Below are 271650 nucleotides of genomic sequence, written 5' to 3'. Positions count from 1 at the left end.
GTTTATTGATTAACTTTAATTCCTAGAAGTTGTTTGGACAACAAAATGCTAGTTGACTGCATCCTTTGGCACAGGATGCTAAATAGATAAGAGTGACAAAAGATCAAACACAGATGAGATGGGTGGAGAAATTAACCAACAAAGACCAAAGACAGAATAAGGTCATTTGATTGGTTATAGGAATTACGCAGTCTTTGTTAGTGAGGGAAGTGTATTTTTACATAAAGGGATCCTAAGTAACTTTGGGTTACAAGTAAGTTTGCTGACATTAGCTTATTGTGTCCACCTGTAGCAATTGGTCATACCAGACATAAAAAGGCTATAAATTACAAAATCTTTGAGAATCAATGTGCAACAGTTTCACCCTTTGATTTGCAAAAGAAGGATTGTCTGCATTTCTGTGTTAGTCAAATAATCTCTATTGTAAATATGATTGATCTACTGCCTTGATTGGCTGTTGTCATTTACTTAGCAAACTTATCTTACCAAGTTGTTGTTTTTTTTACTTTAAATAAGCAAATATATTTCTGGGTACAAAGAAATTAATTTTGAAAATACAGTATATATGCATGGAGCATAAATTGAAACTTGTCGCTGGGCAATTGTATAACAACACATGGATACCAAAATGGGAATGCCTTTTTGAGAAATAACCTTGAGCGAGATGTTTTGAGGAAATATTGATTGCAAACATTAGTGCTGTCTGTAAGAAAATACCTAGTTGTTCCGATGTTGTGTTTAGATTTTGGGTGGTTGGTCAATCAATGAATTTGAAAGGCATCATCATTAGAGCATTTCTGTTGCAAAAATGCAGCCCTGCAAGCAAAGTGCTGCATGCAAGACCGATTGCAGTAAAATGATAAAAGAAGTGTCAAAATGTACCAGCAGTACAAAAAGTAAAGGTACATTTTTCATTATAAATATCAATTCATTGATGTGTTGTGTATTGTATTGTTGTGCAGTAAAATATAGCAATAATAACAATATTTGTGCCAGGATTGTAATGGATTAGAAGTATAAATTAGCAGAAAATGGAAATACTAAAGTAAAGTAAGTGACTGTAACTGTACAGAAAGCTACTTGAGTGAATATATTTAGCTACTGTCCACCACGGATACTATCCATGACCATCCATAACCATCATTCTTAGATCCCATTTTATTGCTGTATTACACTATTGATATTCCTTTACGGCTAGGCTGTGGATTATGTAGGGCTGTGTATATCCACCGCACTAGGGTTGAGCAGTTGTCACAATCCCGGGCTAGCAGGGTTAGGGTTAGGGTTAGTTGTGCATGCGGAACAGAAATGCTGCTTTGCGAAGGTTATCTTTGAGTTTGTATAAAGTGCTCTTGCCTTTTATTTTGTGAGCTAGTTTTCACATTAAATAAATCCCATATCTACCATTGTGTATCCCTAATATATAACCATGTTTTTTTTTGTTGAAGCCATCTCTTCTAACTTCTTTGAGCTGAATGTAAATGTGAACAACTAGCAGAACCTGTGTAACTGGTTGAAACATAAGATAAGGACCATGCTGGGTTTATGAGCATATTTTCTATATCTACTTGTGGGAGTAAGTGTGTGAAAGGTTATTGGTGATTTTATCTACTCTTAATTACATTATTCAAAAAAGAAATATTCACTGTATTTTAAAATTTTTTTTACACAATTTGGAATTGCTGGATACTTTCATCATTGCCTTTAAGGTAGTCAGTTCCAAATAACCATACGGTGTAATATATACAGTAAAATATTGTTGAAATGTGGCTTTACTATACATTGATTTGTGTATTAAAACAAAGACTAAACTCATGTTGTCAGTTATTAATGATGTCACTGCTTTCTGTCATGCATTAACAGAAATATAGCCCCTAAGGTTATGTGAAGGTTCTGCAAAGGCACTGCTCAGTGGCCAACAGGTTACACTGGCTACAGGTGTAAAAGTGCACCAGTGTGAGGGCAAACCCTGGTTCTGAAAAAATTAAGCCAGTGTACTGTAAGTGTATTAAATTGACTTTCTCTCTAAGATCCAACAGGAGGCGAGTTTACTGGTTGCTGAAAGTAGTCAAAATATATAGAAGTCTATATGAAAATGAGCCTGCTCCTCAATTCATTCATGACCACACTGCTTAGGACATTTTTTTTTTGCTGCAGAATCATTTTAGCTGCTAGCCCTGCGAGCAGAATGTTGCAACATTCAATGCTGACGAAGGCTTTAACTGTCAATAAGACTTGGGGACTTCCGGTATGAGGTGTGTTGAGTAGACGCATAGGCAGCTGGCTCCCACAACTTTTAGTTTAGTTTTCCTTTTAAGCCTCTCCTTTTAAGGATTTTTACTTCGCAAAAGACTAGTGTAACTGTACTGACTATTTCTGACGTCTCGACTATGTCTAAAATAAAGGGCAAGCAAGATAAAGATGCATCCTCTTTGCCTGCTAGCGGAACTTAGCTCTCTGTTAGAAGAGCATAGGAAAACTTTATCTGCAGATTTTAGGTCATCTTTCGAGGTATTTAAGACCACACTGGACGGCTTGCACTCGACTGTTACAGATCATGGGCAGCGAATCAGTTCTTTGGAAGACAACTCTAATGAGGTGGACAGTCGTCTCCAAAAACTAGAGGACGCATGTGCTACCCTCCAACAAGACAACGTGTCGCTCAGAACGAAGCTAGCCGACCTGGAGGGACGCAGTAGGCGCCAAAACATCAGGATTATTGGCCTACCTGAGTCGCTTGAGGGGTCACAACCAACCGCGTTCTTTTCCCAACTACTTGTGGATGTCTTTGGCACGTAGGTCCTCTCTTCACCCCCTGAGCTCGATCGTGCCCACCGGAGCCTCGCACCCAAACCTGCTGCAGGAGATAAGCCGCGGCCTGTCATCATACGCCTTCATCTCTTCCAAGTTAAGGACCTGCTCGTCCGTGAGGCTCGCAGAAGGGCTGACCTGTTCTACAAGGAGCACAAGATCCGATTCTACGAAGACTACAGCCCGGACGTTCTGAAGCAACGAGCAGAATACAAAAAATGGATCCAGTCTGTTTCGGAGGCTGGCAAGTTTGTCCAGAATTCGAACCAAAATGTGCAAGCCAGTGAACCCATATACAAACCTATGCAAAATAAACGGTATCGTTAATGCCTTAAATATGTGTGAAGGCAAGGTGTGCTCTTTCCAGTTGAATCCTGTTTCTGACATCAATGTTAGCTATGCGCTTGCCCTTGGTGCAGCTAAACGTGACGCTATATAGCCATTTGAAGTTGTTTGCAGGGTAGACGTTATCGTTACAGAAACGTTATCTGTAGCCTATCGTAAGACATTCATGTTCCACTGTTTAGTCGTATTTTCAATAGGTTTTCAATAGCAGACATGTGTTCAAATGATATCTAATGCATAATGCACTAGTTGATGTTTTTCTTGAGGTTTTGAAGATTTAATGTTTTCCTTGAAGTTAACTAAGTCGTGGTATCAGCGCGATAGATTTGAGGAAGTATCAATAGATGCTGATCAGTGAATCAGTGACTTTCATGTTGCTGCTGGTTGTTGCAGCAGCAACGGGGTTCGGGATGGGGGGTTGTTGCGTGGGGGGGAGAGTGGTGTGTTTTTGTCACTGTTTTGTAAGCTTTCTTTTATTGTACGTTTATTTGTATTTTTCTATTGTATCTGTGCTACTGCTACTGTAATCCGCAATGTTAGACCCAGACACGTGCTTTATTCTCCCTCTTTGGCGTTGAGCTGTGAGCGGCGATGGGCGGGGACACTCAGGCAACATTTCCACTCACACAGTCAATCCCATCATATGATGACTAGTGCAGTCTCGTTCTCTGCACCAAGTGGTGCTGTTCGATTTACTAGTTGGAATGTTAGAGGCCTGAACTCTCCTGCTAAGCGCAACAGAGTGATTAACCATCTTAAAACCCTTAACACTAAAATAGCCTTTTTACAAGAGACTCACCTTAAGCCATTAGATCACGTTAAACTTCATAGAGGTTGGGTGGGGCAACTTTATCACTCCTCATTTTCAAGCAAGGCACGTGGGGCGGCAATTCTGATTCATAAATCAATCCCCTTCTCAATGTCCACTGTCATTTCAGACCCTAATGGACGTTTTGTAATTGTTACAGGCAAAATTGGAGCCAATAACCTGGTTTTGGCAAATGTGTATGGCCCAAATTGGGATAACAAGAACTTTTTTAAGAACTTTTTTTTCTCTCTCCCTGACCTAAACTCTCACCGGCTTATCCTTGGTGGTGACTTCAACTGCTGTCTCGACCCCTCGCTTGATCGTTCATCTAGCAGGCCTTGTGTTCCATCTAAATCATCTCAAGTTATCCAGCTATTCATGGAACAGTATGCCGTCTCAGACGCTTGGTTAACCCTAGCACCAAACAGTTCTCATTTTTCTCACCTGTCCATGGCACGTTCTCATGAATAGTTTTTTTTCTCATTGATAATAAGCTCCTCTCTGTCACGTCGTATTCCTACAATCCCATAGTAATTTCAGATCATGCAACCGTGGTCAAGGATGTCTCCTTCCCAGGCAGATCTCTTTCCCGCTCTCCCTGGCGCTTTAATTCGCTGTTACGTTCTGACACCAACTTTATTAGCACAATTAACAGTCGTATTGATCTTTTCATATCTACTAATTCCAATCCAGATGTATCTGCAGCAGCTATATGGGAGTCATGTAAAGCTTACTTAAGAGGTGAAATAATATCTTACTCCGCCTATAAAACAAAGATTGCTAGGGAAAAGAAAGTCTCTCTCTCCAAGGACATAGCAGAGCTGCAGTCAAAGTGTATAGACACACCTGGTGCTGATGTTTTCAAAGAACTACTCACAAAGAAAGCAGAATATGACATTCTGGCCTCCAATGAAACGTCAGAGTCCCTTTTAAAAACACGTCGTACTTACTATGAGTTTGGAGATAGACCAAGTAAATTGCTCGCTCACTAAATTTCTGCAGTCCTCCTCATCTATGCACATCAACCAGATTGACACAGATATTGGAATAACTATTAACCCTCAATCCATTAATAACCAGTTCAGATATTTTTATGCTTCACTATACTCCTCTGAGTGCCTAAATAACGAAACGCAATACGAACACTTTTAGTTCCTTAGATATCCCTTCCATCAACTCTGAAGTGGCATCTAGTCTGAACACACCATTCACCATAACCGAACTTAGGAGTGCTTTAATGCTTATGCAGAATGGGAAATGCCCTGGCTCTGATGGATTCCCTACCAAATGTTTTAAAACATTTGCAGATACACTGTCCCCACTGCTACTCAACATGTTTAATGAATCGCTGCAAAGAGGCACACTCCCTCTCATGCTATGTCAGGCTACTATCTGTCTTACCTTGAAAAAGGATAAAGACCCTCTGTCCTGTAGTAATTATCATCCTATCTCTGTTCTTTGTACAGATGTCAAAATACTGGCTAAAATGCTGGCTAGACATCTAGAGTGTGTCCTTCCAAATATCATCACCGCAGACCAAACAGGGTTTGTAAAGAACAGACATTCCTTTCACAATATCAGGCGACTGTTTGATATTCTGTATTCACCCACAACCTCTGACAACCCTGAGCTGGTCATTTCAATGGATGCTGAAAAGCAGTGGTGGGCCGTCAGGGCCAGCAAGGCCTTCTCTGCTGGCCTAAACATCATCAGAATGTAAATTAAATTTTGATATATTTTTTCCACAAATACGTATTGAATTATTCCCCATAGTCTATTCTCTTCATTTTATAGCGTTCGTCTTGGCTGCGCTGCTTCCAGCCTCAGAACGAGATTTGGAGGGCTGGCCTTTATGTTAGAGCTTTTATCCAATCATATTTCAGCCATAATGTGTTGCTAGGGTCAAAGAAATCTGCCCTTAGGCCTTCAGAATCAACAGTGCGGGCGCCTGTAGCTTAAAGTGAACGCAAACAAAACTGTGGCGTTAACCAATCAGATTTCTAGGTGGCGACAACGGGCCAGCTAGCAGGCGTACGCTAACGTTAGCACGTGCACATCTTCTGATTGGATACGCACTATTGAGAGGCAGAGCTAGGCAGTAGGCAGAGCCATACAGTCTATGGGCAAAGCTAGCAAACAGAATTAGAACTTGAGCGAGCTAATTTGTGTAGATTTCTACAAGCTATTTTTTTCAACCCACAATGGCTGAAGGAGGAGAAGAGATCAATTTGGTCGAAGATATAATTACAACGCCATTTTCAAAACGAACTTTTCTAGTAAAGCTACACATCTTGAGAAGGGAACGACCAACTCCAACGCTAGCGAGCCTAGCACAGCAGGGAAACTACGAGCGGTACCCCTGGCTCACAGCCTCCGAGAGGCACTGCAAATTGTACTGCCGGGAATGCCTGGTATTTGCAACTGATCGGTAAACAGGAACTTTCATTTATGGGACACGATGAAAGCGCCGAGTCCAGAAACAGAGGAAACTACGTGGAGCTTCTTTCTTTTCTTGCTGAGAACAACACAGATTTGCATTACCACCTGTACACAAACAACATGTTTACTGGGACGTCAGGCAAAATACAAAACGACCTGATTAATGCTATTGCTGAAGTGATGGGAGAAGAGATCAAAATGAAGATTAAAAAAGCACCCTTTGTCGCTGTTATGGTGGACGAGACGTCAGATGTGGGTAATGTAGCACAGCTGGCACTTGTCCTGCGTTATGTGACAGACACAGGTGTCAAGGAGCGGTTTGTCAGATAATCTGATTAATTAAGTTAACTGTAAATGCTGATGTATTGATTATAAATGCTTCAGAAATATTAATATAACTCTGTTGTACTTGACTATGTTAATGTGATGCAACGCCCGGTTATACTGCGTTTCTGTCTAAATGTATAGTTTCTAGAGCCATGGCGTCATAATGATGGCATTAAGAGGTGGAATAATTCAGGTAGGACTGTGTAGGATATCACTGAAGGCCTAGGTGTGAAATGCACGGCCCGCCACTGCTGAAAAGGCATTTGACCGTGTGGAGTGGCCCTACCTGTTTTGCACCTTGAAACGTTTTGGCTTTGGCAATACATTTATATCATGGATTAAGCTTTTGTATACATCCCCTATTGCTTGTGTCCGCACAAATAATGACTATCCTGATTATTTCTCCCTCAAACATGGTACCGGACAGGGCTGCCCACTCTCTCCATTACTGTTTGCCATTGCCATTGAACCTCTAGCAGTGGCCCTCAGGTCCAGTCAGATGCAGGGCATCTCAAGAGGCGGCATAGAACATAAGGTATCCCTGTACGCCGAAAACCTCTTGGTCTTTCTTTCTTGTCCAGACAAATCTATCCCCCTCGTACTTAATGTGTTGAAAGACTTTGGGCATATCTCAGGTTATAAATTAAATCTGCTTAAAAGCGAATTTATGCCAGTTAATGCGGCTGCCACAGCCTATCCCCTCTCAAAGTTACCATTCAGAATGCCTCTGGAGCACTTTAAATATTTGGGCGTCTGTGTAACAAAAAACTATCCAGAACTATTTAACTGTAACTTCTCCCCTCTCTTAGCTAGGCTATCCCAAGATGTCCACCGGTGGTCACTCTTGCCTCTGTCTCTCGTTGGTCGGATAAATTGTATTAAAATTAATGTACTGCCCAAGTTCTTGTATCTTTTCCAGTGCATACCTATTTTCCTCCCTAAACCCTTTTTCCACTCTTTTGATAGCTTAATCTCACAGTTTATTTGGAACAAAGGCACCCCTAGAATCAAAATATTAATTCTACAAAAACCTAAACAGTTCAGCGGCCTAGCTCTACCCAACTTCCTGCTTTATTATGGGCTGCAAACATTAGAAATATATTGCACTGGCGCCAAACCAACAACCAATCTTCATCATGGCTGCAGGTTGAGGAAGCCTCATGTAGTACCTCCTCTCTGATGTCCCTGTTGTGCCTCGCCCTGACTTTGTCACCATCTGCACACTCCAGTAGTGTTGTAGTGAAAAACTGCCTTAGAATCTGGAATCAGTTCAGGCGGCACTTTAGGCTACAGGTAATACCTGTCTTGGCCCCAGTACATTCTAACCCTCTGTTCACTCCGTCAGTTATTGACAAGGCTTTTTTGATCTGGAAAGACCAAGGGATTGTGTCAATAAAACAGCTTTACATTAGTGGCATATTTGCTTCCTTCGACCAACTCACTCAGGTTTTCAATTTGCAGCCCACTAATTTCTTTAGATACTTGCAAGTCAGGGATTTTGTTCGCAAACATTTTCCTGGCTTCCCTGCCCTCCCTTCCCCTACTCTCACTGATGCCATACTTGATGTTAACCCGAGTCTCAAAGGTTCGATTTCAATACTGTACAATACACTTCTCAAAAGTCAGACAACAACCTCTTATGCTTTGCGCATTGCTTGGTCTGCAGAGCTTGGTGAGGATATAGGTCCTGCTGCCTGGAAGCATGCCCTGAGTTGGGTCCACTCATCGTCCGTCTGTGCTCACCATGGATATAAACTGTGTCTTTGATTGTACCTTGTTTTACAGAATGAATCTTTGTATTAATGCCGCTTCATGCATGAGGTGTAATGCATGAAGCGGAAATACCTTGCATGCAAAATCCCACAAATAAATCATAATTTTAAAAAAAAACTGTGATTAAGACTTTTCAGACATATTGGAGTATGTACCGTGTAGTTACAGCAACTTTCTGTTTTACGATGGTAGCGTTTTTTTGCCTCTACCCCACGGTGAGGGGATTGAATGCAGACAAGATAGGAAGATGGTACTGACACGATTTGAAGTCGATCAAATGAAATCTGTTTGAAGGAGTTTGTTCAACTGTGGCATGTGAAAAGTGCAAAAAAATGTTCACCATCTTACATATGCCCACTAAATTACAGGCTTAAAGATGAAACAACCAAGAGGAGCTTAATTGTAGCAATTTAGTTTGAGTCGCTTTGCCTGCACCGATAAACTAGATAAAAAAAGTAAATTGTTCACCAGTCCTGACACATGTGCCAAAAACTATAAAGTCAAAAAAGTGATTCATTCTGCCAATAACAATAACTTTCAACAGGTCCTTCAGACTCTGTCGGTGCACGGGCCTGCAATAATATTATTATTAATAATAATTAATTAAAGAAGAAGAAGTAGAACATTTTAAAAAGTGTCCACCTACACACTCCATTGTTGTAAGTCATCAAATACATCCAATTTATTGGTAAGTGAGATGTGTCTCTGTCTTTGCACAGATGCATTAAAGCACACTGGCGTGAAATCATAAGAACAACGTGTTCCCATCTGTATTCAGCTTCTGTGTTCACATCATGGACGACTGACTTTCAATTGATGTACAAATTGCTGCAAGGTGAGGGATACACCTTCGCCAAACCTGTCCTACAGCTCATCATGAATTATTGCAGTCATCCATACGAAAACAATTACATAAATTGGCTCCTCTTTCATCTACAGCCAGCAGAGGGCAGCCAGCAGCCCTGTCAGTGTAGCCTAAAATGTCAGAGGGTTTGGGATGTACAGTGGGGCAAAAAAGTATTTAGTCAGCCACCAATTGTGCAAGTTCTCCCATTTAAAAAGATGAGAGAGGCCTGTAATTTGTATCATAGGTATACCTCAACTATGAGAGACAAAATGAGAAAAGAAAATCCAGAAAATCACATTGTAGGATTTTTAATGAATTTATTTTCAAATTATTGTGGAAAATAAGTATTTGGTCAATAACAAAAGTTCATCTCAATACTTTGTTATATACCCTTTGTTGGCAATGACAGAGGTCAAACGTTTTCTGTAAGTCTTCACAAGGTTTTCACACACTGTTGCTTGTATTTTGGCCCATTCCACCATGCAGATCTCCTCTAAAGCAGTGATGTTTTGGGGCTGTCGCTGGGCAACACGGACTTTCAACTCCCTTCAAAGATTTTCTATGGGGTTGAGACCTGGAGACTGGCTAGGCCACTCCAGGACCTTGAAATGCTTCTTACGAAGCCACTCCTTCATTGCCCTGGCGGTGTGTTTGGGATCATTGTCATGCTGAAAGACCCAGCCACGCTTCATCTTCAGTGCCCTTGCTGATGGAAGGAGGTTTTCACTCAAAATCTCATGATACATGGCCCCATTCATTCTTTCCTTTACACTGATCAGTCGTCCTGGTCCCTTTGCAGAAGAACAGCCCCAAAGCATGATGTTTCCACCCCCATGCTTCACAGTAGGTATGGTGTTGTTTGGATGCAACTCTGCATTCTTTCTCCTCCAAACACGACGAGTTGAGTTTTTACCAAAAAGTTCTATTTTGGTTTCATCTGACCATATGACATTCTCCCAATCCTCTTCTGGATCATCCAAATGCCCTCTAGCAAACTTCAGACGGGCCTGGACATGTACTGGCTTAAGCAGGGGGACACGGCTGGAACTGCAGGATTTAAGTCCCTGGCGGCGTAGTGTGTTACTGATGGTAGCCTCTGTTACTTTGGTCCCAGCTCTCTGCAGGTCATTCACTAGGTCCCCCCGTGTGGTTCTGGGATTTTTGCTCACCGTTCTTGTGATCATTTTGACCCCACGGGGTGAGATCTTGCGTGGAGCCCCAGATCGAGGGAGATTAGCAGTGGTCTTGTATGTCTTCCATTTTCTAATAATTGCTCCCACAGTTGATTTCTTCACACCAAGCTGCTTACCTATTGCAGATTCAGTTTTCCCAGCCTGGTGCAGGTCTACAATTGTGTCTCTGGTCTCCTTTGACAGCTCTTTGGTCTTGGCCATAGTGGAGTTTGGAGTATGACTGTTTGAGGTTGTGGACAGGTGTCTTTTATACTGATAACGAGTTCAAAAAGGTGCCATTAATACAGGTAACGAGTGGAGGACAGAGGAGCCTCTTAAAGAAGAAGTTACAGGTCTGTGAGAGCCAGAAATCTTGCTTGTTTGTAGGTGACCAAATACTTATTTTACCGAGGAATTTACCAATTAATTCATTAAAAATCCTACAACGTGATTTCCTGGATTTTTTTTCTCATTCTGTCTCTCATAGTTGAAGTATACCTATGATAAAAATGACAGGCCTCTCTCATCTTTTTAAATGGGAGAACTTGCACAATTGGTGGCTGACTAAATACTTTTTTGCCCCACTGTATATACCTTGGCAAGAAGAGAAGTTATACAACTCAAGGTCAATTAAGTGTGTTTCTTTTTGTCACTTATTGAACAAAAAATATCCCCTGTTTACCCTGAACATTAAAAGAATAAAAAGTGTAATGTAAGCCATTTAATGGAAAATAAATTGGATTCTCAGATATTTTTAAGACTCAAGAACTAATCCAATGAATGTAAATGCGTGTTCTTTGTGTTCATACTGTGTTATGATCAAATGTAATGTGCATGTTTTTCATGTGTTAGCTGTAGCACTGTCGCTAGAGTGTGCTGTTTAAATGGGAACTTGCTGACTGCTTTCATTGACCAAAATGAGAAGGTCTGCACTTTGTCAGTTGTAATGTGCAGTCTGCTGTGTAGTTTTGATGAGTTCCATATAAAAGAAAATCTTGGGTTGAGTGAAAAGAAAAATGAAATCATGATTAGGCCAAATGGCAGTTAAAAATTGCATTTGTGCGTGATGCTCTGTGACTTTTGCCTGTGGGGCACTTGTCTCAACTCTCTCTGACCAACCAACCCATTCTCAAACATAAACGTGTAATAGCTACGTTGGTCCACAGGGCAAGATTTACTCCTTTAACGAATAATCCTCTCAAGACGTGACATGGATACGTATTTTTTTCTTATAGCTTTCTAATGGCCAGTTCCCATGTCAGGTGATCGTCAACTTTCCCGGTGTGAAAAGAAACAACATGGCAGATACTCGACTCATTTTAAGTGCAAAATCCTAAATTGTAGGATATTTTGGCCATTATAATGCTTTTTCATTACATTTCCATCGAGACGTGTATATTGTACTTTCAGAATCTAAGTCCAGTGGATGTGTAGGATCTATAGTTTGATATATATTACGGAGATTACTTCAGGTCTCGCCAGGCAAACGTATGCTATGCGCGCACCTCCTTTAAACGTTAGATTGAAACGTTTTTGCCTCCATTCATTTCTATTGACCAGCGTCCATGTCAAGTTATCGTCAATTCTCACGGTATTTCCGGTCTTCGAGTTGTCAGTTAGGTGTCAGCTGACAAGGGCGCAGCTCTCGTTGCATATACCCGGAATTAACATAACCTCACTCCCAATTCGTCATATATTCGTTTGGTAAGGATCCCATCTTTTCATTTCAAAGTAAAGTTTATATTGTGTTCGTTATTATTTTTGTTTATCAACTAGACAACCTGGTCATGTTATAATAAAATATATCAGTCATAAACTAAACCGGAAACAGCAGTGTATTTTGAGGATACAAATAACGTCAAGTTATCATCATCATCATCATCATCATCATCATCATCATCATCATCATCATCATCATCATCATCATCATATGTGCAAAATTAACTGTGAATTCACATCAAAGACAATAATCATGAATTACACATCCAAAAAGCTCCAGGGGGATTTTTTTTTAAAAAGGTTACAATCTTTAAATAGGCATTAAGGAGCGTACTTAAAATAATTCAACTTTAGAAATATATTTTTTTGCTGTTTTCCAGGACTGTATTTTTTCAACAGACAGACATTTATTTATTTTTTATTCATTAATAAAACAAGGATAGGATGGCTTGCTACATCTCCATTACCAGCAGTGTATATGGCATTTCCCCAAAAATATTATTAAATTAACCAAATCAGATATTTGAAGATTCAAAGTGGGCCATTTAATAGTGGTTAAAACATGTTAGCTATTATTTTAGTCATTGCAATGCAAGTAGGTTGTGTTGCTAATGTCTGCTGCATGTTTTGCTGAATACGTTATATTTGATGAAAATAAATTAACATATTAGGAGGAGATACACACTAGGGGGCAAGTAGAAGGCCAATGTTATAATTATAGAATAGCAAATATCAAGAAGATACTGTTAGTGATATCTAGAATATAACAGTTTAGAGCTGGACGTCCAAAGATATTGATAGGAGGATGAGCGAAACAGACAAAATAATTAGGGTTTATTGAAACATTAAACAATATTTTAGTTTAAAACCTTGTTTTCAATAGGCAAAACGCTTTGTGGGTATGTGGAAGCACTTATTTCAACTGACATATATACATTTGTCTTACGCGTATAATACATATGTTGATAGTATAAGAAATTTGCAGAATATGACAGTTTGATGGAGGAAGTACACACATTTGATAGAGAGATGTGCAAAATAGCCGACAGTCTTTATTGAACCATTGGAGAATAACAGATAATGAATATGTTTTATCTGCAGATATTCTCAAGCATCCACTATCCAATATACTGTTAAATTGTTTGAGGGACCGTCCCTGAATTTTACTCAGCTGTAACTCAAATGTTACTTAAGAGTTGTTTATATTTCATATCAATCATCCAAATCTGCAAAGTAACTAAGATAAATATAGTGGAGTAAAAACACGATTAACCTCTGAATTGTAGTGGAGTAGAAGTACAAAGTAGCATCAAATTGAAATAAGGAAAGCACTTAAGTACAGTGTTTGATTAAATGTACTTAGTTACTTTACATCACTGCTGCCTATCAGCTTTTCTCCAATGTCAAGTGAGTTTATCACAAGAGGCTTATCTTTTAAATAAACGTATGTATTTAAGGTTGTGGTCTACCGTTATGGTCTTGCTTAAATAGTTATCAAAATCAATAATATCTTAACATCATGTTGATCTGAAGATGATAGATGGCTACTGCCATATTTGCAAAATGTCTCTCTGAACCTTGACATGTGCATGTTTCAAAGCGTATCAATTGACAACAGGAGGGGTCAGAGAAATAGGACCAGCTGTTAAGCAAAGCTCTATTGACCTTAGCTGGAATACCGTCCAATATTGACACAAGCAATTTTCATCCATTTGTCAGTATCTTATAACTATGAGAAATATACCAATGTACTTTAGAACTACAATTCCCAGTAATTATTGTTGTGGAAAATAAAACTAAATCATTTTTTTGTATTATTTAGTCTCATTTAACCACTTATTATACACACTGTAGTTATCAGAGCAGTGTGTAGGACATGCCAAAATCAGGTACATCCAATAAAATGGTATAAAATGAAGGAAACACATTTCAAGAGACTTATCATTGTACTGATATGTGTGTAAATGTTTGGCCATTTATAATAAAACCTCAGAGTTTCATTATTCTGCTACATTTTCATGATGACTGAGTGATTCTGATGAGGACACCAAAGGCACCTCATAGTGATATTGACTCATCTACACGTTTTGCTTAAAGAAAACCAAACGACTGGAGTTGAGTAGTGCTGTAACATGGAGTTGTAACACAGCACATTATCTTTTGGTATTCTCATTCGGCTCACCTTTAGTCATTCTGCAACAAAGATCAAGTCATTTATTTTAAAGTTCAAGACTTTTATCTGAAAATGAAATGCACACAGTACACTTAATTAAGGAGCATGCACAATCACTTGTAGTTTCTGATTAAATGGGTTTTTTGTTTTACCTTTGTCAGCAACTCTAATTGAGTGAGATGGGGCAGAAAAAGGGCTCAGATCACACTATCACTATCGGTTGTTTTTCCTATCACTAGATGGTAGCACAGAGCAAATTTTGCACATCATGAATCTGGTAGGGAATGTGTGCGTCACAGTAAATATTTTAAACACTACAAGACAGCAGAATTAAACGTTTCATCTTGTTTGCTCCTTTCCGAGAACCAGCACCTTATCGTGGTGGAGAGGTTTGTGTGCCCCGATGAACCTGGGGGCTGTGTTGTCTGGAACCTTGTGTTCCTGGTAGGGTCTCCCATGGCAAATTGGTCTCAGGTAAGGGGCCAGACTAAGATTGGTTCAAAAAGACTTCATGAATGAACATCATTGGAAGCGAGGATACCCGGCCCGGAGGAAGCCCGGGGTCCCCTTCTGGAGCCAGGCCCAGAAGGAGGACTCGTCAGCGAGCGTCTGGTGGCCGGGCTTGCCACGGAGCCCGGCCGGGCACAGCCCGAAAAAGCAACGTGGGCAACACCTCCGCTTCTCCGTCCCGCGGGCCCACCACCTACGGGAAACAACGATGGGGTCGGGTGCGCTGCCAGAAGGGTGGCAGTGAAAGCAGAGGGTCTCGACGGACCAGACTCAGGCGACAGAAGTTGGCTTTGGGGACGTGGAATGTCACCTCTCTGGGGGGGAAGGAGCCGGAGCTTGTGCGGGAGGTGGAGCGTTACCAGCTGGATCTGGTGGGGCTCACTTCTACGCACAGCGTCGGCTCTGGAACCTTACTTCTGGATAAGGGTTGGACTCTATTCTTCTCCGGAGTTGCCCAAGGTGTGAGGCGCCGAGCGGGTGTGGGGATACTCACAAGCCCCCGGTTGAGTGCCGCTTTGTTGGAGTTTACCCCAGTGGACGAGAGGGTCGCCTCCCTACGCCTGCGGGTCATGGGGGGGAAAACTCTGACTGTTGTGTGTGCTTATGCACCAAACAGCAGTTCAGAGTATTCGGCCTTCTTGGAGACCCTGAAAGAAGTCCTGTATGGGGCTCCTGAAGGGGACTCCTTAGTCTTGCTGGGAGACTTCAACGCACACGTGGGCAATGATGGAGACACTTGGAGGGGCGTGATTGGGAGGAACGGCCCCCCTGATCTGAACCGGAGTGGTGGTTTGTTACTGGACTTCTGTGCTAGTCATGGATTGGCCATAACAAACACCATGTTTGAACATAAGGATGCTCATAAGTGTACGTGGTACCAGAGCACCCTAGGCAGAAGGTCCATGATCGATTTTGTAATCGTATCATCGGATCTGAGGCCGCATGTTTTGGACACTCGGGTGAAGAGAGGGGCGGAGTTGTCAACTGATCACCATCTGGTGGTGAGTTGGGTCGAGTGGCGGGGGAAGCCTCTGGACAGACCTGGTAAGCCCAAACGTGTAGTGCGGGTGAACTGGGAACGTCTGGAAGAGTCCCATGTCCAGGAAGCCTTCAACTCACACCTCCGGCGGAGCTTTTCAGGCATCCCTGTGGAGGCTGGGGACATTGAACCAGAGTGGGCGGTGTTCAAAGCCTCTATTGCCGAAGCTGCGGCGGGGAGCTGTGGTCTCAAGGTCTTAGGTGCCTCAAGGGGCGGTAACCCTCGAACCTCGTGGTGGACACCGGTGGTTAGGGAAGCCGTCCGACTGAAGAAGGAGGCCTTCCGGGATATGTTATCCCTGGGTACTCCTGACGCAGTTGCAAGGTATCGACAGGCCCGAAGGGCAGCAGCCTCAGCCGTGGCCGACGCAAAGCAGCGGGTGTGGGAGAAGTTCGGAGAAGCCATGGAGAAGGACTTTCGGTCGGCACCAAAGTTGTTCTGGAAAACCGTCCGACACCTCAGGAGGGGGAAGCAAGGTACCATCCAAGCTGTGTACAGTAAGGATGGGGCGTTGTTGACCTCAACTGATAGTGTGTTAGGGCGGTGGAAGGAACACTTTGAGGAACTCCTGAATCCGACAACTCCGCACTCTATGTTAGAGGCAGAGCTGGAGTATGAAGGGGGATCAATGCCAATCTCACGGGGGGAAGTCACTGAGGTAGTTAAACAGCTCCACAGTGGCAAAGCCCCGGGGGTGGATGAGATCCGCCCAGAAATGCTGAAGGCTCTGGGTGTTGAGGGACTGTCATGGTTGACACGTCTCGTCAACATTGCGTGGAAGTCGGAAACAGTACCGAAGGAGTGGCAGACCGGGGTGGTGGTTCCTCTCTTTAAAAAGGGGGATCAGAGGGTGTGTGCCAATTACAGAGGCATCACATTACTCAGCCTCCCCGGGAAAGTTTACTCTAAGGTGCTGGAAAGGAGGGTCCGGCCGATTGTCGAACCTCAGATTGAAGAGGAACAATGCGGTTTTCGTCCTGGTCGTGGAACGACGGACCAGCTTTTCACTCTCGCAAGGATCCTGGAGGGGGCCTGGGAGTACGCTCATCCGGTCTACATGTGCTTTGTGGATTTGGAGAAGGCGTATGACCGGGTTCCCAGGGAGATACTGTGGGAGGTGCTGCGGGAGTATGGGGTGAGGGGGTCTTTGCTCAGGGCCATCCAATCTCTGTACTCCCAAAGCGAGAGCTGTGTCCGGGTCCTCGGCAGCACGTCGGACCGTTTTCCGGTGAGGGTTGGCCTACGCCAGGGCTGCGCTTTGTCACCAATCCTGTTTGTGATATTCATGGACAGGATTTCGAGGCGTAGTCGTGGGGGAGGGGGTTTGCAGTTCGGTGGGCTAAGGATTGCACCACTGCTTTTTGCAGATGATGTGGTCCTAATGGCTTCATCGGTCTGTGACCTTCAGCACTCACTGGATCGGTTCGCGGCCGAGTGTGAAGCGGCTGGGATGAGGATCAGCACCTCCAAATCTGAGGCCATGGTTCTCAGCAGGAAACCGATGGATTGTCCACTCCAGGTAGGGAATGAAGCCTTACCCCAAGTGAAGGAGTTCAAGTATCTCGGGGTCTTGTTCTCGAGTGAGGGAACAATGGAGCGTGAGATGGGCCGGAGAATCGGAGCAGCGGGAACGGTACTGCAGTCGCTTTGCCGCACCGTTGTGACGAAAAGAGAGCTGAGCCAGAAGGCAAAGCTCTCTGTCTACCGGGCCATCTTCGTTCCTACCCTCACCTATGGTCATGAAGGATGGGTCATGACCGAAAGAACGAGATCGCGGATACAAGCGGCCGAAATGGGATTTCTCCGCAGGGTGGCTGGCATCTCCCTTAGGGATAAGGTGAGAAGTTCAGTCATCCGGGAGGGACTCGGAGTAGAACCGCTGCTCCTTCGCGTTGAAAGGAGCCAGTTGAGGTGGTTCGGGCACCTAGTGAGGATGCCACCTGGGCGCCTCCCTAGGGAGGTGTTCCAGGCACGTCCAGCTGGGAAGAGACCGAGGGGTAGACCTAGGACCAGGTGGAGGGATTATATCTCTTCACTGGCCTGGGAGCGCCTTGGAATCCCCCAGTCAGAGCTGGTTGATGTGGCCAGGGAAAGGAAAGTTTGGGGCTCTCTGCTGGAGCTGTTACCTCCGCGACCCTGACGGAAAAGCGGGAGAAGATGGATGGATGGATGGATCTTGTTTGCTCAGTCAAGTAATCTGAAAAAATAACGTTGTTCATTAAAGCTTTGCTCTTATGCGTCTTAAGTATTTGTTTTTATTTCCTTGAGCTCATTCTGTAGCTTTTTGTTTAATTGTGTGCCATTTTGGCAATGTTATGCTTCAGTCAGTGTTGAAGACGGATAATTGTTCCTAGGAGTGCTGAGAACTTGTATTTTTGCCACCTAACGTAACGTTTCTCACAGCGGTTCTGGCTTTTGACCTCTACTCTCTGTCATGGTTTTATCACTAAAATACATTGTGGTGCAAACGCTATTGTGTCAGAGTTATTACTAAACTAAACGACCATCTAACCTACAATTCATAATAATATTCATACAAAAAAGAAAGAACTTAGTGGGCCCCCCTGGGAACGACCCCACCAGGCAGTTCATCGTGGTTTTGGATGCATCAGTTTGATCACAATGTACCTCGGAGAATGGTAAGTTTTACCCATGTGATTTTCTACTATTATTGTTTGTCTCCTGCAGAACGAAATTATGATGTGGGTAATCTGGAGCTGTTGTCAGTGAGGATTGCTTTGAAAGTGGAGACACTGGCTGGAGCGTTCAAAGGTGCCATTTTTTGTTTGGACGGACCACCGTAACCTACTAAATATATACAGTTCCTGAAAAAATTAAGAGACCACTCTATCCCTACATGTATGGCAACCATTCCATTGTTTGTTGAATTACAACATGGAGAAAACATTTCAGTAGGCTAGTTTATAGAATACAATAAAAAAATAATAATAATAATAATTTAACTCAAAGACATGCCTATAAATAATAAAACAAGACAAACTGATAATACTGAAGTGGTCTCTTAATTTTTTCCGGGGCTGTATTTCGCTATTCGCTACTTCATAGCCGTTATGTAAAGTAAGTGATCTGTGTTATAAATATACATTTAATGTAATTTCTGTGTAATTCCAATCACTTTTATAGTCTAAGGTCAAATTGCGGAGCTTCGCGTCAAACACAGAAAGAGAGGAGAGGTAAGGCAGCCACAAACTCAGACTCCCTCCAGCAGTACCTTAAAAACTGAATGCAATGCAGGCAAAAAGCGTTTGCCTTTTACCATCATTGATATGCAATTAGAGGTGAGGCAGTGAGCGGTTCAGCCTGACCTGGTCTGATTGTGCAAGCCCTATGTCTGTGTATTTTATCTGATGTAATACTTGTAGTCAGTGTTCGAACTATGCCGAGATTTTCAGGGGGTCCCATTTTTCTCTCGGGGGGGGTGGGCGCTTGCTCTTGCGCTTGACTCAGAGCGCGGATCTCGAAAACACAAGCCTACATACAGAATCATACGCGGACAGCACAGCTTTACGGCAATTACGCACACAGGCTCCACACCTGCACACACGCATCGCGTCTGCAATCATAAGGGGAAATCATGTCCGTTGGCATGCTCAAAAACAACATTGCGTCAACAATAATACCACACGCAAGAAAAACACAGGCAACATAGGCCTAGGCCTACTCAACACATCCACCAAAGATCACTGGAAATCATGTTCACATCGGCATACACAATAAAGCAACCAATCTTGCACGGCAACAAGCGTCAACAAACAAATAGGCACCACAAACATGAACGAATCCATCAGGCGTTTCCAAACCCAGCATATAGGAATAATTAAATGCATCATGTCTTACTTTAAAGCAGAATAGACCACAAAGGCCTTGGCTCGTCTTCCTTGGCTGTTGGTCCAGAAACCCATGACGTGGACATGCGATGACCTGATTTGATCCATGATGTGATGAAGGGTGCTGGGTCAAAACGCTCCAGTGGGGGTCCATTTAAATCCACAAAAAGTAGCGATGACAGGCTTTTCTAGCACAGGTTGGGAGATATGTCCTGCTTGCTGTTCACAACTTTTACAGTGTTTTGCCCGGAGTGCCACCTTGCAACTTCCAGTCACGAAACTCATCCGCTGCCTCTTTAGCCGACTCGCCTAGTGTTTTCGCTAGTTTCCGTACTTCATGTTCTCCATACATGATTAACGAGTTGCGGTCTTTTGGCCAGAAGTGCTTTTCCAGGGGTTTCAACATCTGGACAAGGTCCGACTCTGGCATGCGCATTTTAAGTCCGTCAATCACCGACTGATAGAACTGGCGCCGGTTCATTTTCTCCCTGCTCTCGGACAGTTCCACATCTTTAAACAGGCCCACGGACGCGCGTTGTTCGGCCTTCAGTGTGGATTTCCCTCCACTCTCTTTCATGGCTGTCAGGACATCCACTGTCTGCTGAATGTGGCGAGTGGCATCCACTAGGGCAGTGTTTCCCAACCACTGTGCCACGGCACACTAGTGTGCCGTGACAAATCATCAGGTGTGCCGTGGAAAATTATCCAATTTCACCTGATTGGTACTAAGTGAGCGGCATGTAGTGACAGCAAAACAATTCGATGCTCTTCCAATAGAGGGCAGTGTATCAGAGCGATATGTCGTTACGGTAATGCTAGTTGTTGCTGGTTTGGTTGCCAACAGTCTTAAAAAATACAAAGAAGAAGAGTGATATGTCCCACAGCAGCCGGAAGTTCATAGCCACGCTTCGAGTGAGACAGTGCAGGTGATAACTATGGATAAATATTTGAAAAGAAAAAGTACTCAATCTGACCTGGGTCCTGAAGCAAATTCCGACCCAGATGAAAGCCCTAGCACGAGTACTGGTCAGAAGAAAACAAAAAAGGTGAGCCCAAGACAGTACAGTGAAAGTTATCTTGCCTTTGGATTTACCTTTACCGGGGAACCAAGTGCTCCAACTCCGCTATGCCTGGTGTGCGGGGAAAAGTTGTCCAACAGTGCCATGGTTCCAAGTAGCTAACTCAAACGCCATTTAGAGACAAAACACCCATCACTTCAAACCAAGAATACAGACTATTTTGTTAAACTGCGTGAACAGACTGGGAAACAGGCAGCGTTATTGAGGAAAACCACCAAGACGGGTGAAAAAGCTCTTAAAGCTAGCTACCAAGTTGCTGAACTCATCGCCAAATCAAAACAACCACACACCGTGGCAGAGACATTAATAATGCCTGCATGCAAAATTATCTTGCAAGAGATGCTCGGCCCTGGCGCCGTTAAAGAATTAGCCCAAGTCCCTCTTTCAAATAATACAATTTCCAGACGTATTCAAGACATGTCTGCAGACATTGAAAAGATAGTTTTGGAAAAGTTGCGCATCAGTGCTAAATTTGCATTACAACTTGATGAATCTACGGATATCAGTGGACATGCGCAACTTATGGCAAAAGTGCGCTTTGTAGACGGAGACACCATCAGAGAAGACTGCGTAAGTGTGTGCACCGATGGAGCAGCTGCCATGGTCGGGCGCACCAAAGGATTTGTTAACAGGGTGAAAGAACAACATCCAGATGTCATCGCGACGCATTGTTTTCTGCACCGGGAAGCACTCGTTGCCAAAACATTGCCAGAAGACCTAGTTCCTGTACTGGGAGATGTTGTGCGCATGATAAATTTTGTGAAAACGAGACCTGTGAAAAGCCGCATGTTCGCATCATTGTGTGAGGAAATGGGAGCGGAGCATAAAGTGTTATTGCTGCACACGGAGGTCCGGTGGCTGTCCCGTGGCAAAATTTTAGCTCGTGTGTATGAGCTGCGGGAGGAACTTAAAGTGTTTTTGACAAATGAGAAGTATGATGACGCTAAGTTGCTCTCAAGTGATGAGTGGTGTGCAAGACTAGCATATCTGGCAGATATATTTCAACATCTGAATGACCTGAACACACGAATGCAAGGCCGAAATGAAAACCTGCTCACAAGTACAGATAAAATACAGGGATTTCGTTCAAAGGTGCTGCTCTGGAAACAACATGTGGAAAGTGCCAATCTTGAAATGTTCCAAAACACACAGAAATGGCAAGAGAAATGGCCGAGTGTCAACAGTGCTGCACTGTGTGAGACAATAGGTAAACATCTGCAAAGTCTTGAGCAGAGGTTGTCATTTTATTTCCCTTCACTTTCCACTGATTGCCTTGACTGGGTGAGGAACCCATATAGCTCAACTGCAGTTGGAAGGGACATGACATTGCAGGAGCAGGAAGAAATAACTGAACTGAGACAGAATCGTGGTCTAAAGCTGAGCTTTGCTGATCTACCTTTGGACAGTTTTTGGCTGACTGCTGCCAAGGAGTTTCCTATTCTGGGAAACAAAGCAATTTCAGCTCTTCTCCCTTTCTCCACCACCTATCTGTGTGAGCTGGGCTTTTCAAGCATGACTACTTTAAAGACTAAGAAAAGAGAGAGACTCAGAGCTGTTGAGGAAGATCTTCGTGTTTGCCTTTCTTCAATTCCTGCAAGAATATCAGATTTGTGTTCAACTAAACAAGCCCAGGTTTCACATTGAGTAAGTAAAATGAGACTACATTTTCATTATATTTCATTATATAAACTTTTTGAGACATTTTTATTTGGTGGTGTGCCGTGGGATTTTTCTAACGTGAAATATGTGCCATGGCTCAAAAAAGGTTGGGAAACACTGCACTAGGGATAAGTCTCTCCGCTGGAGTTTTAATGATAGGCCCTGCAGCTCACGTAGCATATCTTTCATGCACGCCAGATCCATTAAAAACCCTTTGTGTGTGAGATGTTTGTATAGCCCCAGGAATTTTTTTCTCTCTGTGTCATTTCGACCTGGATCTTCACTTGCTGTTTTGAAGTGGCGCGCTAATGCGGGGAAGTTGTTCCACACTGCTCTCACGGTGTTAAAGCTACTAGCCACCCATCGTATAGTGAATATTTGTCCGATTCTCAAAACCTGCATATTGAGGTCAGCAGCCGCCTCCTCAAGCAAGCGTGCATTCTTTGCGGACTGGTGGTACAGAGCATAGAGCTTGGAGATGAAAATCTCAAAGTGGTTACATCCAGCAACCTCCTTGAGTGAGTCATGGACAGCCAATTCAAGGTGGTGGGCGAGACAGTGGATTGACTGTATGTTGGGGAAATCGCGTTTCAGCCTCGCAATCAGCCCAGTGGTTTTACCGGTGAGGACTGCAGCACCATCTGTGGCGATGCTAATGAGGTTCCGGCCCAAAAACTCGTCTTCTAACCCAGCTTGGCGCAAACTCTGTCTCAAACTATTGAAAATGGATTCTGCATTTGTGCCCTGTGTCAGCTCTGCAATGTCCAAAAATACATTGTCCACGTCTCCTTTCCCACTCACGTCACATTTTACATAAATAATGAGATAGGCACGTCCGTGCACTGTGCTCAATGCCGGGGTGGCAATGGTATCAGGCCCGTTTCTAGGATTTTGGGGGCCCTAGGCAAAGAAGTTGTTGGGGGCCTTTAAAAAAAAAATTTCCGCAATTCTGTGCGTTTTAATCACAAAAGAGGTCAAACATACACTGAAAAGTAGCCTTTATTTTTTTTTTTATTTCCTACTGAAACTGCTGCTTGCGGCCCTTGGCCTCAGCAAATGCAGACACAATCCCCTCCAAGTCCAAAGACCTGCGGACGTCACTCTCAATTGACATGAGTGCCAGTCCAGAGAGCCTCTCTTGGCTCATAGTTGACCTCATGTAATTCTTTATGCGCTTCAGAGATGAAAAGCTCCTCTCTCCGGAGGCAACCGAGACAGGAAGGGTCAGAAGTAGGCGCAGTGCAATGCTTAAATTGCTGTACAGGTCCAACAGCTTCTCACTGTATATGTAGTCCAGCATTTTAAATGGGCACCTGGATACTTCATCTGGAAAGGTGTGGACAGCAGAGTTGATCTCCAATGCCAAGTCGTCTGCATCAATATCATGGAGGGTTTGTTCCACTTTCCTGCATCTCTCATGCAATTTCCCAGTCTTGATTGTGGCCCTCATGATATCAATGCTGAACAGGAAGTCGTACAGGGCATACACCCCCTCCAGTCTGGAAAATCTGTCTTTTAGGCTGGTGATGGCAGTGTCAACCAAAGGCAGGAAGAAGTCCCTTCTGAAGGCCTCTTCTGGGGTCGATTGGGTTTCATCTGTACTCTCGTAAAGGAACTGCCTTTTCTTTTTACGTTGCCTTTTCTCAGGCAATTTCCTCTCAATTTCCAGATCTTCTGCAATCTCCATTGCATCCGTTTGGCTTGATGCGAGTCCATTTTCCCTGAAATCTTCTAGGTACTCTGTCACTCCCTCGGTTTCTTTTTTCAGTGTTTGCATTGAAACATCCGGGCTCTGGAGGAGCTTGCTCATATGGTTAACCTGATACAAAACGTTGTACCAGGTTATTGTGCACAGAAGAAAGGACCATGTTTTAAGCTCACCATGTAAGCTTTTTGCTGAGGACATGGTCTCTGAGTCCCCCTTCTCTGTAGCATATGTCTCCAGTGCTGACAGTCCGTCTAGTATTTCAGGTAGATGGTACCGCACTACCTTCACACTGTCAATTCGGGCCTCCCATCTCGTCCCTGAAAGTGGCTTAAGGGTGAGCTGCTTCACATGCTGCTTCAAAATTGCCCAGTGGTGCACAGAGGAACTGAAAAGGTTGTACAGTCGTTGCAGCATACCAAAAAAAGACATGGACAACACTGAAGACTTGGCAGCATCTGACACAACCAGATTTAGTGTGTGACTGCTGCATGGGATGCATAGCGCCTTGTTGTTCAGCTCTAAAATTCTTGCCTGCACACCCTGTTTGTGGCCCATCATATTGCTGCCATTGTCGTATGACTGCCCACGGCAATCTGAAATGCTGAGGTTGTGCTTCTCCAACTGGTCAAGCAGGATTTCACTGAGCCCTTTACCAGTTGTGTCTTCAACATGTACAAATCCCAAAAAATGCTCAGCAATAGAAACAGGTGTTTCACAGTTGACAATCCTGAGAACAACAGAAAGTTGTTCCTTGTGGCTGATGTCAGGAGTGCAATCCATGATCACGGAGAAGTATTTTGCTTTGTGCACTCTTCTTGCAATCTCCTGTAGGATTTTGTCTCCGACCAGCTGAATGATTTCGTTCTGAATGACTCCACTCAGGTAATGCACCTTTGTCTCTTTGCATTGTATTCGTCTGATGTGTTCATTCATTACCGGATCAAACTGTGCTAGGAGTTCCACTTGAGCCAGAAAATTCCCATTGTGGCGATCATACACGGTACTGGTAGTTCCTCTCAAAGCCTGGTTGCGTTCTGCCAGATGGGAAACTATGGCAATCACTCTCCGAATCACGCCTTTCCAGTGTTCAACTTCAAGTTGCATCAACTCCATCTGTCTTTGATCAATCAGTGTACTGGTTTGCAGTCTCCTCTGAAGGTCGTGCCACTTTTTCACATTGTCACAGTGCACCTTTGTGCACTCGTGTTTTTTTAGGCGATAGGAAAGGTTCTTCCATCCACCGTAGCCACAGGTCGTTAAGGCATTGTCACGCTCACGCTTCCCGAAAACAGTACAAGGGAAACAGAACACTCCATCTGTGTGGATGGAATACACCAGCCACGATCGATGTATATTCTCACCATTTTTCATGGTTCTTTTGTAACTGTCCTTGGTGAATCTTCGAGGAGGATTGTCTAAGTTTTGCGGGAATTCAATGTCCATGATTTGCACAGGTCCTTTTTTGACTATTTCACAGCGCATACTGCTTGTTAGGACACTGGGCCAACATCCTGGGTCATCACTTAATGTGGTGCTTGCAATACCTACAGGTACCCCAGTTCTGGATGGTGGGGTGGTCTCTGCCATGTCAATGTCATCTTCCTCTTTGTCCTCCTCATGAAGTGGAGATGGAGTTGATGGCACTGTTGAAAACATATAGTTGCAAATTAATTTATAGCACAATTGCCATGTGGTAAGTACAGCAACTAGGGAATGGTGATCTACTTGTATAATGCTTTAAAAAGAAAGGGTCATTTTAATACACTTTCATAGCACATGGGTGTTAGGTGATAAGTTGAAATTGTGCGGCTTAATGCACCTTCTGTTGAACCACTGCTGGGAAGTGGTGTGGATGCTTCCACTTGCTCCTCCTCAAGTCGTGATGGAGTTGATGGCACTGCTGAAAAATATGTAATTACAAATTAATTCATGGCACAGTTTCATGTGTGAAGTACGACAACTAAATGCTTAAGGTATGGTGATCTACTTGTGTAACGCTTTATAGCAAATGGTCATTTTAATACACTTTCACAGCACATGCTGCTATAACTTTGGGTCACTATGATAGGTGATAAGTTGAAATTGTGCGGCTTAATGCACCTTCTGTTGAACCACTGCTGGGAAGTGGTGTGGACGCCGCAATGTTGTCTTCCACTTGCTCCTCCTCATAAACATGTGACGAAGACGATGTTGATGGCCCTGGTGCAAAAATAAATAAATACATAAATAATATTCTTTTTATTTATATTGCACATTTTGCATGCATTGATCTCAACAACTCAGTTATTCATTAACATTAGTGAATGTCCCACATATTTGAAATGTCCAGAAGACTCTGTGGGCAAGTGGAATGAATACACACAACTATGACTTGAATTAGAAAAATGTAAAGTCATTTTGATAACATCAAGTGTGTTGATAGAAGGCACTAATAATAGGTAGAAAAGAACGTTACCTTCAGTAGCACCAGAGACAACACTTGGTAGAGCGGGATGAAGAAATTTCAGCAATGCCCCTTGGAGAAAGAATAAGTACTGTATGATTAGCTTGGTTATTTTTCAAATGCTTTTGAAATCCTATCATTTTACAGTCTGATAATTGTGGTGAAATAGATATTAAAAGCATTACACACAGTTCCTACTAGGCGGTTTAGTGGCGGTTTCTATACGACTACAGGTGAAGCACTGCTTCACCAAAAAAAAGTAAAAAAAATAATAATAATAAAATCTTACAATAATCCCGTTTTCACTGGTTTGAAAACAGAAATACAGTCACTAAGACGAGCTGTTTTCCTGAAATCAATTCTGTGAGTGGCAACAGCGCCATCCCCGCACCCGTGGTGTGTCTGTGTGTGTCTGTGTACTGTCTGTGTCCCATAGAAAAAGCTCAAAGCTATCGGTACAGTTTTTAACGGTGGTCCAGTGGTATTTACAGCTATCATGGAGACCAACAACAACAAACAGCAGAATAGGTTTAGAAAAGGATTAATTGACACTAAAGTGGCTGTTTTCTTCATGTGGCTGATCTGCGCCGGGATGTTAACCGTTAAAATGTAAATAAAGTAAGTAAATCAACCCAATGGTATTCTAGCAAAATTATTGTAAACTCCCATGTTAATCTCCTATTAAATAGCTAGCTACTACAGGAATAACTATTTCACTGGTTGTCTCAAGGCTCTAACGACTGAAAACATATGTGAAGTTTATTTAGGATATTAAGAGGAATTAATCGTTGATCAATTTGGCCAGCTGATAACGTTATGAACTTATAGTGAAGTCAAAGGTAGCAGTTTAAGTTTGGTTAGCATGCTAGCATGCCAAACCACTGGTTCCTAGCTAGTCGTCGTTACAACCTCGCTACTCTAGCAAAATATGGTATACCCTGCCTGGCACAATTTTCATGTTGATTGTGTATATTCTACTTACCGGTGTCTTGTTTTCTTTTCTGCTCCTCTTCCCTTTTCTTCTTCTTTTTTTGATTGCCGGAGAGATAATTTCGCTTCATTTTAATTTTTCACTTTTCACTTGCACTTGACGCTGTCGCGCTAATGCATGGGAAAGGGGGGCCCCCTCGAGCTGGGGTATTTCGACTACAATGTGTCGTTGCGCTTTTCGGACATCGCATGCTCTAGGGAGGCGCTGTTGCTGCCCTCGCAGTCGCAGCAGAGCCCTTCATATACAGATGACTGCTTATTATTATGAAGCTATTTAAAATCGTCATTGCTGTTGAATACATGACCTGTCTTATTGGTATGCATGTTGTTTGATTCATGTTCCATTTGTATCAGACTTTTCTTTGAATTTTGAAAAAAAAAAAAAAAAAAAATCTTAACCTGTCGTCTTTGGGGGGCCTCCTCCTACTCGGGGGCCCTAGGCAATTGCCTACCATGCCTACCTGAACGCGACGGGCCTGAATGGTATTATCCGGGACCTTTCCCGGATAATACCATCGACCTGGCCTGATTGGCCACTAACTAATTTTTGTCACTTATCTTATTCTTGCATTAATATCAATTCAACTGTAGTCTGCATAAATTCACCATTGCAGCGCAGCCGCCTGCTGCATCACAGCAGATTAAATAGGTTCTACCATGTAAGGGAATTCTCTCCTCCCAAATGTTTCAGATGGTTTGGCCCACGGCTCGTCTTTTAAATAACAACGGCGCGAAACAGAGCGCGTCAGCGATGGAGGGTAGAAAGAGGCCAGGTGGAACGGAGAGGGCTAAGCTTAAAAAAAGACAGGAGGTGGCAGCTAAATGTGCCAAATTGACAGATATGTTCTCAAGACAAGCTGGTAGGTTACTGAGAGATATGGATAATAGGCCTGGTTGTGAATTTGATCAAATAGGCTATAACGTGGCGAACGTTTGCAATGTCAACTCAACTGTCACCTGACTGCTTTTGTTGTTAAATATGTAAAATCTCACAATTTATATGATTTAGAAGTGTATTCCTATATTCAAAGAAGAACCGAACACTTTCTTTACATTCCAGTTCTGATGAACAATTGCTTAACGCTTTATCACACTGTATCTCCTCATCAACTGTAGCCTGCATTCCCACAGGCGCGCACATGTGGTTACTAACGCAATATTAAATAGGGACGATCACATTTGTTGTTTGATATTTGTTATTAAATGCATCTCAAACATGCAATTAAAATAAATATAATTATTTAGAAGTGCTGTATGCAAATATTGTACATGGTTCGCGTGTGCAGGAACAGGGGCAGCGCGAGCACGTTGGGGTGTTTAGTTGCCTTTTTTAATTACTGGAGAGTCTGCACGCGCGTTCTATCCGCGGGAATCAGCATCATGTTTCATGTTCAAGCCTTCCCCTCCCATTTATTATAATGTGAGCTGAGCCCGCTCAGACCCGTGCAGGGAATAGACTGTTCTATTTTCAAGTTGCAATGAGCACTTATCCGGACACCGCGCGGGCACGACGCTTTGATGTGAAAGGAAGAATCTGTTTTCTTGTCGATTTCTATCCATTTCGGACTGAGCACGAATGCAGATGCAGAGATGTTCACGTCCCGTGCTTGCTGTGTGTAAACGAACCGAACACTTGCTTTACATTCCATTTTTCCATTTTTTGACAAACAGTTTCAAATGTGCTGTCACGCTTATCTCCTCTGCAACTGTAACCTATTTCGTCTCGCCGTCATATCGTGCATTTCCACAGAGGCGCACACACTGTGGTTATCAACTCACTATTAAATATATTTTTTTATTGTTATCGATTGTTTTCTAGCAACAGCTCAGCAGACCACTTCCAGTGCTACTGATGATCCCAAGGAGGGCACGACTACTGAAGGGCCAGGTAGAGGAAGATACTGTAGTTAGTCAAGATAGACATTTGTGATGTAAAATATTGGCATAGAGAAGAAAACCATGGTAGGGTGGTAGACTAAATCATGCAAATCATTTAACACAACCACAATTACAGTAAATAAATAAATGAATTAATCAGTGAATAAAAGGATAAATAAAGTGTGTCATGTTTTCTAGCAACATAGACAACTCTTAATGAACATTTTCTGTAGCCTCAGAGGATCAGGTGCAGTCTGAAGGAGAATGCAGTAGGCATGGAGAGGCCAGGACCACAGAGGAAACAGGTAGCAGGATTTAAAACGAACTAATTACTTGAAATGCATGAAAATAAGCCCAAATGAAATAAGTAATCACTTCAATCAATAATTAATCAATAATTGTCAATGTGACTAATTGCTATAATATAGGAGAGTCAGATGCTGAGAGGGAGGCTCGAGGAACCTTAGAAACAGCAGGAGTGCAGCAGGAGATCTCACAGGCAGCCAATAGCATAGATGAGGAGGCATTTGATTATTTTTCTCGTCCTCAGAGACAAGACCTACAAATGTTTTTTAGTTTCCATCCTCAGCAGCCCACAACACCCCCTGTAGCCAAAGTGTTCTACAACAAACAAGGCACCAACCGCAAATGGTTGACTTTCAGTGACAAAACAGAATCACTGTACTGTTCTGTTTGTTTGGCATTTGCGCCACCTGCTAAAGCAAACAATCCCTTCATTAAGGGTGGTATGAAGGCATGGAAACATATCCATCAGCGCATTGAAGAGCATGAACAAAGTAAGATACATAGGAATTGTGCAGATGCTTACTTTCTGATGGCTAAAGATGCAAATGTAAACAGCCTTTTGGCAGGCAAACAGATGTCTTTACATCATGAGAAAGTTAAACAGAAGCGCCAGGTAATGGAACGCATTGTTGATGTGGTTAAAGTCATTGGAAAATGTGGTCTTAGTTATCGAGGGGATAAGGCAGAGGCTGCTTACACCCTAGAAAACACTGCAGTCAATCATGGCAACTTTTTAGAGTTGCTACTGCTTTTGGGCCGATATGATCCCTGTCTTCAGCAACACATTAGCAGTTGCATTGAGCAAAGCAAAATTCACCATGACAGTGGGGGGAAAGGAAGAGGGTCTCTTGTGACACTTTTTTCCAAGGACATAGTCAACAAAGTGGTGGATGTACTCATCCACCACTTTGATAAAACGCAGAATCGCTGATGAGGTCAGAGAGGCAGGCATGTTTTCGGTACAGATAGACACTACTCAGGATGTGTCATCCACAGACCAATGTTCTGTCATACTAAGGTATGTGACAGATGTGATTCATGAGCGACTGGTTGCTGTGGTGGATTGTGAGAAGTCCACAGGTCAGCATTTCACTGACCTGTTGAAACAGACTTTGGATGATCTCAGCATTGATATTGGCACATGTGTGGGCAACTCCACTGATGGTGCTGCCAATATGCAGGGCCAATATCAGGGGTTCTCAGCATTGCTCTCTGAACTGGCTCCTACACAGATTCACATGTGGTGTTATGCCCATGTGTTAAATCTTGTTCTGACAGACACAACAGGCAGTGTGGTTGAAAGCACATCACTTTTTTCCATTCTGAATGATGTGGCAGTGTTTCTGAAGGAGTCGTGGAAACGCATGCAAAAGTGGGAGGAGATGAGTGAGGACAGACGTCACCAGAAATTGGCTCCAATAGGAGCTACAAGGTGGTGGGCTAAGGATCAGGCCCTTACAAAGGTGTTTGGGAGCTTTGGCGATCCAAGGGATGCTCTCTATGTTGACCTCTTGTTGACCCTGGTGGCAATTGAAGCAGATGACACTATGAAGTCAGTGGTCAGGGCCAAAGCAAAGGGGCATGTGGAAACCCTTTTGAGATATGAGGTTATACTCACAGCCCAGATTTTCCTCCGCATCTTCAGGCACACCTCCCCTCTATCCAAGTATTTACAGACACATGGGATGAATATTTTGTCAGCTCAGCGTTTGGTTGAGGGGACAGAGGAAAGCCTCAAAACATTTGCCAGGGACTTTGAGGGAGTTAAAGGAGCAGCTGATGTGTTTGTGAGTTGGGCCAACAAGAAACTGGAAGAGGCAGACAGTGAACTTGTTGTGGAGAGTTCTCTCCCAGAAAAACGACTCAGAAAAAAGAAAAGAATGCCAGGAGAGCTCCAGGAAGATGACCCACCAGTCTCACCTTATACTGCATTTGAGGTCAAGGGCCATAATGTTATTCTGGACACAGTTGCTGGCAGTATCAACAGGAGGTTTGCAGCCAATGCAACACTTGCCTCAGATTTTGCTTGCCTTGACCCAAACAACTTTGCTGAGTTGAGGGAAAACGGAATCCCCAGTACAGCACTGCAAGAGTTAAGCAAGTGTGTATTGAGGTTTGATGACAGAGCGACTGTCAGCAGGTTGCATGACGAGCTGTATAGCCTGGCATCCCAGTGGGAGAGACTGAAAAAGTCTACTCTGGAGGATTATGTGGTCAGGACAGGAAGAGAGGTCACACAGACTGATGAGGAGGGTAGTGGAATTTCATACATGGAGCCAGAATTTGAGCTGGAGAGCAGGACATGCTCTTCTTGCAAAAACTGTGCTATCTGCGTTTACTTGATCCTCACACAATATAACCTCCTCACAGATGCTTACCATGTAATCGGGTTGGCTTATAAGTTTCTCTTGACTCTTTCAACCACCCAGGTTGCATGCGAGCGGAGCTTCTCTGCCTTAAAATGTGTGAAAACCAGGCTACGAAGCTCAATGTCGCAGGAACTCCTTGATGCATTTATGCTCATGTGTGTTGAAAAGGACATTTTGATGTCCATTGACAATGACACTGTCATTAACGAATTCGCAAAGACAAGCACTTTGCTGAGGAAACTGTTGCTGTTTTAATCTTAAATACAGTATGTGCAGTTTGATTTGTGAAATAACTTTTCTTCTTTATCATTATCTTTATTTTATTTGAATTTGAATTATATATTGTTAAAGTGACGCAAAGTATTATATACCTTTGTTTAAAACAAATAAAAAGCATTGAGAGAGAATTGTTTTTTGTTTGTTTTATCTTTTCATGGACTCAAATTCCTCCTCCATATCAGAGTGGCCTGAATTTGAATTAAATTCCCGGACTGAGAAAATGGCCCACCCCGGCCCTGACTGTGCTCTCATCAATGGTTAGGCTGATTCTTGAATTCATTTCTTTTATGTTTGAAACTAACTTTCTTCTCATTTCCTGCGCAATATGACCAATCATTTCAGCACATGATTTGTCTGATTTGTGCACAGGACCCACTTTTGCCCCATTCAGCTCTTGCAATTTCATTATAGCAGGTAGCTTCTGATAGGCTAGCCTTTCCTTGGCCACCATACAGGCCGATCTAAAGGACAGTGCCGTTTCTTCTGTCGCTTTGGCATTAATCGCAGTAACTCTGTTGGGTAGAATGTCCTTTTGCTTGGTTTCTGTTATCTCGACTGCCCTTCTGTGCGCGTTGCTATCCCTATGTTTGTATATTTTTTTACGTAACCGAATTGTGTCTGGCTACTTACATCCCCGTGTATCCATTCCTCAGACAGGTGTGTGCCACTTCCCATTTCCGATAAAAGGGTTTTTGTGTCCCGGCAGACAGAGCATCCCAACTTGCCATCCTTTGTATACAGCCAGGGGTTTCGAGACTTCCACTCTGTCCACTGCTGGCTCGTCCAGATGCTCGGGTGAGAGAGGGCCACGGACGTGGACTCACCGGCAGATAGCTCCACGCTGCCTGCTCGATCCTGCTGCATGCTGCATGCTGACCGTTGGTCCTGCTGCACGCTGACCGTGGGTCCAGCGTTTCCAGTAATGCACGTGGTTGCGGACGCTTGTCCACTGTCATCTGCTGACTGAACAACATCTTGTTCCTCAGAACTTTTGCTTTTTAAAAAAAATCCAAAATGGGAAAGAGTGCCTTGCTGTCGTTTAGCCATTGCTAACGCTGACCACTTGCACTTACACGATCTGACTGAAGACGGAATTATTAAAAAAACACTTTCTCAAACTTCGGCCACACCCACAACATACATTGTATCAAAATGCGCATGGGAAAGAGGCACAACCACACACAAACAGGCCTAGAATTCGTGAGAAATTATGGGGATAGACTGCAGTCGTTGTCATATCTGTTTATTTTATCTTTGATGTAAACACAACACTTCTGATATGCAAATAGTTCCCGTTACACACGATTTCAATATCAATAAAACACATTTTGCCAATATTTTAGAGACCCCCCAACATTTCCCAAATCATGTTTTCGGGGGATCTCGTGTCAGTTTCAGGGGGTCTCGGATCCCCCGAGTCCCCCCGTAGTTCGGACACTGCTTGTAGTAGGCTAATGCTTCATTACATAACCTCGCCTTCTGTTCTCAAGAAAACTTATTGACAGATGTGTACTGCTGCTGTTGCGTCTCATGGTTAAGAGTAGGACTACAGCACCTAACATAAGAAGATTAACAGGAGGCACTGCTTAAATAATTAGTTCTTGAGAAGCAATAACCTACCTGCCTTGGCGCTTGAGTCCCAGGCAGTTATTAATAATGCTGTCAGTTTAATTAGGATGTGTGACTCATGAAATGCCTCGGTACCAAATCAAAGAGTTACTCGAGCACATTGTGGTTAAGATGGTATTTAATCTGTTATTCTGTGATGTAACAAAACACCAAACATAATCTTTGTGTTCTTGCCTTGAACATATTGCTGAGTATTTATTGATATTTGACAATGAAAAAGGTTTAAAACCTAAATTCTGTATGTGCATCCATCAAAGTATCTAAAGAGCAGTGATGTGCGGTTACATCACTGAAGATGAAAAAGCAACATTTAAATATGACAGAAGCGGTCAGTGGTGGCAGAGCTCTGATGCGCAATCCCATCGAAACTATGGAGCACAGGCAATAAGCGCTATCTCTGTATTTTAACCAATGTAATGTTTGTAGACACTTTCGTTATATGTCCTCGCCTTCCATAGTCAACATAACTTATTTCACAAATGTTTAGAACTGTATATACGATCCCTCCAGCAATCACAACTGCTTTACTGACGGGGTCCTGAGGCCACATACCTGATGCTAGACCCCCATCCAAGTTAGCTAGCTCCAGAAGATAAAAACGAGACGAAATAAAGAGGACTTCTACAACAAGTCCAGAATGATAAAAAAAGGGAATAGTTTAGTTTGATTTGTGTTTGACAATAGTGGAAGGAAATGTGCCTATAAACGTGATTAAATACTTACCTGATGTGAATTATGGAAAATATGGATGCCCTTACCCAGTCCCTGGACCTTTTCAACAATTTGGGCCCACAGCCCGTACGCGATTTTGTGTTTAAATACCACTTGCCAGTGTTTCAAGATATTATACCAAAAGCCTCATAGACTGAAGATATTCACAGATAATAACATTACACAATCAATGATCATTTCTGAGGTGTTTATTTATAACAAAACATCAATAAAACCACAATAAAACAAAAGTATTTCAGAACACTCACAAAGGTAGCCCTAACCTATGTTAACTTGAACTTGGAGGATAGAAGCGTTATTTATAGGTTGCTAATGAAAATGTACTCAATACTGTGGAAGTAAAAGCTTACTCAACAGGGCACTGGTCTCTGCAACTCAAGCTCACTACCCAAGGACATTACAATGTCCTTCTCTATGGCCATAAGCATAAATGCTTCGAGATGTTCCTGGGAATTAGTGCTCCTCAATCTATTCTTTATATATTTGAGGACAGAGAAACTTCTCTCACAGGCTACTTGGGTCACAGGAAGAGTGGGGAGAAATTTGTAGCCTAGGCCAAGGATGTGAGAGGCATCTGTTAACAGGTCAGAATCTGGTAACAACATGCTGGGCAGTTTTTACAAGCTTTGCAGGTGCTCAGTTTAAGTTCCTCCTCTTCCTCTTCTGTGTCACTTTGCAAATTAGCAGCAGTTGCATTGCTGTCAAACTTGAGTAAGCATTTGCTCATCCCTTGAAAAGCAGTATCAGGCAGACCTGATAGGCAAACTTGGGTAAAGTTTCTTGGGTCAAGGGGAGCCATGTCTGCATAGAGGGAACCATGGGATAGAAAACGCCTTTGGAGGCTCCCTGTAACTCTGTCCATCCCCTGGTTATGGACCTCTGCTTCATAGGCACTGTTTGCATTTCCAAAGCTCTCATCCCTTACCATCTCACCATCCATCATCTTTGTTCTCCTCATCCTTTTCTCTGGAAAAGCATCTTCCACTTCCCTATCACATTCCTCCTCAGACAATTTTGTATTTGCCCACTGAACAAAAACATCAGCAGCTTTCTTCACTGACTCAAAATCTCGTGACATGTTCTTGAGGGCATTTTCAGTGGTCAGAACCATTCGATGAGCAGTCAAGATGTCTAAACCATGCGTCTGCAAGTATTTAGAGAGTGGTGTTGTGACTTCCAAGATCGTGAGGAAAAGCTGAGCAGTCAGAACTGTCTCAAACCTCATTAAACCCTCCAAACACCCTTTTGCTTTGACACGTGCTGATGTCTTCAGGTTAAACTGGCCTTCAATATTTTTCAGTGCCCTGATGACATCAGTGTAGACACACTGGCCTGGCTTCCCAAAGGACCCAAAAATCTTCCTCAAGACAACATCCTTGGCCCCCCACCTTGTTTCTCCAATCATGGAAAGACGCTTATGTCAACTGTCTTGACTTTCCTGCTCCCACACATTCATCCTCTGGTATGACTCACGAAAAAAGACAGCAATATCGTTCATTAGTGAGAACAAGGATCCACTGGCAATAGCCACTTCAGCTGTGTCAGCCAGAACCAGGTTTAACACATGAGCATAACACCACACATGCACTTGGTTTGCCGCTTTCGAGGACAACAGAGCGGAAAAACCTTTGTATTGGCCTTGCATATTGGATGCACCATCAGTGGCATTACTGATGCAGTTGCTGATCTCCAATTCACATTTCTCAAGGACATCTGCAAGGACCGTGACAAAATATTGGCCAGTTGATGCTTCACACTTCACCACTGCAAGAAGCCTTTCCTGAACTGTGTCTTTGAAATACCTTAAGACTACAGAGCACTGGTCTTGGGATGTTATGTCTTGGGTTGTGTCGATCTGCACTGAAAACATCTCAGCCTCTCTAACCTCTTTTGCAATGGTCTCCTGTATAAGTTGCTGCACTGTAGAGATGACTTTTTTATTTTCACAGTGGTTTTGGACAAAAATGTCACAAGAGAGCCTCGACCCTGATCTCCTGTTTGATGCACCTTCTTATTCTTCTCAATGCCTCTCTTGATGCCTTTGTTGGGTTTGGTTGGTTATCCATCCATCCATATTCTCACGCTTATCCGTGGTCGGGTCGTGGGGTAGCAGTTCCAGCAAACTTCTCTTTCCCTGGCCACATCAACCAGCTCTGACTGGGGGATTCCAATGCGCTCCCAGGCCAGCAAAGAGATATAATCCCTCCACCTGGTCCTAGGTCTGCCCCTCGGCCTCCTCCCAGCTGGATGTGCCTGGAACACCTACCCAGGTGGCCTCCTCACTAGGTGCCCGAACCACCTGACCTGGCTCCTTTCAACGCGAAGGAGCAGCGGTTCTACTCCGAGTCCCTCCCGGATGACTGAACTTCTCACCTTATCCCTAAGGGAGATGCCAGCCACCCTGCGGAGAAATCCCATTTCGGCCGCTTGTATCCGCGATCTCGTACTTTCGGTCATGACCTATCCTTTATGACCATAGGTGAGGGTAGGAACGAAAATGGCCCGGTAGACAGAGAGCTTTGCCTTCTGGCTCAGCTCTCTTTTTGTCACAACGGTGCGGTAAAGCGACTGCAGTACCGCTCCCGCTGCTCCGATTCTCCGGCCCATCTCACGCTCCATTGTTCTCTCACGCGAGAACAAGACTGGTAGGTTATAAAAAATGTAATTAAGCTGCCAGTCTTATGGTACTAGTCATGAAAATGTCCCAGAGCAAATAAATACCAGAGCAAATAAATACCAAACAAGTAGCTACAGGCACATGTGTGATAAACATGGTATTTCAGAAATGGAAATGTGATGGACCGAAACCAGCAAGACAACAGTTAAACATAATGTTTGTATTCTCGCCTTAGAAATGTTTAAATGTAAAAGTATTTATTGATATTTTATTTTTTATGATGGAAAAAAAGTTTGTTATTGAAACAGAACGCTGAATGTTCATCAGTTTTAGTGTCTGATCAGTAAAGACAGGGAGCAGGTTAAACTTGAACAAATACGAATGGAAATCTGCAGAATCAAAAACCTGATTTGAATGTTGCAGCTACAAGAATATAAATAGGTATTTTACACAGGAAAAAAACATAAAGACTTAAATTACCTATTTGAATGGGTAGCTGCAATCAAGATTTCATGCATCTCAGTTCAAATTGATACATCATTCCAGAATAGTTTGTCTTCTTTTGATTACAGAAATGTCAGTAATTCATTCTACACTTGGATCAGCAGCCCTCGCGTTGAGTTCACAGAGAGCGACAGGACTGAATCCATCAGACTAGAGACACAAGCAGAGTTAACAAGGGCTTCCTTGAGCAATGGGGGGCATGACAGAGTGATTTGGGGTGGTCAGGAGGTGTAGTGCCAGGAAGGAGGAATTAGGTCAGCCACCTAGCCCCAGAAGGACAGACACATACAGAGAACACTGACAGGAAACAAACACAGAGAAATACCAGAAGGAATTACTGTAGATCCTAACACCTAGGTTACATGTAGGCTGAATATGTATTTGAATACCATAGAATGAAAACAGAAAACAAAACAGCAGTCGTTCAAAAACCATTAACAAAAGAGGAAAAATAATCGTTAGTTGAGTCAATACTCAAAATAACATAAGGAAAATAACATGAGGAGAAACACTTCCCTTGTGTTCAAACTTCTGGTTGAATTGGTTGTGTAAATTAGGAAATAACTTTAGAATATTTTTAGATTGGCTGTCTGTCCCCGTCAGCTTGATCATCATGTTCAACCCTGAGGCTAAACTGGATGCTGCTGAATTATCCATCAGTAAGCAGACACACCTTAAAGACACGTACAGTGGAGGAAATAAGTATTTGATCCCCTGCCAATTTAGTTACTTTAATCACTTACAATGAAATGAACGGTCTGTAATTTTTATGGTAGGTTAAACCAACAAAAATTCTGGCTCCCAAGGAGTGGTTAAATAAGTCCCTTTAAGAACTCTTTACCTGGATAAAAGACACCTGTCCACAGTCAATAAATCAGATTACAACCTGTCCACAATGGGAAGACCAAAGACATCTTGTGATCATTGTGGAACTAATGTCTAAGGACATCAGGGACAAGACTGTAGACCAGTACAAGGCTGGAATAGGCTACACACCATCAGCAAGCAGCTTGGTGAGAAAGAGACAACTGGTTTGATTATTAGAAAATGGAAGAAGCACAAAATGCCCATCAATCGCCCTCAATCTGGGGCTCCACCATCTAAGACCTCGCCTCTTGGGGCATCAATGATCATGAGAAAGGTGAGGGGTCAGCCAATAACTACACAGGAGGGACTTGTTAATGACCTCAAAGGCAGCTGGGACCACAGTCACCAAGAAAACTGTTGGTAACACACTGCGCCTTGATGGTTAAAAATCCCCGCAAGGGTCCCCTGCCCAAGAAGGCACATGTACAGGCAGTGTTGGGTGTAACGCATTACAAAAGTAACAGAGTTACAGTAATGTTTACTTTTTGCTGTAACGCAGTAATATAATGCATTACTTATGAAATTTTGGTAATATATTATATAAATATAAATACCCCGGTATAAATATTTCTCTTGCTCTGCTATGCCTCTTGAACCCTGAGAAGTTCAGAGACTCGAGGCAGAGTGTTGAAGATATGCAGCCTCTGTCCTCTGTGGAATCACCAGCTTTTAGAAAGCTTGTCAGCTAAATCGCCGTTAACACACCAATGACAAGGTGAGCTAACGTTGAATAGAGGCTCGTTCATATACAGCAGGTTACAGGGCGCTGCAGAGGCTCCTCTAACATGTTATTAATAACACACAGAGACGTGATGTTACCGGTATCACATATTATTCAGCCCACTGAAACGGAGCATGAGTTTAATTTCTAGCTTCTCTAGTTTTTGTTTTAGACTAGCCAGATAGATAGATAGCTTTAATTAATGAGCTGCAATAAACTACATTTTAGCATTTAAAGCCATACTTTTGCGATTATTTTGGTGAAAGTAACTCAAAGTAATGCAAAAGTAGTGTGACGCATTACAGTTCAGAGACAGTAATAATGTAATGTCACTATTTAATTGAAAAAGACAGTAATAAGTAATATGTACTGTATTACATTTTGGAAGTAATTTGCGCATCACTGTCTACAGGCCGTCTGAAATCTGCCAATGAACCTCTGAATGATTCAGAGAAGGCTTAAGAGAAGGTAATGTGGTCAGATGAGACCAAAATCAAGATCTTAGGCATCAACTCCACATGTTGTGTTTGGAGGAAGGGAAATTCTGCCTATGACCCCAGGAACACCATCCCCAGCATCAGGCATAGAGGTGGAAAAATTATGCTTTGGGGGGGTTTCTCTGCTAAGGGGACAGGGCGGTTCACTGCAACGAGGGGGTCATGGAGGGGGTCAAGTATTGTAGAATATTGGCTGATAACCTCCTTCCCCTAAGGTTAGTTTTGCAAGGGGATCAAATACTTATTTCCCCCTATTAAACGCATGTTAATTTCTTAAATTTTTTAATCTACATTTCTGGATTTTTAAAAAATATTCTGTCTCTTACTGCGAAAATGAACCTGCCATAAAAATGACTGACTGACTCATTTCTTTGTAAGTGGTTAAACTAACTAAATTGGCAGGGGATCAGATACTTATTTCCTCCACCAATATAAAATGCCTGTTGAGGGAAGGCCGTGGGTGTGTTTTGATAGAAGACATATAAGGTTGTGAGTTCATCCTCAGTGGGATTTCAGCACACAACACGGACAGCTGGCATCGGCTCAACTTCGGTGCTCTCATGGCTCGCCTGTCTTTCTCAGCAGTGGGCCTGCTGTTCCTGTCAGTGCTGGCTTTGGTGAGTTTCCCACATCTCTCACCTTGACACAGCACACTGGTTTATTGTTGAAGTGGATCAATTCTTACCTTGTTAAATGCAATTGCTGGTTATTCTTAAGCACACTTAAGTGGTTATGATCTGGCTACATTATAATTATAATAAAATTAAGCAGCATGCTCGTGTACAGTGAGCCAGGTATTGACAGACAAACAGGGATCATGATTTGACCGCTGATTTGGGTCTGTGGGAATGCATGAATGTTGGAAACTGGCAGTTACATTTACATCCAATCGAACAGTGTTAAATAAAGCCGCTGATGGAACATTTACTGCCTGGAAGAACACATTTGGCTATTATCTACTGATTCATCTGCAGTAAAATTACAGTCGCAGGAGGAATGTTTTACATGGCAGTTCTGAATTGCTGATTTACAGGGTTTTTTTTTATGAGAGCCAAAGGTATGATCATTGCAGTTTTAAGCATGCTGGGAATAAAGGCAGGCATTCTCTGTAAATGTCTGGAAGAGAAACCTTGGCACTCAAGCAAAAAACATTTTAAGGTGGTATTAGTGTGACATTCGTGTGGCGAGATTCAAAATTCACATACAAGTCTAGCAGACTAAGAGTTTTTGCTAGGGCTTGTCTTTGTTTCTTTGACCTTTTTCTCTGATAGTTATCCCCCGGTGTAGTCTTGTAAGGCTTTCAGCTAAAATTACAAGACACTTTGGCCAAATTCCAAACCGAACCCAAAGCTCTGTCTGTAGTTAAATGAGGGTCCCTTCTTTCAGGTGGAGGGTGTAAATACAGCAGCAGGCTTTGGGACAAACTCCTCTCTCTTCGGCAAAAACAGGAAATGTCGTACATTTCTGTAACAACGCTTTCAAATCAGCATCTATCGGACAAAAAATTCCAAATAATTATTAGGAACTTCACACTCCTGAAAAAAACAAGTTGTGTATCTTTCTTTGTAAACATCTTTTCATTTTAGATCTGATGTTTATGGATTGCTCGCTTTTTTTCCACAGTCCTTCTAAATTCACAAAACCTTACAATTCAAGAAACAACTCTACTGTGGTCTAGACTTGTCCAAACATCTTCTCCTATCGTCTTTTCCTATCCGCTTTCCTTGACCTCTGTGTGAAACGTCACAGGGTTAAGGAATAGTGGTTAGGAGAATTCAAAAAGACTTAGGAGAAGGCGACCGGACTTTCAAGAGAATCCGACTGCACTTACACTCTCCGACGTATTCCTGACGAGCCAGCGGACCGTATTAATGTGCTTCTGCTGTGGGGGGGGCAGTTTCTGTACAGAGGACCACTGACCAGCACACCTGGATACTTTGCACCCTGCGCTCTTATGGTGTTGCTTTACTTGGCTTTCTGAACTCGGACAACAGTGCAAAATATATTCTTCATTAAGTTGGAATTGCAATAAAAATGTAAAGTGAGACTTATTGATTGAAATCCACATGAATCCCAATACGTATGATTGTATGAAAATAATTTAAAAATAAATACAATTGTATTTATTATAGACTTGTTAGGTCTATTTTTGGCGTGGCCATAGAAATAATCTAGCAGCACATAGAGACTGAACACAGGTGCCATAATGGAGCACTGAGAAACCTCAAGGTATATTCTAATGTGAGCAGAGGAGTGTCCACCGATAGCTCAACTGGAAGAGATGGTGGCCCGTACTAGGGCTTGGTCCCTGAGTGGAGCACCAGGGTTCAAATCCTGCATGGAACCACTCGCCACATGTGATCTCCTCTGTCTTACCGATACAATAAAGGCACTGGTTGTGCAAAAAAATCTTAAGAAATTGATGGTAAATGTTTGAATTAAAGCTTCTTAAAAGTAGCTATATAGTGTTAATAGCATTTTTTTTGTTGTTGTTGCTGCTTTATATTGAAGGGTGCATTTCACAATCAAAATGTGTTTCGTCAAAGAGTTACAATGACACCTTTTTAGTATTTTGACTATACTTACATATATGGAAGCAGTTTGCTTCAATGGTCTTTTTTTCTTTAGTTGAATAGTAATTTACTAGTGAAAAGTATTTCCAGAAAATTCCAGGACTGCGAAACGATAATAATTACAAAAAACATCGACAACCTGTATTGTATAATGACTCATGTCTACAGCACAGCGGGGGATGGAGTGCACCCTCTATCCTTGACCACACCTGCAAAAACTTTCAACAGAATTTATAATCAGCTGTGTCTGGAATGACTTCAATTTGATCATACACATCCTGTGAAGGTCTTATAAACATATCAGTACAGTAAGTACGGAAATCCACATACTGTTTTGAATATGTTTTCACACTTTTGAAAGAAATTGAAATTGCATAATGTGTTTGGCAGGTGGCGAAATGTGTATAAGAAAAGAGATTGTGGGCATTACAATAATTTTGTTCTTGTTCAGACCTCGTTTTTACTGACTGTCCGAAGAAATTGACAGTGTGAAAAAAACTGTAAAGCATACTCAATTTACGTATGTCTGCTTTCAGGTGCTCAGTGCTGAGGCAAGAGAGACAAGGCCAAAAACCCTGAGGAGGAAAAAGAGGGACTGGATTCCTCCTGCTGTTAAGCTCATGGAAAACATTGACCACAGTCATAAGGAGTTTATTGCCAAGGTTATTTTGCTTTCTATCGATTAAAGTAAAGGATGCTGGCAGAGTGCCCAGATGGATGAGCTTCAAAATTCTATAAAAGAAAAACAAAGAACTCTTATGTCACGCCATCAGTGATGTGCCAATACGCCTGCAGCAAATCAACCTGTTTCAACTGGTTTGAGTCTTCAGCTGTGCTGCTATAGAATAATTTTGGCTTTGTTCTGTTATACAGGCATACATTTACCACAAAAGAAGTGTTGTTTCAACGGTGTGAATGTAGCAAAAAACTCTGCAGAGATAAGACACTGTGAAGGGCTAAATAAAGTGTACCATCAGAGTGTGGCTTGTGTAGGAGAAATCAGAAACATATTGGGAAGCCACGCCTGCAGTAGTAATTCAAGACTCTTACAAAATTGCAAATATGACTGTACCCATACTAACATTTCTAATTGTCATATACATTTTATGAGAATAGATTTTCTCTGGTTTCTCTAGAACCCTGGTTTTACAGCTGGGTTCGCGTCTCCTTTATTGCATTGGCTGAAGAACTTATTTGGTTTGACATTAGCCAAAACAAGCACTTTAATTGAACACTAAATCGGCAATTATCATGACGTTGTAAAAAATTCCTTGAATCCTCTGTCTGTGTTTTTTTTTGTGTCAGATTCGCACTGATGCAGATGTAGTTGATAAAGTGCACTATTCTCTCACTGGAGAAGGAGCTGACAAGGATCCTTTCAATCTCTTTGTGGTGGACCGAGACACGGGGTTCGTACGTGTCACTCGTACTCTAGACCGGGAGGAAAGACCAACCTACAACGTAAGTCTTTCTTCAAATGGATTTCATTGAAGTTATACTGCACTTAAACCTGTTGAAGACTGGTGAGGAAAGAAAGCTCAAGTTCCTTCAGTCCCAAAGCTTTACTAAATTTCACAAAGCTTCCCCTCATGCATATTTGTGGAACCTTTGGTAAATATATGGTTTGAGTTTTGCGATAGTAATTTGAAAATGATATACTGTAGATCAAACATAATGTTAACAAGGTTAAATACAGTTAGGCAGTTGTCAGTGTTGAGTCAGTTAGACTGTAGATCAAATTTAAAAAAGGGCGAGTACCTAGCAAGTAAGGTTTGGATATAGAATTTTTTTGAATGCTGCAACAAAGGAAGGATATCCCCATGCAGAGTAGTATCTGCCTGATATTTGGGAATGGCAGTAAAAAAGATCGAACTGTGAAAAAAACAAAAAGTACATTGTTTTTTTGTTTTTGTATAAGTCTTTTCCGTACAAAATAAATGTTTTATTTCAGACAAAGTTGAAGTCACACTTGCGTTTAGCCTTTACAGACCATTTACATGCAAAAAAAACTAGAACACACCCTACAGGAAAGGGAAAACCCCAAAAGTGCATTTGTTTGTCAAATGGGTGTCTATTCTATCTTCAAAGATCAATAGTGAAATGTTTATTCATGTACTCATGCAGCTAAATGGCACAGCGAGATACAGTAACGGATCGCTTGCAGACGCCATTGTCTTACTGAGAGTTAAAGTCATGGACCAGAATGACAACGCTCCTTATTTTGAACCGCAACATGTCCACATCCCAGAGTTCTGCAAAAAAGGTATTGTCACATCAGCCTGCTGCTGTGAGAGAATGATGGAAACAGTCAGAGCCAGAGAACACCTCACCGTTTAAATTGTCAGTGTTAACCTCTTTTTATTAAAATGTAACTACTGTATAGTATTTATTTAAATTAATTTATTAATAATTCAACAACCTAACAATAAGGCATGCAAAGGCAAACACTGTATGTGAATACAAGCTGTGAAAAGGTTTTCTGAAATGTGATGTTTGTGCTCTGATCTGCTGCAGGAACCTTTGTTATGCAGGTTAAAGGGATGGATAAGGACGAACCTGGAAATTTGAACAGTGAGATCGCCTACAGGATCGTGAGTCAGGAGCCCCCAGGTCAAACATTTTTTATAGACAAAAAGACAGGCAAACTGTACGTCAAAGAGGAAACCCTGGACAGAGAGGTGAGGCTACTGCTCATTGTATATCAAATGTGTCGCACATATGTTGCAGACTTTAATGCAAACTAATTTTATTTGCGATGGGGGTGATTAGGGCCATCTGGGCGGGTGGAGGGTGTCTGGAGAAGGGATTCAGGGGGGAAGTGGCAAGGACACCTTGAAGGGTAGCTGGACATTGGCGGACACCATGGGATATGGCTAACCGGGGGATCTTAGGCTGGAATCCTGGGAAAAGGGTAGCAGAGCTGGGGACTACAGGAGAACCACCTGGGGCAGGGAAGTGTGTAATAAAGCTGTAACTAGTGGCAAAGTCCCATTACAGTCCCTGAAGCTACTGGGGAAAAAAATGATGGGGGCAATATAAACCTTCACAGCCACCTAGAGTTGGAATTGGCCCAGATAGTACACTGTTTACCCAATTTTTCCACTGAGCCGGCAAGCAATTAAATATCTTGTTTGAGTTTTTTTAAATGGTGTTTGAGCAGCTCACCAAACTCTTAAATATTGGAATTATGTTGCAAAATGAAATTCAATAAAAAACAATTTGACAGCAGAAATGTTTTGCCCTGAGGGACTTTCTCGCCCTGCACAGTATGATCACATGTCATCAGATAACAGAAGAATGTGCCTGTTTTTCAGACTAATGACCTTTACAAACTGGTCATAGAGGGGACTGATATGGCAGGGGGACCCGGGGGGAAAACAGCAAGAGGAACTGTGGAGATCAAACTCCTGGACATCAATGACAATATCCCCACCCTGGAAAAATCTGAGGTACACCCAACCACACAAACACTCACAGGGTGAAAGACGCAGTTTTAAACAAATTGTTAATAGTGTAAATGAAAACAAACAAACACGTGTTTATTTTGGGATGTTTAGAATGGGTAAGCTTAAAATAATTACTTTACCAGTATAGTTACTTTATTCCAGTTTTGTTTGAAAGTTAAATGCAAACTTGAGCTGACTTTGATGCTTTGTTCATATTTCACATACAGTGGTATGCAAAAGTTTGGGCACCCCTCTGAGATTTCATGACAATTTGCTTTTCCTTTATAATAGAAGATCACAGCAACAACATTTGTTTTCCTACAAAGATGTAGACGTTTTAGTGTTTTCCAGACCAAAATTCTTAGGGTAGCATTACATAGTTTTATTATAATAAAATAAAATGCAAAAAATGGGATGTGCAAAAGTTTGGGCACCCTTATAAATAGCATTCATTTCAACACCTGTACGGATTTATAGCTGACAGGTTGCTGCACAAAATTGCTTTGATTAGCTCATTAGACCTTCAATTACAAAGACAGGTGGAACCAATCATGAAAAAGGCTATTTAACATAGGTAATAGCTGGCTGTGCCTGGCCTAGGTTCTTTCTTAGGGAGTGGCAAGATGGGGACCTCAAAACAACTCTCCACTGACCTGAAAGCTAAGATAATCCAACATTATAAATTAGGAGAAGGGTACAAAAAATTATCTGACAGGTTTAAACTGTCTGTCTCCACAGTCAGAAACGTAGTTGTGAAATGGAAGGCCACAGGAACAGTCCGTGTGAAGGAAAGATGTGGTAGGCCGACAAAAATAGGGGAAAGGCACAGGCGAAGGATGGTGAAAATGGTCACAGAGAAGCCACAGACCACCTCCAGAGAACTACAACAACATCTGGCTGCTGATGGTGTAGTTGTTCACCGTTCCACAATCCAGCGTACTTTGCACCAGGAAGAGCTCATTGGAAGGGTGATGTGCAAAAAGCCTTTCCTGAGTGTTAATCACAAGAAGAGTCGCATGAGGTATGCAAAAGCACATCTGGACAAGCCAGAAGCATTTTGGAACAAAATACTGTGGTCAGATGAGACCAAGATTGAGTTATTTGGTCATAACATGAACAGGTATGCATGGCGAAAAAAACACACTGCATTCAATGAAAAGAACTTGTTGCCCACTGTAAAATTTGGTGGAGGATCTATCATGTTATGGGGCAGTGTGGCTAGCACAGGTACTGGAAAACTTGTTAAAGTTGAGGGCCACATGAATTCCTTACAGTACCAGGAGATTCTTGACAAGAATGTTCTAGAGTCAGTCACAAAGTTGAAGCTACGCCGGGGTTGGATTTTTCAGCAGGACAATGATCCTAAGCACCGATCAAAATCCACCAAGGAATTCATGCAGAAGCACAGGTACAATGTTCTGGAATGGCCATCCCAGTCCCCAGACCTTAACATCATTGAAAATGTATGGATTTATTTGAAGAAGGCTGTCCATGCACGGAGGCCAAGAAACCTGACTGAACTGGAGACGTTTTGTGTGGAAGAATGGGCCAAAATACCACCTGCCAGGCTTAAGGGACTTGTCTGTGGCTACAGGAGGCGTCTACAGGCCGTTATTGCAGCAAAAGGAGGCAATACTAAATATTAATGGAATTATTTCTTAGGGGTGCCCAAATTTATGCACATGCCTATTTTTGTTTGAATGCACATAAACATGTTTCTGTTTGACCAATAAAAGTTATTTCACTACTGAGATGTTTCTGTTACCATAAGGTATAACATATGTTAAAATGAAGTTGCTGCTTCAAAAGCTCAGCAAGTGACAAACTGATGCAGTGGTTTTCCTAAGGGGTGCCCAAACTTTTGCATACCACTGTAAGTAATCAATTTATTCGTACCTTTAGAAGCATGGACATTTCGCTAATCCTAGCGCTTGAATGCTGTGCACGGCGGATCTTACCAAGACAAGCAGTTGGAAAATAACTCATTGGCTACTAAATACTCAGTTGTTTGACATATCATTTTATCCGTCTGTCATAATTTGACTGTATCTTACATTATCATAAAATTTGACAATGTAATGTTTGCTTCAAGTTAGAAAAAATGTTGAAGCACAGAATCAATCCGGCACAATAATTGTTCTTCTTCCTCGAAATAAGTCAAAATACGAGTTACCCCAAAGCAGTCTGATGTGTGTGTACGTGTTTATTGTGTTAACATAGTGCAAAGCAATGGAAAGCCTGATAAATGAGATACTATGCTATTTTATTTACAAAAGATTTTATTTGCTATCTTCATTTTATTGGGAAACATGCCTGTTAAGGTTGAAATGTTATAGATAAGAACAGTGATTCATGGCTGGGACTTTCTGGCAGAGTGGTGATATGATTTGAATCCTACTTACAGGAACAGGACTGTTTTTTCTAGGTACTGATGACTCATCTAAGAGGACAAATCTGCAAAGTTCCTCAAGGCTCTATACCTGGGCCTCTTCACTTAACATTCTCAAGCTTGCACTGGCTCAGGTTATGGAAAACAACACAATAAGTTACCATAACTATGTAAATGATATGCAATTAAAAAAGAACAATTTCACAATTTTACAAGCTCTGAGTAAGTGTGTAAAGCAAATCAATAGTTTGATGTGCCAGAACTTTCTTTCAAATAATCAAAAATACAATTGGAATTGTTTTGGAAATCAAAGCTCTCTGATTCAATCAGCTGTTAAAAAAATAAAATTAAGGCCAGAAATCCAGATCGTAGTCACATTAAGTCATTACAATTTGTCAGACTAGTATCTTATACACGTTATACATCAAGTGTTGAAGGACTTTTGTCTAACAAGTGGATCATAATGAGAAGCAGCGTTCACTTTTCATGCAACATACATGTATATCTGGTACAAACTCAGAAAAAACTGTAGTTTGCAGCAACTTACTCTTCATCACTTCACATGCTTTTCATGGTTTTTTTTGCACTTTGATTGTCTTGTTGTTGAATTGGCTAAGCTCCCATTTCTTATGTTTTGAATCATGTTTTGCTTGCAGTATGCTGGGGAAGTGGAGGAAAATGTTGCTGATGTAGTTGTGATGAGAATCAAAGCTCTGGATAAAGACCTTCCAAACTCAGACAACTGGTTGACTGTCTTTGAAATTGCCCAAGGAAATGAGGATAATCTGTTCTCAATTGAGACAGACCCGGTAACCAATGAGGGCATCCTGAAGCTGATCAAGGTATTTATGTGACTTTAAAACCCACTGTACTTTATTTATCACACTAACTGTAAACAGTGTTTGGTGATATCTCTTCTTGTCTTTTCTCGTTATTCATCCTGTAATCCTGACCAAACAGCCTGTAGATTTTGAGGAACTCCAGAATCTTGAGCTAGGCCTGCTCATTAAGAATGTAGCTCCTTTTGTGGAGGGTGGTCCTATATTAGTGGATGTGGGTGTCCAAGTTGGAGAGGGTAATCCTATGGCTGCTGGAGCTGGAGGCGGAGGCGGAGGCGGAGGCGGAGGCGGAGGCGGAGGCGGAGGCGGAGCTGGAGCTGGAGTTGGAGGAGGAGGTGGAGGTGGAGGAGGTGGATCTGGAGGAGGTGGAGGTGGAGGAGGTGGATCTGGAGGAGGTGGAGGTGGAGGAGGTGGATCTGGAGCTGGATCTGGGGTGGGAACTGGACCTGGGGTTAAGCCGGGTCATGGGCCTGGAGAGGTTTATGTCTTCAAGCCAGGTTACAAACCAGCAACAAAGCCTAAGCCAAGTGCGCCGGCAAAGAGCTATCCAATTAAGATAGCAGTGAAAAATGTTCCAGAGGGTCCAGCATTCATTCCCAACACCAAGATTGTTCCTGTATCAGAAGATCCAAAGGAAGCACCTGAAGATGGAGTGATTACAGTGTTTGCTGCTGTCGATCCAGACACAGGGCTACCAGCTGAAGACGTCAGGTAAGTCATGCAGTAGGTAAAAGCTCTTTCTTAAGAGGTTGTAACCAAGCACTGATTGTGAAGTCATACTTAGGCCCTGATTCTGGCACCTCTCAGAACAGTAAAAAGCTAATGTTTGCATATGTATGTTTATATTCTAATGTACTGTATATGTAGGTCCTGTCCTGTCCTGTGTGTGTGTGTGTGTGTGTGTGTGTGTGTGTGTGTGTGTGTGTGTGTGTGTGTGTGTGTGTGTGTGTGTGTGTGTGTGTGTGTGTGTGTGTGTGTGTGTGTGTGTGTGTGTGTGTGTGTGTGTATCGTACTATGTAAAGTTACAGTCCAGATAAGAGGCCAGTTCAAAGTACTCCATCTTTTACATGAAATGTTTAATAGCTGTTTTGTCTCTTACTATTACTTTAATCAAATAACTTTGTTAACTGTTATAATACTTTTCTTAATTTTTCTGTATTTTTTCCCACCACATTTAATGTGATTCAGTTATGTCAAAGGCTTAGATCCAGAGAACTGGTTTATCATCGATAAACAGACAGCTGAGGTTAAACTCCGCAAAGCACCAGACAGAGAGTCACCTTTTGTGGTGAATGGTACCTACATTGCCACAGTTCTGGCCATCACCAATGGTAATCATAATCCTGTTTTTTGCTTCTTGATTCATTTCTGTTTGAACACACTCTGACTTCCCTGCTGAATGGCTCTGAATAATACTATACTTTTCTTTGGATGATACGTTCATTCACACTAGAACCGCCAAAGGGATTTATTACCCCACAGCATTTTTGTAATATGGGTAACTGTTGAAATAAAACCCATACATATGTCTGACATAATTTATCGGCTAGTGAACTAGAATGAGCTGTATAACGCTGTACTAAACTGTAATAGCATGAGCTCAAGCCAGCGAGATTTGAAAGATATGGACATAAACACGAGTGAGGGAGACTCAGATGGGACAGAGATCAACGGTCATGGTTCAGGTTCTGCTGACAGATAACACCTTTTTCTTCCATATTGGTTACACTTAATCAAAATGGTTAGTTTCTCGCCTGAATAAAAGACTGAATTATCACTTAATAACACTTAATTAAAGAGCTTAAAACAGTTTTCTGGCAAGTAAATGTTGAGAAAGCTAGCAATGCTATGCAAATTAATAGCATTTACACTCGTAATTGCTCCCAAACAACAATAGGCAGATTTTATAAATTGGTTTATTATTGTTTGTTTGGCGTAACCCCCAGTTTATTGATTATGTATAAAATGTCATAAAAGATTTTGATAGGTTATGAAATAAACTGATGCCATTTTAAAATAAATAAACTATAAATAGTTATTTTGTTAAGTGTTACTTTTTATCTAGAGAAGTAAAGGGAAAATTAACAACTTAACCTTATCGAGAATGAATGTTTAAAAAATGTAAAAATGACTCCTTCCCAACGTTTTAAAGAGTAATGAAATACAGTGTTGGCAGTTCCAGTATTAACGTAGTTGCCAGAGGTAATTAAATGAACAACACTGATGCCAAAACTATTTTGTCAGCCAAGATGTGTCAGTAATAGAATGAGAAGAAGCCCAGGAGCGAAAAACAAACCTAAAAGAAAATCATTTTTTAAATTGGGGATTATATGGTGAAGTTGGGGTAATATTGGTTTGTGCCCTTAGGTGCTCCAGTCTGTGTGCTGTTGCATTTACTAAACTGTTGTCATCCTCAGACATGCCATCAAAGACAGCCACAGGAACAATAGCCATTCAAGTCGCTGATTCCAACGACCACTGTCCTACTCTGACCACCACCCACAGCTCCCTGTGCTCTGATGTCAAAACGGTCTATGTTACTGCATTTGATGAAGATGCTCATCCCAATGGAGGTCCATTCACATTCAGAAACATACCTGATGGGACACGAGGCAGCTGGGACGTAGAAGTTATCAATGGTAAGAAAATGTGGAAACTGGTTTGTGTCGGAAAACAAAAAAGATTCAAACATATTTTTTGTGCATAATTTTATTTTCAGCAAGCGTTTGACACTGTGTAGTTGTTGGAGATGTTGTATAAGATTTTGAAAAACTCAGTAAGAAGTAACTATGCTGGGACAGATTAATTGTCTCCTAAGAACAAGGATGTTCATCCCTTATCTCTAAATGAAAAATGTGTCAATTATGGGAAATTTGACAAAAATAAGAATAAAAATAATTATCTTTTATTGATTACACTGAATTCCTTTAGAAATTGGACATACCTAAACACCAAAAAAAAGTCAGACTCTATATATGATGTGTCTGTAATGGTAGCATAGCTATATTAGTCGAAAATATTGGTATCACAGTACTTTTATGGTTATTACTCAAGTGAAAAGCAAAAGTAATAATGATAAGGCTGTGTGACTTGACAGTGCCTTGTCCTGTGTTGTCAACAGAGACGAGTGCCGCGCTTCACTCTCGTGAGGAGCTCTGGCCTGGCTTATATAAGGTTCAGGTGGAGTTGGTGGATGCTCAGGGTCTGTCGTGCCCGACCCATGACATTTTTACTGTGGTTGTTTGTACCTGTGTGGAGACAAATGACTGCAGGATAAACAAATCTTTGGAAGAAGCAGGAACTAGTTCAACTGCGCTCTCCGCACCAGCCATCGCCCCCCTGCTAACGGCAATGTGTTTATTGCTATGTAAGTTGATCTATAACAAACGCCTACAGTACACTTTATTTGGGATTATTCAGGCTGGCTCGATAACACTTTTTCATGTCTGATACCTGCAAATCTAATCCAGTCTTTTTTCTTCTGAAAAAAAGCTGGTATGAATAACACATTTGTATTAAAACTATTTGCTTAATCTGCCATCTAACATACATTCAGACTCAGATTTTGGGATTGGTCAACACTATTCACATATTCAAAAGGAAATGTAATTTTGTGCAAAAGTTTTAACCTGAGTATTGAACAAAAGTATTGTAAAATAATTGATATACAGACTGATACCGATACAGAGTTTCAGATAAGCTAATGTCTACACACTATTACGACATCAATACGAATCCCCAGTTTGCAACAAAAGGATTATTTTCTAATAAGTGTAGCTACTGAACACATAACATCTAAATGTTCTAAAGGTAATTACTGAAAGTCCAGCTATACTGTGAATGACATTTGCATATGGCAAGTAAACACAGATGTTGAGCAGATGAGCGAGCTTGTGAGTGTTTTTTTTTTTTACAAAAAGTAAACCATTTTATATTGCATTACTAGAAAAGTAAGTGAAATTGTAATTTATACAAAGGAAGGACACATAATCATTAGTGGTTGTGTGATGTATTGGACTTAATGATGTCACCTCTCTGACTCAACTTAAATGTGACATTCAATTTATTTTCAACAACCCTTTATAAATTACATTACTAATATCAAATCCTCTGCGCCTCTTAAAATATTAAAGTCTTGGCACAAGTGTAAAAAAAAAACATTTGAGCTCAATGTAACTTGGCTTGACATTGAAATGAATGTTGTGCTTCCCTCTGCAGTTATTCCTCTTCTCATGCTGATCTGTCAATGTCGAAAACATTTTGTTGACTTGCCAATGGAGACCAAAGTACAACTCATATCTTATCACACTGAGGGCAGAGGCGAGGATAAGGTTGGTTTGCATGTTGTTTTTGTTTTTATGAAAAGACAAGGATACATTGTGAGTAATTCTTTATTAAGACAACAATTATTTTGTAATAAGATAGCTACCATATTTGGGCATGTTAACATGTGATTAAGCCACTTTCAGAGAGTAATAAAACATTTTATATTAAATTATGGAAATCCCTTTTTTAAATGAAAAGATGCAAATCAAAAATGTAATGGTTTGGACTCTCATTATGTTAAACCTATTTGCTTTTTTGATACCACACTAAGATGGAGACTCAATTTAAACCAAACATCTTATGTATTGTATTGATAGGTAACTTTGTCTTTCCTCTGTTCTTTTTTTAGAAAGTGCCACTTCATAGTATACCTGCCATGTTGGACGCACAAAGAAAAAACATCAATGGCACTACAACAAAATTCACAGGGACTAACCAAAGACCTACAATATATGATGAATATGGGCTGAATCAAGACATCATGCAATGTCGGATGGAGTTTGACAACACCAGCAGGTTTTCAAGGGAATGGTTCGACCATATTAATGGCAATGGTACAATCAGAAGAAAGACACTGTATGGGGACCTAGCCTTACCTGACGCTTTCCTCAATGAGTACTACTCACAGGTATTTTTGTCAGACTTGCTTACAGCTGTTTTTTCTTCAACCAAATCTTTCACATTTAATCACCTCAAAGATTATTTACACCAGTGTCTGTGCTATTCCTTCACCTTAAACAGAAAGCGATATGTGCTTTGCCTGCGAAGGACTGTTCTTTGGAGTATCATTTTGAGGGACAGGGCTCCTCTGCTGGATCTGTGGGCTGCTGCAGCCTCCTGGAGACTGACAACGACCTGCAATTCCTCGATGACCTTGGGCCAAAGTTCAAGACTCTGTCTGATATCTGTTCCCCTCCTAAACCAACACCCAAACCTTCCCTGACACACAAGATAGTAGGTGCAGTCCAAACCACAGTAAATAAGGATGAAGCTGTTGTTAAGCCCAAAGTGGAGCGCACTGTTGAAACAGAGCATACTGATGTCAAGACAGTCATGTCACCTACTAACATCTCCAAATCATCTGTCAGTACTGTAAACACTGCCCATCAATCCATGACATTCTCTAACTCTAAGGTTACTAACATCAGTCATTCTGCCACTCTGGCCCCTCAAGCTTATCATTCTGCCACTCTGCCCCCTCAGGCTCATAGGGTTTTCATACAACCTCAGCCAGTTTATTACACCACCAGCCCTGTACCACAGCCCATGAACTATGTAGTCCAACCACAGCTACAGAACATGGTAATGATGGCGGAGGGGGCCCATGGAGCCAATTTTCCAGGCATTTATGTAGTGAGTGGGAACCAGAGTTCTTCTTCAGGACTCGTAGTCAGTGGACTCCAAGGCTCCCCTCCTGGGCTAGTGATTCAGGGCATTGAGAGCCCCAAAAGCCTTTCCAGTCCAATTAGCCCCACCTTGATTCTACCCGGTAGTCCAGGTGTGTCTATGGGCTCAGGTCCTGCAAAGGGTTGGAAAATGATAGGGCCAAATCCTGATGGTAAATATATGATAGTTAAAGATACGACTACACCAGGTGAGGCAGTTAAGAAAGACCCAGGCTCATCTCAGGACACTTTGCCCAAAGGTGCAATCCTGGTAAAAGAGGCTGCTCCCCCTCAGGGGGTGTTAAACCCAGCAGCTCAGGGGAGTGTGTATGGCATTCTGCCACGACACACTGTTTCTAAAACTGAGGGTGCTGTTGCAGTAAATAGCAATTTGGGGCAAATATGGGTTGGGGCATGTGTGGGCAGAAGGGAAGGCGCATCTTTGAAAGAAGAAGAATTTGAGGAAGGAAAAGCTGTTGGTCTCACCGTAGTTGAAGGGTTAGAGGACAAATGTCAGGTAGTTGGATCAGAACTTCAATTAGATGATGTGACAAAGGAACAAATTCCCAGGGATCTGGAGGAAGATGTCTGTCCAGTATGGGAAGTTGTTTCAGACAAATCAGGCCATTGCCACCCCTGATAGTATCCAGGAAAACGTGAATATGGAGGAAATGACTGCGGATAGTGTAATCACAGTCAGTGATTCACATGAAGACGTTAAGGCTCAGGAAGAGCAACTGCTAGATTCTGATGTGGGAGTCTGTAGTATGGATGACACATTTTCAAAAGTGACTTTGAAAGTGTGTGAAGAAAAGTTTAACCGCGATCAAGAATCAATGCCAGAACCACAGTTTGGTCATATTGAAGGGATTATACACAGAGGTAAAGGTGATGAAAAGACAGATAGTGCTGATGAAGCAATCACATCATCGCAACCTGTCAGCAGTGTTTTTACTAGCCAAGAAGGAGATCTTGGGGATTGAAATCTGACGTCGGCAATGAAACAAGTTACCATTCATTTGCAAGAAGAGGTGTCTAATGTGTCAAACAGGTCACCATTAGAGCAGCATCTGTTTACAGCGAAAGACAGTATATGTGGCCACAAAGAACAAGAAAGTGGTAATGAACAAACTTTAACATCAGATTTCAGGGCGGATACAGATAAAGTTAGTGCAAATGGAGAAAGTATGGAGAGAAGCGATGGAGAGAAAGAGTACTATGGAGGAAGATGTGTCACAGCAGAGTTTTAGCACTTCTGATGAGCAAGACAAAGACCTAGAAAGACAATATGCTTTGAGTTTTAAAATGGAGGATAAAATGGAGACAGTGATGTTGATGAAGAGAAAGGGGAGGTTTCTGTGGAGGCATTGGTGTCAGCAGTAGGGAAAAATGCATGTGCAGAAAAAGAATGGGATACAGAAGAAAACGCATAATGCAGGATTTCTCTAGATGATCATACCTTAACCTCAGATGATAACATGAATGCTTCAGTGGAAGAGGAGGATAGTTTTGAGGAAGGGACATTATCCATTCAGCAAAATGTTAGCAGCACAGACAAGATGAATTAATTGAAGGAGAAGCTGTATCAGGAAGAAGTCCTTCTTTGGAGGATCAATTAATCTCAGACGACAACAATGTTGCGGAGGAAGAGGTATCACCTGTACACCAAATCTCAGATGAAGACAGTGAAAAACAAGACGCATCGAACACCGTTTATTAATTGGAGGATAAGCTCATCTCAGGTGACAGTGTGATCGATGGCAAGAAAGAGGCACCATTCTTACAACAAAACAAATGTTTTACTGATTCCCAAGATGAAGAGAGTGAAAGAAAGGCACAAAGCATAAGTTCTCACATAGAGGAGGAAAGCGGAAGTCAAAATGCAGAGATGAAGCATGTGACAGCATTGTCAAAAGTGATTGAAACTCTAGAAGTATCTTCTGATGGACACTACACATCAAGTAAGGCAAAGGATTGACTCTTCTCAAATAGGAGACATACCTTGAATCTAAGTAAGTATCTAACAGTGGAAACAGCCAAGTCTGATTATGCTAACACATTACTTTTAGAATTGAAAAGGGGGAGGCTCAATGGCTGCATCAATGATGGGATACAAAACACAAAGTTAAACACAACAAAAAGCATTTTTATTTACAATTAAACAACACTTAACCAGCTTAAAAGAACAACACAACACAAACAGAGATCCAGCTAGCACAGAGCATAGACAGACACCCCTAATGGAACTGTAATAACTGCGCATTAAATATCTGGCTGCTATACTTTTATTTTTGTGTATTTTGTAAATTGTGTGATTCTTGTATATATATTGTTTTAGTATCTTGGGTGTAATATTAAGCTGTCTTTGGCTCTTTCTGCTGTAATAATGAAACGTTCCCCTCTGTGAGACGATCAAAGGTATTCTTATTCTTCTTGATGGAGGGGGTTGTCATAAGCTAGAGATTAGAAAGGGCTTTGATAACAGTGCAACTGGTGCATTTGGTGAGGTAGCATCAACATTTTATTCAGAAATTAATGTGGTAGAGAAGACCATAACTTCAAATCAGACCCAGACTCAGGAGACACAGAAACTGTCAGTTCTATTGCAAAGAGTATGGTAGCTGAGGAGTCTGCTAACCTCGTTCAAAATGAAAGCGTGCATTTGACTGGAGAAGCAACATAATGCTATGAGAGAAAAGTTAACATTTTTGCTCATGACTTTCTACATCACCAATTGTTGTGGTCTGGGCTTGGTCAGAGTCCAAGGCTGTTTTTTGGCCCCAGTCCTGTGGGCTACATGTTTTACAGGGAAACTCAGAGTTAGGACCTGAGGCTTACATTTAAGCTTTACACACTTTTGCTATCAAGAATAAAACACATTGTAACAATTATTTCATGAGGAGAGGTACAAAATATTTGATTCCAACTTTATTGGCAACAGTGTATATTGTTACTGCTTAACTGATGACAGGGAATATTCAAGGCCTTCACATCAGATGTTTGCTTTCTGTTGCAGTGGCATTGGCATTGGCAAGTCATGTGTAAAGGCCAACACCCAATAAAACAATCTCACCTATGCAAGCTATGTGAGCCCAGACAACAGCAGATTCTTGATAACCTGACCTAGATAGCTTGAACTAGCAATGATTTAAGTTATTTGATGTAATTCCCATTGTTGATGTGCGTCAAAACTGCAGAAAAGCACCAGTTTTTCAAATATTGTCCTTCGTACGTTCCAGCTACCATATTTCAATATGCTGCCAGTGGATTGAAATTGGTAGTTTTGTAATGTTGGGGGGTTTACCAACTATCACTTGCAGTTTTCCGGGAATAGCCTTCCTTAACTGAGTTAATATTTATACACAATTTGATCCCATGTAACCCAACGCCACCGGGAAGTAATTGGTCATAGCAAACCAAGACAGCCTAGAGGGGTCAATTGAGTAACTGTTTATTTCACCTCAATTATCAACGTTTGTTTTTCTTACTTTATCATTCAAACCCAATCAACTATCTTTTCCTAAACCCTACCATATTGAATAACAGCTGTTATTATTTTGCTAGGGATTATGTAAGGCAGTGTTTGTCCACGATTTTGCTCTTATTCACACACCTGCATTCATATGAGACTGCTGGTGTGTTTATGTAATTTGTATGAGAAGCTTTGTGTGAGAATTAGAACCATAAACTGTAAATATAATCACGCCAAAGACGGTTGTTGAAAGTAACCTGTCTTTTGAAGTCCCGCCTACAAGTCACATTTGTGCATGCAGAGCAGAAACGCTACTTTGCAACTGTTCTGTGAGCTGTTATCAAGTGCACACGTGTGGTTTTCATGTGCGTTTTCTTATAAAACAAATACCTTATCTACCCTTTACTTTACAATTACTTGCATAATGTATATTTCTTTATCTTTAATCTTCACTATATTACCATGTTTTTTGTTAAAGCCATCTATTCTAACATTCTTTGAGCCACTTAATATTAACAGGGGTGTTCAACTGGTTGAAAAATATGAAACCATGCTGGGTTGATAAGAATATTTATCTGCTAATGTATTAAAAGCATTTTGGTGATTTTAATGTTCTCACAACTGTATTAATCATAAAAAATATATTCAATGTGTTTTTAAGAAATATGCTGTACTGTATTCATTAAAGACATAATGAATTGTTGTGTTTTCAACATTTTTTATTGGTATTTTTAATTAAAGCCTAAAAGACCTAAAAAAAATGATCTGCTTCTTTCATTCTTTAATAGAAATATAGGCCTAAGTGTAATTACAAGGTCATATCTACAAAAGCATTGCTAAGTGGCCAACAGGTCAGACTGTGTTTGGTGTAAAAGTGCGTCAAACATGTTGTCCTAGCGTAAATCTAAGGTTCTGAAAAGTAAAGCCAATGTGTAAGTAGTAAGGGGCCCTATTATGCAAATGTTCAGGTGTATATTGGATTTTTGTGCTTCTATTGTTACATTTCACATGCTTTATTGTTCAAAAAGGGTTTTATTTTTCTCATTCTGCCTGTGTCTGAAACCAGAGGCCAGTCTGCTCTGATTGGTTTGCTGGCCATCTTTGTTTTGATTGGTGAACTGCTTAGAGATGTCCCGTCCCTTAGCATATCACATTCGATGTGCTCGATCGCTAGTCAATAGGAAACAGCTATTAGCTGTAAGTGTTACATAGTGATGTCATTATGATACGGCAGTAAAAAATCTATGTAACACTAAACAAAAGGGAAACCCCAAAAAGCATAAAAGGCCCCTTTAGTTAATAATAGAGGGGGCCCTTGCAGCTCAGGCTAAGGTTGTTGAACTGTTATCGCAGAAAAATGCAGCAAAACAGGGAGGGGAAGGAAATTTGATCCTACAACATTCCCAGTGGGCATGGGCAAGGGCACACAAGATTTTTGGGCATCTCACAATACAAATCCATATAGGGAAAAAGGCTTTTTTTATGGAATACATGGTTGGCAAAAGGGATACATGTTGTCAATGATCTTTACAGAAACAGCTTGTTTATATGTCGTTTGATGACCTTAAGAACCGGTTTAACTTGACTGATAAAGGGGATTTCTGGAAATATTAACAGCTGAGGAGCAGCGTTGGCTCGGTATTTGACCAGTGTGGCGGAAACTTCTGAAACAATGGAGACGAAACAGAGAGACGCTAGAGAGCAGGAACTTGATGGCAAAATACTCCTGAGCATAAGATCTACCCACTTTCACCGCCGCCCAAGATCCCCACCACAAATCCCATAGGGGAATCTGCTGCCAAGCCTAACAGCCCCCCCCCCAAACAAAAAAGATTGTGACGGACTATATGCCAAACTCTAAGATTTCAAACAGTCAACAAGCAATTTGGAGAGGTTAAGCAGTTTGAGTCACCATTTTACCAAGTCATTTGTTGTGAGTACGACAAATGAAACGACTGTATGAGTCACTGTCAGTTGTGTGTCTTTGTGTCTTTTGAGAACAAAGACTTCAGACGTGTTATCAGAAAATCTTTTTCCACAATGGATGACTAACTGTTGAATCATTAGTTATTGAGGGAAGACACAAGGGGAGGAAGTCACTGTTGTCAAACCTGTCTTACAATTCATCAGGTGCCACAACAGAAATTCTCAGGTATTAAAATTACATAACGAGGCTTTGCTTGCACCTGCAGCAAGCAGAAAATAGCCGGCACCATTAATGGGCGAGGTTGGCGGAGTTCAGAAGTTTGTTTTGAAATGTCAAAGCAGAACACCTGTACTGCAAAGACAAAAGCTAAACCACTCAATGAGCGCAGACAAGAGTGTCAGGGTTTGTCAGGTTGCTAATTAAGGAAATAACCCCCCCTTTTTAATTAGTACTGCTGTCACGTTAAATAAAACCTTTAGACCCCAAAAACAATGAAATAGAGATAAACTTTTATTCTTTCTGATTTTATTAAAAAAAGTCATAAAGAATATATATATCAAAGAAGTGCAGGATGATCCGAAGATGAAGGATGATGAGATTCCAACACGTTTTGTTTAGCAGTATTCTTTGAAAATAAAAAACACTTGTATGATCTTTTTAAAGAAAAAACATTAGTCCATAAAGGAACTAATGTTGAACTTAAGGCGGCTAATATTCCGGGTGACTATAGTCTTATCAGTTGTGAACAACCGCCTTTTTTAAGACAAATTGTGTGGGGTAATTTCAGTGGGGTATATTTTGTTTATTTATTTTAGGAAGAGATTGTTAAAAACTACTTTTAAGCTTATCCACAGACCTTAGTTCTGATATCTCACCAAAAACCCATTCGAAAAAATCTGCTTGACTTCCAGACATTGGAACTAGCAGTTTAAAATGCTGAATCATTTCTGGATTTTAAGACTCATTCCTGCAGCAAAAATGTACATTTTAAAAAGACAACCAGTACTCAAATAATAACATGCAGCAGCAATAAGAACAACACTTTAAGATTGTTCCTTGCCATCTAAACAATTTAACTTTAACAACTAACTGGGCTTACACACCAATAATAACGTTAGCTGGGTGATACATGCTAAACTAACACACAGCAGTTTACACTCCTCTGAAGCCAAATTATTGTGTATGTAAAGAGAACTACAGCACAGCACACACATTTTACATTGGAGTGCTGCAAGTTAGCACAGAGCTACAGAGTACACATGGCAGGGTTTTCTGCCTGCTGTGCACTCTTGTAATGTTTGAGTATAATGTCAAAGTACTTTAAAAGAACATTCTTACATACTTCATGTACTCTTCCTATTTTATACAAATGCTCCCCATGTCCACGTGTGTGATGTAGGTTAAATAGGAGTAAGGGCATCCAGTTGCTGGCTTTTTACACCACCTACTGGTGAATTATTTAAAGTACAAAGCCAAGGAAGTTTATTTTGAACTAAATGTTCCATGAAAGGTTACTCCAATAAATAATGCCAATTAATCTCAATGTGATTTGAGCAGTTGATTCATGTGTTTTGTGCACTGCAGTGTCATTGGCTTACATTAGTTTCCATCAAAAATACAAACAAATCTGATCTGTCATGGCTGATTAATCTGACATTTCAAATAATGTCTCCCTGGACAGAGGAAGCGGTAAACAAATACATTTACTGCTGTTACTGGGTGAACTAGGTATAAACTTTTTCGAATATTTTCTAAGTTGTCGCAGTATTTCTCCATTTTAAGTCACATCTGTTACCAAGGAGCCTTAAAGGAGTATTAGCACTTCTACACTGTCCAGAAGGAAATATTGTACTTTTTTAAAACTTTAGTTTTTGGCTGCTGAATCATCTACAAAAGCTACCTTTGGTCCAAAGCTTATTGAATCTGAGTTATTCATTGTCCAGGTATTGACGCGGCCAGCAGGGATGGTAAGGGAGTGAGTAATGGAGGGGGGAAGGGGGCTGCAGCTGTTATAAGGGGTTTCAGACAGCGAAAGGTCAGGTGATTTCTGTCCATCCGTCCGTCTATCAGTGACCATGTTTCATCCGCTTCACTTTCTGCTGCTAGCTTCGGCTGTGCTGCTCTGCAACACCAACCCTACCCCCACGGTCAGTTGTGTCTGTCTATAAAAATGTGCTAATAGTAAGGTAGTGTTAGGAAATAAAGAAACATGTTAATGTCTATTTCTTTAAGATCTATCTCATAAGAAAATAATGTTCTTCAGACACCTTGCTCGCATATTCAGTCTGCAACAAGTTATGACGAGTATTTGTATAATTCATAAGCGAATGTGCTAAGAAAAGCTGATGACATACATCAGTGGGTTAAGGCTGAAGTGTGTGAAGTTCAAGACAAACCATATGATTATCCCGCAGTAATATGTTGTATTTGACTGTAGTGACTGTAAAATTACATGTCGATGCTGATTCACCTGGTCCTCTTTGACGACGACGCTCAACGTGAAATCTGTCTAGGATGATCAGACAACATATCTGTTATCCTTAGATTAGATAACTGAGGGGGAAAGGGCTCAATTCAAAGTGAACTGGTATTGAATTTCCAACGAGCAAATCCGTTTTTTTTCTCAAAGTAGAAACTGAAAGCAGAGTTTGTAAATAACATGAATACTAATACTCTATTAGCGCCTTTTTATAAACACACAGTTCGGGTCCCCAGAAAAAAAATCAATGTGTTCAGCAGAAATGGTGACAGAAGATAACGGCTCTGCACTAAACAAGGCCCTATAAAGAAAACAGAATCATTTAAAGGAACATCTGAAGCTGAATTGTTTGGCTTAAAATTTTGTATTTCTTGAGTATTCATGAATCAAGGAAGCTGCAAGTCATATTTACTGTCATTCATCGTTGTCACTTCCAACCTGTCCAGTTTAAATGAGCTTCAATCAGAACCATATTCATCATCAATCAGTGGATTGCTCCTCATTATTCTAATCATGAGATTAACTGTAACATGTAATGTTTCTAGAAACCATTCATACCCAATAAAGGAATACTTAACCTTATAAAATGTGTATTTGCAATTAATTCGACCTGAGTTATCTTGAATTCTTGAAGAAATGGCAGACATTTTGGCATAATGACGTTTAGTCGTTTCATTTAGTCCCTTTATGACACATAAAAGGTTTGGACATTCACAAGTGGGGTATTTACTGAGCTAATTAATGTCAGAGAACAAAAAGTGAAATTATTTGAAGCTCGTTAGGATCACAGACTATTTTAGACATTTGACCATCCCACGTTCACTTCCATTCAAGGGAACCAGTACTATCATACTAACTCCAGGTTTTAGGACTCATTCTGGCACCAGTCTTTCAGTTGATGAAAATAGTTTAAAGTCAGTATACTACCTACAGTACGAGCTACTTCTCTGAATTTATTTAGGGGTCATTCGACAGAACAATATTCATCATTGACCAGTGGATTACTACAATGGCCCAAAACACTAACAACGTTCTAGAAATGCGCTGCACTTCAAAAAACAATGTAAATCTAAAAACAACATATAATACAGCTGACAAATTGTCACAGTCACTGGAATATTACCTAGTTTCCAGTGACTGTGACGAGTGTATCTTTTTTTGGCTTATTTTAGCAATGTGATCACATGATTCTTTCTGTTATTATCTAATGTAGCTAACCTATTAGCTAACATGGCTTACTTAGTCTTTTCAAATATGCTGACAAACACCAAAATGATGAGACAGACTGGCTCTGCCAACCCTGATTTTTGTGAAAGTTCTCACTTACTGTTAGGGAAATCCAGAAGAAAACACCAATTTCTTCAACATTTGAAGGTAACAGCGGTCATTGATATACTATAAAAACGTATTGATACTGATTATTTTGTGGGTGAAGTATTCCTATAAGCATTAGATTTCTCAGGTCTTTTAATTATCTTGATCTTATTACCTTTCAGTAGTAGTATTGTCTTATTGTAATTATATGTTGTGCCTTTGATTGACTTTCCTATAAAATGTTGACAGTTTGCTTGTAGCGCACTGAAATGTCAAATAGCCTGGAACTTCTGTTTAGTAAATAGTACTGAAAGTCCTGTTTTCCTTCAACTTAACAAATGAGTCAGCAGAGAACAATATATTCAGTTTTATCTGTCACTGCACTTTGATCTGTTGATTCTCAGAAAAAAACTGCTCATATTTCGTTTATGCTGACTGTAGTTTACAATAAATACATTTAGTGTAAAACAATTACAGTCAATGATTAAATCCAGTCATTAATTATTGATTTGAGTTTAGATGCCTGATGTTTTTTCAGTTGCCAACCATTTTGGGCCAAGGACGTCATAGATCTGCTTTCTTTAGTGAAATACCTTATCCTTCCATGTTGTGAGATTCCCAAAAACATCACAGATATCAGCAGTATTATTACATTCAGTGACAAAAATAATAACGAGCATTGTGAGGGCGCTTCTACAATAAAATGGCAATGCTTGGTTGATTATTTTCAAAGTGATTAGTAGATTTATACATTATTTTTATGTTATTCATATAGTATTTGTGTTCACCATGCACTGTTTCTTACTATAATTTATTTTCAATACATTATGGTCATTTAATTCCTTTATTCATTGATTTTACTCTTAATTTTTCCTATATGGATTCAGTGTCATTTGGGTTAGACTTGAACCTAAAGGTAATCAAGATAGGGATGGGATGGGTGGGATTACAACGTATGATTGTTTCTGACATTTATAGAAATACATATTGTAAAAAAGAGCATCGTGTAGGACAACATGTATTCCTTTTAATGTTGATTAAAGAACAATGTCTGAGTGGGACTACTACATGACTTATAAACGTCAGTGCTGGTGTGTGACACTGAGGTGTGTGTGCTGCAGGAGAAACATGGTGGCACAGACACCAGGTGTCCTCTGATGGTGAAGATCCTGGATGCTGTGAAAGGGACTCCGGCCGGCTCGGTGACACTCAGGCTGTCTCAGAAGACTGCTGATGGGGGATGGACAGACATCGCTAATGGGTATGAAACAAAAGGTCAAGTGTGTTATCTGTTGAATGTGAAAACAGCATACAGACAGATTTCCCTGCTCCTCCCTGCAGAATAACAGATGCCACTGGAGAGGTCCATAACCTTATCACAGAGCAGCAGTTCCCAGCAGGAGTGTATCGGGTCGAGTTTGATACCAAAACTTACTGGAAGAATGAGGGCAGCACGCCATTCCATGAAGTAGCTGAGGTAAGTATGATACAGTCATTACAATTCCTAGCTACCATGTGAAGAATTCATGTTAATATTATATTAGACGATTATAAAAGAGAGCTGAGAGAGAAGTTTCTGTGCACACAGCGGACAGCAGCAACACATATAACCTATGTAGAGGCTTATCTTTTCTTATCAGATCCATCTCAAAGACTGACAGCAGTGCTGCAGCAGAGAGATCGAGCAGCTGTTTGCTATCCTGCTGTTTGTCTGCAGTGTGAGCTAACACGTCCTAGAAAAGCACGGCCAAAAGTCATCTGCTATCATTATCTCTCTCCATCCTGGCCTTAACAATAACTATTTTCCAATATAGGTCCCTCTGTTTAACCGTGCCTGTCATTGATTCTGTGTGGGTTTATGTTTGTGCACGCAGGTGGTGTTTGAGGCCCATGCCGGAGGTCATCATCACTACACCTTGGCTTTGCTGCTCAGTCCGTACTCATACACCACTACAGCCGTGGTCACTGATGCACACAAGTGAAAAACATAATATAGTGAAGGCTGGAGATCAGATCTTAGTGCTGATCCAAATCAACAATGAATGTATCCCACTATCAATGACTGTTTGTATCACACCCTGATGTTTCCTCTTCCTCTGTGTCACAGAGCTCCACTAAAACTCATTATCGAGCTACTTTTTTCTCTCCATTTTTTCTCTCACTTCAGCACTAAATGTGGATTAATTAGCTTAGGAAAATAGTTTATAGTCAGTGTACTACCTACAGTATGAGGTTGTATGAGATACTTCTTAATAGTCTGTGCATTACCTACAGTAGCTTATACTTTGTCTTAACAGACGGGAGTAAAGACAACGCATTCTTTACAGAGAACTAAAACTGTTATGGGAACTGTTGAAATAATCAGAGCCACCAGACTTTATTGGCGAAATAGTAATTTTACGACAGGACTTTGGTTAGCCTATATTTAACAATGTCACTTACACAAAGTAACTGTTTAAGGAAGCGGTGGACCAGCAATTATTCTGTGTTCTTTGAGTATGTAGTCTGGTGCCTTTTGTGAGGCTGAAGACAGCAGATCCAGTTAAATTAGTGAAATAAGCTTTGATCAGAAGGCAGGAGTCATGATCTTGGTTTAAGAGTTTTTGGTCGCTGCTCTTTCATTTATCAACAGAAATTGTGCGCTTTACATTTTTGGAGACCACAGAGGACTAAAGTCACAAGCTTATCAGGAGTCTCCTGTCTTACCTGCCAAACAACAAGGAACTGTCCCTTTTCTTCATGTTGCACCTTTCAGCCATTTAATAAACACAGCACTCAAATAATCTCCATATCCCCACCTTGTAGAAGACCATCTGATCCGCTGGTGTGCAGGGATATTTGTATTAAGTTTTAGCAAACATGCATGTGCTAAGTTAATTGTGTGCATACAACTGGATGAGTAGGAAATGGAATATACTGCAAGAATTGTGTAAGCTAAATAATAATGTTATATTAAAGGGTTATTGTCTTTTTTTATCGTAATGTAATTTAATGATCTAATTCAGCATGAATTCTCCAGTTTTCAGTTAATCATACAATTACAAACTTCGTTGTTTTTGTATGAAATATTTGTACGTATGTTATATATGGCCGCAAACAAAGTGAAGGAAACGCTGCGTTACAGGGAAGACACTGCCGCACCGCACACACGTTTCCATGGCGACGCGGAGGAGGGGAACGGGTTGTTACACCCACCGGAAACGGTCTCTGCAGTGCCAGCAGAAAATGAAAAGAAGCCCGACTTTATATCTGTTTTACTGCCTTTTTAAAAAAATACAATATACAGCATTTACGGGTTTTGAATGAATGCCACGGTCGTGCGGTAACAGCGTGGAGGCACCCGGTGGCATGACAGGACTCCCGTGCGCGCAGTTTGATGAAGTAGTGCGCCGACTGTGTTGGACACACAGCGCCGGCCGAGAGTAGACTGTGTGGGTGAAGGCACAGCGGTCCTGCCCCCTTCAATGACCAACCTGCAGCGCTAGCGATAAAAGCTTCGCTGCCGACAATGCAACAATGGGAGGCTTCCACAATTACCCTTAAGTAGATTCACTGTCTCAGCCCGTAGTTAACGGTTTCAACATGCCCGACCGGCGGTGCTCCATGCGGCTCTCAGTGGCCTGATATTAACGACACAGGCCTGCTTTTTCCATCTGGAAATTTCTTGGCAGGGGAAAGCAGGCCGGCTAGCATTGCTAGCGTTTGCCTTCTCCGCGCTGCACCTCTGGGCTTCGACGGTGCATCTTTTTCCATGAACACACCATTGACATTGTTGTTTATCAATTCGAGGACTTTTTAACTCCAAACATTTTTTATGGGATTCATATCGGCGAACTGGAAGCAGGCCTAAGCCAAAATGGTGAACTGGAGGCGGCTGCTGCGAATGTCCAACCGATCGTTTCTGGCCTTCATATTCTTCTTCTCCATGTCCACCACTTGTCTCTACTTTATTTATGTGGCTCCGGGAATAGGTTAGTAAGCAGAGGTTTTCACTAATCGCATTACAGGGCATCAATTAATCTGATTATCTCTGGATTATCATTATCCTCCGCAGCCTAACAAACTCCAGCTGCTGTTTCTCAGTCCATGCTAACGCCGCTGGATGCTAGCTAGCTGGCTAACTATCCAGCTGCTAAAACATCCACCCCAGGCCATGATGCTCAGTTGGCCCTCGCTATTTTGCGATGTCAAAGAGCTAAATGCCTCTTTCAACGGCAGGCAGTAGAAATATTCCCTATATAGTGTCCCGTTGTGTTTGATATATGGGGTATATGAGCTTTAGCTAGTGTTGCAGTGTTGCCTTTTGAATGAATGAACTTTTGGCATCAATACCAACGTTGGTGTTACACTCAGGTTGTGAACCCAGCATCCACACGTACTGTCCGTCGGATTAAAAGTGTGTCAGTATTCATCGCCATGTCCACATGTCTGCAGTTGTGTTGACTATCCCGGTCAAATACCGGTGTTTACCACACATCATTGTATTATTGGTTAATTAAGCAAACATATTGGAAACTATATTATGACACTTATTTGACACTCTGCTCAATCTCTGCTCAACCTGCCATTCGCAATGTATCGACAATATAGTAATACAATGCAGCCTTGATGTTTCTCTAATCAGGTGTCCCCTGGCCTAGCCACACTGCATTATTTTAAAGAAGTAAGGATAACTTTCTGATTTTGTGGATCTGTACATGGATGCAGATGCTAGTAATACTTTGTGGGCTTGGCAGGTTTCAGTTTTAACATTGGTGTCGATAACGATTTGTTGTTTTTGGCTTTATACTGGTTACTTTCTGTGGTGATCACATGCGCTAGGGAAGTGTTTTGTGTTGACAGTATTCATATAAATATACTGCAGACTTTTACTGGCAGTAAGCTTTAGTCATGCTTGGAAAGAGAGGCAGTTTTGGGAAATTGAACTGAAGACATATGTCATGATTCCTGATGTGGGGAGAGACAACAAGCCAAGACAGGGTGGTTTTGTGTTCTGTTGCAATGCAACAACAAAAATCACAATACTGCATTTAGACTGTGGGTATTGGCTTCTGTGGGAATTGTGTTTATTCCATGAATCATGCAAAGTAAAGATCATGTGAGAGGGATTTCCCCAGTATGATATTGACGCAACGCATGTTCTCTTGGCTATAATAAAGTATTGTACACTGCAAATGACACTTATTTGGAAATTCAACATGCTACTGAAGTACAGTTCTTACAGACACAATTACTACTGATGTGTGATAAGTATGACACATCTACGATCATAGAAGGGTCCATTGGGTTTTAAGATTTGGCACTTTAGCATAAGAGGCCAAAGTCTGCATCTTGTTCCAAATAAGAAAAGCACAATGTTTACAGGTGTTTTAAACAGAATGTGTTTCTATCACTATATATTTAGCTATAGATGTATTACTGTACAACAGGAAACTTGACTGACGTAACTGTGAAACAAACGCATCTCTTCACACATATAAATGATTTACTGCTCCTCTGTGTAATGTTGAGACATGCAGACTGAGCGTAATGCATGTTGTAAATCAATGTCGAAGAGAACTGGAGCTGCAGGCTAGGGCTAGCCCTGGCACAGTACTTGTTGTTTTCTCAAACGTCTGCAGTTCCTTGCCGTAGCTAGTTATGGTGTAAGTAATTCATTAAGTTAACAGGAGAATGTGTTCCTGTAGGCCTGAGCTATGTGTAGCAGCAGCGGGGTGAATGTTGGCTTTTTACAGAATGTGATGTCGCCTACTGTATGTTTCTGATAAACTCTACTTTATATGCTTGGGCTCTTCCTTGATTTACAAGTAATGCTGTTTGAATTCCATCCTCTACTCAACATACAGCGGAGATTACGTTAGAGAACTCAGGGCTACTGCTGCACAATTTACCGACATGTTATCTAAATTGCAAAAAAGTACTAGTGCAACATCCAAAATTGCAAATACAGCCGCAGAAAAAATTAACAGACCACTTCAGCATTATCATTTTCTCTTGTTTTATTATTTAAAGGTTTGTCTTCGAGTTAAAGGATTTTTTTTATTGTATTCTATAAACTACTGACAACATTTCTCTGTGTTGGAATTCAACAAACACTGGACTGGCTGCCATACATGTAGAGATAAAGATTTAAGAACAATTTGGATTGGTCTCTTAATATTAAAAAATACCTGAAGTATTGTGGTGCTGCAGAGCAGTCCTAGCCTACAAATGGTATTGTACAGATTTAATAAAAAATAATAGTTTAAATATCTATGAAAAATTACACAATTATCATGCGTGTTTGATTTCACCAATCATATTGCAATGAGAATATCAGTCAATGTAATGCAAGGACTTTTTTTCGAAATTGCGCAGACCAGTCATGCAGGACAGTCATTTCATGCTTTGCTTGTTCTGCCTTCTCTGTGACCAATACTCAAGCATGAGAGGCGGTGAACCTATTGATTTGAGTTAGCCTGGCACCAGATAAAGAGGGAGTGTTACGCTTTAAAAGCATTTTTAAGTCCTAAACCGAGGATGATTATTTTTTGGGATTGTAGCAAACAAATTGTTTGTGTATCCAGCCGCTAACTGTCCGTCTTTGTAAGGCTGACTTGCTTGTTTGTTTTTTTAACCCAATCACCTGCTCTCAACCAATGGTGCCTGGATGCTGTGATAAGACTCTTATCATCCCCAAACACTGCTGTTTACCGCTCACACACAAACTGAACTTTTTGTTCTGGCCAATAGTAAGACTGACACTAGGGTGGTGGAATATGACGATGTATCACAGAATGATGTAAATGTGTTAACCTTAAGAGAAAAACATTTTACCATGGTAGCTGTTCTTTTAATTGCTGTGCCTCTATTAGAACATTGTAGTTTAATATTATAAATCAACCAGGAGGGCAAATTTATGCTAATCTTAAAATGTTATGACAGCTAGACCTGCACAATTGATATTTTATAGAAATTACAATCTGGACTAGTGTAATATCCAAATTGCAGTATATTTAGTTCAGGCAAAGATATCTGAATTAACTACTTGAGTGCTGCAGAGAAATCCCAGCCTATAAAAAGATCCTCTTAAAAAAATACAATATGATCATTTTAATATATATATTGAATAAAGTTTCAAAAATGATAATTCCCTCTGAATAATCGCAATAGCGGTTAAAATAATTGCAATTGGTTATTTTTTACCAAATAGTGCCGCCCTAATGAGAACACTGAAGTGACTAGTTATTTTCTTAATCGAATTTGGGGACTACTATCATTATCATACTGTACCACGCTTCAAATTAATATCATTTAAATAAAGTCTCCCTTCTTCCCATCTTTTCAGTGCAAACCTTTTGACCAAATTGTCTGTAAAAAAATCGTAAGGAAAATACTAATTTAGATGATTGCTGTTGTTACATTGATGTAAACCAGACACATTCCAGAACCTTTAGAAGTGAAAGTGTATATACTGCTTTGACTCAGTGTAGGTATTCATTCTAGTAAATAAGTAGGCAAAACACACAAAAATATAAAGTGGATTCTATAACTTGTGTGTTGCTGATGTGTTTGTGATAAATGCCGTTGATTGTTACCAGTGCACATGGTTCACAAGTGGTGTCATATAAAAGTTGTTGCAATATTGCTGCACCATCAAACGTACCAGAATATAAAAAAACTATTAAACCAAACTAATTCCCACTTGTTTTGAATTTTTTGTCTCTCCTTCAGCCAACACATACTTCTTCATGGTGCAGGCCCAGGGCATCATGTTGAGGGACAATGTGAGGACCATTGGCCAGATGATTCGATTGTACACAAATAAGAACAGTACACTCAACGGGACAGGTTAGTGAAGTATTCATTTTCGCCATACGGCTGACTGTCTAGCAGTGTTTCATCGCTAGATTCAAGGACTCATTATGCAGTATAGGAATAGAATTAACATTTAAAGTAGGTGGATGTCCAGATGGGGGCGTCTGTATCCATATATGCATTGTACATGAGATTCACGGCCATCACTCTTTAAGGGAAAGCTGCTGTTAATACTTTAAATACATTTAAAAAACAACCATCGTCTAATGGTATGAATTATAAGTTGGCACATTTCCAGTGCCCATGGTAATGCATTATATTTTTAGAGCACACTTCCTACATACTCAAGTTAGTTCAACCTTGTGCCTCACTAGGGACATTTTTGGCTTAAATCTTTTGATCATTATGGCTTTGGTAATGTATACAAGTTCAGCGCCTGCTCGAAAGATCCTTGTAGGCAACCAAACAACACAAATGTAACAGAAACTCATCGGCATGGGTCATATTATTATTCTGAACATCAGTATTGGCTGATGAATTTGCAACCAGTGCATCCCTACTATTCTCTTTGTTAACAATTTCAGCATTATGTGTTCCAAAGCTCCCATAAAATGGCATGACCTCAGTAAAGAAAAGTCCCATTGAATATCAGGGTTTTGTCTAAACAGGGTAACAAGGGCGCTGTGACCTCTTAGTTTTGGCGTGTGCCCTCATACCAAAATGCAGATTTTCAGCATAACATTTTAAAGTGATGCCACAAAACAATATTACTGTTCAAAACCGGTATAATAACTTCCAAAATATTCAAATTGTGTCAAATAGAGTGTCAGACAGCTTTGTTTGCTCTGTGGAGGAAGTAAAGAAACCGTATCCAGGGATTTACGTGCTGTTTGAGGTGCAATTTATGACTCAGCAGCTTTAAGACATGAAGAAACTATTATTTTGTGTTTCGCTCTAATGCATTATTTTCCCTGGACAGTGTGCGTGGCCGTAATTTTGGCCGGCAGTGACGTTAGCGCCCTCATACTATATTTTTCTAGAAAAAAACCCTGAATATGTATGTCTGAGGCTTCACATACATGAGTTAAGCAACTTTAGGCAGTGTTGTTCTTTCGAGGACTGGCTGTCATGGAGTTCTTATCCTGCAAAATAACTAGATCTCTCAGATTAATGTAAAAGGTATACACTTCCCTCAGTAAGTGTATCGGTGTAAAACTATTTAAGCACAGGTTTGGGTAAATTTACTTTTGCACCACCCCATTAGGTAATTACATGCCAATACTCCACAACAATATGTATTTAACCTCCACATACTGTACAGAAATGTACTTTAAATTAAGTATTAATGCTTCACTGCCAGTTGCCAACCACGTAAAGAGTTTTTTCAAACGCGGGCCCTATTTAACGGTTGTGAAGGTCTTGTATACAAGTAATGAATATATTAATACATTTGTACAAAGAAATCTAAGGTGCAGAGCTCTAAAAATAAACACCAAGGTGAGAGTGCAGTTGGGATGCAGCTGTGTGTTGTAATTATGGAAAGGAGCCTACAAAGAATTAAAAGGTTTTTATTGATTTACTTATTTTATTATTGTGTCTAACCACGTCTTGCTCAAAGAAAAGTCACCTCCGGAAATCTCATGTCATATTCACAATGTGAAAATCAACTTAATATTCGGCCATGGCATGTAATCATTTTTGAGACAACACTACTCAACGCTGTCTTCATTCCAACAAAAAACAGCTTCTCCTCTCTATAAGTGTCACTCATATTTTTACCTCCTGTCTTGATAACAAGGCACATGCAAACAGGCTGGCGATTAAATTAAGGATCAAGAAAACAATTCTTGAATCACCGTAGGTTCCTTTTAGCAATCTGAGAATGTCAATGGAAAGAATTGGCACTTTTAGTGGACAGTCATTGACAGTGCACAGCTTTTAGGACTACATTCCAGCCTGTTAAGAGCTCTTGATCGATGGTTGACCAATTTCAAAAACTCCATTAGTCATTTGACACAAAATCATAAGAAATGGGACCCATGTTGAAGCTGTATCATCCATCATTTGATGTCTACAATGTGCTTTGGAGTATTCTGCTGTTATACCAGGTATTGGTTGTTGTTGCTGCAGACTATCCTGAGGGCAGCAACTCCAGTGAATATCTGGTGCAACCGACCACGTACCTCCCTGAGAACTTCACCTACGCCCAGAACCTGCCGTGCCCAGAGCGATTACCTTCTATGAGTGAGTACAGACGTTTTGCCTGACAACAGGAAAGTGTTGTGTCGCAGCTTCCTTCTTTTGTTTCCATCAAGGGACTACACGCCTTAAACAGACAGTTCTAAGTCTGCTCCAGACTTTGAGGAAAATATTCGTAGTGGCCAAACAGCGGTACTACATATTCCGTATCAGTCCGTGACGTCAGCCGCCCCAGAAATACTTTTTCCCATTGACTTACATTGGGAAAGAGACGTCTGTAAATCAGTGGATCATTTTTTTAAACCAATAAACTACCCAGTATGAACCCTTTTATAGCCCTTATTAAACACATTATGTCCTTAAAGTTGTAAAATGCGCTAAAAGCTGAATCCAGATTTAGTTTCTCTCTCCATTCATTCTACTGAGCCCAGAGCGGGATATCGGGGGCGGGGCTTGAGGGGAAACTCAACTGCACATGCACTATCTATGTTCTTGACAGCCAGGCATGATGGGTAATTTTTGACGTTTTGCTCTAGAGAATCTCAGACCATTTTGCGTGCCAATGAGCAGCTCTTATAGGAAAGAACGCTGTCCCGCCTCAGACGTTGTATCCAGTTCTTATTATACATCCATGGTTCGAACACTTTCCTTTATTTGTTTGTACTTACAGTTATGATGACTTATTTGACTCCCAATGATGTGTTAATATTTTGCGACTCGCGTTAAGTCAAAAAGTAAAAAGAAAATGATACACTTTTATTATTTTCGGACACAAAACAAGAGGCGAAACTCCCATAAAATAATACACAACTCTCGTCTTACTTTCTTTACTTTGTGTAGAACAATATTACTTAACGGTATAAAACTGTTTCTCACGTTGTCTTTCGCACAGGTTGCCTATCTCTGTCTCCTAAGAGGCTGGCACCATTCTTTTATGCTTCCTTGACTACAGAGGTCATGTTTACGTGACAATATTTGGCCTTTTTTACGAAACAAAAAACTGGCTCTAACTCGTCGTTTCAGGAAAGCTTATCATTTAAAATCCACTGCACTTCAAGCTTTGCTGTTTGATTGTCTTGCTTTAAAAAAACAATGAAAATAAATAAGAAGAAGAAGAAGAAGCTAATTAGTGTTCAGACCAATGAGATCATTAGCACAGGAACGAGAGAAAAACAGCATGGTGTTTTACTCTGTAGGTATTTGTTTTTACTGTGATGTATCAGTGCAATGACCCCCCCCCCCCCCCCCCCACACACACAAAACTCTCTCCGCAGAGGGCCTTATTGAAGTTAACATGACAGAGATCCCCATGGAGGAGATAGAACTGAGGTCCTCCAAGTATTTTGACATTGAGTTTGGAGGCCACTGGAAACCAAAAGATTGCAGACCTCGTTGGAAGGTAGGCCTTTTAGAAGTCTTTAAATAATACATATCCTTCAAACTTTTTTTTAAACCAGTGATGCAAATGGGTTCCTCTAGGGGGAAAACTACGAGAAAGCAGAAGGTTGGCTCTTATTTTTTACTCTAACATTTGTCCTTTTAGGTGGCCATCCTGATTCCATTTAGAAACCGCCATGAGCATCTCCCCATCCTCTTCCAACATCTCATCCCCATGCTGCAGAGACAGCGGCTGCAGTTTGCCTTCTACGTCATCGAACAGGTGTGTGAGCTGCCCTGCTTCTGCTGTGTGAACATTAGGGATGCACCGATGCTACATTTCTTGGCCGATGCAGATGTTTTAATGTAATTTTTTCTTCTACTGTTGTTATTCCACTTTCTGCCAGGAAAAAAAAAAATTTGCGCAAAAATGTTTTCAGTTTCAAAGGCTGAGCAAGTTATTATAACATCACAGTACGCTGTTAAAAAGTAAGCATCTTCCTCGGATCACCTGCAGCTCTGCCCGCTGTGAGGGGACCGGTGAGCGGAGCAAAACACACGTTTAGAGTTAGACTTATCACACTTATCTATTTTATCTACCTAATATAGTTATAAATATATTTAATCTTTACTGTCGGATCATTCATTACTGGATCAGCGAGCTGCATGAGAAGGATACGGACCAGCTGTCTGGAGACGGAGACAGGGAGAGAGGAAAAAAGAGCGCTCCGTTTATTATTCCCGTGTTATTATCCAAAGTTACTGTAAACTTTGGAATAATGTAGTTAATCTACATAAGTAAATGGCGGATCTCTGGGTGAAACATTGAAATACTTCCACACTGCCGACATGTTTTTTTTTGTTTTCTTTAGTTGATGTTTTTTTTTTTTTATGTGAACGAACTACGGGTGCCACAGATGTTATGACGGAACGCGGGAAAAAATAACAAAAGCCTCGGCAACTGCCATCAGTGAATGTCACTTCATTTGCCGATGGCAATAAATAGGGCGAACATCGGCTGATGCCAATCTTTGGCTGATGTATCGGTGCATCCCTAATGAACATTATGTGTATGAGAAGTCAGCGTTATTAACGTGTACTCTACTCATGCCGTGTAGAGTGGCAGCCAGCCCTTCAACAGAGCCATGCTGTTCAACGTGGGATTCATGGAAGCCATGAAGGACTTGGACTGGGACTGCTTGGTGTTCCATGACGTCGACCACATCCCCGAGAACGACCGAAACTACTACGGCTGCGGTCAGATGCCGCGCCACTTTGCTGCCAAGCTGGACAAATACATGTACATGTGAGTGTGTCATCAGTTGTTAAGAACATAAACAGCTTGTCCTGCTTTAGTCAAGATTTCCTTCAGTGACCAACAGATTTAATGAACCATCTCATGGTGATTTTAACTCTTGTTTGTTTTCAGTCTTCCATACAGCGAGTTCTTTGGTGGTGTCAGTGGACTCACTGTAGAGCAGTTTCGCAAGATTAATGGCTTTCCCAATGCATTCTGGGGCTGGGGAGGAGAGGATGACGACTTGTGGAACAGGTAAGTCTACAAACAAGGTATTCACAAAGTAGTCAGATCCCTTTCTTTAGTAACTCAGCGGTTCTCGTTTTGCCCTCGGACTGCTTTTGTCTCCTGAGCTTTTCACATTGAAGAGAAACACAACGGTGATATGTGAAAAGAGGTGTATTGAGATGGAACTCTTACAGCATGCAGAGACGTACCTTGTGCCTGTTAGTGAATATTTCCAGGCTGTTGTGTGGATCCTGATGCACTAACAAAAGTCTGGCTGTGCGTAACTGAATTTCGCAGTTTTCTATAGAACCATAATCTATTACGACTTATTACGTGGTTTAGTTGAATAATCAATTCTGATTGGTCAATTCAGAACATGTGACACGTTGTTAATCCAGTAGTACAGATCGCTGTAATAAAAGGATTTATTGACCGTTGTTAAGGAGGATCAGGAAAGATAGATCCCCAGAAGAAGACACACAGGAAGTGAACACTAACAGGAACATGGTCTGGGCTCTGTGGTGTTTAAGGACTTGTTAGTGGATCCGAAACTGTGAACAGACTTGAACAGTCACAGAAAACATCGATCAGAAAGGTTAAGTTGTTGTTGTCGTAGTTCCAGCCGTTGGTGCACCGGGGAACAGAGGGTTTTTTTCTTAGCGAGAGAAATATGATCATTTTTGAGTCAATCAAATAATTTCAATTAATATTGGGAGTCGAGTCGTTAGATGGTTTAGTTTCTGGTTGTGTAATAAGCGGGATAAAGTGCAGCGAAGAGGTCATTATTATCCCTTACATGGCGCATGGCACTCAAATGCTCCCTTTGGCCCTCAGGGAAGCACACAGAAAATGTGAAGTCTATCAGTCCAAAGGTTTGATAGTTAATCGAAACTCAGTATCACTCACATTACACACACACTCGGAGGCAACCGTCGTCACTGGATGATAAATACTTTTCGGACTAAGAGGCCAATTGTTTGAGCATCTTCCATCCACTTACATGAAACGGTCAGCAATAGCTACACTATGTTACACTTTTGCACTTCTTATCCACTCGGGTAGATAAGAGGCCTTGTGATGCTTTTTGCCTCCGGTAGTTTGATGTATAGGTTTTTACATGAAAGTTCTAGCGTGTTATCTTTCGTTTGTTTGTTTTTATTTACAGCTGTGATGATTTGTTTGACTTCAAATGATGTGTAGATATTTTGCGTTTCATCAAAAGAAAATAATAAACTTTTATTTTCACACGCAAAACAAAAGAGGCAAAACTCCCATAAAATAATAAACAACTCTAGCATTTCTTTCTTTACTTTGTGTAGGAGAATATTACTTTACGGTATAAAACTGTTACTCACGGTGTCTTTCGCACAGGTTGCCTATCTCTGTGTCTCTTAAGAGGCTGGGAAATGTAGTCTTTTATACTTCCTTGTCTACAGAGGTCACGATTAGGCGACAATATTTGAAAACATGTCACATTAGAGGCACAGAATACAAATACATATCACCTTTTTTAGATACCAGTTGTAATTTATTTACCCGTATAGGCATGAATGTCTTTGTGGTGAAAGACCTGGACCTGTGTTCATCAAGCGCCTCTCTTCCCAGTAATTCCCTGACTGCTGAAAGGGGTTGGAGCTGCTGTTATGATATGCACACAGAGGTTTTTATGTTTGGATCATTGATCAAATGCTTTTCTAGTCTGAAGAGTCACTCCACAATTCTGTCCCAGTTTTTTTTATGGTTCATCTGCTCCCCAGAACATAGAGTTTGAATTTGATGTGTTTACCACTTCAGTAACGTGTGAAACTGAGTAGTTTTATGTCCTGGTCTGATGGCGGATGTGCTCTATGGTTATAGTCATTACCACTGTTCTCACATCAGAATCAGAATCCCTTTACTCGTCCCACAGAGGGGACATTTTTATTTGTTGCAGCAAAAAGAGCCAAAGATAGCTTAATATTACACCAAAGATACGAAAGTACAGCCCCGGAAAAAATTGAGAGACCACTTCAACATTATCATTTACTCTTGTTTTATTAGACATGTCTTTGATTTAAATGGCTTTTCTTTTCTTTATTCTATAAACTACTGACAATTGTTCTCTGTGTTGGAATTGAACAGACACTAAAATGTCTGTCATACATGTAGAGATAAAGATATAGGAAAAATGTGAGTGGTCTCTTAATTTTTTCCGGTGCTGTATATACAAATATTACACAATTTTACAGAATGCCCAAAAATAGACCTCAGAAACAGTTCTGAGACAACAAGGGCTGTTATAGTCTGTGTTGTTATGTGTGGGGTTCTACCAGGGGGCCATGATGGTTATACAACCACCCCATACAGTGGTGCAGTAATGACAGGTTTCTTTAGGCTGACCCAGAAGTAAGCATCGCATAGGCTCCCTCTACAAAAAGCAATTTGGTCAAGGGGAAAAAAGGGGATTTTCCCATTGGATTTGGGAAAATTGCAGAAAAAAGCGGGTTTAGCGGGATAACCTCTACATATTAAACACTACTTTTATGATTTTTTTTAGGCATAATGCAATCGGCAGAGGTGAAAAGAAAACGTAAGGATATCGATGCACTACATTCTGCTTAAACAATTTCACCTCACCAGCGCTAGGCTAAAGGCAGCTAATCTTCTTCATCGTGGCGTTTAGTACTCTCAAATAGTCATTTGTTAGCAACCGCTGGTTTCATGCCCAGAGAAACTTCCACCAGTAGGGTATTACTGACGTATTTTATATCGGAGAACAAAAGTTGAAAATCTCTTGAACTTGTGTTAACCACAGATCTTATTTCAGGCCACTAACCCAACACTTCTTCAAAGAACATATCGACGTCTAGACAGCAGACAGAAGTGTTAAAGTGCTGACTCTATAGAATCGTACCACTGTCATTTTCTTTGTGCGTCAGAAAAGAAAGAACAAGAGCTTCATGGTCGGTTTCAACAGACAGAAAAATACATTGGTTTCTCATTTGGTCTGTCAGTATATTGGACTATAGTACGTAACTAAATGTTGGTTTGTTGTTGTACAGTAATTCAGCCATGTTTCTCCTCAGGGTTCACTATGCTGGACTGAATGTGACACGACCAGAGGGAGAGATCGGCAAGTACAAGTCCATTCCTCACCACCACAGAGGAGAGGTGCAGTTCCTCGGGAGGTAAGATTTATGTCACAGATCTGCAGTGAAGTCTAAAGCAACCATGAAAATCACAGTCTTAACTCTTAGTCAAATACCGCACAAATGTTTTTCAAACATCCACTAAACGCTAGCTCTAGTGTCTGTTAGGTTAAATTAAATTAAATGACTTTAAATGAATGAATGGAAACTCAATTTATATTCACATGACTGTAAAGTAAGTGAGATGTGTATAGTTCAGCTAAAATCAGGCTGGTGATATTCCTTTTTTTCCTTTTCCTTTTGGCAAAATCCTTTAAAAGCCTGATATATTTCAGGGGTTTTTCTACAAAAATATAGTATGAGGGCGCTAACGTCACTTCCGGCAAAAATACTGCATCAGAGCAAAGCTGAAAATAATAGTTTCTTCTTCATGTCTTAAAGCCGCGGAGTCATATATTGCACCTCAAACAACGAATAAATGGAGTTACAGTTTCTTTACTTCCTCTACAGAAAAAAGGACAGTAAAAGAAACTAATTCAGAAATCTCAGTTTCAGTGTCAGCCTGCTGCCTGCCACTCGTCCACCGGCAGACCGACCGGACATCCATTCCCTATTTATTCTCTGTAAAAACAAAGCTGTCTTTGCCGTCTGACGTTCTATATGACACGATTTTCAGAATTCTGGAGTAATTATACAGTTTTGACGAACAGAAATATTGTTTTCTGGCATCACTTTAATATTTTACAGCGAAAATCTGCATTTTGGTTAGAGGGCGATGATAATAATCATTATCAGCCTGATATATTTTCTTACTCATCAGCGTTGCTCGGCTGACATGTTCCTTAAACAAAGTGAACACACACTACTTAGTTTTGGGGGATTGAAGGTCAGTCCAGATGTGTATTCATCCCCAGAATAAACTTCTTCCCAACCAATGCACTGTCCTGTCTATTTTGAGTTGAGACGAAAGTGTCTTTAAAAGACAGCTTTTTAAGATAATCACTTTTTTTTAATGGAACTATATATTTTTGAGCTCTATGCCCCTTGGTTCCCCCTGGAGACATACATCTTTAAAGGAAAAAACTTGGAATTTGATTTATTAATTTCCTGAAAAACAGAGAACAGAAAAAGGTTCTTATGTCCGAATATTTTCCCGTTCTGTTTGATAAAATATACAATCGAGATCTTCCAAATGTTTAACTCTGTATGAAAGCTGTGGAAGCAATGTACACATGTCTGCAGATGAAAGCAGAGGCATGATGGGATGCATATTGAGATGTGTGTGTGTGTGTGTGTGTGTGTGTGTGTGTGTGTGTGTGTGTGTGTGTGTGCGTGTGTGTGCAGGTATAAACTGCTGAGGTATTCCAAAGAGCGGCAACACCTGGACGGCCTCAACAACCTCCACTACAGCCCCCACTTCTCCCTTAGTAGCCTCTACAAGAACATCACAGTGGACCTGGACCCCGAGCTCGCCCCCATCTCAGACTACTGATCCGCCCAAACCAACCCCCCAGCTCCCCACCACCACCACCAATACCACCACCACACCCCCAGCTCCCATCCGGCCTGGCGTCCTGCTCAGCAGCGGAGGAGAGGACGGGGCTCGGGCCCGGGATGGGGGGTGGGGAGAGGCGCACCATGTAATGCTGCCAAGAAAACTTAGTGAGAAAAAAAAAAAAGAAAATCCAAAAGAGGAAAAAAGGAAGAGGCAGTGGCAAGCCTCTCCGAGTGAACTGTTGATTGTTTGTGCCAGTGTGTAAGTGTGTGTGCCTGTGTCCGTGTGTGTGTGTGATGGGTGAGTCGCTGCATGTCTTCTGTGTGTCCGTGCCGGCTTCTCTCCTGGAGTGGACATGAGTTGGTTGGTTGGAGGGAGCAGCAGCATCTCAGCTCGGTGTTGAGTGCATAGCCTTACTGTGGCAGACCCACAGCTCCCTCTGCTCCGCACTGCTTCACTTCCCATGATCACCGTCACCTTACAAGCCAACAGACCAGTAACGTCTCACTTTCTACTCTCTTTTGTTTTTCTACATATCGTTTTGTTTCGGCCGCAGTATCCTTTTTCTAAAGGAGGGATCTGATCCAGGTCGGCGTTAATGTTTGTGATGTACATTTTTTTTTATTTTGATACGTGGTATTTATTTTCTGATTCGGGGTGCTGGAAGAAGCACTCCTGTCTGTGTCACTCTAGTGTTCGCTGTTTGTTTTGCTGCACTGCTGCTGAATCCGCATGAACATGTATGTAAATATCGGCCTCTTAAAGCTCAAACACAGAACACAAATATGTAAATATGGGCTTTAAATGCTCGGGCATATAACAGTGATATTCCAGTGGGTTTGAATTTTATTTTGGCAGCTACCTTTGTTCTAAGGGTTTAATAGGAGTGAGTGGTTTCTTCCCAACAGGAAGATCTTCTAACAATATAGGATGTTTGGCTTAAAAAAAAAAAAGTATCCAAATGTTAAGATTTGACCTTATACCTTTTGCATGCCTTAATTTATTTTGTTTACCAGATTTTGTTCTTTTCGAACATAAATTATTTCTTCAGTTAGAGATGTGTATATTCTTAATTTTGCCTTTTGTTGAGCTTTTTTTCCTTTGAGGTGCACTGTGTGAAAGAGACTGGGGGCCGGGTCCATCAAACAGCGCGAGTGTGTCCCCACACTCAACGTGCTTTACGGTACCTCCTGGTTTCATGTGAGAGTGTATATTTTTTGTCGGAGATGTGTTCTTATTTTTTTGACTTTTGTTTATGATTTCTACTCCAATGATTTAGTGCTGGACCATGTGATAACGCGTGTCATTGTACTGTACCATGCTGAAGCATGGGTGGGCGGGATGCTGTGGTCAGGCAGAGGGGCCAGAATGAGAGAACCTTGGAGTCAGCGGTGCCGCTAAACCTCCTGCTGTTCTTGAATGGCACACGCTGTGAAAAGTTTAACTTCTTAAAGCTTTGAGCACTATGGAGACGCAGAGAAAAAGGAGTCGCAGATTATTTTGACCAGATGTTAACTGTTAGAATCTCCTCCACATCTCGAGGTTTTGACTTTGACTATGAGTAGTTGTGTTTTGGATTTTGTCCTGAGGTGTAAAAACACAACTCTGGCCATTTCCTGTCCCATGGGACTGTTTGATGTTCTTCATGATGCCTCGCTTACTGTGCCATCAGGTGTTTGTGCCACCTTCAGTCCTGCATTTAACTGAGAGACTCCTTTAGCGCTTTAGTGACCAAAGACAGGTGCAGAGACCCCGCCACATCTACAAAGCAAACATCAGTGTTAAACACACACACATATGAGCGTTAGCTGTGTGTGTCTGGGGACCATATGGCTGCTGATGAAGATCATGGGAATTGATCGAAAGATCCAGAAGCAACTTAATTGCTTTTATCCCGAGATGGATTTGGTAAAGTCAAGATCAATTGTTGATTGGCAGAAAGTTAATCGCAACTTCTTTCAATTTATGCCACTTTCTCGACTCAATAGTTGTTTATGATACTAAATGAAACATCTTTTGGGTCTGGAGTGTGGACGAGCACATTTTAGATGTGACATAAATTAAAGTAAATTGTTGTAAACCAAATTTAAAATAACTGAATGGAGCAATGATCAGCAGACTGGTGAAGGATGAAAATGGTGTGTACTGTAGTGCCAGGTATGAAATGGCCAGAGTAATGTTTCTTCCATTTTTATAGTTTCAAGCATGACATGTCCACTTCCACACAAACACCACAAGGAATTGTGGGTAAGGCATTATTTATGCCACGGTGACTCCACACAGATCTTACCCATCTCCCAGAAGCCCTTGCAGCAGTGCTGGTCACAGCACATGTTACCAGACGCAGTTGAACCTCAGTAAAGAAGTTGTTGCCATACTATTGGCTGCATACCGACGGGACTACAGAAGAGCGCTTAGTCAGCGTCTGTCTAATGTGGTGCTAAAGTAGTGCTTTGCCTTTTGTAGCTTAGTACCACACTCTTGCATTAAAGAGGAAATAGTCCCTCTTAACGCTCACCAGCCAGTCTAAATGTGGCAGGAAGATAATCGAGAACACATTTTATTAATGGTTCTTGGTTTCTTTAACACCGGAAGTGATAGCAGATAAGGACACAGGCTTCCTTTGTTTAACATCACCAAGAGTAAATGTGAGCATGTATCTTTACATCACGCTGCATTCCATTCTCCTCATGGATCTGCAAGCCAGAACTGGTCCAGAGGACAATATCTGACATGGAAATCCTTTGTGGGACATCACTGTCTTGAAAAGTTTGTTTATCCAGGGCTCTGAGAAGCGTCCGCAGTCCTTTTTATCACATGCCTGTTGAAATTCTAACAGTATGATTACCATGAGACAGCCGTATTCCATTTTGCAGTATTTATTTGTGCCTTTTTTTTCTTTCTTTTTCACTTTACATTCTGAGATGACACGTTCTGTCCCTTTTTTTTTTTATTTGAATCATATCAGACAGAGTGTAAAATCTGTTGAGTCATAGGATGGGATGGTATTTAATAATCCACTGTGACTGCCAGTGGGACGTGTTCAACTAAAGCTTTGGCCCACATGCACCGAGCTGCAGCTGCAGGGTTCATCTCACTTCATAGGAAAATTCATACAAAGCTGGCTTCCTGTTCTCCAGCAGAGTGAACATGAGCGTGTCCTTTATCATCAATGCTGAGGCCAATCTACCCACCGCATCTGAAACCTTTTCTAGCCTTCAATCTGCATGGCCTTGCCTACAAATACGTATGTGGACAAAAATGATGTAATTCCCATCTATAGTTTCCATGCGCATGCTGACAGCAGGTACACAGCGGCTTCGCTTTAGTGAACAGCAGATACTGAACAGCATGATGTTGTCACATGTCCATGGTGCTGACTCCTCTGCTCAATAATCTGGGTTAAACCAATGTTTGCCATTACTTTCAGCAGTATGACGTTGTATCAAAATGTGTTTTCCTTTGACTCACTCATTAGTATTGGCAGGTAGATGGAGAACAATGTGCATCCAGAAATACGTCATCTCAGTCATTAGGACACAGTGCTGCTGTTGCACTCCTTGTCCACCAGATAGTGCTGCAAAATATCCTTCTTGCACATATCCAGGTCACAATTATTCAAGGAATCTCTATAAAATATTTATCAAAGTGTCCACATTTCAAATTTTGTTTGTTTCCTCCATCTGCAAATGGAGACTGCTCATATCATATATCTATCATAGATCTGGTGTTCTGTTTGAGGCGGCCAACAAGGAACAAGCAAATGTGTTATTGAAGTATTGTCATATGTTTTAAGGAAGTGGCCAAACATTGAATCTTTGGAATTTATCTAATATCCTTCAGCAGTATTTTTTTTCCTCAACTTTATTTCACTAAATGTTCAGAATAAATATGTATTTCGAACATTTGAAATTGTTGATAACCATGTGATACACTTCAGATCCAGAACAGATTTTTTTGGTTGGATACACAAATTTGGTTTGCCCCCAAGAAATGGAATTTCTTAGTCATATTTAGAGATTGCTGACAGGTGTTTAACTTCAACATGTAAAACTCTTTACATATTTGGTCAACTAAATGTAAGGGATCCAACGTTGGTGTAAAATGAATATTGGTTGATACGTTGTTTGTATAGTTATCAGTATTTCCTTCAAATTCCAGTATTAGCCTGGCTCTGAGTAACTAAGAAAGACCATGAGTTGAGTCTGAAAGCCCTGGGACATTTTCATAAGTTGGCCTTGTGCTCAGACTCTGTTTGTCAAACTGCTGCTTTGTCTATATTGAACCCTCAAGCTTGATTATATGGGTTGAAAAACAGCTGACATTGTTATCAGATTTTTGTTTGGCTACATATTCCTGTCCTCCTGAGGGCTTTACAAAAAAAACTAAAATAAGGACTGAAACTGTACAAATTGCCCCATCCCACCACCACCCTTTCCCGAATTATTTGTTTCCACACAGCCTGTTAACATGGTATTGTAGCCCCCCCCCCCCCTGCTGAACTTCTTTACGGTGAAGTTTGCCCCAATGTCAGATTTCTGCAGTCTTTGGTAACAGACAGTATACAAATAGTTTGAGTCTAGTGTTGAATTGTTACTTTGTAAAGTTTCTTTCTTTGTCAACAACAGACATATTAAACACTTCATTGCCATATTCTGGAAAACAGACCTGATGCTTGTCTCATTTCTCTCCACGTGATTATCACAAGCTTCCATGATGTTACATGGGTTAAAAGCAGGGTTGTGATGGACAAAGTACATTTACTTGCAGGGGTGGGAAGTAACTAAGTACATTTACTCAGTACACTTTTTAGATACTTGTGCTTTACTTGAGTTTTTCCAATTTATGCTACTTTGTACTTCTACTCCACAACAATTCAGAGGTAAATGGTGTACTTTTATTCCACTACATTTATTTAATACCTTTAGTTACTTTACAGACTTGGATTAATGATGTGAAATATAATCAGCCCTTAAATCAGACTATAATAAATTGCCAAAAGTCGGATGATTCTTCCAAAGCATTCCTCAAGAGAGGGAGATCGAATAAATAGTGGTGTATAATGGTGTATCCTTTGAACAGAAAATCCTAATATCAGTGAAGATTATGGTGAAATATAAACCTACATTTTAAAGTATCATCTACTCTTTTGCTTCTGACAGTGGTTTTTATCACGCTTTGGAGAAGCAGGGCTTGGAGGTCCAGGTGAAGAAAGGGTGCTGCTGCCCTCAGCAGCCTCACCTACTTCCTGTGGAAGAGATTCATCAACACTGCCACCTAGTGACCTTTAACACTAACTGCAGGAGAGTGAGCTGCCTGCCATATGAAAGTTACCTCATTCATCTTTTTAAATTGTGTAGAGACGTATCAGTATAATTCACATGACTACTCCAGGAGAAAGAATTACAATCTTATGTTGCGCGGTTATGTAAAGATCATCCGAGCCGTTGGAATAGTCATAAGCAAACTCACAAACTATTGTTTATGTCGCAGCATGTGAACTGTCTTTTTGTCCAGAGGAAACTGTCATGTTCCTGATTTATTTCCTTTATAAAAAAAAGTATGCATTTGTGAAACACTTGTTCATTCAGTCCATTCGAAACTACTACTAGATTATGTTTTTAAGGGATACTGTACGAGCTCATTTACGGTATAGTCATATATATTTGTGGCAACACTTGAGTGCAGTTAATATCTGGGGCGGTTAGGCAGCTACACTTGCAGATTCATTTATTAACAGGAAAAGCAGCCAGAACAATGAAAGATTTTGGAACATTACATTTTATTCCAACATTAACGGCAGACAAAACAATGAAAGAACATTACATTTTAAGCCAACATTAACAGCAGACAGACCATTGAATGCTGTACGAACTTGGAACTTTACGTTTTACTTCAACAACCTTGTGATATCTAGGCCAGATCTTCCTCCCCCTCCTCCTCAAACTCTCCCTCCTCCTCTGCAGTGGCATCCTGGTACTGCTGGTACTCTGACACCAAGTCATTCATGTTGCTCTCTGCCTCAGTGAACTCCATCTCATCCATACCCTCACCGGTGTACCAGTGGAGGAAGGCCTTTCGCCTGAACATAGCTGTGAACTGCTCAGAGATGCGCTTGAACAGCTCCTGGATGGCAGTGCTGTTGCCGATGAAGGTGGCAGCCATCTTGAGGCCACGGGGAGGAATGTCACAGACAGCGGTCTTCACGTTGTTGGGGATCCATTCAACGAAGTAGCTGCTGTTCTTGTTCTGCACGTTGAGCATCTGTTCGTCCACCTCCTTCATTGACATGCGGCCACGGAAGATGGCAGCGACTGTCAGGTAGCGGCCGTGACGTGGATCGCAGGCAGCCATCATGTTCTTGGAGTCAAACATTTGCTGGGTGAGCTCGGGCACAGTGAGGGATCTGTACTGCTGGCTGCCTCTGCTTGTGAGTGGGGCGAAGCCTGGCATGAAGAAGTGCAAACGGGGGAATGGCACCATGTTTACAGCAAGCTTACGCAGGTCAGCGTTGAGCTGTCCGGGGAACCTGAGGCAGGTGGTCACGCCGCTCATGGTGGCAGAGACCAGGTGGTTCAGGTCACCGTAAGAGGGGGTTGTGAGCTTGAGTGTGCGGAAACATATGTCATATAGGGCCTCATTGTCGATGCAGTAGGTCTCGTCTGTGTTTTCTACAAGCTGGTGGACTGATAGAGTGGCATTGTAGGGCTCAACAACTGTGTCTGATACTTTGGGGGAAGGCACCACGCTGAAGGTGTTCATGATACGGTCAGGATACTCTTCACGGATCTTGCTGATGAGCAGGGTTCCCATACCAGAGCCCGTACCACCACCCAGAGAGTGTGTAAGTTGGAAGCCCTGAAGGCAGTCACAGCTCTCTGCCTCTTTCCTCACAACATCCAGAACAGAGTCCACCAGCTCTGCACCCTCTGTGTAGTGACCCTTGGCCCAGTTGTTGCCAGCACCACTCTGGCCTGTAACACAAGAATCATAAATTGAGATACTGCATTCCGTTTGAACAATCAGTTGCCATGCGCTGAACAATTCTGATAAATATCACTTACCAAACACAAAGTTGTCTGGTCGGAAGATCTGGCCAAAAGGTCCAGACCTTACAGAGTCCATGGTGCCTGGCTCAAGATCCACCAGCACAGCACGGGGCACATATTTACCACCTAGAAACCACAGGTTAAAAGTAAGGGAACATGGGCAAAATAAAGATTATTTTACAGGAAAAAAAATCCTGGCTGCTTAGAATTTACCTGAGGCCTCGTTGTAGTAGACATTGATCCTGTCCAACTGCAGGTCACTGTCACCGTGGTACGTTCCAGTTGGGTCAATACCGTGTTCGTCACTGATCACCTCCCAAAACTATAGAACAGAAACAAATATTGTGAGATATGGATATTTTTCAGCCTGATGGTGGGGGATACACCTCTTTTTCTCGCCTGTGCTGACTTCGAAGCGCCCTGGTCCGCTATTGGCTGCAACTCATGGGTATGAATTTGAAAAATTCCACTAGTCACTTACCGCCAAGCCTGCCCGCCTACTTCAGGCAAAAGCCCGGCGCAGCTCAGTGTGGCATAACCCCGTAGGCCTGAGACGGGCCCGTTATACATTTAAGCAATATCAATAAAATACGAAACATTTAGTTTTAAGTATAAACATCATTGTAGTTTTAATACAACGTTAGATGTTTGTGGTGTTTTCCCTCTTTTTCACCCACAGCACTCACTTCCGTTTTACGCATTGCAGTAAGGACTGCAGAACAAACAATGGTGATATCACTTTATGATTGACATATCACCGCCTTTGATGCGTTCTATAAAACATTTTAATGCAATGTACACAATTAGTCCCCATTTGATGTTCAGTAACTACTGCCGAACAAACAATTGAGATATAACGGAACCGTTGACAGTTACGTGTTTGCTCGCAACAGACGAGAGACAGATCTCAATCAAAACATTTTACAGAATGTCAAAAATCATTATTAGTTGTTTTTATTCGTCAATACGTTGACACATTACTGTCCTTGATGCGTTAAATTGAAAATGTAATTGCAATTTTCACCAGTAGTAGGCCGCATTTGGTGTTCCAAGGGTGTGGTTACTGGGACGCGAAAGAGCACAAAGCACCGGCTCCCAGCTCAGAGAACACGATATTTCTGAATGAAAATGACTCAATTTAGGAACAAAAAGACAAATGCAAGTGTACTAACCTTAGCACCGATCTGGTTGCCGCACTGGCCGGCTTGAAGATGCACAATTTCCCTCATTTTTCTTTCTTGGTGTGGGTAGAGCTCTCAGTGTAAAACTGCGCCTTTCTCTATGGGCATCTCTTGACGCCAACGTCGGTTTTATACAAAAACTAGATCCGCCCCTTTGGTCCTCAGCTCGAATATCTATTGGCTGATTGTATTAACAGACACACATTTAAACCAATCAAAGCTTCGCATGTGTCTCCTTCATTTGTCGAATCCGCCTGTCAATCACCTTCGCCTCAAACATGTGAATAACGTTTAATCCATGGATCTCTAATAAAACGTCTAATCTGCAGACGTTGGTTTTGTCAGCACCGGTTCTGTACCGGAATCCTGATCGGTTATGCGCATGTGCGCAAATAACGATTTACGGCGTTGATGAAAAAGTGTTGAATTTTTTGTAAAACTTTCAACATCCCAAAAATATCATAATATCGAACTGAGGGCATTAAAGACCAAGTTTCGCTAGTGGAAACTGAGCTCAATGTTCTGGTGTGGCTACAGTCATGATTTTCAGTCATGTGCCTCTTAAACCAAGTGGTCTTATGCTAATTATAACAGTTTAGCACAACAGCAGCTTCATTTACACATTATTCCGCTGTTCTGTGGTTCAGTTCATGTTAATGAAATGATGAAAGGTTTTATCAGAATAAAAGACGCTTCTTGGACTTGATAATGTTGCATAAATAAAACCACTGGGCAATAGACTGAATTCATAAATAGCCCATGTATTTATGTCAAGGTAAAGTCACCAATGGATGCTGAAGAACAGTTGCATTTGGGTGTGAACAGTTAATGCAGGCTGTCAACAAGAGCTGTGCAGCGACCAGATGGTTTTTAGTATAGAAAATGGTGATAGTGTTGGCCAGGGCGTTGGTCAGTTTCAATGTAGCCTTATATTAAACATAATGTACAGAAGCTGGCCTTCGCACAGGATTCCCGGAGACAATGTTTTTAAGTGTTTATACAGTATTGTCTGGTGTAAGGCAGAGTTGTAGAATGAGGACTAATGGGTTTGTTAATAGTTGATCTTAATGTTAGGCAAGGAAGGGGTTTATTTGCCTGGGCTCCTATGGCCCATGTCTCTAACAAGTGGGGGAGTATCAATACAAGGTTGTGTTGCCAGGAGGATAAGCTTTCCTGCTTTGTTTTGCAGACTTCTGGGCCTTAGTTCAGGGCTGCATATAAGCTGACCTACCCAGCCTACAGCACATTATCCATGCATGCCATACATTTTTATGTAGATTAGTTCTTGCACAGAGTGGTAACGGCTTTCAATAGTGTATGAATAGTTATCCATGTTGTAAGTCTAATTTTATTCTTATAGTGTACAATGTGTATTCAAACAGCCTGGGCCTAGATATTCTTTACAGAAACACCCCTGCTATGCTTACCATTCAGTATGTAGGTCATGCTCATAGTCTCTCTTGTGTGTGCATCGTAATCTGACACACAAAGGCCTCCTCTGTTTGCAACATGACAGTGCTATGTCACAGACAGCATGAGTCAGGATACAACTATATAAAAGCAGCTGGTTCTGTAAGCACTTTCTGCAATGGGCCTTTTAATTTTCAGTTGACACACAGACACCGACCAACAAGGTTTAGCTGCTGAAGCCTTTAATTTTGGACCCTTTTTGGTTATCTGAGCACTGCATAGGATTGCATACTAAAAAGCTAAAGTATGAACATGGTAAACCTACATGCTAATCGTTAGTTTTGTCACTTACTATACAATCGTCTGCTGCGTCATACAGCCTAACAGAGCAGTTTATTCTCTGGATCCAATGGAAATCTCACATTGCTTTGTGTCGAAGTTGCCCTTGCCATGCTTACTTTCGGGTTGGCCTACAAAATGCACAAGCACTGCACCTCTTTATGTGGATGCATTAACTTACTAACTTGACTTGACTAACATGTCAGCATATTTTGGTGATGACAGTGACTGAGCCAAACAGGATGTAAGGACAGCCCCAAGACTTTGTGCATATCTCTTGGATCTCAGTCAGTTTTGTTCCTCTTCAGTCTGTTGTCTTGTGCTATTATATATTAATAATTAATAGATCTCTTTCTTTGGGGGGATCAAACGGATTGAATGCTTTGTGGTGACAGCTGTAGCTTGAAAAACATATCAGTGCACTGAGAGGAGATGTTGCCGTTTGATTCTTTGTATGAGTACAGTTCTTCATGATAAAGCACCTCCTACAGTGTGCTTACAGTCCAAAACCACACTGTGTTTCTTTGAAGCTCTTTTGAAGCAGTGATGTCTCCCATGAGTCAGCATCTCTCAAAACACTGCAGCATTCAGCACCCAGCCTTAATCAATATAAACAGGGAGGATCAGATGCTGCTCGGACAGACGCAACAGTAAGAGGTTACATGCTTTATTTCGAATCACTGGGAAGTCACTGATGTCATTTGGACAGAAAAACCACAACAGAACTGTCACTGTCAATAAATTGTTAGTAGGACATGTTTCTGGAAATAATTGTTGCTCTTGATTTAACATATGCTTCATAAACTGTTTGCTGATTCTCAGTGGTGCATTGTCCTGAATGTTCAAAAGCAAAACATAACAAAACATGAAACAAATGGACCACAAAATGGCTATTTTGGCAAGGGGACAGCTCTAGATCATTATTAGATTTAATCTAAATGGGATTATGCACATGTAGACCGGTGGGTACCAAATGTTTCTGTCACCCTCCATCCCCCCTATCAGCTTGGAGAAGAGTTGACTGTTCCTATGTAGATATTGTGGGGATGGGTAAAGGGGCTGGGTCAGTGAAAGAATGGAGCAGCTGGGCTCATGTAGAAACACTGATTCACTCTCAGATCAGGTTACTGACCCACTGCCGCAGCATTCAGCCACATTCATAGATACGATACACACCATGAAAGTGTGTCAGGACGAACTGCGTTTGTTTGACTGCAGGACACGCCCTGGTGTTGTAAAAGATGCTGGAAATGGTTCAGCTGAGAAAGAAGCAGAATACTTTTATCAGAGATGAAGCCATTTTTTTTAGAAATTAGAAATACTCCACCTCCATTCTAACCAATAGCATACAAAGCAAAAAATATGCTCAAAATGAATGTTATTTTACCTTTGAAGTTTGTTCCCCTACACAAAATGATTGTCTGCAATGTGATCCATTTCCTTTGTTGAATTTACATAGCTCTTTTTCAAGGTATTCGACCTCTTAAAGTGCTTTGACAGGTCAACATTCACACACTCTTAAAGTACAGTCTCTCTAACAAACGAAATGGGCAAAAAATCTAAGAGGACAATTGATATTAAATGTCCTCATCACCCAAATATAATCCAAAGGAAGAGTGGAGGATCTGCATTAATATTACGTGGACTTTTTGGGTGAAATGATCATCGTAAAACAGTAAGATTCAGGCATCTATCAGTTTCCCTCTTACCTCACTGTGGCTGTACTGTAGGTCTATGCCTTTGGGCGGAATATATGAATAAGAAATGAGAGCCTCCCATTGAGAACCGTACATTTATATTAACATAACAAATATGTACTGAATTGACTGCATTACATGGTAGGAGCCGGCATATGCTTTAGTTTACATGACACATATATGGGGAGTGTTAGAAAAACACTGTAAATTTGCTTTCTTTATCACACACAGAAAGCAGCCCTACATTGATTTTCCCCCATCCTCCTCCCTGCGTTATGTGCCTTTGAGAGGGCTGTGTGTTCGGTCGCTCCCCAGAGAGTTGAGCAGGAAGTCCTTTTGATGCTGATGCGGCCAGACAGTCACAGCAGGCTGTGCGCAGCCACCGCCCCACCGTGCACCGAGTATGTAAGAATGGTTGTAGGAGGAAAAATGCTTGTTTGCCATAGTTCATTATTTATATTATTCTCCTCATTTCAGTTTACACCACGTTTAATTCCTATTGGTTATCACCTCCGGTAACTGTCATATGGGTGTGGTTTATATTTAGGTCACCTGTTTGATGCCGGTTTGATGGATGACAGAGATGGATACTTTCTGTTGACCGTGTGGTCCGGAGATAAATATTTTTAGTTTTGTTTCTTTATTAAATACCGTGAACTCTAAATGACTGGAACGCGTCACAGAGAAGGCATTATAGGGAGTTGTTGCCGCTATAATGGTAGAGGGGGAGTCCACGATGAATCTACCCACCTTGCTTACATTCAATATCATGTTACAAAAATACAACAATAGTTTATTATCAGGGCACTACTGAAAGCATTACCGGGGGGAGCGCCACATTCTGTTCCAACAACTGTATCTACGGGACTTGATTGTGTATGTGTTGAAGGCATTACCATCCTCTGTTGTGATGAGCTCACAGGTGCTGCATGTTGCACAGCAGAATTACCATAGAATAGTTATAAGCTAAATGTTATCAGCAAAAACTGGCCTCCTCTAATGGTCTTTGGACCACACTGCAGAGATCCCAGGGGCGGTGGCCAACACACAAATCACTTACATGATCCGATAAGATTCCAGCAGAAGGGGAGGGATCCGGAATTCAGAGGGCAGAGGGGCTTGTGGGAAATGCAGTTTTTATTTTAGATTTCAGAGAAATCCTTGAGCCTGGGTGTGTCGTAGTTTTCTTTGTCTGACACTTCAGTTGGTGGACACCTGATTTGTTAAGAATAACGAGGATGCTATACTCTATTACTTAATAAACGACTTTAAACAACAACAAAAAAAGGTAAAAGGATCAGATTGTATTCCTGCTTTTTAAACTGTAATGTTCTGTAGGCTAATTTAAGGGAGAATCTATCCGCCTACTTCCTGAATTTGTTTATGGTTGTCACTTTCTTTCACGGTTCATTTGTTATTTTTTTCTTTCTGTAGATGAACCTATGTGTTTTTTAAACAGTGTTTTTGAGCTTAAATTTATGTATTAAACTAAAACATTTTCTGTTATCCGATTTTATTTCTGATTTGATGTGTGCTCATGTGTTTCATTGTTGGTATATAGGCTACTGCCTGAATATTCTTAATGAAAGGCAGCTTTTTACTTTAAATACGATCTCTAGGCAAAGGGCACGTTTTGTATCTTGAATATTTAGTTTTCTTCTTTTCTACTCTCAAAAAAAGCAGAGCCACCCCAATAACAGAATTCTATCTTCACTCATCAAACTAGGCTACAGGCTGTTTTGCCATTTTCTAAACTAATGCGTGATTAAGCAAACATTGTCAGACCATTGTCGGTTCCGTGTTTTTGTCAGGTTTTTAGAAATTGTAGATTATTTTACATTTAAACATAAGGCTCGAGGGTGATGGAAACTGCACAGCACATCACAAGGACACTAGCTGCCATCCATGGAGCACATCTACACCCAGCGGCACAGGAAGAAAGCCCCCCAATCCCCCCATCAACAAATTGTTCTGTCTGCTGCCGTCTGGCAGGATTTACCGCAGCATCAGGACAAAGACCACCAGACTCAGACAATATGACTATTTAACACCTGAGCTCTGTAAAGTGCCTCCATAAGCACTCTTCTGGTTGCATCGCACAATTTATTTATCTAAATAGTTGTCAGTAATAAAACATATTTTATTCATCTTACTGTACAATATGCAATTTTACATTCTGTTCCTGTATGTATCATATTTATATTTACATGTAAATAAACTTCTTCTTGCACTATTTGTATTTATTTGCACATTTTTGCAACATTCTCTTGCACTATTTTATTTATATTGTTATTTCTCTCACTGCTTTTATTTGTTATATATAGTAATGTCGCATTGTTGGAGGAGCCTGGGACTTCAGTAATTCATTATCGTATCTACACTGTCAATAAAATCTTTGTATCTTAAATCTTTCAAATGTTGAGTTTGAATTTAAAATTCGGATTATAACAATATGACCAGCATTGAGAGACTGCTCATTGTTCTCTTTGTTTATTCTTGAGGAATACCAGTTTGCAGAGGGCTGAGGGCATTGCAGATACCACCATCCCCGTCATTCGGTCAGGGGGTGCCATTGCTGAAGTTTTGCATAACCTACCAAGTATCTCACTTGGATGTGTGATGCTCCTTGCACTGATCTATTCACACACCTTAAGCTATCCTTAGGACCTAAACTGTCATGATCCATGAAACTGGAGATACTGCTGAAAATAAAGGCGCTCAAGTCATTAAGTAAGTGATGAATGCATATTTCCCTCTGGAGAACTCTTTGTTTGGTTAATTTGCCTCAAAAGTTAGTTCAAAGGGCATTTTCTTACTGAGGATTAGTTTTGCAAACGTGTATTTACAGTGGTTCTGTGTACACACATCTCTAGCTAGCTAAATTTTGTGTGTGCTGTCAAACTCCATAGCCATCCATGTTAAAATGCACATTTTTACAGCATGAATAATCGCTTAACAGCCGGCTACAGAAGACAGGACCAGGGCACTCTATACCCCACACACTATGTGAAATTCTACATGTACCTCTGTTTTAATCTAGGTGTAATGTAGAATAAGACTCACATCAATAACCGGTATACTCATAAGTACTTTATTACATAAACTCTTTTTACAACATGGTTAAAGGTAGCATCTTCCTCTCATCGTACGGAGTTCCTGCCAGCTTCCATCCCTCCATCTTGCCCACTTTTGTGAAGTAGGCTAACGCACCAAGACCCAGACACGCTGACGTCCCGGTAGTAGCACTGTGGGCTAAACACACAGAGGGGGAGTTAAGTTACACATACAGAAGAAGAGCACAGAAGATTGGGTTATTAAAAGGAATAATTGACAAGCCATAAACTCAAACGTGCTGGATGGGGGGCAATAAACACATTCATAAAAAAATAAATAGAGTGCAGCCAAACCCAACATATAAAGTCCAATAACTAGGTTCCAGTCGAATTGTCTTTTTAGCTATGCAAGGTTTCTAAAAGAGTGAAATTAGCTAAAGTGGCTGCCATGATGACAGCTGACAGACGTGGGTCATGTAAGTTACGGTGCTTATTAAACATTTTACATCTTATGCCATAACCTGCCCAAGAGTTTATATGGTATGACCTTCTTAAACCCAAGGCGAAATATGAACGTAATGCCAAATACTGTAGAAGGATCAAATAAGGTCAACCCACAAAGTGTTCCCTGAGTTGGTGTTTCTTAAGCTTTTTTCTTTAATCCAACATGTTAAATGCTTATATGTTTTACACAAAAATCCTAATTGGGAATCATTTCACTCACATTTTAATTTGAACCTTAGGAAAGAAGTTATATATTTTCAGATATCCACCTTCAATAAGCCTGCATGAAAAAACATCATAACATTGCACGGGGCGAGGTATATAGATGTGGGTTTTTTTGTAGTCCATCAACGGGAAATCGTAGTTCTCCCAAAGCAGACGCACTTTAGTAACATCCTTCGACACATCATTATTACGTCGCCCAATCTTCTTATCATATTCCCTTAAACCCATGATGTTTTCCAATGAGGTTATTGAAAAAATATAGAACATGTTTTTTAGACAATTGGACCGCAGCCTCCGCCTTGTTGAGAGTGAGACAATCTCCTGTGCACCGCCCAATAAACAGCACAATCCATCTGAGGACAACCAATAATTATGAAATACTGTTGATGCACAATAAATTATGTTGGACAACTATTCATAAATGTATTGGCTATTCTAGATTTGTTGAGGTAATGCATATCTTTTAAGACAGAAAATAAACCCTGCATTAAAATACTGATTTGGACGTTGATCAGCATGGAAACGATATTTTTGGAAATTATTCGGGTCAGTGATGCTAATGCTAGGTGAGCTGCTGGAGTGGAAGAACTTTTTAAATGAGCGCCGGAACTCTACTTACTTCTGGCTCCAATGAAGATCCCAGAGGCGCACCCCCCGATGAAGTAGTTCAGAGGGTCTTCTGGGGCCTCACGAGCCTGAGCACTGAGACAAGTCGCCATGCCGAAGACGGCTCCCATGGTGGCTGGTTTAAACACCACACACACACACACACACACACACACACACACACACACACACACACACAACACACACACACACACACACACACACACACACACACACACAACACACACACACACACACACAAAAGTGTTTGTATTTAACCTTAGTCATGGCTTCATTAATAGTTTTATTTGCTGGACTCTGAGGTAACCATTTACAAAATAATAAAGGATATTGAACAGTTCAAGGTGGTTTTCCTCCCTCAGTTTAGAACGTTTTACAAATCTCTTACCGGTTATGATGTTATTCTAACAGCATCACTAGAGCACACGCCATGAGGGCTGATGTGACATGACTGGCAGCACCACTTGTTAAATTCTAGATTATTGCATGGTTCCTGCTGATATTAATAGCACCAAGTATTAAAAAAACAGCCACAGCTTGGCTCTTAGTAACAGAAGTGATAGTGAAATTCAATCCTGCGTGGGGCTGATTGCCACGCTTCAATTTGATATGCTTTTTCCAAATACTTTTACTTCAAAAGAATATTTTTGTAACCAATAACAATGTGGATTATCTTCTACAGCACACATTGTCTGCCTTTTAATTAAAAACAAAACATCTTGGTGCCCACCAGCTTGAGGACATTGTTATTAACCAAACCTCTGGGGGAAAGAAAAACATATTTAACGAGCGAACTTTCGGTACCTGGTCAAGAACTGACCTGTAGACATCTCGAGCATCTCTCTGAGAGGTTTGCCAAAGATGTAGCAGGAAAACTACTGTTTGAACAGCTATGGGTTCATCATTGATAATGGGTGATCTTTTTCTTAGGTTACAAAGAACTTGTATCCTTTTGTTTTAAAACAGTGGGATTCTTGAATATTAAAGAATGAAAATATGGATTTTTACCCATGGTTACAGTTGCGTTGGTGGCCCTCTGTAGCCCCGCCATTGCAGTTTCAGGCTGGAATGCCACAAGGTGGTAGGCTGAACCAACCAGGCCTGAAAACACACACAAAGTAACACACACTTTAACAGCTTTCAGGACTTCAGTCAGTATGACATCATGTAAACAACTGGACATTGGTTCAGAATGTGTACTCCAACTCACATTAACCAAAACGCCTGCATATGAAATAATAACAATCCAGCATCAGTCATTAATGCATCAAAATGAATGAATATTAGTTCTCAATAGACGCTGTGTATTGTGAGAAGAGGCTGCTAAAACAAAGCTAAGAATATATACAAAGCTCATTTATTTACTCATTTGTTATTTGTTTTTGTTTTGTTTCTACATATGTGCAAAACAATGTTTATGGGCTTTCGCTGTAATATAGTGTTGGTTCCAAGGTATTGAATAGTATTACAAAGTGACTTTGGACGCAGCATGATGCTGGATTTCCACGCAAAACTATTTCAGACACCTAGGCATACTGTAGAGACATAGCCTATGCATATAGTAGAGTAAGTCCAGGTGACGGAAAGGTGAGATTTATATGTGATAAGAAGCATTTATAAACACAGCGTTATTTGTTCGTCTTTACAAAGGAAACGTTGGATATTTGGCAAAAGTATGACATAGTTTTCCCTTGAAATCTTTTACCAACGAACATATACAAGAGACTCTACATAACTCCAGTGTAAATGTGTGTTGTTGGCTCACAGTCTCTACTATACATTAACTTCTTCGCTCTGAACTCCATTGGAAAGTAAAGTGGTTTATCATAGCGTTTTGTTGGAAGTTGACCTGAAAACATCTTGTTTAGCAGCTACCAGACATAGGCTAACCTGCTGATGTTAGCGTTAGCATTAGCTCAAACATGAACGCTTTTGTTCGTTATCTTTCAGGTCCCGGCGTTTATAGCCACATTTACTCGCAGTTTATTTATCAATGCTGATATTTACCCAAAGCTGTGCCTAGCTTTGTGCTGATCCATGTTTTCTGGATGCAGTCAGTGCCCTCTGGTATGTCCCAGTACCCCATTTCGGCGTTAGCAAGGACGCGATCTGGAGTCCTCGCGAGAAGCTTCCTCTTCTTCTTTGGTTTTAATGGCGGACTTCAAACTAACGTTAGATGTGTATGCTGCCACCTTCTGTACCGGAGTGTGTAACATCACTAAAACCACTTTTTTATATAAATAATAATGGAATAAATAAACAAATAACCTTTATTTTGTATATCCTTTCCGTTTTATGATTTAAACATTCAAACAAAGTCATTTGAACCAGAAATTGATTCTTCCCAGTCACCAACAGCCATTTTGGGCTCCATTCTCTTCCCATTTCTACAACCCTCTCCTTCAGTTTTTCTCCATCTACACTGAACCTTCTTCATCCTAGTAACACTGTGTTAACTCACAGGCTCACATTTATCAAATGCAAGAAACTTAATTTTGATGGTAAGTTGTTCTTGTATTAACGCCACCTGCTGGTCTGTGAAGCACTGAAATGACCTGTGCTAAACCTTTGTGCTAAAACAGTTTCTTCTATAATACCTGTGAAGGTCTTAAAATGAGCAGACTAAAAATCACATTAACTGATTCTTGTGACACAGACAAAGAAAAGGCATGAGTAGAAGGCTATTTATATATCACCTCAAAGACAGATCACCCAATCTTCTGTGTTCTCATCCCCATCAATCAGGGCACGTGCAGAACAACAAACCCAACAACCTTTTCTAACAATTCAGTAAGCTGTAATCAAATTCAACACACCGAGACACACAGTTCAAACCAATTTATTGACTCAACGTTGTTATGGATTCCAGCTTCAGCAGGTTGTTGACAATGTAAGGAAAGCAGAGCTCCTGCTACATGTCTCTCTGCCATACGAAGCTTTTCACTGTCCCACCACCAAGTCTTTTTTTGTCAATAATACAATCATACAACATAATATATGGACAAATGGAAGCTTCTATTCTGATCTTTAATGTCATGTTTCATTGTTTCTCCTCATTACTTCTTCTTCCAGAATTTGCTGTATTTGTCCGCCGTGAAGTCGTCCTCATAGTCCACTGCTGTTTGTTCTTTCGTCTTCTTCACTGCTCTCTTTTTCTGTCGAGCACGACGCTCCTCTTCAGTCAGAGTGGACAGGTTGACTGGCATCTATCAAAACACAGAGAGAAACTGCAATGAACTTACAAAATCATGAAATTCTGAGTCAACATACTCATGGACACGCATGCCATAGAAACCATGCACCTTACTAACTTGAGCAATGAGGTGATTTTGGAGCTGTTGTCAGTAATCAGGGTTGGGAAGGGTTGATAAGGCAGGATGTGTTTTATTCATATTGGCAAGCACTACTAGTAGTTGGTGTTCCTAGTGTTTGGTCAAACATCTTTCACCTCTCATCTCTTATTTATTTTCTCTTAATCTGTATGCTGTCATGTCCTACAAATGCATGTTACTAGCTTAGCATCTGGGTTATCGTCCCGGTATTTTTTTGTCTCTCACTGCCTGATACATCTGTCTATAATAAAACTGTGTGGTCAGTCGGATTAACATGAGCAGAAATATTTAAAGTGTATAGCGCCAGAGCAGAGATTACTCACCATCAGGATGCGTCTGGGTTCTTTGTATCTGATGTTGACTGTTGCTCCATCAGGCCGCACCAGTATCACAGGGAACGCCCTCTCATACTTCTGCCGGCTGCAGCGCACCACCGACGTCCTGTTGGAATTCAGCTGAGGAGGCTGGGTGTGGAGCAGAGAGGCCTGGCCGTGGTGCAGGAACACAGGGCACACACTCCTGCACACAAACACAAAATAAGACGTTAGTGTCATGATGAAAAATGTACTTTTCTGCATTCTGGTCAAATGGTTAGTAAATGTTAAAATATGACCAGTACTTTGATAGATTTCCATTGTGTTTTTTTACTAGTCACTTGCATATTTAGCCATCATTTAACAGCAGGTAACATTAAATGGTGGCAATGTGTTTCTAATTCCATTCATTTCATTTTTTTCTCAAACAGTTAAAAAATATAGTACCAGCATAAGACATATTGAAGATATGTGACATGGGACACCTTGAGTACTTATCCGAAACTCCAGAAAAGGGGTTCAGACTCTAACCAGAAAGTATTCACAATATAAATAAGACATCTACAATACGGAGAGAGCATATGTTTTATACAAAGACAAACTAACTATAAAACCAATAACCTAAAAAATCTATTCGAACCCTCTAATCTTAATACTTTAACGGTCCCAGAAAAATAATGGATTCAGTTCTCTAAAACAGGCAAGTTCCAATAAATACCAACACATGACAAGGGAAGACAATGGTACAAATTAGGGGCATTTCAGAGTAAAGAGGATTTAGTTAGGAGTCCCAGGCCATTCACTGCGTTCAAGATTTGACATATTTGGTCAACAACTGCTGCTTTAAGAAATTTTAAACGACAGACACAGGTAAAGGCATTCCAATAGTAACTGTGTTACAAGTCTGCTGTACCTAACACAAGCTAAAGGGAGACGTCTGTTAGCTTCAATATTAGCAACGTTAGCGGCAGAGCATCTATACCTCCATATAGTACAAAGGTAGTTTATGATCTCCATGTTCAAAATATATTCTTACCGTGCTAGCAGCCTGTGCAGTGTACACATCTTCAATAAAAACATGTTCCCGACCATGGAACTCAAACAGGAAGCACATCCGGTAGAAGGTCAAACACTGGAGTTACCGGAGAAATGTCCGACTTACTCTTAAAGCGCATGTTGGTTCCGACACATTTCAAACGGCTCTGTGGGTTGAAGCTTAGTATACATCCATGGTTGAAGCCGGGTTGAAGAATGACTTAAAAATATTTTTTGTTATGATTTTTCACAATTTGTAGTGTAGTGAGGCACCATTTAATAATTCAACATGCTGCTGCACAGATCATCGGTATTGCTGTTGTATGGATATATTTAATGTTTATCCATTCATTCAACTTGAATTCAAACTTAAAATATATTGAGGTAGAGACCTCCTTTACAAATAATCCCAGGCACTAACACTCTTAAAGGAGCCCTATTATGAACATTTACAGGTTCATCTTTGTATTTTGTCCCTTTACTGTGACATGTTTACATATTTTAATGTGCAAAAAGCTTCATTTTTCTCATACTGCCTGTGCTGCTGGTGTGGGAAATAAACTCCCTCTTGAGGAAACAAGGATTTTCACCTTTGTTGACCATTTACATGCTCAAAAAATATATATAACACACAAGAAAACAGAAATCCCAAATAGCATAACAGGTCTTTAAGAAATGTTAAGAACTAAAGCAGTTAAAGTTGAAAGACACAACTAAAACATGAAAACTGGAAGTGAATTATTACGTTTTGTTTCATATCACAGGTTCAAAATGAGAATAACTGGATTTTCCAAGCTCAGTGTTTGTATGGACTGAAGACGTTTGTGGTCGATGTGGTGATACCCTGACTACCTCTGGATCACAATCCTTCCTCAATGCCCATACGATGCTCCTAACACTAGGATGGGTCAAATGCAGAATGTAAATTTCCCCTCTGTGGGACAATTAAGTGTTCCTTCTTCTTCTTTCTGTACTTTAATGTGGTCAAGCACTTTCTAATAGCAATGCGATTACCTAAAGCACATTAGAATGCCAGGTGTAATAATGGCATCTCTAACCTCAAACATACCTTTAACATTTTTTGTTTCTGATCTGTGATGAGCAGACATTGTCTGAAAATACTGGAAAGGCAAGTCATAAAGAAAAAAAAGAATATGATTTTAGTGGTAATATTGCATTTAATAAAAAAAAGGTGCATATATTGTCAACATTACATATTTTTTTCTCATACATTCTATCAATAATTTTCATATGGAGTGAAGAAAAAAAAAAGAGCAGTGCTAACCCTGAAATATACATTTTAAAAAGGCATCATGTGAACAAACAGCTGAAGAGAACATGTGATGGAAGTCAAATATGACAGCCTCTCTGCAGCAGTTTGAATCAGTATTGTGCTCCTTTGTAAGTTTGCCACTGTCTACAGGCAGCGTCAGGCAGAATCAGTCATCTGGTTGCCCGGTAACAGCTTCATACTGTGGTCGCTGTCTGTAGAGACAGTAATGCTGAGTCATGAAGAGGATGTCGAACACCACGGAGAAAACACCCAGACCAAACTTGGTGGGGTCGCCAAATATGAGCTTCCATTCGTCTGAGGAGAGAAACACAGCAGTGAGTCACATGATCACCCGCAGACCACTTCCATTTTTCACATTATTCTCAAATTGTATAAAATGATGTTTAAGGGAGTTTCTATCTCCAAAAAAGTATTTGTTTTGGGTTGGTTTAGAGTTGCATCCACAGAAACCTAAATGAACATTGTGTGAAATAAGAAATGTAACATTTACTCCATTTACTTTAGTCACGGCATTAATAATGGCGAACAAATATTAGCTTCATGAAGATAAAGTGGAGTCACCTGTCCCTGAGCTCAGACCTAAGTCTTGTGTGTGTTGTAATGCTAACATCTCTGTGCTTCGTGTGATGTAGCCCTGCAGGTCGGAAGTGCATGTTGTTCCTGTGTTAGGCTAGCTAATGGCTGCTGCTTTACAATGCATTCAAACATCATGGAAGTATTGCCCGTAGATGTTGTTGTAATGTAGTTACCATTGTTGTAAGACTGAAGGATCATTTGCAGAATACTGAAGACTCCACCTGTGAAGTCCAGCAGCACATTGCCAATGCTCCACCCGTCAGTGCTCTGGTTTTTGTAGTTCATGTACGCCTGGAGGAACAACAGCAACACTGTAAGCATTGATCGAACAAGACCTTACCAAAATAAAGCACTATTACTTACTGTGTTTTGTGAAATAGCATTGTAATCAATACCAACATAAAGTAGTACATGTTGCTACTTGTCATTTTGTCATTTAAATCAGTCCATTGCATCCTTTTTTTTTTAATCAGCAGATTCCTCAGAGTAGAGAAATGAAACTGACAGTGTTTAAGTTTACATTGTGCTCTGTCTCAGCAATGTTTTTTGTGCTGTATTGGATTCTTTTAACTTGGTAAAAATAGCACCCTATGCACTGAGGTTCAGTCCCTGCTGCGGCGGATGCAGGTTTGAAACCGGCCTGTGTTCTCTTTACGCATCCCCCTCTATATCCCCAGTATGAAGACAGAGCTACTGGACTCCATTTCCCATGATCCATTACTCCTGGAAACCTAACACCGGAGTTTGGAACATGCCCCTGAACCACATCGTTTTGAAATCCTTTAAACAACAGCATATATTGTAATGGTAGTTTATTTTATTTATTATTTCCTATGTATTTTATGAGACTACATTACTTGTCCCAGGATGTGACTTGTTGCAAATTAAACGATCCTTGTTAATACAACTATTTGGATCCAAGTGGCTAGCAGTAACTAATAATAATAATAATCATTTTTTGATATAAATAATAATGGATACTCTATTGATATATCTTTTCTAGTGTTGATGTAACTGATTATGTTAATATTTTTATTTTATTTTATTTAAACTTATGTGTAATGCCTGTTAACATGCTGCTGTGACTATTTTTTGCCATTTTTGGATAAATAAAGTGTATCTAATCTAATGTCATCTGATTAATTATCTTTCATATTTCTTAATAACCAGACTTTGCGTATGTGCGTATCTCACCTGTGGCACATATTTGATCAGAGTGACTGCCAGTTTGATGTAGGAGAAATAGTAGAGGTAATTCAGCCAGGTGATCTGTTTGGCTACGGCCACAAACAGGCTGACCAAGGCAAACGTCCAGCCAACCACCAGCAGGAAGCAGGCTGTGAGCGAGACCTTCTGACCCCCCCTCTGTGAGGAAACACACAGAGAGTTACACACTGAGAGCAGCTCGGTGATCCACACATCTGACTATTGACTTGTTTCTTCTCTACAACGTAAACACACCTCGTACACAGCGGCCTGGCTGATGTAGACCAAGCAGAGCACGACAGCATGCAGACTGAAGAAGACGTCGTTGGCGCTCACAGGGTTAATTCCGTTGGGGTTGCTCTTCAGAAACTCCTCCTGCAAAGGGAACACAGCAGACACCGCCAGTCACACACTTGAAGTCAGAATAAATACATAAAAAGGACGCCCAGAGATAAAGCTCAGGCCTAAACAGTGACGGAGTTACCTTTATATAAGGCACCCAGAACAGTCCTATGTTGAAGACACTGTAGGCGATGAAGCCAGTCAGGTTGAGAGCCAGGAAGTCAAAGTTGAGACCTACAACACTGATGACACATGTGTGGATCAGATAAACATGGTTGTCTAAACATAAACATGGATAATAACTTGTGTTTTCAGTAAACAACCATTTCATGTCTGTTCTCTGCACATTTAACTGTGTTACATGGAAACCTTGTGTTCTACTTTCTTTGTTTACCTGCTGTTTTTGGCATTTGAAGGGAAATCATTTAATTTAAGGTTATGAATTGACTCCTGTGTCTGGTTTTCTTTAATAAGTGTCAAGTTGGGAACTGACAGTCAACTAATTCAGTTTTTAAATCACACAGGGCTCAAAATTATATCTTTTTTGCCCGTGTAGGAGGGTCAGAAATCTACTCTTCCAAAGTCCAATGACCTATCCTTACCCCACCTGATCCAAGCCTAGCTTTACTCATCTGCTGAGAATTTATTAATCTAACCTTTATCTTAACCTAATGCCATTTTCTTGGCAGTGCTCCAACTCTCCAACAAGATGAAGCAAGATAGCGATAGATGGATAGAGAGAGGCCAGACAGAACTCTACCTTTTCCTCCGGAAGTTTTCCCAGGCTTGTGGATAGAAGGACACGGACCAGGCCACAAAGTAAATCCAGCCGATCACCTGACTGATTATTGACAGAATGTTGCTATGGACAACCAGGAAGTGGATCCTGACAGAACTAGAGGAGAGAGAATGAGGCTTACAGTCAGTGATGGTGCAGCATGTTTCTCTGTGTGTGAGGGTCAGATTGTGAAGTCACAAAACCACATTTCACCAGGAATAATGAAGTATTCTGATAGTGATTGTACGCAGACAGTCACCTCTTGAGCTCCGTGTTGTTGGTTTGCAGGTATGTGGTTACCTGACCAACATCATGGGCCGTCACATTGAAGATAACTGAGGTTTCATTTTCTGGCAGCAACACCTAAACACAGACAACAGCACGTCTTCTCTGTAAGTCAAGTCTAGCTAAATTAGAAATCATCCCTTTCTCTGCTCAGTTTCTTTTATTATCTTTGGGTCAAAGTTCACAGTTTGTAGGATGTGGACTGTGTTTTCCCCTAGAGGCTAGGATTGACCTGTCCCTGCTGGCAGACTCAGGGATTCAGCTACTCCTGCTTTAGTTGGTGTCATGTGTTACCTGCTCGGGCAGTGTGATCACAGAGGTGTAGTCAGGCTTGGAGCTGAAGGTGATGTTGAAGTGAATCACAGCTGACTGGTTCACAGGGGAACTAGAGAAGGACACAACAATGCAGTGATGCAAAAAGCTGCTTTAAAAGTGAAAGAAGATATGACCTATAGTTCCATGTTCTGGATTTACTATATAAATAGCTGAGCACATTTTCTTTTCAACCGTTTCAAGCCCAGGGAGGCAAAAGCTGAACATGAGCAGCTGTGGTCTAAGGAAGTAAAAATAAAAGCTGACTGTGTCTCAGTCAGAGAGAAAGGTCAGAGGTGTGCTTACTCGTTCACCAACACAGCACACACCACCTCCACAGTCTAAAGCAGAGCAGTGAAGAGCCACATTAAAAACATTCTTACTACCGCAGAAAACAGTTTTGGACTGCATTTCAGAATGGAACCCGCTATGGCTGTAGCCTGCTATAAATGTAGCTAATTCTGCATGTAGCGCGCTACGGTTGAAGCCCGCTATGATTTTAGCCCGCTATGGGTTTAGACCACTATAAGTGTAAACCACTATGAGTTTAGATAGCTATGGAAGAAACTCCCTATGAATGTAGCTAGCTATGGGAGAAGCCCAATATGTGTGTAGCCCGCTATGAGTGTAGCTAGTTATGCGTGAAGTCTGCTATGAATGTCTCTAGCTGTGGTTGTAGCCCAACAAGTACATCACACGCTATGGGTGTAGCCCCCTATGGGTTTAGCTCACTATATGGGTGTAGCACACAAAGGATGTAGCCTGCTATTTATGTAGCCAGTCATGATTGTAGCCCAATTTGAATGTAGTTAACTATGGGTGTTGCCCAATATGTGTGTAGACACCTATTAATGTAGCCACTCATGGGTGAAGTCCACAATGGATTGTTTGGTCAATGGTTGTTTGTAGCTGAAACTCAGGCAGCCGGTGCCAGTGAACATACTCAGGCATTTAAAGTTCATGCTCTTAGCAGACTGTTAAGCATAACAACGACACGGAGCCATGCAAAGAGGAGTCCAGTGCCTCTGTCCATCACTACAGCGGAGTGACATTAGAGGAGCCGACTCTGCAGAGGGCAGCAAGCTGATTGTCCTCACCTGGAAGTAAGGCTGATGTTGGCTCCAGAGTTCTTCTGAAGCGTGACGACATCTGGACCTAACAGATACACGCTGGACTCTGGAGAACACACAGAATGTTTTTTAGAAAAAATCTTGGAAAACCAATCAGAAACAAACACATTATTATGATTCATTGTAAAGCATAATGTGTGAAGTAAGAAGGAAAGGTAAATGTGTAATATACTGAATGGATTTAAAAAAGAGATGATTAACAAATATAAAGTCAGGTATGAACATAAATGGCAAATAACCTTTGAACAGATTTGATATACATACACTTTACTGCTTTATTTTACATTTTCACTGTATGGATTTTTGTGACAAAATGTATAATACATAAAAACGTTAATCAACTAAAAGTTTTCGCTATGATACTTTCAGTTTGGTTTGTCAATAAAGTAATGGCTTATTGTTTCTTTATTATCTTTGTGTGTATTTGAGTTGAAAATGACGACAACGAAAAGAACTAACTATAATATTTTTTTAAATGTTACCATCACCATAATCATCACTAGTTTACTACATGCTTCAAGGATGATGGAACAGGTTTTCACCTAACCACTGAGAGTAAAAACATTGAGTGTGTTTGAGCGCAGTGAACAGAAACAGCTGTTAGTCACCAGAGAAGTGTGTGAGCGTCCACAGCAGCAGCAGCAGCTGTGCAGGGAGCCATCTCTGTGCTGAGCTCACAGAGGCCATCCTGCTGCCAGCCTACACACACACACACACACACACACACACACACACACACACACACACACACACACACACACACACACACACACACACACACACACACACACACACACACACACACACACACACACAATATATAACAGAAAACAGTCGATTCAGACACTTTATGATGGTCACAAGTGCGCCGACTAGGCTCTTTTTGATTCATTTGGGTTCAATGTACAGCAGGTGTCTTCCACTGAGGAGCTTCTGCTGCAGTCAGCCCTTTCAAATCACAGCCATATTTACTGGGGCTGCATGATTTGTAATTTTTTGTGAAAATTACACGTTGTGATTATTTTGCAATTGCGATATGATTCGCAATGAAACAGGGAATGTTCTTTTTTTTTTTTAAATATTACCCACATTACAAATGAAAATGTAGTAAAATAATTAGGGTGGGATTTTTAAGAGGATCTTTGCCAGACAAGGAAGTTATTATTGAAGTCTGTAGAATACCATTTGTAGAGACTTCTCCGTGGCACCTAAACACTTGATTCAGATATTTTTACATATTTTGCCTTTACTAAATATTGAGATTACTGCAATTTCGATAAGAGTATATAAAATATCATGATATTTTAGAAGTAAAATCTCAATACCAATAATGCAACAGAATTGTTTGTATTGGTATTGGTGCATCCAGCCCCAGGAGAACTTAATGTTACCTAACTGTTTGCAGCAGCTTTTTTGTAGTGCAACTACATTCATACTTGCAGTGTGTTTCAAGCAAGGATTAGTGTTTTCTGTGCTATGGTTTTAGAACCAAATACTAAAACTGCAAACATTTCCTACCATTGCTTCTCTAATTTAATTGAGCATCTTTGATTCTATTCTTTTGGCTATTAGACTGTGCAGACTGTAAAAGGTGTGAGCAGAAGTGACATGTGGCACTTTGGAATAAACTCAATCAAGTGCCTTTTAACTGGCATGTGACTTATTTTGTATTAGAAGTTGTCAACATTTCGTATCACTTGTTCATAGACAATTTGAGATTTTTTTTTTTACTTCTATTAGTTCCGAGGTCACTTTAGTTAACTGGTTAAAGTTGTTCCAGTGCTAATTCACTATTAGCTTGTAAAGCTTTCAGAGTAACGTTAGCTTCCTAAACACTGAATATTTACCTAAAAATATTCCTGTCTTAGTCAAAATAGTTAAAAGCCTTAAATATGTACACCATGTCGACTAAAGGCTAGAATGTATTTATTTTATATGTTCACAAGAAGCTTCCTGTAGAAGAAGGAAGTTTTAGCATCGCTCAAGGAAGACTCCAGTGGCAGAGCATCTCCATTGTACAGCCTGAAACACTTGCACTGAAACTAACGTCACGCTAAGGTGTCGAGCGGAAACTTCACAACACACATCGCAAGAAAAGGAGCATACTTTTCTCTTTATCTGACATAAGTTAAAGTGATAAAAGAAACTTACCCCAGCTGAGATGAATGCTTCCTCAAAAGCTGGTCACAAGACACATCTGTTTATTTTCTTATGCCGCTTCTTCTTTGGTTTAATGGCCGACTACAAACCAACGTTGGAGGTGCCTGCCGCCACCTATAGTACAGGAGTGTAACTGCAGCACAGCCTTTATTACGGTTGTCAAAATATAAAGAGGCTCTCCTCTCCTCCCTAACCCCTCCCTCCTACAGTTGTCCCTCTTTACAAGTGGTGGAATGTAACTCAGTAGTAGGCCTACCATTACTCACTGACATTATTGTACCTTACTTGACTATTATAGAGCTATCATTATATAGATTATGACAGAGCTGCGTTACGAGTACTTTTGATGCTTTAAGTACATTAAGTGGCTGTCATTTATATTATCTTTTAAATGAACCATTGTGCAGAATGATTACTTTTACTTCTGGTACTCAAAGTATATTTTGATGGTAGTCCTTTCATGCTTTTACATTTTGAATTAAGGACCTTTACATATAATGGGAGTACTTTAAGACCATATAGTGTATCTACTTCCAACTCTGCTCTTTACTATCATCAGTGTCCTTTATTTTACATGCCTCACATTGACCTGACAACAACTTGTTTTCGATATTGACCTTTGTCATTTCTCACTGTTATAATACCTTCTCATAGTGTTATTATTTACTACAAATCCATCTGTAAAAATACTAAAACAGTATAGTATCTCTTCTTCAAATTCTTATTTCAGAATCTACCTTCTGTTGTGGAATTATCTATGAAGCTATTACTGACTTCAAGACTGTTATGCATATTATACTAATTATCACATATTTAACCTTTACCAGATAATGCAGATGGTTTAAATCTTAAATGCCTCTTCTAAAATCGATTGATTTTATTTGCCTCCTTCAGATTGACACAGAAAACTTTGTATTTAAATATTATTATTACTTACCTTAATGATAAGGCAAATCAATTTGGATTCTTCAACATGAAGTCTAAATATCTGGCACAAATTCTGCAGGAGAAGTACTGAAGTTCTCATTTATTTATTTTGTTGGCCTAAAAGTATTAACAGTACATTTAAATATGCCAAATCTAAAAATATTCCCATGAGCTTGGTGTGTGTGAGTGTTTCATTGTAGATTTATTCTCACAGCACACGATCATGGTGGAGCTGAGGCCCTGTTTGTGACTGAGCACAATAATTATATTTGTCCATAATATCACCGCACTGTACCCTGAATCTATACAGTCTGTCACGGATCATACAGTCTCATTAGTTACATTTTTATTTTCTATTTACAACCAATTTGTTATATAAATATAATACATCATTTTCAAAAAAAGCTGTCAAGTCAATGCATATAAGAGCTCGATCACAATATGGAGGCAGAACACACTGTAGAAAATCCACTGCGTGCTCGTGGTAGTACAGAATGGGTGGGGGGGGGGGGGGGGGGTCAATAGACAGGATGTCCCACTCCTGTCACAATGTCACACTATGTGACTTTAATCTACTGCTCAGTTTATCCTGCACACTTACACATGGCTTCTCCAGAGTGCAGTAGGTCTGTTGCATTAGTCCACACAGTGTGGAGCCAGTAGAGCACAGAGGATGGAGCTGTGTGTGAATGAGACCCGCACACACACAGTAACATGCAAGTGAAAGAGTTCAGAGAGCTCTAGAACCTGTTTGGTATGAATACACATTTTCCAGTTTTAGTAATTGGTATAAACATTAATGCTTCCTGCAGCCCAAAATCAAAGAAGAAGAGTGGTTGGTGTGTTAGAGGAGTCCCGGGTGGTGTTGCTGCTCTCAGGCGCTGTTGATGATGATGAGGGCAGGACTGGCTGTCTGCTGACTCGTCTCACACATGGCGCCCTGATCCGTCAGTTTGGCGAAGACTCGCGGCGTGTTGAGGTTGTAGACCCCGGGCTGCAGGAAGCACGCTTGCAGGGTGAGGCACAGAACCTCCTGAGGCTGCAGCTGCAGGTGGTGCTGGGTCTGACCCACCCAGGTGAACGAGCTGTGGATCTCCACTGACTCAGGGCTGGAAAATAATGGAGATATGGACAGCAGTTTAACATGTTCAATTGGAACTAGACTGTGTGAGGGATAATGACACAGTGAGGCGCCATTATTAAATAAATGTACACCCGGCGCAAATTGGCTCTGCTGTACATTATTCCAGCTTCTTACTAAAGAAAGCAATAGTTTCACAACACAAATATTCGATTCATCTCAAAATTATTATTATTATTGTTCTGTTTTATAGGATTTTCTTTATTTCAAAATTATTTGATGGGTCTAAAAAAATAATTGTATTAATTTCAAAATGTGAACTTTATTATATAAAATGATTTAATTGATTTACAAATGAATTGAGGCACCTAAAAATACATGTATTTATTGTAAAATGATCTTATTGATATATAGATAATAAATGTATTACAATAAAGAGTTTTATTTGCATCTGCTAAAATAAATGTTCAGCTAGCTGTGATTTGAAAACTCAACAATGGCAACGGTCTGTTATTAAAAAACAGCAGACAGTCATAATTGACCAATCAGAATCAAGTATTTCACAACGCCATATAATAGGGTAATTAAAGTGATATTTCGTGTCAGATTCAAGTCCTGATAACACAGATTAACTTGGCTATAAAGCAAACCCAGCAAAAACACACTGAGTGATGAGACTATTCGTTTGACGCTAGTAGTTGTTTTAAAAATAGGGGGGATATACCGAGTCCTCCATCACTTCCACGATAACATCAGTGTACAACCACCACGGGCCCTGTTAGACCCCCACACACTAGAAACTCTTGAAATCCTGTGCAATAAACATGCAATGTGCAATACAAACACTATCTGCAATCTGCACGGCTCTATAATCCCTATTTTTTATAAATGTCCAAACTTATATTCTTTTAAGGTCACAATACTTCAATGCCATCTTTGTCCCTTAGTTTACTGAAATTACTGCTACTTATCTTTAGCCATGGTTGTCGACTCATTTGTCTGTGTGTTGTATTTTATTACTAATCTGTAAATTTCTCCGCTGTGGGACAAATAAAGGACTTCTGATGCTGATAAACACACCCCACCCACTTACCTGGAGCTTTTGTGCCGTAGGTCAATGATGACCTGCACCCGGGCCAGGGAGCAGTTGGACAGGGTGAGAGTGACGGGCACCACACAGAGGCTGCAGACAGAGAGGAGCAGATTCACTCACAGCATTCTAACACACCTTTGAGACAGCTAAGGCTTTATTCCAAGCAAGTGTAGATGTACCGCTCTAAAACTATTTCACACTTTAAAGTGGGGTTAAGAAAGCAGCTGAGATTGGGTAGGAGTTGTGACACTTAGATGGCTGATTGAACACCTCTGGGATGTGAAAACTACAAAGATGGATGGTCTTGAGACAAACCAAAACAGATTCTGCTCCAGGAGTGTCATAAAGTGAAAAACAGAACCTTTTCCTCCAGGTTTAAGACTGGAGGAGAGGATGCCAAACACATGGTGGAAATGTGAACGCTTCTTAAGTAAAAATATTAGTATAATGTTGTTGAAAAATGAACATATTTTCTTTGCATTATTGTGACAGTTTCTTTATTTATAATTTTGGATAATTGTTGGTAGTAGCTTACAGAAAATAAATAAATATATAATTTTACTCAGAATCAAAACTAAACCAGATAAATCTCATTTTTTCCAGAGTCGTATATGAATAAATCTGTAATCTGACTCAGCTTCCAGGCATGCGTGTGTGCGTGTGTGTTTGCATGTGTGTCTCACCTGTCCTGGACAAAGGGGTGTGTGTATGTCTCGGGGTAGTGCAGGTTGGTTTTGATGAGTTGGGACAGCTCTGCAGCGGGAAGGATGACTGGAGGAGGAGCTTCTGGTTTAAACTTGAGCAGCACCATCTCCTGAGTTTCCTGCATAAGGAACACAACATTTTTAGTTTAATGGCCGCAGCCAATCAGCTTTCAAAGAACCTAAGCAAGTGTCATCGGTTTGAATTCTGCATCTTTTCCCTGAGAGAAAAGTGTTACACACTAATAACTGTACCTCTTTGGGGGTGAGAGAAGTGGCCTCTTTGCCGATGGTCTGCAGCGCCACGTGGAGCTGTCCCTCTAGGATCAGCTGTTTGTTGTCCTCGACCACATAGGCCTGTACACACCAAAATACATTTTACGTACATTTGAATACAATTTTTAAAAGATACAGTGGTGTGTTAAACCGTTCTGTTTAAACAGTGTCTTTTCTGTATTGGATCTGTATCCAGATCTGACATCCTGGATAATTCTTCACAGATCATAAGCATTAGCTATATCTGCTTGGTAAATAAAATATGGCAAATGTTAAGTAAATAATTCCATTTTTCCAAAGTTAGTGTAAATATAAAGTGTTAACAACAACAACCCTCTGAACATGTGTTCCTTATGATGTTAGCACACGCTTTACTAACTAATAAAATTAGCATTGGGGACAATCAGAGGAGCAAACATTTTCACTGTAACTTGTTGAATAATCTGCTTGGTTGTTTTGCAAATCATGGCTTCTGCATTAATCCCATAGTAGAATGGAAGATTGCCGTACGGATTGCCTGAATCATATTCTGTTTGAAAGGTTTTTCTGGTAGCTCTATGTCAGGAAGGCTCTCTGTAGTTTCACTCAGCCAGAATGTGTTACACTGCATGTACCTTCCAGATGACGATGATGTTGAGATCCAGCTCATTGCACTTCTTGACGATGTTGCCGATGTCCTCAGTGGGGACGCAGACCTGACTCCTGCTGCTGGCCGTTGTCCTGGATGTTGGGGCCTCCACTGGCTGAACCTCGGCGCTCCGACAGCCGCGGAAGAAGAAGTCTCCGCAGGGTGTGGAGGAGCTGATGATCTGCAGGAGAGGACAGAGGCGAGGGGAAGGCACATAGCATGATGCGATTAGTCTTTAGTTTAAATTACTTCTAATATTATAGATTTGATTCAGCTGTATAATTGTTAGTGACATTTGTTTTAAGTGTGTGTTGATCATTATGGGTTCCTGCTCTGGGTTTGCATATAGAAATGAGCTTATAGCTAAATTTGGAACATAATCTTTTCTCTTTTTGAGAATAATGTAATTTTACGCATTGTCATTATTTAAATACGACAGAATAGCGACTTCTATAGCAGCTATGCTAAGATATCATCATAATTCCCAAGTGTTTTCCCTGCAGACGGCCTTTTGTGTTGCACTGACACACAACCACTACTGGTTATGACATTAAGTTGCACAATGCTTCCCATAAATTGCTCACACATCACCAAAGCAACCTTTACCATGTAGTTTGGATGTGTGGTACATTATCCCATTTGTACCCCACAACTATATTTAGTTTAACAAGATCCATTTACTTTTGAAATCCAAAACATTGTAAATGTTTAAACTGCATATGTGTCTTTGATATTTATATTTATATAAGTGCGCAACTTGTAGTTTAAAAAAAAGAGTGCACAAAGACTAAATATAGTTTGAATAGAAAAACTAATTTGTGCAAAATGGGTTGTTATATTTTAAAACAAATTAGACACCTTACTTCTTAGACGGGCGCGGTTAACACTTAAAATCAATATTTGGACTTTAATGGATCACATGATGACTGGTGCGTGAAAGGAGTGTCTCGTACTGTTGAAAATCTCATCAGCATTTTCTTTTATTTTTACAAAGTAAGCCCTGATAAAGTCCCTACACTCTACCTGTGAGGGACTAGCTGTTTGAGCATTGAGCAGAAGTTAATATTGGGAATTAATGAGGTAGACTGAGAGCAAAATATTGTCAGTCTGCATTTGTCCGTTTGTGGTGTACTGTGAAAAGCATATCATCCCACAATAGTCAGGTTTATATTCACCCGTTCATTTCCCAGATTCAGGTCTGCAAACGTGTATTTCTGTACAGTGCCCGAGGTAGCTAGAAAACAGACAAAACAGAGAAATCAGAGCCTGTTCAACAACTGAACTCCATCAGACACGAGCATATTGATGGTGTTAGCTTCTCCTGGCTGCGGTACCTTGAGGCTTGCATGGCGTGGCTCTGAAACACAGCTTGGCTCTTTCTCTGCTGGTGAGTTTACAGTCTGGGGGGACAGAGGGAAGACTGACATCAGACAGGGGTTCACATTATTTCATTCAAACACACTTTCCCTTTACAACTGTTACTCACACAGTATTCACAGGGGGTTGTTTCCCTGTCACCTGTACCGTGAAAAGCTCTGTAAATTAGGTTCTCTGAGCTAGATGGAGTATGGATTCATATTGGGCATGTGTAGTTGCATTCCAGATCAAATCTTTAGTTCATGACTGTATTTTATGTCATATTGAAAAAATCCCTGACTATAAGTTGATGGTGGTGAATATTGTGTAACTATCATGGTGTGTATCATGGTAGAGAAAAGTAAGAAACAAAGATGAGTTAAAAATGCAAACAGGACGCTCATTAAATGTTGCTATTCCATTTATCCTTTATTTATGTGAGGCAGAACTATAATTAATGATGACCTTTTTTATACTCGTGCAAGAACATAATCGTTTTTTTAATAGTCATCTTGATGAATATCAGGATCATTTTTGTGCATCCCAATTATCTTTGATATGGTCCCATGCTGTGCTCTTGGGAGGGAAAGACTTAACACTCACAGACAAAGAGCAGAGTGACTGGGTTGGTCCTGTTATACTAAAACCAAAGGCATTAAGAATGTGGGTGTGTTTACCATCTATTCACAACAAAATAAAGAGAGAAGCCCAGAGCGCTCCCTCACCTTTATCCTTGGCTGGGTTGATGCACTTGTGGAGGCGCCAGTGTTGACTGCTGCTGGAAACCTGAATGATGTGGAACTCACGAACCCCCGCTTCACTCTGCAAGCCCACAGGCAGTGTATTTAAATGATGAGCAACCAGGGACATGTGGTTCATACTGGCAGTGTGCGGCATGCTGGGTAACTCACCGTATTGATGTTCTCCACATCTATGAAGACCAGCGTCCCCCCGCTGCCCCGGTCCTCCACGCTGTGGTGAGGAGGGCCGCTGCTGCGGCAGGCCGATGCCTGCACACTCAGAGAGCGGCTGGCACAGATGAAGACTGTGTGACGCAGCACCCGGTGACTGCAGGTGGACAGAGAGGAACAAGTATCAGCTTATTGCTATCAGTAACTGTTTCTCTGGGCAAAATGTAATATACGTATGTCCAGCTGTAGGTCATACATGATTGGCTTTGCTGTTTGCTTGTAAAGTCAGATGCAAACAACATTTTATTCTTTACATGTTGTTGCTATGGTCATGGACTTCTCTGTCTTCAAGAGAGAAGTGAATTCCTTGTAATGCACAATTAATGATTGCCCCCTCAACCTGGAACATGCTACAGCAGCATCTGAAGCTGTCCAGTAAGACTCCAATAAGTGTCTGAGGATGAATGTTTTTGTTCTTAGATATATCAACTCCATAACTTATCGACTTGTCTTTGTTTGTCTGTATAATTGTGTTGTATTGTTTTTGTGTCTTGAAAATGTTTCTGAGAACGGAATGAGAACCTGTGTCTCAATGAGATAACTTGAACAAAGGAAGTTTAAATAAAAAAACTATAATGAGGCAGGACCATAATGCAACACAGTGTTATGATGTGCTGAGAGAGGGGAAGCAGACTACAGAAGTTTGATTTGAATGTGACTAAAAATGTCTGAGTCTAGACCCTCATAAAATACTTTTAATACGTCAGAGTTCCCAGGGAAACTTCCTGCAATGTGAAGGGCTGAATGATTGGCTGAAAGGTGGGCAGTGACACAATTTAGATATTCCTGTTACTTAAAATAAGTTCAATATTGATACTTAATGAGCTTTTCCTTTGTGGTTTAGAATGTTTATGTTTATACAAATCTTAATGATGCCAGTTCCCCTCCCTACCTGATTTTGTTTCCCTTCTCCGTGCTCTCGTAGTAGAAGAGGAAGTTGATTTCATGCACCCCCTCCTGGTCCGGTCCTCGGAGCCACAGGGGCAGCTGGGTGGACTCCCCTGGCTGCAGCGTGCTGCCCTCTATCGGGATGTCCATCACCCCGGACGGCTGGCTGAAATCCCCTGCTGAGACCAGCACCTCAGTCGCCACGGAGCCGGGCTGCCGGGGCGTGGCAAGCGTTTTATAGGCAGAGCAGTTTTCAGCTGAAGTGGGGCTGACGGGCGTGAGGGGCGTCGTGGTCTGGCTGCCAAAGGTGAAGAAATCCGGGTGTGTGGAGGCCACTCGCAGGCCGGTTAGAGCAACCCCGCTGACGTTACAGAACTCTACGTAGGCCTTCCTGATCTCACCGGACAGCAGAGCAGTGGGGAACTGCAGGAAGAACACCTGAGACACACAGAAACATACATTGGTAAACAGGCAACTTTGATTTGTTTGTTTTTTGGTAATTGGAATAACTAAATCTTTCTTTTTAGGTTCAGCTCTCATTGGAATGAACGAGGTCCCGCCTCCGACGCTGTATCCAGTTCTTATTATACATCCATGTGCGGAACTCATCAACAGGAAGACATATTTGGGAGTTTCTATGACAATATCAGTAGTAAATAGATTTTTAAGTAACACAGTAAAACAGAGGTTAGTGTGTCTTCAGTTTCTACACTGTAAAATATTTCAGTGAAACTTGAAAATTCAAAAGTGACCAATTACAAAAGTGGATTTAGATCCAAACATTTGCATCTGACTGGGCAGCTTAAGTGTATAAACGACTAAGAATGTAGCAATGTGGCTCTCCACACACCTGCTGTCTCGCTTAGGGTTGCAGCTTGATTGGTGTGTATAATTAGATGGTCCTAGCTTACATAAGCACACTTTTTAGTTCTTATAGAAAAGAAAGATGATTGGATTGGCTATATATTTCTCAAATAGGTGCACAAAAATAACCTCCATTTAAGTAATTTAACTTGATTTTAATGAGCAAATACAAAAACAAAAAGTCTGTCTTCACAGAAGTTCAGATTGGATTCAAACTGGGCAAGACTGTAGCGGACTGGGTTTTAGAATGGGCTCATGAGTCTGTAGATTTGCAAGACTTTGCTGCAGGTGTTAGTCAGTGGTACCTCCATTAGCGGCATGGGTGGTGTTATGATGGGATCCAGACGCCGATCCAGACCGTGTCGAATCAACATCTTGTCCTCTTTGGTCTGATTCAATCGTGGGCCCTGGATCTTCAGGTCCTGTCTGCCACGGACCACCATCAAGTCCAGAGTCTGCTGGCCTGTGGACAGGAAGACAGGGTACTTATATTAAGAAATGTTGACCCAAAACAAAAGAAAGCTTGTGGAAAATGAAACTGTTAAAAAATGTGGAGAAGTCTGATCTAATAAGAATGCAAACACACACCCAAACATACCTAGTACTAGAGCAGCCAACAATGTGTGTGTGTGTGTGTGTGTGTGTGTGTGTGTGTGTGTGTGTGTGTGTGTGTGTGTGTGTGTGTGTGTGTGTGTGTGTGTGTGTGTGTGTGTGTGTGTGTGTGTGTGTGTGTGTGTCACCTTCAGTGCTGGGAGCCGTCTCTCCAGAAGAGGCTGCAGCCAGGTTATATACCAGACCCACAATGTTCAGCTGCCCAGTTCTGTGTGGCAGCAGCCGGAGTCGAGCCTGAGGTCAAAGGTCACAGAGACTGTTAGCATAGCAACACAACTACATGTCTGTTAAGCCCAAAGTATAACAACTAGCGGGAAAAAAAATGTTTTTTTTAATTTCAATGATCTTTAGGTTCAAGGGTTTTTATTATCATGTGCACAGTAGCTACAGTCTTAGGTCCCGAGCTCCTCCCACAATGCAGCATATTATAAAAAGGACATAAGACAATAACAAAATAAAGATAATAAAATAAAACTAAAATATAGTGCAAACTGAAATAGAGTAGCTGAAATTTGAGTAAAATAGTGCAGGTATGTTGTCAGACCAGTCTAGAAGTAGTGCAGATGAAGTATATACATGTCAGAATAATAAATAAACACAATAAGCTAAAATATGCATGGAATGTTGAAAGTGATCAAGTATATGCAGGATTCTACGTACATGTAAATATTATTAATTATACAATAACTGAAGATTAAATACTGTACAGTGAAGTACAATTAAATACTGTTTGTTCTGCTCATATCAATCAAGATAACAAATAAATAGTGAGATGCAAGCAGATAAATGTTTTGGGTTATGGAGGCACTTTACAGAGCTCAGGTGTTTAAGCTAGTTCATGGCTATTGTGACACACACAGGCAGGTATTTGAGCCATAAAGGGTATTTGTATTAAATGTGATAAACTGTAATTAAATCCTTCTAAAAGGAAACACAGAATATTCCTTTACTGTCTCTGCAGGGCGCCTGTACTTCTCTACATACTTACCACTTTGGTCTCCTCCGGACCCATATGAAACTCCAGGATGATCTCAGTGGTGGCGATGTCATCTTTCTGCTTCATCTGCAGGTGGAAACATATTGAAATGTTAGTATTGTACATTAAAGCATTCATCTAACAAAGAGAGGCCAGGTTGCCCACCCCTTGAGTGAAGGTCTCCTCATTTGTGATGGCCTCTTCTGTCTTCTCCTCGGATGGAGATGTACCATCAGCCGTGAAACTCCAGAGAAGGGAGAGGTTGGACAGAGCCAGAGGAACCTTCAGAGGGTTCCTGAATGTCACCTCCACTACGATTGGCTCTGCACAGACACAAAGAGAGCAATATGAGCAGGAAGCGTATAGTGCCGGCAGGGCTACATGCTTGTGCAGAATTAAATATATAGGTCAATTTATTGAACATGTTAACAAAGATTTTATATAAAATATAAATAATAAAATTCATATTCGGCAAGAAGCAGCAGAAAAGCTTATGTAGTCCTACTCCCTCTAGCAAACAATGCTAATGGAAAGTCATATAGAGTTCAGTTCATGGTCGTCAGCGGTTGTGATATTTGCATCGTTTTAAAAAATAAATAAGATTCATCTCTTGGTACAAATAAAAATAAATAACAATAATAGTTTTCTGATGGGTATGCAAACGCCTGTCGGTGAGGACACTTCATACTTCAGTGGAGATAAATCTAGATACAATTTTATATGGAGTAGAGCAGTGATGATGTGTTTCTGTAGGCCATCCCAGAAATAGGCTGCGCAAACGGTCCCTTGACGAAAAGCAATGGGAATTTGGAATATATACGAAAAATGATCTGTGGCAAACACATCGATATGACACTCACACATCGTGTTCAGCAGGATAATCTCCACATATTTAAACAACTTTTGGAATTGTTAAAGCATAAAGTAAACCGGCAGAAGTACAAAGGTAATGTTATGCTATAAAGGAACTACATCATGGTCGCATGGCACAGCAACACCAATGCTAAGCTAAAGGGCGCTAATGATGACGTTTAGAAGTCTCATTTAGCCAGTCGTTAGCAACCGCTATGTATTTATGAATCATAGAAACTTGGGTGATTCACCAGCGGGGTTTTTACCGACATACTTTATGTTGTTAGATAAAATGTGCAAATCTCTTCAGCTACGGAACTTATTTCGGGCAGCTAACCACAATCAAGTTGAAAAACAGTTCACTTAAAGAAGAGGGACCTGGAAGTGGTAAAATGCTGACTCATTTTCGTGTTTTAGGACTCCACACTATACAGTTCTATCATCTTACCCTCGGCCACTGCCAGAGGGCAGCGCAGGTTGTCCGTCTGGCTGTTCAGGCAGCACTGGCTGGGCTGGAAACTTCCGGGGACGACCCCCCTGTTGGCCGAAGCCACAAGCTGCTCCTCCAGGTGGCCCCACATGGATGCTTGATCCTGGTCATACTCCTGATCCAGGGACACATCAGTGGCTGCCTGCTTTTCCCCTGCACACAACAGGTTACAACAAATACAAATGTGATATATTGAAGCCTGGGTTTACCTACATCTAAGACCGAGGAGCTTTTATATACTGCATAGAGGGAAACCAAACATCAGTTTAAAACCTGTTATTTCTAACAGTGGCGACACTATGGCCTAGAATAGATTAATATCTCACATTTTCTGATATAAATATATAAAGAAATATGTTTTAATGGAATCCTTTATCAAATAACACAACCTTGACCACACAAGACAAGCTGACTGACTTTAAGTTACCTTGGCAAGTAAGACATTAGTAAAGCTACAAACAATGTTTACCCTCAATAGAGGGGGCTTCTTCCCTTGTCAAAACAAAAAAAAGATCTTCAATAGGATATGAAAACTAATTATTCAAACAAGTTCTAATGACCTAGCCAACAATGAACTCATAATAATGATGAGGTTCTTACTACGCAGAAACAACAGGGACATGGACGATGATTAAAACTAACATCCACTATTTTATTTAGATTTGACAAATGAGTGTGTTACCTTCGGCGAGGCGGCGTTCATGTCCGAAGTAGACTCTCGTGGCTGAGCTGTGGATGCACGGCAGAGGCAGCTGTGGGAGGCTGTCCTCTTTTCCTACTATCACACTCTGAGAACACACAAGTAAGTCAAATGAGATTGTTACCCTCACCTTTTATCTACATTTAAAAGGCAATTTAACAATTATAACAAAGATCGCATGGATAATTATGTGGATGTATTATTCTACTCGTTACTACACATGGGACAGTACATCTGATTAAAACAAACTCAAAAACAACATCTGTCATGTTGTATATAAAGATATACTCAGATGGTCTCCATGTTTTGGCCGTGTTTACTGTTAAAACAAAGTGAATATTGACCAATATGTATTCATAACTTAAGAACTTTACTTATAATAATAATAAGCCATAACTTGGACAACATACAGTTGGTTTACAGATTCTTAAAGCTCGTGTTTTTAAACAGGATAACATGCTATCTTCTATAAAGAGAGTGTCTTTAATCACAATGAGCTGTTGGCTTAAGAGATTTAAGGGTTCCCGTGAGAAGCAGTACCTTATAAACGTAGAGATATTCCCGGAGGAAGGCGCCCTGCTGTGTGGCCGTCTGCCTGCTGTCATTGGTCAGGATCTGTCTGAAGGCCGTCACAGCGTTCTCTGGTTGGCTGAGTGTGAAGGACTGACGGCCGATAGTGAAGTTGATGTGGTCCTCCGCCAGAGACCAGCCCCTCTCCTTGTAGACCTGCATGGCTTGGCAGTAACAGCGCAGTGCGTGCCTCCTCTGTGTGCAGTGACAGGAGAGTGTTGTATCAAGTGTGTGAGGTTTATCATAATTCATTTTTATAATGGATCCCTAATATCGTCTTTATTACCTTTGAGTTTAAAAATGATTGACCGAGTGTAGATTTTGTTCTACTTTGAAACCAAAGTATTCTCCTCACATGGTTCATGTTCTCTAACACCAACACTAAGTAAATCAAGTGTGTATAACAAGTGTATATTACAAGTGAACCATGAAAGTCCTTTTTTATTATCCCAACCTCATCCATAATGTCAAAACAGCATAAAAGCAGGATGTTTTTGAGTATTTCCCATGGATGTATAAAGAGAACCGGACACGGCATTGAGCTGGGGCTTTGTTAATTCCTATTAAAGTTGTGCGGTTGCTCATGAAGCCAAAAAGGCCTGACTTTCAAGAGCAAAAACACCCAGAAAAACATGCAGACTTAAATGTTCCTTTAAGCCCGCCTCCCAACCACTAGCTCACGTCCAGTCTGGGCTCAGTCAAATAAATGGAGGAGGGAAAACAACTGAATACATCTTCTAGAACTTATTGGACTGAATAATTTAACCAAGGGCTATCTAATTTCACTTCATACTGTGTGAAGTTACTTTACCTAAAAAGAAAAAAAAGAAAAACACCGATTTACAGATGTCTTATTCTCAATGCAAGTCAATGGGACTAAGTTTGTTTGTTTTTTCGCACAATGGCCTCTTGTTTCAGACCACAGCTTGGCCACTACGAAAATGTGCTACGACGCCCATCGCCTTTCCTGAGGGCTTGATAAGTATGATTGACTAAAGCAAACTTGCATGTTGAAAGAAAACTGTTGTAATAAAACAGAAAACACAAACAACCTGAGATTGTACGTGTTTGCAATAGAACACAAAGAAAGATAAAACATTGGAACATCTTCAGAAGAGTGATGGCTGAAAAGGCTCACCTGTCCTGCTTTGCTGAATCGATGACCGGCCAGGATCATATGGAAGGCGAACTTGCGGACCATAGGGTTACGCATGTTGATGAAGCAGTGAGCAGCCTGTTCCAACAGCAGAGCGCTGCGCAGGTCAGAGTCCTGCACAAACAAAGGAAAAAAATCCTCTTCAATTCATAGGACAATTTTCATTTGGATAACACAAAATGCTACATCGTGACTTATTGAGTAGTGAATTAGTTGTAAAACATTGCATTTAAACAGTCCATTTATCAGTTTCCAGCCTGTGATTATGAGAACACTATACAATGGATTTTTCATTAGAGTGGAGTCAAGTGTGCAGTGCACCCAAGACGTACAACAGGACTGATAATGAAGCGGCTTTCTCACCTCGCTGGTCATCTTAATGAGGAGAGTCGCAGCCTCAGAGTATTTGACCTGGCTCTTGAGTATCTCTGCGCTGAGTAACGCACAGCGCTCAGCCAGCACCATGTTCCTATAGAGAGAACATGTTACAGTGCTTGATTACGGCAAGACACGAGGATAGGAGATAAAAAGGATAAGGTACAAGGAAACACTCTCATGTATGCATTACAGTCAAACAGTGAGAGAGCAGACATTGTGTAACAGGTCATACTTGCAGACATCTCTGTACGTCTGTATGGCCGTGTCCATGTAGTGTGCTGGATATGGTCTTGGAGCACCCGCCTGCAGGAAGGCTGACACTGCAGCCATTTCCTACACAAGAGGTACGGAAGAATGGACAGAACATAAGGAATGAGGTTATAGTTTGTAATTTATTTATTAATTAGGTTGTGAACACTATAAATCATTAATAAGACAAGAGATAACAAGACATCAAGATGGATGGAGGGAGAATCAACTCAGTGAACAACAGATACCAAGGAAGTTGGCTGATGAAGAAGACGAAGAAAGCTAGGTATCCAATATATCAATCAATCAACTTTATTTATAAAGCCCTTTAAAAACAGCCACAGCTGAAACAAAGTGCTGCACATGGATAAAAACACGTAGCACAAAACACAAAAACAACAATAAAAAATCAATAACAATATCAAAACAACAAGACCAATGAAACAAATACAGAAACATAGATTCATGCTGGGTTAAAAGCCAAGGAATAGAAATTATGAAAATAAATATAAGGCTGAGTCATCTTACCAAACAGTGAGCCTTGGTTGATTTATGAAAACTATGTTAGAACTGGTTTATAAATGGTTCTTAATGATTGATAAAGTGTTTACAACCTAATTAATAACCTAATTATAAACCCTTTATGAGTCCTTTATAAGGGTAGTCTTATTGTAAAGTGGTACCATTTTTTTAATCAATACTGTAAACTCATGTTCATTGTCCAGACGGGTGTGTGTGTCCTCACCAGAGCCCCAGCAGCATACAGCATGGCCTGATCCGACAGGAAGTCTTTCTTGGCAGTGTGGTAACAGCTGTAGGCCAGCTCATAGTGCTGGACCAGGAAGCACAGGTCGGCCATCTTCCTGATCTGCAGCTCCGGGGCTTCTGGGGGATATCTGAAAGGTCGAAGCAGCGATGAATACAATGTGACAGTGTGCGTGGGAACCTGAAGAGTCAGATGGAGATGGAGTGTGATGCTTACAGAAGGCCGCATGTGCTCTTTGGTTCACTGATGCTCTTCTCTGGAGCTTTCCCTCCACCAAACCACTTCTTCGTGGCAGTGAACAGAGAGCGGCTCAGACCTTTCCTGGAGACCAGCTGTGGACAAACACAGAGGCACATGTGAGTGAGTGTGGCTAGAAGAATGTTGACTTGGCTTATATACGGGATAACATTGTAGCAATGACATTTGTGAGACTGGATCTAAATACTAGAAGAATCTGTACATCAGAAATGGATCTGTTCGGCCCTGCCATCTTTTTCTTGGTCTCTTTCCTGTGAAATGCTGAACAAGCTCTTAAGTGACATTGGGGAGCCTGGCAGCGAGAGCCTGTGAGTCTTGGCTCAAGGCAGAACAATCCTCAAGTTACAAACCTGTGGATTTACACATTTCAAATTGGATTGGCTCTACAGCTAGGTGTTAAAATAAACGTAAGGTCGAAATAAAATAACTGTGGGGTCTTTCAGATCTAAAAGTGGAATAGTTCTTACTCATTATAGGATTATTTCATCCTCCAATGATAACCTGTATATCAGTTACTCTACTTTCTTACATGCCTAAATGAAAAATAGAGAAAAAGTCTTGAATAATTGGATCATTTGCATGAAGTCATTATTTATCAAAGTATATGCATGCTCACTATTTCACAAATACTGTAAGTGCATGTTTCCTAACTTCTCCATTTGCAATACTTTCAAATAAACTCTAAACTGGCACGGGTGCACTCGTTCGGACTCAGTCAAAACTTTCTGGAAGAATTCAAGGTAAGACAGGGCGAGTAACTGAATCAAAAATTATTATCTATGCCTTTAAAAATAAAAGGCCCTTTAAATTCAGCAGTACGAACCTCAATTTGTAAATTAAAATAGTAAAGTAATAGCACCAACGATGTGAAGTGCTATATATATATATATATACAGTATATGGCGACATGCTGCGACAATACTCCGAAACCACGACAAAAACGTATCAACAAAAGAAACTGAAAGATATTAAAAGGCAAAACCAGTTTAAAATGCAATGTGTTTGAATATCTACTTAAACTATTCACACAAATATGAACATGTAGCTTAAAATGCAGCACATTCTCCTTTGGTATAGTCATCTCGGAGGCTTCAGTCTCTCTATTTTTTACTGAAACTTTGATAATTTTGCTTGGCACATTTATGAGGGAAGGCGAAAGAACAGAAAAACTCTTTTGTGATGCAACACAGTTTAACAGCTTCATGTAACTCATTCTCAAAAGTGATAGCCATCTTGTCTCTTTCACTTATAGCTTCCGTTTATGTCATTGTAACTTTATATGTTCTCTATCTGCGTGTCAGAGCAGTGTGTGATCAGTGTGTTTTAACATGTGGACCCTCGGAGTTGTACCTGGTCGTTGAGCTGTCTGATGTTTTTCTCGATGTGAGGCAGCAGGCCCCTGAAGGTGAACTCTTGGATGAACTGTCTGATGTGGCCGTGGTCATTGAGGGTCAGACACGTCCCGTGGCTCCCTGCAGCCCCCGCCTCAGGAGCGGCTTTCTTCAGCTCAGTGTTAGCAGCGGTGAGGGGAGGCAGGCTCCCCGGGCTGCTCGCTGTATCCAGCTGCAGAGGGTGGCTCTCCAGGCTGCTGGGTGCTCCGTCTGTAGAAGAACACATAGTTATTTAATACAGCTTTGCCTCCTTTGTTTTGAATACAGTTACAGTTGAAATACACACATTCACAAACCCATGCATTAATAAAAAGGTATCGGAGCCAAGAACTGGCACCTCCATAGCCCTATAGCTACCATTCCACTTTACGTACAGTATATTTATTAATCCTTTGGTCAATTTTGCAAATTGTCTAGTGTTTGCCCCAGTGTGGCAAACAGTGTGAAAACTAACCTAATTCATCAAACCCCAAAATGATCAGATCATTCTGAAAAGTCAGCTTTTTGAAAAGCAACATAGCTCAGTTCAACATTTTGTTTCAAAACTAAACTCCTCATCTCTTCCCCGACATGATTTGACATAAAGATGATTTGCTACCACTATTTGTTCACTGTTGTATTTGTTCGAACAGAGACTGAATCTGTCTCTGGATTTAAATAAATGCCACTGATGGTGGTATATATACGCAGAAATGTCCAGGTCCTTAACATCTGTCATTAAAGGAAGGTATAAAAGTAAGACATGTCTTCTGATTAATCAGAATTTAACAGATCATTTTGTATCATCTACACCTCATCATTTTGAGGGTCGATCCCGCTTTATGCCTAATTAACATGCTCTAATCTTCAATTAACCTCCCCTAAAAAGATAAAACAGTGCAGCTTTATACTTAAAAAAATACTACGATACATTTTACAATATAAAAATGTTTTATTTCACAATAAAACATAGCTGTTACTCAACATTGCAAAGGTTTTCCTTCTTTCTATTGTCTAACCTCAACCCTAACCCTAGGCATTACATCAATTCTGAATATAGCATACAAGCCTAGTTAAATCACCACTTCCACTAAAGCTTCAGTTAGCTAAGAAGATATCTATTGGTTACCTAAAGAAGAGGAAGCCAAAGTGAGTATATGCTGTGCAACTGACTGACCTTTCTCTGGTGAGTCCACTTCAGCTGCATTCATGTTGTTCTCCACAGCAGCACTGTTCACAGCTGATGCTCCATCCTCCAGCACATCCTGCAATTAATGTCAATGTTACACAAGGCACACAACAGAGCCTCTTCCGGCTCATTCATGACTAACACTGGACTATGCTCGGAGAATGCAGACGAAGCTGAAGGGTTTACCTGGTTCTGCAGATTGTTCCTATGCAGGTATTGAGTCCAGGGGTCTGGAATCTGATCATCCTCTTCGGCTGAGATGGTACGAGAGTTCATTTTCAACAGATAGCAGCCCTGATGACCATACCTCTGTTTCATATCTTCGTAAACTGAATCCGCTCTGGAGAGGAAGCAGGAACCACGATTAAACACGGTAGCTTAGTCTTAATGAAAGCCATTCAACAACATTGAGTAGTTTCACGTTTGGCTCTGTAGTGTTTATAGTTGTTGAACTTTAACACCGCTTGCTTGGCATTAATGTTGTTTTAATTCAAGAATTTAAAAGGAATTAAGTAGTTCAAAGTTCTCCATCGAAGAAATAACACACTATGGGATATTTAACAGTAATGCCAAAAGTGATGCTTTGCTACGACAACAAATGTATCAACATCTACATAGTGAAGCTCTTTCAGTACCTCTGTTCGTCCCCCTCGCTCATATCATGCAGTAGGACGTAGTACTTGAGCGTGTTTGGGATGAACCACTTGGGGTTGGTGTAGTCTCCACTGTGCTGAACCCTGTGCTGCTCCTGGGACAGCTTGAGGAACTGCTCCACAGGGACGGCCTCAGTAGAGGACACCACCAGCAGGCCTGTAAGGACCCCCCCGTCAAGGACATACAACCATGTGGAGCAAACATAGAAGAACAGGAGAGACTATGGGAGCCAGGGATTTCAGCTGAACTAATTGAAATTAATACCTAATCCAAGACTTTTGAAAAAGAATTCAATTTAAACCCAACTGACAAGATGTACCATGTAGCTGTGGCCAATGTGTACTTGAAAAGGACATAATTACTTTAGAAAAAGACACAGAATCAACCCACATGTGCTCAATATGTTTAAAAGGCTCTGAAAATAGGCAGTTTGTTTGTTGGTCGATAAATGAGGAGACTAATAAAGAATCCAAAGTTTTAACATTTTGGTTATTTGTCTGGATTTTTGGTTTTGTCTAAGCTTTTCCAGTGTTTTAAAGTGAACTGGAACAGGTGAAGTCATGTATATCTGTGCGGCAATCTGGATTACGCAACAGTTTAATCAAATCTGATAACATTCAGGTTTGTTAGGGTTCACTAGTTTAACCACACACAAGCAGTAACACTTCTAATCTTCATTTTCCCTCTACAGGAGGTTTTTCACACAGAGGAGAGAAAAGTAAATGTACTAAATAGCAGACACTGATATTGCATTAGTTTTGAGTGCTTGCAGGATACAGGCGAGGTAGTGATTGAGAAACTCATGTTCAGAGGCAGGCATCGACTGCAGGAAGTTCTCCCTGTAGGCTTCAAACCATGGCGTGGTCGCTAGAAACACAAAGAAAATATAAGATAGAGGATTTCATCTAGCAAAAAAGTATCAGACATTGTCTTCTTCTGTAGGTTCTCCTTGTTATCCAGATCATTGTCATACTTCGATTACTCATAACAACATGTGCATCTTGTTCATGTCATCACTGACATATATACTGTACCATTTATTTTTAAACTGACGTTAACTATTACACAATCATTGTAGGGTTACTTTCTGTTGAACAATGAAACCTCCATTGTTGATGATCTTGTTTGTCTTGTTTGACCATGAGCTGTTAAAACACTTGTTTGAGTGTGAAGAAGCTGGAGCTTGCAGTTTTGATTTAGAATGCGCATATGACCGTGTTATCTGCATATATTTGTATTTGGACATCAGAACAGATTGCAAATTAATGATTTTAAACTAAAACTAAAAACTTTTTGACTAAAACCCCCTATGGTTAACAAACAAAATAACTATTCACAGTATGTTTGTGTTTTCAATTCTGCTTTATTTATTCAAAAAAATGTAAAACAGTCTGGAGAAATTGGTCTGTTTGAGCCAACCATATTCCATTCAGTCCTGTGAATAATATTCACCTGCTAGATAACCAAGTTCTCTGTGGAGTTAGTGTAGGATGGCATATAAATGGTACCTCCAGTTCTTTAGTTGTCACAAGCTGGGGCCAGGAAATTAGCTTTTTAAGATTCTGGTAATCAGCAGCCGCACAGGATAAAATATACGGATGGGAGGACAGCTGGCCAGGATTGACCGAATGCTTAAGATTATGTCGGATACCTCAGCGTCAGGAAAGTTGTGCGTCTCCACTAGAGGAAAAGGAGCTGAAAGCATCTCCAGTAAAGCAGGCTCTAAGAACTTTATGATGTTGAAGCTAGAGTTGTGCAAATATTTCATATAAACATATATAAAAATATTTATATTGTTACTGGTATGATGTCAATATACTGTCAAAATGTCTACTTTATTAGAATTGCGTGTGACAAGCAGAAAAAACAACAGTACCTTGAGTCTCTAGGAGAAACAAAGCTGGCACGCCATGTGAGCCATGCCTGAGCTGCATTTCTCACATGGGCTACGTGACTAACCCTTAAACGTATGCTTAAAAGAAACTAGCAGCAAGATAAAAACACACTTTTAAGTCACATATAAACAAGTAAACGCCCAAAAGGTGACTAGAGAGTTCCCACTGACAATAGTGAATGCACACACCTTATCACTTCACCTGTAGCTAGCTTTAGAGAAGTGTGCACGCTGGTCTGAAGTCTGTGTGAGGTGACACATTTCTACTTTATATAAAAACATGTGAGGGAAAAGGTGTGTGCATGCTTTTTGTGCGTACATATTAATTATTTATCTGACACTAAGTCATAAATTAAAAGTTATGATATAATACTAGCAACCACAATACCAAAGGAAAAAACCCACCACAAGGTAAAAAGCAGACAGCGAACTGGAAACTAGAGGCAGTGAAAACTCAGAGGACTATCTCTACACACACACCAGCCAGGAAACAGTGATACCTGAGAGGACTATAGCTACACACACATCAGCTAGGAGATAGTGATACCTGTGTAGTGCTGGGAGGTGCTGACTTCCGACAGTGTTTCTCTCCAGGCACTGTACCAGGGGAGGCTAGCTTTAAGAGAGTGATCTGATAGGTGGAAGCAGACAGCCAGCGCTAATGTTAGCAACATCCCATTTCATTTATGGTCTCTTCAATCAAAATGAGAATTTACAGATAATCACGGGAAAAACAGGGAGGAGCTTCATTTAATGTCATTATAGTATTGTAATAGGATTGCATACATTTTTAAATTTTTGTACTCCAGTTTATTGATCAATTCAGGAACATGCCAGTTTGTCTGAACAGAGTAAGGTCCAGCGGGTCTTTATTTGAGTCTAAACTGTAAGTGTATGCTCTTACAAATAAGCTCAAACTGAAAAATAACTTGGCGAAATAATATGGACACTATCAATCCCTGTGGCAACACACTGCAGACCACCTGGGCTCTTACTCTTCACAAATCTTTTTTATTTTATACTTCAAACTTTAGAAATACAATATTTGACTTTTATATATTAATGTTATAAATCTTACTGGCAAAACCAAAGCATTTAGCTTAACTTGAGTGCTTTAGTCAAATTTTGATGGCATGAAATGGATGTGCTGTTGCTTTCTTGTATACAGGGTAGTGAGAAGTTAGAGACATGCCCGGGGGAGGGAGGGTTGGTTAGTGTCTGCTCTCATGGAGGCGAGTGCTGTATTACCTGTAGACAAACTTGTTTAAAGTTAATTCATATGTGAAACAATCAGTTGAATGGTATGTTTCTTGACCTGTTCCATGATGTGTTCAATAACATGTACCATGGCAAGTACCATGACATGTTCCATGGCGTGTTGAATGGCATGCACCACTGTGTGTACCATGGCCTCTTCCATGAGGTTATCCATCGCGTGTTAAAGGGACGTTGAAAGACGGTATGCAATGATTGATCAGGGAGCTTTGAGTGCCAAAAAAAATCACAAGCTGCAACGATGCCAAACAGGTTGAATCCATCAATTATCTCCAGCTGCAGCAGGTTTTCAAACTTTTTCTGTAAAGGTTGCTTTATCTAAGGGGGGGAAAGTCTGCAGAGGCAAGGATGATATTGCTTTTTTACCAGAGGAGCTGAAAAACCTTTTAACTTACATTTAGTTTGGTTAAAAAAAAGCTACTTCATTGAATGACTTGGTATGTCGAAAATTGTAAATTAAGTTGGTACATAAATGATCTCAGAGAAAAGGGATTGGCTGGGACTTTATTGACGCAAAGTCTCGCTCTAGATGTATCATAATGAGGCTGCGGGGCAAGGGGCAACAACTGTCACCAAGCTTAAAAAATATGTTGATATTTCAAAATAAATCGATTTAGATTTTTATTATGTGTTGGATCTGTAAAATCCAGCCCAAGAGGTGTTTAGGATCAAAGTTATTAAGCACCACCATCTTTAGGTTTTTGCAATATGACCATTGCAGTCTCCCACTATAATACAGGAATATTCAATTAACACAGCAGAGGGAAGATCAGAAAAGTCAACAAAAGAGTGTGCACTTGATTCCAATATTGATTAAAAAAAAGATCTCAAATAAAGCGCAAAATATTCAAAGTGTCTACTATAGTACCAGCTTTGTCTTACCGCTGAAGTTGAGGTCGTAGTCTCCCGCTGTGATCACGTTGGTGGCAGCGCCCTCTTGTGGCTGGCAGGATAACACCACTTCATTGAGCACGCGGCGCTGGGCGGGGCTGAAGGTAGATGGTGAGTTGAGGTTCGTCACCACGTTGTTCACACAGATGCGCAGATTTTTCACAACCTGCACCTGGTTATTGGGGTCCCGGATATGGCCTGGTGAAGAAGAAGAGAAGACATGAATCTGTTGTTGATGTGTGTATTTCTGCTAGAACCACAAATATTTCACATCCAAAATGTTTGTATTCATTTTAGTATGTTAGAGCATTGACTCCCAAACTGTGGTACAAAAGAGCCTTGATGAAATACCTTATATGCTGGCCCAAACCCTAACAAATCTTTGTTTTAAAATGCAGTAGGAAGTGGTAAAAATTGGTGTATATTTTTACATGGTCTCAGAAGTTGTGGGAGTATGTATTAGAGAGATGAGGGGACGCCCTGTAGTTCAGTATCTAAGTAATATCATTAATATATAGCAATTGGTTTAGTTAACCAAGTTCTTATTACTGCATACCGTATATGTATTTGACATAGACCTCCCACCAGCGATGAATTAACACTGAATTATAACTTTAAAACAAATCATTCACCAGGTCGTTTTTATTGCAGGTTTGTATTAGTTACGTTTTTTGCTTCTGCCATGCAAGCGCTAGGTTCTTTAGGATGCAAGAATTGTTGTAGTGCAGTACTTCATTGTAATCTCTAAGTGAACATCCTTGCTATAAGAATTATGTGTTTGGATCATGGACTCTTTTTCTCTGCAGAAATCCGACTTCAGATTCATCAAAAGACATGTTTGGTATGTATTTTAGGACGGACATACAAAGAATGGTTTTCCCTTTCCTGTAGTGTGTTATATAAGTTTTTTGTGCATGTAAAGGGTTTGCAAGGCTAAAATACCTGTGTTCCCTCCAGAGGGTGTTTCTCTCTGCCTGAAACGCCTCGATTGGACTCCTTTGTTTACTTCCATAATATAGTGACACCACTATGTAACACTCGCGCTACCATTGAAAAACATTCAAACACCTTGTACTTGATAAGCTAAGGAGCGGGACCTCGCTTAGCAGTTGACCAATCACAACAATAGCGATCCGAATAACCAATCAGAGCAGACTGGGCTCTGGTTTCAGACAGAGGGTGAAAAGAGGTGCTGCAGCACAGGCAGTATGAGAAAAATAAAGAGCTTTTTGAACATTAAAGCATGGAGAGATGTCCCAGTACAGGCACAAAAGACAAATATGAACCTGAACATTAACATTAAAGGGCCTCTTTAACTCTTGTTATGCAGGCTAGGTGTTGTATCCTATTATCTTAATTATACTAAAAGTCAGTATAATTAAATATTCAATACTGCATTATAAACTGTATAATCCATGTTTTACTGTGTAGTGGTGAAAAGTCTGTCTTTTACTTTGAGATGACAACACATTTACATGAGCAGTAAAACCAGTTCTCACATTGTTTTTCTATCAAAGTGATTCTTAATTGCAATTCTACTTTAGATATCCTGAGTAATACCACAAAGAAAAGTCAGGGGCACATATCCATGACTCACAGTGGTTTGCTACTCTGTTATTATGTTCATTAAACCTGCACTCAATCCATCAGCAAATTTAGTTTCTTTTTATCTTGACCCTGACTTGGCTTCTAGCTTGGCTCAGAAGTCATTCAAAAGAAAAGCTCCAGGATAAGTCAGAGAGGGTGAATATGTATAAAGATGTCATTAATATATATAACCAGTTGAAATTACAAACTGTGCAAATAGACAGCATACAAACAATGTATGTATGTATTTATGTATGTATTATAAAGCAACAGAAGTATTTCAAAATTATAGGCTACCTGATGTAAAGCCCAGACAGATTCATGATTTCCATTATCTTCTTTCTACATTTTAATTATTGATTCATGTTTTAGAGTGTCTTTAATGTGCAGGCCCAGCTGATTTATATACAGCAGCAGACTGAAATGAATGCAACCTTGCTTGACAACTGTAGCCCCTCTAATTGTTAAAGTAAGATAATGAAGGTTAAAGGTTGCATAGCATTGTAATAACATGTAGTAGGCACATGTGCTGATAACATGTGAATAATGTGAGTTTATGGGAGTGTAGGTTCCTGTGTCCTGCTCTGTCCTCCTGTTGACACTGGTTTGTGTCACCACGGTTCTCTTGGCTCTGTGGAAGTAGCCTGCAACTCAATCCTATACGCCAATCATGTGCTTAAATAGTACAGTTATTGCTTGATAATAGAATAAAAAGAACAACAGAAATGTTAGCTGTGTGTCTTCCAGAAGCTCAGAGCTCAAGTGTCCGTCAGTCGGCCCTCTCAGGTGTCAGTCTGGACTTCATCCCCTCCGCTCGGGCAACACCGCAGCTAGCCGCCTGCTAGCACTGAGCTAATGTCAACAGGCTAAAGACGCTAGCTCCCTCACTAAAGCTCTGTGTGAGACGGACACTCAGGGTAAACATTCAGCCTTACCTTCGGACGTTAGTCTGCAGAAAGGCCGCAGCAGCTCAGCGAAACTCAGGTTGTTCTTGCGAGTCACTCTCTCCGCTTCTTCACTACACAAGACGGCCACCATAGGGACAAACGAGTCCTGGACGAACTCCTGCACAGACTGAACACACTGGGCCATGTCGGAGCAGCGTTGACAGCAGCTAACACAGGGAACCGAGTCAGAAACCGGACTGTTTCATAGCCTGGACTACTCCTCCTCTATCCTCAGACAGCAGCCATGTTGAATCAGCCAACCGACTTCCTGTAGGGCTGAGGCGGTCAGCTGATGCCTGACACCGGGCTGCTTCCTCTTCCTCTGGCACACCACACCATCTGTGCTATGTTTTATTTATCAGTGTGCAATTCTTTATTATGGGGGCATGCTCTGGATGTCTTGATACTGGCTAAACCTGAAAGTCTTCTTGGTTCCCCCCCCCCCTTTTTTTAATGTATACTTGTATTATCATATACATAAAAAATTTGCACTTATTACTATGATCACTTAGATTATCCATAGAACTTCAACAAATCATTTGTAGAATTAAAATATTGTTTTTATACTTTATTTTATAATTATTGAATAGTTAATAGTATTATATTGGCTTTGAGCAGGACACACCATGTGCCATCTAGTTCCATCATATTTGACAAAAGGCAGACCATCATTAATATTTCCAACATCAGGCAACTCACAAAAACAAAATAGAGATTAATCAAAGCACTACAGGTCTAAGCAAAAACTTATTCACACTAATACTCAACGAGATAAGAAATAGTAATTGACACCAGCGATTTCTAATTGGACTTTTTTTTTGTCCAGATGTTATTCAACAAACATGTAATAAATGGTTCATAGGCATTTTTATTGAGAATACAAACATTTATTGAATACACATGTTAATAATCATAATAATAATAAACGGCTATGCTGTGATGAAACATACAGTAATTGTGCTTGATTCGTGTTTAAACAGATGGCAGCTGCCCTTCTGCCTTTTCACTGTTGGCTTTGAAAAACCACAAGACTGGCTTTTGATGTCGTCTCACACTTCAGCACATCAGAAGCACTGTAGAATCCTTGTATTATATACAGTCTATAAGATCAGGCACATGTGACCCCAGGGTAGTAAAGCCAGTAGTCTGATGGAAGACGGCCTCTTTTTACCATCCAGGAGCTGCATGGCAAGACACTCAGCTGGAGAGGCAGTAATGTGATTTGACATATTACGCACAAACAAACCAGGGGGGTTATTTAATGTTGCGAAATATGCGCCGAGCGTGGCTGGTTTTCATGGCAGCCAGAGCGGCCTCCAGTGTGGAGATGATGTGCAGGAGGGTGCTGGGGTCCGTCTGGAGAACCTTCCCTCTGCGCGCACAGACTCCATCACCAACCCCACTCAGGAGCAGACGCAGCATCAGCATGGGAACCACCTGCTGACGGACTGCACGACTAGCCAACTGCCGGAAGATGTGAGGGAAACCATTGAAATATATGGAAGAAGAAGAGGAAGAATGAGAAGACGAAGAAGTTCAAACAAAACCAGGGCCCAAAATACCAATTGATATAGACATTAGCTGCTAGCTGTCTTTCAGCGCTGAGCTAATTTCAACAAGCTAAAGACGCTTGCTCCTTATCTAAAGCTTGGACATTCATATATATTTAAAACCGACCAGGATTTATTTAAATCTGTTGTTTTATTAAGGCTGTAATCTTTCTGACCCCCTCCTTTCACTATGTCATAGCCGCAGGCACACAAGTTGTAATGGTGCTTAGGTCTCTGTAAATTATTGAAGCTGTGATGAACTTTGTAGAAGCCACCAAGAGTAAGTACGTTTTTGAAAGTATGTCACCAAAGAAATCCACCAAGCATGTGTCATTCACACATAACATTATCACATTGAACATGAAACAGGCATGTGTTTTATGAGCCTTCACAGTTGGAAAGCTAATGTGTCATGTCATGTATTGAGATATTTTGAGGGAGAGGAACACATGTAATAAATGGTTGGATGGGATTATTTGAGGCCTGTCATGGCCACAGATACAGTTTTTTACCTTTTTGGCAGAGCCTTCAAACTATTGATTGCTATTAGGACGTAGGGCTTGCCTACTACCCTTAACTAAACAACCAATTCATTATCAAACTCAGTTATGCTTTCAAAGATTGCCCAAATACAAATGAATAAAACTAACATATTCACATTTACTACATTCTCAATATAAATGCCAAGCAGCTGAATAATAAATGATGGGGCAAATGCACAGAAACAAACACACCTGTACATCCAGTCTCCACTCCAGGTTGTGGTAAGCTGGCACATTGGAGGGTAGCTGACTCAGGATGCTGCGGATGTGAACGTGGTGCTGAAGGTAGAGCTGCAACACAAAGCTCTCATGGTCATTCAAAGTTTACAACTATGCAGCTCATTACACACCTATCACACACAGCGAAGTCACCTGTAAGAGGATCTGGTTTAGCTCCTCACTGAAACCTAAGACCAGCACAGAGTCCAGGAAATCCACTTCAGAGATCTAAATACAAGCACACAGCGCAAAGTTACCATAATGAACCTTCAGTAACGTTTTGGGGGATTTAGTGTTGCATGATGACCGAGAATAAATAGCACACATTGCTTAATGTAACAGACAAAAGCTGACATGTTGCAGGTTAAAAAAGTCCTGGCCGACATAAAGTAAGTGTGAGTGTGTGAGTCACCATGTGTTTGGAGCTCTCTGTCATCAGGAACATCAGGCCTTCCACTCCATGCTGCACCATTTCCACAGGAACACCCAGCTTCCCTGCAAGCAGTGGGTCATTATGCGTTTGACTAATTAGCATGTGTGTAAAGCTGCTCCTTATGGAAACCACAAAACATTATTAATAAATCCTGTTTATACAGTTTGTGTAAATGACAATGTACACTACTGCCTACAGTGTACACATGTTTCTCTGTGAACCAATGAGCCGCTTGCTAAGGAAGATGTGACGAAAGCCTTGTTCTTACTTGCTGCCCCCTCATATATCTTGGGACTGGTTCCTCTCCTCAAGAACTCCAGCGCTATGCGACCAAATTCCCCAACCACTGAGGAAAAAACGCAAGGAAGTATTTTGTCACTTCACTAAACCATCTGCCAAATTCAGAATCACAAATCACAGATACTATTCGTCCCACAGCGAGGAAATGTACATTATAACAGCAAAGGGGACAGTTCGGATTAAGACGAAATAAAATGGTAGATAAACATAATAAATAGATATATATCATAAATGAAATTCAAACGAGTGCCCATTCAAGGTAGATATGTAGCAGCATTAGAAAAAAAATCTAAGTAATGGAGAAGCAGCCAGTATCAAAATAACACTTTCATGGATCCCACATTAAAAGGTAATCATGGAGTAAATTGACTATGTCATAGTATTGGCACAGAGTGGGCCAGTTAATCACAGAAAAGTGCTAATTATTTATATCTAACAAATATATACAGTATAGAGCTAGAAATATGTGTGGGGGTTTTATTTTGAGTATTAGACTTCTTTACAAATCTAGCTTTCTCTCCTACTTTTTCAAAGCGAAATGTGTACCTTTCAAAGACTACTAACTGGACTACAGATTCAGTTTTTCAGGAATATGTGGCAGATTTATACATTTAATGAGCTCACACACATCTCCGTATAGTATGTAGGCTACATTTAGTCACAAGGTAGGATATTTATCACTGAAAAGATGAGTGGGGAAATATGAGTTCTCATTTCCCTTTTAAATATATTTAAACTGGTCAAAAGCACTGGGTTGATAATCTAGGTCAAATAATCAAGTGCAAGTGTTTTTGCAAATCAGATAATATCTAAGCTTTATATATATTCTATAAACCATGTTAATTATCTTTTTAGATTCACTCAAGACCTTTAAGCACTGGAAACAATAATAACGTCAACGACTTTTTAAACTGCGTAAACTTCTTTGTGATCCAAGGAAATAGAAAGGTTATAGTAAATTTAGTAGTGTGTATTTCTTAATGACAGCTGGAGGCAGCGGATGAAAGGTTGCAGTCAGCTGACAGTCATCTCCCAGGGCTGAACGAGGACCAGGTACTGACCCAGGACCAGGTACCAGGACCAGGTACTGACCTGCGGCGTCGACCTGCGGCAGGAAGGAGAGGTGTTCCTTGTGTTCCTCAGACAGAACCAGCAGCATCCTGGAGCAGCAAAAGGTTTAACTGTCAGCAACAAACAGGAAACCTAAAAGCAGTCCGATTTAGCTTAACCATGTAGCTCTCCTTCTTCTTCTGTGGTGTCTGACTGCAGCTGCATTACTGCCGCCTCCTGGATGTAATCCTCCTTCCTGTCTACAAAATGAAAAATCGTTTAAAAACATACTTACTTGAAATAAACACATTACTGAAATGTTATCATATTTGTGTATTTCATTTACATTCCAGAATTTTCTCTCAGCATGTCCTTTTTCATTGCATATTGGTTGACTTTAACAACATTGCTTTGGTGTTCCTTTTCCTGCACTTTTGCAAACACCTATACATTTTCAACCTAGCAAATAACTTAAGGGCCCTAATATGCTAATTTATCTGGTTTTCCTGACTTATATTTTGTGCCTCTACTGTGGCATGTTTCCATGCTTTAACTTAATCCACCCTCTGTCTGAAACCAGAGCCAAGTCTGCTCTGATTGGTTAGCTGGCAGGCTCTGTTGTGATCAACCGCTTAGAGATGTCTCATTGCTTAGCCAATCACTACAATGTGTTGGGGGGGGTCATGTCATTATGTTAAAGAAGTAAACAAAGGATTCCAATGGAGGCGTTTCAGGGAAACTCCTTTTGGACGGAACACAGAGATTTTAAACGTTGCAGACCATTTACATGCACAACAACCTATATAACACTACAGGAAAGGGAAACACCAAAAAGTATAAGTGTGACAGTATTAGCGCTGTCATTTTCTCATCTTCAAATCATTCTGCTTTCCTTATAGATATATATCCTTATAGTCTATGCCAGAAGTTCTGGCTGTTAGCATATTATAACTCAGATGAGGATAGCAACATTTGGCAGTTCTCTCATGTGTGTATTAATAACCACTCATAATATCAAGTTTGTTTATGTAAAACATTTATTGTGTACAAAAAGTAGTTCAACAAGTTAATCTTTAATCAAAACTCACATTTGGCATGCCGCCCCCGCCCCAACCCTCCCCACATTAACAATACAAGGTCAAATTATGTCCTCATTAGAAATATCACATCTGTCACATATATCATGTGACAGTCCCTCCAGGAACAGGTTTTCTATAAAAAGCTCCTGAAGGCATCACGTTGTGCCTATTTTTAAATAATGTTATTTACCTGAATTCAGATTTCACTTAAGTTCTAACTACTAACTGTGATCATTCATATTAACATTGACCAATAACTTTGTCAAAGGCAGCTAATCTTGCCAGTGACTGGTAAAAACAGCAGTTTCTTAGGAAAAGCTTGGTAATTAAATGAAGTTATGGTTTGAATAAGCTTAAATTAAAGTTTTCCTGGAGGGACTGAAAAAGCGTCATATCTCAGAGAACAATCAATTCGGTCAGTTAGTCCGACACTGCCCAGCACAACACTGCAGAGTAGTGTTCATGATAGTTTCAGCACAATCCTGAAATACATTTAAAGATAATAAACCCAACCCTAACCTTAATCATCCCTAAAAAGTACATGAAATATCTTGGGTAAACAAATTGGTTACATAGACAAGCCCTCTATAGAAAAATAATAACTAGCAATGTAAAGCACACACAGTTTCCCCAAGATGGCACAGGAGGCGTGAGAGCAACTCTGAGGCTAAACGGCCTGCAGTTGCTGTCACCCTTGCCCCTGTGTACAATGATTTCTTTAAGCACATTAATTCAGTAAGACCTGCAGTCACGGTGCTGTCTGAGCCATCATAATTGCAGCAGTGTGTTACTAAATATGAACACATGACCAGGAGTTAAACTGGGATGTCTTCTTAGCTGATAACACATGACACCATTACCAGAGCTGCTTCCGCCTGTTCAACTCGAAGGCTAAAGAAGCAGATCCTAGTGGGCACTAAAGGTTTCCATACAATACATTTTTTGTAATGATCATGATACTAACTGGCAGGACACATTTATATTGGGCTGCCATCGAGCCAACACGACACAGCGCATTTAACTGAGGACAGGTGGAAGCTGCTGTGTCAAGAGTTACCTCTAACAGACAGACAGCAGCTCATGTCAACACTTGGCACACATTCTGGTTTAGGGATTTCAATTCAATTCATCCCTAATTTCAACTGTCATTCCATGTGGACAATGTGTTGCCCATTAAAGGGAAGTTTTTCAGTATCCGAGTCGGGTTTTATATGCTATTCAAATAGGTCATTTTTTGATATTAACCTAATATGGAACACATAAATTGAAAATGTCAGAATTCCATCATTAACAGTACAAACAACACTCAAAACACCATAATCCAATTAAGAGCTGCTCATCATCTATTCTGTGTTGTAAATGCATTGAACTGTAGGGCATTACAGCCCAGGTCCTTTCTGGGTTGATTTCACTAACATATTTTGAATGAAGGACATGTAGAGACACGTAGAGAATTATGGGATTAATCAGTCGGACTCAACAATGGGGATCGTCAGAAGTTGGCATTGATAGTAATATTTTAGAAACGGTCTCATTAAAAACAGGTCCAGAGAAACACAGGGCAGTAAAAAAGTCCATTAGTCCAAAAAATTCTTATATTTTCTTGAAGAATAAAAAAACAAACACATAATGACGAGGCGTAATTGACAGGATGGTTTTGGAGTGGCTCTAGGGAATAAGGGAAGGGAAGGCAAGGCCGACAGAGGGGAAGGAAGGCCTCACATTATGGCACACTCTCTGGATGACGCCTTGCCCTGCAGGGAGAGAAAAAAAGGTTCAGATCGTATTCCAAATTTGACGAGTTGAAAAAAACTTTAAAAACAAACAGGGTTCATAAACAGTGTGGAGTTGCCTCACCGCCAGTTCCTCTTCCTCCTCCTCTTCTTCTCCGTTCTCCACCTCCACCTCAGCCTTGGTAACAGTGCGTGTGGCCACCTCCTGCGGGACAGACAGTCAACCAACCCACATGAGTCTCCGCAAGGGATAACATGGATAACGCATGCAGACATAAAGGTAGGTATATGTTTACCTCGCCATCGCCGTTGACCAGAGTGGTGATGATGTCATTTCCTGTGCCCCAGGAAGTCTGACTCTTCCACAGCAGGTCAGTTGGTGGACTGTGGGCCACGCCGGCATCAGCAGACCACACCTGTTAACACAATACAGAAGAATAAATGATCCCCACACTTTCAGGCATCCATACAGCATCTTATACCAGGGACATAAACCCAGACAGGTGTTCCATGTCTCTGGTCTAACTTTATTAATCTACAGCTTGATTGATCAGAAATATTTTTTTCTGAATATTTAAATTCTGTTATGCTTATTTTATAGAAATCACATCACAAGCTTACACGTAAACATTTTAACAGCAGACTGTGAGTATGTGGCATCTTGGTACCGCCTCACTACTCAACATGTGTGTTTTGTATGAATCAAAGAAAGCTTGGATACAAATGATCTGAATAGAACACTCCACAAGTTAAACAAAAAATGACCTCATTTTCTCATCTTCCACTCACCGTGACGGACTGCCCAGCCTTGAGGACAAACTTTGGGGAGAACTTGTAGATGACTTCCTCTCCTTCATCCACCTGTCTCTTCAACCTCCAGTTGCCCAGTGGCTGGTCCTGAAAAACAAAACACAGCACCAAGCTTGAACTAGAACCTTTTCATCCTAACCTTTACATTCATTTACTGCGTCCTTTTATTGTTGGTCTGGATGCCCACCTGCTCGGAGTCATTGGTGAGAGTGACTGCGTTCCCGTCCATGTCAGTGGGGGATATGGTGACGGCGCCACTGGCTGTGGCTTCTTCTGACACCAGCAGCTGGCCCGCCTCAGACACATCCACAGCCTCAACCTCCACTCTCTTCCTCTTGGTGCGGGACGAGGAAGATCCTGAGACCCTGGAAACGGTGACTCGGGACGATGGGCTGGGGGACAGCTTCAGTCTGGAAGCAGAAGAGCAGTCGGTCAGCAGTGCTAAAGCCTGTGTTATGTCTTAATAAGGACGATGCTACCTGAAGGAAACTGGTGCTCACTTTTTGACATCAGTTAGCTTTTCCCCTTATAGTAGTGTGTGTGTGTGTGTGTGTGTGTGTGTGTGTGTGTGTGTGTGTGTGTGTGTGTGTGTGTGTGTGTGTGTGTGTGTGTGTGTGTGTGTGTGTGTGTGTGTGTGTGTGCGTGTACCTGTGCTCCTCTCCCTCCAGCAGCTTCCTGTATGCGTTGATCTCCATATCCAGGGCGAGCTTGACGTCGAGGAGCTCCTGGTAGTCGCTGAGCTGAGCGTTCATCCTCTCCCTCAGCTCGCTCATCTCCTGCTCCTTCCCTTCGATGATGCGCCGGTGCTTGTCGCGCTCTGCGGACAGAATCTCTTCCAGCTCTCTGATGCGATCCTCTGAGGCGGCCGCCTATGATTACAAACAGCACAACCATCGATTTGCGTAGTCACCTCGCAATAAAACGTATGAAGCTTATCGGCACATGCATCTGATGTGAGTGATCATAAAGCAGTACCTGTTTCTGCAGGGCACTCAGCTGATATCCGAGACTCTCTATTCTCATCCGGGACTCCTGCACCTCCTCTCTGGCTGTTCCCATCGCCTTGTCATTGATCTCAGAGGACATCTTGGCATTATCCAGCTAACAAGACAACAAGACAGGCAGTGTGAGGCGACAGTCAAAACTCAGAAAAATATCAAAAGGGGGAAATGATTTGTCCTCCCACCTTGGCCTGGAAGGTGTGCTCCAGTTCCTCTTTATAGAGAGAGACCTGCTCGTCGTGCTGCCTCCTCAGGTCCTGATGGATCACACACACACATCATTACAGTCAATTCACACTTCATTAGAGACAGGGTTCATATTACAAAGCAGTTATTGCATAGATACAACAGCAGGAGCATGTAGCTGTCTGTTTCTCAGACTTACTGAGCTTTAATTTAAGACAATGTAATTGAGGCTCAGACTGAGGGGTAGCACGCAAGAGCAAAAAGAGAATCCTAGTTGCAGTGCAGTTCCTTCAGCACACTGAATGTACTGTAACACAGGAAAGCATTCCCCATGACGGATTTAACATTGCACAAATGTTTTGCATTTCAGGAAATTCAAGGCCTTCACTGCTTTGCATCTGCGCTGCGAGTGGCTCTTGCTGTTGTTTGCTGATAAATTGTATGTTAGGTTTTTATTTATTCAAGTCAACCCCATATTTGATTTCTGTTTTACTGACGTCTCTATCGATGTTTCCTAGACATGACAGTGGTGACTCTGACTTACCTGCAGAGCTTGTGCCAGTTTGAACTCATAGTCCTGTTTGACTCCGGCGTCCACCTCCACGGTCCTCTGCTCATGCCGACGCCGGGACCCACGCACCTCCTGAACACAGGCAGCGACATTTCATCATTAACTATCTGCACATGTGACTCTATCAGTAATTGCATTCTCTTCTAAACACAATGACCAGCCTTTACAGTGTAGATATAAACACAATGGTTGGTTTCCAATAGACATAGTTAGGTAAAAAACAAAAAATGTTATTTTCTTTTGCAATTCGACCAGTGTTTCCTTATTTTGCATTGATCCTTACTGAAGTGAGATTAACTTAAAAGAGGATTTATCTTTCATTTCCATCAGAATAATGAGTCAAACGCGTTATTTAGGTTGATAATGGACATGATTTGTGGATTTCTCCCCAAACGGCCCTTACCTCTTCAAACATGCTCTTCCTGAACTCCAGCTCTTCACTCAGCGACTGACAGCGGTTCTCCAAGTCCACACGCATCAGAGTCTCGGCCTCCAGCTGGCGCTTAGCAACAGCATGGCTGTCCTCTGCCTATAAGACATGATAGCACATAGAAGCTCAACATAGGGTTTAACAAAGTGAGTCATCCTGATCAAGCTGTGGGAGGAAACCTGGAAACATCGGAAGATGTCTGCTCCTCTCAGTAGGTGAGACGTGGAGCTGATCCGGAATCTGCTTTGTTATTGTGCACTTATAAAAAAAAATTCTGGAGGTTTTTACTTTATTTCAGTTGGAGCAATTGATGTCATCATGAGGTGACGCTCTCTGCTCTCAGTCTTCATAAACAGTTTACATTAAGATGTTTAGCTTCCTATCCTATTTACACAATTTCCGTTTATTGGAGAATCCTTTAACACCGTCTGATTCCATTTATTGCCAGCTGGGTTGGTTTGAAAGTTTAACATTTCAGGAGGGGACTGAAGCACTATCTTTCATGCAAAACACACAGCTTATCTTCACACTGTTTCACCCTTTCTTGTTTGCCCTTAGATGTACACACCTTAGCGAGCAGGCTCTTAACATCAGCTAGCTCAGAGGTCAGAGCATTGTTCTGGCTCAGAGCAGGTAGCGAGAGCTGCTTCACTCTTGTTCAGCTGGCCTTCCAGACCATTGGCTCTGGACACGGCTGCAGCAAGATCACCTTCCTTCTTCTTGTTACTTTAACACGTGGACAGAGAAAACAAGTTTAGTTATGTCTTCAAGCAACCCACTGACCCCGATTAAAATGCATCAACTCACCTGCGTGTTGCTTCTTCCAGGTCAGCCTGAGCCTTGCCCAGGTCTATCTGCAGCCTGGCTCTCTCTCTAGCAGTTTCATCCAGAACCCGCCGAGCATCAGCTAACTCTGCCTCATACAGACCCTTCAGGCCAGTCACCTAAACAGAGGAACACAAACTTGTTAAAAATGGCATAGCTGGGTATAAAGGGATAATCTAATCTGTAGCATTAGTGCTTTACAGTGAGTCCTGAGTGCAGACATCACATCAAGATAGCATAGAAAACATTTAGCACATTCTGATCTGAAACAGATCTTTTGATGTCTGGTTTTAGTTTACATTTCAATGCCTAGAATTGCCCTGTCCAGCTCATTTTAAAAAGTGGCTTGATAACACTGCAGGCTTCTTTTGAACGCAGCCTTTGCAGCTGCAGGGTGTTCCAAAAAGTGCGGGTTCCCCCTCTCCAGACGATTTCCACCTGACCTTATGAGGCCTTAAATGTTTTATGGGAAGTCAACTTTAAGTAATTTACAGAGCAGTGGGTGGGGCAATGTGACAGACACATTAAAAAGAACTCATTCCATCCAATAGTCTGTCAGTCTGGTGTTTCCCACACTTACACTTTACTTCTGCAGGCTGTGTAACTGCCTAAGAACATTTATTTATATATATCTGTTCTAGGGAGCATTTTGATAATGAATTAACTATGGGACAAACTCCCATTGCTGTACTCCTCAGGGTCACACACACTCTTCAGGGAAACAGAGAGAGAGGCGCTCTGCTGTTGCGTTAAAACGACATGGAGCATCGTTTTTTGAGGCAACCCTAAAATGATGAACATTGCTTGCAAACTGTTTTTAAAAAATACTATTTAAATGTATTTAACACTGGCAAAAAGGTATAAATGTGTCCAGAGGCAGAAATGATGTAATTTAGTTGCCACTTTGGTAGCTGTTCTTGCAAATCCAGCTCGCCCCTGATGTTAATTGATTGATTGAAGAGGAGAGAGAAGTTGGAACTGCAGAATGTGCTCACATGATCACCAGACATGTGCTAAAGGTAGTTCATTCATTTTGAAAATGGTTAGTCTGCTTCAAATAGACAGGCAAGTTAGGTCTTTTGGTAAACTGTAAAATAAAAATATGAGTTTACCGAAAGCCAAACACAAAAGGCTCCATTACAAAAAAGACGATTGAAAGAGGTTAGAAATCTGTACTTTTGAATGTAAGTAATAAAATGTCTTTGATGCAAGACTACTTCAGACTTCACTGTGAGTTTTTTGAACAAGTGGAGATTGTGATGACAATAAAAAATAAATGTGCACAGCCCCCAAGTACGTTTTATGAAATGTACACACGCAACCAACCACTAAAATTAAAAGAACCCTGCGCAATTTCCTTTTAAGTTAAATGGAGTTGGAACATCAGTTCTGAAATTCTTTATGCAATTTGAAGTAATTTAGGATTTGTACAACCGTTGACAAATATAAAAGGTTTCCATTCCATAACATTTCCACCCTACACTGCACAAGATTCTTTAAAGGCTGTCCAAACTATGCTTTTCTTTTATTTCAGATTAATCAACAGAACAATAGAAAAAAGAGACACATTTTTGGCAAATGATCAAAATGTTACAATAGAAAACCTACCAGAAATACACACTTGATTGAAAATGTATAACTAAACCGAATAACTCAAGATCCTCTTTTCAACTTTGGACAGTTGGATAAACCCTGTTTTTATGCAATCTAGCATTATGTGTTACTACTCCCCTCAGATGAATGCCATTGTCAGACTATGAAGCTTAATGCCATGGAACTTCTGTTATGCGAGTAAACTGCCCTGGTTGATGCTGAGACAAAAGGTAAAGTTATATCCCAAATAAGTCAACTCCATTCCCACATGCACTTTTCTAACAGTTTTGTTAAAGATTGAATACATTTTTCTTAATTTTTGTATCTACTACTTTACGGACTGTCATTGTGAAACTCCTTCAGCAGAGAAACCATTCAGATGCCTGACTTCTTAATAACTACCTAACAGTGTATTTCAGCAACATTTCATGGAAGCTTGTTTTAATTTAGGTTTAGGGTTTGATGAGCTACAACAGTATTTATGAATCATAACACTGAAACAGCAAGGTTGTTAAGGAAATCCATTCTGATGTTTCAGGAACTAAAACTAAACATTACAATTTTCCAACCGCATTTAAGTAAAAATGATATGATAATGAAAACACGATGTGCAAATATGCCTGTAGAATTTGCAGCCATATGCAGGTAGCCTGTACAAGCTGCAGCTGTTTGCTGGTAAACATTCTTGTGATGTTGTTGGGGCAGAATAACCATGAAAGTGGACAGACTGGATTCCTCAGCTGACATTTTCTGACCTATAATAGCAATGGTACTGCAACTTCTATCCAACTTTATTTCTTTTTCATTAACACAAACAACAATCAGCAAAAGCGAGCAGCACTATCAACAGGAAGAATAAATAACCATCAAAACAAGTATCTATTTACCTTAGAAACACAAAGTAATTAGGGGGGCTAAAGTTAGACTTTACTGCACATACTTTTCTGACCCTCTTTAGAAAGGGGATAGAGGTCGTTGTTCTTTACTGCAGTGTAAACAACCCTTTAAGAAGTAAATATTACATCTGTTGACTGAGGAAAGCTAAGCCCCCTCAGGGGTGGATCCCCACCCTCTTTACACACCCATGATCAACTACATCTCTGAAAAATACTAGTACTGTTGATATTACAGAGGAAACTAGGGACAAGTTGCATTCAGGGACTCGAGTGCCTCAGAGTAACTTTCATTCATTTATGGTCTGCCTGAAGCGTTGTTGAAACATTTGAATGCTTCATAATAATGTAAATTAAGTATGTTTGCCACCAAGTGACGGTAATGTCAAGAACAAGTTATGGATGAGGTCATTTTTTAAGAATGGCGCGAAGAACCACCCACCCGCTCAATCTTTCCCGGTCCCGTTACGTTTCATGCCCATTAGGAATACGGCAACACGTGTATTATTAACACTAACAAAGTTACTGTGACGGCCTAATGTGGGGGTTAACCATAAGAAACTAGTGCATTTTCCTGGGAATGGGATATAACAGTCACTTGACATGTTTTTGTTACGGACAGTTTGCAGCTATAACTATAAATAACGTACTTTCTATCAATTCTCGTGAGCGTGTTAGACTCACTGGGGTTAAGCGGTCTGCTGCTGAGAGGCTGCCTACGGGGGGGACGGAGTGAAGAGTAGCCTGGTGTTAGTGAATGGATGAACAGTTGAGTTGTACTCACCTCTCGAGTAGTCACCTCCTCTTTCTCAGACACTTTGAACATCAGCCGGTCGTTCTCCAGCTCCAAAGAGCGCACCCGGTCGATATATACGGCCAGCCGGTCGTTCAGATGCTGCAGGTCTTGTTTTTCCTGTAAGCGGGAGATCCTTGTCGGGGAGAGAGGAGTGGAGGCCGCCGGGCGGCCGGCTTCACGGCTCGGGGTAGCGGTCGCCATGACGGTTCTTTCAAAAAGCCTGAGTTTTCTTTTCCACTCCGGGAACGATTAAAAACAAAAAGTCTCTGCTCACGTCGTTTAACAGGGACGCAAAAGTAGTTTGTCTTCTTATTCAAAGACAGGAGGTCAATCAATGAGTGGTGCGCTCATGCACTTCTCAGTGTAACCTAACCTGCTGAAACACTGGTATGAGTCCAAGATGGCCGACACCGCTCAACACCGCGCCAAAAGCAGGGGACGCTTCCTGCCTCGCAATGGCTGATGGGAGAATGAATGCGCGCTCACACGCACACATTCTCGCTTCAGTCTATGGTTTCCCCGAGGGGAAAAGCTGGTATTTTATCAAATGTATCAAACATGTTGCATACTGCACTATACTGACATATGGAGATCTACAGTTCTGTGTGGACATAATAATCTCAAAACCTAAAAGTTACAGAGAGAAGGTTTATATCAGGAGAAGAACAACATTTTACCTTAATCTTTTTGAATGAAGAAGAGCCATTTCTAATGCTATTCTCTACATACATTTTTATACACTTTATTGGCCAAACCAGTGGTGTAAAGTAACTAAGTAGATTTACTTTATTACTGTACTCACGCACAACACAATACTTGTACTTTATTTGAGCATTTCAATAGTTTGCTACTTTCTCTTCTACTCCACAACAATTTAGAGTCAAATAGTGTAATTTTAATCAACCACATGTATTTAATACCTTCAGCTACTTTGCAGATTTTGATCATTGATGTGAAATAAAATCAACACTTTAATCAGAATTGAGTTACATCTTGAGTCTATTCGTAAGCTACGCTGCAGTATACAAAGTCATTAAAACTAGCTGCACCTTTACCGACTTTGATAACATTTTAATGCATCAATAATTATAAAACATATCATATAAATGATTCTGAAATGGACCAATCTGCATGATAAGTACTTTTACTTTTGGTACTCTAAGTATATTTTGATGCCAATACTTTTCTACCTATACTTGAGTAGCATTTTGATTTCAGGACTTTTACTTGTAACAGAGTATTGAGTATTCCTTCTCTCTGGTAAACTGATTTTACACAAGTGCAATATCTCAATAAAAGATAATATCTTTTATCATAGAAAAGACAGCACATTTCAAGTAGTATTGAGATTGTTTAACTTCATATGTGATACAGGCATAATACCATCAGTATGTAGTCAGTTACAGTACTTAAACCAGTTAAAGAATATACATATATTTCATTACCAATGAAAGTAGAAAAGGGACAACGTACTCTATTTTATGTCTTCTTCTTATTTTTTTAAATATTTCTGAGGGTGAGAAAAACATGGTACAAGAAGGTTTTAAGGATGAGGATCTCTCTGGGTCAAAGGTTGAAATCGAGGCCGTCATATAGCTCAGTGGGTAGAGAGCTGGCGGCAATATGCTGGGGTTTGATCCCTATGCGGTTGATCCCCATGCTGTCTCCCCATTTCTCATCTGTCTCTATAATAAAGGCACTGGTTGCCCACTGTCTCCCCATTTCTCATCTGTCTCTGTAATAAAGACACTGGTTGCCCAAAAAATTCCTTAAAAAAAAGAAAAAAAAAGGTTGACATCGAGAGTAAGCAAAATGCACCCTGCAATAAAGAGAATCGGAAAAATGGGCAAACAAATGAGGATTAAAAATAAAAATTGAAAATGGCCAAGTATTAGGCTTTGCTAAATGCCATAAAATACTACCCCTGATATTATACAGACCAGTAATCAATCAGGTTGAGGTGGTTTGAGTTTTTGGAGTTCTATTTGATGATAAGCTTACATGGGATCGTATTGTCAAAGTTAGAAACAAGTGTAAAAACAATAACAATTTACTTTGATGTCTGTCAAGGGGAGAAAAAGGGGAGCAAGCAGGACATCTTGGTTAAATACACTTATGACAACAGGGCATTGCTTATATTTGAAAGAGAAACCCACTTTTTTAAATGTAAAGGTAATCAGGCTCAGGCCATCAACATTTGTACCGGAGCATTTAAAACATCAGTATCTCCACTGCCAGTTTAATTGGGGGACATGGTCCTCCTACCATCTGGTTTGTTTGGAAGTCACTGCACAGGTATGTGAAGTATTTCTCCATGTTGACCCTAGGAGCCTCGCCCTGTCTCGCCCCATGTTGACTTGGACTGTTGGAAGGGAAAGAAATTACATGTAAAACAACTATGTTAAGCAGAGATTCAGGATAGGTTGTACGTGCAGTGAGGCAACACATTGGTGAACCATTAGCACCATGTGCATCAAGTATGTTTTTGATGTGAGTTTGCAGAACATGCAAAATGTTGGTCAGAATGTAAGATGGTGACTATTCCATGGTCATGCTGCATATAACTGCTCATCCTTGTTGTTTCAAAACTGCCACTTTATTATATAGGTGTCGTTATATTGAACCTGAACTGTGGCAGGTCCTACAGCTCGGTTGGTGCCCAGAGCAGAAGGCAAAGAAGGAGGAGAAGGGGAGACAAACAAGCCAAGATCTAAATGTAAATTATACTTTAACCTGATTCAGCTGTCCTGCTCCTGTGCCGTCCGCCCCAGCACCACTGAGGGTTTCATCCTAATCTGTACTTGGCTTGTGTTCTTTGTCTTATTTCCCTCTTGCATGGACAATGTACGAATATGGCTCTCTTACTATTTTTTTTCTAATAGTGCTCAGGGGTCATGCTACAATACTGGAGCTGATTCCAGATTTTGCGTGTGTGAATGAGTTAGCGTAAGTGAGTTTGACCTGCATCTGGAAGACTGGACTATGTGGTCTCCCAACATATCTCTGGTCCTAAATATCCCAATCTTTAAGAACACATCGGGTATTGGAAGAGGTCTCAAAATGTCCCATTGGGCCTATGTTTCATATTCTATTTTATTTTCTGCAAACTCAAATCAACAGTGTTAACGTTTGGATGACATTAATTATGCTCTTATAATCTTTTACAAGGCTTTGATAACTTACAGACATCTCACTTTAAAAAACACAAACTTACTTGCAGTTTGTAAAAGTCTAAAACTAAATGGAAATCAATGTAGTGAATGAAAACGTTTAACCCAGTAAGGTGTAACTATTTCTTTCCCCGAAAAAAATGTAATTACTGTTAAGTGAAACAAAGTCAACACCAGAGTACCAAAGACATTACTTGCTTGGTTGAAAAGGACATCAGTGATCAAATGCATGCATGGCCTAGAAATAGTGATTTTTTAAAGACTTTAATTAACCTATATGTACAGATATATTTCAGTAGTATTTCCCCCAAAATGTAATTATGTCTTATACAACTATGTTACATTGTTGGAGGAGCCTTGCCATTTCTACACTGTAGCTTAAGTGCATCTCACATTAAAACCTTTGAATCTTGAATTTTGTTGCATCGTGACGAGCTCTGTAATCATAGCATTAAAATAATGAGCACCTACCAGTCCTTATTTTCTTATACAGATATTAAATAAAATATAAAATATTGGAGTAACTGTTATTCTTTTCTACAAAACAAGAATGGACCTTGTAGTGTTGCACTGGACCACAACCTGCAATATGATAAATTAGAAACTAAGGCTCATCTATGCATACATGTGGTATGTTCTATTTTCAGATACATGCATCTTAATTGATGATAATATAATAACACAGCCTTAATACCATGTATTTCACTTAAATGCTACTCTAAATAGTTAAAGCACTCGACTAATTAAACAGCAGTAACTCTTCCAGGCCGACAGGGGCACTGCTCTGCCGTCGCAGACGTCTCTTCCGGGTCAAACCTCTCATTACCTCGCCTCTCTCCCTCCACAGTCCTTCCGGTCTGACCGCCATCATAGAAAGCAGGTAAGATTTAAATGTTGAGAACTATCTGCCAAAATCCACATATAATCTTCACCATCCGTCCTTTTCAACCGGACAAAGTGAAACTGCAGACACAAATAGACCTCATCTAACAGCTGTAGGCATTATTTGGTCACAAGAACAAGTGAAAGATACGAAAAATGTAATCCCTGTCACTGACTCGCAAGCCCTGTTATCTTTGTTCGTTATGTGCATAAAGTGATCTTTATACCTAACTGCATAACACGTATAGGCACTACACGATACATTGTGAACTGAGATGCGTTTAAGAAAGCTCTTATCTCAGGTAAAGTGTAATGTAACTTCGCCTACAGGTCCACCCGGCACTGAACAGTAATGTTAGCACTTCATGCTAACTCTGAAAACATAAAGCGTTATATCTCTGCAACAGCGGAAGTGCTGCTGTTGACTGTTGAACATGTGCGCTGTTTCAATGGGACTGGGAGAAGTTGTGCATCACTGATTTTACATTTTCTGATCTCTTGCAGAAATGGCTATCCGCTACCCTATGGCTGTTGGCCTTAACAAGGGCCATCCAGTCACCAAAAATGTGACTGCTCCCAAACACAGCCGCCGGCGTGGGGTGAGTAATCTGCGGCCGACTGCCTGCATGTACATTTAATACATTAGTACTACACTCCAGTCAATACCGCTCTTAAAGAGGTTGATGCTCAATGAGCAGGTCTGAGATCAGTTTGTGACAAGACAACATGTTCCACAAGAGGCTGAATGTGTGACAGCGAAACCATCCAGAAAGAAATGGTCTACTTAGAATTGTACAAGTCTTTCACCCTGTTTCATAGAAGTCCAAAGTGAATCCAAAGCCTTTATGAACACATGAATGAACCACAGGGTTTTATTATAAGTGTAGTTGAGAGCTGAAAGATTCATGGATCATTTGCCATAAGAGTTCATTACCTTTTTGCTCACTTGAGACATGTTGGCACAATGGCACTTCAGCCTCATGATGTCAAAATAAATGTATTTGATTTGTTGGACAAAACAAGCAATTTAAATAGATGGACCATGGCTATGGGAAGATATTTAGATATATGAGCCTAGTAATCAGTACCTTACTTACATTTTAATCAATCATTTACATAATCACTAATAGCAGTTTGATTTAAATCCTATTTGCATATCCCGCTGCAAGAATAAAATGCAACTTTTCCCGTTTGAATCATATTTGCTTAAGTCTAACATGGCCAGTCGTTCATAGAAAATACTTGAGCCTTTAAATATATATTTGAGCAGTTATTAAAGATGTGTTGGTGTACTTGGCACTTTGTCATCCCAGTGACATTTGGAAACAGGCAAAAGGACAATAACATGCGAACAGTAAAAGTCCTGCTTTATTAAGAGACAGGTTTATTGACAGGTGTGTTTTTACATACAATTAATTTACTTTGATTTGTTGTGCATCAGTCATAATAAACAGTGAGAGGAAAGTTAGCACAGTGTTGCAAAAGTTATCCCGACTATAAAACAAATATTAAGTATAATGTAAAAATATGTTGAAAGAAAATGGCTACAGTCTTTAAAATGAGTCGGGTGAAATATTCAAAACATTTTCAGAAGATGTCGTTACTGATGGTATGAAGACTATATAAGAATGTGTAAAGCATACATATTTGTTTTTTTTAAAGCACACAAAAGCACTTATCCAAGTGCTCAAAGCTCTTTACTTTACAATATTAGACATGTAATGCATTGAATACTGGACAATACCCACAGATGTGTTAAGTTCAAGTTATGTACAATTTTTCATTTGACACAAGCTCTATTTTAGTATTAAAAATGTCTTTAAATCATTCTTTCAAAAACTAAAAATGGCATTTCTCGCAGTTCGTGACTCGACTGGCATTGAAAAACCCCAAATGTAACTTTTCTTAAGTGGAAGCAACCCTTGTAAAGTGTGGTTTACAAGGGGGAAACAATACAGAAAAGAGTTTCAGAGATGTAGCTCAGGGCAGAGTCCTCTTTTTCCTACAATGTCTGATATGATGGATAAAAGAAAAAAACATGTCGTCATGTTGACAAAGATTATAAATTCTATTTTATAAAGCATGATTGACTCACATGATGTCCTGCAGAACATGTAATATCGGTAGAAATAACTTTGTCCATTGCAATGATGGCTGTATAGGATCTGTTGTTTTAAAGCTTTCTCTTTCCTCTGCAGCGTCTGACCAAACACAGCAAGTTTGTTCGGGACATGATCCGTGAGGTGTGTGGCTTTGCTCCATATGAGAGGAGAGCCATGGAGTTGCTGAAGGTGTCTAAGGACAAGAGAGCCCTCAAGTTCATTAAGAAGAGGGTGAGTTAGTATTGGTCAAGTCAGCCACAGCAGCATGTTCCATTCAGTACATCAGTGTCAGAGCAATGTGTACAGACAGCTTCACAACCTACTGCAGAGCCTGTATTGGTCTGTAGCATGTGCTTATAGTAGGCTAAAGTGTTGAGCCTTTTCTCTATGTAGTAGTGTTGAGTCTAATGTTTCTCTCTCCTCCACAGATTGGCACTCACATCCGTGCCAAGAGAAAGAGGGAGGAGCTGAGCAACGTTCTGGCCGCAATGAGGAAAGCTGCTGCCAAGAAGGACTAATCTGTCACTTAATAAACGTTTTCTAAACTCCAAAAGCCAGACTTGTGTATTTCGTCTTCTGCTTTGCTTGTTCTTCTTCCTGTATGGATCTTTTTTAATACACCATGTAAACATAGATGGTACACTAATGCCTCATTACTGTTCAATAATGCATTATAATATAATGTTGCATTAACCAGTGTAACCTTCCTGGAGGGCTTCATCTCACGATCAAGAGATGGTGTATGACCGGATGATTGGCTTTGCAGGCTATTGTTGGCCCCTTTATGTTTAGTGCTCAGGTGGGCACAGGCCCCCCTGACACCATGATAAAACACCTGCAGCCTCAATCCACCCGCCTTTGACACTTCAGTGTTTGTGGGTGCTATCAGAGAGATCATGTCCTTTGTAGCACAGCAATTTCTTTTTTAACATCAAGGACAAAAATAGGACAAGGGAATAAACCTTAAACTTAACTACAATCATAATATTGAAATTACATTTGGATACTTACATTTTTCATTTCCTGTCTTTATGATGTAACTGGGACTTTCATGTTTGTTGTGTAGAAGTGCTGTGCTTAACTTTATAATAAATATCCCAAGCCGTTGGTGACTACAAGTAATACAAACAATGGGAATTATAAATGGGGTGATCAGCTGGTTTCAGCACTGACTTATCCTTCTTTCCTTCATGTCTTTTAAAAAGACATTTTGAATTTCTATTTATTCAGGATGTTCATACAGGCACTTGTAACTGTTATTCATGAATACAGCTTAGGTTATATGATCATAACAGAACAAACCCTTTTTTTTTTATGTCAAAGTCAAATATTTATTATTGGTAGTAGTAGTTGCAAATGTCCCCTGTGGGACGAATAAAGGTGTTCTGAACTAGTATGATATTAGAAGAAAAACACATGTCTTATTATATTCATCAATACTATTTTATGTATGAGCCCTTATAATTGATTTCATTCAATCTCTTAGTTTTATAGAATGGTTGAGTTTCCATCCAAACCAGTGTTATTATCTGAGGTGTAATTGTTTGCCTGCCCTTCACTGTGTGTGCGGCGGCGTTGCCCCTGGTGACGCGTCTCTATCCACTGGGTCCCACCCATGGTTCGCATTCTTCGCTTGTGATTGGCTGTTAGGCGCTTCCCCGTATCGTTTACTGGCTAGGCTAGCTGTCTGTTAGTCAGCTGGGTATATTTAGCTGATTGCATTATCGGATCAGATTTAACCTGCAGTCCAACAATATAGACTTAAGTAACGTTATACCTAGTTCATGCAGTTTTCATGCAAATATTAGCGGGCAGAGCGGTTAGCTAACCCACGTTAGTTGAGCTAACACCAGCAGCAGCTTTGTTATTTCATCACATCCTGGATTTATTTTCTGGAAGCTACGAAAACAGGCGACTTCAGAAATGTCTTCAGACGAAGACAGGGCCAAGGAGATTTTGAAGGGCTTCAAACTGTATCCTTTCAACTTTTGCTCTGCAAAGTTTAGACACGTAACCTTAGCGTTTGTATGTATATTATTGGTCTGTCATAACCAGATAACGTCCCCTAACATTAGCACCGTGTGGGAACATATTGTGACTGAATCTGGTGCTAGCTACAGTAAGGTAAGCTAGCTGCTGCAGCTAACCTGTCAGTGTGATACGGTCAGCTACCAGCCAGTGTTTGTCTTTATGTAATGGGACAACATGGACATGTTCTTATTGTTCATCTCTGAATGTCAGTGTGTGGCTGGTTGCTCTGTGCAGCCGGTGCTGCAGCTGCACCCAGTTACTCGCCCTGTATGCGGTGCACGTTATGATGAATACAGTACACTGAAGGGACAGAGACATGACTCAGGGGATAACATGCATAACCTATCGGATGATCAAACCTTTGCTTCCTTAGTTAGTAACCTAGCTTCATAGCTAGCGTTTGGTGTGGCTTGTTTGTTGTTTAAGTTTTGTAATTTTGCATATAGGAATATGGAAATCCCAAACTTCATTATAAATCTGCCTGTTTTAAATGCTGCCCTAAACACACCAGTTTACTCCACTGTACTGAAGTTCTGTTACAAGTACAAATCTTGCATTAAAAAGTTTACTCAAACTTACTCAAGTAGAAAAGTGTTAGCATTAAAATATACTTGAAGTTCCAAAACTAAAAGTACATATTATGCAGAATGACCATTTAGTTTTACTGGATTGTAATTAGCAATCCATTATTGTGAACATTATTTTGCAGCAGGTAAAGTTGCATGCTACTTTAAGCACATTCTATACTGCCAGGTACCTTAATCCATAAACATAATTTATAAATGTTATCATCGTTTTAGGTTATACAAATAATTTAGAAGAATTAATGGCACTATTTACCCCCAGATTTCAGTAGAGTAAGTATTTTGTAGTATAACATGTTTATACTTAAGTAGTACAAATATGGTACTTCTACTTTCTAGATGTACTTTCCCCAAAGTCACATTTTTAGCTCTGTATATCCTCACATCAGCCATTTGTAAAAAGTAACTTTTTTAAAAGGAGACAAGTTAATTTATGTCAGCCCACTGGCAGACCTAACCCATAATTGATATTATGCTTGTTCACACACACACAGTCCTAAAGACACTCTTTATTACATTTTAACATTTCCTTTATGAGATACTGAGGAGAAGCCAAAAGGAATTAGAGGAAGAGAGAAAGTGGTATAACATCCATATATAGAGTATAACAACCGTCCTGTCTTACTGCTCTTTACTCATGTTGCTGCGCTCTTTTGATTTGTCTCGTTGTGTTTAGCTGCATAAAGTTATCATTTACATTTACCTGTATAGGGTTTGCAATTCAGAGACCCGTTTAATTTCTTAGTCTTTACCCAAGATAAGTTAGGGGTTTCCCTTTTTTCTTTATTAAATTAGGAAGCACATTGAGAAATGTCATGATGTTAATTGGAAGAGTGACATTCTAAGTGCTGTTATGGTCAGATCAGAACAGATCAGTCAGTGCCACAGTGTTGGTTAATGCCCGTCTGAACAGCACCTGCCAGCTCAATGCTCCTCCACTCCGTCTGTAAATCATTTGAATATAACATAGAATTTCAAAGGAAAAGGAATTAGGATGGAGCCTCTACTTCTTACAATCATCAGTATTATACTATATTTCTTGTGTGTGCAACCCAGGAAATAAACAGCTGAGTTTACTGCCAATCTTTCTGAATTAAAATCTCGAACAACCAAGTCTTTAATAGGTTTTTATTTATTTATAGTATTAGAGTCTGTGGCAGAATCCGTGGCTGTCTGTGACACAGTTAAACCCAAATTCTACTTTCACTATCTGCATGGCTTCCGGGCTCCATCAGGGTATATATTTTATTCATCTGTCCAAACATGGTGATGCCAAGCCTAGTATTAATGCAGTTTTGCAGTGCATGTGGCCCTTTTTTAAGCTGATCCAGCTGAGCAGAACAGTTCTGTAGACTGAAGCTTGTTGGTACAGTTTACTAGAGAAGCGTTAAAGTCTTCTTTTTATAAATATAATAGTCTTTCAAAGTTGCCGCAGAATGCTGCCTCAGTCTCCAGCAGGAAAGTCAGTCTGTGACACACACTACTGGAGCAATAGTAACGATTGTTGCCTTTTTAAAGTTCCAAAGAAAAAAACACAGATATTATCTTATATTTATTTTACAAATACATGAATATAAGTATAATAATAAGTATGTATAGTAAGGAGAGACGTACTGTATGTATATCGGACTCTTGTCACTTGTAGCACATCTTGTCACATTTATTTAATACTTTTAATGCATAAATTGATGTTTTTACCAAACATAATGACCACAATGCACAACATTGCACCATTTAATAAAGAAATAAAATAAGGGACATATGTGATAGGCTAAATATATCACAATTTTAAAATGCCAGAGAGATGCATGCCTGCTTTATGCTAATTGCTCATGTTTTACTGTAACGGGGAAACTGCACATTCTGCAGTTTAATCCCTTCAGCACTGCTTTGCTAATGTTCTAGTTGCTCTCAACAACCTTAAATTAGTTATCAATGCAGATAACATTAAATTCACTAGGGCCAGTAATATCAAATATGCCCATCTCTGAAGGATACAAATATTGAAGAGTCACAGAGAGCATCGCTGGGTTTTGGTTGGAGGAGAAAACAACTGTTAAATATCATAGGACTGAACTAGTGAGCATGTTAAGGAAAACTAACTAGCCTAATGTTTTTAATTATAGGAACAATGTGTTTTTCTCTGCGTTGTACGATGTTCTTATCACTTTTGGATTATGCAACATTTTATACAGCTGCCTTCCCTCTCAGTAAATAGACACTCACTTTTATTTATTCATTAGACCCTCACTGGTTTTCTACCCCCATACTTCCTTTCTGTCTCCTGATGTCGGCTCTTATCGAACATGCTCAATGATTGGATTATGTTGCATGAGTCAGCTGTTTTAGTGATCTTATAAGATCCAGTTGTTCTCATTGTGCTGCTGCAACATGGAACATTTCTATCATAAGCACAATTTAATATAATTATTTCATCCTAATTTCACTCTCAGTTGGTCTTGTTTTAGCTGATTCATTGAACTGCTTTATTTTCGTTATTGCTTCTTAACTTGGTTCCTTACACAGAAATTAGGTCTTTACTTGAATACATTCCCGAGTTAAAACAAAGAAATTAATTAATAATGGTAGGGTAAAATAAAGTAGTTCCAAGAGCTTCAATTTGGCTCAACCCTAACCCTAACCCTAATTTTGAAATCATTTTGGCCTGTGAAATGTTTGTTGAATTCGAAATGATTGTGCAGGTGCATGTTAATTTTAGTTTGCACATTTCCACTCCCCCACTGCAGATCTGTATCATGTGAGGGTGTGTGTGGGCTTTCCACTCTGCTCTGTGTCTTGTAGCAGCAGATTAGCTTTGGTCATACCTTCTAAAATAAGCAGCATGCAACTTCTTTCATTTGTTATGTATGAAACGTGTCCTCCTTATTGTATTCCACTGATCCCCAGTCCACCCCGAAGATGAAGCTGTGTGTATGCTTCCTGTTAAGGTCAGGGCCCTTGCTGAAGAGTGGTAATGCCTAAATCCACGATTTAGTCGAGCAGGGATTTACTACCTTCTGTCCATTCAGCCTTATTAAAGGAAGCAGAGACAACTGACATCATGCATATTCATTTTTCTTAGAGACTTTTAAGGCAACATATCACGTTCCTTCAAATATAAAATATACAGCGGTTGTTAAATTCTCTCACCATGTCGGTCAGTGAGCAGAACAGACTAAATGCTGCAGCAGTTGCCACAGTAGGTTTTAAAGAGTTTTACATATTCAAAGCCAGGGTGACTGTCTTATTGTCGTTCTGAGATTCGAAAATTATTCAAAACAAGAAATATTGTGACCAACAATAATAATTGTAGTTTTGTCAAGAACTCAAAATAAGACACAAATGAGCCAAAGGCACAGCAACTTAAGTCAGACTAAATCCTAGAAGAGCCAATCCAATTTTAAAATATTCAGTCTTTAATCGTCAGCAACAGGGACATATTTGGAGCTACAACAGCAGATGTTCAGGCTGATAAAAGGCAATAAGAAAAGGAGGAGATAATAATAGCTTGAGATCTTTTTAAATAAAAAAATGATAATACTAGTATTGAAGGAGCCGGTAATGTAACACATTATAAATAAATTCTGGCTCTTCAAACACACAGTGCAGTGAACAGATCAGTATTTATTTGTCCTGAATGTCTTACCAATAAAAAGCTAATTACGTGCTTTAGAACAGTCACACCTAATGACACTTTTACCTCATTAGCATAGAGCTTCTCAAGGAAGAAGTCCACCAAGTCACACTTTAATATGAAACCCTCCAACTGATGATGATGGTGGTGATTGCTGTTGTGGTTAGTTGGCTGCAGATATGTAGGTTACTGAGCATAATCAAAGTCTGTGTTGAGGCTGTCCAGTGTCAGTTTGACCCCCTGATTTAATCTCGTGCAGAAAGCAAGTATTTTAATATAGATCAGGGTTTTGTCTACACCGGGTAACAGGGGCGCTTCGCTCTAACGCAGCGAACACACGGTTCCGTTGCGTTGACGCTTGCCGGTGGGCGTGTCTGGCGCTTAGGGTTAATGCGACCAACAACCAATCAGTCCTCCTGTTTGTATCCTTGTATGTTTACAGGGTGGTCGTATAAGTGATTCCCTACCGCTATTATTATTTGTTCCTCCTTTTTTGGGAAAATTAGGAAATGAGCCGTGCTATAGCTCTCCCAGCATATTAACATACACGCGGTTTGATGGCTAGCGCTTGTAGTGGCATATTTGCATAAATGGGATTTGATTGGCTGGCGCTTCCGTCGTCATCGAGATTTCTCAATTTTCCCTGCGAGCAACGCAGGCAAAGCAAAGCAACGGAACCACAATGCAGTTCGGCAACGCTTGACGTCAGTACGTCAACGCAACGGAACCTGTTCGCTGTGTAATGCCAGAGAACTTTTAATATTGACGAGAACGTTCACTCTCAAAACCGTTCCGGTATGGTACTGCACCTGGGGGGCGCTGGTGGGCCAGTGCAGAATGAATGTGGTCCTATGGAGCCCCACCCATAGATTCCTACATTTCTTTGGATATAATTTTTTTTTAAATCACTGCTATAGTTTTTTAAACATGGAATGGATAATCCTCACAAACGACACATAGCTAGTATTTTATATTCGCTTGATTTTGACTAAAATTAGGTTTTTGTAAATCGGATGACGTCATGCGTGATAAATTGCTTTACGGCACCTTGTGTCTCTCCTTCCCTTTCCTTTCCCTCGCAGCAACAGCTGCATACGATCGCAGCTGATTTGGCTCCGTGGGACTGATTTGAACTCGGCTCTACATGTTTTGAAAAGGTGTGACATTATTTGATACTCATAATTTACAAATCGTTGTTGATGTTCTGTGGACAGGTACCACAAAGCGTATTCTTCGGTCGTAACCAGTCGTGAGTTCTTCATTGACCAATCGGCTTTCATTAGCCAGATGCTAGCAGAACCTGGGTCGCAACTGCCCAACCTGTAAGAAAACAAAAGGCTATGACCCCCAGATTATTCCACTTTTGACGAAAAATCCCTGTCGACCTCTCGGAAACCACAGTAGTATTTTGGATTTTGTAGACGATATGCTAGGAGAATGATGTAGCTAGCCGCCTAGCTCCATAGGGGTCCATGTATTCTGCACTCGCCCGCGATCGCCCCCTAGGTGAACTGCAGCCAAATTCGGTACAATGGGGGTGAATAGAGAGTGAAGGGGCTTTCCGTAGACGGGCTTTGGTAATGCATTATTTTCGCCGGAAGGTGGGCGGGGCCGTAATATTTTGGTCGGAAGTGATGTTAGCGCCCTCATGCTATATCTTTTTCTTATTTTTTAAAATAGTTTTGCTGTGGTGCGTGTGAGTCTGACATCACTGCACAATGCATTGTTTTAAAATAATGAAAGGCAGTTTGTTGTTGTTGTTGCCGCATACCCTAACTCTGTGGAGGCTCAGTCCGCTCTGCAATAGGCAGGCCTTCTTCCTGACTTTCCTCCCCCGTCTCCATGTGTGACTGTTTCTGAGTATGTCGTTTTGTTGTTGCAGAGGCTCATGAAACTGCCATTAATGCGTCTTTAAAAATAAATGCCGACTAAACAGTGACAGCAGCTTTACACTGGGGGCTCATTAACTGTGCAGGTGTGTGTTCTGACAGACCCTGAGGAGTGGGGGGCCCCGGGGAAACTGGTACACTCGGTATGATGTTGTTGGTGCTGAAATCAATTGCTTTAGTTTCTGCTATCTGAGAGACAACGAAGGACGATGATGTGATGATGGGAACAAGTTATTTTTATCAATCCACTATTTTTACGTTCCTCTTGATAAAATGATGTATGTGTTCTCTTTTTTGTTTTTTAAGTTACACATACCGTGGAAGAGCGGGAGGGGCCTGGGCTGTTCTGGAAGGTGTTGAGGATGATCAGTTTGATGTAGGAGATTGGATTTAGTTAGACTTGAGAGGATTAGAGAAAGCATCAAAGTCAGCAGACTTAGCTGGAGAGCCAGATGAAGAGCTGGGGGAGGGGAGGGGGAACAGACAATATGTCAGATGATTATTTATTGAGGAAATTACAAACATTTCAGACCAAATGATGTTTAATTTGACTTTTTAAGATGGTTTTATACTTTACATTACGATATAATACAGTTGGATATTCCAGATTATTGTTGCTTTAACACCTGTCCTACTCAGAAGGCTTTCTGCCATTTGAGAAATGTAATTTATTAAAGACATGAAACAATTCATCAGAATCAGACAGTCTTTAATCATCCTGCAGCTGACATTCTGGCAATTATAACATAAAAAAAGACAAGCACATGGTAATTGAACTTAAACTAAAAGAATAAATAAAATAAAGTATAAGCAGCAGTATTTTAAAAAGTGAAAAATTAAAAGTATTAGTAAGTAGTAAGGAGCCAGTCATTTGAACATATGGAAATAAATTGTACAAAAATATACGTTTAAGTGTAAATTCCATGTTTGTTTGTGATTAAAATACAAAAATAAACTATATACTAGTCATGTATTGAGGTGAGTCCACTTGTTTTCTCTGCATGTTGACGCAGATTGCAAAAAAACTAATTCTTAGACCAATAAATGACACAAACATTCTGTGTATATAATGTTGTATAACATCCTGCCCACGGATTAATGGCTCAGTAATATAAGTGAAACTAGATGACTGTTTGTATCTCATGTAGCAGTATGCTAACATGGACGGCTGTGTTTTCAGGCGGTTGGGATGGAGGGCTCCACAGATGGTGTGGAGTCAAGTGTGTGTGTGACACTAAGTAGTGTCTGACTGTGACAGGATCCTGAGTGGAGAATCTTCTGGAACATTTGGCTGATATCTAGAGATAAAAGAGGAGCTGTTCCCTGTGGAAGCAGCGCTGTCTCTCCAGACACTTAAAGTACAGAGCTGCACATTTTGTCCTGAGCCGGGCCCGAAGCCAGCTGTCAAAACGCACAGGGGAAACCATGACAGCCATATTAAGAGTGAGAGATAACAATCAGTCCTTCCCATGACTCTTTGCCACTCCTGCAGCAGCTTGGATTCAGTTCTTTATTTTAACTGTGTAATGTATTCAAGTAAAGACTGTGAGGAACAGACATAGGAAGCAATAACGAAAATCATGCAGCTAAAACAAGACAACTGGGAGTGAAATTAGGATGAAATATTTCACACACTTAATCACTCCTTGCATTCAACTCTGACTGCTGCGGATGGATGTCAGTGTTTTCGTTAGAAAGTGCCAGTCAACGCGTCCGGGAAGATTTCACTGTCCCGGAAAATGATAGAAATATGGTAAAAAAGTTTGAAAACCATTAATAACAAAGCCAAACAGTTTTTTATTGATTTTCACTTGTATAGAACACAGAACTAGAGACCAGAGTCCAAACTACTGCCCGTTCATTTTGAATCAGCCCTCAGCAAATTCTAGAAGTATAATGGAAAATGTCCCTAAGATGAAACTTGTGCTTATCTTGTATAGTACTACTTAAATGTATATGTAAACAGATATAACATAGTAGTGTTCATGTGTTAAAGAGCCCACTTTACAAAGAAATTCAGTCAATTGAAGATGGAAACATTTTCTAACAAATCTTAGTAGATAAAAAAATGTATTTGCTTAGCCAGCTTGAAATAAACCTTAATATTTCCCCTTATTATCAGCAATCTGAAGCTTCTGTTTTAAGGGATGAGCTGCCAATACTTGAAACAAATAAAACCCAATTGAGAGCTGTGATGCAGGCTGTTTGTTTCTTAAAGCATATTCAGGTGTTAACGCTAATTTACCTACATTTGACTGATTTTTGCTAACTTATAACTTCACTTATGAGGCAACATACTTCACCTCGAGTGAGGGGCCCAGACCTTTGTTTGTTTTTCTGTATGTGGCCCTCAGTGAAAAAAGTTTGGACACCTTTGATGTAGATGTACAATTATACAGACAATTAAAGTACATTTATACAATTCATAATAATATGTCACTGTTGAACATAGGCTTCATGCAGTCAGGGGATTTAGTAAAACTGATCCAGGAAAAGCTGCCATAGCTGGTAGTATTTGTTGTGACATCCCTGGCTACGATTCCTCAGCTCCTTCAACTGCAAATCCCTCACCCAACGGGCGTGAGATGGTCGAGTCCTGTTGAAGAGGAAAGAAGGCTTAATAAAATATTGACATCATTAAATAATGAAGATGTATTTTTTATTGAAAAGTGGGTTCATTCCACTGGTGTAAAGTAACTAAATAAATTTACTCAACTACAGTTCTTGGGTACAATTCTTAGATACGTTTAACTTTAATTGAGTATTTCAATTGTTTCCTACTTTGTACTTCTACTCCACTACAATTCAGAGGTAATTGGTGTACCATTCCTCCACTACATTTATTTAATACCTTTATTTACTTTACAGACTTGGATTAATGATCTGAAATATAATCAGCCCTTAAATCAGACTTTAGTTCACCTGGAGTAAATTCAGCAGCTACCCTGCAGTATACAAAGCCATTAATACTAGCTGCACCTTTACCAGCTGTGTGAACACTTTAATGATCAATAATTATAAAACATATCAGATATATTATTCTGAAATGGACCAATCAAACAATTAGTACTTTTACTTTTGTTACTTTTTTAAAGTTTTTTTTCGGGGCTTTTTGCCTTTAATCGGATAGGAAAGTGGAGAGTGACAGGAAAGTGGGAGAGAGAGTCGGGGTGGGATCCGGAAAAGACCACGGGTCGGGAATCGAACCCGGGTCACCGGCGTACAGTCCAGGTGCCCGGGCCAGTTGCGCCACGGCTGGGGCCACTTTTGTTACTTTAAAGTAGATTTAGATGCCAATACTTTTCCTCACAGATTTAGCTGAAATCAATCCTGACTTAGCAGGCCTTTCGAGAAATTGCAAGCCCTATAACTGCGATGGCATCTCGTTGCCCGTGGGTTTGATTGCTGGTGCTGCCTCGTTTATCCATCCTTATTTAAATACACTTCAAATTGTGCTTACGGGATTATTTCCACCACACATCATGACAGGTGAGAGACTTCAAAAGACGTGTGTGTGTGTGTGTGTGTGTGTGTGTGTGTGTGTGTGTGTGTGTGTGTGTGTGTGTGTGTGTGTGTGTGTGTGTGTGTGTGTGTGTGTGTGTGTGTGTGTGTGTGTGTGTGTGTGTGTGTGTGTGTGTGTGTGTGTGTGTGTGTGTGTGTGTGTGTGTGTGTGTGTGTGTGTGTGTGTGTGTGTGTGTGTGTGTGTGTGTGTGTGTGTGTGTGTGGCTTTCCATTAGCTGCTGCTGTAGTGAACAGTGGGTCCCTGTGATTGACAGCTGCATTGTGTTGTAGTGAGTGTGTTCAGGAGCAGCTGACCAGCTGACAGCCTGGCGGGACAGCTCCATCAGCTGCCTCTCTCTTGACTTTAGGTGACCTACAAGCTTCTTATCATTCATCCTCCTCCAACAATGTGGCTTACTAGAGCAAGATACAATGTGTGTATTTGCAGGATTGCGTCAAACAGGCAGTCTATATTTAGAGTTTCTGCTTTGTTCTGTATCCCTTTATCTTCCTGTCAGACGGAGAGAGTCACCTATAGAGAACATCAGCGCATGCTGTTCTGACGTCTAAAAAGTTACGATTTTATAATATCTGACATTAATTAAATTTAAACATACTCCACTCCCCCAGAGAGCGATGGATAGGACAGAGATGTAGACATGGTTCGCTCTAGCTTCCTCTCCTTGATAGAAGATAGATAGAATCGGAGGATGAAACCCTCTTTATTTGTCACATACATGCACACAGCAGAGCACACACAGTGAAATTGGTCCTCTGCATTTAACCCATCCTAGTACTAGGAGCAGTGGGCAGCTATTGTACCCGGGGAGCAATGGCATGGGGAGGAGGGGGGATTGGAGGTGTCCGGTGCCTTGCTCAAGGGTACCACAGCAGGGCCTAGAAGGTGAACTGGGACCTCTCCAAGTAGCAGTCCACTTTCCATATTTCAAGTCTGTTCTGGGACTTGAACCGGCGACCCTACGATTCCCAGTCCAAGCCCCTACTGACTGAGCCACTGCTGGACTAGCACATGGAACTGGTGTTATATCTAATCACTACTGAAACAGAACCCATGCAAAGACAATGCAGCTGTCTAAAAAAGAGCATCCCTTTCTAATTTGCTATATTATCTGAAATAATATAGCAAATGATATAGATTCTCACATCTAACACACACTGAAAACAGACTTTTACATTCCTTTAAAGGATGGTTATTCCTCTCTTCATTGCAGAGTTGCTTTAATTTGGCCACATTTGATGGTTTTCAAGCATGAAGTGCCCATTTATTTCTTGCTGCAAGAATGGAATCACAATACATTATGCAACTGTCTAGTGTTTTTCCCATTTAAACTGCAGTAGTGTCTAAACAGTGTTTGTGGTTTTTTGTTTCTGGTGGTCAACAGTTTCTCTGTAAAATCATCCGTAATAGATGCTCGTCAGCAGGTGTGGAACTGCTGGTGGTGACGTCAGGAAGTTTAGCTTTCAATTCTGACTGAATGTATGTTTAAACCCAACCATGTTTCACATATTGCATGTCACCTTGAGCTGTTGGCGTAGCAGATTGGTGGAAGTAGAGGGAGACGTCAGACTCAAGGGAAAACTGCACCAGTAATTCACTTTATTTGCTCAAATGTGACCATAAGAGTCAGCTGATCAGCCTGGCTCTCATTGAAGAATGAATGGAAAGAAACGGCTGTTAAACTTCACCCATACAACAAACCCTGGGTACTCCCTGAACTTAAAGAGCGGTCTAATCAATAAAAAACCCTAAGGAAGAAATAGAACTGTAGAGAAAGGATAAAGTAACAGTGTGCTTTCTCTTGAAATGTAGTCATTTTTTAAAAAGAAATTCAGTCAGGGAATAGAATACAGATTATACCAGCTCATAAACCGACAACATCTTCATTATATTGTAGATGCTAGTTGGCAGGTAGCTAACGTGCTAACTTTGGCGAGTGAAATGTGTCTGAGCGATGGCTTGCAGAGTTGATGGTACGATTTAACTGTTTTGTCAGAGGACACGCCTATATTTATCTGATAAATTAGTATAATGACAGCTGTTGTTTGTTTGAATGAGTGTGGAGTTTCACCCTCCACTCACACCTGTGTGCAGTTTGCAGATGTCGGCTGACAACTCATCATGTGGGGTGTTAAGGAATAGAAGGGAACTTCCTAAAGTAGTCTTTACATTTCCTTTAGGTTAATGTGACTAAAAGTGTTAGGGTTAGGGTCATTTTTGGATTGCTTCCTGAGGAACGTAGACGACAGCTTGATGAATCCACTGTCAACTTTGACTATGTCAGACTTTTATTTTTTCTTCCACTTATTCCCCTCCCCTCAGCCCTTAGCTTCAACAGAGTTCTTCCCATTCAGAGAACAGAGGGAAAGAGGACGATGTGGGATTTAAAATGATTGCACATGCTATAGTACTTTCAGCTTGGACTATCGCTTGCCTCTTTATGGGACCTTTTTATCAGAGTAATCTGACTTCCCAGATTGGATTTGGTAAAATGTTGTTGTTCTGTTCGAATGTCCCTTGTGTATTTCAGCTAATTCTATCTATCCCGGTTTGGTTGGTGGCCCTTAACTTCTTCCTGACAGAAACTGGATGAACCTTAGAGATGCAGAGACGGGCAAAGTGCTGTGGCAGGGGACTGAGGACCTCTCTGTACCGGGAGTAGAACATGAAGGTACAGTAAACACGCCTACCACATATCAATCCCCTTCGTACAGCACCCAGCACAGGCTCTTTGTAAGCTAGGTAAGTGTGCTCTAAAAATAAGAATATAATAATGAAAATAGTAGTCAAATAATACAAATAAATATATGTAAAATGTAATGATCACAATTGAAAGGCAAATTAAACAATATGATTATTTATGCAGTCAAAATAAATATGCATGAGGGATTTAGGGAGGACAGTGTGCCACACAGGGCAGATGATGTACTGAGATGAACATTTATTAGTTTTAGCTTGCCGGGTTGAACTAGATATGGCGTTCTATTTAGAACATCATTATATGACTGGAGAGTCAAAAGCAAGGTCATATGTGGACATCCCTTCTTGATATTATCATAATGTGATTTATGTTCCTAGTAAAAGCCATTCAATACAGTGGCATACTTGGAATATTTTATTTGTAATTTTCAGGTATATATTTAACAATTATACATACAGTAACAGAAAAAAACAAAGCATCCCCCTTCCCACCCACGCAAATAAAAATAAATAAAAAAGAAGTCAGTGCATCGAGACACTAAGAGAACACACAGTGCTTCATCCAGAAGCCAAGGCTAATCAGAGCGAATGCACTATATAGACAAAAGTATTGGGACACCTACACATTACACCCAAATGCCAAATTCTTAGGCATTATTATGAAGTTGCCCCCCCTTTGCAGCTGTAACAGCTTCCACTCTTCTGGGAAAGCTTTCTCCAAGAGTTTGGAGTGTGTCTGTGGGAAATTCTACCCATTCATCCAGAAGAGCATTTGTGAGGTCAGACCCTGATGATGGACGAGAGGGCCTGGCTCGCAATTTCTAGTTCCTCCCAAAGGTGTTCAATGGGGTTGAGGTCAGGGCTCTGTGCGGGCCGGTCCAGTTCTTCCACACAAAACTAATCCAGCCATGCCTTTATGGACCTTGCTTTGTGCACTGGGGAACAGTCCTGCTGGAACAGGAAAGGGCCTTCCCCAAGCTGTTCCCACAAAGCATAGAATTGTGCAGAATGACTTGGTAAGATGAAGCATCAAGAATCCCCTTCACTGGAACTAAGGGGCCGAGGCCGACCCCACAAAAACATCCCCCATATACCAGAGTCCCAATATTTTAGTCTATATAGTGTACCTATGGAGGCATCAGTGATGTACTCTAGGTAAGGCTGCCAGATTTTCAGATAGGTGTTATATCCTTTTCTAAGACTATATTTCATCTTTGCAAGAGGAATACAGGAGATGAGTCAGATTTCCAAACAGTAGCTAAATTCTAACTATTACTGATGGAATATATACAATAACTATAAACATATGACTCTTATATTCAAGGTTGATATTGTAAATAATGTTTGTTTTCCATTTTTCTTTATACGTTATGTTGAACCAGTTAAAATATCTCAGCTTTTGTAAAGAACAATGATCCCAAATCATCTGTAACAAGCCCACATCTTGCTGGGTGGAAGCCTACAAGTTCTTCAGATCCCTGCACGCTATCAGCCACGTAGCTCTTCTTCCTTCAGTTAATTCTGATTTCTCCCCGTCTCTGCAGCTCGTGTCCCCAAGAAGATCCTCAAGTGTAAAGCTGTGTCCAGAGAACTGAACTTCTCCTCCTCAGAGAAGCTGGAGAAGTTCCGACTGGAGCAGAAAGTCTTCTTCAAAGGACAGTGTCTAGAAGGTAACCTGAGTTAACCTGAGCTAAATCCACTTTTTGACGTCTTTTCTACATAAATATGTGTCCCCTCTGTGTTAAGAGATTCTGAAAGTTTCAGGACAAAAGAGTCCCTCTCTTTTTGTCCTGATCCATCTCTATAAAAACCTGTCTGAAAATTACTGATGAGATTTTGGCCACTTTGTGATGTCACAATGTTTTTTTGGGTCGTGTAACTATAAGCCAATAACCATCCAAGGTAACACCCGCCCACATTATCACCCGAATCTCCTCCTAGAGCACCATCGTGGTTCTTTAAACCAATCATCTCTCAGAGGGGCGTGACCAGCAGCTCATTATTACCATTTAAAGCTACAGACTCAGAATCAGCACTTCTGAAACAGAGGTGTTTATGGTATATCTGTTTGGTATTTCAGGCACACACTTTAGAGACATGTTTTGAATATATCTGAGACCTAAAATTTAATGTTAAAAAAAGAGCATAATAGAGGACCTTTAAGTGTTGGGCCCTGGAGAGTTCTGACCACAGTTCCCAATGCTGAACACTATTCCTCTCGTCCTGTCTGTCTGTGTTTTGGGATCTGATAAGCCTTTAAACCCCTACTTATTGGTACCTATAGCAACTCAATGCACTTTCCATCCACAGACAAAGGATCTGCAGTACATAATCTGCAGTGTCAGAAAGTGCAGGGATGTTAAAGCCCCTTTCCGCCCACATCTCTTTGTGAACACCCTGTTTTTCGCTTTGAAAGATCCTATATAAGAATGAACTTTTGGAAGAATTTGTCAAATATTCACTGCGGCTCTATCTTTGCTGTACCCTGCAGGCTTCTCCGCCATGCTTTATGCTACTGCTTACAGATCTGAGACTACAAGTGAGAGTGGAAATAAAGTGTGTCTTTGTGACACTAGCTCACACTTGTTTGACCGAAAAGGAAGTGAGAATTCTGCATGCACAACTTTGGTTTCCTTGTATAACCGAAAAGCCGCAGCTCACATGCGAACCAGCCATGGTTTGTGCTGTAAAGGGTTTGGCTTTGCATCTAAGATCCTCTGGGCATATGTATTAGTAGAGTGTTATGCACACAGTGTAGTGTACTGACAGGAAACTGCATCAACTGGTGACTGGCATGCTCTAGCATTTCTATGGGGGGCTACAGGAAGTACAATATTTTTTAAATTCAAAATATGAGTTAAAGGTCTCCTACTATGCTATATTTGAACAATTTATTGTAGGGCAAAATACATATACAGTGGGGCAAAAAAGTATTTAGTAAGCCACCAATTGTGCAAGTTCTCCCATTTAAAAAGATGAGAGAGGCCTGTCATTTTCATCATAGGTACACTTCAACTATGAGAGACAAAATGAGAAAAAGAATCCAGGAAATCACATTGTAGGATTTTTAAAGAATTAATTGGTAAATTCCTCGGTAAAATAAGTATTTGGTCACCTACAAACAAGCAAGATTTCTGGCTCTCACAGACCTGTAACTTCTTCTTTAAGAGGCTCCTCTGTCCTCCACTCGTTACCTGTATTAATGGCACCTTTTTGAACTCGTTATCAGTATAAAAGACACCTGTCCACAACCTCAAACAGTCATACTCCAAACTCCACTATGGCCAAGACCAAAGAGCTGTCAAAGGAGACCAGAGACAAAATTGTAGACCTGCACCAGGCTGGGAAAACTGAATCTGCAATAGGTAAGCAGCTTGGTGTGAAGAAATCAACTGTGGGAGTAATTATTAGAAAATGGAAGACATACAAGACCACTGCTAATCTCCCTCCGATCTGGGGCTCCACGCAAGATCTCACCCCGTGGGGTCAAAATGATCACAAGAACGGTGAGCAAAAATCCCAGAACCACACGGGGGGACCTAGTGAATGACCTGCAGAGAGCTGGGACCAAAGTAACAGAGGCTACCATCAGTAACACACTACGCCGCCAGGGACTTAAATCCTGCAGTTCCAGACGTGTCCCCCTGCTTAAGCCAGTACATGTCCAGGCCCGTCTGAAGTTTGCTAGAGGGCATTTGGATGATCCAGAAGAGGATTGGGAGAATGTCATATGGTCAGATGAAACCAAAATAGAACTTTTTGGTAAAAACTCAACTCGTCGTGTTTGGAGGAGAAAGAATGCAGAGTTGCATCCAAAGAACACCATACCTACTGTGAAGCATGGGGGTGGAAACATCAAGCTTTGGGGCTGTTTTTCTGCAAAGGGACCAGGACGACTGATCCGTGTAAAGGAAAGAATGAATGGGGCGATGTATCGTGAGATTTTGAGTGAAAACCTCCTTCCATCAGCAAGGGCACTGAAGATGAAGCGTGGGGTCTTTCAGCATGACAATGATCCCAAACACACCGCCAGGGCAACGAAGGAGTGGCTTCGTAAGAAGCATTTCAAGGTCCTGGAGTGGCCTAGCCAGTCTCCAGATCTCAACCCCATAGAAAATCTTTGGAGGGAGTTGAAAGTCCATGTTGCCCAGCGACAGCCCCAAAACATCACTGCTTTAGAGGAGATCTGCATGGAGGAATGGGCCAAAATACCAGCAACAATGTGTGAAACCTTGTGAAGACTTACAGAAAACGTTTGACCTCTGTCATTGCCAACAAAGGGTATATAACAAAGTATTGAGATGAACTTTTGTTATTGACCAAATACTTATTTTCCACAATAATTTGAAAATAAATTCATTAAAAATCCTACAATGTGATTTCCTGGATTTTTTTTCTCATTCTGTCTCTCATAGTTGAAGTGTACCTATGATAAAAATTACAGGCCTCTCTCATCTTTTTAAATGGGAGAACTTGCACAATTGGTGGCTGACTAAATACTTTTTTGCCCCACTGTACAATACATGTCTATACAAAACATGTCTGTGAAGTGTTTTGCTCAAAATACCAAACAGATCACCCATTGTAGCATGCCTCATCCCCCTCTATTTCTCCCTCTACAGCTCGTTTGTACCCCCGTTTTTAGAGATGTGGGTAAGGAGGAAAAGAGAGAGGGTTGTATTTTCTGACACTTTGTGAGTCTCCTTACACACCGGGGACACATTTATGTATAAAAGACAGAAAAGACTGCATTTTTAAATAATAGGGGACCTTTAAAATAACATTGTCTTTAATATATACAGCTGCGGAAAAAATGAAGCGACCCCTCCAGCATTATCATTTTCTCTTGTTTTATTATTTATAGGCATGTCTTTGAGTTAAATTGTTATTATTGTTATTATTTTGTTATTGCATTCTATAAACTACTGACAATTTTTCTCTGTGTTGAAATTCAACAGACACTGGATTGGCTTCCATACATGTAGAGATAAATATATAAGAAACATGTGGAGTGGTCTCTTCACTTTATCCGGAGCTGTATGTCTCCCCCTGTGTGTGAAGAGACTCAAAAAGGTTCAGCAAAAAAAGGTTGTCTCTCTTTCCCTCCTGATCCAAGTGTGTGAAAGCCGCTCAAGTAATGGCTGAGGGGTTCATGCGTGATGTAAAATTAATCCTTGACGTCATTTGTGGATTGTAGGGCATTAGCAACAAACCAACCACCGTAAGCCTCCTGGTTCGCAAGTTAAACCAACTACTACACAGAACTCATATCAGTGGAAAAGAGTGTGAAGAGTTTTTGGGATTCTTTAGTAACAGAGGTTTAAAGAGTGCTGCAAATGCTTTCTGCTTGGACCCTGAAATGTGTCCTGAGAAGCACCGGCTGATTCATAAAGCCCAGGTCTGCAGTGTGTATTAATATGTCTCTCTGTCTCTGTCTCTGTCTCTGTCTCTGTCCAGAATGGTTCTTTGAGTTTGGCTTTGTTATCCCCAACTCCACCAACACATGGCAGTCTCTGATAGAAGCAGCTCCAGAGTCCCAGATGATGCCAGCCAATGTTTTAACGTGAGTCAGATGCTCTCTATTCACCCTGTTCAGCTGCCACTCCAACCCACACACACCGACACACACATTCCCATTGTCATTATCTGAAGGGTTGGGATAGTGCACAACCTTCCAAATAAGCAGGAAATGTAATCGTAGTAACCAGATACCTTGCAAGATAATATTATTAGTACAGAAATGAAATTGACTATTGAATTTAGTGTTCTATTATGGATTGAGACACCTGAGAGTATTAAAGTACACCTGCTGCAAAAATAAACTAGTGTTCACATTAATGTATCATTAATCAGAATCCAGTGAAATAGTATATTATATTCAGAAAATAGCCACTCATAATCAAGTCAAATCCAACTTTATTTGTATAACCCAATATCACAAAACTTGTTTTTCTCAGTGGACTTTGCAGATTAAAAACAAACAACAACATTGTAAATGATGGAGTTACAGCAAATGAGAAGAGATAGTGTATGTAATACAAATAGAAATAAAACAAGTTAACACCAGAAGACATTCAAATGATTCAAATGAAGTTCCATCAAAATAAAATGAAATGAATAAAATAAAAGGCCAGCTCTAACCGAAGGCTTTGTTAGAAATGTGGGTCTTCAACACAGTCTTAAAAATGAGTACATATGAGTACATTCAGTTCTGGTACTTTGACTATATTTTTGATGCTAATACATTTGTGCTATTACTTAAAGGGGCCCTATTCTGCTCATTTTCAGGTTAATATTTGTATTTTGTGTCTCTACTGGGACATTTTAATCAAAATGCTCTTTTATTTCTCTCATACTGCCTGTGCTGCAGCACCTATTTTCACCCTCTGTCTGAAACCAGAGCCCAGTCTGCCCTGATTGGTTAGCTGTGGTGCTCTGTTTTGATTGGTCAACCGCTTAGAGATGTGTCGGAAAAGTCCTGCCTGCTTGTCACGTACAGCACTCCTGGAGTGCTATCCAAAAATATAACACACTACAGGAAAGGGAAAACCCCAAGAAGCACAATCGGGATTTTTTATGTAACATTTTGAATGCCAAAGTAATCTGTCCCACTTCCTGTCTCAAGTGCAGTCACGATGCTTAAGATACAGTGGGGCAAAAAAGTATTTAGTCAGCCACCAATTGTGCAAGTTCTCCCATTTAAAAAGATGAGAGAGGCCTGTAATTTTTATCATAGGTATACCTCAACTATGAGAGACAAAATGAGAAAAATAAATCCAGGAAATCACATTGTAGGATTTTTAAAGAATTAATTATAAATTCCTCGGTAAAATAAGTATTTGGTCACCTACAAACAAGCAAGATTTCTGTCTCTCACAGACCTGTAACTTCTTCTTTAAGAGGCTCCTCTGTCCTCCACTCGTTACCTGTATTAATGGCACCTTTTTGAACTCGTTATCAGTATAAAAGACACCTGTCCACAACCTCAAACAGTCATACTCCAAACTCCACTATGGCCAAGACCAAAGAGCTGTCAAAGGAGACCAGAGACAAAATTGTAGACCTGCACCAGGCTGGGAAAACTGAATCTGCAATAGGTAAGCAGCTTGGTGTGAAGAAATCAACTGTGGGAGCAATTATTAGAAAATGGAAGACATACAAGACCACTGCTAATCTCCCTCGATCTGGGGCTCCACGCAAGATCTCACCCCGTGGGGTCAAAATGATCACAAGAACGGTGAGCAAAAATCCCAGAACCACACGGGGGGACCTAGTGAATGACCTGCAGAGAGCTGGGACCCAAGTAACAGAGGCTACCATCAGTAACACACTACGCCGCCAGGGACTTAAATCCTGCAGTTCCAGACGTGTCCCCCTGCTTAAGCCAGTACATGTCCAGGCCTGTCTGAAGTTTGCTAGAGGGCATTTGGATGATCCAGAAGAGGATTGGGAGAATGTCATATGGTCAGATGAAACCAAAATAGAACTTTTTGGTAAAAACTCAACTCGTCGTGTTTGGAGGAGAAAGAATGCAGAGTTGCATCCAAAGAACACCATACCTACTGTGAAGCATGGGGGTGGAAACATCATGCTTTGGGGCTGTTTTTCTGCAAAGGGACCAGGACGACTGATCCGTGTAAAGGAAAGAATGAATGGGGCCATGTATCGTGAGATTTTGAGTGAAAACCTCCTTCCATCAGCAAGGGCACTGAAGATGAAGCGTGGCTGGGTCTTTCAGCATGACAATGATCCCAAACACACCGCCAGGGCAACGAAGGAGTGGCTTCGTAAGAAGCATTTCAAGGTCCTGGAGTGGCCTAGCCAGTCTCCAGATCTCAACCCCATAGAAAATCTTTGGAGGGAGTTGAAAGTCCGTGTTGCCCAGCGACAGCCCCAACACATCACTGCTTTAGAGGAGATCTGCATGGAGGAATGGGCCAAAATACCAGCAACAGTGTGTGAAAACCTGGTGAAGACTTACAGAAAACGTTTGACCTCTGTCATTGCCAACAAAGGGTATATAACAAAGTATTGAGATGAACTTTTGTTATTGACCAAATACTTATTTTCCACAATCATTTGAAAATAAATTCTTTAAAAATCCTACAATGTGATTTTCTGGATTTATTTTCTCATTCTGTCTCTCATAGTTGAGGTATACCTATGATAAAAATTACAGGCCTCTCTCATCTTTTTAAATGGGAGAACTTGCACAATTGGTGGCTGACTAAATACTTTTTTGCCCCACTGTATAAGTGAAATCATCTGCTAACGTTCCCTGTGTCTCTGTTTTCCAGTGGGAACGTGATCATAGAGACTAAGTTCTTCGACGACGACCTCCACGTCAGTACCTCCAAAGTACGGCTTTTCTACGTCTGACCTTGAACACCCCCCCCCTCACTCTACCTTCCAAAAAAATGCTGACGTCCTGCCAAGGTCTTTAAATTACCACGGTTAGCTACAATTCTGAGCAGTAAACGTCTCACGGCTGACTTGGGGATCATCACTTTTCCCACAGTCAGTGAAGTGGTTGTTCTCTGGTTTGTGTCCACCTGAAAGACCTTGGACAGGGGGGAGAGGAGGAGAGAGCCGTTTCCTCTGTTCAACGATCCACACTGTACATACATTATCTCCAGCGAGCCACTCTGAGATAACACAGCGCCCCCCACTTCACTCTAAGGTTGCATTTACTCAGGAACAGAACACAGACGTGTAACCTGTCTGTTCAAAACTCTGCTCTCCATGTGTCTCCTGAGGGTGTGTCCCACTCCAGAGGACACTTCCTGTGGCAGAGTACGTCATCAAATCCCTGACTCTGTTCCTCAAAATACCCAAAATCCTTTGCACTAGTCAGTTCATGTCTCTAGAAAAGGTTCCAGTGATACCGATATATTTGGGCTTCTGTAGTGTACACGCTGACCCCTTAATGCATCATTAATGGTGGTCCAATCCTCCGTCCCGCCTCCTGCTCCATCAGCCCCGGTGTGGTGATGGAGGACCACACTTCTTTTACTTCCTGCTTTATCTGGAACCTTCTTTCTGCCTGTGTTGTTGGGATGAGAAACTGCACGCTGTTGTTGGGATGACACGTGTGAGAGGAGGGTTTTATGTGCTTAAATAATCTCAACTAAAGCATCTTTTATTCTCTTTCACTCGGCTCCGCCCTGTACAGTCTCACTTCCCATTCCGATTCACTGTTTCTTTTTTTTTTTTTTAGCTGCTAACTGAGCTGTGTAAAATAGACTGGTGTTTTAATATGACAGACGTTGTGGATTAAAGTTATCCAATGTTGTAATAACATGCAGCGTGTGTGTGTCTTTTTTTTTTGTATTCACATCTGCACACGTGTGGGTTAGGGTGACCAGGGGTCCCGCTTTCTGCTGGACCGCACAGCGTTTTTGTCATTTGTCCCACACATTTATTAATAATAATAATAATATTAATACATTTAATGACACCCAAGGACACCGTACAATTAGTTAAATATGATAAGAGGCAACAGAACATGATACAAACACGTCCCAATTTGTCCTGATTTGATTGACAGTTGTCCATTTAAAACTTGACTTTTGATCCAAAGATGTTTAGAAAACACGAGAGGGCTTTCCCCATTAGCTGTGTCGGATATCAATCAATCAAAAGAGAAATGTATTTACTTATGGGTGTAGTCATAGGGGGCGACACCCAGAGAGTTTTTGTGAGATTCGCCAGAAGTTTATTTCAATTGCGCACGTGGGTGAATACGTTTTGAAACTTCCCCGAAACTCACAAGAAACGCCTGGAACGACATTATTTCTATCTAAACGAGCTCTTAGCAACCCAGTAACATATATTGTCCCGCACAAACATACTCTTTGTCCCACATATGGCTTGTTGGCACCGGGTCACCCTCGTGTGGGTTGATCATGTAATTAAACACAGGTACTCTGCTGCCCTGTTACTAGTTTGTGGTTTGCACTGCAGAAGTGTGAAAGGAGAGCAGCTAAACAAAACTGGGACTAACTGCACTCTGCATTGTAGGACTTGTTTAAGGAGGACACAATGTGTGTGTGTAGCTGTGTACTCCTCCGTTCAGCCAAGGTGAGTTGGTTGTTTTCCCAGATGTATCATGGTTGCACAGTGTAAATAAAGCATCTTTCCTAGTTGTTGATGTCTCTGAGTTACCTTCCTAGTCCCTATGGTCAGGCTATCCCACTTTTGTTTTCCATTTTTAGTCGAGAACATATATCGTTTATAACATTTCTGATGTACCTATAACTGATTGAGTTTTTTCCATGTACAGTGGGGCAAAAAAGTATTTAGTCAGCCACCAATTGTGCAAGTTCTCCCATTTAAAAAGATGAGAGAGGCCTGTAATTTTTATCACAGGTATACCTCAACTATGAGAGACAGAATGAGAAAAAAAAATCCAGGAAATCACATTGTAGGATTTTTAATGAATTAATTTTCAAATCATTGTGGAAAATAAGTATTTGGTCAATAACAAAAGTTCATCTCAATACTTTGTTATATACCCTTTGTTGGCAATGACAGAGGTCAAACGTTTTCTGTAAGTCTTCACAAGGTTTTCACACACTGTTGCTGGTATTTTGGCCCATTCCTCCATGCAGATCTCCTCTAAAGCAGTGATGTTTTGGGGCTGTCGCTGGGCAACACGGACTTTCAACTCCCTCCAAAGATTTTCTATGGGGTTGAGATCTGGAGACTGGCTAGGCCACTCCAGGACCTTGAAATGCTTCTTACGAAGCCACTGCTTCATTGCCCTGGCGGTGTGTTTGGGATCATGGTCATGCTGAAAGACCCAGCCACGCTTCATCTTCAGTGCCCTTGCTGATGGAAGGAGGTTATCACTCAAAATCTCACGATACATGGCCCCATTCATTCTTTCCTTTACACGGATCAGTCGTCCTGGTCCCTTTGCAGAAAAACAGCCCCAAAGCATGATGTTTCCACCCCCATGCTTCACAGTAGGTATGGTGTTCTTTGGATGCAACTCTGCATTCTTTCTCCTCCAAACACGACGAGTTGAGTTTTTACCAAAAAGTTCTATTTTGGTTTCATCTGACCATATGACATTCTCCCAATCCTCTTCTGGATCATCCAAATGCCCTCTAACAAACTTCCGACGGGCCTGGACATGTACTGGCTTAAGCAGGGGGACACGTCTGGACCTGCAGGATTTAAGTCCCTGGCGGCGTAGTGTGTTACTGATGGTAGCCTCTGTTACTTTGGTCCCAGCTCTCTGCAGGTCATTCACTAGGTCCCCCCGTGTGGTTCTGGGATTTTTGCTCACCGTTCTTGTGATCATTTTGACCCCACGGGGTGAGATCTTGCGTGGAGCCCCAGATCGAGGGAGATTAGCAGTGGTCTTGTATGTCTTCCATTTTCTAATAATTGCTCCCACAGTTGATTTCTTCACACCAAGCTGCTTACCTATTGCAGATTCAGTTTTCCCAGCCTGGTGCAGGTCTACAATTTTGTCTCTGGTCTCCTTTGACAGCTCTTTGGTCTTGGCCATAGTGGAGTTTGGAGTATGACTGTTTGAGGTTGTGGACAGGTGTCTTTTATACTGATAACGAGTTCAAAAAGGTGCCATTAATACAGGTAACGAGTGGAGGACAGAGGAGCCTCTTAAAGAAGAAGTTACAGGTCTGTGAGAGCCAGAAATCTTGCTTGTTTGTAGGTGACCAAATACTTATTTTACCGAGGAATTTACCAATTAATTCATTAAAAATCCTACAATGTGATTTCCTGGATTTTTTTTCTCATTCTGTCTCTCATAGTTGAGGTGTACCTATGATGAAAATTACAGGCCTCTCTCATCTTTTTAAATGGGAGAACTTGCACAATTGGTGGCTGACTAAATACTTTTTTGCCCCACTGTATGCTTCTATTCATTTCAGATGGAAATATAGGACTTTGAACAGTTTTATAGCGCTTTTAAATACTGTCTGCTGTAATAGCGACTATGCCAAACCATTTAATTCACAACAGTTTAAAATTTGGTGTCAGAGACTATGGCCCAATTCCAAACCAACCCCTACACCCTACTCCTGCATACTTGTAGTTCATTCCAGAGTCAGAACTACAGTTGGCATCAAAACAAACACAAAAAAACGTTTAAAAAACCAAGCAACAAGATTCCGTTTGAGTCCTTATCAGGGAAGACGTGTCACAGCGCCCCTTATTGTAATATAATCAGAATTCTTCTTCAATAACTATACAAATAATCGTCGGCATAATTTTTTTTTTTTCTATTTCCCAAAATGCCAACCTATTAACATGAACGTTTATTTAAGCCCTTTTTTCAAAGGTACGGCTCGCCTGGATTTCTTTTGTTAAAATGTTTTAATGTGATGAATTCCTGAGATGGGTTAAATGAAATCTGATTACAACGAGTTTACTGGTGAACAGAAGTGAGGAGCTGTTTCTCTGCTTCCACCCACCACCTCCACTCTGCCAGGCTCTCCCACAACCTCCACCTCCTGGACTGATAGGACGACTGTTTGAGCTCATTTTATATCATGATGCTACTATATCTTCTTGTTTTCTGAGACAGGCCTGAGATTGGTACATGCACTGGTGGTGAACAGAAACTCGTGAGTAGAATAAACACAAACCAAAAGACACAACTGGAAAACACTAGGAAACGAGCACACCATCCACATAGAGGAAACATGGACAGAAACCCTGATAATAGAACAAAACCTAGGGAGACATTCACAGGGACATTTAACAAACTGACCTCCAGAGAGCACGACTCACATTGATAAGAAACATCTGGAAAGGGTGAGAGACAGGTGGAAAAAAACAGCCCCCAACTATCACGAAAAGGTGGGAAAACACAAAGTCAGGAAGTGGAACAAGACAAAGCACGAGGAGAGGGTTTTTCAAAATAGAATAAGACACAAACATACTAACATCCTACACCAGGATCATGACAACATGGTTCATTAGATGTTTAAATAAACTGCCAAATTCAAAAATGAACTCAGTGAAGGGTAAAGAACACGTAAAATAAACCCAGTGCTCAGGTTATCATCATTAGCAACCGCTGTGGTGGGCTTCATGTCTCACCCTTGACCTGTGCAGTGTGTCTGTAAGTCCCCCAAACCACCACTGGTTCTGTTCTACAGTTTCTGGACAAAATCGCTCCAGTTCCACTTCACACGTTAGCTCCACTCTGGGTTTTCTCTGCAGCCACTCTGCTGCTCTCTTCCGCCATTTCAAACAGCAGCCTCCAATCTGCCTTGGGAGGGAGGGAGGGAGGAAAGAAGAGGAGAGAGGGAGTAAGGAAGGGACTGAGGAAAGAGGAGGAGGAGAAGGAGAAGGAGAAGGAGGAGAAGAAGAAGAAGAAGAAGAGTAAACCAGTGAAGAGAGGGGGGAGGCTAGCTAGGAAGAGGAGAGGAAGTGAAGGAGGGAGAAAGGGAGAGAGGGAGAAAGGCAAATGAGAAAGAGAGCAGAAGAAGGAATGGAGGCTAGTGACAGAGAAGGAAAGGGGGAAAAGGAACACAGAGCAGGGAGAGAGGAAGAGGAGATTAGAGGAAAGGAGCAAGGGAAAGAGATAGGGAGGAAGAGAGTGGATGAGGGACAGATGTATGGAGGGTTTTATGTCCTTCATGGCTGTTCCCCGATGTTTTGTAAGACCCATGTTCCCTCAGCCCTGTTCCCTTAGTGTAGCTGCTGCCCCTCCACCTGGGCTCCAGAGAGACCACAGATTAATGGAAATGGAGTAAAAGCACTGAGTAAGGTTAGAAGCTACAATTTAATAAAAATAATAATACCATAATAATTTATATAACCATGAAGATTTATGAAAATTACCCAACTCACACCACTCCATCTAAATCTTAGAGAAACTTTATTGGAAGTGTTTGTATTTGATCTTTTCAATCATGTGTAGTTTGATTGTCAGGAAGTATTCCTCACATGGCACCACAGAGTGTAAATATCAAGCATTCAACACATCATGGAACATAGATCAACCTCACAGGGAGTCTTTGAACTGTGTGAGGACCTCCTGTGGTACCATCAGGATGTTGGTTCATGCTTTTTAATGTCAGCATTGATAAAAAAACAGGGATGTGTGAGCGGGGGTCATGTAGGAATGCGGCTGCGGAGGTACTCCATCACTGCGTCCGTTCCTCGGGCCACGATGGCTGCTCTGGGGGATCGGAAAGGGTTCCCCTCCAGACTCAGACACCTACACATAACAAACAAAACATATTGAGCCCTTTTCACAATGAAGTTCTGTAAACAGGTGAAAGACTTTACTTCAGAAACCAACTGAAGGAGTAATGATGCAGGTTAAAGAGACATGGAAAAATACCGATCACATCTCAGGATCATTGTGAGACACAAACAGAGCAGTGTTTCCGTTAACTGGAATTAACTGGACTTTGACTGAGAAATTCAATCGAACTCCAATAAATATATAATCTCTCCGGTCATGATGTTGAAAACATAATAATTTAAAGTGTATTGAAATAGGTATCAGCACCAGCCGCTCTCATCGATGACACAAACAAGATGCCATCGCTGTGAGGTAGGCGCTCTGCGGGTCGGGAGGACTTATTGAAAGCGGTAGGATTATTATTTCTTAAACATATTACGTTTTGATAAGAGGGTTGGATCTTGGCATGGCAAATTGTCAAAGCCACGCCCACAAACCATTTTCTAAGTAAAAGCCCCTACCGTCAACATTCACATAGACGTCTGGAGCTTCGTAGGCATATGAAGCACGGTGCACAAAAAAGCTTCTTGAAGCTGAGCAGTACCATAAACTCAACAGAAGGTCAGACATTTTGTATTTCATGATCCGTTTTTAGTGAATTCAGCCTTTTGCAGGTGCCGCACTTACAAAAAATTCCTCCTGCAATTACAATTTTATTTGAGACTGTTCAATAAGAAAATGAATCTGCATGTCTCGATGATGTCATTCTTTTCACAGACATCCTATCGATTGTCTCAAGAACAAAGACAGATCATATTTGACTTTAATTTCTCCCATTAGTCTAAGCCATTGAAATGTTCTCGGACATGATAACCAGCACCCGATTCGAAACAGTGCTTAAGAGCAGAGGACAGAGAGCTGAGACGTGGAGACACGGGACGATGTTATGAACACACCTGAGGCTGCTGCACAGGCCCAGCTCCGGAGGGACGCTCAGCAGGTCGTTGTTGGACAGATCCAGCGTTGACAGATTAACCAACTTGATGAGCTGATGAGGGTGCCACCCCATTCACCTGGTTGTTACCAAGCAACACCGTCTCCAAGGAAACAATCTCATAGAGGACTTGAGGGAAGGACTTGAACCTAGGATCAGTAAGAAGACTCAGTCACTGCTTTTTCTCGACTGTTACAGATTGGTCGGCTCATCACAGGGACTCACCGGTTGTAATTGAGGGTAACGGAGCGCAGTTTGGTCAAGTCTTTCATTTCAGACGGTAAATCAGTCAGCTGGTTGTTCCTGGAACAGGAAGAGGCATATTCAGACATGAATCCGGTCTTCAAACCCGAAGGATAACAGGCTAAGTGATGACACCTGACAGATGGATTAAAGTTTGTTTCTTCTATCTTTCTTAGGGTTAAATAGAGGCTGATTTTGTTTGTGGACTCAAGTCTTTAGTGGGGGTGTGTTCTGTAAGTGTGTGTGTGTGTGTGTGTGTGTGTGTGTACCTGAGGTCAATGTTTGTCAGCTGCGGGAACTTGCAGATGTCAGGAGAGCAGCAGGTCAGTCTGTTGAAACCCAGATTGATGTCTGACACAGAGGAGACGAACTCTGCCAGCCTGCACACAAACCGACACACAGTTAGTACAATGTGATCTCACTCACTTGCCGAGAAGTGTGTGTGTGTGTGTGTGTGTGTGTGTGTGTGTTGCTAAGATGTTTTCCATTAGCTGCTGCAGTAGTGAACAGTGGGTGTGTGTACCTGGGGGGTATGGAAGTGAGCTGGTTCTTGCTGAAGTTCACAGAGGTGACGGAGCTCTCTGCTGCAGCATCAAACAGCTCATCAGGAACGTCTGCTGCCTGCTTCGCACTAAACACAAGACTCAGACTCAGAAATGTACTTCACAATATCACTTACTATTTAAATAAGTGTGTTAACTGACCTGTAGTCCAGTAACTTGAGGGTCTTAATGTTGTGGACATTAACTCTGGCCTGGCTGGGTAACGTCATGGCTGTCTGTTGTTCCTCGGCTTTGTCAGGCTCCTCTGCCACACACACACACACACACACACACACACACACCTTTTGTCAGTGACTCGTTTCCACAGAGAGATAAAGCAAGAGCTCAGGTCCCCTTACTAGCCTCTCCACAACTTTAAGTTGAATCTCACATAATAAAAGGGTGGAAATCTGGAAATCTGGATCTGTACAGAGATGCTCTCTAGATAGCTGAGTTGTGGTAAATCCAGTGGAGCAGCAGTTTAATGCCTGGACTGTGTGTTCAGTCTCTTCTGTTCCAGAGGAAGTGTAAGGCTGCATTTGTATAATAGTGTCAAACGGCTCTGTGCGGATGTTGTGTTTCTAAAGAGAGTAGGCTACCCGACGACATCATAGAAACAAAAATGAACTATGATGTAAATGCAGCTTTAGAGATGTGGTTACAAAGCGTTAAGAAGCTGTAATGAAAGCTGCTGAAGAGGTGCACACCTGAGTCTTTCTCTGTTGTGAGATTTATTGAGATGCGTCTGGTCACACACCCCTCGTACCTCTATTAGCACTGAGGGCCAATGTTTTGCACACACTGATGAAGAGCATGAGATGCAGTTCAAAGCTCTGAATAAGCTAGAGAGTGGACCTTGATCTGAGAGGAAAATCAAAGTGATCAGAAGGGTAATATGTGACTCCATGCTCAGAAAATTAACTGCTGTCACTAGAGACGCAGGGAGAATCAACCTGAAACACTGAGGGGACCGGGAATTACATTCATCAAACTGTTTATGTCTAAGGCGAAGGATTTGTGTCTGATGAAAGGCCCGTTAGATTCAGTAGAGAAAAGAGTGGAGAGTTAGCACAAAAGGTGAACTGTACCTTTAATTCTTCCTCTTAAATATTTCAGAAGCTCATTGGTTCCTTTCTGTGGTGAGGACAACAGAAGCGGTTAGAAAATGAATCTGAATGCTTGTGAGCAGCTGGTGTGAAGAGATCTCTGTGAACAATGTCTCACTGCATTGAGGCGATTCATGGCAAGCTATCAGACGGTTTGTTCAGCAGTGAATTCATGTTTCACTGTGTGTGTGTGTGTGTGTGTGTGTGTGTGTGTGTGTGTGTGTCCTACCGTGAGCAGATCTCTCCTGATTCCTCTCAGAGGGTTTCCCTCCAACAGCAGCACCTTCAGGTCAGGCAGCAGGCTGATAGAGGCTGGGAGACTGAGGGAAAGATTCACATGAAGTATATACAGCTCTGGAAAAAATTAAGAGACCACTCCACATTTTTCTTAAATCTTTATCTCTACATGTATGGCAGTCATTCCAATGTTTGTTGAATTCCAACACAGAGAAATGTTGGCAGTAGTTTATAGAATATATATATATATATATATATATTTTAATCATTTAACTCAAAGACATAACTATAAATAATGAAACAAGAGAAAATGATAATGCTGAAGTGGTCTCCTCATTTTTCTGGGGCTGTAAATGTATAATTTGATCTTCAACATGGCTCTCACATATCACACAGATTATAGCCCCTAACATTTAGACATATTTGAAGAAGGTTAATCATAGAAAATAAGAAAGCAAAAGAGGACACAAAGGTTTTCTAGAGAGGAGTGCTTCGATTTCAATCACAGAAAACATTTCAGCTGAGTCATGGTGCCGGTGGTGACCTACGTGCTGATGTCATTGTTGGTGAGGTCGAGGCGTGTGAGCGTGCTCAGCGTGGTGATCTGCTCAGGGAGCGTTTGGATCTTGTTGTCTCGGAGTTCTAAAAGAGAAATGGCTTTCAGGCAGGACAGCTGCTCCGCCTCCAGCTTCTCAATGTGGTTGTTCCCCACATACAACTCCTACACACACACACACACACACACACACACACACACACACACACACACACACACACACACACACACACACACACACACACACACACACACACACACACACACACACACACACACACACACACACACACACACACACACACACACACACACACACACACACACACACACACACAGTGAATGACTTTACTCCACCTGGATCAGAAAGCTCGGTCAGCATTATAACTCCACCTGGGGAAACTCTACTATCGCTATGGTTACCTTGAGCGCGGGTGCAGGGAGCTTTGGGAGGACGCGCAGCTTGTTGTGTCTGAGGTAGAGCTGCTCCAGAGCGAGCATCTCTGATAGGCTGGCGGAAATGTCAGTCAGCTGGTTGTTGCTGCAGTCCAACAGCTTCAGATCTGTGACGAAATGCAGCATAGTTACCGTGGTGATGACTTTGCAGAGTTGGACATTTTTTTCCGTTGAGAGTCTGACATACACACACACATGTACTGTAGAGCCGCTCTTACTTCTGAGCTGTGCCACGCTGTCAGGCAGAGCGCTGAGCTTGTTGTGACTCAGATTGAGTTTAAGCAGGGAGGTGAGACGGCCCAGGCTGGAGGGGAGGTCCTTCAGAAGGTTGTTGGACAGGTCCTTTTAACCAATCACAACAAACAGGAACCTTGGGTCAGCCAATCACACAGCAGAATAGAAGCAACCTCTATATATTAAAGGTGTGTGTGTGGTTGTTACCAGCTGGGTCAGGTTCTCCAGCTGTCCCAGCTCCTCTGGCAGGCTCTCCAGACGGTTCTGCTGCAGTGTGATGCTGCTGAGCTTCTTCAGAGAGCACACCTCCACCGGCAGAGCACTCAGCTGGTTATGACTGGGACACAGGGGGACAAACACACTGTATATTGTGCACTAAGGGATGTGTGCTGCTGTCCCTGTGGGGCCAGAACCAGTGTTTAATGATGCCTAAATACACAGAAAAGTTTAAGGGAGATTTACATCGGTTGAAACATTATTAAATGTCATGATGAAAGGATGTTCGGCGTGATAAATCAGGTAGAGTAATGCAGGCTACAGTGTGTGTGTGTGTGTATCCTAACTTGGCAACACAATTCAGAGACAAGTTAGAAGAGCATTATTCACAAAATTAAAGAGTATTTTCTTAAATTAGTCATCTTTGTTGTTACTTTAGTCCATTTCATGTATTTTTAGGATTCAGATATGATCATATTTATGCAGAAATACAAGGACCGGTCTATCAGCGTTTCTTTGCTGTTCCTATTTTTAGGTTTTCACTTTGTGTGTGTGTGTACCTGAGTCGCAGTTCATATAGCTCCTGTAGTTCTCCCAAAGCACTAGGTAAGCTGCTCATCTGGTTGTCATGGAGCTGTGAAAGATTAAATTACATTTTAATAAATCAAATTAAAGTGATAAATGCTCTGGAATGACTACTTCTAAGTAATAGCATGGGTCCTGAATATTTAATGAGTAAGGGCCTACGTAGGTTCTATAGTTAGAAAGTTGATGAGTTAATGAGGTAGGTTAGCGACACATTACAGGAGTTCTTGGTCAATTTATGTCACATTAATGTCAGTTTGGAATTCAAATGAGTCTGCAGGGGGGGGATCAGCTTTTATTCAGGCTTGTGGAAGAAAACAAGGGCAATTTGTTTCACCTGGTGGAGGACTAACTAAGCCAGGCTTCTTATTGATTGGTTGGTATTGTTGTTGTTGTTGCCTAGTTTGGTAGCCTTGGGATTCTATTGTTTTTCAGCTCACAGTGTGTAAATAACTATTTATCATTTTGGGTGGCACCTTTCCACTCCTTTTTTCTTCTCTTTTGATATATTCCAAATCTATGGGCAGTAAGCAGGAGAAGAAAATTACTTGTGACAGGATAACCAATACATTCAACATGGATCAAATATAAGATGTAGAAAAACATACTCATACAAAAGTGTACTGCCTACCCAAGCAGCATCCGATCATATGGGTTGCGTATTTTGAAACCACCCATTCAGTTATTTGCGCAGTGCAAAAAAATAGGAAGCCACCGTTTTATTTTCAGAAATAGCTTGTATGACACCTGTCTGTGCAAGTCTCCACCAATAAAGCTTGTATCCATGCATTATAGCTAATGAGTCAGCTCTGGGTGTTACTTACATCTAGAGTCATGAGTGCAGGCAGTAATCTGATGTCATCAGACAGCTGAGTGAGCTGGTTGGATGACAGCAGCAGTTTGGTGAGGTCAGCCTGTTCCCACCAACGATCTGACTCTGCAAAGGAAACATTCTGCTGTGCGTCCAGAGGTGGGTCAACGTTTAGACGATACACCTCCTGAGGAACTGACACACACACACACACACACACACACACACACACACACACACACACACACACACACACACACACATTCTCTTAAAACATGTGAACAGTGACAGCTAACTGTTCACTTGCTTTAAGTGTTCAACATGCTAACAGTGACAGCTAACTGTTCACTTGCTTTAAGTGTTCAACATGCTAACAGTGACAGCTAACTGTTCACTTGCTTTAAGTGTTCAACATGCTAACAGTGACAGCTAACTGTTCACTTGCTTTAAGTGTTCAACATGCCAACAGTGACAGCTAACTGTTCACTTGCTTTATCTGTTCAACATACTAACAGTGACAGCTAACAGCTCCCTTGTTTTCTGTGTTCAACATGCTAACAGTTACCTTCTTTCAGCCCCCGGCCAGACAGGTTGAGCTGGCCGCTCTTTCCGGCTGCCTTCAGCAGACCAGAAGGGACGGTTGGCTCCGTTTTCTCTGTCTTGAAGCCCGCTAGAGAGTCCCCTTGACCCGCTCTTTTAAATCGAGACATGTCTGTATGTGCAGTGAAATGAGCTTAGTGTTGACATATGTCCTAAAGTCCACACCCACCTTGCTTCCCGCCCACCAACCGCAAAAGCAGTTACTCTCCTTCTGCGTTGGGTTTGTTTCTGGTAAACTAACCAACTTTTCGGTGCATTACCGCCACCTACTGTACAAGAGTGTGTAACATCATGTCATTTACCTTTTCTTAAATTCTACTCACCAGCCTTGGGTCATTAAAAAAAGTAAAGAGAGCCTTCCTGGTGACTCTTACCCCCTCTCCCTCTGTTCTCAGTATCCCCATTAAATCCTACTCCCTCCCCGCCTCTTGGACTTTATCATGTAACCTTTCTCTTTCTACTGCGTACATGGCACAGTGAAATATGATATGTTCAACTTTTTCTTTCACTCCACAGTTCCCACACTTGTCACTATTCCTTTTCCCCAGTACAAACATGGTATCATTTAAACCTGTGTGATCCAATCTGAGTCTTGTTATGATGATTTCCTCCCTTCTGTTCTTTCTTTGTAGTTCTTCGTTATCACTGACTTTTGTATTTTATGGTACCCCTTTCCTTTATGGTCTTCCTCCCACCTTTACTGCCATATCTCCATTCCTTTCTTCTTAATCACTGCTTTTCCTTCTCCTTTTCAGAGTGGAACTGGTACTGTTATTTCCTTTTGTAGTGCCCCTTTTGCTAGTTTATCAGCACACTCATTCCCTTTCAGCCCCTCATGCGCTGGTACCCAACAGAGCTGTACATCCATGCCACCTCTGTGAAGCCTTAGCAAACTATGGTACAGTTCAATGATTAAATCTTCTCTGACAGATGTTGTTGACTGAATGCTTTCCAACACGGCCATTGAATCTGTGCAAACCACCACCCTATCTGGTCTGACCTCTTCGACTGCCACTATTTCTGCTGTATACACTGATAACTGATCAGATAGTCTTTTGGAAATAGATATTTGGAACTCAGGGACATACACACCAATTCCCACACACTTTTACTAGACATTTTACCAAGTCGTTGATATTATGCTGGAAAAATATAGACAAACCAAAGGGAAAAAACTGTCTTTTAGCCAAATCAGTTCCCTTCAATAAATATATAAAGGAATACTAAATAAATAAATACAAAAATAAAGTAGAATGAAAAACTAATTTTTCATCATGGGTGAAGTACAACATTTTTTATAAAAAAACAAGAATAAAGTGAAGAAAAAGGAAAGAATAGGAAAATCCTTTTTTTAAGGGAATAGGAGACATCTTCAAGGAAATGAGAACTCAAGTTGAAAATGGAAAGGCTCTCTAATTAAAACAAGGCTTTGTTTTGAGCGGGGACTTCACTTACTCCGGACGGCAAACACTCTGTCCCCTTTAGCTTTCTGACAAAATAAGACCTTTGCTCAAGGATCATACTGCCACATGCATGACTTTTTATTATTTTTTTTTTTACCTCTGCCCTTAGACCTTAGTGGGTCAGAAGGTTTGAGAGTCCATGTCCAGAAACACGTTTGTGATAACATGATAAGCTGCCAATTGATACTGTTTAGCATGATATACTACCCTCACGTGACAGGTGACTGGAGGCCAGTGAAGGCTTCAAGTTAAAGTATAATTTAAAGGCTTTTACAGCAACAGCTTATATGGCAGTCTTTTTTTATTCCAGGTAATACCCTCAAACTGAAACTGAAATAATAAAATGAAATATATATTATGCACAGCCCCATGACCTGTGATGAAGAGCAATGCTCAAACAATGTGTGCTAGTTTTAATGCAGTACACGTGCTTACAGAACTGGTGAACTCTAGTCTTCATGTTGATGTATAATGCAATACACCGGAACTGTACCTGACGAGTGACACAGCACATAACACACAGACACCTCCCTCTGGACTGTGAACTTTAACCACAATTAATCTGAGGTTTGTTTGTGTGTGTGTGTGTGTGTGTGTGTGTGTGTGTGTGTGTGTGTGTGTGTGTGTGTGTGTGTGTGTGTGTGTGTGTGTGTGTGTGTGTCAGCAGTGCAGTTGAGCTGAAGGTCCGGTCCTGTTGCTGTATGTGTTCAGTCTTTAGGATGAATCTGTGCGTTCTTGTGTTGTGTGTGTTGCTGTCTGCCTCCAGCTGCTCAGGTGACAAAGGTATGACTTGTAATTCCGTTTAATCTCTTCTAGATAAATATGAAGTTATGTGTCTGCATGAGTTTTTGTTCCCTTTTCAAATAAGAAACAATGATGGCGACTGAAAAAAACGTGTTGTTAAGTGTCATGCTGTATTAATTCGACCATTGACATACAAACCTTTACCTTTTTTTGTCTAAAACATTGTGACATCTCTCTCCAAATGTCGTAACTTTAGTGTAATGTATTTATAGTTAAAATAACAACTTCTCTCAGCTTTGATCTCAATATATTTACCTTATACATAATTTAGCAATAAACCACAAAGCACATTCTAAACGCAGCCAAAGATTCACATTTAGGAGAGTTCACTGTCGATCACAATGTGACTAATAACTTTCTTTAACATGGCTCTAAAAAGAAGTGTTGTATGTATTATTTCTGCATCTGTTTGTGTGTGTTTCTGTTAAGGCGCCCAAACTGGCTTGCGGGCAGGCTCTAAGTTAGTTACCCTGCAGCCCTGGTTGGTGGGTCTGACAGCTGTAGTTGGATTCCTCTTCATCGTCTTTGTCATCCTGATCGTTAATAGACTGCTCCGGAAGAACAGGTCAGACACACACACACACACACACACACACACACACACACACACACACACACACACACACACACACACACACACACACACACACACACACACACACACACACACACACACACACACACACACACACACACACACACACACACACACACACAGTGAATGACTTTACTCCACCTTGGCCATAAAAAGCATCCATTACGACCATAGTGTATGGCCATAGTTTATTCACATTTCTTAACAGTGGTGTTGTACTCCACTGCACTACCGCAATGATCATTAACTGTTGTAATTCATCATCACTGTGGCGTTAGACTACTGTACTCACTCGCTCATAAATAAAAGTAGTAAACAAGAGGAAAGCAGCATCAAATGGATGTACTCAAGATAGGTACAAGTTCCCTGTGTTTATTTGAAATCATTTCGAATCAACCAACCCATTTGTTTATAACCATAGTACTTGTGTTTCAGGATTATTACCTGTTAACTCACTGGTGGAAGTAACTACAGCATAGGGTGAACTCAATGATGAACATTGTCCACATTTAGACAACAAAAGACAACCAGCCCCCAGTACTGTCGGCTATTAGGAATCCTGCATTGTGACACACTTGAACTCCCTGATAGCTGCAGGTAACCCAGTTTGAGAAGTAAAATAAAGTGCTTTGTGTTGTCTTGTGTTGCAGGAAGGATCCAAAGAGCTATACCTATGGCGACATCACTGCAGAGGTGGAAACTAAACAGACCAGTCTGTAGAGAACCAGCTGAAGAGGCACCTGGGTGAAGGCACCTGCCCAATACGCCACTTTCTATTTGCTGGTCTTTGTCTTTGACAGAAATGAAAAAAATATTCATGGCTTTGAATATTTCACTCTATATCATGGAGGCTGTTGTTTTTTGTCACCACTAGAGGGGCACATTACATAGAAGAATCTATCGCTAACATCACTGTAGTAATTCACTCACCACCAAAACCCTAATAACTCACACAGAACAAAAGATTGTATTTATAACATATTTGTCCCATATTCTTATTTTAAATGAGATACCTGAAAAAAATATAGAACAGAGACATGTTAAAGAAATACTGGACAATGCTCTTTGTCTGATATGACACCAGAGCGCCATGTATAGTTGGAAAATGAAAAATCAACCCAACTAACAACCTGTGAGGGTTTAGTGATGCGCTCTCCACCCGCATCAAAAGAACAACTGAGGGAATATTTGTTGGAACAATGCTGTTGATCCCTCCGGTATAACATTATATCTCTTTGAGAATCTGCAGGATGCTGTGGTGTTGAACATCATCTTGTCTCCATGTCTGATCCTTTCATTTTCCTGCTGCTCCAGTATAACTGTAATAATTCACCCTAATGTAATTCACCTTACATTATAAATAACTATTGCTGTCACAATGTTGTTGTCAGTTGTCTGTTTTCCTGTCTCATTCTTCCTTTCTGTCCGTCCCTCCATAACCCTAACCAGAACCCACTGTCATGCTCTTCCTGTGGCCCACTCATCCGATCTGTTGTTTCCTCTGGCAGGTCACGTCAGGTCAACATTGCCATGTTCTTAATGCTTTATAGTCTCTTTTTTGTGGCACACGAAAGTAGAAAGTTAGTTAGTTAAATGCAGAATGAATTGTGATCTAACTGTTTGTGAACCATTGGCTAACTGGTAACTCTGATCCATTAGTTAATTAACAAACAAGAGAGCGAGGAAGGACTAACTAATATAAAACTTCCAGGGATGTCAGAGATGTTATTCTAATTAAATTACAATATAAACAGTTTTCATGTTTGTAATACCAATATGTATCGCCCCTAAAGCTTAATAATATATGTGTATACATTTCAGGATATCTTAGGAAAAGACTGGAAACTGGAACACATGATTTCCAAGAACTTTACTGATGCAAAACCAAAACTTTACAAAAACAAACAGCCTCTGTGTAGTCATAGCTATGACCTAACATTTCATCAATGCTTATTATCGTCCTATGACATATTATTTAAGAGGCCCTGTTATGCTTTTTGTGGTTTTGTATAGGATTATGTACATGATAATGGTCTGCCAAGGCTAAAATCCCTCCGCTCCCTCCGCCTTAAACGCCTCTGTAAGGGTCCAAGCAGTAAGGCAACAGGACAAAAGAGTTATTTAAAGAAACTGGGTTTATTATTTACCCCAAAAAACATTATAAACCAAGAATCTGTAATAATTAAGCCTTTAAAAGAGGTCAACAGAAAATACTTCTAATAAACATAAGAGCAACATAACAGGTGTTGACGCTGTAAACTAACCTGCCACAATGACTAAACAAGGAACATATATAGTGGCTTGGCCAGAACAAATACAAAAACAAGGTGTAATTAAGATAACAGAAAACAGAAGGACACTGACAAAACTCATATCCCCCCTTTGAAATGGAAGCATGTGGTTAGTCCCAGTTTGGCCCAATTGGCTGCTTGCAGTATGTATCTGTCCTTAGCCTAAGCCACGCCTTTTTGCTGAACAAGGTAACTCAAAGACAAAGAAAGTAATTAATACAAATAAAAACTTGTGTTAGCTGTGCTCAGATGTGTGAAAATAAAATAAACAATGTCAGGTTACAAGCAAACAAAGAGTTTACCATTTAAATAAAATGTGTGGGGTTTGTTGTTGGCATGTTTAACTGAAACTGAAATGAAGCAAAACTACTGGAGGTGAGGGGGCAGTGTAATTGTATTACAAGTTTAATCATTGGAACATTTATTTTTCTAATGCCGTTTTACAAAATGATTTTGGTCTAATGTGCAGGATTGGTTGTTGCTTGGTGAACATACCAAGCAACAACCAATCCTGCACATTAGACCAAAATAATTTTCTGCCTTCAAAATATCACATTTTATTTATATTGATATTTGGAATCTTTTATATCTGATTTGGTTACTATAATAATTATTTTGGGTATACCATATACACTGCTGTTAATGGAGAGGGAGCAATCCCTCCTTTCCTTGTTTTATTAATTAATTAAATTAGTTTTTTCCTTAAAAAATACAGTCCTGGAAAGTTAAAAAAGATTCATAATGATATTTCTAAATTGTCATTATTTTAATTAAATTCTTTAATGCTTTTAGTCCCCCTGACTTATTAGATGTGTTATATGTTTCTTGTCAATGTGAATTCATGTTTTTGCACATATGCTGATGATAACTTGATGTCAATTCTATCATCATAAAGATTTTTGTATTGTATTGTAAGTTCTAAATATGTTCAATAAAAACAATAGAAAAGGTTAAAACAAGACTAAAAACAAACGTTTGCCAAGGGTGCTATTAAACAGCCGTGACTACTGCTCATACAGCCGCTATAGTATACAGAACCCACTGTGAGCTCCCTTCTAAACGCTTCTAAACCAAGTTGTTGTTTCGGAAGCTTAATGATTGAAAATTATGTTGAACATAAAAGTATTACATATTTTTATGGAGGACATTTTGCATGAAGGCTGGGAGCACAGCAGCACTGGATAAAGGTCGAGCGCTTTGACTGAAAAAGCAACAGAATGTGAACCACAGAGTGAGACAGGGCTGCTGTGCTCTGTCATTCAGTGGTGTGAGGTCTGTTCATGGGTAAGGGTAGTGGACAGTGTGTGTGTGTTTGTATGTATGTGTGTATTCTGTCCTGTAATTTTCTCTCTTTATGTCCTGTTGTTCTTTGAAACTGACACTGTGATTGGCTTATGGCCGTTGTGTTTAAGCCTGATTGGCTGAATGTTTACACCTCTGAGGGAGTTTAATTGCTTATTAACTGAGGGGGGAATGGGAGTTGATTGATTTGACATCTAATTACAAGACTGTGTTTGAGTCTATGTGCATGTGTGTGGTGGAAGGTGGGCTGTTTCAAATTACTTAACCCATTTGTTAAAGTTTCAGTTCTTTCCACTCCTGCAGCCTGAAAAAGAATGCAAGATTCCACTTAAAGGAACAATGACGAGCAATGCCACCATAAGTAATGATGCGAGTTAAAGCGGGCCTAAAACAGCAGTGTGACATTTGGTGGAGGAGCCCTGACCTTCTCCTCAGTAGGCTGTGGTTGGTCTGATGCAGAGCCCTCAGCTGTAAAGCTGTAGCACTGTGGGCTGACATAGACACTAACCTGACCACACTGTCACCACACCCTGAAACACCAGCGCTCCAATCTGCTCAGGGTAAAAGCACTGCCAACGAGCTCCTGGTGGAAGAGTAACATCAGTTTGTTTTCGATTTATTGACATCAACAATATACAGGAGTTTGCAGTGCCTTCAAAAACTGATACAATTCACAGAAGAGAAATAAGCAGCATGATCCCTTTCTGGTCTGCTACGGTTAATGCTTGGTTATATGTAGACACTTGGTTTATGACTTTGTTTAAAGGTCCCCTATTATGATTATTTAGGTTAATATTTTTTTTTGGGTCCTTTACTGTGACATAGTATATATTTTAAAGTTTGAAATATGCTTTGTTTTCTCATACTGCCTGTCCTACAGCAACTCTTTTCACCCTTTGTCTGAAACCAGAGCCCAGTCTACTCTGATTGGTTAGCTGGCCATTATTGTGTAAGAGTGTTAGTAAGAAAAAACTAAATTTAAAGGATAGACAAAGTTACTGTGGTGTTTTATTTAATTGTCCTGATGCATCTGTAACATTGTTCACTTTTAATAGTCCCGAACCTACGTCCACACTACATGCAGTTCTCAGAGTTGTTATTAAGCTAGCTGAATACCTTATACCTTTTAAATCTGGTACATTTCTTTTTGACACAGAATGTCAATTACATTTTTAAATGGTCACCTTAATAATGCATTATTGTACACTCAACAAATAATGAAGGTAAGTCGAATAGATATGTAGATATGTAAAGCCAACTGTAATCAACCTGTCATGTGATGTCATCTAAACTATTTTGAAGTAAACCGTGCAGACACCAGGGAAAGCAGTGGATATGGCTAACTCCAGGAGCAGTTAATAGTCGATTTTAACTTAAAGCTAGCTCATTTCAAAGATGACTTTCCACAAAAATGTCAACCAGCAGAGACGCTGTTCGTTAAGAAAACAGTTCCCTCCAACTTAAAACTGTCATTTTTACATTTCTGTTTGTTGTACATCTAACTGACCAAATAAAAAATGTAAAGTAAGCTTTCGAGATGCTAACCAGGCTAGCCATGTCACACCATCAAGAGATTGATATGGGTCTGTTCAGTTAAGCATCGCTCCAAATATGTATGTAAACTTATATGGTTAAACTGATCTTCAACAAGGATCTGTTGGGCTGTCTAGGATTTTTGTGACTCACCTTAAAGAGGAAAATGAGATCTGAATTTGACACGGTGAAATGATGTGATAAAGTATAGCAACATTAGAGTCCCTAACAAGTGTGTGTGTGTGTGTGTGTGTGTGTGTGTGTGTGTGTGTGTGTGTGTGTGTGTGTGTGTGTGTGTGTGTGTGTGTGTGTGTGTGTGTGTGTGTGTGTGTGTGTGTGTCTTCTACTTCCTAATCCGCCTCTTCACAGTGACAGCCCTCTCAGAGGAATCAACAGAGGGGGTGGCTGGCTGCTGTAGTTGGTTGCTGGTGGCAGTTGCTTTTCTCCACTTTGAATGAGATAGAGGGACGGGTGACTTATTGGATTTTTACACTGGGAGTCCCTTTATAAAGACACTGTTGGACAGGTGTTGAGAGACACAGGACAAACATCGTTGGGATTTTCCTGGGATTGAACTAATTCAGAATACTTTAAGCTGCCATTTTAATATTTAACAGCTTCTGTGGTGTCAAGAGGATTTACTTGATGGCTCTGCAAGGCAGGAGGATAGAGTAACAGGTAGAGGCCCGCTGTGAAAAAGGAGGACGACATATGTTGGACTGGGACTGAGAGAAGAATCGCGGCTGGGTCAGGATGGCCCTGTAGTTCAAAGGTATGTTCACGGTTTGTTTACACTATGTGGTTAAACATTTTTGGTGGAGTACAAGGACTGGGATCTACTAAGATTGGGATCGACTGAGATAGGGATCCAAACAGATATTGCTGTCTACTGTGTCTGGGTTAAACTGGAACTAGGATCTAAAGGGACTTTGATATAATCTACGGGGACTAGGATAATAATACTAAAATCTACCTGGACAGAGGTTTACAGGGACTGGGATCTACAGGGGATGGGGTCTACTGGGACTAAGATCTAAAGGGATGCTGGTAACTTCTGGTACTTGGACCTTTAGGGACCTTGGTCTTTAAGGAATGGGGTCTAAAGGAATAGGGATGTTAAGAGACTGTGATCTACCTGGACTGGGATCTAGAGGGACTAGGAACTAATGGGAAAGGGCTCTATTGGGTCTGAGATCGACAGGGGCTAGGATCTACAGAGACTAGGATACAAAGGGACTAGGATTTACAGGGGAAATAATTTACATGAAATATGATCTCCTGGGATTTAAGGGGATGGGATCAACTGGGACAGGGATTTACAGGGACTCTGATCTACTAGCACTGGGATTTGCGGAGATTGGCATTTACTGGGATTTGAATTTACGGAGACTGTGATCTACTGGGACTGGGATTTACGGGGACTGAAATCTACTGGGACTAAAGGGGCTGGGATCTTAGATCACGCCTAATCCGCTTTTTCTCCAAATTATTTTTTGTTGAAGATTTCGACTGCTTCCATCGGCTGTCATGGCAATGTCAGCGACACCAGGAGTCTGTGGTGAGCCGGACAGCTCGGTGAAGTGGCAGCTATGTTATGATGTCACCGCCAAGACGTGGTGGATGGTGAGTTTGACCTCTGACTCTTTACTTTTTTTAGGGATCTTACTATAGAGCTTATCAGTATTCTTCTAAAACTGATTTAAATGGAATAATAATGTAACCAAATAAATTCCACATCAATAAGAACACTGGACTGCAAGGATTGTGAGCAAATGCTATCAATGCCACTTCTGATTTCAGATTGATTTACTCGCACAAATTTCACCTCCAGATTGTTTGTACCACATTTTTTATCTTGGTAGCTCTGACACTCCCTAGGATTAGAAAATATAGCAATGTACTTGCAGAGTTGAGTTGAGGGAACGCAGTGAATACGAGTCTCTGATCAGCTGAAAGTTAAGCCAAATTAAATTGGATGAGAAATTGAACTCTGGCCTTTACCCTAATATAGTGTATTTATGCAAAACATTTGGGGGAAAATTAGGGAAATATAGCAATATCTTTAGTGTTATTTAATAATCTAAATTACCTGTGGGGTTGTTCATACTTTCTTGTCCTGTCCAATTTTTTGTCATCCAAGCAATAAAACCAATGATCAGAGCCCAAAAAAAGTGTAGTTATATAATTATATAATGGATGGTTGTTTGTCAGCTTTAACAGTAAACTGTGAACAATAATTGATGATCCTATAAAAGAAATAACACCTAAGGAAGGTTTTTAAAGTATCTATGGCTGCATGCTGCTTTCATTTAGTTTGGTTTCAGAATTATTGTGTGGATGAGCTCAGATTAGATCAGAAATTCTGAAAGAGCATGATAATTCTAGTTTTCGTTGTTAACTTTTCTTCCAAACTACAGGCCCAGTGCCTCCTTATAACTGCAGTCACATCCAGTATAGGTTTAAACAACTCTCTGGGTGGCCAGTGATGTGTAGGAGGGCAGCAGGCAGTAATGATCTTCATAATTAAGGGGGAAGACCGATTACCAGCATAAAGAGTCAAATACACAATTATTCCGCTTCATATTTCATATTTTAAGAATCCGTATTTGTAAATGATCTTTGTGAAAACACACAATGACTTACACAACAAAGGTTTAAACTATCAGAAAACAACTGTCATGAATGAGTTTGCATGGTCATTCAGGTGTTCCATGTGTATCAGTCTGCTGAGGGAGGGGCAAAAACAGAAAAACACATCTGAACTGCACTTTTTTGTAGATTCATGTCCTACATGGTACCATCGAAGTTTGATACGTGATTAGTGTAGCGTGATGGGTTCAAGTCTTATGTATGATGTTAAAGCTCTGGGGAAAGAGTGTCTCTAAATTGTCTTTTTTTTGTTAATCTGTAAGTGTGAGCAGTAAGAAGAGAGGATTTGGAGATTGAATTGAAGCAATTTGGGCTCAGCCCGCTCGCTGCCCTTTCTTAATCCTCTCAACAGCAACCATTTCTGGACTGAGGCTTTTTGCTTGCTTCTTGTTGTGTTAAGAGCATCAGAAACACCAACAGCGTAATTCAACCCACAATTTAAAGGGGGCCCTATAATGCTCTTTGGGTTTTTTTTGTCGTGTGTTGTATATTTTTTTCTGCATGTAGTGGTCTGCAAAAGCTAACATCCCTGTGTTCCCTCCTCCAGGGGGAGTTTCTCTGGAACACACTCCCCCCCTGCCTGAAAGGCCTCCATTGGACACTGCTTTTTTCCATAACATAGTTACATCACTTTGTAACACTTGCGCTTCTATTGGCTAAAGCACCAACACATTGTATGTGGTAGGCTAAGGGGCGGGACATCTCTAAGCAGACCGAGCTAACTATCAGAGCAGACTTGGGCTTTGGTTTCAGACAGAGGGTGAAAAGAGGTGCTGCAGCACAGGCAGTATGAGAGAGGAAAATAAAGACCTTTGAACATTAAAAGCATGGAAACATGTCAAAGTAGAATGAAGTGTTTGCATAGCCACCAGTGATGGAAGAAGTATTCAGACCCTTTGCTTTAGTAAAAGTAGCAACATCACATTGTTAATACACTCCATTACAAGTAAAGGGCTTTTCTAAAAACCTCAAGTCAGTAAAAGTGTGAGTCATATTTTAAGCTCATTATAAAGTGTCATTTGTATGTTAAGCAAACACTAACACCTGTCCATAAATGCAGTGGAGTGTTTGTGGAGGTCCTTTTCCCTAAATGCTGATGTAGGCCTGAACATTTCATTTATATAGCCTTAAAGTTGGTTTGATCCACAAAATTCTCCACCCTTTTGTGGTTGTGATTTTCGCCATAGGGGGCAGAAATTTGGCATTGAAGTTACGTTTTTGTGAAGTTGTGTGTGAATGCGTAGATGCATGTGCATATGTGGTTGCGGCTTTAACAAAATTGCTTGTTTAAAGGTCTGTTTATGTCAATGCAGACAGAGGTAAAATTGTAAATCGTGCAGTTGTGTTTTTTTAGGTAATCCTTTTTGTGATGTGATGATATGTATAATTTACCATTAGTGAACAGCCGGCAACCCCTGAAAGTACCCGGAACCTGCCTTAAATTCCAAGAGCTCGTATACAAAGTGAAATTGCATTTTTGGTTTGTGTAGTGACAAATGTGATGGCTTGACATAATTATATGTCTTTCACATATATCTAGATGAATTAGACTTGGTTAAGTCATATGATGCAAACAATACCAAAAAGTTAAATGAAGTCGTTTGGGATAAAAACTTAAACTAAATTAAATGTAATAATACTGTAATGTTAAGTATATGTTAAAAGTAGCATGAAATGGAAATACTCAAGTGCATGTTAACAGAAATGTTAAAAATAATTTGTTAAAAGGTATTTAATCGATCCATCTATCTGTGTATAATGCCAGCTAAGCTCTCCTTGCTAACATTTGCTTTCTACCTAGTTAGCTAGCTTACCTTAGCTACCCATATAACAAGCTGGTTAGCGAATGTTAGCTTTATAGCTAGCTTTTGCCGAATTTGTGGCTCTCGTTATTAAAATTTGAATTGTTATTTAACAATCTACGGTTTAACTTAAAGTGCAGACCTGTGTCTACCTTCAGGCAGTAAGAGTAAAAACGTGCTCCCTGCTGAATGTAAGATGTAATGCAGATTTACAGAGCTTCCACATTGGTTCCACTTTTCAGAACTGGAGGTTGCCACTTGTCACAAATATCAATGAAAGATTAAGTCTTTTTGCTATAAAAAATGTTTTCGGTGCTATCCTAATCCCTCTAATATCCTAACTGTTCAGTACAGCCCAAGAGAGTGAGAAAAAACTCTAATTGTACCTAAATTCAGTTGATTGTCATGTGAAGTGTGTGATGTGTGGATCCAGCTGAAAGTGGATGAGCTCTGTAAGCCCAGCTCAAGAGTCTTAAAGCAGAGAACATCTGTCCCCGGTTCTTAGAAAGTCACTGTATTGGCTTAGACCCTTGGTCCACATAGAGTCTTTTTCTGTCAGAGAGGCGCTGGCATGGCGCTGGGGAGAGACTCATCCAAACCTTTTACCAGAAATGGCTCCCAGCACTTTTCAGAAATGTTGAAGCATGACTACTCTTGATAGACAAGCACTTTCATGTTTGCCTTTACTATACATTTGTACTCCTATCTATTTGTTTGACTTTAAATGAGCTTCAACTAGAGGATTCTTGCCCTCATAATTTGTATAAATCTTCACTGCTCAATCGACAGCTGTGAAGCAATGAGTACAATATGTGTACAGCAATACTTTCTCACGTGCTTAATATTCAGTGCCCTGCCTGCACATCTGCTGCTACAAATGGGCTTTTTCGGTCAATGACAGACAGACAAGGCCAATACAAACTTATTCTCCATTTTCCACGGTGATGTCATCAGCACATTTCTAAAAAGTTGAAATATTCTCGAATATAAGCACTTGGAGCGGCTGCACAAAACAACACTTGGTCCAGTGTCCTTGAGGCGGAGGCATGCTATGGCATACTCTCATTTTATTAAAAAATCAATGGAATACAGACGCAGGCGTTTAGAAAAAAGATGCTATGTGGAATCAGGGTCTTACCCCTCTCTGCTTATCACAGTTCCACAAGGACAGGCAGAGACAGTGCTGCTGCCATGCACCATGAAGAGGGAAAGGCTGCCCTCTAGCAGCTAAAAGGAAAGAAAGAAAGAAAGAAAGAAAGAAAGAAAGAAAGAAAGAAAGAAAGAAAGAAAGAAAGAAAGAAAGAAAGAAAGAAAGAAAGAAAGAAAGAAAGAAAGACAGAAGAAAGAAAGAAAGACAGAAAGACAGAAAGAAAGAAAGAAAGACGGACGGACGGACGGACGGACGGACGGACGGACGGACGGACGGACGGACGGACGGACGGACGGACGGCTGTGCTTACCTTGGAGTGTATTTCAGCCCGACAGGATATTGGTTATTCAGGTATAAACTTGAAAAACACTGACACACTTTGGCTAAACAATTAAATGGCCCAAAGGGTGGATTTAATACTGGTTTTGTGTGCATGTTTCCATTCACTTGTGCCCTGGTGTTATCTTGTGGTTTCCCTTTTTTGAAGAACACCATTTTCAGAAAAATTCCTGGAGACACCTGCAGTAGTAAGAACTCCCATAGAAGAGGTTAATGTCACATTTTGTGTGTAGTTTCCATCCTGCAAAACTTTTTTGTATTGGATTTCAAGATTTCAAACACTGAGTTTCAACCTTTCAAAGTTTTTTATCTGCTTTGAAATATGTAATAAATACATCCTCCATTAACATATCATATTCTGTTGACATGTCCTTATTAATTTGATTAATTATTCTTTAAATTAATATACAATTATGAGGGAGACACATCTTGTAGACAAATGACTAGCAGACTTTGAGGGGGGGGGGGGGGGGGTGACGAATCCTTGATATGTCACAGAAATTCTATTCTTCTGAGTACTTCTTTCCATGTCAAAACACTTTCATACATCACAGTGTATCTGGTAACAGCTAAATGAACCTTTCCAGGGTGTGTACAGCATCCATGCAACAGATACAGTAACAGTCAAACTGTGTTGTGACTTTCAGTGCTCCACCTTACCTGTTCACCCTGCAGGCCTGCGGAGCCAGCACGAAACATCTCTTCTGTCTGCTGACTAGATGGAATTATAAACTGTATTATTCTTATTCTCAGCACTGCAGAAAAAGCTTCACGCACTGAATATGTGTGTGCGTGCATCCGCTTGTGTGTATGTGCGTGTGTGTGTGTTTCATAGTTTCATACAACAGAAGTGGAGCAGTTGCTGACTCAGCCTCCTCCAATCTGCATAGTGACTCCCCCTGAAGGCCTCTATGTTCACTCGATATACACACGCACACACGCACACACACACACACACACACACACACACACACACACACACACACACACACACACACACACACACACACACACACACACACACACACACACACACACTGGTAGTGACCATGATGACTGTTTTCTTTATGTGGATCCATTTTAAATATACACACATGTACACAAAGCAGCACACAATAAAATGTGGCCTCTGCATTTAGGTATCAGGAGCAGTGGTTATGAGAACTTGGGGGTCTGGCGCCTTGATTAGTCATGTATACACACACAGTTACTGTGGCTTGCTTCCCTTTCTGTGACTGAAGAGTTTGGTAACACATCAATTCAGAGTGCCAGCATGTCTGTTTCCTGGAGGCGGTACTTACAATGCAGACTCAAAACTTTTTAAACATGAAAAATATAAGTAAAAAATAGCTGCTTGTTAATTTTTACCGGCACTATTTTAGTGTTGATGGTTGTTATCCACAGATTTTGAAGGAATGTGGGTGATATAAAACTTGTTTTGTAATCTGATACTTGATATAATACCAATAATATCATTACATTTATATCAAAACCACTTGTTATATTACTAAAATCTAAAAATATATAATTCTTAGTGGGAGAACCATGTGTCATTATTTTACATTATGCTAAATAAAATACAAAAAAGACACTTTTTTCAATGTTTTTAAAAATGTTTCTTTTGTACTTGTACCCATCAGATTTTTAATCCCTGACATACAACTACAAGAAATAAAAATTAAGAAATATATCAATGTATTTCAATGTTTGCCGTAACAGAAAGGCAAAAGGAAGTTATTTAACTAGTTGAATCAAATCTACCGTGAAATGAAATAAAAACTTTAAGTTAAATTATACCTGTATTTGTAGTTTGCCACTCCCCAAAACTGCCTTTTAATCAGTCTGGCTGATGATGGTATGGATACTGATCACAAGACTAAGCATTATTGAAACTTTAATTATGGATACACCAAGCCATACTGTAAAAGCACAATGAACTACAAAGTTTGGCGAATAAATCCTGTAGAACTACTGTTAAAATGGAATATAATGAGACAATACAACACAATTACGTGGGATTGGCAGAGTAGCATTGCTTTTACCAATGCTCTTACTAAAACTATAATAAAAGACATGCGTCTTTGACGCTGTCTTTAGGATGCACCAGCAGAGATCCTAATGGGTCCTGAAGTATTATTATTATTATTAATCAGCCAACAATTGCACACATCATAAATTGTATTCATATTTTAGAACCTTAAAACACAGGTTCTATGTTTTATAGACTAAATTATATCCAATTGAGGTCCACTTTTTTGAGCTTTCAACATTTCTCTGTTAAGAGACAATTGTGTGACCTGCAGGTTCAATTTAGTGATTTAGACCATAAGCAAATCATTTTTAATGTACTTCACTTAATTTTTATAGCAAGAAAAAGGGGAGCCACAACAAACCTCACCGCTCGGTTCTTTATGTTGCTTTTTCAATCAATATTCTCTTCCAAGATAAACTTGAGATGCATTTTTGTGTAATCTATCAGTGTGGATGGACATACAAACTGAAATCATGCAATACAGTTTCAACAAGGGAGTCATAAATGGCGTTTTAATAGATGTATTTAATTATTTAAGAATGGTATGAAGGGGGCTTAATATTTAGCAGAGGCAAATGCATATTGGAAATTTATTGTGAGAGTTGAACAGCAGAACATTGCTCATAATGTGACATCTTAAATGAACTATTATCCTCAAATGTATTTATGTCCATTACCCTTTGTGTAGCAGTGTAAACCTTCAGAAATCCTTTTTAATCTTCTACTTTAACCCAATTTAATGAGTAAGGTGAGCACTTCATGTCTATTGGTTGACTATCTTAATTACCTCCTATTTAAAAGAAACGTTTATATGTTTGTTTCTCCCCTATTGACTTTAAAAAACAAATCATCATGGTTATTTTATATGTTGTTATATGTTATAATGTATATGTTGACCCTACTATTATATTTAATTCAGAAAATATGAAACTTCTGAATGTGTCAAGTCCTTATTTTAAGACATTGAATGAGGTCCAATTACATTAGTGGAAGAAGTACTCAGATCTTGTACTTGAGTAAAAGTAGATGTACCAGAATGTAAGAATACTGTTACAGTAAAAGTCCTGCATTCAAAATGTTACTCAATGAAAAATAGAAAAGTATTGGCATCAACATATATTTAAAGTACCAAAAGTAAAAGTAATCTTTATGCAGATTGGTCCATTTCAGAATCATATATATTATATGTTTTGATTATAATTATTGATGCATGAAAGTGTTATCAAATATGGTAAAGGTGCAGCTAGTTTTGATGACTTTGTATACTGCAGGGTAGCTTGTGACTTTACTCCAGGTAAAACTAAAATCTTATTTCACATAATTTATACAAATCTTCGAACTAACTAAAGGTATTAAATAAATGTAGTGTAGAAGAAGTACACGAGTTACCTCTAAAATGTAGAGGAGAAGACGTACAAAGTAGCAAAAAAATGTAAATACTCAATTAGAGTTAAAGTATCTCAAAATTGTACTTAAGTACAGAACTTGAGTAAATGTACTTAGTTACTTTACTGTCAAACCACAGTCAAATTGACTCCAAAGGTAGTAAAAGGGTTGATCAAGGCCTCTTGTTTGTAGAACTTCCAGTTAAATGGGGAAGGTTTTGCTTAGAACATGATCCAATATAAAATAGAGACAGAAAGTTCAGGTATGAGGGAAATAAGGGAAAGGCAGTTAGGAGGACGAAGTAGGCTAAGTGAGGAAGGAAGCGTGTGGATAAAAAGGGAGTGAAATAGAAAGAGTGAGGAGAGCAGGGTTACTGAGACAGAGAGGAGAGAAGAGAGGAGGTAGAAGGTGATTGTAGCAATAGTCTATTCTGCCGCAGCCTACCGGGCGGGGGGATTACTGCCGTGCAGCCCGGAGCTTGACGCGGGACGTTCCTGGGCTCGAGCACCGCGGATATACTCTGTCTGGCACGCGCATGATGATATAAATTAATATGGAATGATAACGACCAACAGCGGGAGATGGGCAGGCGTTGAGATCAGCTTTAACTTCCCCCGGTGGCAGCTCAGCTTCGAAATGGTAGGACAAAAACCTGTTCCGGTACAATAATGTAGTAGAGAGCCCCTTCCTATTGGCGTGCTGTTTCGTATTCTCCAAAAAGACGCAATGCGAGGAGTTGAGAGGAGCATTAGCTACGCAGCTGAAAGTGGAGCAGAAAGCTGTCTCAGTGTCAGCAAGCCTCTTTGCGTAGTTCTCTGGCTTTAGTTTCTTGCAGCATCAGGATTAAAATCCACTACATCTCGTTTGTTGCTGAATTCAGGGCAGAAATCTGTCAAATAAAACATATCTTGCACGCCAGCTAATATAAACACCTGGCACAACACAACTTCTAGACAAGTTGAATAGTCAGGATCCAGTCTTATATTCGGCACACACAGGAGAAGCAAAAAACACCTTAATGTAACTAAATCTGAACTTTTACAGTCGGTTTCGCCAGTTCTTTCTATTCAGTCCAACGCACTGTGCGGGGCGGAAGCAGGTGTGTGAAACCATTATAAAACTTATATTTTGTCAACACAAGGGATTTTTGAAACATTGTACATAGGCCGAATTTGTCAGTAGATCATTACATATTAGGGGACTGTATGCCACACGCCATACCACAAGTATAGCTGACAATTAACAAGTTAAGTTTAAACTTATCACAGTTTTGAATGAAGTTTGGAGTAACGTCGCCTCCGTGCGGGAGAGCGGGGCATATTGGCGTTACACTGGTAAATGTGGTCTCCGTCCCCTTGCGGTGCGTTAGTCACCGGACAAGCTGAGTCGGTGCGTGTATCAGAGCCTGCAGATGCCGGGTTAAAGTTGATGAGTTTGGGTCTTTTTAGAAGGCTTGCCGGCTGACTCTGGGCCGTCCGTCCCACAGGGACAGCGGAAGGCCAAGTTGAAGTTCAGCTCGAGCCTCTGGTGTGTGTGGGTTTGTGTGTGTGTGTGTGTGTGTGTGTGTGTGTGTGTGTGTGTGTGTGTGTGTGTGTGTGTGTGTGTGTGTGTGTGTGTGTGTGTGTGTGTGTTAGTCAGCAGAAAATGGCCGCAGTTAGAGCCAGCGGGCTGAGTTAGAATGACAGGCCGGCAGAGGGCCTCCTGTCCCGGGAAACAGCTGGGACCGAGAGCTGCTGGGGTGAGCACAGAGCTGCATCTCCTGTTGTAAACACTTGAGTTTACTTGGGATGAAAGCCACTTGACAACAGCTCAGAGGCCACTGTTGAGAAGAAAGCAACCTATCTCCTAACACAGGATACCTGACACAGATTCCATTTGAGCATAGACTTTAGGTTTTTTGATTAACTGCTGTGTAGAAATTCTCTTGAACAGTCTGAGTTGCCCAACAGGCTGAATGATATGAGAATGCTTTAATGCTGCCCCAGTTGAAGGAGCATACATTACTCGTTTCATCAGCAACAACAGCAGCTATAAATTATGACAATAAGAGTAATGAGAAGAGCTCTAGACTGACACTATGATATGTTTTTTAAACATAGAAGTATAGTCAGTGACAGCAGCTCTATTTGTTTTGTAAAACTGCATATTACTTGTATCATAACAATAAAGACTGGGATTATATCCTATGGTAAATGACAGGGTCTGTAATTAGTTAAATTAGCTCTCCACATGACATGCATTACTAATAATAAACCAATAATTTAAATAAACAGAGAATGTGGTTGATTCTGGATATTGAGCTCAGTATTCAGTTAATCAACTAAAGAGCCTGTTATTTATTCTGTCTCTTATGTACTCTGTACTTTACAGACATGTCAGCTGAATTTCCTCATAATTTGCTAAATGAAGAGCATTTGTTTCATTTCCTTATGAACCTGTTATGGTACCTGTGTGCAGTTCTACAAAAATGAAGGAGAACATATCCAGAGCTTTCGATGAACTTTAATAACAGAAATACTTATTTGCAAGTGATAGTCTCGGTTTGGGAATACAAATTGTAAAAGGTACAAAAGTTTTCTTATCAAGAGGTTTTTTCGTCAAAAGTATTGAGAGCAGAAACATGCATCTTATAAGTATTACACAATTATATTATAATTATGTATGCTTTCATGTTTAGTTTATTTATACAATGAGTCACATTAGAGGCATATTTTTTAGATGCAAATCTTAATTTGTGATAAGTACAACTACCACTAGCAAAATATTGTAGGGCAGTAGAAATACATCACTCTGAAACATAGTGGAGTAGAAGTTTAACGTAGCAGAAATGAATGACCCCAACTGAAGTAAAGACACAATTACTCCCTGGGAAATTCTTATTCTGATAAAGTATCTAAAATGATCTTGACTGTACTTATGTGAATGTAATGACATTCCAGCACTAGGTTTAAGAAGCACCATGACCCTCCACTGTATGATGTTTTTCAGACGAAAACATTTAAACATGATCTGAGAGATTCTGGTTGTCTTAACCTTGGGGCTATCAGAGTCCCCTGTGGGACTGTGACAAAGTACATTTTCTCAAGTACTACCAAGTGCAATTTTGCTGTACTTTTATTAACCTGAGTATTTCCAATTGATGCTTTAACTCATCAATATTTCACTTTAACCCTTTACATTTATCTAAAGGATTTAGTTACTATAGTAACTTTAGAAATACAGATGATGAGATAAGACAAGATATAAGCAACAAATAAATAACCATTTTCTTATAAATATAGGTTTAAATATTTAGCAGCAATATATAAAATAATGAAAATAACCACCTGTACCAGCTGTGGTGAAAACATTAAAGTGTAATCGCAATAATTCAATATGTATAATGGATCATTTTGCACAACAACTTTTACTTTTTGTACTTTAAGTGTATTTTGAAGCTAATACTTTTACTCATGTACTGTAAGATTTTGTATGCAGGAATTTATCTTATTACAGAGTATTCTAACATTTGGTATAGGTACTTTTACTTATGTTAAAGACCTTCTTCCATCACTAACTGTAGTTCAGAGCGGATCCTCATGTTAACTGTGTAGTGTGTGCGTCAGTGTGTGCCATTGTGTGTGATTACACTGACTGTAACTGTGAAGCTTGTCCTCATGTAAACTGTGCGTGTATCAGTTTCCTCTGTGTGGCTGTAGTGCATGTAGAGTGGGTCGTCAGACACACTGTGTGTACTGGGAAGTTTGTACAGTAGGCTATGTCTGTAGTGCATGTAGAGTGGGACCTCAGATAAACTGTACAGTGTGTACAGTGTGTACAGTGTGTACAGTGTGTACAGTGTGTACAGTGTATGTGTAGTGCATGTACACCGGGTCCTCACATAGTGCTGTGTTGCAGCTGCTGCGGCTTTAAGCCCGTCTTTTGGGATGGGCTGAATTCATAACGTCATTTCACTTCTTTCTTTTATTCTTCGCCCCCTCATCTCCCTCCCTCTCGAAATGACACCGTCCCCGTGCTCCGGTGCTCCTCCGGCTGTGCTCTCCGCTCAGTGATTATAATTCAGAACTTTCTCTCGGTGTGTTTCTCCCTGCGGAGCCTTTTTCCGGAGCCTCAACTTTTCTGGCGTGTCATCATTTCTGGAGTTAACGCGGCAGAGTCATCCGAGGCGAACAGAGCCAGCTCATATGTGGGGAGAGAGAAGAGCCAGGGGAGGAGGGCAGGAAGCGCAGAGCCGGGGGTAGCCTGCTGCTGCTGCCCGCTGCTGCTGCCTCTGCCGCGGCACACAGAAATGGCGAGCCTCAGGATGTTTGTGCTCTGATCTGCTCATCAACATGATGTTTTCTCCTCTCTCGCTGTCTCAGGTAAAACTGTGCCGCCATAAATTATTTGATTAAAACTATGACGCTGTGTTGATTTGATAATGCAGAGTGTATGAGGAAAAACTATTTCATGACAGTTATCGTTTTCAACAAAGCTTAGCTGCAGTCAGCGTGCAGGACAGGGCAGACAGTGATATATGAAGAAGTGCAGCAGGCCTGCTGGTGTATTAGCTGCTCTACACTGTGTCAGTCACTGTGGGTTTTTTGTCTTGTGTGAATGTTGTTTGCTATGTTTTGGTGACACTAAGAGTCGCCTACCTTATCACCTCTGTTTGGAATGTTATGTAGTGACATATCAAACTGTTTGGAACAGACTTCTTTATGCTCTGGACCCAGTCCTATCACCTTATACTCTCTCACACACACACACACACACACACACACACACACACACACACACACACACACACACACACACACACACACACACGTAATTGTGCTACATGCTTTTCCAAACAGTAGATTTAGGAGAGCAGGAAATCGGTTTTATTATTTTAATACTGTAGAGAGTGCTGTGTGACAGCTAGCTTTCAAATGGGGTTGGATTGTTGTTGTTTGTACCAATACTTCTTTATAGATTTTTATTTCATATTCAAAAAATCTGACGGCTATCATGCCAGTAACTGACACAAATAACATAGCAGCTGGCACTCGTCCTATTATATTTAATATAACACAGCCTTTTCTTGTGTTAGTTTTACTACTGATTGCTATTTCAAAATGTCCCACGAGTCAGTATTACTTTTATTACCTTAGCTACCACTACTGCTGCTATTGCTATTAGTATTTACTGTGCCTTTCCTATGGTTAATATTTATTTTGGGCAAAGTTGAGCAGCACAACTGTTGCAACACTCTACACCTCTAGGTACTGACTTAAATTGCATTTAAAAGGGTTTACACTTGAATTGTACGAGTGTCATTTTGAAGATTTCTTTCAGGAAAAGTGTGGATTCGAGTTCACACAAGGACAACAGTATATAAATAATAAATGATAACAATCATAGTTTTATGTAAAGGTAGGTGAGTTCACATAGATACACATGAATGAATTAAGATAATTATGAATAAGCAATGTGAAAGTGTGAAAGTCCAGAGAAGGTACATACAGTTAAGGTTGTTAAAGTAATGTACATGGGGGCCAAGGAGCCTTAATGTGTGAAGAGGAGATGAGCCTGTGGCTGAATGTGCTTTGCAGAGGGAGGGGATCTGCCGGATAGCTTCCTCCTCCTCCCCTCTGCAACCACCTCCAGATTTTCCAGTTTCACAATACAGGGTTAGTCTTCTTAAAATGTATTACTTCCTATTTACAAACACTACAGAAAATTGAGATTCAATTATACTAAGCTTATATGCTACACAATAAGGACTCAAACCATGACGTGAATTGAATTGTACAGTATATGGCAGTATTTACACATTCCTTAACTGACTATGTAACACAGCTATAAATGTGAATTTTTACAATACATGTTGTCAATTTAGGTGTATTTCACCTTGTATAAAGAATTCTTCTGCACACAGTATGTCCAAACTTTCTTTTCATCAAATAAGAATAGCAGGTTTAGACCTAAGCGCAGATAAATAGACAGGAGGAGGAGACAGTTGGAAAAGTTTCAATTTAATGATAAAGTTAACCAAATATTTGAGTCCAAAAACAGCAAGGCAACCAAGCAGAATACAAAAGAACATACTAACTGATTATTTCAGTCCAAACTACAGTCATGTGCATAGTTGAGTACATGTGTTCCCTCGTGAATGTTTTTTTCACATATGCAGTTTGATGATGCTGTTTCTGTGTTGAAGCCAAACTAATCTATGAGCTATGCTTATGGTTAGACTTGGGAGGAAACAAATCAGTCAGAGTGAAATTATTATTCAAAGCAGTACACAGTCCTGCAATGTTAGATATAGTTATGGTTTCATTTCTAGTGATTTAACCCTCGCTGGTCATGGGGCATGTTTGCTGTTGTTTTGATTACTCCAGTGTATACGACACAATGAGACGGAACGTTTTATAATTTCATTTCAATCAACCATGAGGGTACTAATTCAAAACAACAAGAATCCTGTGAGTACATTAGCTCAAAATATACCAAATCATTTTAAGTGCTTGGGCATTATCTTTCCATCAACGACAAAGTGCTACATACACAAATAGGAAGGTTTTCTTTACTTATTCATTTGCAGTCGGTGGGATCTCAGTCTGCAACAAAATATATGTAGACTTTTTGCTGTCCTGATACCACTGAAAAGCTCAGTCCACCATTTTGGACCCAAGAAAGCAAGAGTAAGTGTATCTGTAGGAGCGGGTTGTTGCTGGGATGTTGGCAGTGAAAACAGTCCAATGTCACACCCAGATTCCTTACAGTCTGAGTCGGGGAAATCACCGAGGTGCCAATGTTGATAGTAAGGGTTTTTGATGTGAAAACCTTTCCCTGGTCGGAAAATCAGTTGGGTTTTATTCAAGAAGTCGAGTTCAAAAACAGACATCCAATGCGATATGTCAGCCAGATTAAAGCAGCCCCCTGGGGTTCTGACCGGGAAAATTACATAATCAATTGATTTTTATCTGCATCACTGTGATGGGATAAGCCATGAGAGTGAATGACATAGCTTAGTGAATTGGTGTAGACAAAAGTAAAGGGGACCCAGGATAATGCCCTGAGGGACCCCAGTGTTCTGACATTTTCAAAGTTACCCTTTAGGTGTGGTTCTCTGAAGTAGGATGTGAGCAGGGAAAGTGCCTGAGACTTCCAGTGCTTGGAGTGTATGAAGGAGGATCTGGTGGTTCACTGTGGTAAACACAGCAGAGAGATCCAGGAGTATAACAACAGAGGGGAGGAGGGCAGTCTCTGTTCAGTGGCCTGCCTTGAAAACAGACTGTGGATCAAAAATGTTTTTTCTAATGAAGGTGAAAAGATAGTTGATTAATGACAATGCAATCAAGTATTTTGTGAAGAAATGGAAGAAGAGGGACAGGTCTGTAGTATTTCAGAAGGAGTTAACCTGTGTTTCTTTGGGAGTGAGGTCATCTACTGGATCTTTTTTCAAATCCGTTGAAAATGGCTTGAAAAAGGATTGAACTGTGATTGAAAGAAAGTCTTTTTGTCGCAGAGATAGAACAAGTGGAAGAGAAGAGATTGAAAGGTAAATGAGGTCATCAGACGCCTTGTCAGCAGGCACAGTCAACCACGGAGCTGGAGGGAACTGTCAAACCTTCCGTGAGGTGATGTAGGACAGAATGGAGAGGACAATGTCTGTGGCAGTGTTGGGGGGCATAGGGCAAACAGGTACAGTATTAGAAGAGATATGGTTGTCCGTTTGGGAGAAGGGGATAGAGTAGGATATGAAAAGTTAATCAGAGATGTGAAGCTGGGTTACAGGGAGGTTAGAGATAGAGCAGTTTCTGGGGACCTACCTACCTGTCTGTCTGTCTGTCTGTCCGTCCGTCCGTCCGTCCGTCCGTCCGTCCGTCCGTCCGTCCGTCCGTCCGTCCGTCCGTCCGTCCGTCCGTCCGTCCGTCCGTCCGTCCGTCTGTCTGGGGTTGCCAGTTTGTGAATAGGTGGGGATGGAGTCAGTAATAGTACGGCGTAGGTAAGCCGAAGTAATAAGTCATGTGACTTCTGAGTCTGGATGATAAGGATTTTACATAGGAGGGAGTCTAGTTACTCATGGAATAATGCTGCAAATATGCTGCTGAATTATTGATTAAGTTGTGTTATTTTTAGAGTAAGTTGAAGAAAGTGAAAGTGTCTTGTTAATTAAAATCCCACTGTTGATATTGGATCTGCGTTAGCTTATTGTTTTGGATTGTGTGTCCCCTTCCGCCACTATACTGTCACTACACTCAGCAGGTGGAGCAGGTTGTGTTCAAAATAGTAAACCCCAGCAGCGCTCACTACAGTATGACCCATTTTCTACACTTTTCTGGATCATCAGCAGACATTTACATTAACATTGAATAAGGTCCACTAGCATTTTGTTAAGCTTATAATTGTCTTCAGAATCGGGATGTTAAGTTGTCATGATTTGACTTCAACTTCAATCTTTTCACTTTTCATTACAGTTCTATGACAATTGGTCATGACATCGTCAAAACTAAGTTGACCTGGAGAAGGCTGCACTCCTGCTACATGTGCGGTTCTGATCATTGTTTGTGTATTTATCTTCATCTGTCACGTAGGATGAGTTCCATCCATTCATTGAGGCTCTGCTGCCCCAGGTCCGTGCCTTTGCCTACACATGGTTCAACCTCCAGGCCAGAAAAAGGAAGTACTTCAAAAAACATGAAAAAAGGATGACTAAAGAAGAGGAGAGAGCAGTGAAAGACGAACTGCTCGGGGAGAAGGCAGAGGTGGGCTGGAAAGTAGAAATGTGATAATTAAACGGAAAACCTTGTTTTTGTTGAGTTTTTTTTATTGACTGCTTTTACAATGTCGATCGTAGGTCAAACAGAAGTGGGCCAGCCGTCTTTTGGCCAAGCTCAGAAAGGACATTAGACCTGAATGCAGAGAAGACTTTGTCCTGTCAATCACTGGGAAGAAAGCTGCGTGCTGTGTCCTGTCCAATCCGGACCAGAAAGGCAAAATGAGACGCATAGATTGTCTCCGACAAGCTGACAAGGTAAACTGAATAGTATTTCCCTTCTGTAAGGTTGGTGGATGCAATTGAAACTCAACCATGCATTGTTTTTTTCTTCTTTGGGCCGAAGAGAGGCTACATGAGTGTTCTGTATTCTCATAATTGTTTTATCCACAAGATGTTTCTGCCATCAAGGTACCATTTTCCATTTGTTGGATGTTTTAGAATAAGGGCTTTATTTTTTAATATGACATCAAACAGTGAGCTTATTGGAGCAATATGTGTGAAGCACTTCTCAAATATTTATGATTTAAGATTAAAGTATTCTTTGAATGTTTCACTGTTATTGTCTGAGTCTGTAACACACCATCTCATTGACTTATTATTAAGGAAAGACATCTGGTGCCAATGCATAAACCATCTGTATGCACAAATAGCATGCAAACACATGAGTGGTATTTATTAAGGGATATGTGTCACCTCACACAGATTTCAAAACCAGCTGTGGCTATTAAAAGGTGTTCATGGAATACATGCTACCCTTATAGTAAAAGTCAACCATGTAATCTTGTTTTGACAATTCCCACATAGTTCTCCAACTTTTCCAAGAAAGGTACATTTTTAAACTTGCTTAAATAGTTCCTAAAGTGTTTCACTGTCTGAAGTTATTAACATAGTTCAATCCATTTAAGGAGATAGGTTAGGTGTTTGTCTGCTTTTCCTCATGGTCCCTAAAGTCCATATTACAGATATACAGCCCCGGAAAATATTAAGAGACAACTTCAGCATTATCAGTTTCTCTTGTTTTATTTTTTAGTGTCTTCATGTATCTCTCTGCAAATGACACCATCCACTTGTCTATGTTTGACATATAATAACTTGACGGTCAATCGTATGGTTATTAGGTGACGCAGGATAGTCCACGTTTAGAGTGATCCCACATTCCTGCCTGTTACACTCACCCTGCTCTTTTCTGTTTTTCTTTCCAAAGGTGTGGAGGTTGGACCTGGTGATGGTCATCCTGTTTAAAGGAATCCCGTTGGAAAGCACAGATGGAGAGCGGCTGGTGAAGGGAGGCCAGTGCTCCAATCCAATCCTTTGCGTCCAGCCGAGACACATCTCTGTCTCCGTCAAAGAGCTGGACCTCTACCTCGCTTACTACGTACAGGAGAGAGGTATGGACCTACACACACTTTCCCCAGAGTGTGCTCTATCTGTTTTTATGAGGACCCATTCTGATCCCAAAAAGGTCCTCTAAACATAAATTCCCCTCTGTTTGTATGGAAGTGTTGGCTTAGAATTTGCTTTAACTTTAAAGCACTAGTCAGAAATGAACATAAAATGTATAAATGTCAATTTATATAGAAGATTAAGTCAGTAGTGCAGTATAAAGTGAAGTAAAATGGTACCAGTACAAGAAGTGTAGATACATGCAGTATATAGTGTAGTAAAATGTAATCAAGATACTTTATGAATAAAGTATAGTTAAAGAGTAACAGGGCATTTAGTAAAGATAATTCTAGTATATAGTTTAGAAAAATGACCAGTACTCATAGCATCTTTTAAATCTTTCACCAGTATGCTTAATACAGATGCATGCAGGTTATAGTGTCATAAAATAGGACCATTACATGAACATATATAATACCGATACATGCAATATAGTGTAATAAAATAATACCAGTTTATGAAGTACAGATAGTGCTTCAACCTCATATGATCATAGCCTCTACCTTGTTGGCTTTATGTAAAATATGCTTTCACCATGCAGCAATAGTTGGATCAAATAGATCAAACACATTCTACCACCTGGAACTCACTGTACGACATTGTTCCAAAAAATAACTTTCCTGTGCAGAAGAAAAAAGTCAAAAGATGTATGACACCCACAGCCTGCAGTCTTTAGTGGCAAATGAGAGCATGAGGAAATGATGAGACATCTGGCTGGTTGAGTAAATGATGACCTGTCTTTGTTGAGGGAAAGTCTCTGGGCTCCTGTATTATGGTTTGTGTTAGGGGCTGTCTTCTTGTGACTTATAGAGAGAGTCCCCCTGGGATGCTTTTTGGGCCCCTGTTAATTTAAAAGTTTGTGTTCTTGTCTGCAGAATTTTCCTCACCCACTTCATTTATTTATCTGCGCCTCTTTCACTGCTCATCACTTATAAGAGGTTGTGCTTTATATCAGGAGCGACATCCTAGATTTTCACCAAAGTACACTTGTAACTACAGATTTAAGGCAACAAACTTCAATAATAATGTCTCTACAGTGAAGGAGACTCACATTTTCTTAAATAGCCTCCCCTTATTAGAAACACATTAAGCACAGGCTGGAAAAACTGAGAGGGGTTGCTAGGCTGCATCTGGGCAGTGTTCACAATTATACAATAATACAAAGTGAAAAGGAAATAATTATATAAATAGTTATTTGTGGCAATACAATACATCTGTTTAAATGCACTAGACATATAATAAACAATAATACACTGCCCGGCCCAAAAAAGTCACCACCTGGATTTAACTAAGCAAATAGGTAAGAGCCTCCCATTGGATAATTACTGCATGGGTGATTATGTTTCAGCTGGCAACAAGTTATTTAGCCCTAACTGATGCAGTGAGTAGCTTATCATTTGTTAAACAGTCATGTCCAAAGACATATCCTGTGGTCTGTGGAAAAGATGTTAATCTGTTTCAGAAGGGTCAAATTATTCGCATGCATCAAGCAGAGAAACATCTAAGGAGATTGCTGAAACTACTAAAATGGGGTTAAGAACTGTCCAACGCATTATTAAACACTGTAAGGACAGTGGGGAAACATCATCTTCCAGGAAGGAATGTGGTCGGAAAAAACCTTGAATGATCGTGATCAGTGATCAATTAAACGTTTGGTGAAATCAAATGGTAGAAAAACAACAGTAGAACTCACGGCTATGTTTAATAGTGAAAGTAAGAGCATTTCCACACGCACAATGCGAAGGGAAATGAAGGGATTGGGACTAAACAGCTGCGTAGCCGTAAGAAAACCATGTGTCAGTGAGGCTAATGGGAAAAAACAGCATCAATTTGCTAGGGAGAACAAAGATTAGACTCTGGAGCAATGGAAGAAGGTCATGTGGTCTGATGAGTCCAGATGTACCCTGTTCCAGAGTGATGGGCGCATCAGGGTAAGAAGAGAGGCGGCTGAAGTGATGCACCCATCATGCCTAGTGCCTACTGTACAAGCCTGTGGGGGCAGTGCTATGATCTGGGGTTGCTGCAGTTGGTCTGGTCTAGGTTCAGCAACGTTATGTGCCCAAAGAATGAGGTCAGCTGACTACCTGAATATACTGAAGGACCAGGTTATTCCATCAATGGATTTCTTCTTCCCTGATGGCACGGGCATGTTCCAAGACGACAATGCCAGGATCCATCGGGCTCTAATTGTGAAAGAGTGGTTCAGGGAGACATCATTTTCACACATGGATTGGCCACCACAGAGTCCAGACCTGAACCCGATTGAGAATCTCTGGGATGGGCTGGAGAAGACTTTGAGCAGTGGTCCTAATCTCCCGTCATCAATACAAGATCTTGGCGAAAAATTAATGAAAGACAGAAATAAATGCTGTGAAAACACTGGAGCTGTCTGTATTTCTTTAGACCAATCACTATCTTCCTGGGCGGCTCTAAGCACAGGATGCTGTGGTTGCAGAATAGATAGTGAAGCTAGTGGAAGAGGAGGAGAGTGCTGCCTGAGATACGTGGACTATGGCAGGCTTATAGCCATAGTGTACATCCGGGGATTAAGACTCTGTAAGAAGGTCATCACTACTTTTTCTTTTGTGTTATCAACAGTTGGTAGATTTGGAATGAGATACTGACACTAGTCTTTATGCTCTCGTCAGTCTTCACATGTGTCTAAGAATTTCTTGGTCACCAGTTAGGGCCTTCTTGAGAACCCCCCTATAGCACCTGAGCCAGCCTGAAGAAGACCTATCACTAGGAAACTGAGATTTGAGAAGAGCAGTAAAGAATCCAGAGAGAAAGCATAAAACATTATGTTCTGTAATAATTGAACCAAGAAGATTAACTCCAAACTCCACATCTCGGAGTTGAGAACTCAAACAAGAGGAGAGGCAGCAGATGCACAACAGGAGGAGTGCAAACACAAAAGAGGAAGAGGACACCTTCAACAGCTTTCAGGGAAAAGTTGACCACAAGGATGGAGAAGCTTCAGTGTAGTTGAACTTTTAATCAGATGCTTTGTGTTTTGACTAAACAAACACTTAATTATTGAGTTTGACATTTCGTCTTTTAGTTTAACTAACTATGAAGTGGACTCAGATCATAAAGTCCCGTCTCCTTCGATGTACAAGACCAACTCCTTACACTTTCTGTTCGGATTGGAAATCATCATCTATTGCTGCTATTACATTTATTCCAAAAAACAGAAATCCTCCTCTGGGGAGCATGAATGTGCTCAAGAAGCAGCAATCGGTTAATAAGATCATGATATATGCATTCCTTAAGGTAGCACAAAAAGAAAGCTGATGAAATGTTCATGGAGAAAAATAGATTTGTGATTATTCAGTGGCTCTGAGCATCTACTTCAACAGATAGTACTGACTGGAACCAAGTGCTGGATTGAGCGTCAGACACTTTTGTTGAAAGAATAAAATGAGGATTTATCCATCTGGGACCAGAAGTATCCAAACCATATTTCACTGATTTCTAGCCAGCAGTTTTATGTTTATTGTCATGAGATCTGTTTTTTTTATTAGCCCTCTATGATAATCACTCTCTTGGAGCCACGATTATCCATATCTGAGTTCATACGCAGAGAGTTTCTCAGAAGCTTCTTTATGCCATGGAATGGCTCTAAGAAATCCTCCAAGGCCTGCAAATGTTTTTAATGATACTCGTAGCTGCTGCTCGTTCTCATTGGTCGGTTGATACCACTTGTATAAATATGGTTAATGCAGCTACGAGTTCAAAAACAGAGAAAGAACGCAGCGCTCACATCTGGTTTGTATATTGTGGCTTCAGGAGCTGAAGGAGTGTCACTCTGCAGTGTAACCTTGCACAGACACAACTCCAGCTTATATGACTGAACGGAATAGCGGTCGGAAGATACCAGACCTTTCTGAACCAAAGGAATGCTGATTGGTTCTGGGTTTGAAAGAGCGTGCACTCACATTCCCTGAGCACTTGCTCTACTTATGACGGAAACCAGTGTGCTCCCATGCTCGGCTCATGGAAGTCTGCACATATTGTGTCTGCAGAGTTAGCAGATGTGAGTGTCGTGCAGTTATGTAGTACTAAGTGTTCCGCATATTGGTGACAGAAACTTCTAACGGATAACTAAATGATATTCCAATGATTTCAAGCCATTTCTTTTTCATGTTTATAGTGATTTTACCAAAAAGGAGAACTCATGGGGCTCAACAAAGAGTCACAAGGTCATCGGATATCACCAAAATATCATAACATAACTATACATAATCATACTCAACAATACTTAAAGTAATGCTTTTGCCTTTAGTAGACTTGACTACTGCAAATGTGTCTTTACAGGTCGCTATATAAACATCAGTCAGACAACTGCAACTTACTCAGAACGATGATGCCCGAGTCCTGACTAAAAGACAAAAGTAGAAAACATCCCCCCAGCTCTCAGAGCTCTGCACTTGCTTCCAGTATCTCAAAGAATTGACTTTGAAGGTCTCCTATTAAAGTTATATATTTAAACAATATATTATAGGGCAATATCTATACAAAACATGTCAAGTGAAGTGTTTTGCTCAAAACCAAACAGATATCCCATTGTAGCATGCCTCATACCCCTCTATTTCAGCCCTGTTCCTGAAGTGATGATTCTGTGACTGTTGCTTTAAATTTGAGCTGAGCTGAAGCTGGACACGCCCCTTTGGAGCGTCATGCAGCTCTCTCTCTGAAGAGAGAAGTTTCTAAAGGAGAAACTCAGTTAAACGCTGCCGTGATTAAACGCCATATTATGTTCAAAACCACATCCAGCATTATTTCTGAAACACTTCTCAGTGTTTACCACTAGAACAGAGACATTATATGTACTATATACAACAACTCTAAGTCCCTCCTGCAGACATCCTGCACAGAGACACAGAGCTGCTGCGGAGGGGATTCAGCTCGCGACTGTATATGGGGGACGATAGGTTGGGACGTGTGATGTGGGCGGGACGCTGCCAGGAGTTATATGTAAAGCCAGCCCACATTTCGGTTATGACGTCAGAACAGAAGCAAATCTGGATCAGCTCGTTTGTACCCCCGTTTTTAGAGGTAAGGAGGAAAAGAGAGAGGGTTGTATTTTCTGACACTTTGTGTGTCTCCTTACACACCGGGGACACATTTATGTATAAAAGACAGCAAAAAGTGCATTTTGCATAATAGGGGACCTTTTAACATTGTATTATTAACATACAAAGCGCTAAATGGTTTGGGACCACAATGCTCTGTTGTGAGCCACCCAGAGCTGTTGGATCATCTGGTACTCCTGATTGTTCCCAGGATCAGAACCAAACATGCATTCATTTTATATGCTCAGCAGATCTGGAATAAACTTCCAGAACATGTAAGGTCCGCATAAAACCCTGGGTTTTTCTAAATCAAAGCTAAAAACCTTTCTGTTTACTAAAAGTAATTTAACAATATTTTATCATTATACTTCAACTCTTTTTAGAATGACGACTTCTATCTCTTTCATAATTTACCTTCTTTTGCGTTTTCTAAACATTTATTTTAGACAGATTATTGCTGTCTGATATATACTATACAGTAAATATACTAGCCTTAACCTTAAAGGGCCCTATAATGTTAATTTTCTGGTTTATATTTGTATTTTTTGCTTCTATTGGGGCTTCTTTACATGCTTTAATGTTCAAAAAGCTCTTTATTTTTCTCATACTGCCTGTGCTGCAGCACCTCTTTTCACCCTCTGTCTGAAACCAGAGCCTAGTCTGCTCTGATTGGTCAGCTGGCCGACTGTTGTGATTGGTTAACCGCTTAGAGATGGCCCCCACACTTTTACTGAAAGTAGCCAATAATAATGCTTTTGCAGGCTTACAGTCAAAATGTCCACCATGACAATGATCTATTCCATATGTATTGTTATGCCCTGCCCTCTACTGGCACACAGTGTGTACAACACTTATTAGCAGGACATTGTTTATAAGCATCCATCAGCAGAGTCTGCCTGCTGCTGCACCTATCTGTTGGTAAGGAAGCACAGTAGGGATTTTTGAGGGCCCCAGGTCGATGCACATTGTGCCACTGTGGACCTCCTTTACAAGTCCTGCACATGCTACACCTAAATGCACCAGTAGACTGTGGAGATAGCCAAGTATTTGAGTGGAAGGATTATATTTTGGATTGTCACTGTTGGTTATTAAGGGCATGTGTGTGCTGTGCGGATATGTGTGTCTTCATGGGGCATTTAAAAGGTTATGCACATGCTAATCTCAAGTTTTGTCTGTGACAGCATCACAACACAATGCACTATTTTTAATATAATACATTGAATTGCTTGCAAATTTGGACCACAGTTAAAGATCCAAACGTATAGGACAGACATCCCTGCATAAGCACTCAGTGGCTAAATTGTCGTTTTTGAACATTGTAAACAATTTCCGAATCTGGGATCAATTAAGTATAATCTAATCTAAACAGCTTATAAAGTGTTTTTATAAGTGAAATCTTTCTCTCTCTCCAGAGGCAGAGCAGAGCAGCAGTCCCAGTCGAACAGGAGTGGGTTCTGATCAGGAGGACAGCCGAACCACCACCATGGGTAATGTTAATTCTCTAAATGAATACAGGATATTAGTACACCTGGTTATATTAAAGGTTATGTTCCGTGGAAATGCATACAGGTTCAATTCCGTTTTACACAAGACCAGTGTTAGAATGTAAATATGCTGAACTATCGTGTATTTTCTGAAGTCTCTAAAATTTTAACAGAATACCTGTTTTAGATATTATTCTGAAATGGATTATATTATATTTGGAGACGATAGTATTTCAACTTCTGCTTAAGTAAAGGATCTCAGTTCTTCTTCCATCTCTGCCTAAGAGAATTAAAGACAGTGAGAAGACATTCATTACCCCGTGCCCTCCTGACAGTGTGCAGGATCAGAGGATAGAACCATAAGTAATCCAGACATTTGCCATAACTATGATACACTGGTTCCTGCTAGGACCTCTGCAGTTCGATTGTCATATAAGGTTTTTCTAAATGTATTATCACATTCGTTCCAAAGAATATATTGTGCATAGCGAGATACTTAAGATAAAATGGTATTACTGCTCATACACATCACACGTGTCTAAATGCTGCTGTGTTTTCGCAGAGGGTCCAGAGTTCCAGGACAGTTTTGTGACATCAGGAGTGTTCAGTGTCACTGAGCTCGTCCAGGTGTCAAGAAGTAAGTGCCATCCTCCAACAAATCATCAAATAGGTATTATTTACGAAACAATATTTAGCTTCCTGATATTTTGGATATTGCACTGGTACCTTTTTCTATAGCGAAATCAATTATATTAATTGTGCAGCCTTAATCTGTGTTATTGTCTAATTATATCTCTTATCTGGATAGTGAACATTTGATTTGTTTCACACTTAAACAAAAAGAAGAAGAAAAATGAAATATAAATAGACAGCAGATGAACTGATATTCAATGTTTAATATGTAGGTCATAACAGTGTGTGTGTGTGTGTGTGTGTGTGTGTGTGTGTGTGTGTGTGTGTGTGTGTGTGTGTGTGTGTGTGTGTGTGTGTGTGTGTGTGTGTGTGTGTGTGTGTGTGTGTGTGTGTGTGTGTGTGTGTGTGTGTGTGTGTGTGTAGCTCCAGTAGTCACAGGAGTTGGACCTAGTTTCTCTATGGGGGAGCTCCAGGGTCATCTGGCCTACGATCTGAACCAGTCTGTCAACCAGCCAGTCAGCCTCAGACGATCACTGGCCAGCACCTCGTCCAGCGGGTAACACACACACACACACACACACACACACACACACACACACACACACACACACACACACACACACACACACACACACACACACACACACACACACACACACACACACACACACAGATCAAAATCACCCTGTATGTGTGTCTGCAGCAGGGATGGAAATTAGCACCCTTTTCAGTCATATCCGATCGAATTTGCCTATCATACATGGGTCATACGCATGACAGCTGCGCTTTCCACAACCATACAGTCAGATCCGGTCAAATGATGTGCTTCTGATTGGGCCATCACAGGAAAGCTGCTAGTTTAAAGACTGTACAGGAGGGGGGGATAGTAAACCTACCACCGAAAAAAAGGCTACGCGCTTTTTTTAATGAGAGATGGCGAACAACAGATCGCGACAGACTGGTGTACGAGGAAACGAGCCAGACCATGTACTGCTCAGCCTGTCGTCAGTACGCATCGGACGCTCACAGGTCAAACAACTTCATCGTGGGGACAAGAAAACCTGAAATTGGAAGCCATGAAGGACCACGAGTCATCTAAATGTCATGTCACGTCCTGAAAATAACTAGTTATGTAACATTTGGAACTGGGACATTCAGGTTGACAGAATTGCTCTGTACTGTTGTGTGGACTCAGGGTTGAACATGCTGAACTGTGGTGACTTCTCTAAGAGTTTTCTCGCTGATGTTTTGGAGATCATCCTTTTCTATGAAGCATCCTGGATGGTTTGATGCACTGTCTATGCCTATGGTTTGTATTTGTGATGGTCGCAAGTGGCCTGTGCTTGTGTTGTCTGTGACTGAAAGTGTTAACCTTTTCCTGAGGAAATAGGTACATCTAGGAAGTTTAATGGCACAATGTTTCCCAGAATAAACATTACTTAACATGGCAGATACTTGTGTATTGTTCATCATATCATATGCAGTAAGAGTGTAACATTTGCAACTCGGTTCCTTGGTAGCACCTACTTATTGTATAATCAATTCTGATGAAAAACTAGTGGGTAGGCCTACTGATTAGAACAAAATAATATACCCTATTATATTGAAAACATTAACGCATATATATAGTATTACGTATAAAAAGTGGATGGTAAAAAAGATGAGTGGCTGGTACATTTTAGAATCCACCAGCCACAGTGGCCGGTGGGCAAAAAAGTTAATTTCCATTTCTGGTCTGCAGGAGTAAGCGCCATAAGTCTGGCTCTATGGAGGAAGAGGCTGACAGTCCTGGGGGGGAATACTACCACTCCCCTTCTTCTCCTGCCAGCAGCTCCAGGAACTGGACCGATGACATGGAAGGAGGTAACAGACGTATAGTGTCCAGTGTCTGTACGTGGAGACATGAATGTAATTATAACAGCTAATTATTATTAATTACTCAAATCATTATCTATGGACGGCAGGTGCACTTGTATTGAGCTATATCAATGAAATGCACTTGACCTTTCACTTCAAAGATTCACTTCAAAGGACCATACCAGTATTAGTTATTGAGTTAGTCCCTGTAAACCACAGCCTCTCATTGCTTAAATACATCAGAATGAAACATTAGAATCTGAGGTATTCATTTAAGGAGCTCACACTACACTTATTCCAGCCAAACTACACAAAAGAGTCGTTCTCTGATACTGACCAAAGATGGAGGTTGTGGTTACGGCTGTTGTCCCTCACCTCCCAATATTTGACCATAGAGAGCAGACAGCTGAATGCTTACACAGTATCACAGCGTGTGGAGTTACAGCACACTGGTCAGACTTTTAATAGAGCTCATAAATCAATTTGGCACATTCTTTTGATAGTCATTAAGATAGCGCCATGGTGATCTGGTGACATTTTTTAAAACATTGGAGATGGGAACTGGTCTAAGGCCAAAGTCCAAGAAGTGATTCATTTCAAGTGTGACTGTGATAAACTGCTATGAATTATGAATATGTTTCAAGGTTTCAAGGTTTCAAGGTTTCAAGGTTTCAAGGTTTTATTTGTCATATGCACAGCAGATACAGCGTATATGTTGGCAATGAAAATCTTATGTGCAGGAACTAAAGAGTAAGTCCACACATGTTGTTGTTTTAGGTCTATCTCCACCAGTGAAGAAGGCAGAGCTGGACAGCCCCTCCCCCCAGGAAGACTCACCAAGAATGGGTTCCTTCACTCAGCACCATCGGCCAGTCATAGCTGTTCACAGTGGTCGGTATCAGCATACAAAAATACTGTATATCTATATATAATTTACTCCCAGCACCAAAACAGCATGTCTTTTACCATATTGTTCCTTCTTTTTTCTGTCCAGGTCTGTCACGGAGTCCCCACCCCTCCTCCTCTATACATTTCCCACCCTCCTCCTACTTCCCCCACGGAGCAATCCGCTATCCTCCTCACCTGACCCAGGACCCCCTCAAGGATCTGGTGTCATTGGCCTGCGACCCAGCCAATCAAACTCCCAGCTCAGTGAGTACAAGCAGTCAAAAAGTCAGCTCAAAGAACAGAAAGTCAGAGCTACTTTAGCAGGCTAACAGCTAGCATTAACCAACAGAAATAATTGGAATGCTTTGCAGACAGATTATTGCATGTTAGACTAACAGAGAAAGAAAATAACCGATGCTACGCTTTAGACAGAAGTTAAAACATAACTATAAAAGAAAATGAAACATGTAGGTCGACTGAAATCTGTTTTATTGAACTCATTTTAAATACCTGAAAGAAATCTACAATTATCCATGTCTCTTTCACAATGTAAGTCAATGTGAAAAGGTATTTTTGGGCGCAGTGGTCACATTACTACAATCAAGTTGTAGTACCACCGTTTGGCTACTACAACGCCTGGAGGCAGCTCTACTTCTTCATCCTTTTGTCTGAGGTCAGACTGGCACTGCAGTGACTCAGTGTCACCTCTAGAGGGACAAGTTGTATTACAAGACAGGACATGTCTGGGCTAGAACGGTTAGCATGCTTGCTTCAATAGACGTCTTTGCAACACAATATATACAAGTATAGCCATAATGTCAACACTGTAATGTTTTCACGTTCTGTTGATGATGTTTTCTTACACATTCCATCTCTGCAGTACGTCAGTGATGCAACATATGCATTGAATTGACAGTGTGTATTTCTTACTTTTCCAGCTGAATGGCAGCAACCAGGTTAAAGTGCCCAGTCACTACATCACCTCTCAGATGTTGGCACCGACTGGACCAGCACCCTCCCTGGCTCCTCCCCCATCCTCCCTCCCCAGGCCGACCCTGCCTGCGGAGTCGAAGGCTACCACCACCTCCTCTGATGGGGGAGCAAACTCCCCCACATCACCCAGTAAGTGGTCAAAACAAACTCTGCTTGACAGTTGTGTTGCGTGGCATGGCGAATGATGTACGGCTAGAATATAGAATATGGTAGTTTTCTCCTGTTTGAATGAGTGTGAATGTGTGTCTCATCTGATGAGCTATAAAAAAGACTCTGCTACCACTGTATAAAAGTGTGTGTGAATGCTGACTGAGGTAAAAACCTTTAGATTTTTTTTTTACCCCAATCTAGAAATGCGCTTTACAAATGCAGCCCATTTAACAAAAGAGTTGTAGTAATATGCAATTTGTGTATTACCTTATTAATAGTAGAAGTATTATTAACAAATGAAATATGAAGTAACGCCGAACGATTAAAGAGTTAACTTGCCAGTATGGTCCAAACTAATATATCCAGTTTGATATAGTAATTTATATAAAAATATAAAAAGGATAAAAGACATGTTCCCCTCATTATGATTTGAGTTATTTTGTTCATCTCACTTCATCAGAGAAACTACTTCCTGTTGACATAATGGCACACATATGTACTGCAGTTGTTTCAAAATAAAGCACCCCCACTGTGATTATCACATTTCATTTAAATATTTTCTAACTGTACTTTAAGGGGCTCATTTTATATGGAAATACGTATTTGTACTAATACAATACATATATATGTGACATTTGCATGATATTTAGTAAATGCCTCACTAGCTGCCCACATAACGCCCTGCTAGACGACCTCCTGTTGGAGTCCCCGAGACCAGGTCTCTAAGCCCAGGTGTTATTTTTGGACATTTTCACTCAACAAACGTCTAGAGTTAGTCAGATGTTTTAAGGCACGTCCGGCATGACAGCCTTCTTCAATAAACATCAACATATGGGCAACTTCATGGGCTTATGCACCAAACATCACTATGTACCTCATCTACATGAGAATTCCTTGTGATTTTGAACCGGTGCTTAGGATTTTATGTGAATAAATCCAATCCAGGTTCACTTCACTTTGTGATGTCTAGCATTTGAAGTCTGATCAAAAATATGTTGCCAAATTTAAACAGATTTTCCATATGTGCTGCAACAACCCCATAAACATGTTAATATAAAAATTGTACACAGTAAAATGTTCTTTCATGAAGGCAACAGTGTTTCATTGCATGTCATACCTTTAAATGATCCAAATAACCAACCCTAACCACTAATTTTGTCCAAACTGTGGCTTGTCAGAGGCCCCAATGCCTCCTATGCTGACTCCTGTTGGATTACACATCAGGAAGCTTGCAACTACGCTTCATGAGTTTCTGGTGCAAACCAGGAGGTGGAAACTGTTTGAACAACATACACACATCACCCGCCAATTGCAGTATGTTCTCTGGGCAGTCTTGTTCTTGTGATTTTGACATTCTGATCTGTTGCTGTTAACCCTATTGTGGAAACCATACAGCTTCATTACTTTCATACCGGACTGTTCTTTTCATTCACAACTCGTTAATGATGTGGAAGAAGTACAAGTAAAACCTCAGATAAAATGTTTGTACCCTCGTTTCCTTATTTATATGTGATTATTCAGTTTTGGTCAGTGGAGAGTTGACTTGTGGTCCCACAGATCTTGCCATCCAACGAAAGTAAATCAGCCAAGAGAGCAGTTTACCTATCGTTAAAAGTTTTATTTTGTTCACATAACATAGTCAATATTTTGGGCCAAAGTCAGTTAGAATGGCATTGTAAATGTAGAAAGACTCCATGTGGTCATCTGTGTGAACACAGCACTGGTTGGATTTGTAGAGTTCACCAACGTTAGATAATAATCAAATGCTTTTAAATAAATCAATTGAAACTGAGTGGATTACAGTATCCCTAACAACGTAGTGAATCATCAGTTGTAGCTCCTTTGTGATATGGACACATTCTCTAGTACTGCCTCATGAAACTTTACAAGTGACATGGAACTATAGAGACAGTTTGAGACTGATGTTGTTAACGTAAATGCCCTCAGCATACTCGGCCCCTGGGACACCCCCTGCCAATCGCACCTCCTTCGTTGGAGTCACCCCCCGAGACCCAGGTGGACTCTACCAAGCCCAGGTTAGTATGGTTCATTTGACATTGTCAAGCTCAGAACAGAAACCCGTGCTATTGGAGATTTAAGAGCCTCCAGGATGTGTTAAAGCTATATACCATGTTCCGAGCATATAATCTTAATACTACACCTAAACATTCAACATCAGGGAAACAACTTTCACGTTGCTTTAGCACCAAACATCACTAATGTAGACCCAAATACTTACATGAGATATGTCCTTAGTGAATTGTTAACAAAACTAGGTTGTTAGGGATGTTTAATGTGAATGAAATCCAATCTCAGTTTCACTTCATTTATGTTGGTCTGCGAATGAGGTTGATCAAAAAATTGGTTGCAAATAACAGCAGGCATTTTTCCAATTTGTTGAAACAAACCCCTAAACTTTAAATAATAAAAATTGGTACACCACGTAAAATGTTCCTTCTGAAGGCCAACAGGTTCATTGCATGTCACACTTAAATGAGTCTAAAAACCCTAACCCTAACCCTAATCTGTGTCAAACTGTGTGATGGCAGAGGCCCGCAATGCCTGCCTGATGACTGATAACTCACTGTTGGATCCACAGGTACAGTAGGAGCTAACTAGCGCTTCTGATTTAAGTAGAAACCAAGGAGGGTAAACTGTTTTTGACCACACACATACACACACCCACACAATAGCAGTAATGTCTCGCTGCCAAAGCTTAGTTGTTGTTTTTTGAATGTCATGATTTGTATGCTGATTAGAAAGCACAGCAGTTGAAATGGAAATCCATGGACTGAGGCTTCAATTGGAAACTTTCATACCGGACTTATTTATTCATCAGACCAGGTAATGAGTGGGTCAATTATGTCAACAAAGAAGAACCTCAGGGGCTTAAAATGTTGGCCTAGCCTCTTCAGTTTACCTTATGTCTATATACTGTTATTACAGTTTTGGGTTAACAGTGTGGTTAACAGACCTGTGGATCACAGATGGGCTGATCATTGCTACAGACTGAAGTAAATCAGCAAAGATGTGAGTGAGTTAGCACATCAGTTAAAAGTGAAAATTTATTTTGTCTTCGTCTCTCTTCCAGTCTTGGTATCTGGGCAACTGATGGACCCGTGGAGGAGAGACGCTTGTCCTGGCAGTACGATCCTGGAGGAGAGCAAACAATGCTGTCAAGACATCACAAGAGGGAAAATATATTCATCTTTGTAGAAGCATACGCATATATAAATACAGTATATTTACATATGCGTATGGACTCAGAAGAGATAGCCTGGATTGAAGAAGAAGCTGCTCTCACTCACAGCAATGTGACACTCAATGGTTCTCACCGAGTTCCAAGTGAAAGAAATGGAGTGATGCGGATGAACTGGACCAGAACCAGGCCTCCAAACAGCAGATCCTAAGAAGCCTGTTCCCAGGATGAGGCCTGTTTCCCTGCAATGGATGTCAGCCTTTACCCCTGAACCCTGGCTCTCTCTACACTAAACCCAGTACAGGGCCTCCTCCCTGGGACAGATAGACCTCATCCCCCCCCCCCCCCCCCCCCCTCAACACCCAGAATGCCCCTCTCCGCTGCAGGTGCTGCTTATAATATATGCAAATAAGCCTCCCCTTTTTTCTGAACCGACTAGAAAGAGAGATCCTGTTGTTAATATGTAATGTTTCTTTTGCACTTTTTATTATTGCTTTGAAAACTTAGAGTTGAGACAGAGCTTTTCTTTCTCTCTTCCCACCTAAAGACAGAGGCTTTGTCTTTTTTATTGACAATCATCAGCCTGAAAACCATTAAGTTGCTTTGCTAAGCTCATGTTTTTAAGACTGTTTGATTGTGCTTTTTTATCAGAAAAACAATGAGTAATAGTGGAATATAAGAGCTATATTCATGCCTCCTCCAACACGACACACAATGCTACAGTTGGACAGAGTTCAACCCCCCCACCCCCAACGACATCCTGCTGCTTCCTACCCTTTACACCTGATCATTCTGACAGAACTTTAGGCAGTTGCAACTGGCTAAAGTGTTTGAGACTGTAGCATGGTGTGTGTGTGTGTGTGTGTGTGTGTGTGTGTGTGTGTGTGTGTGTGTGTGTGTGTGTGTGTGTGTGTGTGTGTGTGTGTGTGTGTGTGTGTGTGTGTGTGTGTGTGTGTGTGTGTGACCAGTTCCTGCATTTCCACACTCATCCCTCTGCTCTGTTTTAGGGAGCTGTGTTAGTGTCTCTGAGAACACGGTGTGGTCGGTTGATCGGAAAGAGACACATCAGGCGTTGTACTATGATTGACTTGACGACGTTGCGTGTTACCGACTTTGCAGGTTGTATCGTTTCCATGGTTACGGCAGCGGGTAATGTGCATGCTGACTTGAAGTGAGCACAATATCCAGGTTTGTTGTCTAGCTGCACAGAGTGGTGGTGACAGGACTGGAGAAGGATAGGGTTAGGGTTAGGGTTAGGCACAGTGCTTTGTCACCAGTCAAACCCCGATGGTTACCACTGGCAGCAATCAACAGATCAAGCATTTCATACCAGAGTCTCCTTTCTTTCCTGTGTCCAACGGTGACACACTATTTGCATCATGACAAGTGCTTTAATGGAGAAAAGCAATACCTTGGCTTTTCACATCGTAATATATTCAATAATCTTCTGAAATAAATGTAATAGCGTTCATGCTCCATTTTATCTTTGATTAGAATCCTCTTCATCACTCTTAAGGTTAGTATTTAATAGAATCCAAATATGCGATAATAGCTCGTAGAACAACAACTCTGTATGTAGAACAGAATTGAATTATGAATTAAATCTTTGTTGACATTTGTCTGTAAAATTCAATGCAAATGTGCACCCTGGCCTTTTGCTATTCTGCACATGATCTCTTTGGGGATAAAAAAATTCAATATAATAGATTTTTTTAAAGATGTGATATTTTATAATCTGTGCCATATTTTAGTCTCCAAGGCTTGGCAACTACAGGGCAGTCTATTGAAATATGTTGCCAGGGGATGTGGATCAGTGTTAAGGCGTGGGAAGACTTTTTTCAGATTGAGCTGGAGTGTTTCTGAAGATGTTAAGTAGAATCAGACTCGTCTCAGTAGTGGTTGCACACTGTCTTTGGAAAGATTAAAGGTTTTCTAATGTCAAATCCACAAAAATGCATTATTTCCAACCACTGCCGTAGTCCGAGTGTCGAGTTCAGAAGAGTAGCAGTGTTGCACACCTAGTGGAAATATTGGATTTATATATTGGTACTGCTTTGGGAAATTGTTTCATGGAAGCACATGAAAAGGGCGTCGGCTAGTGTTAAAGATCATGTCTTAAAGGTTCTTAGGAGTAATGCTGCATTCACATGATACGCGACTTGGTCTTTGCTCACCACATAGTTAAACAGGTGGAAACCGTTAGTTAAAGGTGCCCTATTCAGCTCTTCTGGGGTTTCTCTTTCCTGTAGTGTTCTATAGGTTTTTGTACATGTAAACGCTAAAATCCAAAAGTTCCCTCCAGAGGTAGTTTCTCTCCCCCTGCCTGAAACGCTTTCATTGACCAATCACAACAGATCCGCCCAGCTATCCAATCAGAGCAGACTGGGCTCTGGTTTCAGACAGAGGGTGAAAAGGCAGTATGAGAAAAATAAAAAGCTTTTGGAACATTGAAGCATGTTAAGTCACAATATAGGCTCAAAATACTATTTGGAAAACTGATAATGAGCATGATAAGTCCCCTTTAAGTTTCGTTTCTATGGTTAGGTTCATGGATGTATAATCAGAACTGGATACAGCGTCGGAGGCGGGGCCTCGTTCATTCCTGTGAGTGCTGCTCATTGCCGCATAAAGGCAAAATGGCCTGAGATTCTCGAGCGCAAAACGTCACAAATTACCCATCAGGCCTGGCTGTCGAGAGCATAGGTAGTGCATGTGCAGTTGAGTTTCCCCTCAAGCCCCGCCCCCGATCTCCCGCTCTGGGCTCAGTAGAATGAATGGAGAGAGAAAATAAATCTGGATTCAGCTTTTAGCGCATTTTACAACTTTAAGGACATACTGTTTTTAATAAGGGCTATAAAAGGGTTCATACTGGGTAGTTTATTTGGTTAAAAAATGATCCACTGATTTACAGACGTCTCTTTTCCCAATGTAAGTCAATGGGAAAATGTCTTTCTGGGGCGGGTGACGTCACGGACTGATACGGAAGTTATAGTACCGCTGTTTGGCTGTTTGAATATTTTCTCAAAGTCCGGAGCACTTCCTGGGGTCTTGGTTACATTCCCTGCTAGCTTGCGGTGCTTCATACAGCAGTCATCTGAATGGTTGTGCTTCGAAAGGTCAGCGGTGGCCCTAGTTTAAGTAATTTTAACTTTGAGCACGGTGCACTGCGTCAAGGGCGAGGTTAGCCAAGGCTGGCGCCACCACTCTTTGCCTAGAAACACAACGGCAACGCCAGCCGCCAGTTTCATGTGAATGCAACTCAACACCTACAGACAGGCCACATCAGCACACAGCCAGGGTGTGTTCGTACCACAGCTCCATTCCCCGCTCATATCTTTCCTTTCTCTACTACGATGGAACTGTCAAACTGTGTTGGAACAGGCGTGATCTTTTTTGCTGACATTTTTTTCCACTTGCACGCGTGGAGGATTGGGTTTGCGTTCTGATCACAAGTTGTCCTTTGCTTTCCCCAGGGTTAGGGTTTAGTGATTTTATACCGAAGGTGCTGATACGTGCTGGGTTTTGGTCTAAATTGGCTTAAAGCTGATGTATATTGCATGGTGCTGCCCTGGTGTCTGTGTTGAACTAATGAATGCATGGCTCAAACTGATGATACCTCTCCCTCTCTACCCTGCGCCCCCCTCCCCCTTCCTCCCTCTGTGGATCGAAGGGCTGTCCATTTCTTTACACTTTAATAATAGCCCTGTTATTATACTTCTATTTTGCACGATATTTCATAAAACACATTATGTGCCTTGCCTTTAGTTAAAGAACAATAATACATTATATAAAGTGATCATACTTTTGATGGTACAGCTGGTAGCACTCATAAAACAACTGAAAAAAAGCTGCATGTGTGGTTGCTTGACATTAACCAGTGTATTAAAGAAAGCTTACGTTAGCTTCAGCGCCCAAAAGACAGCACTGTTTGACAGTGGAAGGAGAAGTCCACATTTTGGGGATTACATGTGCCTGCTATCATACTCAGAAACACATGACATGCTTCAGTCCTTACACAGTACAGAAATGTTTAGCTCTGATATTTTCCATTGGATTCAAGTACATCTCCCACTTCTCATTGGCTCATCGCTTGACAAGGGTCATTTTTAAAGCCCTTCCGTGGTTCAACTAGGCTGTATCAAGTCTATAATCTGATCACATGAGAATCACTCCATGACAGCTAGGCAAACTGAGATGTGTGAAAGCTCAGAGAGTGGACACTAAGTTTAGGTCAACAATGAACTGGACACAGTTAAGTGCTTATTAGAAGATCTTATTCTGGGGACAACTAGAAAAAAGCAACTGTAGCTCCCAAAATCATGGACTTCCTTTAAGTGTTGACTTTTCAAAGACATCCCCCCTTGATGATTTTGTTTTCATGGTTGATAATTGTGTGTGTGGACGGTAAATGAAACACTATGGGAAGGTACCTGAGGTCTGAAATTGACTGATTGTGAAGTCTGGAGGTCAGTCCTGCCTCAATGTTCACAATAACCACAAAAGCCATGTTCAACTCTCTCTAAATCCTGTTTTATTATCAAGTATGCAAACCCATGGATAATATTTATTGCAGGGAAAAGTCTTATTCTATATTGTGAGTATTCTGTGGCCAAGCCACTGAATCCCATGTAAGGGAAACATGTTAAACACTCCGCTGCACCTACACCGTCCATTTGCCTGAATGGTGACTTTGATCATGTGACAAGATACTGCTAAGGTCATAGATGAGTTTGTGTTTAATATGGATGCATGCACTTAACACTATTACTCTACTTGGCTTTTAGATTATTTTTTTGTTATTTCTTATGTTTTTATTATTATTACTTTGCTTTTAGCGTTAGTTTTCAACACAACAGTGCGTGCAAAAAAAAGCTCACTCTTAAAAAGGATAAGAAGGATGTATAGAATGTTACAGCGTGTCATGTTCTCTCTGAAGATGGTGGCCAAGCCGCACAATGAGACCCATGAAATGGGAAAAGTTAAGCCCTGAGAGGGATGATGAATGTTGAAGGTGAGATTGTAGCTGGAGACAGACAAGCTTGGACTCAGTCTCAGTAAAAGTTACTAAACCAGAATCCATAGATCCACTCAGGCTGCACAATCCTGCAGATGAGTTATTTTAATGTTTAGATTCAAGAACACCGTGATAGATACTGAAGGCACACTGTTGGCTGCTGACAGCAACATCCTCTCCCAGGACAAGGGATAAGTCTTAGATCAGATCCTAGGTCAGATTCTGGTTCAGGTCATTGGTTAGATCCAGGATCAGATCCTAGGGCAGATTCAAAAGTAGATCTTGGATCATGTCATGGGTCAGATACTAGGTCAGGTTCCGGATTATATCATAGGTCAAATTTTGGGTCAGGTCCTGCGTCAGATTCTAGGTCAAATCCTAGGTCAGATCCTTGGACCGTTCCTGGGTCAGGTCCTGGGTTACATCCTAGTAATCCTGTGTCAGGTCCGAGATCAGGTCCGAGATCAAATCCTAGGTCAGGTCATCGGTCACATCCTGGGTCAGGTCTGAGATCAAATCCTAGGCCAGGTCCTGTGTCACATCCTAGGTTAGATTCTAGGGTAGGTCCTGGATCAGATCCCAGGATACTCCTTGGTGAAGACCTAGGTCAGGTCCTCGGTCAGGCCCTATTTCAAATCCTAGGCCAGATTCTAGGTCTGGTCCTGGGTCTGCCAGTTATTACAGTTTCATGTTTGCATTCCCTCTGTTGATTAAAGATAATAATGTCCTGAATAATAGGGGCATGGGGACAGATCCAGGACAGGCTGAAAAAGTAACGGCAGCCGGCTGCTGTGCACTGTGATGTCTCCACAAAATCGAATAAATACAGACATCTGAAATATTATAAATAATATCTGGAAAATGTGCTCATCACATTGTGCTCTCCTCACTTTCGCGGCTCTGTTCAAATATACCAGCATGTTAAGGACATGGAAAATAAAACAAAACAAGCAGTGCCTATCATTTTACTGCAAGCTTTGGGTTTTGTTGTATGCTGTGTTCAAGCACTACATGGTCATGTGACACACTTGTATGGTGCTCAGCCCTGGCCCGGGGAGGTGGGCTGTGCAGGTCCTGAGGTAACAAGCCATAAAACAACCCAAAGAGCTGAAGAAAATCTAGAGGAAACACTCACAGACTGTTCCTAATGCTCGGTGGATTCACTGTTCTTCATTTAGGTTGGAGTATGTTCAGGGACGAAGGCTGTGTCCTATTTCTGCCTACTTTCAGGGTTAATCTAGAAAAAGGCTGTTCCAAATGTAGCTAAAAGATGTGGTGGTACACTTCACACAAGGTTACCAGAGCAGAACAGGGTGCAGATTCGTGATTTTTTAAGCCCGAAGCAGATATATTAAAACTTAATCCCATCTATCATAGTAAAAAATATATGTAAAAAACAACTCAAATCAACTAAATTGAGGGAAACATAAATGGAGATTAATGTCAGTAAAAAAAAAAGCATTGTTTTTAAGTGATTATTCGTAGCCCTATATTTAGCATCCTTTCAGCATATCAACAGGGATCATCAAATATTGATTCATTAACATCTATCAACTATTTGACAATCCTTGATCTATTAGGGAAATAATCATCTCAAATATTTTGTATTGGATAAATGTCTGTTCTCAGTAAGTGATTATTTTTCATTACTTTGTTAAAGAGGCGTAACAAAGTTAGCGGTAAGCTAAGTATGGCTGAACAACCCAAGAAAAGATCAAAGACTGCAAACTATGATTCTTAAAAAATAAGTGAGAGTGAGATCCAGAAACACCCCTTGTTTTGCCGCAAAAGTAGATTTTGGAGCTTGTAACTAACTATACTCATTAGCACTTCCTAATTTCATCCATACCAGTTGAAACAGTTTTGGGGTTTTGTAAACCTTTGTTGAGGGTTACTACCACACCTTTATGTTACCTACATTTGAAACCAGTGTATCCGATGCAGTGTTGTTAACAAATCATTAGATCTGCTTGTAGTTTTCCCCTGATGGCAGGTTCAGGAAAATATGCACCTTAGGAATGGTTTCTGTGAAAACTCATATATCTGTGAAGTTTTTGTCATCTACTGGGATAGAGTTTGGTGTAAAGTTCCCTCTAGATTTGTCTTTACTCTGTGGGACTAACTAAGTGCTGTTCTGACCACTGTTAGCTCTGTTAGCAGAGAATAACCAAAAATGTTTCTGTTCGGATGCATTGTATCAAAATCATGCTTTACTTTGGGTAGGAGTTTGGTATTGTAAGTGAGTGGTAGGGTTGCTGTTTGTAAGCGGCTGATCATCTGTGGCTGCACGAGAAAGGACGGATATCTATACAGTTTTTGAGGGCTCTTTTCTATAAATTATTATTCATATTCAACACTACCCTACTGATGCTGTAGCCTGAAAGTCTCCAATATGTTTCTTTTTTGCTCTTTCTAACTTGAATTTCTTTTTCTGTAATCAGACTCACAGCAGTTGGAAAACCTCTCTTTATTACCTGAAATCAGTTTTTGTTTTTATTGTTTTCCTGACAGCGACGCCGTATTGATTCCTTTGTGTACACCTGTTTACTCCGTGTGCTGAAGACGGTTTGTAATGAACTAAAACGTTTTTTTCTCAGAAAAAAATAGAATGCAGTTACAATTTTTGAAGCATTTATTTCTCCCTAACTTTTCAGATACTATAATGGACTGCTTTGCTTGCTTTCAGAAATATATATCCCTTACATCAGAGAGAGCATAAAGCTTCCTCAGTTATTGCATGACTACAGTCCGCACAGACCACAGCCCTTTTACATGAACTGCACATCAGGACTTTATATATGGGAGTCTTTGGCAATCAGGAAAATCAGTTCTTCCAATACCTCAAAACAATATAAAAGACTGAGAGCAAGTCTATTATTTTCCATATTGGAACAGTCTGAATTATTATCATACCACTAATACCACATCCATCTATACCATAGAACCTTTTAAAGATATTAAAGTTCTTTACCATAACTTTGTTTTTGATAAGGAAGTTGATCTGTAATATAATTTCCCACCTGACAGTCAATCTGAAACACAATAATGCATGGCTTGCCATCCCAATATAAGAAAAGAATAGCATAGGTAGAGGCCAGTAGTGTGTCTCTTGTTCCCGATTAATGTTCACTGTGGAGAGGGCTGCAGCTCTGGACTGGATGTAGTTTGTAGCAGCTTTGACCTTTTTCTTTGGAAGATAATGTCAATAATCAACCTTAATTTGCATGACGTAAACTTTTCCTATAAGGCTGCATTAAGACAGAGACTTCTGACAACTTCCTGATCAAGGTTGGACTTTCTGTTCCTGTTCGTTTGAGTGACAGCTGTCTCAACCAGTATTTCTGCCCTAATGTTATTCTGCTGTGGGGGACATCAACATCTTTGATGATATGTCATTATAACCATACCTAGCCATTGCTATCAGCAAATGCTGATTTATTCATTACTGGAAATGAGTATGTTTCCCTATGCAAAAATATACCATTAATAAACAAGCTATACCACAACTCAGCCAACAGACTTCCTGTTTGTTCATTTGATACTAACCTCATTCAAAAGATTGTGTGTTCTGCCCTCACACATTCATTCATATTACCTTTTTCTTTGGTAAGATATGTCAGGGGACTTGATTCTTGCATGGTAACGTTTCTGACACCTAACAGGTTTATTATTAGTGGCTATTTGTAAGATTTGTGTGACAAGAGAAACAGTATGATGGCTGGACAACTAGCTGACAATGCCATTAAAATCCCAATCAAGCCAGTTTTTCCAGCCAGTAGTTTATACAGATTTAAAGTTAATATGAGGCCTAGACAAACTGCAGAGCAGCCGCTAGTAGATTGTGTGACAAACATCAGGGCAGGCTTTTAAAAAATAGCTCAATAGAAACCAACTGTAGGTTATAATATATAAATGAAATCATGCATTCCAATATGCCTGGATCCAGTCAAGACTTGCGAAACAATGTCTCAAACCTCCCTTTGGAACCCGATGCAGGTACAGAGGCCGCCCAGCGCTTCATTTTGGACATTGGACCATCATGGAAATTGAGATGACAGCAGTGTTTGATAATCACAAGGTTGTGGAAAACTGTTGTTAGCTCTCTAAGAGTGTGATTATGAATACTTCACACAGGTCACCCCGTGCCAATATATTAACTTGGTTAAATTCGACGTCCAACATGAAATCTTCAAAACACCAGACAATACACAATACAATGTGAACTGATCCACTCACTTCCATAGTAAAATTATACAGCAAAAATAAATAAATGGATTCAGTGAAACAGTTGGTTTTTCATGTGAAGATGTCCACATTTTTACTCTTCAATAAGCGTAAACGCTACAAGGTGTCAGGGATATGAGTTTTTGATTAAAGTTTCATCATTTTGAAAAGAATTCATAACTTGACCATGCGAGGTGGGAAAAGTACTCAGATCTTGTACTTAAGTAAAAGTATAAGTACTACAGTGAAAAGTACTCTGTACAAGTAAAAGTTCTGCATCCAAAATGTTATTCAAGTAAAAGTAGAAAAATATTAGCATCAAAATCTACTTAAAGTAACAAAAGTAAAAGTACTCATAATACAGATTTGCCTATTTCAGAATAATAAACATTATATGTTTTGATTATAATTATTAAATTGAAGGCTTGTTGTTGTAAAGTTGCAGCTAGTTTTAATGACTTTGTATACTGCAGGGTAGTTTTTGAATTTACTCCAGGTGTAACTTAAGTCTGATTGAAGTGTTGATTATATTTCACATCATTTATCCAAATCTGCAAAGTGATTAAAGGTATTAAATCAATTAAATGGAGTAAAAGTGTACAATTTACCTCTGAATTGTAGTGAAGTGGACGTGCAAAGTAGCATTAAATGGAAATACTCAAGTAACGTACAAGTACCTCAAAATTGTACCTGAGTAAATCTAGTTACTTAATACCACTGCCCTGCTGACCATGGTGAAAATATGGAGTAGTGTCAAAAAGGTGAAATTGAGAAATTCCTGAATAATGAAGCAACATTTAAACAAGCACCAGCAAAAAAGCTTAAAAAAAACCCAAGAAATACACATAGATGGAATAAGCTTAAACTTGCTTTAAGTCTATAAACATCTGATGTCTCATCTTGTAGCATGCTGTTGTTGGACGGGGGTTCCACTCCAGCCGGTAGGAGGCGGTAAAGGCTCTATGTTGGCCGTCAAATAGCCGTTATCAAGAAGGAGAACCGTTCAAGTTCCGTTTCCAGGGTCGTACAGTTGGCGGCTGAAAAGCGCCAAATCCAAAATACTTCAGTAATGACAACAATAATGTGCCGGGTCCTTGTGAAGGAAATGGTCCCGTCCCAGTAAGAATAGTTAACCGCGTTACTAACGTTAACGTGTCAGTGTGTTCCCCTGCGGAAGACTCTTTTAACAACATGGAGGAACTGTTCTGCAAAGGGCTGCAGGTGAACGTGAGGTGCAGAGACTGCGAGGAGAGGTGAGACGTTTTAACACATACCTGTCGATATAGCTAGAGAGGTTTTAACTTAACTCTTGCAAAGCTTAAGACGTTTAAACTTAACTATATCCTAACTTTAGACGATGTAACATAACAAGCTTAGCTAGCCAGTAGCTACAGGTGTTTTAACAAGAAACGTAAACCTAGCTACAGACGTTTTTTGACATTACTCGGGCTTTGCTTCATGTTTTAACATAACTCAAACCTAGCTAACTTTAGCTTCTATGACAGACATGTTGCAATACAAACATAATATTTTATGCAGAATAACCAGCGTTAGTGTTACTACATTAACAACAATGATGACAGACACATTCATTCACAACCTGGAAATAATTAATTAATGGGTTCATTTTTATTCATTTTACAACCGAAACAGGTACATAATACATATTGATTTATTGAAAATACAATATGATGGACAGACCAAATTCTATTTAACATTTATGTTTTTTTAAAGCTATATTTCTATTGTTCCACGCTTTACAAAGCCTTTAGTTAGAGCTGGCAATTTATGGTATTCATTTTATTTTATGGTCCTTTTTTTGTAAATTGTTTTATGTATTTTTAGTGTCTTTTGTTGGATCTTATTTTATTTCTATTTGTAATTGACACAGTCTTATCTTTTCATTTTGCTGTAATGTTATTGTTTGCAGTGTTGTTTGTATTTAATCTGTAAAGCCCACTGAGACAAACGTGTTTTGTGATATTGGGCTATACAATAAACTTTATTTGATTTGATATTATGAAATAACCCCAAAGCTGAATCGTAAGTCAATAAAAACGCAAAAAGACCCTAGAACTTTAGAAATGTTATCTGAATTATTATGTAAGAATCAATGTTAAATCATCTATTATAGTTTAAGATTACCACGAACACTACGAAATTAAGTGTCAATAAATATATATGTACTGGCTTGAAGTAAACATCACAGCATATGAGATCAGATTGTTTATACATTTGTTTACAGGTTTACTGCTTCATTTTACAGGAAAGCAAATATCAGAGTCACCATTGAGCTTCAGTTGACAAACAGTCCTGTGCACAAACGGGTGAGTAAGAGTTTTTGCAGTTTCTGGTTACATATTTTAGGATTATTTGCTCATTTATAACTTATAAATCAAGTTAGAAATAAAAAAAGTAGATTCTTGCCAGCTTTCCTCTTATTCATTACAACAAGTATACACTGTTTCTGGTGATCTTACTTTGTATTTTACACCCCAGAACTCTGGTGGCCTAACTTCCTGTTTTTGTTCCTTATTAGGATCTTCTAGTACGACTAACGGATGATTTGGATCCATATTTTCTTTTTAATCTCTCCATATCAGAAGAAGATTTCCAAAGGTACGTAATGGTCAAATTCTATTAATGCAAAGCTCAGTGTTTGAATGCAATGATCATACTCTCACAGCTGTTTTCTTTCTTTCTTATTGTTTGTGTAGTTTGAAAGTCCAGCAGGGTCTACTGATAGACTTTGCATCATTTCCTCAGAAGTTTATTGACCTTCTTAATCTGTGCTATTCTGAGCAAGCGTCCGAAAATCCAAGGTAACATCAACTGGTTCAACTTCAGCTTGACATCATATATCGATTTCCATTCCGATAATAAAATAAAATAAAAAAATGAGATGAGTTTTGATTACACTTTAAAGTTTGGTTTCAAATTCAGGTTTAATCTGTTGGGTGGATATCATATTAAAGCAACAGCCTTGATGATATTTTCTCTCCCCCCCCAGATTTCTTCTTCACTTGTCCACTCAGTCCTCAGTGCTTGAAGGCCCTGCCACCTTCAGTGTTGTGGAGACGAATGCATTCAAACACCTGAACCACCTGTCCCTGCGGCTCATTCAAGGCTCCGACAAAGAGATCAAAGACTATCTGGCCGTGTGCCTCTCCTCTCTCAAGGTGGGCTCATTCATCACTGTTCATCATCAATAAAATTAGGGCTGCAGCTGCACTATTTGGACATTTTATTGAACTTTTTAAGAGGATCTGTACCAAACAAGGATTTTTATTTGGTTTTCAGGACACAGATTGTGGGTCAGAACTATTGCGATTATGATAACATTTTTGATTAAATGTGCAGCCCTAAATGTAACTACAAGATTCAAATTTCATATTTATATTTGTTCAAAAAATGTTGTTTGCATGAAAAAGTGTTGAATATTATTTATTATTATTTTATGTTATTACACTGTTTTTGTATAGCTTTTTATATCGAAATATAGTCGGCTATCTAACTGTTAGCTTTTAAGTCTCTAGGTTTGGATCCTAACAAGTTTTTGTGAATTAAAGGGGCCCCATCATGCTCATCATTTTCAGGATAACATTTTTGTTTATGTTGACATGCTTTAATGTTCAAAAGGCTCTGTTGTACCGTGTACAACATACAATGTGTTGGAGCACTAGCCAAGGGTCTGGGTGTGTGGGAGAGAAATTCTTTTAGCAATGTTTTTACATCATATGACCTGGTTGACATGAAAACAGTGATATCATACACCTTGGAATGGATTTGATCAGGCGTGTGAAAGTGTGCAGGCAAACTGTGAGTTTTTGACGGGATATTTACAGCAGTTCAAGTCCCCAAACGCACCACATATCCACAGTGCCTGGACCCCTGAACTGTTAATCTAAACTACCATCACAAATGTTAATATTTTCTCTATATTTATCCATCAGAGTATTCACAATGACAGTAGTCTCTCAGCAGGGGGAGCCTCTCAGTAAGTCGTGTTTCTAAAGACATGTCCTCTTTATATATCAGGCAGAGAGGCAGGCTGTGGAGATGAAGCTGAAGAAGACTGAGGATGACCTGACCAGGCAGCTGAACTATGCTCAACAGGTGAGCCATTTCTCATTCATATACAAACTTGATTTAAATGTTAAAAGGTTCCACATCTTTCACACACTAAATATCACAAATCCCATTATAAATTATAGACATTAAACTTAAAAAAATATATAATTCTTTGAAGTAAACTTTTAGTGGAAATCACTTGGCAGGGGGCAGCTGTGGCTTAAGAGGCAACATTTCAAAGTGACCCTAAATGTGCAACGGTGTGTGAGTGTGTGTGTGTGTGTGTGTGTGTGAGTGTTTGTCTCCTGAGCAGGTTGCACTGTGTGTGGCAGTCTCTGTCTCTGTATGAACGGGTTAATGCTGATGTGAAAAACGCTATATAAACACATGTAAGAGTCATGTTGGGCTCATGTTATTTTCAACAATACTTCAAGAGGGTCTCATTTCAAAGTGCTTCTGATATCAAGGTCTATACAAACCAGGTTCAATTCAGAATAAGAATTGTTTTTATTACCGAGTAGGTATACACATACGAAGAATTTGCTTTAGTATGGTGTGCATACAAAGACACAGAAAGTGGAATACCTAGCAAAACAATACAAAATAAAAATAGGACTGTTATGACAGATAGATAGATAGAAGTACTTTATTGATTCAAATTTGGGAAATGTTTGCAGCAACATAAAAACGAGCCATTGTAAATTACAATAGAAATAAAATAGCATTAAAAACTATACATGTCGGACTATAAAGATGTACACAAAATATAAACAAAGCAAAATTTAAAGCAGGATATTTTATATACATTAAGTGTGTAAGGTATGGAATATTAAACAGAATATAAATGTTAAAAGCTATTTAAAGGCTATTATAACAAATCCTTACTTATGACAGATACAATGTACTGCATTTAAAGTGGGGAGCTGTGCCGATTTGAAAGAGGTAGTGTGGAGAATAAATGTGCAGGAATTACAATTTAAAAAAGAACAAGACGTTGTTCTCATGATGTGCATTCATGTAGTGCATCATGTTTGTGGGGTGGATAAAGGGTCTGTGTCACTGGGGGTCCCGTGCCTTGCTAATGAGGCCGGTAGCAGAGGGGAAAGAAACTGTTCAGGTGGCGAGAGGTTTTGGTTTGGGGTAATCGGTTTGTGTCCAGGGTGAGAGCGGTCGTTCACGTCCTGGAGACGTCAGGAGGAACAGCAGGTCGCTTCCTGTTTGCATGTTGAAGTGTCTTTGAGTAGAAACTGAAATCAAAGCTTCTCCTGATGGGCATGCCACTCCCTCATGACCGCTGAATGGCACAACGACAGGCCAATTGTGTTAACATGTCTGTATTTCCTCACAGACTCTGTCAGAGAAAACCAAAGAGTTGGACAAAATGCGCTCCGAGTGGACGAGTCAGAGCAGCTCTCTGTCCAGCCGCCATTCTCTGGAGCTACAGTCAGAGAGAGAGAAGGCTGCAGAGGTAAGGCTCCTCATGTTTCTCCTTGAAGGACTCCTTTTCCTCTACATCCGATGTCTTGTTAATTTAAATCTGAAAGAAGTATGTAGATTTATTAGTGAAGTATTTTCGTTTGGAGTTGAACATGCTTGTTAATGTCTCAGTTGCAGAGCCGGCTTCAGCAGCAGACGGAGCAGATCCGTCAGGAGCTGGAGAGCTCTCACAAGACGAGCAGCCAGCAGCTCCACAGCAGACTCACAGAGCTTGAGGCCTCCTGCAGGGAGCTCACAGAGAGGAAGTACAAGAACGAGTCCGTCATCAGAGACCTGAAGGTTAAACTAGTGGGGACAGAAGAGGTAGGATAAAGACTGGGCCCTGTTACAGAGCTTTATATCTGCAGCTGTTTTTAGGAGACCCAGAAATCAAGTTGTGAACATGGCATGGACCTACCCTCACCTTTTTAACGCTGATATGGTGAAATAGTTTTGAAACTGCTACAATTGCCACATTTAGCAGTTAGAGCAACATTATCATTCATGAAGAGAAGTGTTTGTGTCCATCTGACGACTGCAAGTCGAATTTTCTCTCTCTTGGCTCCATTCTCAAACTCCACCAATGTCTTAAGCCACTAAATTAAAATAGAGCAACAGAATGCAAGTGCAGGTGGTGTTTTAATAAGGAAATCAGTGCTGAGAAGGGAGGGAGATTCCTCAATAGAGCATTTTGGGAAGCAATATGAGAGCCAGTCAAAAAGTGAATGTAGCCAGAGCAATGCACAGAAAGATGAGGTTTAGTTAGAGATAAAAGGAGGAGATGCATCAAATCTAAAAGCACTATGCAACAAAAAAAAGGAGGAAGGACCGTCCCTACCTCCAGGTTTCAGCTCTGCCTCTGGTGTGACTCCCCTGCAGATAGTTAAAGGAATAGTGATTGCCACTGATATTGATGCTGCTCTGTGTGCAGGAGTGCCAGCGGTCCAAGCAGCAGGTCCTGTCTCTCAGGAGGGAGAACGGCACCCTGGACACAGAGGTCCATGACAAGGAGCGCCTGGTGAGCCAGCTGCAGATGAAGGTGGCCGTTCTGGAGCAGGAGGTCAAAGATAAGGAGCAGCTCATGCGGCGCACTAAAGAGGTGCTGGAAGCCACGCAGCAGCAGAAGGTAGGAGCTTCATCAGATGTCGCTTTTTACAATCGCCAGAAAAGACAAGACAATACTAACTCAGCTCTCCTCCCGGGGTATGATTGTCGGATGCATCTGTCAAATTCAGGGAAAAGACAAAAATGATTTACTAAAATTAAGCGAAGTACACGGGAGATACCAACCGCCACATCTACATGGGCGTCCGTCTCCAACATGATTAGGGTCCTTGGGAATAACCAAAGGTTAAACCACACCTGTATAATATGGCAACAAAACAAAAAAGATGGAAAAAAGTATTTCTTTATTTATTTCTACTTTTTATAGCACTGCCCCTTTTTTGACAGCTTTAGTTATAATGGGTTTTCTAATAAAAAAATAAGTTACATTGCATGTTTAAATAAATCAAACAAAAATAAACATCATTATTTATTTCTCAAACTATTAATTGCATCAGTATCTCTAAATAAATAAACATGCATATGCTAACAAAGCACACTAAAAATCACAGAAAGTCCCTGGTTTGACGTTACAGTTTAACGCATACTTGTTTGAGGTGTTTTAAAAGGGTTTGTCGACAGTAAGAAGAGTAAAGAATAACACCAGATTTATTTTCTGCTCAAGTAATGTATATTTGTTGTTATTTTCTAGGAATCAACGGAAGAAAATGCTGAAAGTAAAGAACTTCACAATAGGAAACTTGAGGCTACAGTGAAGTCTCTTTCTGAGGAGCTGATAAAGGTTAGTGAGGCAGCAGGAAGGAAACACCGTTACCATGCCACCAGCATCCATCATGTTCCTCCTCTCAACACTGAGCCTACTCATTGATTTCAATGGGCTGCACGTAGTAATAGAAACACTATCAGTGTATAACTGTGCCTTGTCCCGTCCACTTTCTTACTTCCTAATTGTCTGAACCCAGGCTAATGGGATCATAAAGAAGCTGCAGGGCGAGGTCCGAGGCCTGGTAGGAAAAATAAAAGTGAAAAACACTGTGACCGTGTCTCAGGAGAAGGTCCTGCAGGACACATCAGACAGACTTCAGAGTGTTGAGAAGGATCTGCAGAGCACTCAGCAGCAGCTCATCACCAAGGAGGAGCAGGTCTGTCTCTGAGCAACACACACACACACACACACACACACACACACACACACACACACACACACACACACACACACACACACACACACACACACACACACACACACACACACACACACACACACACACACACACACACAGTTAGCTGGCATCAGAAAAAGTAATACTTTAATTATCCAGATAGAAATGGGGTTTTGAAACAGTTTTCCATTTTAGGATTACATATTTAAAGAATTTAGAAAAAACTGTATTAATATAGCATTAGAAGTTAGCATAAGAAGATTAAATACTAATATTATACAAACATAATATGTTGAAGCAAAATGTCCAATAAAAGAAAAAAAAAAGAAATCCTAATAATAATATAAAGATAAGAAGTTTAAGTAGAAATGTGCACATCATAATACAGTATATAGAATATGTGTAACAACATGTACTGGTATTAATAAGATAATAAGGATGAATGAACACTTTATGGCATTAGATTAAAATGCAGTCCTTTTTGATATCGGCAAATATCACAATATGTTCGAAGAATGGATGTTATATTGTGACAAAACTTGCAACTAACACCACTTCAGTTTACACATTCTCACACCTAGTCCAAGTTTCTTTCATCGTGAAGGCACTTGAGAAAAAACAAATACTCAATACAGGGTTTTTTCTAGAAAATATAGTATGACGGCGCTAACGTGTCTTCCGGTCAAAATTACGGCCCCACCCTCTTTCGGGTGTCTTTTTATCTTCGCATCCATTTGTTAGAATAATGTTAATTCTATGTATATTTAGAGAAGGGCCACAATAGCTCTTTAAGTGTAATTCTGATCCAGCTGAACAACATAAACATGTTGAATGAGACCGACATTCACCCGAGAACTGCACTGCACAGTTCGCAAGCTAGATAGCTACCTTTGCAAGTTCATTCATCGTGTGAACTTGATACAAATGTTATTCATATGTTCCAGGTTTCAAAACTGAAGGAGCAGCTGGAGACGACGGTGCAGAAGCTTAATGAAAGCAGAGAGGTGCTGAAAACTAATGAGAATGGTGAGGAAGCTCTCATTTCAATGATGAACAGACCCACTGCCATCCATAGAATAATGTACAAACTCCTGAGTGCATCAGGATTTAAAGATCTTCTCCAGACATGTTTGTATACACATTCTGTTTGGAGTTGTCCACTTACTTCATCCGATTCATTTATTATTGTTGTGAGTTGCTGCACACATGAAGTTGCCAGCTCATGTGGATAATCAGGTTTAAATGGCTGGCAGTTTAACAGTGTGAGAATCACAGCTCCTTGTCTCTGTTACCTTTCCCCCCCTCACAGTTATAAACTGGCTCAACAAGCAGCTGAATGAAAAGCAACTCTCCAGAAAGCCCCAGACTCTGGAGTGTTTGGACAATCCTTCACTTCTATCCACAGCACCAGCCCTGAGGGTAGGAGATGCATATTCAACGTTATTACATCTATTTCACAATGTCAGGGCCATATGCCTCAGTTCAAACACAGTATTTCGTCTTTTTTTAATTAGTCAAAATTAATAAATACAGACAAGGTACAAGAAAAAAAGTTGAATCTGGAGGGCAGAACGCATAGCTTCTGAAAGAATCTGTTATACAGTTACATCATTTTGGTCAAAGACTACAAATCTTATGGGGAAACAGCTACAAATGTTACGATAAATAGGATTTAAAATGTGTGTATATATTTGTATAGATATATATATTTATATTTATATCCAAAAATATATATTTCATGCCTTCAGATAAGAATTTAACAAAGTCATTCACAGGGACAATAATACAATACCATATATAACTTAAATATTTACTAAAAAACATGAACGTCTTTCAATCCAAAATAGGTTGTTTTTGTGATTTGTATAGATCTGCAATAAAAATATGTTTGGAGCATGGGTAAGTGATTTGTGACGCGAGCTGTTCTATGCCATCATGACGCACAGGTTGTTATTTTGAAATATGTTTTAATCTGTCGGCTAAACTTCGCGCGGATCATTGTCACCTTTTTCATACCTGATGAGTTTGCGTCCCTGTTACTGGTTAACTGAAGAAATGCAAGTGTCATACTTACAAGAGCAGTACACAATAAGAAATCAAGTTCTGTTATCTATTCTTAACAAAAGGCTAGCTTTAATTTAAAAAAGCTGAAAAACTAAACGTGTACAAACCACAAGGAACAAAATCAGGAACACAAAGTACAGGAGCACAGGGAAAACCGACAGAGAACATTGAAGGGGACGACAAACCAGCAGAGAACACTAGGGAAAACGAGACTGAATACACAATAGACTAATCACAAGACAAGACACAGCTGGGGAGAGGAGGGAAAACACAGGAAGTGAGGGACAAGGGGAAAATAAATGTCAAAATAAAAACAGGAAACTTAAAACACAAAAACTAAAATCATGACACCAACTCCATTTTTGAATCTGTGGTTTGTGCAATCTAATAATGAAATATTCCAGAATTCTTGACTAGAAATAATCCATAACATATGCTGTGTGATAACATGCTAACAGCAGTTAAAAGTGTGTCTTTGTGTGTGTGCTCACAGGCACAGTTTTACCCTCAGACTGGCAGAGCTGCTGCTGATGTCACGCCTGCTGAGCAGCGGTCAGAGCAAGCAGCCATCAGACATGCGTGAGTACTTCCTCTGCACAGACCGCACAGTGCATGTTGCATACAGTAGTGCAGTGATGACGTACCTGTGTTGGCCGACCCGGAAGAAAGCAATAGTATTTTCTCATTGGATTTTGGAATATTGCAGAAAATAACATCTGTGGCAAACACACATTTATGACACTTACACGTTTTGTTTAACAGAATCATATCCAAATATTTACACCACCAGGCTATAAAGGAACTCGATCATGCTCTCATGACTTCACGTCACCAGCGCTAAGCTAAAGGCGGCTAATGCTCAGTGTGATGATGTTAAGTGGACTCATTTAGTCACTCGTTAGCAACCGCTTTTTAATGAAATATAAAAGCTTTAGACATTAACCAGTGAGATATTAACTGACGTATTTATAGTCGTAGATCATAATGTGAAAATCTCTTTAGCTTGTGTAAACCACAGACCTTATTTAAGGCATCCAACAACAAAAAACCAAAATGCTGATTTATTTCCAGGTGTTAGGACTCATTCATTCACCACTCTTGACAATTCAAGCTTTAAATGCGATTATAGTCTTCTGTAGCCCTCGCGCTGTGGAGGAGCGTTCAGGATAGAATTCAAAGAACTGAAGGACACGCGGTTATTTTCCACTGTTCTTCTCGCCCTCAGTGGAGACTCGGGCGGTCTGGATTCAAAATACTTTGAGAAGAGAGATGATAGCATCCCAATCTACGGTCTGTCCTCTAATCTTCTTCACAAAGGTAAAACTGCCTGGACAACACGCTTCAAAATATTCATCATCTGAAAATCCTGGCTGGGATGAATTCCATGAAACACATCCTCTATGTTTAATATTTGTACTGGCTTTATTCAAATAATCAAAACAAACACATTTAAAAAGGAGCGGGATTCAAGATTGAAGTGTCATTTCTTTTCTTCTTTCCAGACTTCCCTCAGAGAACAAAGCCCTCCATAGCTTCTGCTTACTTCTCTGCATGAAGCAGAAAGAGATAGGTTTCCTCTCAACTGGAGGTGGAAGTAAACACAGCAGCAGCTCTCCACGCCGCTCCTGTTGGTGACCTGTTGTTTTTAAGTAGCTAATGTTGCTATTTTAATCCATCCATCATCTTCTAACCGTTTATGTCAAAACTGTCTGAATGGTTGATCCAGCGATCATGGAGAATGTATAAAGTCTTTGAAATTAAATATTTTATTTTTCCTGTTACAGTGTATTAGGTTTTCCACCGTTGTGTCTTTTCTTTGTTTTCTGTAATAAACAGATTTTCCATCCTCACCGGTGTTCACAATTATTCCAGAGTGGTTAAAAATCTAGAGAAAAAGTATTTCATCTCAACTTACTGTCAAATGTAAATATTGGTGTGTTCAACAAGTTTTACCATTTTATTGCATTATCATGCAATGCTAGCATTTAAAGTGTTTTCTACGGTGGCAATCTGATAAATATCCAAACTGCTGCTCAGGCAGATCAATGAAAGAAGAAGCTGCACCCCATGATTGAAACCATGATTGTTTATTGGACATTACTTTGTAATGTGTTTTAAACTGTTCTTACTTCCCACATATTACATTAGAGACTTGTACAAGTCTTGAAGTCAGTAACAAACATGTTTTCCGTGTGTGTGTTTCTCAGGCCTCTTCCTTTGGTTTTAGGCGGGGGCCACGGGGCTCAGGATGAGGCCAGGGGCAAATGGGGTGGATAGCTGTATCCGATCCATGGCAATGGAAGCGATGGAATGGGGGCCTATGACGCTGCCTTTCTTGGTCAGGAGGGCCATCAGCATGACCACCACGACCACCATGACCATCATGGTCAGCAGGGGCCTGACCATGATGCTCAGGAGGGCCCTGACCATGATGATCAGGAGGGCTACGACCACCACGACCACCATGGCCATCATGGTCAGGAGGGCCACGACCACCATGGCCATCATGGTTAGGAGGGCCACGACCGCTATGACCATCATGGTCATGACCATCATGGTCGTGACCATGATGGTCACGACCATGATGGTGTCTGCATAGGGGCTCCTGCTCACCATCGCCGAGGGCAGTAGAGTTCTGTTAAGAGCAAAACCAACAGAGTCAGTGTAAGTGAATTTCCTCACAGTAAATAAGTATACTTACTGTGTGTGTGTGTAAAGTGCACTTTACTTGAGTTTCTTTGGTTCTATTTTACCCCATTCCTTTTCAGAGGCAGATGTTTTACTCCCCTCCATCTATTTAACGCTCACAGTTACTAGAACATGTGAATAAATACACATGTTATGCTGATATATGATGCAGTACTGTGTTACTATTCTACCCAGTCTTTTACCAAGTATATTTATTGTCTCCACACTAACAAATTATAACAATAAAATGCCCTAATATGTATTTATTGGGGATGTTTTTGGTATTCCATAATAATATAATACTGTGAACATTGTCTTTTGCATATACAGTGTTACATTTTTTATACTGCAAGTATAATTTGCTAAAGATATTTCTGTGCTTTTACTTGTGATGGAGCGTTTTTGGACTGTATTATTTTGTACTTCCTCCGTCTCTGATCTCTGCACAGTATATCAGGCTATACAATTGACAAATAATCTATAACTGGAACAAATGGATAGTAAGGTGAGCGTTTATGTGTAGAATGCGGACTCACCGTTGCGGGGTAGTAATCACACTCAACAGACCCGAGTCCCTGTGAACTGGAGTAAGATGACTGGCAGAAAGCATGACGCTTTAAAGAGAGAAGCGAAAGAGACAATTAGAGGAGAGGAATCTCATTGAGCACCAGTGAAGGAAGCTTTTACTGCTGTAAAATCACATGCAAGGATACTAGCTCATATATGGCTGCCTCTGGTAAATGGACTGGGCCACCTGCGCTGTTAGTTAGGTTGTTTTATGTGTTTATAAGCTAATTCAATCAGTATAATGTCAGTCACATGACATAACGTTGGTCACACAACAAAATGTTTGTAACATTAGCTGTCGGTCACATGGCATAAAGTTGGATACATTTCATAGCTGTGACCACATAAAATAATGTTGGTAACCTTATTTCATGTTGATAACATTACGTAATGTATGTCACAACAAAGTCGGGAAACATGACATGAAGTCGATGGGTAACATGAAGGGCTGTCTTTGTTAACTGCACAAATGTTATTAACGCGCGCATTCCGTGACCCTCGGCCCGCTCCGTAGTTTACAGTACATGACAGAGTCAATCACAAGATATAAAGTTGATGTCAGAAAGTCGGTAACATGACATAGTTGGTCACATGATATAATGTAAGTCAGACGGCACAACTTTGGTCCAACAACATTTCTGCCAAATTCAGTGATTAAGGTTCAAAGTGTGTCTTCTATTCGTACGAGTTGTACTTACAGCTCGATCAGGGCAGAGGGGTCTGCATGCTTCAGGTACGATTCTGGTACCGTTTCGGCAATGTGACTCCACAAGGGCAATCTCAGCCCAGTAGTTCATCCCTGTGCTACTCATCCACTGAGAGAGGAGGACATGGCACTGCATGAGGCTACATGAAATACTTTAAGGAAACATCCATTAGAGACCTGACTTCCTTCATTTGAACATGCTGAAATGGTTGACCTGTGATAATCACCAAAAATGATAAACTGTAATAATTCGTGTGTGTGTGTGTGTGTGTGTGTGTGTGTGTGTGTGTGTGTGTGTGTGTGTGTGTGTGTGTGTGTGTGTGTGTGTGTGTGTGTGTGTGTGTGTGTGTGTGTGTGTGTGTGTGTGTGTGTGTGTGTGTGTGTGTGTGTGTGTGTGTGTGTGTGTGTGTGTGTGTGTGTGTGTGTGTGTGTGTGTGTGTGTGTGTGTGTGTGTGTGTGTGTGTGTGTGTGTGTGTGTGTGTGTGTGTGTGTGTGTGTGTGTCTGATTCTTTACCCCGATTTTTATCCGTCCAACTTCCCTCAGGACGTAGTAGTTCTGGTTGGTGGCGTTCTCGTTGACTCTCTGCACCGCTGCTTTTACAGACTTCATACCATCAGGGTCATGAAGTGAGACCAGACTGGGGCAGTCAGGGCAGATCCTCGCCATCTCACTGTTTGTTTTCTCTACACACACACACACACACACACACACACACAAGCCATTGTTTCATTGTCATAACCAATAGTTTCCCCGACTCTAACTGTACGGTAGTAGTCGTGGAGATATTATAGACATGAATAGCTCCCCCCCCTCCCCCCAAAGAATAGGCAAAAGTTAATACCCTATCCAAAATTAAGGATTTTTGGCAAATTGTCCATTGCATGACAGAGACCCACCTTGTCGCGTGTCACAATGATAATTTTTGACTTTTGCGGCACTGTTTGCCACATGAATCCTCACTGAGCAGTTAGCCACCACCGCCTACAGAGAAACACAGAGCTTATTCTGTAGAGACCTCACATCTCCAATAATCCTGCGTCAGTCTGGCTGTACATGAACGTGAAACAAATTGGTCAAAGAGGAACTGATCCAACATTTACCCTTTGACTTTCACTGCGGATCGTACAATCCTCAAAGTGCTTCGGGTTGATGTTGTGGCACGTTGTCTCCTGAAGGTCCAGCTGCAGCTCGATGTCACAGCCGTCATCAACCTGCACACACCAGAGAGTGTATGTCAACCTTCAAGTACATTTGCTTCAAATAAATGAAGTTAATAATATATAATACCTCACTGCATTTACTGTCACACTTATTTTAAAAGAAATGTTTTAGCGTTTGAAGAACAAATATATAACATGTACCTTCCATTCGTTAGATGAATCTTCGATCAGAATAAAAAAGGCATTTCAGAAATAGTTTCTTTGGGCTTCGATTATGTCATAAAGTCCACCCTGTACCTACGTATTGGCTAAAATGTCTGCAATATGTTCTAACAATGACATTTTCTAACAATATGCTGCACCTTGCCATAAACAACTTGCACACACTAACCTATGTTCTGCCATTTTCCAGTCACTACAAGTTATATATTGAAATCTAATAAAATATTCATTGTAATACAACTAAATGGATGTCTTCATCTGTTCACATGTTTTTTTCTTTATGTGACAATGCAGAGGAAAATACTTTTCATCCAAGAGGCGTTACACAACACTAAAATGGTTGTGACATCTACTTTTACGAGTCTGCTATGAAGGCTGTGCAGCTGCTAGAGTTCTTACCAGGACCAAGAGGTTAGTCCTCATCACTCTGATTCCTAAGTCTCTACACTCAGCCTCAGCAGAACTGAATCAATAAATGGATCGGGACAAAAACATCACAGTCATCTTTACACAGTTCAGTGTGGTTAAGCAACCATTAGTCCAATTTTTTACCCTGAACGCCACATAAAGCTAACCTTATGAAGGGCTGGGCCACTCACTAGAGGTGAGGTGTATCGACTCATAAATTAAGTTATAATTTTGCTAAATCAATCAAATGTAGGTAAATTATTATTGATCACAGCTCTCCATAGGGTTTCATTTATTTAGTTGGCAGCTCATTCCTTAAAACAGAAGCTTCAGATTGCTTCTAATAAGGGGAGATATGAAGGGTATATTTCAAGCTTGTTACGTCAATAACTTATTGGGCTTTTTTTTATATCAACAATGATTTGTTTGAAACATTTTTCAACTTTATTAAAAAAAATTGGTCTTATTAACACATAGATACTACTGTTTAATGTATTATTTTTACATATTTAAGAAGTACAATATAAGAAAAGCACAGGTTTCATGTGTGGGCCAAGGATGCTAATGTTGAGTTATTTGTGAAAAAAAAATGTTACACCTGTTTTTACCAGTGACTATCTTTGGGGTGAAAAAAAACAAAATGCACTGACATTTGCATTTGTATGTGTCTCAAGATAACTGCCTTAACTCCCATACTTTTCAATAAAGGAAATTGTTATTATGTGTAGAACTAATACTTTTTACCTTTTCCACCTTGTGCCCTTTGATCTCCTTCAGTTTGAACTTGTATCCGTGGTCGTGGTTTTCGTCGATGTGATGTGCAGCCATCCGTGCCGCCGCAGCACCTCCATCCTCGCTGCAGGTCACCGGCTCCACAGCTGGAGCAGCACTGCAGAGCAGAGCCGCCGAGCACAGCAGCAGCAGGATGGGTAATCTCTTCATGATGCTGAGATACATGAAGCAGACGGCTGCAGCAAGGGCTCTTTATAGACCACAGAGGGAGGGACAGATAAAGGAGGTTATTGATAGACTGAAGAGGGGTAGCATAAGGACAGGGCCACACAAAGTCATACAACAAACAGGGACTTTAACCATGGCACTGCATGAACTAAAACCCAATGACACAAACGATTGTGAAATCTTAAATCTTATATATGCCAAAACCTCTGATCGATGAGGAGAGAGCAGATTCCTGCTGGTTGAGGAGAAGTGGAGCATCACTTTCCTATTCTAGATGTTGATGCATTTGTTTTGTGGACATGAAGGGGTGACATGTCCTCCTGAGATGTCTCTCTGATAAATTGCTCAAACACAAAAAAAAAAGTATTCCAGGGGGTTGACTGTAGTATCGATAGTATTCACTGAAACATCAGTATAAAGATGAATGCTTAAGACCTGTCATGTTTTGGGGAGGTTAAGAGGACCAAAATGCAGAATAAGGAGGAGGGATACAAAGTAAAACAAAAAGTGAGCTTTTATTAACTAAAAAGCTGTTACAAAATATGAACACTGGCAAAACAAAACTATACCTAACCAGAAGGACGAAGGCAGACAAGCTAAATCTAAGACATGAAACAGGGAACAGACTCGGGGAAAAGCGACAACAAAACGACAAGGAACACAAGGGAAGACAAGACCAAATACACAGGGACTAATCACAAGACAAGACACCGCTTGGGAGGGGAGGCTGAAACACCAGGGCTACAAGTGACAACAATGAAGCAATCAGACACAGGAAGGCTAACACAGGAAGTAACAACACCAGGAGAAACTAAATACAAAAACTGAGATCGTAACAAGTACTTCACATTACTGACTTTACTGTCAATGTTTAAAACTAATAACCACAGAAAACATTTTCAAAATAAGAGCAACGCTAAAAGCAGGTGAGATAAAAACTGCCAACGTGACATTACTAGTGTTTTATTGTATTGCTTGTGTTTTAAATGTAAAATAAACCAAATATTTTTTTTTTACATCATGCTTTTACATTTGCAGATCACTCTTTGTCATTTAACATCAATACAGACAAAAAATAAATATAACCACACACACAATGAAATCAACCACATTCATGCAGTCACATAAAAATAGGCAAATGGAATCATATTTTGTCATGTCTAAAGCATATTCCCAGTTATCTGTTATACCTTAGATGTCTAGCATCTTGAGATCGGCCTCACTTTATGGCCCGTCCCTGTCGTTTTGGACGTTTGCCTAACAGCCTCTGCTGTTTCGCTCTCGTTTAACCTTTCTCACTGCTTTTCTGCGTGCAACGATCATTGACCCAGGAACCTTTGTTCTTACACAACCTGTTCTACCAAAAAAGAGAGCCATTAGAGGCTCAATCTATTGAGACAAGCACAGCTGAGAAAACAGTACTTGAAATCAGAAAGAAACACACAAACATTTATCACTAACCCAGATGCATGCAGCCTTTACAATGACTGATACAGTAATGTTGAGATTCACCCACACTATAATACATTTAAAAAAACGCTCCAGCAAGAAGCTCAAAACAGCGAAAGTGACCCACACAGTTCGTACCGGAGCGCTTGTTGATGTTGGATTAGAAAGTAAAGGCAACTTTCAGTCTGGCAGAGTCAGTCTTTTTCATAATTGTAGGTGTTTGTCAGTATATTTGAAATGACTAAGGTTAGCTACGTTATCTAGCTGGCTTACAGCAGATCAGCAATCATATCAGAAGGGATCATGTGATCATGTTGTTAAAATAAGCAGATAAAATGTACATTTGAGTTAAGTTTTGAAGGACAGTTGGCCCATTTTCGTCAATAAGCTTTCCGGTTCCAACTGTGTGCGTCACTTTTCATTATGCCTGATTCGGTTGTGTTTTTGCAGCTTTTCGTTAATAAAGATCTTTTAGTAAACATGTTTCGTCAAGTTGGTGATTTTTTTTTTTTGCAATTTGAAATGGAACGCTTTGGGCTATTATAACGCGTTGGCGCAGTCTGTCAGCCACTGTACCATCTGAGTGATAATGAACCATTAGCTATAAACTGGAATGACTTCCTAATTGACATCCATTTAATGACTTGCATTAGTGCCACACTACACCATGGGAACATGGATGTACAAACACTTTAGTAATGTGATCTCTATCCGTGATGGCAAGAAACTCTAGTTTGTTTGTTTTCTTCACAGTTAAATATTAAAGATCAGGCACAGAATGTCAACAGAGCGACAACACTGAGCATGAACCAACTTGCCTGACCTGATACAGAGAATATGTTTATGTTAAATCTGAAAGAGTACATGTCCTTATATTGAGGAAGGACAGAACAGGCTTTCGGAAAGTTGTTTTGACAGGTTCTGGAGTATTGGAGACTGCCAAATGCGGGAGGTTCTTCTGAGACGTGAAGCAATTATTTTGTTGTTGTTGGTTTTGGCAGCTGCTTTATCAAAGTCCATTTAGAAAAACCTTTGATAATGAGTGGGTTCCTTTGGTCGGGAACTAATATGAACATTAAAAGCAGAAACCCTTACATAAAATTACACAAAGCAGCTTGTTCTTTTTATATTATGTCAATGTATTTACCTCTGCAAAACTAGCTGGTTAAATCGAGCTTACAGTGATCTTGATAAAAAATCATCATCATACATTGAAGTGAGTAAGATTTGTCAACTACTTAGCAAAGGTGAGCAAAGATGGCTGCCATGGTTAAACCATGGATGTATTATAAGAACTGGATGCATACTGGTCCGCCATAGTGGACAGCTATGTACGCCAACCCAGATGGGACCTTTGATTTCCAGGCGGCTGGTCGATTTGCATTGCACAAGCCGAGTTGGTTCGCCATAAACGTATAAACTATATCTTTAAGAATTGTATTGGTTTATGATCACGTGTATATGATAATGTCTGATATCATTTAACAAAACAAACTCAGTTATATATAGACTAATACATTTCTAATTTAAATGAAACACATTCACAGTTAGGAATTAGATATAAATGATTGCATACATTTACAGTAAATATTTCCTCAGTATGATAGCTGTCAAACAGAAGTTAAATCCATTTCCATAGCCGTGGGAAGTAGGGGTGCTGGGGGTGCTGCAGCACCCCCTGCTGGAGGTCTGGTCCCGACAGTTGGAATATCGTAGCAGCCCCGCCAGTTGACAAAAAAAAACTAACGATAAAATACATAAACTATTAAATGCATAAAATGTCTAAAATTTAAAATTATGTTGTGTAATATGGTTTAATACAGTTTCTTAATTATTACAAAAATAATCTTCAAAACGTTTTCGATAGCGCTGTGCATTCTGGTTATATCAGATGTCATATGAAGTAGCCACGGGATTGTTTAAGCTAAAATGGCAGCCTGAACGTTAAAATGGCACAGAAACGAATTTCAGATTTTTTCAGTGGATCACCAATACCAGTGTCTAAAACCAGTAGGTCTACACCACCAGAGTGTCTCCAGATTGGAGAAACGGAAACAAATCCAGCTAGCAGCAGCAGTTCATCCTCCGTTTCAGAAGATGCAGAGATCACTGACACAAATGATGACGGTAATAACGGCCCTCCAAAGCCCGCCACGTCTCTGCACAATGCTGCTGCCACTGACAGTGGATGTGTACCCACTGAGCCTTTCCAACCGTTGAACTTTAATTTTCCTGGTCGACGTTGTGGGAATGAAACGTACAGTCGTACATTTTCACCATCCTGGTTTAACAGGTGGAAGTGGCTACATTATGTTCCAGAGATAGATCGTGTCTTGTGTTTTGCTTGCCTGAGAGCCAAAGAAAAAAGACTGATCAATGCTGATAGTGTTCGTGCAGACAACCCATTTCTGTCGGGTGGTTTCGGAAACTGGCGTAAGGCTACCTCAAAATTCAACGAACATGAAAAATCTAAACTGCACACAGACTCCATTCAGAGACTTGCTGCACTGGAAGGCACACCGATTAACGCTCTCTTATCTGATGCGGTTTGCAAACAACAGGCGACTGCTCGTCATGTTTTGGAACTACTGTTCAGAAGTATTCGTTTTTTGGGCAGCAAAGGTATTCCGTTCAGGGGAGACACTACACGTGATGGTATACTGTTTGGATACATGCTGGAGCGAACATATGATCTTCCGAAGGAAAGAGAGTGGATTATGAGACGAGACAATTGGATGTCAAACACCATACAGAACGAGATCATTCAACAGTTCGCGCATGCAATTCAGAGGAACATTGTCGCCAATTCTTCCGAATCCATGTTTTATGGACTAGTTGCTGATGGCACTACTGACATTAGCACCACAGAACAGTTCTCATGTTGTTTGCAGTTTGTTGACAGCAGCCTGGAGGCGCATTGCTTGTTTTTGGGTTTTTATAATGCTCCTGACTCTACCGGACAAACTTTATTTTCTTGCATCAAGGATGTGTTTTTGAGTCTGAACATTCCGATTGAAAGACTTATTGCTTATTGTTTTGATGGCGCTAGTAATATGTCCGGCTGTTTCTCAGGAGTCCAGGCCCGTCTGAAAGAACTGTGCCCTCTGTCCATGTACATTCACTGCAACAACCACGCACTTGATTTAGTTCTCCAAGAAGTCGCCTGCGAAGTTGGCCTAGTGGCCGATACATTAAACTTTGTGCGGGTGTTGCTGGTGTGATACGAGAGTCGTCAAAGCGTAAACAGCTTTATGAATCGCTTTTCAGTAGTTGCGACGAGGTTGCAGTTAACATCCTAGGCCTGTGCCCAACCAGGTGGTGTGTGCGGGCCACAGCCATCAGGCGCATATGTTCATCTTACAACACTCTGCTGGCCACACTAACGTTGTTGAAAGATGACAAAACCACAAGAGGTGACAGCAGAGCAAAGATTGTCGGGCTGTGGAAGCAAGCCCGTAAAGGCAGAACTCTCTTCGGCCTGCTCTGTTGCCAGGCACTGTTTGAACCGTGTGAGGCTGTGGCACGGAAGCTGCAGAGCTCCACAATGAGTGCGCTTGGCACACTTGAGTGCGCAAATGTACTGAAAAACAGCATTGCGGCCCTTCGAGACGACCCAAATGTTGTGCAGATGTTTCAGAAGGTGGAAGAACATTCCTCAAGAATGGATCTCAAAATGCCAGAAACGAGAGAGAGCAGAACCCCGGCACGATTTAGGCAAACTGCAGAGCCAGAAGCACTCACTCGCAGCGCACCAACAGCCTCTTGGAAACGGGAATTCTATGAGGCTGTCGATCTAGTTTCAGGGGAGCTTCAAAGAAGGTTCGACCAAGAGACTTTGACGCTAGCGGGGAAAAGAGAGAGGGCAGTTATAGCAGCAGCACAGGGAGAAACAGTGGACTTGGACAGCCTTCAGCTTCCTATGGAGCTGGACAACTGCCGCCTTGATCTCCAGCTTAAAATGCTGAACACTGTCACCAAGGAGTCTCGGTGCACCACAGTTAAAGATGTAGCAGCACGTCTTTGTAATCTCCATCCACAGACGAGAGCTCTCTTTTCTGAGGTTGAGAAAGTCATCCAGTTATGTCTGGCTCTGCCAATATCAGTGGCCTCATCGGAACGATCGTTCTCCACTTTGAGAAGGTTAAAGACTTGGTTAAGGTCCACAATGACACAGAAGAGGCTGACGCATCTTTCATTGATGAATGTCCACAAAGACATTATGGACGATGTGGACATGAATGCGCTCATGAGAGATTTTATTTCCATGACGCCTGAGCGTCAGTCCGTGTTTGGAGTAGTACTGTGAAAGGCCCAACGGTAAGCGCTTGATTTGATCAGCTCAGCTGCCGCCGAGCAGTGTACTGTAAATAGTTCGACGCTGACTTTTTTGTTTTTCATGTCAGTTGAGATTGTTGAGATATAATAACTGTTCTCAGTTGTGTGCGATTCTAAGGTACAGCCTATAAAAGGTTGAACTAAATGCTTGTTCAGTAGTAGTTGATGCCGTAGTAGCTCTGACCGTGAGACTGATGTGTCAGAGCACACCGAATAAATACGCCAAGTACGGCTAAAGATAATTCACTCTCCGTGTATGCTTTTCCTCCGAATGCAACGTTATCTGTGCAACAGTAGTGCACCACAGCTCAACAGATACTAATAGACATATTGTGCATTCTTCCCTGCCCCTGAGAACACTGCAGGTTTCTGTTGATGCTTGTTTGGTTTAATGTTTTTTCGGAAGTCGCTCATTTACAATACCGTCTTTAAAGCTGTAAACATTTTTTTATTGAAATAAGTAGCCTTTTGTTTTAGTGTTCACATCACAGTAGCCTATCTGGTTTACAATGAAATACATCGTGTGGTGTTTAAATATTGCGCACACGTATGCCTGTCTTTTATTTAGCCTATCGGAACACCTCTCAGTCTTCAGCACCCCCAACCCAAATCATCTTCCCACGGCTATGCCTCATTCATGAAGTTATCCCACCACTGAGGCTACCTTTACACGGAAACGATCTGAAACAAAAACGCAAAAGTGGCGTTTCGTTTTCACTTTTAAATCTGCATTTAGACGAGCGTTTTAGGGTGAAACGCTTGGTCGTCTACCACCTCATTCATGAAGTTATCCCACCACTGAGAAGTCCTCCCAGGTCTCACCCACAGCTGTCTAGGTCGTCTGCTCTCTCTATGAACTTCAAGAATTTCGAGAAAGTAGTTCATATTTTTGGTCTGTTCTTTACTACTCTCGCTCATCATTGCTGTTATCTGATGAAATGACTCTTGAACGTCAATTACAGCGCCTAAGGCGAGTTGAAAGTCCGCAGGGACGGACATGTTGATAGCCTTCTAATGTGTTTCCCTCGGTTTTCTGGCGCTTTATTATGCTTGTCACGTCATTTCTATGTGACGAGAAACGAAGTTTTGCGTTTTTCATCCTTTACACGGTGGCGCGACAGTGGAGCGTTTTCAAGAATTCCACTCTGGAGGGTGGTTTCACTTTCTTGCGTTTTCATCCCCCCAAAACGCCGTTTCCATCTAAACGATATAGTGCATCCGCAAAAATGTTTTGCGTTTTTAAGCCGTTTTCGTTTCCGTGTAAAGCCACCCTAAAAGCAGTTCCTTTCAAATAATCTGGAAATGACGTTGTGGTAACAATAACTCATCTCTCTCATTCAGATTAATGTTGTCGGGTTTTTTTGTTCTTTGCGGAACGCCGCTGTTTCAAGAGTCCTACTGGAGTTGCCGTATGTTGCTGTATAATAAGACGGACCAACTCGCTCTTGTGCATTGCAAAGCGGGTAGCCGTGCAAATCAGGTTTTCATAGTGGATTTAACCCAAGCCCCCAGGAAGTGCGCCAGACGTGGAAGCAAATGTTCGTAGTGGTCATAAGGCGGTACTTCAATTTATGTGTCTGTCCATGACATCATTGGGCCCAAAAAGGCTTACATTGGGGAAGAGACGTCTGTAAATCAGCGGATATCTTTTTTACTAAATCCACTATTCAGCATGAACACTTCAATTGCATGATTTAGAAAGTTGGGGGCCCAGCTGCCAAGGCCTGTATGCATGAGTAGGGAGGTGTGTGTTTGTGTGTTTAGGAGGGTTCATGCAAGGACAGAAGTCCCATGGTTGAAGACTGGTAGCTGGATGGAAAGGGAGTCCCAAAACTACATTGGTTTAGGATTAGGTAGACAGTAAAATATTAGAAAATACTGAAGTCAGGAGAAAATTAAGCCAACCTAAGAGGAGAAAGTCTGACAAAAAAAGTTGGGTCATTATCATTATAAAGTGCCTTTCAAGGTCCCAGTCAGAATCACACATTTATTTTCAATTTAATGCAAAAATAATGATGTTTTGAGTTTGTATTTCAAATGTATAATCATTAAGACATACATCTATACTATATTTACCATCTTAGAGTTATTTTGTATTCATTTGTACCATTTTCTTTAAGTGTGTGTAGGCGATTTTGCCATGTCCCTCACACAATAGTGGGAGCAACTATGAGTATAATAAAGTCATTAAATTAAACAAAATTAAAATTATTTTTTATGGTCTTATTATTATTGACAATAACTTTCATAAATGGGTAATTCTAGTAGTCTTCAACAAATATTTAATATAAATATTAAGTATTTAATACATGTCCCTCAAATCAGTGTCCACCCTGTCATTATGTTGTAACTGGCCCTTTAATGCGGTAGCTGATGTCATCGGTGACATCATGACCACCATTTTGACACTCTTCAGTGATGGTTGACACACATGACCCCTTATCAGTAAGTATTTACACCTTAATTTCACAATTTTCTTCATATTGTCTTTCTTGTTGCAAGGTGTCGAGCTTAACATGTCCACCCTATCATGGGGATATATTAAAAAATATTATTATTTTTCAAAATGTTTAAATATTGTCATATTTATTTTGAGGTCACCTTCACTACTGCTATCTCTGCTAGCTGAGGGGCCCCCATGTGCTTATCAATTGCTAATCTTAGCTGAAAATGTCCACCCTATCGTTGTCCACCCTGTCATTAATACTTCCCTGATAGGGTGGACATGATGCATGACAGGGGGGACAGGTGGATAGTTTTTTGACTATAATGACAATAATAACGTCATAAAATAACAGTATACACACCATTTGTTAACAATAACAATTGAAGTCAGACTGCTGGTTTAAGGGTGTCTTGCGTCTGTTTTAGTTATGAGTCAAAGAGGAGCTGAAATAGCAAAACGCTACCGGGAGCGCCGTGATGCTGACCCTGACAGAAAAAGACAGTATCTTGAAAAAGAGAGGGTCAGGTGGAAGAAGGACAGAGACACTGGAAAGAAAAAGGGCATTGATGAGCTGAGTGAGCGAGAGAAGAGGGCAAAAAGAAAGAAGTGGAGAGAGGCAAAAAAAGCAGCCAGAGCAAAGTCCAGGGCCAGCGCTTTGCTTTTGTCAGAGACACCACCCAGTGATCAGTCAAAAGTACATGTGAGTAGACTGCTAAATTATTATTACTTATCAATTTATATGGGAGGGGGGGGGGGTCAAGCACTTTGACTATGTACATAGGCTACTACTACTACTTGAAACTACGCAGTGTTGTTGCTCCACACACAATTTTGTTGCCTTCAATGACAATGACAATAAACTCTCTTGAATCTTGAATGTGAAGGAACAGAATAAAAGTTGGAGGCCAGAAGTCATCGAGGAGAAGCACATTGGTGAATGGTGTGTAGTCAACTATGACAATGATGGATACCCTGGTATCATTCTTGATGTAGAGGAGCACAATGTGAAAGGGAAATGCATGCACAACAAAGGCATCAACAAATTCTGTTGGCCAAGTCCTCGTGATGACATCAACTGGTATGGGGATTGGCAGATTCTGTGCCTCATGTCGGAACCACAACTTGTGAACAGGCGTGCCTTCTCAGTTGAGCCATCTGTATGGAAGTACATGGAGGACCAATTACAGTAGACCTAGATGTCCTGATGTTCTGATGAGTAGCCTACCCTTGATATGTGTTCTGATGTTAACTGAGTACAGTTTGTACCTAACTCATCCTTTTTAATGTTTTTCTGTACTTAATGAATTGCGTTTGTCCACCCTGTCATGTGATTTTCCACCCTATCATGCCAATGTCCACCCTGTCAAATTTAAGTTTAATGGAAAAAAACAAAATATGTATTGAATATACAGTAACCCTGTGTGTGTTTCCTGATGTCCAAATGATTATCAAACAATACCATTAAAAAGTTTTGCTTGTTAGATTTGTTTTTGTCATTTTATTTTAAAATCAAAGAAGACCTATGGCCATCGCTTAGATAAAACTGCAATTTTATTCTAATTTTAGTATTTACCAAAGACTTTTCCCATTACCTGAAATGTATTAACTAGAAAGGGACAAAAGACCTTTCTGAAAAGGTATGTTTTATTATAATTATGTAATAAAAAACATATATCTGAAGATTACATTTGTCCCCGACAGGGTGGACATATTTTGACATTCTGTATTTAATTCATAAAAAGTGTTTAAGCTTGACCAATATGTATTTTTAACACCCTAGGGGCAGCTTAATAACATGATTATAAAGTCTAAGGGGAAATCTTACCCTTTTCTTATCGAAATTACAATGTCTCAAAGGCACATGATAATGACCCAGTTGGCAAAACATTGTGCTTACAGTTTGAAGATGGAACAGCATGGGTTATGACAAGTTCACAACTTTGGTCCAGGAGTCTGGCCCGGGTTTTCATTCTTTTAAGAATTAAACTATGCATTATCCTTGTATTAAATATAATAGTAATAATATAGTCAGAACACATTGGGACAAATGTGTGTGTCGTTCAAGTTCCATTTATTAAAACTATGGGTGCTTTTAGCGGGGGTCTTGCAAGTACCTAAAACATTTATATAAATGTGTGAATTATACAACAAAAAAACGTTTTAAAACCCTCCTGTTTTATTAGTTTTCTACAACAGTGAAAATATTCTTGTGTCAATGTGAACAGGTGCATGTTTAACTATAAACAAATAGTCAGAAACCCCAAAATCCTTTGTTTAGAAACAGCAGTACACAGCAATTAAGATACCTTTGCACAATAAGCATTAGTTGTGTTATTTAGCATTAATTATCATTGTAGCCTGGACAATAGTTACAGAAATGGTTTGGCCAATTTAGGCATTTTTGGAGTGGTTTTGGGAGTTATTGAGAGGCTCAGTGCTTTACTTTTGGTCGATTTGGAAGATTTGTGGGGACTCCGTATCATGCAAAAACCACTGGCACCAGCAAAAGAAAAAACACAGCCGCAGCAAAATGCTACAATTGTGGCTAACACTGGGATTCCTCTGTGAACACTTCCTGGTAGACAGACAAGACAAACTGGCACTGACTAAGGCAACAGCACAGCTTATACACACTGGGGAAGAGAAATGATTAGGGACAGCTGAACCTCGTTGAGGCCAGGCAGGTGATTAACAAGCAGGGAAGCAACTCAGGTGAGGGTGAGGGGCGATAAGCCAGGACCAGGCTGTGACACTCTGGATCCTTTGGATTGGACAGATTGCCTTTTTTTATTCAAAAAAGAATTGTCCAGAGTAGAGATAATAATTTTCATCTTGTGCTCTCTATAACTAATCTACTCCTTTGATCAAAATCAGCCCATCGAGAATACTACTATGGCCACTTCCTGGTTAAAACTGCTATTTTTGATCCTGAAAATGTCAGAAATTGATTCAACATCCTCAACCACTCCGCAATCGGCTATAATGGCAAAATCCCAAATTGCACAACATTTGCAAGTTAGCGTCCAGCAGTTTGTATGTCCTGGGGAACCGTACCATACATTTCTATCATGATCTATGTCTGTCTGTGTGTGTGTGTGCGTGTGTGTGTGGGGGTTGCAAATACATACATGCTTATTGCATTAATTAAGACAAGCAGAAGAAATTTCATAACTGTATGTATGTAACAGGATGTTTAAAATGGAAACAGAAAAGAAATATTCAAGTCATCGGGACAATGCCAAACATTTAGAATGCTGGATTACAAAATGTTTGAGACAAGAAGTCTGCAGTGACTTTGTTTGTGTGAGGATCCACAGTACTGCCTCCCTGTTTTTGTCTGTTTCTGTCTCCCTGGCTGGGCATCGCTGACCTACTTTTGGATTCAATGCCATGACCTATTTGGTCATGCCATTTGGTCTCACCAACGCCCAAGCAGTATTCCAGGCTCTGATCAATGACGTGTTGCGAGACTTCCTTAACCATTTCGTCTTTGTTTACTTGGACAACATCTTGATTTTCTCCAAGAGCCAGGAGGAGCATGAGAGCCACGTCCGCCAGGTCCTCCAGAGACTGTGGGAGAATAAACTCTTTGTCAAGACCGAGAAGTGTGAGTTCCACCAGGATCGGGTGAGTTTCCTAGGTTACATTATCAGGCAAGGCAGATTGGAGGCAGATCCCGGCAAGATCAAGGCAGTGGTGGAGTGGCCGGTTCCCACCACTCGGAAGGAGTTGCAGAGGTTCTTCGGCTTTGCCAACTTCTATCGACGGTTCATTAAGGACTACAGCAAGGTTGCTGCTCCACTCACCAGACTCACCTCGGTTAACCTGAAGTTTTCCTGGAACACAGGAGCCAATGAGGCCAAAGGCTGAAATCTCTGTTTACCTCTGCTCCTATTCTTGCCCAACCAGACCCCAGTAAGCAGTTTGTCATTGAAGTTGATGCATCTGACAATGGAGTGGGGGCCTTCCTGTCTCAAGCTACAGGTCCCAGCAATAACTTTCATCCATGTGCCTTCTTCTCCCGCCGTCTCTCTCCAGCGGAACATAACTATGACGTTGGCAACAGGGAACTGCTGGCAGTGAAACTGGCACTGGAGGAATGGAGACACTGGCTTGAGGGAAGCGAGCAGCCATTCCTTGTGTGGACAGATAATAAGAACTTATCATACATCCAGTCTGCAATGAGGTTAAACTCCCGTCAAGCCAGATGGGCCCTTTTTCTTTAGTAGGTTTGATTTCACACTCACCTATCGTCCTGGTTCCCGGAATACCAAGCATGATGCCCTGCCCTGACTTTTTTCTGCCGACGATCCTGTTACTTCAGATGACA

The 271650-nt window shown here is 40.7% G+C and overlaps 17 protein-coding genes and 3 long non-coding RNA genes across 29 annotated transcripts; 10 read left to right on the top strand and 10 right to left on the bottom strand.

Annotated features, from left to right (window-relative positions):
- Positions 1 to 23530: 23530 nt before the first annotated feature.
- LOC134869889 (zinc finger MYM-type protein 1-like) lies at positions 23531 to 27779 on the bottom strand. Of its 2 annotated transcripts, none has more exons than XM_063891835.1 (5): positions 27683 to 27779; positions 26713 to 26772; positions 26358 to 26456; positions 26077 to 26157; positions 23531 to 25900 (listed from the first exon to the last, which is right to left on the bottom strand). In XM_063891835.1, exons 1-5 carry the CDS (start codon positions 27759 to 27761, stop codon positions 23568 to 23570), a joined length of 2652 nt encoding a protein of 883 aa, XP_063747905.1. In that variant the 5' UTR covers positions 27762 to 27779; the 3' UTR covers positions 23531 to 23567. The 2 variants fall into 2 exon arrangements, with proteins under 2 accessions (XP_063747905.1, XP_063747906.1); XM_063891836.1 differs by having other exon boundaries at positions 26077 to 26154.
- A 12848-nt stretch (positions 27780 to 40627) lies between these two features.
- LOC134869988 (desmoglein-2.1-like) lies at positions 40628 to 59222 on the top strand. Its single transcript, XM_063891979.1, has 14 exons — positions 40628 to 40706; positions 43199 to 43324; positions 43968 to 44123; positions 44787 to 44925; positions 45177 to 45340; positions 45977 to 46111; positions 49154 to 49339; positions 49458 to 50047; positions 50525 to 50667; positions 51754 to 51975; positions 52458 to 52703; positions 53555 to 53667; positions 54012 to 54290; positions 54404 to 59222. The coding sequence occupies exons 1-14, from the start codon at positions 40650 to 40652 to the stop codon at positions 55685 to 55687; spliced, it is 3840 nt and encodes a 1279-aa protein (XP_063748049.1). The 5' UTR covers positions 40628 to 40649; the 3' UTR covers positions 55688 to 59222.
- A 3214-nt stretch (positions 59223 to 62436) lies between these two features.
- On the top strand, positions 62437 to 66375 carry ttr (transthyretin (prealbumin, amyloidosis type I)). The gene is made up of 4 exons (XM_063890591.1): positions 62437 to 62593; positions 65361 to 65500; positions 65581 to 65716; positions 66114 to 66375. Exons 1-4 carry the CDS (start codon positions 62522 to 62524, stop codon positions 66219 to 66221), a joined length of 456 nt encoding a protein of 151 aa, XP_063746661.1. The 5' UTR covers positions 62437 to 62521; the 3' UTR covers positions 66222 to 66375.
- Positions 66376 to 67444: 1069 nt separating this feature from the next.
- b4galt6 (UDP-Gal:betaGlcNAc beta 1,4- galactosyltransferase, polypeptide 6) lies at positions 67445 to 86427 on the top strand. The gene is made up of 9 exons (XM_063891375.1): positions 67445 to 68210; positions 71953 to 72069; positions 74167 to 74280; positions 75510 to 75634; positions 75779 to 75895; positions 76731 to 76918; positions 77042 to 77164; positions 80203 to 80304; positions 81610 to 86427. The coding sequence occupies exons 1-9, from the start codon at positions 68096 to 68098 to the stop codon at positions 81755 to 81757; spliced, it is 1149 nt and encodes a 382-aa protein (XP_063747445.1). The 5' UTR covers positions 67445 to 68095; the 3' UTR covers positions 81758 to 86427.
- Positions 86428 to 87523: 1096 nt separating this feature from the next.
- Positions 87524 to 90224, bottom strand: LOC134869555 (tubulin beta-1 chain-like). Its single transcript, XM_063891258.1, has 4 exons — positions 89982 to 90224; positions 89023 to 89131; positions 88825 to 88935; positions 87524 to 88734 (listed from the first exon to the last, which is right to left on the bottom strand). The coding sequence occupies exons 1-4, from the start codon at positions 90036 to 90038 to the stop codon at positions 87674 to 87676; spliced, it is 1338 nt and encodes a 445-aa protein (XP_063747328.1). The 5' UTR covers positions 90039 to 90224; the 3' UTR covers positions 87524 to 87673.
- A 4371-nt stretch (positions 90225 to 94595) lies between these two features.
- LOC134869858 (uncharacterized) lies at positions 94596 to 96171 on the top strand. Its single transcript, XR_010166460.1, has 2 exons — positions 94596 to 94724; positions 95938 to 96171. It is a non-coding gene; the product is annotated as an uncharacterized LOC134869858 (long non-coding RNA).
- A 342-nt stretch (positions 96172 to 96513) lies between these two features.
- ndufa11 (NADH:ubiquinone oxidoreductase subunit A11) lies at positions 96514 to 100024 on the bottom strand. The gene is made up of 4 exons (XM_063890608.1): positions 99853 to 100024; positions 98854 to 98946; positions 97838 to 97960; positions 96514 to 96688 (listed from the first exon to the last, which is right to left on the bottom strand). The coding sequence occupies exons 1-4, from the start codon at positions 99929 to 99931 to the stop codon at positions 96546 to 96548; spliced, it is 438 nt and encodes a 145-aa protein (XP_063746678.1). The 5' UTR covers positions 99932 to 100024; the 3' UTR covers positions 96514 to 96545.
- A 644-nt stretch (positions 100025 to 100668) lies between these two features.
- Positions 100669 to 102665, bottom strand: mrpl55 (mitochondrial ribosomal protein L55). The gene is made up of 3 exons (XM_063891652.1): positions 102528 to 102665; positions 101501 to 101696; positions 100669 to 101051 (listed from the first exon to the last, which is right to left on the bottom strand). Exons 1-3 carry the CDS (start codon positions 102581 to 102583, stop codon positions 100902 to 100904), a joined length of 402 nt encoding a protein of 133 aa, XP_063747722.1. The 5' UTR covers positions 102584 to 102665; the 3' UTR covers positions 100669 to 100901.
- A 1016-nt stretch (positions 102666 to 103681) lies between these two features.
- Positions 103682 to 110743, bottom strand: ctns (cystinosin, lysosomal cystine transporter). The gene is made up of 11 exons (XM_063892131.1): positions 110601 to 110743; positions 109058 to 109148; positions 108417 to 108495; positions 107302 to 107392; positions 106982 to 107085; positions 106705 to 106839; positions 106087 to 106186; positions 105858 to 105977; positions 105591 to 105761; positions 104570 to 104687; positions 103682 to 104114 (listed from the first exon to the last, which is right to left on the bottom strand). The coding sequence occupies exons 2-11, from the start codon at positions 109134 to 109136 to the stop codon at positions 103966 to 103968; spliced, it is 1146 nt and encodes a 381-aa protein (XP_063748201.1). The 5' UTR covers positions 109137 to 109148; positions 110601 to 110743; the 3' UTR covers positions 103682 to 103965.
- Positions 110744 to 111624: 881 nt separating this feature from the next.
- trappc8 (trafficking protein particle complex subunit 8) lies at positions 111625 to 136503 on the bottom strand. Its single transcript, XM_063891845.1, has 30 exons — positions 136197 to 136503; positions 133666 to 133872; positions 132056 to 132139; positions 130392 to 130481; positions 129596 to 129770; positions 129147 to 129300; positions 128949 to 129036; positions 127752 to 128002; positions 126360 to 126475; positions 126123 to 126273; positions 125361 to 125461; positions 125114 to 125219; positions 124733 to 124864; positions 123565 to 123789; positions 123007 to 123112; positions 122283 to 122477; positions 121148 to 121305; positions 120995 to 121069; positions 120135 to 120240; positions 119700 to 119857; positions 118535 to 118968; positions 117583 to 117739; positions 117397 to 117493; positions 116650 to 116715; positions 116491 to 116549; positions 115302 to 115496; positions 114667 to 114768; positions 114394 to 114533; positions 113711 to 113800; positions 111625 to 112645 (listed from the first exon to the last, which is right to left on the bottom strand). The coding sequence occupies exons 1-30, from the start codon at positions 136351 to 136353 to the stop codon at positions 112411 to 112413; spliced, it is 4410 nt and encodes a 1469-aa protein (XP_063747915.1). The 5' UTR covers positions 136354 to 136503; the 3' UTR covers positions 111625 to 112410.
- A 553-nt stretch (positions 136504 to 137056) lies between these two features.
- commd2 (COMM domain containing 2) lies at positions 137057 to 140520 on the bottom strand. The gene is made up of 6 exons (XM_063890473.1): positions 140345 to 140520; positions 139221 to 139298; positions 138932 to 139014; positions 138673 to 138747; positions 138493 to 138591; positions 137057 to 137672 (listed from the first exon to the last, which is right to left on the bottom strand). Exons 1-6 carry the CDS (start codon positions 140409 to 140411, stop codon positions 137463 to 137465), a joined length of 612 nt encoding a protein of 203 aa, XP_063746543.1. The 5' UTR covers positions 140412 to 140520; the 3' UTR covers positions 137057 to 137462.
- Positions 140521 to 141316: 796 nt separating this feature from the next.
- lmnb2 (lamin B2) lies at positions 141317 to 150649 on the bottom strand. The gene is given in 14 exon segments (XM_063891049.1): positions 141317 to 143135; positions 143239 to 143319; positions 143411 to 143530; positions 143904 to 144011; positions 144112 to 144334; positions 144573 to 144793; positions 144900 to 145025; positions 145111 to 145182; positions 145656 to 145754; positions 146086 to 146211; positions 146681 to 146743; positions 146745 to 146838; positions 146920 to 147056; positions 150208 to 150649. Coding segments are annotated over 14 exon segments (1719 nt in total). The 5' UTR covers positions 150421 to 150649; the 3' UTR covers positions 141317 to 143099.
- Positions 150650 to 154147: 3498 nt separating this feature from the next.
- Positions 154148 to 156926, top strand: rpl36 (ribosomal protein L36). The gene is made up of 4 exons (XM_063891050.1): positions 154148 to 154269; positions 154776 to 154870; positions 156470 to 156604; positions 156802 to 156926. The coding sequence occupies exons 2-4, from the start codon at positions 154778 to 154780 to the stop codon at positions 156889 to 156891; spliced, it is 318 nt and encodes a 105-aa protein (XP_063747120.1). The 5' UTR covers positions 154148 to 154269; positions 154776 to 154777; the 3' UTR covers positions 156892 to 156926.
- A 1157-nt stretch (positions 156927 to 158083) lies between these two features.
- Positions 158084 to 180031, top strand: pde6d (phosphodiesterase 6D, cGMP-specific, rod, delta). Its single transcript, XM_063890440.1, has 5 exons — positions 158084 to 158346; positions 170614 to 170702; positions 172276 to 172401; positions 176189 to 176294; positions 179029 to 180031. The coding sequence occupies exons 1-5, from the start codon at positions 158297 to 158299 to the stop codon at positions 179108 to 179110; spliced, it is 453 nt and encodes a 150-aa protein (XP_063746510.1). The 5' UTR covers positions 158084 to 158296; the 3' UTR covers positions 179111 to 180031.
- Positions 180032 to 184575: 4544 nt separating this feature from the next.
- lrrc40 (leucine rich repeat containing 40) lies at positions 184576 to 191688 on the bottom strand. Its single transcript, XM_063890472.1, is given in 16 exon segments — positions 184576 to 184934; positions 185861 to 185964; positions 185966 to 186047; positions 186124 to 186201; positions 186411 to 186521; positions 186665 to 186772; positions 186846 to 186948; positions 187772 to 187817; positions 188019 to 188109; positions 188575 to 188747; positions 189006 to 189145; positions 189257 to 189380; positions 189480 to 189609; positions 190049 to 190122; positions 190898 to 191079; positions 191450 to 191688. Coding segments are annotated over 16 exon segments (1797 nt in total). The 5' UTR covers positions 191595 to 191688; the 3' UTR covers positions 184576 to 184828.
- Positions 191689 to 193563: 1875 nt separating this feature from the next.
- On the top strand, positions 193564 to 195725 carry LOC134869157 (uncharacterized). Its single transcript, XR_010166389.1, has 3 exons — positions 193564 to 193730; positions 194181 to 194316; positions 194997 to 195725. It is a non-coding gene; the product is annotated as an uncharacterized LOC134869157 (long non-coding RNA).
- A 13518-nt stretch (positions 195726 to 209243) lies between these two features.
- Positions 209244 to 233650, top strand: nfic (nuclear factor I/C). 7 transcript variants are annotated; one of them, XM_063890962.1, is made up of 13 exons: positions 209245 to 209469; positions 217395 to 217565; positions 217658 to 217834; positions 218784 to 218967; positions 225510 to 225584; positions 226144 to 226218; positions 226638 to 226770; positions 227956 to 228122; positions 228849 to 228962; positions 229066 to 229223; positions 229898 to 230081; positions 232050 to 232138; positions 233194 to 233650. In XM_063890962.1, the coding sequence occupies exons 1-13, from the start codon at positions 209389 to 209391 to the stop codon at positions 233212 to 233214; spliced, it is 1629 nt and encodes a 542-aa protein (XP_063747032.1). In that variant the 5' UTR covers positions 209245 to 209388; the 3' UTR covers positions 233215 to 233650. The 7 variants fall into 7 exon arrangements, with proteins under 7 accessions (XP_063747033.1, XP_063747030.1, XP_063747032.1 ...); XM_063890965.1 differs by having other exon boundaries at positions 209246 to 209469; positions 227956 to 228077; XM_063890967.1 differs by lacking the exon at positions 209245 to 209469 and adding an exon at positions 212880 to 213191 and having other exon boundaries at positions 227956 to 228077.
- Positions 233651 to 243498: 9848 nt separating this feature from the next.
- Positions 243499 to 254228, top strand: sass6 (SAS-6 centriolar assembly protein). 2 transcript variants are annotated; one of them, XM_063891769.1, is made up of 16 exons: positions 243499 to 243792; positions 244785 to 244866; positions 245079 to 245158; positions 245257 to 245361; positions 245550 to 245718; positions 246578 to 246655; positions 247959 to 248078; positions 248219 to 248410; positions 249018 to 249212; positions 249843 to 249932; positions 250114 to 250293; positions 251259 to 251340; positions 251624 to 251733; positions 252872 to 252957; positions 253604 to 253695; positions 253881 to 254228. In XM_063891769.1, exons 1-16 carry the CDS (start codon positions 243731 to 243733, stop codon positions 253931 to 253933), a joined length of 1776 nt encoding a protein of 591 aa, XP_063747839.1. In that variant the 5' UTR covers positions 243499 to 243730; the 3' UTR covers positions 253934 to 254228. The 2 variants fall into 2 exon arrangements, with proteins under 2 accessions (XP_063747839.1, XP_063747840.1); XM_063891770.1 differs by having other exon boundaries at positions 243506 to 243792; positions 244806 to 244866.
- Positions 254229 to 254449: 221 nt separating this feature from the next.
- Positions 254450 to 259133, bottom strand: ahsg1 (alpha-2-HS-glycoprotein 1). 2 transcript variants are annotated; one of them, XM_063891772.1, is made up of 8 exons: positions 258875 to 259133; positions 257441 to 257551; positions 257237 to 257321; positions 256854 to 257023; positions 256332 to 256448; positions 255603 to 255680; positions 254955 to 255013; positions 254450 to 254924 (listed from the first exon to the last, which is right to left on the bottom strand). In XM_063891772.1, exons 1-8 carry the CDS (start codon positions 259085 to 259087, stop codon positions 254582 to 254584), a joined length of 1176 nt encoding a protein of 391 aa, XP_063747842.1. In that variant the 5' UTR covers positions 259088 to 259133; the 3' UTR covers positions 254450 to 254581. The 2 variants fall into 2 exon arrangements, with proteins under 2 accessions (XP_063747842.1, XP_063747841.1); XM_063891771.1 differs by having other exon boundaries at positions 254450 to 255013.
- Positions 259134 to 267249: 8116 nt separating this feature from the next.
- Positions 267250 to 268673, top strand: LOC134870188 (uncharacterized). Its single transcript, XR_010166517.1, has 3 exons — positions 267250 to 267319; positions 267746 to 268020; positions 268205 to 268673. It is a non-coding gene; the product is annotated as an uncharacterized LOC134870188 (long non-coding RNA).
- Positions 268674 to 271650: the final 2977 nt, after the last annotated feature.

Source organism: Eleginops maclovinus, chromosome 9 (assembly GCF_036324505.1).
Source record: "Eleginops maclovinus isolate JMC-PN-2008 ecotype Puerto Natales chromosome 9, JC_Emac_rtc_rv5, whole genome shotgun sequence".
Lineage (NCBI taxonomy): Eukaryota > Metazoa > Chordata > Actinopteri > Perciformes > Eleginopidae > Eleginops > Eleginops maclovinus.
The sequence above is the reverse complement of the archived record's forward strand: the minus strand, read 5'-3'. Positions and strand labels throughout refer to the sequence as shown.

Coding starts and splice junctions, on each gene's coding strand:
- LOC134869889 (XM_063891835.1), bottom strand. CDS start 27,761: ATGAAGCGAAATTATCTCTCCGGCAATCAAAAAAAGAAGAAGAAAAGG. Junction 26,773..27,682: donor GAAAAGAAAACAAGACACCG/GTAAGTAGAATA, acceptor TCTTTCTCCAAG/GGGCATTGCTGAAATTTCTT. Junction 26,457..26,712: donor TGTCTCTGGTGCTACTGAAG/GTAACGTTCTTT, acceptor TTTTTGCACCAG/GGCCATCAACATCGTCTTCG.
- LOC134869988 (XM_063891979.1), top strand. CDS start 40,650: ATGGCTCGCCTGTCTTTCTCAGCAGTGGGCCTGCTGTTCCTGTCAGTG. Junction 46,112..49,153: donor CCACCCTGGAAAAATCTGAG/GTACACCCAACC, acceptor TTTTGCTTGCAG/TATGCTGGGGAAGTGGAGGA. Junction 52,704..53,554: donor GGCAATGTGTTTATTGCTAT/GTAAGTTGATCT, acceptor TTCCCTCTGCAG/TTATTCCTCTTCTCATGCTG.
- ttr (XM_063890591.1), top strand. CDS start 62,522: ATGTTTCATCCGCTTCACTTTCTGCTGCTAGCTTCGGCTGTGCTGCTC. Junction 62,594..65,360: donor ACACCAACCCTACCCCCACG/GTCAGTTGTGTC, acceptor TGTGTGCTGCAG/GAGAAACATGGTGGCACAGA. Junction 65,501..65,580: donor TGGACAGACATCGCTAATGG/GTATGAAACAAA, acceptor TCCTCCCTGCAG/AATAACAGATGCCACTGGAG.
- b4galt6 (XM_063891375.1), top strand. CDS start 68,096: ATGGTGAACTGGAGGCGGCTGCTGCGAATGTCCAACCGATCGTTTCTG. Junction 75,896..76,730: donor CCTTCTACGTCATCGAACAG/GTGTGTGAGCTG, acceptor CATGCCGTGTAG/AGTGGCAGCCAGCCCTTCAA. Junction 80,305..81,609: donor GAGGTGCAGTTCCTCGGGAG/GTAAGATTTATG, acceptor GTGTGTGTGCAG/GTATAAACTGCTGAGGTATT.
- LOC134869555 (XM_063891258.1), bottom strand. CDS start 90,038: ATGAGGGAAATTGTGCATCTTCAAGCCGGCCAGTGCGGCAACCAGATC. Junction 89,132..89,981: donor GCAACCAGATCGGTGCTAAG/GTTAGTACACTT, acceptor TCTGTTCTATAG/TTTTGGGAGGTGATCAGTGA. Junction 88,735..88,824: donor ACCAGACAACTTTGTGTTTG/GTAAGTGATATT, acceptor CTTGTGTTACAG/GCCAGAGTGGTGCTGGCAAC.
- ndufa11 (XM_063890608.1), bottom strand. CDS start 99,931: ATGGGGTACTGGGACATACCAGAGGGCACTGACTGCATCCAGAAAACA. Junction 98,947..99,852: donor AAAGCTAGGCACAGCTTTGG/GTAAATATCAGC, acceptor GTGTGTTTTCAG/GCCTGGTTGGTTCAGCCTAC. Junction 96,689..97,837: donor GATCTTCATTGGAGCCAGAA/GTAAGTAGAGTT, acceptor CTGTGTGTTTAG/CCCACAGTGCTACTACCGGG.
- mrpl55 (XM_063891652.1), bottom strand. CDS start 102,583: ATGGTCGGGAACATGTTTTTATTGAAGATGTGTACACTGCACAGGCTG. Junction 101,697..102,527: donor CTGCACAGGCTGCTAGCACG/GTAAGAATATAT, acceptor GTTTGTGTGCAG/GAGTGTGTGCCCTGTGTTCC. Junction 101,052..101,500: donor AACCCAGACGCATCCTGATG/GTGAGTAATCTC, acceptor GTGTTTTGATAG/ATGCCAGTCAACCTGTCCAC.
- ctns (XM_063892131.1), bottom strand. CDS start 109,136: ATGGCCTCTGTGAGCTCAGCACAGAGATGGCTCCCTGCACAGCTGCTG. Junction 104,688..105,590: donor TGATCAAATATGTGCCACAG/GTGAGATACGCA, acceptor TTGTTCCTCCAG/GCGTACATGAACTACAAAAA. Junction 104,115..104,569: donor CCTTCAGTCTTACAACAATG/GTAACTACATTA, acceptor TTCTCTCCTCAG/ACGAATGGAAGCTCATATTT.
- trappc8 (XM_063891845.1), bottom strand. CDS start 136,353: ATGGCCCAGTGTGTTCAGTCTGTGCAGGAGTTCGTCCAGGACTCGTTT. Junction 116,550..116,649: donor CACGCCATGCAAGCCTCAAG/GTACCGCAGCCA, acceptor TCTGTTTTCTAG/CTACCTCGGGCACTGTACAG. Junction 115,497..116,490: donor TGAATCTGGGAAATGAACGG/GTGAATATAAAC, acceptor CCTCTCCTGCAG/ATCATCAGCTCCTCCACACC.
- commd2 (XM_063890473.1), bottom strand. CDS start 140,411: ATGCTGCTGGTTCTGTCTGAGGAACACAAGGAACACCTCTCCTTCCTG. Junction 138,592..138,672: donor TAAACCAGATCCTCTTACAG/GTGACTTCGCTG, acceptor TTTGTGTTGCAG/CTCTACCTTCAGCACCACGT. Junction 137,673..138,492: donor AGTGGAGACTGGATGTACAG/GTGTGTTTGTTT, acceptor ATCTTCCGGCAG/TTGGCTAGTCGTGCAGTCCG.
- rpl36 (XM_063891050.1), top strand. CDS start 154,778: ATGGCTATCCGCTACCCTATGGCTGTTGGCCTTAACAAGGGCCATCCA. Junction 154,871..156,469: donor AACACAGCCGCCGGCGTGGG/GTGAGTAATCTG, acceptor TTTCCTCTGCAG/CGTCTGACCAAACACAGCAA. Junction 156,605..156,801: donor TCAAGTTCATTAAGAAGAGG/GTGAGTTAGTAT, acceptor TCTCCTCCACAG/ATTGGCACTCACATCCGTGC.
- pde6d (XM_063890440.1), top strand. CDS start 158,297: ATGTCTTCAGACGAAGACAGGGCCAAGGAGATTTTGAAGGGCTTCAAA. Junction 158,347..170,613: donor ATTTTGAAGGGCTTCAAACT/GTATCCTTTCAA, acceptor TCTTCCTGACAG/AAACTGGATGAACCTTAGAG. Junction 172,402..176,188: donor CAAAGGACAGTGTCTAGAAG/GTAACCTGAGTT, acceptor GTCTCTGTCCAG/AATGGTTCTTTGAGTTTGGC.
- nfic (XM_063890960.1), top strand. CDS start 209,389: ATGATAACGACCAACAGCGGGAGATGGGCAGGCGTTGAGATCAGCTTT. Junction 226,771..227,955: donor GCCAGCACCTCGTCCAGCGG/GTAACACACACA, acceptor TCTGGTCTGCAG/GAGTAAGCGCCATAAGTCTG. Junction 228,123..228,848: donor CTGTACGTGGAGACATGAAT/GTAATTATAACA, acceptor TTGTTGTTTTAG/GTCTATCTCCACCAGTGAAG.
- sass6 (XM_063891769.1), top strand. CDS start 243,731: ATGGAGGAACTGTTCTGCAAAGGGCTGCAGGTGAACGTGAGGTGCAGA. Junction 245,362..245,549: donor CAAGCGTCCGAAAATCCAAG/GTAACATCAACT, acceptor CTCCCCCCCCAG/ATTTCTTCTTCACTTGTCCA. Junction 253,696..253,880: donor CTCTAATCTTCTTCACAAAG/GTAAAACTGCCT, acceptor TCTTCTTTCCAG/ACTTCCCTCAGAGAACAAAG.
- ahsg1 (XM_063891771.1), bottom strand. CDS start 259,087: ATGTATCTCAGCATCATGAAGAGATTACCCATCCTGCTGCTGCTGTGC. Junction 256,449..256,853: donor TTGGACGGATAAAAATCGGG/GTAAAGAATCAG, acceptor CTCCTCTCTCAG/TGGATGAGTAGCACAGGGAT. Junction 255,681..256,331: donor CCCTCTGCCCTGATCGAGCT/GTAAGTACAACT, acceptor CTCTCTTTAAAG/CGTCATGCTTTCTGCCAGTC.